Raw genomic sequence first — 288358 nt, forward strand, 5'->3', positions numbered from 1 at the left:
GGCAGAATAATTTCCTTGAATACACTAAGCGCCAGTGATGGTAGCTCGAGCTAAAGCCGGGGTAATAATAGCAGCACTTTGTATTCCTCAGGCAAAAAGCGCTTTATAAATCCAGCTGCTATTATTATTATTATGTAGTTTCCATGACACTTGCTGCGGCGACAATTGCTCCGAAGGAAAAGCCAAACATAAACCTAACCTCCAAGACTAAGTAAACCCTAATCCAAATCTTTACATTATTGTGAACCAAAAACTCTATTACAATCCTAACTCTAACCCTACAGATATATTAAGACAGGAGCAAATTTCGCAGGAGCATATGTCGTGTCACCGGTACAATATCATGTAATTAACAGGTATTTTTGTGATTGGACATGTGTGAAAGAAACAAACAAGAGTTTGTGAGCAATGACCCCACTCCCCCCCCCCCCCAATACAGCACTAACACCCAAAAAAGTAGTTATTTAGAAAAGAATGATTCATAGCCTTGTGTGACTCCTGGGCATGCTTGGTCAGGCTACATCGGAGGAGCATTATCTGTTGCAGTTTTCTACTTTACTGCAACTACTATCTAGATTATCTTGGTGGAGGCCGTACATATTGCTGCTACGCTATTAAAATAGGCCTATAAAGCAATGTGTCTGATGCGGCAAGACTATGATAAAGTGGACGTCGTCTGTACTCTCCCGTATTGCTTTATAGTCGTAGTTTTTGTGTTATCAACATGTTTGATCGCAGATTTTTTGTACCAAATGATTATTTGATTTAAAAAAACAACAAAGCAAGAACTTCACCTCACACTCGACTGTTTTGTTGTCTCGCCAATCAGACATTTTTTAATACTTATAGTGTCAAAGCAAAGATATAGCCTAGATGATATAGTTACAAATAGGATAGCAAAATACAAGCCAGAAACACACATATGTTTCAAGATCCTTGACAGTACTGTATGACCCCTTGGCTTTCTCGATGCTGTAGTCCTCTATACAAGCACAAAATCAGTGCAAATTTAGCCTCAGCAATTTAAATGCACCAATATTACACTGTCTACTTTCAAAAGTGCTTTGTCCTCCGAATTTCACAATAAAATCAGCAAAATACACATATCGTTACAAAAATATGTCTCTTCCTGCACTTCCATTGAACAATGGACTATGTACAGATCTACATAAAGTGCATACACTACACATGTAGGCCTAGAGGCTACATTAATTTCTCAATGCTTTCATTTACACTGTATGATCATTGAAACAATCAGAAATGCCACTTGAACCGAATCCAAAGAAAATGATGAAAATCATTCAAAATTGATTTTTTTAAAATTATGTAGGCAATATACCAATGAATGCCGCCAGAGCTGTTTTGATTTGATATCGTGCCAAGTTGCATGTCATATAGGCCTACAAGCAAATATTCCAAGCATACAGGCCTTGTAAATGTACAAAATTGTATGCCTATTTTTTTACTGCCTATAAAGTGTGCATGTGTACACTAACACTGGTGAACTTTAATAATTAGTTTTCAATTACTGTACATGTGCATGTATGTCATGCACGCATGCACAGCCATTGTTTATTCATTTTATTTTTTTTACATCTACATGTACAGTATGTAGCCTGTTTTTTTTCTTCTATTACATTTTGATTCTTTGAAGTTGAACACATATAACAGACGTACAGTGTATAAATAGGCATATAGACTGGTTGCCTGGACAGCGTTGAAAATGTCAAATAATAAAGTGACTCAGATATTGGCCTCGATGCATTTCCAATATTGAATATTTCAATATGAGTTTCATGTTATGGGAGAAGCCCTGCTTGGCGAACATGTTAAACATATTCTACAGTGGGGCAATTCCATAAAATATGTACACCCGACCCCCTACATTCATGTATATGTGGGACCTTCATGAATTGTTCTGTCTCTGATTTCTTGTTTTTTTTTACAGTCTGTATTATCTCAGACTTTGTAAGTTTATGAAGTGAAGTAAGACTTTGGGTTGGATGTACAAAAAGGTTGTTTTTATAGGATTGCCCAGTGTATGATGGACAAGTATATACTGTACTACATGTACATGTATGTAGTCCTAATAGGCCTACATATGTAGGCCTACATGTGAGGCAGGGCTAATCTTCAGGATTTTTTTTTTTTTTATACATGCACCTGTAATTAGTTACTTCATCAGTTCTTTTCGACAAATTTGTACACATACATGTACTACTATACATCAACATGCAACTTTGATATTTCAATACAGCAATCAGGTTTTATAGCAAACAGAAGAGCTCACTATTTTGCTCTGAGATTTCTACTGTACTGTGTAATTGCACAAAGTGAAAATAAAGGGGGTGGGGGTATGAATAATAACAAAATACAAAGGCCTACATTGCAAAGAAAGAATAGGTTTTTAATGATAATCTGTATTCATTTGCCTAGATTGTAATTAAGGCTCTTCCTCTACATGTTGTACTTGTAAGGAAAACATTTTTTTTCAAATTGTGACAAAATCAATGAAAGATCGGGTTTGCATACAGCATGTGTGCAACATTAGTCATCAAATGCATGTCACAGTATGATATCCATACATACAGTAGGACTACATGTACATGTACATGTAAACATGTATGGGTTGGTTTCTACATTCTGAAAATGCATGTGAGCAACTTAACTCTAGTCTTGTTACCACAATATTGGACTCTGATTGCATTAAAGTTCACTGTAGTGTGAATTTCTGAATGACACCAACCAACACATTCAATTCACCTTCAAACATAACAAGCTCCTTTTGTTGTCTGGAATCATTATCGGTGGATTTACATAAAAAGGATGAGGTCACAAAGGTCATGGTGTTAACTCATGTCATCTACACATTTCTTGACTCTTAAGACTGATCAGAAAATTGCAGACTTATTGGAGGCTATACATCTGTACATGTAGGCCTGCATGTACATGTACAAATGTACCTGTACATATTGAAATGAAATGAGCAATGCAACTGAACCTGTTTAATAATAAATTGTCAACTTATCAGTGGTCATGAAACTTTAAAGTATACAGATTCGAACCCTCAATCAAAGTATTTATGTAGACCTACATGTACATGTACTTCTCAGACCATATGATCCTATACAAAAAAATCTAACAATTGATAAAAGAAATGAACTGAGTATCACTGAGATTTGTGCGAGTTCAATGTACATGTACACTGGACACCCTTTATGTTTCCATACAAGTACATGTACCTCTCCAACAACATGGATAGAAATCACAAACATATTTTTCCATTCAGACAAAAAATCCTAGTTTTAAATAATAAAGTCCTATATTGTGTAACCTCTCTCTAGTAACTTTTAGTAACCAATTTACTTTCTTCATCTTCATAGTTACGTTATTAAAAAGGCATGTACACTGCTAGATAAATTCTATGCCAAAACATGACATAGCAAATAATTGCCAATTTCGCACAACACCTGCCTTGCACACCAAGTTTAATTTGTGTTTGTTTTGTTTTCATAAAAAGCACATTTAGATACATGTAGTACTGTACAGGAAAGTATGCTTACTAATGGACACCTGATTATTTTTACTTTTAGAGACACTAACACACAATCAATATGACAGCGCTCTCTATCTGGTATCCTTCTGTCTAATGAACAAGAAATTACTTCATGCAACATTCATAGACCAGCCTATCAACGTCACTTATGCCGTAATAGCTTTTATAATCAGCATCATCACTGGTGCATACATTGTATTACTTGTCGGGCACCCATCGTACAGTACTAGGCCTATGTACATGTACAGACTGTTTTAATGTCAAAGTGTCCAACTTTTCAAAATAATTTTAACTGATAAATTTGAAAGATGTTGGATTTAAAGTAGTCACAAAAGTAAATACTTGCCAGAGGATTTCCAACATTGCAACAGGTTTATACAGAAGTTGAAATCTGTGTCCGGGATACAATGTTTGTACATATCAGTGGCATACAGATGAGGGGCGCTTTCTCTCCCCCTCCCCCCCCCCCCCAAAAAAAAAAAAAAAAAAAAAAAAATCAAGACCAAGAAAAAAAACGAGATTAAAAAAAAGGGAAGAGAAGTGTGAAATATATTATTTTCTGAATTATTATGTCAAAAACTATCACAAAATTTGATTTTTTAAAAGTATTTAAAGCGTCTACAGTGTATGGCAGTCTTGCCTGCATTACGAGATTCAATATATAACAGCAGTGCTGACTTTGAAAATGAGTATAAAATACATGTAATACAAAAACACCATTCATATAATGAAAATACTATGTTAAATGACCCTAAATGATCTTTTACCTTGATCATGTGACATATTAAAGACTTATTTACCCCTACATGTATGTCCACATTTCATGAACTACATGTATCCATAAACTTTCAAAGTGATGTGACCTGAAACTTGCACAGTGATATTCAGTGATACTTGGTTACTCCAAAAGTCAATGTTTTATGAACTAGATCCATAAACTTTTAAAGTTATGATGGCAATTCAACAATTACCCCCAACATGACCAAAGTTCACTGACCTTAAATGACTTTAGACCTTACATGTAGTCATGTGACCAGAAACTTGCACAGGATATTCAGTGATACTTGATTGCTCTTTATGTCCAGGTTTTGTAAAGTAGATCCATCATAAACTTTCAAAAGTTATGATGGCAATTCAACAAGTACCCCCAACATGGCCAAAGTTCATTGACCTTAAATGACCTTTGAGTTTGACCATGGTCATGAGACCTGATAATCGGCAGGATGTTCAGTAATACATGATTAACCTTATGACTAAGTTTCATGAACTAGGTCCAAATACTCTAGCTATGATGTCATTTCAAAAACTTAACCTTCTTAAGGTTAAGAATTTAGATGTTAATTCCCCAAACATGGTCTATTAGTTCATTGACCCTAAATGACCTTTGCCCTTGGTCATGTGACCTGAAACATAGATATGATGTTCTTTACTTGATTACTCGTCCAAGGTTCATGAACTACGTGTAGGTCCATATACTTTCTAATGATGTCATTTAAAAAACTTAACCTTAAGGTAAGATTTCAATGTTTACGCAGTCGTGGAGCCACCGTCCGAAAAGCGTTGCCTATAGTCTCGCTCTGCTATGCAGGCGAGATAAAAATGTTGAAATTTTTATAGATTTTGCCTGATACGCCTTCTTGCTCCCTCAAATTTTTTGGCTCATTATGCCACTGATTAATGTGTGTTGCAAATGAACATAATGTAGGGAAGAAAAGCAGATTTGTTCATGATGATTAACTACATGTACGTCCAGCATCCAGACTAGAATTTGATGCTTTTCTTTCAAATGTATCTTCACACTACATGTAGTTCAATCTTATCAACTCAACCCAGCTCTGTCACCATGTTCACAACAAAGTATTCACACCTTTTCTATTTGATCATTCCTTCAGCCCAACACTTATTCAATCCAAAATAACTTTAATGAGTAGTGCAGAAGGCACCCTCACTCAATTCATTAACAACTTCTGAAAGGGTAATAGGTTGTGCAGCTGCTTCTAAAGAAAAATAATTTGAGAGCATGGTCATTACATGGAGAGAAAAAGCATTCCTATCAGAATTCATACACCTGTATACAAAGTTAAAGGACAAGTCCACCCCAACAAAAAGCTGATTTGAAATAGAAAGAGAAAAATCAAACAAGCATAACACTGATTATTTCATCAAAATCGGATGTAAAATAAGAAAGCTATGACATTTTAAAGTTTCACTTAATTTCACAAAACAGTTATATGCACACCCTGTTCGGTATGCAAATGAGGGAACCGATGACATCACCCACTCACTATTTGGTCATTACATGGATAGAAAAAACATTCCTATGGGAACGCTAATAAAGCGATTTTCCAAACTGGTTTCCTGAACCAGTTTTCAGTATTTAGTTTTTATAATTGTAATGAGAACGGTGTCAGATTCTCAATGATTTTGTTTCCCAAATCAGATTCTAAATCAATTAAAGTTAGCAGCCTACATGTACGATTTCAAGTTCAGTGTTGACCTTTTGGTGTTGGTGACTGGTGTTAGGTCAATTTTTACACAATTATAACACCAAACATAAAATGAAGATGGCCCCGAAAAGTCGCTCACTAGATCTAGTTGTTGAGATGTCAATAATGTGATCTGGATCAGTTTTACAAACTCTGAATAAGATTTGGAGCTAGGGGAAGCAATCCAAATTTCAACACCAACACCAAGGCAAAGCCAACATCGGACTTGAATCACCCACTGTAGTTATACCTAACAATTCTTATTTTGATAGTTTGCTAAGCACAGTCCCATATGCAATAATGCATGTCTTGGCTCCATGATGAAATGACAATATCAAAATCATAAAAAACATCATCACGGATCGTCTTCTAGATCTAGCTAGGCTAGGCTAGTCCTAGCCTGGTTGCAGCATCGGACTCGTCACACGTATACCCAGTTATTGTGTGTCCGGATAGCCAGGAGGCTCCTGGAGAGTAAAAATCATTCTCTACTAACGTACAATACATGTAGGCTTACTCTCCACGGAGCCAGGGATTGTGTCCTATTCATGTGCGTGTACCGCGAAAAAAAACTGAAACTTTTGCCCCCGAGATTTCTACTTTCCTTCTAAAAGATCTAGCCCTTAATCATGTAAATGGGATACAACTTCAAGTCCAACATTTCTAAGATATTGATTTCATTTTGAAACAAGAATTCATTAAAAAACTAGAAAAATTTTATGAAATGATGGGGAAAACTTGCCGTGTTTATGTCGCCGTCTTGATTATTTCATTGTCTTTTGCTTGGCTACAGTACAGCATGCATATCGCGCAATATGCGTGCTGTAGCCAAGCGAATGACAATGATTTTTACTCTCCAGGAGATTCCTGGATATGACCCTATGCCTATGGCCCGTATTCTGAAGTCAGGTTTAACTTAGATGATGGTCAGTTAGTATACTAACCTCGCAATACGTGTGAGTGACCATGGTCTAACTCTGTGCTAAAATTATGGGAAGCCAAAAGTGTCCATTTTTTTTTTATTAAGTTGTATGGTTCTTATGTTTACTGTGCTCTTCCCTGATTTATCGATGTTGAAGATAATCCTCTATTTATACTTCCTCGAAAATTATGAATGATTTGAGAGCCAAATGAGCTGAATTATGATATCTCTACTGTTAGTGATTTATGTAACAATTTGGCTATCCATACTTAAACCACAACTTTAAACCTGAGTTTAAGTGAAAACCCGACTTCAGAATACGGGCCTATATGTCCGGACGATCAATTTTAGAAAATATTAGAAAGTTTGGACAAATTTACAAATTCTACATAGTATGGCAGTGTATCCTATTGCCGGACACCTTTATTTCAGTGCTTTAAAAATGACAACTAGAGGAAATACAATCAAGAAAAATTCACACCTGCTATTCCAAATATTATGAAAATTATGAATATGATAAAATTATTTTATATTTACCAACCATTTTCTTTGCATCGCACTTGCCGCATACCCCTCCACGAAAAACAATTATTTTCGTGCGCGACAAATTACATCATGATTCCGGACGCGCGCCGGACGGGTAAAGATATCCTTGATTATAATGATGTAAGAGCAAATTTGTGTGATTTTTTTCTTCTTACTGTATATCATATCATGAGTAAATTCTAAGTATTATTTGTTTTTTTTTTATATCGAATCTGAGCAGATGTTGGTAATAAATTCGTGTTTGATAACTTATTTTATTTTGTCTTGTTAGCTGCATGTTCCATGGCACTTTCCAATAATAATATGCTCGCGTTCGTATCGTGACGCTTATCAAGTTCTATCGATGCGCTGCCGATCGACGGCTCTACTCACGGTAAACCTCGCGCACGGGTACCTTGAGAACTAGCCATCGATGATCACCCACAATTCACCACACCTCATTCGATCAAAGGTGGACGAGATTGAAATTCGGCAAAATCAGGCCCATATTTCCGTTAGAAAATATATCAATTGTTAATACAAAACTATGTTATTTTAAGCATTTTCTGTCATTTTTAGAGATAATTAGGTAAAAGTTGGATTTTTTGCCTTGTTTTTGCAATCTTGTTCTATGTATTGCTCTGTGAAATCGAATTGTGGAAGTCTTACGGTACGAATTTGTTTTAGAACGCAGTAATATGCGCGTCCGGAATCATAATAGTGTCCGGTAATACATACGTGACTATAGTATACAAGCGAAGTTTCATCAATGTTTAATTTTAGTACGGTACAAAATATTAGGAAATATTATAGAGAACAAAACAAAAGATGATTACAACTATTGAATTCATATTTTTAGTGTAATCCAAAGACAAAAAGAAGGTTTCAAAAATATAAAGTGTCCGGACACCAGACCCCCCATCCTACTCGTCGGGGCCGCCGACGCGAGCGGCAGGATGGCACGTCAAGATCCAGGCAGACGTACAGAGCGATTCGGCTCCGTACGTGCACCTGCGCTGCGATATAAGCACACTCATTCACACACATTTTGATGATTCAATCTTGATCGCAATCGTTCCGAATATGTCTAACAATTTCTGTACGAAATTTATTACCTATAAACACCACAATTTACAGATATTCAACAAACCTAAAAACATCCAATCATATCTTACCTATGACTTTACTCGAAAACTCATGGACAAAGCAGAAATGTCATTTTTTGTCCTTCCAAAGTTAGAGCCCCAAAATTTGCTCCTGAGAAATCTAGACAGACAGACACAGCAAGCTAGGATCGGTAGCAAATTGACGTTTAAATCACGTGATAGGCAACCAGTCGATCTCGACGTCTTGTCTCTGCCTTTGTTCTCAGATTTTTCAAGAGAAATGTTTTTCGTGACTTTTGTAAACAAACAACGGATAGGACACTTGTACAATAAAACTTCCAGAAACAAAGTATTTCAACTCCCAGCAGATTTAATCATCTATGGTTCACCAGATGAGTTTGACCAAGGGTTAACTCTAACTATTGTCATTGACCATGGATCTCCATATTGACACAGGGAGGTGGGGGCGGATCCAGGAATTTTCGAAAGGGGGGGGGGCACATTTTCCCGAGGAACAATTTGACAAGCCAAAATAAAGGTCTTAATTCTCTATCGAAGGGGGGGGGGGGGGCACACTTCGGTTTTAACGGCATTTTTACATTACAAATGTTAATTGTGCCTCTCGATTAAGGGGGGGGGGGGCCACGGGCCGGCTGCGCCCCCCCTCCCATAAGAGAGAGAGAGAAAGAGATAACCCATCTTGTGCAGCATCTCCCATAAAATCATGCTAGTGCAGAATAAATAACATCAAAAATATAATTTAAAAAAACAGATAACTGAACAAAGTACTGCACATCGGGGTGCGGGGGCCGGTCCCCCTTGTTTTCAAATATCATATAAGTCTGCAGTGAGCGCCTCATCATGCTACTTGGTTCAAATCCGCCCAGGCAATCCATCACCTCAATTGTTGTTATCTTGGGTTTTAAGGCGCGTAACATTCCAGTGCCCCCTATATTGATTTTTTTTATCAATTAAAAAAAAAGAAGATACAGGTGTAATGTATGTATTTTTCAACACATTAACTGGTATGGATTCCATTTTTTCAAGTTTTGATGAAATTGGTAAAACGAATGGTAAGCGATGCATCAGTCAATGAAGGCAAGCAACACTTTTCACTTTCATTCATTAATTTAGGCTAAAAGATGGCTATTCAAAGTGGCTAAGAGAAGTGTCATTGAGAGTAAATTATACTTGCAATAACTTTCTAAAAAATGCCGAAAATTATACCTGGGGAGTGTTTCATCAACATTTTCATCCGACAAGTTGTCAGATCTGACATCTTTCTCTGATGTTGATTGGCTAAGAGGTACTACTATCAACTGTCGGATAAAATGGGACTTGTCGGATAAAACGTCCGACAAGTCCTTTCATGAAACGCTCCCCGGTTGTATGTAACAACAACAATTTAACATCAGTAATCAGTATGGTATCAAATTATTCAATTTTGATAAGTTTACGCCACTTAGGGTATCAAATTAGGGGCTTATCCCTTTTATCGCCACTTATAGGGTGGCTTTCTCATGGATTACGCCATTTAGGGTTGCAAATTTAGTTAATGTGGTTACGCCGTTTAGGGTGCATTTCTGAGGTTGTCGGACACGGGTGGGTAGCAGTCCATGTGGTGAGTGACCCCCCCAGTGGCGTAGCTACGGGGGGGCCTGGGGGGGCACGTGCCCCCCCTGAGATTTGGTGTGCCCCCCCAAGTGCCCCCCCTGAAAAAAAATTGGCAGAGCAAAAAAAAAAGGAGAAAGAAGAAAAAAAAGGAAAATAAGAAGAAAGACAGAAGAAAAAAAGAAGAGGAAAATAAGAGGAGGAAGACGAGTGAATGAAATAATGTGAAGGGAAGACTTGCAAAAAAAAAACAAATCTTTCATGTTACTATATAAAACTTTTGCTTGCGCTTCGCGCCAGAATTGCCTGTTCGATGAAATTTTTATCTTGCTCAATAGGCTGATATGGAGCAAGTTTTGAAGTCAAAATACAAAATATATTTTAGCTCGGACATCGAGCTCTCATCATTTTTTTTTCATTAACAAATTTAAGTGTTCTAGCTGTAAAATGTCCCTTTTATAGTCTACATATCAGCATTTTTAAGCTCACGCTGCGTGGTCAAATTGTTTGATTTGCCAAGTTCCTATTGTCTACGTGTATTTCATAATGTATTCAGACTGCCCAGATTCTAGGTCTAAATCTAAAACATGCGCGATAGCCTGCATGTTCTTTATATTAAATGTACTTAACTTAAGTTATCCAGTTTCACATCAGAATATCAATAATTGTCTGCTCACGCTTCACGATCGCATTATTAATGATACCCAATTAACTATATCATATTTATGATTTACAAAATATGAATAGAGTGTCCCGCTTTTAGGTCTAAAATCTCAATTTTCTTCCTCTCGCGCTTCGCGCTCGCATCAATTGTTTAGTTACATACCTATCCCATTTATTAATACAAAAAGTGCTTAGAATGACAATTTTTTAGGTCGGAATGTAAAAAAAATTTGCTCGCGCTTCGCGCTCGCATTATTGAAATATATACCATCTTCGTGGGTAACTGTAAGCAGTCCTTAACAGGTCCCTTTTCGATAATGCTACAGTTAATAAAAATTTCTGCTCGCGATCGGCCTTCGCAGTAACCATCTAGTTACATACGAATCTTGTTCAGGATCACACATAACATTGCACAAAATATTACATTTTCAGGACAAAATACATGAAAGTAAAAAATTAAAAAAAATCGCTCGCGCTTCGCGCTCGCACTTTTTATAAGGCTTATGAGATTATTTCATGTTTATGTTGTTCTATAAGAATAAAACTAAGAAGTGACTGATCGGGGGAAATATAGGTGAAGATAATTTCGGGCCCCATCCCCTATTGGCGAAAGTCGGATCCGCCCTTGTGACACATACACACACAACGGAAAAAATGGTGCCCCCCTGAAAAAGCAAGGACCCCCCAGTGCCCCCCCAGGAAAAAAATCCTAGCTACGCCACTGGACCCCCCCCGGACTCACCCCCGGGAAACATTCAGATGTGAACATTTTCACCTATATTGAATCGTTCTTATTTTGTGATTATAAAACATGATGCATAAATATTGGTCAGCGGTGCTATAATTAAAAGAAATTCGTAGAATATCGTGAAAGCGCACAAATCGTTGATTATAATGAAGTAACCAGGCTCAGTAATTATTTTGAACGAGCTTCTCAGCTTGCTCGTGATTGCTATAAAGCAAACACTGCATGTTTAGGCCCTGCCCACCCCCATCATTTTTTAAAAATTTATTCTTTTGCTTCTTCCAGTAACACAAATAAACTGGCTTCATGAATTTTATAATTTCATAAATGATACATCATAATAACTTCATAAATTATAGGCCTACATCAAGGTACCAGTAAATAAATAATTCATAAACATGCATATGATATCATACATAAATTAATCCTTTAATTTTCCAATTCATTGAAAGAAAATTAAGAAATATAACCCAGAAAATAAAAAGAGAATAATAGACATACCTGCACATCCCACATACAAAAACAACAACAATGATTTGTCCTTCAAGTCCCCGGCTAGAGCTCCTTCTCCCGGCACCCGCCCCCGTTAATTCCCCTGGCCCCGTCATATTAAGTCTCCTCCCCTCCTGTACCCACATGACCTATATAGGCAAGTCCCCGCAAAGTACATAATGGCCGTACGCAGCAGGGGGCAGGCCCCCCCCCCCGAAATTTTGAAAACTTACATACTTTTACTGAAAATTCACCGAAAGTATGCACGAATCAAATTCTTAAATTTCACTTCACAAAAATGTAAAGGTGCGGGAGGTGCTTAGAGAAAAGATGAAAGGAAGAAAATATAAAGAGGAAAGGAAATTGGGTGGCTATGACATTATTCTCTGGATATTATGCAAAATCTGTCACCAAATGTGATTTTTGTTGTATAAAAATAATCAGGGCCCGTATTCCATAAACAAGATAAGCTTTTTGCTTAAGTCTTAGCAATTTGTCTTAGCATTTTGCTTGTCTAAGAAATCTTCCCTAAGGATATTCTATAAACTTTAAGACATTTGTCTCAAGTCAGACGATATGGCTAAGCCAAAGTCTCAAAGTCAAATTCTACGACCTTCTAAACTGCTGCAGGGGTGACTGCAACAAAATAGCAAAAATGTCATTGAAGTTGTTTTTTCTTAACAAGTTTGATTTTATTGAAACTAATTACAACTATTGTAGTAGAAGAAGAGCATTCATCACCCATATATGGTAAGAATTTTTTATTCAGATTATCTATATATTTTTAATTACCAAAACATTTCAATCCCAAACCGAGTGACTTGCACAGTTTTTTATGTATCAGTCCCATTCATTACTTTTCATGTATTGTTTGTCAAAATCTAAATGGAATAGATTCCTCTCGACATCTTTATTCTACTTCAGTCTTCAGTTGAAGTAGACCTAGGGTCTAAGGGAAAACATTTGTAACTTTTGAGACTAGTCTTGGGTCTAACATTAGGCCTAGATCTAGCCTAGGCCCAAGATCTACAACTAATATCCGTCTGTTTGGAGGAGAATTGAACATTGTTTTTACTTTTTACTTTCCTGAAGGCTGAAGCAAAACGTAACTTTGTTAGTCTAGTGCCGTAGTGGAGCAACTGAGACTGAAGCTACATAGGCCTAGATCTAACGATAGACCTATATTAGTATTGGTCTAGGCCTAGAACATGCAGGACTTAGCCTGGCTTAGCCTTAAGACAGGGATAGATCTATCTAGATCTACATGTAGGTCTAGAATAGATCTGACTTAGACCAAAAGCTTCAGTCTCCGACTGTATTTTGGTTGTTCCGCTATTACGAGTACGACACTAAACAATCTAACGTTACGTTGGCCTAGTCTCACCAATGTGATATGACAGTAAATGTCAGAAACTTTTAAATAAATCCCCAGAAACGACGGTTATTCCTGTCAACAGTGCTAGATCTATCGCTACGCATTGCTTGCCAACTATGCCTAAAGTTAGATCTAGTCCTAGTAGTAGTCTAGACATCTGATCTATCTTGCCCCGGGGACCTCGACACGACGTCTTTAGACACAGTACGTGTTCGGGCTGCCGCAGTAAGACATCTATCTAGATCTACTCCTGCTTTTTTTAGGTCCATCTGTTTGTTTGGAGTTTTTATTTTATACATTTTGAGGACTTGTTTAGATCTAGGTTTCCAGGACTAGAAAACAGGCCTAAACCTAGACCAACACTGGCAACAGCTCAGTCTAGACTAGGCCTAGGGCCTTGATTTATATAAGAATTTAGATCTAGGGCCTAGGCGGCCTAGCCTGTGCTTTCTTCTATTCATTCTAGATTCTATTTCTAGCCTATCCGGTAGCCCTAACGTTAGGACTGGCTGATCTAGTCTACTGTTTGATCTAGAAATCTGTAACCTAGGCCTAGATCTAGACTAAATCATAAATGACTTACTCACTTAGACTAAAAGTTAGACCCTATCTAGATCTAGAACTATACCAATCTAGGTGTACATAGGGTCATAGTAATAGGTCTAGATCTAGAGACTTGTAGACTCTATCTCAATGTAGATTCTAGATCTAAAAATAGTAAATGTAGGCTAGATCTAGTCTAGTTCTACTCATCTAACGTTAGGCCTGAGAAAGGAAGTAGGCTAGGGATCTAGCATTGGATTATTTCTAGGACTAAAGGATCTTGATCTAGGCTTAGATCTAAACTAGGGGCTGTAGTTCGAAATCTTGAGGTCTAGCCCCCCCCCCCCAAAAAAAAAAAAAAAAAAAAAAAAAAACTAGAACTAAGCCCTCAGCTACATGTAGTTCTCTATGTAGCCAAACAAAAGTTAGCATTGACCATTGTCTTAATCTTTTTTTGGCGTATACATGTAGTTATCATACAAACACATATTTTGATGAATGAGAAAATGTGTCTTGCAGATTATTTTAGCTCAAAACCTACATTTCATGGACATATAGGCCAATGTCATAAAATGAAGAAGTAGTTCAATACACATCATGCTGTTTACACATTTATTGATCTGATATGCTGTTATTATGGCAACACATTTTCCAATATATGTCTTGCAGATCTACACCTCAAAATCAATTTGTGAGCCAACTTTTATAAGAATTGGTAAAACTGATAAAGGGATTTAAACCACAAGATGTTCACCTAATTTCTTTATATAATATGTTGTTACCTTGGCAACACGATTTCTGATACAGACAAAAATAGTCTTGCACATCTTCAACTCAAGACTATTGTGTGTGCCAAATTTCATGAGCATTGGTTGAAAAAAGATGAAGGAGTTCGAACTACAAGATTTTCACCTTATTTTCGTTATATAATATGTTACCATAGCAACCCGAATCTGATACAGGCAAAAGTATATCTTAGACATCTTCAACTCAAGACTATATTGTGTGCGCCAACATTTTAGGAGAATTGACCAGTTGAAAACTGATAAAGTAATTCAAATCACAAGATTTTCATCTAATTTTTGTTATTTTATTTGTTGCCATGGCAACGCAATTTTTTATAAAGGCATAAAATATACTTTGCACATCTTCAAATCAAGACTAACGTTTGTGCCACATTTCATGAGAATTGATTAAAAACTGAAGAAGTCGTTGGAACTGCAAGATTTTTACATAATTTTTGCCCTAATATACCGTTACCATGGCAACACAATTTCCGACACATGCGAAAATGTGTCTTGCACATCTTTACCTCAAGACTTATGTTTGTGGCAAACATCATGAGAAGTGGTTGAAATATTATAAACTTGTTAAAACCACAAATTTTTCACCTAATTTTCGTTATTTAATATGTTGTTACCATGGCAACGCATTTTTTTTATATAGGCATAAAATATGTTTTGCACATCTTCACATCAAGACTAATGTTTGTGCCACATTTCATGAGAATTTGTTAAAAACTGAGGAAGTAGTTGGAATAGCAAGATTTATACATAATTTTTGCCATAATATACTGTTACCATGGCAACACAATTTCCAACACATGCAAAATTGTGTCTTGCACATCTTTTCCTCAAATCCAATGTGTGAGCCAACTTTCATGAGAATTGGTAGAAAACTGATGAAGTAATTTAAATTTTAAATTTTGGCCATAATATACTGTTACCATGGCAACACAATTTCTGAAAAAGCAAAAAAAAAAATTTCTCACACCTCCTTACTTTAAGACCAATGTGTGTTCCAAATTTCATGAAAATCGGTTAAAAACTGAGGAAGTAGCTCGAAATGCAATATAGGTATAAATTCTAAAAAAAAATTGGCCAAGATTTGTTGGATTTAAACCAGGTTGTCTTAAAGCAATTAAGACAACTCACACCTGTCTTAAAGTTAGGGCTAAATTCTTAGCCATGTTGTATTTATGAAATACAGACTCTGCAGTTTTAAGAAAAGTTACTTAGCCATTCATCCTATATCTGTCTTAGTCGCGCAAAACCTCTTAGCCAAATTCTAAGACAAAATTCTTAGCCAATTCTTTATGGAATACGCGTTTTGGCTAAGAATTTTGTCTTAGACAGAAAATAAGACAAAATGCTTAGATTTTTGACTTAAGCATGCTTATCTCGTTTATGGAATACGGGCCCAGGATTTTGCTTGATCGCTTAACTGTGATAATAACCACTGACCTGCAATTCTGAATACTGGATATAAGTGCATAATAACCACGGAAATACTTTTATTTTCCGTGGCAATAACGCCGTCTTTATTGTATAGCGCCATCAACGAGAAGAGACATAAAGGATATTAACTGATTTCTTCTATCCAATTAACAGCCTTATATTTCTCAACATCCCCCCAAAATAAGGCCTTACCTACTGAAAATAAAACATTATTTTGATATAAGATAATTCTGATTGGCGCATGTATTTTTTTTCTTTTAATGAGAGCGCCGTTAAACACTAATCAACAACAACAATGATACTCTATACACCAGTACTACTACAACAACTACTACTACTACTACTTACTACTACTACTACTACTACTACTACTACTACTACTACTACTACTACTACTACTACTACTACTACTACTACTACTACTACTACTACTACTACTACTACTACTACTACTATACTACTACTACTACTACTACTACTACTACTACTACTACTACTACTATACTACTACTACTACTACTACTTCTACTACTACTACTATACTATACTACTACTACTACTACTACTACTACTACTACTACTACTACTACTACTACTACTACTACTACTACTACTACTACTACTACTACTACTAGTATACTACTACTACACTACTACTACTACTACTACTACTACTACTACTACTACTACTATACTACTACTACTACTACTACTACTACTACTACTACTACTACTACTACTACTACTACTACTACTTCTATTATATACTACTACTACTAATACTACTACTACTCAGGGGCGCCGATCCATTTTTCAAATTGGCGGGGCAAAATCATGAATCCAAAGGCGCTCGATCACACAAAACAAACAAACTCACCCACCCACCCACACCCTCACCCTCACACACACACACACACACACACACATATGCCTATATATATATATATATATATAGATATATATAAGTGTGATCAATCTTGGCGATGTACGTGTACGGGTCTCCTTCATAATTATATTTGAGATCAAGAGTATTGAGAGGGCCGTAGCAAGGTCAATACCAGTCTTCATCAAGCTTTCGGGCACATGCCCTTCATCAGGATCTAAACGAATATATAAAATATATAAAAATATAGGCCTACTATAGAATATATATAGTTACCGTAAGGTCTGTAAGTAACTTACTTACGGACCTTACGGTAACTATATATTCTATACTTCGTTACACATTGACTCACCATTACCTTATATGAATAACTGGTTATTATTTATGAACTATAATTACTTATCTACGTTATATATTGCATTGTATTGTATTTACCATTGTTATTAATAGGCCTATATTTTGTATTTTATATATTGGTTTAGATCCTGATGAAGGGCATGTGCCAGAAAGCTTGATGAAGACTCGCATTGACCTTGCTACGACCCTCTCCATACTCTTGATCTCAAATATATATATATATATATATATAGGCATATGAGAAAGAGACACATATCTCACCAAACAAATTAATGCGAGCACGAAGCGCGAGCTGAAAATTTTTGAGGATGCTGACCTGAAAACGGGAAAAGGGTACCTGTTTAGGACTATTTGTAGTAACTCATGAGGAGGATACATATCTCACTACACAGATAATGCGAGTGCCGAGAGGGAGCTGAAATTTCTTTATATTCTGACCTGAAAGCTTGATATTCTAAGCATTTTTGGTACCAATGATTAAGATAGGTATAAAGAACAATAGAAGTGAGCGCGAAGCGCGAGCTGAAAATGTTGATATTTCGATCTGAAAAAAATGACAGTTTAATGGACGTTTTTAATAAAAGAACAAGATATATATCAAACAAAAGATTATTGCAAATCGAAGCGGGAGTTCTTTTTGAGGTTTAGAACTGAAAACGGTACATTCTATTTACCTATTTAATCATTAAAAGTATAGGTTTTTGCTACAGAAATCATGCGAGTGCGAAGCGTGAGCTGAAATTTTTACATTCCAATTGGAAAAGCAGACATTTTGAGCACGATTTTGAATAAAGAACGAGTTGTGTATTTCAATTTCGCTTGCTGATTTCTGTGTAACATTACAATCTTGTTTTATTTTTGCACATGCGGAATTATTGGGGGAGGGGGCAAAATAATATGTTTGCCCCCTAATATTTTCATTAGTGTGGCGATCGCCCCCTGCCCCCCAGGATCGACGCCTCTGCTGCTACTACTACTATTACTACTACTACTACTACTACTACTACAACAACTACTACTACTATACTGCATTTCAAACTCACTGTATATGATTTAAAATAAAATTAAAATTCATTTCTTCCCCCATACCATTGTTCTTAATGCATTCAAAGCAATACATTTGATATTTTCCATCATAAAATAGAAAAGAAATCGTGATCGCAAAATGTGTTCCTTTATTAACATCCCAATGTATACCACTGGGGAGTGTGAAGGACTTGTCTGTTGTTTGTCCAACATGTCCCGTTTTATCCGACAGTTACCATACTTATGTCACATCGGGTTTATTGTCGGACGGAAAGTAATGCCCCCTGGATTTTTTCCCCTTCAAATATTATAACTTTCTTATTTTATGCCCGATTCTTTAATCAAATTTTCAGTGCTCTGCTTGTTTTACGTTTCTTTCAACTGGTAGCTATATAGCCGGGGTGGACCTAGCCTGGCTAACTCTCCAAAATAATAATCAATTTGGTATAATTTGAGTTGTCATTGTTTCTTTGTTGTTTAAATACTTATTATATCTAGGCTGTTACACGAATAGAATTTGATCTGACGTATATTATGAAATGACTTCAATTTGATCTGAACCATTAAGTTGTGTATAGGATTATACTTTATTGATGGAGTAATATATGAGTGCGTATATTGACATTCAAATAAATCTATTTCCAAGAATTGGACAATGAAGTTCGACATTTGAGACAACATGACATTTAAAGCGCAAAATATGAATTATTCAAAAGCCTTTTACCCCTAATTAATTCTCCTGAGAGACGAGTATAAGTGTCCAATATGTTCCCTATTCATGCGGACCGTCATTACGTAATCTTCTTTTGTACGCCCTTTTTCATCTTTTAGACGCACGTTTGCATTCATGCGTGCGAGTTAAAAGTGAATTCCTTTTCCCCGCATGATGACAACAAAACAAAGAAGGAATCGATCGAGTAAAAATGTAGAAATCAATAACGAGAACGCCTCTAAAAGACGTTCTTTTTATTTGGTGATCAGGAGCTACCCATTCACTCCCCAGTGTCTAACCATTGTAATGAATTTTGACTTCAATTGATCTGAAGAGGAGATCCTCCCCCACATCGAAGCAAAGATTGCGAATGGACGCACTATATAAACGAAGAATTTTTAGGCCTCTATTAGCAAGCCATAGTTTGAATAATTCTCTCTGGAATAACTCATAAAGGTAAGACAATCGGTTTATTTCATGAATTGTTATCTCTCTGAAAATGTAGGATTGTGACAAGAATAAATTTTCGAACTTTCGTAGCTAAATTAGGCTAACATTAAAAGGAGCGGGTATAATTTTATGTTAATGATGGAGGGGAAAATACATTATTCCCGAATATTTAAGTTGCCTGCAAGTTAACACAATTTTTGATATTGGATGGAATATGTGCTCAATGTTGAAATAATGTTTAATACTATATAGACACACGTGTCTATATATGTTTACCCAATATTCAATACTAGGCAACTCGCTTGATTATAGTGACATGTCGACTGACAGGTGTAAAATTCAAAATGAGGAAATGATACTTTTAAACCCATAAAACATTGATAACATTTTCAGTTTAGTTAAAAGTGAAGGGAACATGGTTGTAGCTGTAAGCATGTATAAGGGGAAGTTGAATATTTACATTTAGGTTCTCGTCTTGCAAAAAAAACCCCAAATAAACAGTGTCTCTATTGGGACATTTGAAGAGTACATGTATTTTGAAAAGATATTAAGCTATAAGACTATACACAAAGAAGCCATAACGACAAACCTTTTGTGATGGGATATTGTAATGGGATGGAGACCTGTAGGCTTACTATTGTGTATAAAGATGTCAGTAGACCCAGTGGTGTGATGAGCCCAAAATTTTGAGGGGGCTAGATACGGCATAACGGGTAAAAATTATCAAAGAGCTGCAAGCGAGCGAGCAAAATATATCTAGACAGATTATTACAAATATCAAATTTTGTGATAGAGTTTAACATAATATTCAGAAATGAATATCATGTTTCACCCTTCTCTCTTTCCCTCTTTCATTTTCAATTTTAATGATATTCTTGGTCGTTATCTTTTTTTTTTTTTTGGGGGGGGGGGGGGCAAGCACCCAAAGCCCCAAATTTGTATGCCACTGAGTAGACATGAAAACATGATAGGCCTATGCTTTCGAGAATGATGATAATAATAATAATAATAATATAGGGTATTTATATTGCGCACATATATCCACCTTGTTAGGTGCTCAAGGCGCTAAGCTAGGCGTTCATAGCGCACACAGCTTTTTAAGGAATTACTTCCTACCGGTACCCATTTACCTCACCTGGGTTGAGTGCAGCACACTGTGGATCAGTTTCTTGCTGAAGGAAATTACGCCATGGCTGGGATTCGAACCCACGACCCTCTGTTTCAAAGTCCGAAGACTAATCCACTGGGCCACAACGCTCCACATGATAAACTTGATTGAAATCCAATACGTGAACAAAATAAGCGATCCAGCGAAAAAAGTCGTTATCACTTGAACAAAATTGATGAGAAATAAATAAAATAAGTCCACCAGAGATTATTTTTCAAAACCAATTTCTCATTGCAGATCATTTTTTTTTGGTTCAATTTCAGAATGAAAAAGAGTCTTCTGATACGTTCGGTCACTTCGCTTACCTGTTTACATGGGCGGCACTACAAGTACAATACGGACAAGGGGGCAACCATCCACAATCATTTTCAAGAAGTGAGAAGGTATAGAGAAAAAGAATAAATTGGGAAGAAAAAGGTGGACAAGAGTAAGAGGTCTGGTTCAAGTAAATTTACATCACCCCTGTTATTCAATTCAGACAAAAAATACGCAATCTTTTAATCGTCTGGGCCCGGCATCTATCAAAATATCATTTCACATAAAAATTATTATGCTCATTATGCCCCTTGATGAAAAGCTTTAAGCGTAACAATTGCTGCATATACTGATAATATCATAATACCTCTTCCAGTGAGGGGGATATATAGTTATTATTTCTTGCAACTGTGTGAATAATTATATCATATTGGGAAGCCGGCCCTGGAAAGCCGGGGCATTTTAATGTTGTTTTTACAGACAAATGGCGCTATATAAATATCGTTCACCACCACCACCACCATCATTACAACAATATTGTCTGTACATCGAGTCACTTTGAGAGTTAGGTTTATTAATTTTTTTATGTGTCTATTAAATTGTCAGCTTTTGTTTAGTATGTCTGTTAAGATGGAAAATGAACAACATTTCAAACACATTTTACTGTTTACGTTTCATCATTTTCATTTGCAAAATGCATTGCACAGCATTATGCGTTCTAATGCTAATTCCATGTTGTAAGAACATTTAATTATGAAATCCATCACATCGAAATCATAGCACGAAATACCCGTCATATTTGAACAGATGAAGTACTAGAGTGTTTACCTTTGCCGAGAAATCTCTGTTTAATTTGCGTCAACGTTTGTTTTCTTATTTATTATTGCAGGAGTGTACCTTACCCGAAGAGTAAATAATAACGTTGGAGACAGTACACACAATTATCCCCTCAACAAGCCGATTTCGAGGAGATAAGGACGAGTCTAAGAAATGATTTAGTCAGGCAAAGTCTTGATTTGATTGTATGCAGATTCTAATTACTGGAGACAACTCATTTATATTTGTTTTATGTTTCAAATGAATTACGAGAAAATAACATCAAGGTGACGAAAACATTAATGTGGCGTTTCTAGAAGGCCTACAGGATTGGTTGCCGTTTCCACGTCTTGTGAGTTACCTGGCCTCCTGTGTAAAGGACAGAGGTATGGGTTTCAACATCAAATTCGTTGTTGGTCCCGTATCTAGGGATCTCATCTGCCCCTTGTGTCGAGGAGTTCTGGTGGATCCGATGATGATGCATCCTTGTCAACACACTGTTTGTTCCTCATGTCTCAAGACCTTCAGACCCGTCCCCCAACTCCTGCAGTCGTGTCCACTCTGCAGGAGCCCGCTCTTTGATGAGCCATCTTTGGCCCCAGGGAATCTCATTGGACGTCTTCTCAAGCTGGTAGTCAAGTGCCACCGTGAATGTGGGCATCGATGCGAGCTCAGTGCTCTCCCTGGCCATGTCCTCAATGAATGCAAGTTCGGAACGGTCGAATGCCTGAACAAAGTCAGAGGTTGCCATAAAGTGATGACACGCAAGAAGCTGAACGCGCACGTCACAGAATGCGAATTCCGGTTGGTGACGTGTGAGGGATGCAATGCGGAGATGGTATATTCGCGGCTTCCTTTACATCAGAAGCGACGACGCTGCGTTGAAGGGAAGTTGATGACGCAGCGCGCTCGGAGCGCGGCGACTGCATTGAAGCAAGTTCGAGAACATCAAGAACAAGTGAGAAAGGAAGCTATTATCCTTGAAGGGCAATTGACCAGACTCCGCTCCAGCAAACTCGAGGCGAGAGGGAGACTAAGGTCGGCACCACCTAGAATATCCCTTCTCGTCTCCGAGACCCCATCATCCAAGTCAAGACCGAAATCGTCCCGAAGTTCGATCAGTACAATATCCATGTCATCATCGTCAACATCAAACAAAAGTGTGATGCCCAATTGTCCTAAAGTTACCGTTTTCATGACCGATACGACGTCCTATGATGTGGTTCCCCTTGATCTTAAAAATGCAGCATCTACAACTTCTTCATCATCATCCCTTTCATCTCCTCGGCAACCCTCGTCAGAGCACGAACAAGAGATGAATGAACCAATGGATGTTGCTTCGGAGAACATCGGAGATTGTCGAGAGTCCTTGTCATCATTAAGTGTTGTTCGTAACCGTTCGGAGAAGTCGGAGCTATGTAAGAGATGTGGGAAACATTTTAATCCATCCAAGAACAACGATAGATCATGCAGGTGGCACAGAGGAGTGAGTATCGTCTTCATCTTCTTCTCTCAAATATTTTCTTTAAAAAATGAAACAATTTCGTAATGTCATGAACAGAAGATGTAAAATTCAGATCCAAGTTGCATCGATTCAAAGTTCATGTTTGCTTATTTATTTATTTATATATTTTTTTTTTTGGGGGGGGGGTATTGATACAAACTATTTTCCCTATATTTTAAGAAAAATTTTGCGATGCAATGAACTCGAAAATATTTATACAGATTCTCCTTGCTTATAATGAAAAATGAAATAAAGATAACGGTTGAATCTTGAGTAGGCGCTTTTGTATTCTTGTACATAATTTATTTCGTTTGAAGTATTGATATAAATAAATATCAGTTTATGTTTGCCTCTTGCTTGTCCTTCTTTCACTTGATAAATGTGAATGATTATTATAAAAGGAATTTGACAAATTAAGACGAAATGAAACGTTTCATTTGTTCTTTTCTACTTCAATCATGTTTTCTCCCCCCCTGCTTCTTTTTTTTCCATCTTCGTCGTCATCCCCATCATAATCTTAATATCATTGCAATGCCGATGCACGTGGATGGTTGTGATTCATATTTTGATACTGACATTGGTGTGTTTCTCTCGATCTGTAACCTGTCAGATGTTAAGTCCCATTCAATGTTTCTTTTTTTTTAATTTCCTACATCAATTGGTATTGCTCGTCACTGAAAATAGCCGGTAAGTGAAAATATAAATAAATAATACTTTCATTTTCTTTTTATTCTTACATTAGGTCGTTTATACTGACATTGAAAACATATATGGTTGCGTTTGATTACGGATAAGAAAATATACATGTAGATAAATAGAGAGAGGGTGAGGGGAAAGAAAAGGGGCAGGTTAATGCCAAGATAATAGGGAAGGGGGTATGAAGCATGTGAGGCGTTCATCTATACGATATGAAAAAATTTTTATCACCAAACCTTTAAGTAAAAAATGTGATTCATGCAACTGCACACTCGTAAGAATGCCATATTTCCATAATCCGTTGCAGTCAACTTTTGATCAAATTGATAACATTTTGATATGCTTTGCCCAGGGACGTGTCATGTCCCTGCTTTGCCATGTATTAATCTGTTCTCACACTCTTCTTTACACCCCGATACTTTCTACGGCCATTCTTACACCAACCTTCCCCCGTCGACGCTTGCCTGTTTATCTTCATCTCTTTGAATAGATCGTAAGTATTGATTAAATCAGTTGTTTGTCTTTCCATTAGACATAAGATGATGGTCTAGATTTTATTTTCTAACCTTCGGAGTCGTATCGATCTGAATTCCTCAAATTGTCATCTTTGATTTGCCTTCATTTGGTCAAATAAGTTAATTGTATGTCATTATTATTATCATGAATGACTGAAGAGTAAAACTTTAGAGCCCAAATGCAAATGATTCAGTTTTACCCAAATCTTTGTGGATTTACTTAATAGCGAACTTTCTGATGTACTTCAAAGTTTGAAATCTAAATTATAGGTTAAACTCGTGATACCGCATTTCGAGACTGCATTATTTATAGAAAACTTTAATATTCCTTTCTCTTCTCATTAGATGAATTACGATTTGACATTAACTATGCATTCTTTTTCTCTTTTTTCCTTACTCAAATGTCGAATCAGGTGGACTTATTTGTGAGTATGCATGGTTTGTTTAATTGCACTATAACATTTTCAATGCTTAAATTTCCTGCCACATAAGGGTGTCGTTACATATTCCAAGAAACGAGAACGCATTTTCCCTTGTATTTTCATAGTATTTTAAATGCTGGTCTACAGATATTCGGATATTATCCACCGGCAAAATAATAAGGAGGAAGACATCAAAGAGTATATTATGAGGCAAAATATTAAAATGAGAAAAACAGATATGAATGGTGAAAAGGGTAATATAATTTGAAACAAAATAAGCAAAACAGTCAATTTCTGAAAATGAATATAAAAATCTTGACAAATTTTCCTTTAGCTTTGAGAACATTAAAAATTTAGAAATCTTCTGTTGGATTTCACACAACCTTCATTGTCATATTTCTCTCATTACTGCTTTGATAAAGACCTAACAGTGAACCCCAAGAAAACCTGGTACATGTATTTATGATGTGTTTCATTATTATCATTATCGTTTTGATTGATTTTTGTTTTTCTCCTTTCTTTTTTAAAAATCTCTTCTCTGGGTGAATACAGGGGGTAAGTATTATATGTATACACAGATATTTTGGCAATAGACCCTCATGATTTCGATCACAGACCATTTTGGGGGCACCAACAGTCTATGTGCATGCATTTCTATTCCCGGAAATCAATGTGTGTTTTTTAAAGAGAAATATACTCCTCTTGAGAAATAAATCTACTAGATTATTTCTTTGCTGCTATTCAATTACGTTATTAGTTCTTATTACATTATAACAACAACAATACGATTATTGTGGATATGAATTTATAAGGAACATTTTTTTTCGTTGTATTCTATGATGGATTTATCAATGAACATATATTTTCAATATATATGCAAGGGGGCATCTTCTGACATATATGCATTAGATTGTGCTTAATAAAAAGAACTCACAAAAAATCAATATTTCTTTTATCCTGAGCCTAATAAAGTTATTTCATCTCTCCTTTCATGTTCTCTGGATTTAAATCAAACTTCTTGGATATCAATGGCATCTCGTAAAGGGGGTGAGTAAAAATGCATTCTTTTCATGAAACATAACTATCAAATACACATTTATATAGGCTTGAGTTATATTCATATCAGTTTTTTTTTAATTGTGACAAGTTTTGTTATTTTTCAAACAAAAACGTTTTAGCACCATCATTATCATATTTTCTCTAATACGGGTGAAAAATTACTTTTTCTAACGTCATGGACTGGAAAAACGCAGAGATAATACATTAGTACCATCTAATGAGTCCAACATGAGTGGTTACAAATAAAAAAAATTCAATTGATAATACTTAATTAATAATTTTACTTAGTTGTCACTATTCAAATGATTGTTTAAATTGTGTGATTTTTCATCAAGGAATGGATGAAAAGACGGCATTTGCTGATCATTTGTGAGAATGTGAGCGAATAAAATATTTCAATAAATAACCATATCAATATATATAAGTAAATGAATAAAAAATGTCTAAAGTATTTATGAATACAATTATAATCATGGCACGTGTCTTTTTTTTCTTATTTGGTTTGACAGACGTGTATGATATGTGGACAGCTCAACTTCAAGAGGGGCTGCGTAACAGGATATCATCTCGCTGCGTCTTCGTAGAGTATATGGATTATCTTCAATCTGGATGCACATACACATTACCTATTTACAGTTATCCTTTTGAAAAATCTGCCACAATTACATTTCAAATCAAATAATAAATGAGGAACTCTCCATTATATCACCTGTACATAACCTTTTAAAATGATATAATTAATGATATAATTTGACAGGAAGGCTCATCCAGTCATTTGTGCAAAAACAAAAATCTATGAAATCCTGCTTGAGTGCATCAAAGTTAAAAATGTCACTTTATACAGAAATTTGAAATGTAATTGCAACAAATTTATTTTCTTAATGAATTTTGGGGGCATTGATTATTGTATAAAGTCCCATGCTTCATTGAGATATGTACATCCTGACGTACATACATTCATTTTACTCAATTTCCTCATACTCTTTTGTCAGAATCAATCAACATAAAAATGCTGCATTTTTATATTATCTAAATATCCCATGTATCTCATCAATGTATATACTAAATAGTTTATTTCTTGTTGTGATATATTATGGAATTAGTTTGGTATACCAGTATTTGTATGTAAATATTAAAGATCTATGATTACTTTAAACATCATCTCAAGCTTGTAGAATTATTTTAATGCTTTCCAGTATTGTATTGATTATACACATACTTCTTGCACTCTAGAATCAAATGACTCTACATAATGAATTAATGTAAAATGGTACGAGCCATTCTTATGCCACTAATAGAAAAACATGAATTTACATTGCAATAAATTACAATAATTTTCAAAGGGTGATATAGAATAATTTTGAAAAATTTGAATACCAACAATATCTAGTTACCTAATCAAAGGGAAGTGAAACCCCCTCCCCCCAAAAAAAATATTTTATGATTCTATTAGGAAGGATAAAAATAATGATCAGTTGGGAGCAATCTGAAAAAAGCTGTTTTCATTTGAGTTCTAGAGAAGGATAGCTGTAGCTGGTCACAAGAGTGGAGGAATCGGGGGAGACGATTCCACAAGTGATGATTATGTAAGATTTTTTGTCCGGGGGGGGGGGGGGGGTGAGATGAACAAAATTTGAGAATTGCCCCTTCTCGGACCCCCTCCCGATCGCTGCCAATGTCACAACCAATCATCTTAAAAAATACACTTTTGAAATGGCTGAATCTTTGTTGGATTGTTAATTTCATTTTCAAGCCTTGGCATTTATGATACCTGTACCTAAGAATCATCTTTCTCACTTTAATTAGCACTTGTGCCATACAAATTGAATTAAAAACGAGAGTTGAAATCTAAACACATACTGAATGGAAGTAAATAACCGAAAGATGAGTGTTAAAAAGCATATTTCAAGGGAAAAGACAACTGAAGTTTACATGAACTAACTGAAGTGAATATCATATAATGTTATGAAAATAGACATAACTCAATGATTACTCTTCTTCATAACCATTTTGATTGAAAAATATTATTATTTTATTGCTTATGCATCAATATAATTTCAATGTGAAATACAACATCATTTATGAAAAGTTACTTTGACTGAAATGACGAGATGCTACAATGTCTTCAAAGCTATTATTGGAAAAATATTACCCCCAAGGCACCTATATAAATAAATATGATGATCAATATCTATTTGATAAAAAAGAACATAAAAAATATTGCAAGATTAAAGGATTTATGAAGACATTGGAAACCACTGGCACGATCAAAGTAAACTTCTAAATATTGTGATTTTGGTGTTATTTTTATTTTTAAATTCTGATGTCAAAATGAGCAGTGAGTCGAGCACAATCATCAATATTGCCAGCAAACTTAATCTCCTAAAATATACAAATCTTGAAATAGAAAGTTGTTACTTTTTTCTACATAGCGCTTGATTAAACAGCCTCCTGTAAAATAAATTTTTATCATTATCATTATGAAAGAATTTGCAAATAATTAAGATTAGAATTTATAATTGTCACTGGATTCATAGTTGTCACTAGAAGTGACAATTGAACCTCTTACAATTGAGTGCGGAAGTGTGACGTCAGTTGCCATGGTGTCATGGCGGGCTGGTTCTAAACAGTCGCAGCTGACGATCGTCTGTACACATTTGTATGACTTTGGCTCGTCTGAAAAATAGGTTGCAAGCAATCAAATTCCTATAGCAGTCATTTTCTCCTATCAGAAACACACGCTTTCATTTGGCGGGTTCATTTGTTTAGAACCAGGCCGCCATGACACCACTTTTGGTACATATCACTGCATCCATTAGGTATTAATGATTCAACTAAGACTGTAAATGACTAACATGCGAATGATTTATGGAATAAACAAACATACTGGTCCCAATAAAGAAATTTCAAATGCCTTGTTTCTTCCAAATATAATGCAATTACAAAATCAAGAAATGTGATATTTTAGTCGAGTCAACAGCCAGTTGCATTAATCTAACTTTAACCTCCATTGGTCACTGCAATAGAAACCTTAATTTTGATTGGCTGCTGAACCATGTTACCATGGCAATCATAATTGAATTTTTCAGGTAATGCAATGGGGCACAAGCCCCTGTTGCATTGAAATTTTCTTCTGGCATTTTTGGTATTTGTCTTGTCTTTCGGTTAATGCCCACAATCAAAATATTTATAAAATATTGACTGGCCTTGAGGGGAACATCAAATATGTTGCCCACAAAAGAATCATATTGGCAAGAATCTTTAGATAAAATAAGGGCAATATGGTTCTTTTAAGGGCAATGTATTTGATGTTTCCCGAAAGAAGAGCCAGTCAATATTATTACCTACAGCTGTATAATGTGTAATTCAAGCTATTATTTAGAACAATTTATATGCCTGTGTGCTTATCACTACTTCTGATATCAGGTTATTCACAAACCTGGTAAAGTAATCCTTGCTACGCAATTGTGACATAATTGTTATCGCACAGTCGCACCTCATGCATGGTGCACACATTCACTAAACGCATAAAAATCTTGGGCTTGGGTTTTATTAGCTGGGAATGTGTATGCACTGGCTGCGCATTATCTACAATGTGTTGGTTCACAAACTGGTTCCAACCAGATTTCACAAATACTGAAATTAGCGTTCAAAGTTGGCTCTTACTGCGCAAGCTCACTAGCAGAAATATGGCCAATATTTCCCCCTGTTTTGTACAGGATTCCTGGGCAAAGCCCCGGAGAGGGCAACATGCCAAATGTTTACCCCGTTGGTCTCTGATTGAAAGTAGCGAGCGAAATATGACATTTATTTATCTTGCTAAAATGTCTTGTATAGGTAATGATGATTATTATGGCAATTGAATGCAACTATAAAGGAATGCTTGATTTTGATGAACAGTTGAAAACTGCTTCATTGCTATCTACTGCAGACAGTATTTCCATCTGGAGACAGGACTGATGTAACTCCAAAGGAAATAAAATAACATTATGGATTGCAGCTAGTCATACTCATCATTAATTTAGAGTTTGGAAGACTTACAATATTTACACATTTAACAAGTAATTCACATTAGCAGATCTTTTTATACAAAGCCTTGCAACTGGGTTCTAGACACCAAAGTGCTGATTAATGACAAAACTTTAACAATGGTCAATAAAGATCACTCTTGCATTAGTATTTGGTCAAAAGACTGTCTGTTAATCGTTTAGCATTGCTACTTCATATTTCAATTTAGAGCAAGCCTTGAAGTTAAGGGCCTATGAGGACACCATGACCAGGGGCAGATCCAGGATGTTCCCCATGAAAATTTGACAAGCGATAAAAAAAAAAAAAGGGGGGCACGGGCAGGAATGCCCCCCCCCCTGAATCCGCCACTGACGATGACTACTATTCACATTGATTAAATTGATGGACATTTTAACAAGGAAACAAAAGGGCTGTTGTGGAATAGCGACATCTGGGGTGAGATACAGTGTAGGGCACAACATGGATGCAGATTAAATGGCTGAACCAAAAAGTTTGTAGCCTGTGATATTAGTAGTTGTGATACTGTAATGAAGTTCTTGAAGAAACAACAAGATGGTTTCAAAATGGAGCTGTTTATGGATTCTGTGAAACAATATTTTGGAGAGTTTTCAAGATCAACGGAGGACATCGGGAAACGGAAGAGTGCACTTCTGAAACGGCATCAATCACAGATGAGATTGAATTGTAAGTTCACAGGTCAGCTTCCAAGACACAGCAATCTGAAGACAAAATCGTTTCTCTTGTGCAAATGAGGTGGTTCCCCCAATGGACCAAAATCATGGTGGTTATAAAAAATATATTTACAACATGTACATAATCTAATCTTTATGTAATGGGACAAGACACTTCACAAGAAATCTCAAAGATCAATTTGGTTTTGGTTGCAACCTCCCAACATCAAACAAAATATAGTTGCCAGCATACATACAATTGAGTACAAAATGAATCAGGTAGAAAGCAAGTACAGGTATTTCTCAGAGGACGGTTCTTCTTCCATGTAAACATCAATACACAAGCCCATGAAGAGTACTATCATTCCCATTTGATGCTGTACTCCCCCTGGCATAATGAGATACAAGATCTCTTTCAAGATTCATACAAACAATGGCCCGAATTCACAAAGGTGGTTTTTAAAACCCACGGTTGAATCCATGTTTATGCAGAGTTCCTGTATAAATTACGCTTAATTTAGCATGTATTGGGCGCGTGTTTAAAAAATGTCAAATGCTGATGTGCGCTTTTGTCACAGTGCGCCAAATTGACGCCTGTTACCATGATAAGATATGCAATTTTATTCATGAGTCCACTGTTTGAAGAGTGGACTCATGAACAATTTTTCTCTATATTATTACCCATTTAGGGTTCCCAGCTTTTCAAGAAAACAAAATTCCCTGATTTTTCCCTGATGAAGTTTAAAAATTCCCTGATAATTATTTAAACCCTTTCCCAGTTTGCATGTTTTTGTAAGTTGTTGCAGTGAATTACATGTATTTTCAGTATAAAAACAATAATGTAAAACTAATTAGCACCACCATAACCAGTCATTCAATGGATTTTGTTTTGATGTGCACCAAAATATAACAGAGTCTGACTGACTACCATGCTTTTGACTTTGAGGCTGATCAAAATTCCCTGATTTTTCCCTCATTTCAAGCATTTTCCCCTGATTTGAGGTATTTTAAAAATCAAATTCCCTGATTTTTCCCTGACTGGAAAAAAGTAAAATAATATTTCCTGATGGGCTGGGAACCCTGTCATTGCAACAACTTGTCCCAAATTCGCAAAGGTTGGTTGGAATGAAATCTGCATAAACCATGACTTCAGACCTCATATTTCTATCTTCATAAATACAGGCCTGTGAGTTTGCTAGCTCTAAATGAATCCAGATTCCTTTCTGAGTAAATATTCTCCATGCAATTGCTCACCGTTGAGGAATGTATTTCAGTTCTTGCCCATCTTTGATGAGAGAGTTACTGTCATGAGCTGCATGGTATGGAAATAGGAGAAAAATAAAAATATGAGTGTTGCCAAAGCAATAGACAATTTATTACATCACAATTATTGATGGTTAAAAGATGAGGAAACAAAGAGATCCTCATATTGCAAGGCAAATATCATATACAAGCTTGACAGTTTTCTTTTCATTCTCACACAAATAAACATTCATATAATGATATAATACTATATTCATTGACCCTAAATGACATTTGACCTTGATCATGTTACTGAAGACTTGTAAGTGATACTTGATTACCTTCATGTCCATATTTCATAAACTACATCCATAAACTTTCAAAGTTATGATGGCAATTCAACAATTGCCCCCAACATGGCCAAAGTTCATTGACCCTAAATGACCTTCGAGTTTGGTCATGTGACCTGAAACCCGCACAGGATGTTCAGTGATACTTGATTACTTTACTTTTAAGTTTTATGAACTAGATCCATAAACTTTCAGTTATGATGGTAATTCAACAAATACCCCCAACATGGTCAAAGTTCATTGACCTTAAATGACCTTTGACCTTGGTCATGGGACCTGAAACTCACACAAAATGTTCAGTGATAAATGATTACTCTAATGTCCAAGTTTAATGAGCTAGATCCATAAACTTTTAAATTATATTGGTAATTCAACAAATACCCCCAACTTGGCCAAAGTTCATTGACCCTAAATGACCTTCGTCATGTGACCTCAAACTCAGGCAAGATATTCAGTAATACTTCATTACCCTTATATCCAAGTTTCATGAACTAGGTCCATATACTTTTAAAGTTATGATGACATTTCAAAACTGAACCTTCCGCTAAGATTTGATGTTGACGCCGCCGCTGGTCTCAGGTCAATTAAATGGGGATAGAGGCCAGTAAATATGGCATTGATCTCTGGCCATGAGTCTTAGACTAAGGCAGAGTTACCTTATTTCCTAATTGGTAAGCTTTTTTCAATGATATTCCCAACCCTTACAATCAACCCTACCTTTGAATTTCTGCTTTCTGGTCCAACTCGTCTATTGTGTAATCCAGGATTTTGTCCATGCCCTCAAAGAGGAAGTAACCTTTGAACTTTGACCCCTTCAGCATCAACGGGAACCATAAGATATCATCAGGCCACATGGTGTGGAATGGAATGGAGTCTACGTCAAACCACTGTGGCTTCATCTCTGTATATGACAGTCACAGAAAACAAGGCAGAGTAGTACAGACCAGAGTATTTTATTGAAATTAATCCATAACAATTGATGCAGTCTGGATTCATACTTTCTTTAATGTTAATCATTCACGAACAAGTCAAATAAGCACACAAATATTCAGTGCTCATAAGTGACAAAACTGATGTTTTTTTTATTTATATGATATACACATGCCACTTATTATCTACCAGTATGCTAATCAATCGTGATGATTATGATAACATTCTACATTTACATAGTGGCTCAGTGCATTGGGATGACACCTCTGTAAGAAGCATATTACAATGTACAAAAATTACCTAGCTTATCGGATTTTTTATTGAACACTACATTGGCTTTTGCATTCTATCAGATTAGGGAAGGGGAAGGGAAGGTTGGACTAATGATGAATCTACTTTAGACTGGAAAATAAAGGCCTAATTAACCTACCCTCGGTTTCAGTTGGTTCTCCTTGAAACTCTGAAGCCTTGAACACATGTACCTCCATGATCTGTGGTTCACCAACAAACTCAAAATCTATCCTTGCGATGTGCTTGAGGTCTGGGGCTGAGACACAACTTTCTTCAAGCAATTCTCTGGAGAGGCATGATAAGAATTGAAATTTCAAGTGACAAACGATTGAAACAAAAGATTCAACCCTCAATCATCACATATTTTTCGAAGGCAGATACTATAGTCCGGGTTATAATTGAGCAAGGTGCCACAAGAAAAAGGAGAAATTTTCATATAGTGCTTCTAGACCAGTTTTTTACGCTGAATATGAATATATGAGGTAACCAGGCTGTATCCTGAAAATTAACCCGTGAGGGCGCTTTTTTCAAAATGGCCGCCAAATTTTCAGAACATTTGAATTTTCGTACATAGATTTTGACATAAATATTCCATTGCCACAAAATTAGTGTCATATGAAAGACAAATAAATTTTCTACAATTTGGTACTATTTATAGGGGATAAGTAGGTCATTTGGCTGAGATTTTAAGTAGAAAACTGCATTTTTTGTCATTTTTTCCCAAAAATTGAAAATTTTGCAAATACATGATTTTACATAATTCTGAGAAAAATGAATGAATTACCTTGAAATGTTCCAGAAAACTTTATTGATATACTATTATCATGTGGATGAAATTCCAACTCTGTATCATTCTTCTTAGCAAATTTATAAGGTATCAAACTTGAATACTTCAATTTCAGAAATGTCGCTTTTTGTATGCATTTCCATAGACTAATACGTATAACATGTACTGTACATACATGTATAATATGTATAATGTATAGTTTAATAAAATTTAAATGCAATTATCTCCGCTATTTAACCACTTGGAGAGTTAAGAGTAGGCTTTTCTCTATCAGCTATACATAAAACAAAATGTTGGCACATCAAGGCCTGACCCTCTCATGGGGTGGGGGTGTCGAAGTCACCCCCCCCCTTGCCCTTGGCTATATCATGTTGTTGTATATTGCCTATTTGTTGGAAAAATCTCTGTTTTTTGGAGCACCCATTGAAGCAAAAACAGGCATTTCTGCTATACAGTACAGTCACTTTGATTGCTTTGAAACCACTTGGAGAGGAAAGAGTATATAGGCTTTGTTCTACCAGCTACATACAAAGTGGCACATCGAAGCCTACCACTCTCGGGGGGGGGGGGGGGGGGGGGGTGGTTTGCTTAATATTGCCAATTTATTTGAAAATTCACAATTTTGGACCCAACATTGAGGCCAAAAATCGTTTGTGCTTTGTTGTACACCCCATTTTATTGATTTGAAACCACTTAGAGAGGAAAGAGTAGAGTTTGTTCTACCAGCTACATATAAATAAGCACTGGCACATTGAACCCTAGCCCTCTCATGGGCTGTCTAAGTCACCCCCCCCCCCCTCTATATCATGTATATTGCCGATTTATTGGATATTTCTCTATTTTGGATCACCCATTCAGGCAAAAGCGCGTTCCTACTATATAGTACAGCCAATTTTATTTTCTTGCAATGAATTGGAGAGGAAAGATTAGGCTTTGCTCTATCAGCTACATATCAAGAAGTGTTGGCAAATCAAAGCCTATCCCCTTCAGAATGTTCAGGGGGCTGTAGAATTTACCCCACCAATTTTCGGTAATTGACTATCTATTGGACAGTCACAATTTGCATCACCCATTGAGGCAAAGGGCGTTTCTACTACATAGTACAGCAAATTTCTTTTCTAGCAATGACTTGGAGAGGAAAGAGTAGGCTTTGCTCTATAAGCTACATATAAAGAAGTGTTGGCAAATCAAAGCGTATCTCCTTCAAGCGGCTGTAGAAGTTACCCCACTAATTTTCGTTTTTTGGCTATTTGTTGAAAAGTCACCTTTTTTGAGCCCCCATTGAGGTAAAAAGACATCTCTGATATAAAGTTCTGCCACTTTTACTGCCTTGAAACCAATTAAGGAGGAAAGAATATGCTTTGCTCTACAAAGAAGTGCTGGTACATTGAAGCTTACCTATCTTGGCGGCTGTCAAATCACCCCACCCCTCTTGCATTATTGCCTAATTATTTGAAAATTCACAATTTTTGAGCCCCCATTGAGGCGATATGCACTTCTGCTGTATAAAACACCCAATTTCATTTTCTTGAAACCACTTGGAGAGGAAAGAGTAGGTTCCCATCTTTCAGCTATATATAACGAATTGCTGCCATATCGAAACCTGACCCACTTCAGGGGACTATATAGATGTTACCCCACCTTTTTTACGATTTTTTCCAATTCATTGGAAAACTCGCCATTTTGGAGCCCCATTGAGGCAAAAAAGTGTTTCTGGTATATAGTAGAGCCACTTCTTTATATGTAGCTGTTAGAGGAAAGCCTACTCTTTCCTCTCCAAGTAGTTTCAAGGCGGTAATAGTGGTAGAACTATATATCAGAACCGCCTTTTTGCCTTAATGGGGGCTCCAAAATGGTGAATTTTCCAATAAATAAGCAATAATGAAAAAGGGGTGGGGTGATTTCAACAGCCCTCTGATGGGGATAGGCTTTTATTTGCGAGCATGTCTTTATATGTAGCTGTTAAAGCAAAGCCTAGTTTTTCTCTCCAAGAGTTTTCAAGGGTGAAAAAAGGCAGAAACATAATCAGAAATGACTATCTGCCCCAATGGGGGCTCCAAAGTGGTTATTTTTTCAATAAATAGGCAATAATGCAAAAGGGATGGGTGATTTCGACAGCCTCCTGCTGTTTGCCTGCACTTCTTTATATGTGGCTGATAAAGCAAAACCTATTCTTTCCTCCCTAAGTGGTTTCAAGGATTTAAAAGTGGCAGAACTATATATCAGAAACGCCTTTTTTCCTCAATGGAGGCTCCAAAATGGTGAATTTCAAGGGGGGGGGGGGTAATTTTGACAGTCCCCTAAAGGGAGTAGGCTTTTATTTGCCAGCACATCTTTTTATGTAGCTGATAAAGCAAAACCTATTCTTTACTCCCTAAGTGGTTTCAAGGCAGTAATAGTGGCAGAACTATATCAGAAATGCCTTTTTGCCTAAATGGGGGCTCCAAAATAGTGAATTTTCCAATAAATAGGCAATAATGCAAAATGGGTGGGGTGATTTCAACAGCCTCCCGGAGGGGGTAGGCTTTTATTTGCCAGCACTTCTTTATATGTGGCTGATAAAGCAAATCCTATTCTTTCCTCCCTAAGTGGTTTCAAGGCAGTAAAAGTGGCAGAACTATATCAGAAACGCCTTTTTGCCTAAATGGGGGCTCCAAAATGGTGAATTTTTCAATAATTATGCTATAATTCAAAAGGGATGGGGTGATTTCAACAGCATCCCGGAAGGGGTAGGCTTTTCTTTGCCAGCACTTGTTTATATGCAGCTGATAGAGCAAAGCCTACTCTTTCCTCTCCAAGTCATTGCAAGAAAATGAAATTGGCTATATAGTAGAAACGCACTTTTGCCTCAATGGGTGATTCAAAATGGTGTAATTTCCAATAAATAGGCAATATACATGATATAGAGGGGGAGGGGTTGACTTAGACAGCCCCTGAGAGGGATATTTTTCGATGTGCCAGCGCTTCTTAATAATTTGTAGCTGATAGAGCAAAGCCTACGCTTTTCTCTCAAAGTAATTGCAAGAAAATAAAATTGGCTGTATGATATAGAAACGCCCTTATGCCTCAATGGGTGATCCAAAATGGTGAAATTTCCAATAAATAGGCAACATACATGATATAGAGGAGGGGGTGACTTAGACAGCCCCTGAGAGGGCTAGGGTTCGATGTGCTAGCGCTTATTTATGTAGCTGGTAGAACAAACTCTACTCTCTCAAATTAATAAAATACTATTTAAGCACAAACGCTTTTTTGCCTCAATGTTGGGTCCAAAATGGTGAATTTCCAAATTCATTGGCAATAAGCAAAAGGGGGAGGGGTGACTTCCCCAGCGCCCTCCCCCCCCCCCCCCCGAGAGGGGTTGGCTTCGATGTACGTGCCACTTCTTTTGATATAGCTGGTAGAACAAACATGACAAAGCTTACTCTTTTCCTCTCCAAGTGGTTTCAAAGTAATTAAAGTGGCTGTACTGTATAGCAGAAATGCCTTTTGCCTCAATGGGTGCTTCAAAAAATAGTGATTTTCCAATAAATAGGCAATATACAACAACATGATATAGCCAAAGGGGGTGGGGGGGGGGGGGGCTTCGACACCCCCACCCCATGAGAGTGTTAGGCCTCGATGTGCCAACATTTTGTTTTATGTAGCTGATAGAGAAAAGCCTACTCTTAACTCTCCAAGTGGTTAAAAAGCGGAGATAATTGCATTTAAATTTTATTAAACTATACATTATACATATTATACATGTATGTACAATACATGTTATACGTATTAGTCTATGGAAATGCATACAAAAAGCGACATTTCTGAAATTGAAGTATTCAAGTTTGATACCTTATAAATTTGCTAAGAAGAATGATACAGAGTTGGAATTTCATCCACATGATAATAGTATATCAATAAAGTTTTCTGGAACATTTCAAGGTAATTCATTCATTTTTCTCAGAATTATGTAAAATCATGTATTTGCAAAATTTTCAATTTTTGGGAAAAAATGACAAAAAATGCAGTTTTCTACTTAAAATCTCAGCCAAATGACCTACTTATCCCCTATAAATAGTACCAAATTGTAGAAAATTTATTTGTCTTTCATATGACACTAATTTTGTGGCAATGGAATATTTATGTCAAAATCTATGTACGAAAATTCAAATGTTCTGAAAATTTGGCGGCCATTTTGAAAAAGCGCCCTCACGGGTTAATTTTCAGGATACAGCCTGGTTACCTCATATATTCATACTCAGCGTAAAAAACTGGTCTAGAAGCACTATATGAAAATTTCTCCTTTTTCTTGTGGCACCTTGCTCAATTATAACCCGGACTACTAGGAACTTGAAAAGTTACCTCTTTGCTGCATCAAGAATGCTCTCTCCTTGTTGAACCTTTCCACCAAAGCCATTCCATCTTCCGACACCAAACCCTCGTTTCTTCATCCCAAGCAGGAGACGGGTGTTCTGATGAATCATTACAAGGGTCAAGAGTTTGTTTGGAACACTCATGATGGTCTCTCCTCACATCAATCAGCTGATCGAGACTTGATCTACATGTACTAAAATGGAAAAGACAGTATTGAAAAGGATCATTTACGTCCGTTGTAATTACCCCCCCCCCCCATCCTGGGAAAGGCTGTTTCAGAATTCCAGTTTGTACTATCTGAGTCAAAGAATGTAGGCAAATTAGATGCACTTCAATGAGACACTTACTTACTGTATGCAGTCTCTATATATTTGTGCTACTAAATATGAACCAGTGTTCCAAGATTGCAGCAGCAAAAAAAAGGAGAACAAAAAGGCCTTTGAAAATATGCCCTCCAAAATTGTTCTACTGTCTGAGTCTTGAAGAGGAATAGATGAAATCAGATTAATTATTATTATAATAACCATTTATATTAAACTGAAATTTGTGTCTTATTTTACAACTAGATTTTAAGCTTGTTTAATAGTATTTCGGGTGATTTGACAAAATAAAAACCCACATCATTTAATAGAGCTAATTGTCAGGAAGGGAATTTAAAATGGCTTTAATACTGGGCATCAAAGTCAAACAATGTTGAAAATAGACGAGCAAAGGTAGTCAAGCTGTCGAATGAAAAGCCGTCCATCGCAGAAAATATTGTTCAATATCATATTGCATGGGGAAGCAAGGGACCTGATTCAAATTTGCTGTGACCTGTGACTGTGTGGAAAGTTTTGCATCAGGTCATATATCATATCATGCATAAATTTTAATTTTTTTTTTGCTTTTTTTCATATCGCATCTAAGCAGATGTTGGTAATAAATTGCTCGGCCTACATGTATCTAATTCAAGTTTATCATGATATGTTGCCTTTTTTACCATGTGCAACAGTTTGTCACTGATTTTGAGAGATAATTTTTGTTCCCCGATGGTTCAGATAGGTGGAGCGAAGGGTAGACAGCTGGCAGCCATCTGCTTCAAGGAGTTTTTAACAATTTTTTAATTTTAATTTCTCCTCTTACACAGACGGCTTGCGATCGTGCAGCCGCCATTAGGGTGTTAGCAATGCAAAATCCCCCTACAGGGCTCATCGATTTTTGTCTTTATTTTATAGAAATATATAAAAAGAACTGGACCAAAATATAGATTATTATTCCGTTTTGGCCAGAAATGCACCAAAACAGGAAAAAATTAACTTAAAAGGAAAAAAAAAACCAGTGACTTAGATCTACATCGGCTGTCGAGCAACTCACACTTCCTTGGTTTATCCGAACTTAATAGTATACATGATAAACATACAGTATGGCCATTGAGTCCCTGTACAGATTGAGTTAGAACTTCGGTCTCTGTATTTGGTGAGTGGAACCAACTGAGTTCAGCGGAACAACCAATGTTATAACAGAGACCAAAGCTTTTGGTCTAGGGCCTACAGGTCATGATAAAAAATGTAAATTCCGAGGTCAGTTTGTAACTGAGAAACGTAAGAATTCTTTTTACATAATGGGAAACCTTAAATGCATCCAGTGTCCACAGCTTTGAGAATGGACTGGATAAGTATTGGAGATGTGAACCAGTGAAGTAACAAGTTTGGCGCTGACCCACTCACACTTACACTTGATCCGGCCCACTCACCATCTGCATGCGAGGTTAGCTACGGTATACCGGCCAAGTAAAAACTTAGAATAAGACTAAGGCTTAACCAGTAGAGGCGCACGGCCAATATGGGAGACTGTCTCCCATGAGAGAGATTATCTCCAATATCAGAGAATTTTGTAAAGAATATCCAATTGGGTATCCAATTTCAGAGACAGTCTCCAGTTTGACTTTGGGAGACCAATTTCCTTTGTTTACATTTGCTGCAAAATGATTACCTTGGCGGCAAATAAAAATGTGATAAACTGATAAGCAGATTCCTCATGAAAAATTACCCCTTTTCACCGTCTACTTTAAAAATTCACTATCTACTTTTGTTTTGATAAGGATTTTTGCTGTCATCCACACACAAAACAAATGGGCTTCTGTCAAGTTTTGACCTCAGCGAGACAAAATTTTTGCCTTTTTGGGTGGAAAAAAATACGCTTATGTTGGTGTTGTTTCTTTTGTTCTTTTGTAAAGCAAGTTTCCAATATGGGAAATTGTCTCCCTTATTGGAGAGTCTCCCATATTGGACAAAATTGGTAGCATACTACTAACCTTGCAATAATATGTGTGACCGAGCACTTGTTCACTGCAACCACCCTGCCTGTGGGGAATCTACAGGTTGGACTATGGCATGCCAATGGCAATGCTGTACAGAGCACACACTATAAAAAATGATTAAAATATCACTTTTGTGACCAAAATTACTTATTTCCATACAGTTGCAATTTATTTTTCATTAGTAACTGGTGTAATGGAAACTCTCAGTGTAAAAAAATTAAGCATTTGTCCCAAAGAAAGAGAGAAAATAAAATTGCCATCCTTATTTTGCACTGTCATGGAGATAGGAGATATAACTGAGAACAAGGTTATATCATAACCTTGTTCATTGAATGAGTGTGACTTGGCCATCGGCATCGTGCGCCTCTACCTGCTGTAGACAGTCTACTGTCTGTAACAACTAACATGCTTAAGATTAAGAAGTTAAAAGAGGAGACAGAATAATCTTAGACTGCGTTCAGAAGCACCCATAAGTATGATATTTAAGCAGATCTGTTCAGAGATAAATAAGGTAAACTCTAGGCCTAATGAATGGAAGAAGAAGTCGAAAGAGGAAAGCCCCATAACCCCACGGGCCCGGCACGGAGCTCCGCCCCGGGCGAAGCGGCGGGGATGGAGTGCCGTTGTGATCAACCAAGCCCGCGCCCCCAGCCTGGCCTAGCACCCGGGCCTAGCAGTCTCTCTCGATCTCTCAAGCTCAAGCAAAACAAATTCTCTGACATGACATAAAAATACAATCAAAATCGAATAATGACTTCTAAGAGAAACTTATAAGATAGGCCTACCTGAAAGACAAGCAAGTTCAAAATCAGGAGTTAAAATAAATTCCGCTGTTGTTGACTGTTCGCGCAGACACGAGTTTAGTTAAAATATTAGATTTTTCTCAGACATTTGTCTGACAGAGTCAAGAAAGGTAAATTGTTATTACCAGTATTATTTCTAGTAATCACCATAATCACCCAAATCACAATAAATATAATGATTCAGATCCAGATTAAAATCTTAGAAATGTTTTAGAGCATGATATTGATAGATTTCTCCTTAGAGTTGGTTAACACCCCTTTTAAAAAGTAAAATAGCACTCAACTGAAGACTATTAATATTTTGAAGAGAGCTTCTCGCGACTTTCGTTTGCTTATTTTGTTACTGTTAGTATTAATTCGTATTTTTCATTTGTTTGAATTTAGATATCAACGATGGTCAGGTAGTAACTTGGAGGTGTTGAAGTCATGTGTAATCGATTATGTATTTAGTAAATCAATGTAATTTTGGCGTGAATGTGATGATGTTTTGACTTATTTTTTTTTATAAAAATTAATCTTGTCCCATCCATTCGTATCCGCGTCATGTTAATCAGATCCGATAGGTATTGAATTTTTGATACTGACTGTGCAATTGCAAAGATATATTTAAGTTACGAATGACTAGTGACCCTCTATTGTTCTGGATGATATATCCGTATGCAGTTAATACCTATTCAAACTTACTGAGTAATTGTTCAGAAAGTTGTACTTTTCACTCATTTTACAAACCTAGTACTTAGACTGTCCTCCTAGGACCTAGTCTCGTGCTCTCACAGGCTACGAGTACGTAGCCAGGCGGCTTCTTGAGAGTAAAAATCATTTACTAACGTAGGCTTACTCTAAACGAAGCCAGGGAGTCCTTCCTATTCATCTGTGTGTACCGCAAAAAACCCTGAAACTTTCGCCCCCGAGATTTCTACTAAGTTCTAAAAGATCTAGCTCTAAGTCTAAATCATGTACATGGGATAAAACTTCATTTCCGACATTTCTACGCTCTCGTTATTTATAAACAAGAATTCATCAAAAAAATGAAAACATATTGTGAAAAGACGGAAGAGACTTGCCCGATGTTTACGCCGCCATCTTGTTTCTTATTGTACTTCCCCAACGTTACGCGACGCTCGCAGATGAATAGGAAGGACTCCCTGGCTTCGTTTATGTGCATACCCATTAGATCTAGACTGTTAGAACTTAGATGGCCTTTGGCAAATATCGGCAGTCTTTAAGTGAGTGGTTTAACCTACAATTTTACCCCCCAAAAAGTAAAGACAATTTTCTTACCATGCTTACCCAAATCTTTGTGTAATCTCACATGAAACTAGTAGTTTCGTTTCTGAAGAAGTTTTTTTACTTATAATATACAGCATATATATTTTGTAACTCTGTATTCTATTATTTTCCAGAATATTTAAGTGATGTTACAACTATAATCATCTCATGTTGAGAACGCTGATTGGACGGGGGACAAGAGTAGCCAGACTCTATCCACATCTACCTAAGACAGCAAACAAGACTCAGATTACAGATAAAAAAACAAGGCCTGTGTAAGGTTGGGTAATTTCAATGATTGTGATGTCAGAGATGATGTCTTAAATCGAGGTTTAAAGTCTGGTTATCCTATTTAGTTTTTTTTTGCTAAGAAGGTTGTTAATCATATATCTATGTGAACACAGGTTGTACTGCAAAAATGTTGATCTAAAAGTGTCATCTTGTAATATCCGTTATAATTATTTCTTTTTAATATGGAAAATGTGAGCAATGATTTTTTTTCCTTTTCTGTTCGTTCTTTTAATGGCTGCTTCAGTTTCTTGGTTATATTTTTGAAAAATCTACTGGTGTTACATAAAACTACTCTACATGTACATTAGCCCTAGGGACATGTATACATATGAAAATTGAAATATGAATTATTGTTAATTAAGGCCTTTAATGTCCAAATACTGGCTGGCTTTTGAACATTTGATCATTATAATGATTCAATGGTGAAAATCTATGCCACTATCTAAGAACAATATCCCATGATTGTACTTATAGTATCTTTGATTTTTACCTTTGTGAGAATATATACAGGCCTACTCAAAAACTTTTGAATACATTGTATTTAACCATAGCATTCCATTCAAGAATGTTGGCTAGGATCACACTTTTTATTATGCATTCATAGCATATACTGTATGAGACATTGGCCCATGAGGGATTGATGAAATTTTCCATATGCTTCAAGGTGTTTTCTCTTTCCTGTTCTCCCTAAATGTTGGCCTTTTTATTCCTAGTCCTTGCAGTATTTAGCAAGTGAGTTTGATGAGGGGAGATGTTCAATATTTACTTTTTATCTATTATCAAACCAGAATCATAGAAGAAAACAAATTAAACAGAATTTCCCTTTTTATTTTGCTTGTCAGACTTTTGCAAGTTAGGATGGCATCTGGTGGTAGTGGTGCTGAAGGCAGTGGTAGCAGTGCTGTTAAAGGCAACAACCGACTTGCAGATGAGAGATCACCGTACTTGCTTCAACATGCAAGCAACCCGGTAGACTGGTCAGTAAATCATTTTGTGTAGGCTGCTTTTAACATCACCTTTGTATTGTATTAAATTTCAGGTTTAATTGAAAAGTATAATAGACTGCCCTGTTTTCAGGATACTGGCAAGATATTCCACATCTCAGAATTATAAAAGTTGTTTGAAAATGTAAAGAGGCATATTTATGAGGAGAATCCATACGATTTTCTTTTTTAATGAGATCAACTAATGTATGATTGATACGATCTTTTTCTTATAAATTTCAGGTACCCATGGGGTCAAGAAGCCTTTGATAAAGCTCAAGTGGAAAACAAACTAATCTTTCTTTCAGGTAGGAAAGAGTGTTTCTTTTCTGTAGGATTAAAATTTTCTTTTATAATTCAACATTAGGAGGAAATAGAAACTTTATTTACATTTAATTAAGTGCTATATTTAACTGTTTGAGATTACATTCAGATAAGGAAAATAATTGCAACTGAATTTGATTTAAAGAATTTAGCATATTGGGAATACATTGAACTGCCAGATGCATTTTGTATGGTAAATACATTCTACATTTTCTCTCTAATAATTCAATATGCATGTTCATAGTGTCATGTGATAGCAGTGGAATAATTTTTTTTTTTTATAGATGCCAACATTTAAAAAGTTGTAATAATGATGGGCATACCAGTATAGAATGTAATAGAGTGGTAATTTGTATTGATTTATAGCAAATTACTCATTTGTAGCCTGATTTTTAATTTTTAACAGATAATCTTTCCTTTTTTGTTGGTTATTCATTATTATATTCAATATTTTGCAAATTAGTCAAATATATTTTTAGCTTACTATGCTGATTATTCAACAATCAAAATGTTATAATGAAAGTATATTTTCTTTATTTATCTGATTTCTAGTTGGTTACTCAACATGTCACTGGTGTCATGTGATGGAGCGGGAATCCTTTGAGAATTCTGACATTGGAAAGTTAATGAATGAACATTACGTCAGTATCAAGGTGGATAGAGAGGAAAGGCCTGATGTTGATAGGGTCTATATGACATTCATTCAGGTAAGGCAAAAAAAAAAAAAAAATCTTTGTTTGGCCTACGTGTAACTCAATTGATCCTGGTAAAACCCTCAAGTTTTTTGTTTTCAATTGAGAAAAAAAATGTGAGAGTTGACACTTATTTTCATAATTTTGTATATTTCTGTTTTTTAACTAAAAAATGATAATGTGTTCTGGATGACCCTTGATCTTCAATTTATGTGTATCATTTATGGTATATGCTGGGAATCACAATGAAAAAAGAATACAAACTGACCAATCCTAATTCTTTCCTCTGTTACTGCAACATGGAACCAAGAATCATGCATTTTCAGAACCATGTGTGATATCCTTTATGATAAACCACAGATATTTGTTGGTTGTAGGTAGGCAAAGTTCAGCTTGAAGAAATAGCACATGCTTTGCACAAAGGGGACTGAAATATTGCCTTGACTAAGTGTAGGCAACTTTTCGACTTAAAAAAAAGACCATTGCAGATATGACAGAATTTGTGTTATTTTGAACTAGTTACCGTCCCTTTACACTCTTCTTAATATCTCTAGGCTACTGCTGGAGGTGGTGGCTGGCCTATGAGTGTCTGGTTAACCCCTGACTTGAAGCCGCTGATGGGTGGTACGTATTTCCCTCCTCATGATAGATTTGGCAGACCAGGCTTTGGAACGATACTTCAGACAATAGCCAGACAGGTGAGTAGCTAATACGTACAGTTTGTTGAGGATCAATTATCAATCGAGACAAAATAAAAGCAACTACATTGATTTGATATATGCTGCCTTTTTTTTTGGGGGGGGGGATGTGACAACCAAAAGTGGATGCATTTTTTTCCTCATTTGAATCATACGAGTATTACAGTTTTATGACACAGACCTCTCTGTGTCATAAAACTGTATAGGAATAGGGAAAGAAATATAGTAATCATCATATTCCTTTCCATTCCCCTTTATTTTTATTTATTTATTCTTTTTTTTTTTTTTGGGGGGGGGGGGGGCACGGTGGTCACTTCTTGAAAAGTCATAGGGGATGACTGCCCCCCCCCCCCTATGCACTTTCTATTAGAATAGAGAATTGTGCTTAATAAGAATTTGCCTACTGGAACTAAATAGTCCCTGTGCAACCCAAACAGGGAATCACAGAATCCAGTAGTCAACAAGTAAAAAAAAAGATCTATGTATCTATATATTCTCTGTGTAGTGGAGGGAAAACAGAGGAGCCCTTGAACAACAAAGCACTAAGATCATTGAAGCTCTTCAGGCAGCAGTGCAAGTCAAATCCACAGATGATCCCTCGCCCTTAAAGTCAGAGGTGTCAGAGAAATGCTTCAAACAGCTCACTGATAGCTTTGATGACCAGTTTGGAGGGTTTGGAGGAGCTCCTAAATTTCCTCAGCCAGGTATGTGTTAGTGTAAATTGAAAACTCTACAAATTAAAGTTTAACCAAAGTCAAATTATAGCTACTGTAGTTTTTATATACAACTTCAGTCGTACTCTCTAAAGTTATCAGGTAGTCATGAGCATTATTTTTTAGGAAAATTGTTTGATATCTCTATCATCAACTAGATTTAGTAAGTTTTTACACTATTGTGAAATAATGAAATTGAGTATGAAAAATGAATGCACTGAAAATCTCCAAGACAGATAAGCACATGTTTTCAAATGTATTATTGTAGATTGGAAAAAAGACCTATGTAGGCCTATATACCAAGAGAATGACACATTTATTTTGCAAATTTCTGAGCAATTATTCTTTTTTTTCTCTCTCAGTGAACTTTAACTTCCTGTTCAGACTGTATGGAAGTAATAGAGACAGTGATATGGGTGAGAGGTCACTAGAAATGTGTGTTCATACTCTAAAGATGATGGCCAGGGGTGGGATACATGATCATGTCAGTCAGGTTAGTCTTGCTGGTTTGGAATTCTTAACCCATTCTACTGGTAGTGATGATGATGTTATTCATTATGATGATGGTAATATTGGAAAATATGATGGTTTTGACATTGATTGCGTTGATGACAATGGTAATGGTATTAATGACGATGTTGTGATGATGATGATGGTAATGTTGGTTTTGAAGGAGATGCTAATTATCATGATGATAGTGATGATCAAAATAATCATGGTGATGATAGTTATGATGATGATGATGATGATGGTGATGATGATGATGATGGGAGTGATGATCATGATTACTGTGCTGCTACTGATAATGATACTGAATAATCAGAAAACACTTTCAAATGTGGCCTTTCCACAGACACATTGCAAACATTCTTATATGTACCCTTCTTACAGGGATTCCATCGCTACTCCACGGATCGTTTCTGGCATGTTCCTCACTTTGAGAAAATGCTGTATGATCAGGGACAACTAGCTGTAGCATATCTAGATGCATATCAGGTAAGGACACTTCAGCACTGCATATGTGGCATACATGTAGGGAACATCAATTTGCATAGGTTTTGGCTGCATTTAAGGTGGCAAGAGGTACCAACATATACATGTACATGCTGGATGTGGCCAAAAATAAGATACTTGTGGAGCGTTGTGGCCCAGTGGATTAGTCATGGGTTCGAATCCCAGCCATGGCGTAATTTCCTTCAGGAAGAAATTTATCCACATTGTGCTGCACTCAACCCAGGTGAGGTGAATGGGTACCCAGCAGGATTAATTCCTTGAATGCATGAGCGCTGAAAGGCAGCTTGAGCTAAAGCCGGGGTAATAATAATAATAATATCGCGCCTCAGAATATAATATTTCTAGATATATGGCGCTATATAAATGCCTATTATTATTATTATTATTATTATACTTGCATCGTATTCTATAAAGCTAATGCCAAACTTGACTGATTACAGTGAGCAATTATTATCATAGAGAATACTCAATTTAGGTGAATTGTTATCGTAGCCATTCGTTTATTTTAATTTCCTTTTATCAACCTGAATATTTGGCAATGTTGACTTGTATGAGAATTCTTGATTTATCATCCTGAATTGTGATACTATTGATCATTATGTTTTTGTTGGAAGATATTTTTATTATAATGACCTGTCATCTGTCTTTAAAAAAAATATAAGAACTGTTATATGTATGATGGAGATCATGATTATGTGGAATAGTATTGATCGTTCAGACATTGTTTTTAGCAAGCCAACATTGTTCAAAGATAAAAACTAAATGAAAATTGGGTAACACTAAAAATCAACATGGATAAATTCATAGCACAAACATTGATTGGACCTTGATAAAAGACCATTTAAATGAAAGGATGACTTGTTTATTTTCTCAATTTTCTACCAAAATCATTTGGCAGATTATAGCTATTTGTACACTTACTTTACCCTTGATGGCCATTTGTTGATTTATGCTAAACTTCATCTGTGGTCATGAGTACCATTTCATGAGGTTTTTTTTATTTATAATGATTTTCAAGTGATGCTGTTTTTACTTAAACTCAGATCACTAAAGAGTCTGTGTTTGCTGAAATGGCCCGTGATATCCTTGAATATGTTGGTCGAGATCTGAGTGACAAGGTAAGTAAGATGTTAAAGGGCATATGAACCAACAACCTTAATAGCTCCACCTCAAGTCAACAACTACTCATATCTGGCCAGGTTCACTACCCATAAAGCAACATTCTGAGCAGTGTAGTCTTATATAGGTCCATTTCAATGATGACATTTCTTCACCAATCAATATTCATTCATATTGCCATGATTATGTTGCCAAGTTTCAAAAGAGGTACTTAACCTCTCACAAACACATTGGTTTCTCCACGCAAATAAAATCATAGGCTATTTTATTTTCTCTATTTCTAATAATTATCTCAAAAGATACATTTGGGAACTACCAATTTAAAACACACAATGAGAGACCGAACAAGTGTTGATTAGTTTGCTCCTCCTGTAATATATGGAGAGATGCAGTAAATTGTAATGTCTGACTTGCATGTGTGATTTTTGTCTCACCTGCATAGCAGAGCGAGACTATTGGCGCCGCTTTTCTGACGGCGACGGCAGCGGCGGTGTCAAAATCAAATCTTAACCTAAGGTTAAGTTTTTGAAATGATATCATAACTTAAAAAGTATATGGACCTAGTTCATGAAACTTAGACATTAGGGTAATCAAGTATTACTGAACATCCTGCCTTGGTTTCAGGTCACTTGACCAAGCTCAAAGGTCATTTAGGGTCAATGAACTTAGACCATGTTGGGGGAATCAGTTTCAAAATCTTAACCTAAGGTTAAGTTTTTGAAATGTCATCATAACTTAGAAAGTATATGGACCTAGTTCATAAAACCTATACATAAGAGTAATCAAGTATTACTGAACATCCTGTGCGAGTTTCAGGTCACATGATCAAGATCAAAGGTTATTTAGGGTCAATGAACGTTGGCCATGTTGGGGGTATTTGTTAACTACCATCGTAACTTCAAAAGTTTATGGATCTTGTTCCTGAAATATAGACATATGGGTATTTAAGTTTAAATGATTATTTTGCACACATTTTAGATCACATGATCATGGTCAAAGGTCATTTTGGGTCAATGGACATAGTATTTTTATTATCACATGAATGTTTTCTTTTGTGAATAATTATTCAATAGCTGTTTTCAAGTCAGCACTGCTGCTATATTGAATCGTGTAATGTAGGCAAGACTGCCAGATGCATTCCACTTGTCCACTTTTTCATTTCTTTCCTATTCAAGGCAGGTGGGTTTTACAGTGCAGAAGATGCTGACTCTTTGCCAACAGCTGACGAAAATCACAAGAAAGAGGGCGCTTTCTGCGTGTGGACAGATACAGAAGTCAGGACACATCTGAGTGACAAAGTGGAAGGATCAGATACTGCAACATTAGCTGATGTGTTCTGCATGCACTATGGCATTAAACCAGCTGGCAATGTGGACTTTGAACAGGTATAATTCATACTACGAATCTTTTTCATAATTACTCTACACATGTGACTTTCATAGTAGAGGTAGATTTCATACTGCAGGTTTAATGGACACCATTTACAACATGTAAATACCATGGCCATCTTTAAATTCAATGCTTAGATATTATGTTTCAAGTGTGTTATATATTATAAAGGATTTATATTAATTCTTTCTTGTTTATTGAAAGGCACATTTTGATTAATTTCACAGCATAAAGATGAGATTCATTTCCTTTTTGGGGATTGAATTGTGGAACTGTTTCAGAGTTATAAAAAATTGTTGATTGTTATTTCTATTGACTACTGAATCCTGCAATTCCCAGAGGCCGTCAACGGGAGCATATTGTTCCAGTCGGTAATGTGTTACCCAGGGTAATAATACTCTCGCCCTTTTTATACTAGGACCCACATGGGGAGTTGAAAGAGCAGAACGTCCTCATCGCTCGAGGTGGCTTGGAGTCTACAGCATCTATGCTTGGCCTGGACGAGGGGACAGTCCAGGGCGCATTAGATAAATCTAGGAAAATATTGCATGAGATCAGGTTAGGGCGCCCTCGCCCTCATCTTGATGATAAAATGCTGACTGCATGGAACGGTAAGGGCCACCCATCGATATCAATAGCTGGATGGAGCTGCAACATGCTCTTTTGAGGCCAAATGATAGTACTCCAAATCAAGAGCGCACAAAGTTCCACATGTTGTGCCTGTTGTTTCTTAGGCGTTAGTATGCCCCCATATACTGTTAAGGCCTGGTCCCACTGTATGTATTCCTAACGGATACAGCGGACAAGCAAAATTTTGGGGTGACTCCATCCGTTTACATCTGCCTCAGATGGTGGACAATATAGGCGAACAATGAAATCACAGTGGACAGATGCTAAATAGTTATAGAGCGTATAAAACATGTATGCGAAGAGTACACAATGGATACATAATGTTTTTCAACGGATGGCAAGATTCTTTTCCGTTTTACATCCTCGCTGCATCCGTAAGTGCAGTGGGACCAAGCCTTTAATTGTGCCATGGTGTACTGTTCATGAGCTTCAAGGTTGTGTGTGCAGCAGCATACAAGCTTTATCCAGCTATTGATATCTTAGAGGCCACCCCTTCACACTTGCGTATGAACACACAGGCCCGTATTCTGAAGTCAGGTTTAACGTAGACCATGGTCTAACTCTACTAAAATTATGGGAAGCCAAAAGTGTCAAAATTTTTATCAAGTTGTATGTTTCTTAGGTTTACTGTGCTCTTTCCTGATTCATCGATAGTGAAGACAATCATTTTATACTTCCTAGACAGTTATGAATGATTTAAGAGCCAAATACGCTGAAATATGATATCTCTACTGTTAGTGATTTATGTAACAATTGGCTATCCATACTTAAACCACAACTTTAAACCTGAGTTTAAGTTAATCCTGACTTCAGAATACGGGCCACACAGTTTAATGCATCCACCATCTCAGAGAGAACTATTGATGAATATGAATTTTTCATAAAATGGGTTTGGGGATTCAATTACTCATATTCAAACTTGGCTTTGTGATACAAAGTTTTTATGTGAGAGATTCATATGGAGTTGGCTGAATTAAAGTGGATCTGGGGGGCGTTTCATGAAAGGACTTGTCGGACGTTTTATCCGACAAGTTACCATAGTAACAGTACCTCTCAGCCAATCAACATCAGAGAAAGATGTCAGATCTGACAACTTGTCGGATGAAAATGTTGATGAAACACTCCCCAGGTGATGGTGTGGCAGTGATACATGTATGTAAAGATGCAATAATGAATGAGATATTTTTTTGAATTTGATTTGAATTTTTGTTCAGTAAGTTAATTATCCATGTAAACGGGACAAATTTGATGATCTTCAATTTCAAGTTAGTCCTCGTTAAGCTTACCAGGTTTAGTGGAATGTTGTGGCCCGGTGGATTAGTGTCTGGATTTTGTAACAGAGGGTTGTGGGTTCAAATCTCACCCATGGCACAATTTCCTTCAGCAAGAAATCTATGCACACTGCACTCAACCCAGTTCCTCAAAAAGATGTGAGCATCAGAATTGGTTGCGGAGTATTGCCAGGGTAATATAGGAGCACTTTGAGCATCTAATCAAGGTGGTTATGTGCACTATACAAATACCCTATAATTTTATGAGTAGTAGTAGCAGAATTCGCATAATTTGACCTTCCATAAATCAAGTAATCTCATAGTGGTATGTATTTTGAACTTGTACCAGAATTTAGTAATTGCCCAAGCTACTTACCTTTTTACATACTTTTCTTTTCTCTGGAATATGTTAGGATTGATGGTGTCTGGGTTTTCAAGGGCAGGGCAGGTCCTCCAGTCACCAGAGTTCACTCAGAGAGCAGAAGAAGCAGCAATGTTCATCAAGCAACATCTATATGATCCATCAACAGGATGCCTACTCAGGAGTGCATATAGGAACAAAGATGGAGACATCGCTCAAATGTAAGTCAACAAGAGAAGAGTTATCAGTCCATTCGCTTTGCAAGCCAATGAGTCGCAAAACAGATATTTTGATGTTATCCATTTCTTGTAGCTTATTCGTGAGCTGATATGTTCACAATTGTGTTGGCTTTTTCATGTGCATCAATGTATTTGACTCAATGTGAGTACTTTAATATTTGTTTTATCCTTTCAGCCCAAATCCGATCCATCACTTCATTGCTGACTAATGTTTTTTAATCAGACGGTTATTAATGATGATGATCCACAGCATTTATATTGCGCCATATATCTGTTAAAAACATTCATAGGCGCAGGCTCATCCAATAAGTTAATCACTACACATCTGCCGAAATAAGTGAGTTGAGAGACGGTTTAAAGAGTTCTATGCTGTCAATTTCACGAAGTGAAGAAGGGAGGGAGTTCCAAAGGTTATTGGATCTGTATGAATCTAATTATGATGAGCAGTGGATGGATTGGGCAAGGGAAGACATTTATTTGAAAACTGATTTTTAGCAACTTATTGTTTTGTCTTTTCAGCCCCACAAGGAGTGGTGTAAATGGGCAAGGACAGAGTTGTATCTGAAATTAATTTTCTATCAACTTCATTGTTTTGTCCTTTCAGCCCCAATCCAATCCAGGGATTCGTGGATGACTACTGTTTCTTGATCAGAGGCCTGTTGGATCTGTATGAAGCTAATTACGATGAGCAATGGGTAGAATGGGCGAGTCAGCTCCAGGAGAAGCTTGATGAGTTGCTATGGGATACCGAGAATGGAGGATACTTCTCTACCACCGATAAGGACTCCTCCATCCTGTTAAGATTAAAGGAAGGTGAGATGTTATTCATTACTTATCAAAATATTCCTTTAGGCTTTTCTTGACTAGAAAGTAGAAACTCATTTTTTTGTGATTGTCCATTATACCTCATTGGTCACTTTACTTTATGATATACCAGTAACAAAAGAAAGGAAAAATCATATTTTCGATGCTTTCGATGCAAAACATAAGGATGAATAGATTTACTTTTTATTTGAAGGAAGTAGCTGAAGAACATGACCGCTATATAAAATATTTATGGTCCGTAACATTTTGAGAGAAAAAAGTGAGAACACCAAAGTTTTAAGCTGTTAACCAGAATTCAATTGCAGACCATAATGATGCAGAACCTTATTACCAGCTTGAATCTCCTAACGCTGTCTCTATACATATACTGATCTGTATACTCTGTGTTAAAGTGATGGTAAAGAAGACAATCTATCTTTTAAAGCCTGTCTCACACTCTGTGATCTGACGCGACACGATTTTTCAAGAAATCGCATTTTGCATTAAATATGAAAGTTCCAAGAAGTAAAATTATTTTATTGAAAGTTTGGCATGATGTTAGAAATACTAAAATCATATTTTTACTTTGTGGCAAGCCCTGTAGTCAGAGTAAAGTCCAAATCGGCTTCAAGTCGCAGCTGATGATGATGTCATTACGATTTGGAATTGAAATTTGTTTTTATTCATTTAGGGAGGCTCGAACTGGACCAAATTTCGATTTCAGTAGTCCTACCACTATTCTGAACTCTGATCCGTAATATTTTATTAGTTGGAATGTCCGTATCAAATGTTATTATAATTTCTTTGAAATTCGGATCGCAATGAATCGCATAGTGTGAGCCGGGCTTAAGTTTCCATCTATTTGAAATGATCAAAAATCAATTTCTTTATATAGTACCTCAAAGTTCATAGTAAGAATGTGATATTTTAAATTTCAGACCAAGATGGTGCAGAACCAAGTGCTAACTCTGTTGCCTGTTTGAATCTGCTGAGGCTGTCTAACTATTTGAACAGACCAGACTATCAAGATAAGGCTGCCAAGCTCTTCTCTGTCTTTGGGGAAAGGTTGAAGAAGATACCCATAGCATTGCCAGAGATGGCATCAGCATTGCTGAGTCAGGGGACCACAGCTAAACAGGTAAAACAAAATTTGTTCATGACAAAATTTGCCCACTATTAACGCGCTACATTTGTACATTTTAAGCGCTCTTTGCCGAAAGCACGCATTTAATTGGATTGAACTTTGTGTACACGATGAAATAAGCGTAATTATGTTAAAAATCTGCATAGCCCATGGTTTTGTACCATGGTACAATTGAAACCTCTTTGAGAATACGAGCCATAGAGTTCAAGAGTGCCAGTTAGCATGTCACTGGACTGGAAATTAAGAAAACGTCTCAGCATATCAAATTATGTAGATCTAGGCATAAGTCAGATCTAGGCCATTTTCATTTCCAGCATTTCCAAAGTTAATCGCTGCAACCCTGGTAGGGTCAGGCTGCCATGCCCGCAGAGCGCTGTCGCAAGCTGAACTCTGGAAGCTGGGTGTGCAAACGTGGCGCAAAAGCCGAAAAAACACTGTTGTTTGGAAATAGAACATCAATTACCTACCGGATATGTAGTGTCTAAAACAGGCCAAACAAAATGTAACGGAAAAGCTTGTAACAAGCAGTAACTTTCCGTTTACCAGCCCTGCTGAATCACTGAAACTCAAATATTGATGCGGCTTCATTCATTTTTGCTAAGCTTGGATGACGTCATGTACCGGACGAACTGGTGCTCTTTCGAGCACTATGACACCAAACGTCAAAACCCTCAAATACGAGTCACAGATTTGGGCAGTGAACGAGAAGGCTCGTCACAGATTACTTCGCGCATGCGCAGAGCTCCCAAAATTCCTTAATCTTGTACGTCCACATGGCTCGTCGCAGAAAATGAAAGGTCTCTAATAAGGAGCAAGGATCACCGTATTGAAAACACTACACCGATGCCATGATCATCGAATTGACATTTTAGTGTGTGAGATTTTTAGGCTGTGTTCAGGTAGGAAGACATCGCATTGCCGCATGCATTTTGGGTTGAATCAACGGACAAACTGTGGGACTGCCTCACAGGCTTGAACTTTGACTTTGAAACAGTGATTGATAACGAACGCGAAGAAAATAGACAAAGAAACCATGGCGATGCCGTGTGTCGAGCTTGGATCTTGCCTCCCAACCCAGAACGAGGCGAAGAGCGTGCGGGGAAAAAGCCTTTGAGGGAAAGCTCAGTCCATAGACAATAGGCAAGACCCCCATGATTAATATATTATATTGATATTATTATATAATAATATATATGATATTAATATATGATCAGCAGTAACAGTAGCAGGAATTGTAGAAGTAGTAGTAGCTTTAGGAGGAGTGGTGGTGGTGTTTGTAATAGTAGGCATATTGGTAGAGGAGGAATATCATTATTATACCCACCAAACCAAGTTTGAAAGAAGGGGGTATAAAGAAATCGGTGCGGTCGGTCGGTTGCAAATATTGCGCATCGAACTACTTTCTTTTTAACCAATTCTCATGAAACTTGGCACACATATTGGTGTTGGGGTAAAAATGTGCAAGATACATTTTATGTATGTGTCAGAAATTGTGTTGCCATGGTAATGGTATATTTTTGCAAAAAAAAGGTAAAAATATTGCAGTTTGAACTACTTTCTCAGTTTTTTACAAATTCTCATGAAATTTGGCACACACATTGGTCTTGAGGTAAAGATGTGCAAGACATATATATTGTGTGTGTCAGAAATCATGTTGCCATGGTAATGATATATGTTGAAAATTGGATTCAAATCTTGCGGTTTGAATTACGTCATCAATTGGCAACCAATTCTCATGAAATTTGGCTCACGCATTGGTTTTGAGGTATAGATTTCCAAGACATGTATTTTGTGTGTGTATGAAATCATTTTGCCATGGTAACAACATTATACGCCCCAAATTAGGTAAAAAGCTTGTGGTTCGTACTACTTCATCAGTTTTCAACCAATTCCATGAAATATGGCTCATGCATTGGTCTTGAGGTAAAGATGTGCAGGGCCTATTTTTTTCTGTGTTGGAAATTGTGTTGCTATGGTAACAACATATTATATGTCAAAAAATAAGCCAGTTCGTAGTTCTAATTATTTTTGTTGCGATCATAATTATTCTCTCTTCATAGATAATCATATGTGGAGACCGTCAAGGCCAAGACACCAGGAAACTCCTCCAGTGTGTCCATTCTCACTACCTTCCCAACAAAGTCATCATCCTCACTGATGAAGGCCACAAATCCACCTTCCTATCATCCCACCTTGACATCCTCAAGACGTTGAAGAGAATTGATGGGAAGGCTACAGCTTATGTCTGCGAGAATTACCAGTGCCAACTGCCTGTCAACTGTGTGGATGAACTTGAGGACCTCCTGAAGAAATGAAATACGTCAGCCTTGCTGCTGTAAAAAGGCATTCAAAGGCTTCTCTAGATGCTGTTCAAAGACATTCAAAGACTTCTCTAGATGCTGTTCAAAGACATTCAAAGACTTCTCTAGATGCTGTTGAATGGCATTAGAAGACATCTCTAGATGCCGTTGAAAGGCATTCTAAGGAGTGGTTACTATACCAAGATGGAGAGGGTAAGTGCAGATTTATATCTTGCAAAATGTTAAATGCCTCAGTGGGAGCTGAATTGAGACAAGGAGAAGTAAGAATTGAATTGAATCATAAATCTCAAGACCATATGATTCCTTTTTCTTGAAAATGTCTTTGAATATCTTCATGTTCTTGATTTATTGTCGTCTCATCAACCATCTCCTCCTTCATATCAGTTTCCTTCTCCTTCACCGCCCCCTCATCCTCTCCTATTGCCTTCCTCCACCACCTCTTCTCTTCCTTCTCATTCTCTTTCTCCATCTCTTAATTATTTTTCCTTCTTTTTGATGCGATTACTCTTATTCCTCGCAGTGTTTAATATAAAATCTAATGATAATTATCATGCATTGTACAAGTAGCAATGAAATATAAATTAATTCAACAGAGATGATCATGTGTTATGAAATCTTAATGCTAATGTGGAATCTCTATCAACTTAAGAGATAATTTCACTAAATGATATGAATCTTTACGGAAAGTTATTGGCCGATATTCTGAAGTCCGGTTTAACTTAAGCCATGGGGTGATTTCAAGTTCAGTGTTGACTTTTTGGTGTTGGTGTAAGGTCAATTTTTACAAGATTATAACACCAAAGAATGTAGATGGTCCCTTAAAGTCACTCACAAGTTGTTGAGATGTCAATAATGTGATCTGGATCAGTTTTACAAACTCAGAATAGGTTTTGGAGCCAGGGGAAGCAATCCAAATTTCAACACCAACACTAACACCAAGGCCAACACTGGACTGGAAATCACCCATGGTCTTACTGTGTTGTTAGACTCGGTTGTTTTCAAAGTCAGCGGTGCACGTGAGATGAGACAGCCAGATGCGTTCCACTTGTTCCTAATTGACACCACCTAAAAACATAGATCTGCAAAAGCAATGCTCTACCATATTATTGATTATATTTGGGACATGTATCATAAAACTATACTAATCACACATCCATTGCAAGAGGATCATACTATACAGAAGAAACGGCCATCATATCACAGATTTTATTATGTTGTTAATGATATTCTTCAAAGTATAGATAATTGTCATTCAGTCCAACCCAGTTCCGACCTCTCTTATCTGGACACGTTGGGACCAGCACCAATCCTGATAAGGGATTTATCCGGATCTGGGAGACCCATTATTAAATACGCGCAGCTGCCTCCACAATGATAGCTACACATAATCTGATGTAGTGGGCATACACAGACAATACTTCACAACTGTCAGTGCATATTATAGGCATTTTTTTTTTACAGAAATGAAATCAAATGGCTGCCAAAACTCTTGGATAATTTACCTGCTGAAATGGTTGAGGAATACATTGAGCATACCTCGAAAGAAAGAGAATGACTTGAAACAAAGTTTGAAAATTGGATCATCGCAGCTTCGCAAAGTCAGCCATTGTCATACTGACTGTAGGCTCAAACATGATAGATGGCGCTGTCAGTAATGTAAGACGCCTGCGGGAGACGGGTTTTTCCCCTCAAAAAAGAAATGCACAATAGATCTGTGAATGGTTGCACTGTACTGGAAAATTATCCTGTCCGAGTTCTTTCGGTGATTTGGGTGAGATATTTTCCGAAAAAAATAATGTGGTTGTACATGTTGGTAGGCTGTATTGGAAAATGTATGTAATCAAAGTGAGTTTGGCATATGAATTTTGATTTTAGATTAAAATCTCATTTCCCCTACATACTAGACTGAAAAAAAAAAAAAATCTCTGCAAGTGTGCGTCCGGATACTAGAAAGATCTGGATAAGTGGAGGCTGGATAAGAGTGGTCGGACTGAATATTATCATGTGCTTGAAAACATTAACACTTCTTCTTTTGATTTGCAAAGTTCTTGAATTATCGTTAAATCTGGTTCTTCCAATATGTTTTGACCTAATTTTCATAATCCTTATTTGACATTTTATGTGTGTTTTTTTCAATAAAACATGTTTTTGTTTGTTTCATTTTTCACACCATTGGCATTAGACCTCAAGTTGTCACCATTTATCCATTACACATGTAAATAGTGCAAGTATCTGTGAAAAGTTACACAAAAAATGCTCAAAATGATCATACGATTTTATGCTGAATTTCTTATTCATGATATTCATGATGCATGCTCTTCTAAGAAAGGCATGCAGTGTACAGGGTCAGCGTTTGAATACATCATTAAATTTCTTTTTTTTTTATATGTGTGAGCCTATGAGGCAATATTATCAAGTGATATATGCTAAAAATATTTAGGATCATTTCTTATGTGAAAATACATGTGATGTATTTGTATATTTTATGTAATGAGGTGGAAATGTTCAAAGTTTATTTCAAATTTATATTTGAAACTTTTCCAAATGCATCTCTTCCAACTTTTTTTTTCTTCAAATGAAATGTATTCAAAACTGTTATGACTATGTTTCAAGCTCAATTTGATTACCATCGGTTTTGTGAAAAAGACATTTGTGATGAATGCCCTCTTTAGATATATGTTTAAAATGTGCAAATGTACCTGGCAGGAATATCCATTGCATGCTACACCTGTGGCCCTTGAAGGTGGCCAGCTACATACCAGGGTAATAGACAATAGTGACACTAATTTAGCGCCTTGAATACCATGCACAGTGCACCTAGGAGCATGTTGTAAATTGCTTTTTTAATCATTATTATTATTTTGTTTGGTCACAGACTTTCAATAAGTGGGTTCAGGTTGTTACTCCCCTTTCCCATTTGTGCAGTTTGTCTTTGACTTTGTTACATTCATTCATATGTGTAATACTGATGAGCATTTATTGTGTAATAGAATGGTCTGTAAACTATCATTCTCTGATAGTGTCTCTATCTCTGTCAAAAGACATCTTGGCCTGTGACACAATGCTTAAAGCCTCTTTCAAGATTTGGCATGAAAAAAAAAGATCTCTCACTGTTCAAGTTCTGTAGTAGAGTATATCATCAATGTGTATGTCCAAAAACTGATATGATATGGATGATATAGAGTGAAATCTTTTTTTTTAGTGAATGTATTTTATGAACATTTATTTTGATCAGGTGCCACATCAAAATAAAAATAAAGAATCAACATCTGAAGATTGCAGTGTTACATGCAGATTATAATGTAGTATATTAATCCATATTATCATCAAAGCTTTAGACAGGCTTTGTTTATTTAGCAAAGCTCTGATTTTTGTCTCGCCTGCATAGCAGAGCGAGACTATAGGCGGCGCTTTTCTGATGGCGGTGTCGGTGGCGTCGTCAACATTGAAATCTTAACCAAGGTTAGTTTTTGAAATGTCATCATAACTTAAAATGTAAATGGACCTAGCTCATGAAACTTGGACATAATGGTGATTACGTATTACGAAACATCCTGCCTGAGTTTCAGGTCACATGACTAAGGTCAAAGTTCATTTAGGGTTATTGAACTAGACCATGTTGGGGAAATCAATATCAAGACCTTAACCAAGCTGAAGTTTTTGAAATATTGTCATAACTTAATAAGAGTATGTGGACCTAGTTTATGAAACTTAGACATAAGGGTATGGGTGTATCACTGAATATCCAAGTTGAGTTTCAGGTCACATGACAAAGGTTACTCAAGGTCAAGTTTGGCCAGGTTGGGGGTATTTGTGGAATTTTTATAACTTAGAAAGTTTATGGATCAAGTATGAATGATTGTTTTGAACACTTAGGTCACATGATCATGGTCAAAGGTCATTTTGGGTCAATGGACATAGTGTTTTATTATCATATGAATACTTTCTCTTGTTTTCTTTTGTGAATAGCTGTTTTCAAAGTCAACACTGCTGCTATATCGAATCTCATGATGCAGGCGAGATTGCCAGAGGCGTTCCACTTGTTCTGTAGATCATGTGCAATGATTTTGTGATATCAATCATGACAGTTTTATGATTATCCTTAGGTTTGAAGTAGAGTGCTATCTGCAGCGCTTCCAGGGAACCTGGTTGGATATGACTGGATTGTGTTATGGTTTCATGATAGGAGATACAAAGTGTCTGTAGTACAGAAGTTGTCTAAAAATCAGAGGGCCCTGGGTTCAATACCAATGTGGGAAAGATAGTAATTAATGTTACCAAGTAACATCCCCAAAACAGAGCCCTTTACATTGGAAGGCAAAATAGACTAAAAGCAGTTAGAAAGCTCATTTTTCATGGCAGTTCTTAGTGTCTTTTTACTTTGAAAAATCTCCATCTGAAAAACCCTTGTCTAGTGAATAAAAAGGGGTCAAATGAGCTCATTTATGAACAAAATACCAAATACATAACTATACAGATCAAGTTTGACGTCGAATACATCCAGAGTGGTATCAGGAATACCTCGTAATGACCTTGACAAAACCTTGCCAGCAAATTATCTGCGCCCTTAAAATTTTACGTATTCATCTCTTTCCGAGTTTCCTGATTTAGGAATTCAATTCAAGTTCAATTCCATTTCAATTTATTAGTCTTTGATACAATTATTAAGAAATATTTCCTCTGTGCATTTGCTTTGACAGATAATCAACAGAAAATTGTAATGTATTGGGGTATTGGGGGTAATACCATGTTAAGAGAATAGACACAATCATAGTTGATCAGTGCTCCCAGGTAAGATACCTAACTTCATATTTGGATTAACTTATGATTAACAGAGGCCTACTAAGGAGGTTAAGGATTGAGTATGATAATTATGATTCTACCAATTTTTTCTGACAAAGAGGCAACATCATGCAAGCAGGGTCATCATGTAATCATGTTAGTTGTCCATCACACTGATGTGATATATGACCATTACTTTCTGGAGCCAAGAAGGACTACACATTTCTGATTGTGCTGTCATTAACACGACGTTTGATAATTTATCAAGCCCTTTTCCAGAGCATACAACGAGACCAGTTCTCAATATATAGTGATAGGGATGGATGCTGATTTTTTGTCGATTGTTATTCATGGTTTCTTCTTACTTGCTGAACTGCCTGGGTGTTGCCAGAAGGAATAATCACAGGTCGCTGAAGTAAAAGTAACTGAGACGGTGGAGCATTTTTTAATTCACACTCAAGGATATATTCAACTGAAGAATAATACTCTCCGATTATATCCTTCACTTCTGGGGTGTTGTGGAGCTACTACACTCTCCCTATTAGCTCCATGATAATGGTCCTCTCTCACCCTTGGCTTTGGACATTGGTCCAATATTGTCATATTTTGCGAGCTCCGGAATCATGGACATCACAAAGACTGGTGTAGAAGATTCTGAACTGAGCTCGTCGAAGACTTTGAAAATGTCTACCATTTTGAATGCGCACATTAACTGCATCCAACAAGTAATTGATCCTCCTAGATGGCCAAGCTTACATGTTGCTCAGGCTACTCATTTGACATATCTAATACCAACAAAATGTCGATTAACAAGCTCTGACTCCAATTTAGTGACGGTCATTCCGCCTCTGACTCTGCATAGCCTACTATTATTGGGTTGCAACAAAAACGTTATCAGCATGATAAAAAGATTGCAGCTAGAGATGGTCACATAAAATATATATAGGCAATTTCATATCATGGTCACCAGCACATTTAAGGTCAATGAAAGATTGGTTTTACCCCCAAATATACCTTGTAAAACTTTTTATGACCTGTTACATTAATATGCATTTACACCTAAAGTAAAAACAATATGTATTGCCCTTAATTATCTATTTGAAAATCAAGATTGGACACATACACGCACACACCCATGCACAATATTAATGTATTCTGTTCCCAAATGAGCTCACTTTGCCCCCAATGACCATATCTTGACCCTTTATATGTTCTGGATAAGGACTTTTGAAGATGAACTTATCAAAATCGAAAATGAAAAACTACACACGTATAATAAAGAGAAAAAAGCTAACAGAAAATGAGCTTTCTTAGCACCGTTAGGGGGTGTTGCAAGAAAATATTTGCAATCAATCGCAAATATTCTGTTGCAATTTTACAATTGATTGATCACTTTTAACTATAGCAAATCAGATTACGCTCCTTGTTTTTGATGGAGCAGATTAGCAATCTATTGCAAATTTGCAATTAATTGCACGTCATATGCATGATTTTAGGAATGAAAATAGACTTGCAATTGATGGCAAGTTTCTGGCAACGCCCCATTAGTGTAATTTGCCATTTAATGAAAGTTCGTTGACCTAGCTATTGACCTTTCCGGTCATAACTTTTTAACAGGATGTCAATATGGTGCTGTACACTTTTTGTTCAGTATAACAAGACAAATAATTTGATGTATCACTCGACACATCAAGACATTTTCAAAATTTGACCCCTCACATGGTCAAGATGACCAGTAGAAATTTGACACCAAGTTGAAAATTGTTCCTTGTGATGTCACCTAACTTATGAAAGTGAAAAAATCAAACTTGGCCAATTTGTCAAAGTAGATGACATATGCTGCCAGACTAATATCTTTGTCATGTTATTTTTGAAGTACTTGATAATATGTATTACGGAGTTACCTTAAACACAGCTATTATATATTATTGCTCAATTTTTCATGCTTATATATTATATTGGCTTTAATTACTTTACTATGCCTTCATTAAAGTTTTATATACAGCATTGGTAACACAGAGTGTTAAATGCATGTACATGTTGCAGGAATGCAAGGGAAATTTCATGTCCTTGAGCTTGAATTTGCTATGGATATCAGTTTGAATCATTCATATTTGAAATCTTTCAATTGTGTCATTTTAAATATTGTGATGAAATCATGATATTGTACAAGTATACTGGAATTAATAATTAAATGACCTTTCACATGTACGTGATACTGAAATAATTATTTCTAGTTATATCTTGTGTTCAAGGAAGAATCGGGATGGTGATAGAAATGGTAAACAGTTGAGAAGTCTATGAAAGGAAGAATAATTTGTGTTTGTAAATCTCCTAATAACTGAAGACGAGAGTGACGTTCCACTATCACACTGAGGAATGAGGATTAGTCTGAAATCTGGGACGATCCCCATATTTTTGGCCTCTCAAATTGCTTCAAACTAAAGGTTGACTTAATTTGTTATCATGATCAATTTCATAATTGTGTTTGTGAGTGTTCGGGTGGGAGAGGGTTGTCTTTGATTCTGTTATTATTATGATCAATGTTATAATTTAGGAAGGGTACGGGTGTGTGTATGTGGGGGGAGACGGGTGTCTTTTGTCATCATGATCAGTGTTATAATTTAGGAAGGGTACGGGTGTGTGTGTGTGGGAGGAGGAAGGAGACGGGTGTCTTTTGTCATCATGATCAGTGTTATAATTTAGGAAGGGTACGGGTGTGTGTGGGGGGGGGGGAGGGAGACGGGTGTCTTTTGTCATCATGATCAGTGTTATAATTTAGGAAGGGTACGGGTGTGTGTGGGGGGGGGGAGGGAGACGGGTGTCTTTTGTCATCATGATCAGTGTTATAATTTAGGAAGGGTACGGGTGTGTGTGTGGGAGGAGGAGGGAGACGGGTGTCTTTTGTCATCATGATCAGTGTTATAATTTAGGAAGGGTACGGGTGTGTGTGTGTGGGGGGAGGAGGGAGACGGGTGTCTTTTGTCATCATGATCAGTGTTATAATTTAGGAAGGGTACGGGTGTGTGTGTGTGGGAGAAGGAGGGAGACGGGTGTCTTTTGTCATCATGATCAGTGTTATAATTTAGGAAGGGTACGGGTGTGTGTGTGTGGGGGGGGGAGGAGGGAGACGGGTGTCTTTTGTCATGATCAGTGTTATAATTTAGGAAGGGTACGGGTGTGTGTGTGTGGGAGGAGGAGGGAGACGGGTGTCTTTTGTCATCATGATCAGTGTTATAATTTAGGAAGGGTACGGGTGTGTGTGTGTGGGAGGAGGGAGACGGGTGTCTTTTGTCATCATGATCAGTGTTATAATTTAGGAAGGGTACGGGTGTGTGTGTGTGGGAGGAGGAGGGAGACGGGTGTCTTTTGTCATCATGATCAGTGTTATAATTTAGGAAGGGTACGGGTGTGTGTGTGTGGGAGGAGGAGGGAGACGGGTGTCTTTTGTCATCATGATCAGTGTTATAATTTAGGAAGGGTACGGGTGTGTGTGTGTGTGTGTGGGGGGAGGAGGGAGACGGGTGTCTTTTGTCATCATGATCAGTGTTATAATTTAGGAAGGGTGTGTGTGCGTAGGTATGGGGGAGGGGGGTGTTTGTCTGGCTCCGGTCTGTCAGTCTCTCTGTCTTTGTCTCCTCTGCTAAACGGAGGGTGAAGTCTGAGTAGATACCAGTGGCGTTACAGGCGGGGGGCAAGCTGCCCCCCTGTCGGATTCCACCGGGAAAATAAAAGAAAAACGGGAAAAAGAGGGAGAAAGAAGGGAAAAGTGAAAAGAAAACGAAGATTTTTTTTTAATGAAAAAAAAAAGGAAAGCGGGAAAATGTTCGAAAGAAGAACATTTGAGAAAGAACAAATCATTCCGAAATAGGCCTATGTAATACAATAGCATGGTGGGAAATAAATTAAAAGATGACAAATTGACAAACAATAGCGGGAAACGAAGGTAGAATGTAATAAGTCAAAAGCTAATTTGGAAAACAAAGAAAAGGGACAAGAAAAAAAAATAACTCGACCGTGCTGCCGATGATTGAAATTAAAGAGCGGGAAGAAAGATGGACTGCATACAACATTGTGCCATAAGCCTGCTAAATTTTATGCAAATAAGCTACCGGGGCTTTGCCCCAGACCCCACGCAGTAGGGGCTCTTCATTTATAACCTTCAAATGGCTCTATAACCCCCCCCCCCCGTTCAATCACTGGCATACAAGCGCGGGGGGGGGGGTCTTGGATCCACACCCAAGAGGAAATAAAAGAAATTATAGGAGACAACGTATAATGAAATGAATGGAAACAATGAAATGTGCATGTTATTTGCTGAAAATAATGGAAAAGTCTATCATAAAATTAGGATTTAATTTCAATTTTTTCCAGCTCGCTTTGCACGCTGGCGACTTTTTACAAAATTTTCCAACATGGCTCTGTTTTGCCCCCTCAAAATATTTGGTTCATTACGCAACTGGGTTGAATAAATGTGTTGTGTAAAAGCTATATTCTGTATATGCCCGCGATTTGACTAAAATAGCGGCAATCTGCGAGGTTTAAATGGCTTTTACATCAAGAAGTTCCGGGGGCTCCGCCCGGACCCCAACCGCACAGCACTTCGTATGGAAGGGTTGGGCCATGGCCCCAAAAAGTTCTACAAACAAGAACAACAAAAAAGGAGGAAAGAAAAACAAAGGAAAAGTGTAGGATATGATTTTATTTATAATAATAACAATAGCTCAAAGTTAGATTCTCATGAAAAGGTGATTTTTTTTCGCTCGGGACTTATATAAAGCAGCTTTTTAGCACATTGACTATACTGCGCCCCTCGTTTTTTTTATACTCTTTACGCTACTGCCGCAAATAATCCTGTTCACAGTGGCGTACAGACCACAAAAAAGGAATCTAATGAGAGAAGAGTGAAATATATCATTATCTGGATATCATATCATTTCATTTTCCTTTTTTCAGATCAGCTGAATTTCGGCTAGCAAGTAGGCCTACAACCATTTATTTCTATATTATTATTAATTACACAAGATTTAATTGTCTAATATTTGAAGGAAAAATGCATTGATTTAGATTTTAAAAAATGAAATGCAAGTATCATCTATGTTAAAAAATTACATCGGATGTTCTGTAGGTTTTGCTCTTGATCCTTATAAATCTTTGAAAGCTTTCACATTAACTACTAAACCATATAATTCTTACGAAAAAAATTGATTGAAGTATTGAACATTCCACGGAATTCATCAAATATACTATTCTTACACTTTTTTAAATGTTCCGTCCGTCATGTATTGTCACGTCTTAAAGCATACCTTTCCATGGAGTCATTCCATGAGAAGAATTTTAAACACATAGAACTTGTCTCCGTATATATAAGTATATAATGAAAGCTTAAACCTTGGGTATTCCAATCACCTCGAGTATCTTACTATTGGAAATTTTCTAATTTCAAAACTAGTGATGACTCGCACCTTGACGCGGCCTCATTCTAACATTCATCTGTTCATCCGGGGCCGATTCCCTTTGAGGAAGCACCTCATCGACGAACCCCACCACCTCCTCAATTTCCTCAAGGTACTCATCATCCGTGATACTCGGTGTATCCTCACGTTCGTCAAAGTAGTCACCTTGCGCTGTTTTGGACTCCTGAAAGACGATAGGAAGTGCTCCCGTGGATGATGCGGGGGATGATGTCCCGTCAGAATAGTCAGCTGAAACTTCCTCGATGTGGTCCCGGATCGCTCGGATGGCTAACATGTAGTGGGACCATCCTTCGATCGGGCAATCTTGTTCCGGCTCTGAATGCGGTCTTGGAAATAAGCCTATATCTCTGTGTCCCTGTAAGGCGTACATAGCTTCCATCTGAAATAAAGTACGGAGGCTTTGGTAATCCTCTCCTCGAGCTGAACGAGGAATTCCTCTTGGATCGTCTGGTGTTAACCAATTTACCGCAATGCCAAAAGTCTCTGTAAAGTTTCTAGTTTCTCTCAAAGGGTCCCTCTGCACAGTATCCTGAGATCCATCATCTCCTCTGCCACTATCATGTTCAAATACGTAGAAAACGTTACCATTGTCTATTTCACCCATCCTACGATCATTGTCGGCATTGCCATTACGTCTGTCTGTAGACTGTGGTTCAGCTAGTCTTCCTCTTTCACCATCACGTTCAACTCCATCAATATTTCCTTCAATGATTCCTTCACCTATCCCTTCACCTTCCTCATCTTGTTGTTCAGCCTCCGGATTCTCTCCATCGTCATCTGGCAAGTTAGGAATACTACTTCCATTTTCTGTCACTATATCTATTGCATTTTCCTTCACGGATATGGCCTCTCTGATTTGACTCAAAACTTTCTTCCTTACCTGAAGCAATTTGCTCCTTTCTTGGGCACGTTGGAATCTACCTTGGCGTTTCGTTTTGAGTATTTCCCTATTGTTCTTTGCATTTTTCTGCTTATGCTCCAGGCTAGTTTGAATCATGTGCCTCCTCTCGAGAAGTTCTTGGTATCTATGCCGAACTGCTTCCAGACGAGCCTCAAAATAATTTCTCCTTTTTTTCCTAGCGAGTTCAAGATTCTGCAAAGAAAAAATTAAAAAAATAATCTCACACGAGTACACCATCGTCATCGTGATCAAATCTATAATTTTATAGGTCTCTACTCTAGGTTTATAGCCTTCCTATTATCTAACATGAAAAGAAAGTCATCTGCATCATTTTTTCTTTGAAAAAATAACATTGAAATAATCTGAAACTTCATCACAGAGGCCGATCTACTGAAAGTGATTGATTTACAATAGTCTCAACAATGGAAAACAAGTGATGTATAATTTGGAAGGCCTCATATCTGTTCAATCAAGTGTTAAACAATACAATAAGGATAAAACATATACTTTAGTCAACATGACGCATTACCGTTTATTCTTTTTAAAAAGGGAATGAGGAATACAGCCAAATCTAAAAGATGTCTAGCATCAATGACTTTCTCTAGTTCTGATAGGTCAATCATAACTATTCGTAAAACAGGTTCCAGGTGTATCAGAAATCTAAAAGGGATGTACGTCTTGGCGATTACCTCAAGATTTTTCTTGGTCATGTTATTCTTTTGGATCAGCTTCGTTGCGATTCTATGTTCCCTTTCCCGAGTTCGTTCCCGCCGGGATTGCATGTGACGTGGAAGAGACCATTTGCTTCTGTGTTGGTCGCAAGAAAGTGGCATGAAGTATGTTAACCCACCCGATCTCACATCAACGTCTATCTGTAGATGAGTAGTCGTTCTCTTTGAATCGACTTGTACTGCACAACCTGGTGTTAACAAGTCTCTGGAATTACTCAACAGAGTGTTCCTTCGCGTGGCTGCATGGTGATCAGACGTGGTATCTGCGGTATTTGGCATATTTGGGGCCATTGCCAAAGAGGTTGTCAACATGGAACTCTTAGTGCCTTGTTGCTCTTCTTTTGGTGGCACAAACCTTGACGGAATGTTAGGTAGCGGAGAAATAGGGTGGTTCCATATATTCATCTGTCGTGGTACAGAATTGAATATGTGCAATAATTATCGGTGGATAAGAATATTTTGATCACTTTTCTAAAGTGTCATAAATGTATAGTGGAAGCTATGTTCTTAAACAAATAAATACATTTTCATAGTTAAATATACCCATAAATTCTATAGGCGATCCAGAAGGTTAACAATTTGCAATTTCTTATCTGAAACTGCCCTAAGTTAATTGAAAAATTATACTGGGATTTTCTTCTGTTATTATGATCACTGACCAAAACTGACTCAAATCAACAGGTTGGGGATATAAAATTTATAATTTCGAAGCAAATCCTGACGAGTTAATAATCTTGAGATTGATTTTCTTGTGAGTCATCATTAATTTAAAAATGTACCTTGATCCGATCTTCCTCCTGCTTAAGATGCTTTGGCGGGAATAGCATTGGTGGCATTGCATTAGGATCTTTCCTAGGATATATAGGCGGTGGTGATGGTGAGTCGATACGAGAGAGAGGTCGATCGTTGGTAGAATTGGTCACGATTGGGTTCAAGACCCAGCCTGCTTCTTTATGATCGGGTGATCGTGAGGGAACAGGGGAACGCTGAGGAGCAGACTTCATACGGGAAAAACGTTGCTGCAACAGGGGAACAAAAGGCAAATTAATAATTGAAAGTAATGACTAATTCGAACAAGTCGGCGCTACATAGGGGGCGGGGCATGCAGGGAGCGACCACCCCTTGTGTGATTTGTCAGGTAGTTTTAACACAAGAGGAAAAAGGAAGGAAGGAGGGATCGAGGCCTTAACCTGTGTGTGCCTTATACTGCCCGAGCCATTCAATTAGAATAATAATAATAATAATAATCACAACAATAATAATAATAAAAACCTTAGGGTTATCATGCCTCTAAGTCAAAATACCCTGTTACCGGCCTTATAGTAATTTTAACCATAATCAGAAGTAAAACACAAGAATTTGCAGTAAAGTAGAAACACAATGGCTATTGGCAAATATTACATTATTTTGACCATTTTGAAAATAATTACAAAACTAAGCAATTTAACAAAAACAATGACTAGGCAAGGAAAAAAAGAAGTAATAACACTTAGGAGGCTTTCCTAAAACGAAATGCTTGTTAAAGAGGCAAGCCCCAGTGACTAACTTCCAGGTCGATTGTCATGGTAACATTATTCCTTTCCATATTTAAGAATTATATTGATTCTCAGTCGAGACCTACTTGTTCAAACGTCATGGAATCCTTGACAGCGCTCTTTGGTGTTGTCTTCCGAGTTTTCCCGCGTTGATGATATTCTTCCAAGGAAAGTGAAGCGGGAAACTCATCGGTCTTTTCAACATCGATCGTCTGGAGGTCGTGACCACTGGCGGGGTCTCTCGTTGACGGCTGCATGGGTTCCTCATCATCACCTTCACGGCGACTGTAGTAGACTGTAGTAGCTTCCTCGTCGATATCAAGAGGAGGCACGGGACACGGGGGTCGAGAGGAAGTATGAGGAATTTTGCCAGAACCGTGGTTCTCATCGTCGATTGTCACGGCCGCTTTATTACACTCAAAGCTATCATCGTGGCGTTCGATCAACATCTTGGATTGATTCTGGGAATATTAAAAAATGTGAAGGAAACCGTATATTCTGAAAAGGTATAGGGGACGGGAGCTTTGGCGATCAAGAACCACATGCGATTATAATGCTACATTATTTCTTTTCCTTATTTTTCCCTCCCTCTGTCTGTGTGTATGTTTGTTTGTTTGCATTTCTCTCTCTCTTTCTTTCTGTGTCTGTCAGTCTGTCTGTCTCTGTATATATTTCGCTATGCATGTGCGACATTTTCTCTGTTTGTCTTCGTTGAGCGATTTAGGGTGGAACCTGTTTAGATTCATCAATACATCATCCCCCCCCCCCAAAAAAAAAACATTTTCGCAAAGAAAGTATTTTTTCAATATTTCTCCACAGAGCATCATTATTATCAAAATCCGTGATCCATTACACAATTACACACGACCACAGAATCTGTGTGCCTCTTTCCACCAGGAAAATATTTTGTTGCATGAGCATAGTTCGTTCTACCGTGTATGTGAGTAAAAAAAAGGAAAGGGGGAAAATGGCAAGTAAGTACAAGTGTAAAAAAAAAAAATAGTGAAAGTTGCTACTTGACCTTTTGACCTAAAAATCAAAAGGCTTCCTGGGATCGGATCATGGACCTACAACAACTGGGATCCATGCGAGTATCAAACACACCAAATTATTTGAGCCCAGCTTAAGTTAAACTGAAGTTATCGCGTTTACAGGGACTTCAGAAGGGTAAAATGAAAGCCTGTGACCTTGACCTTTGACATTTTGACCTCAAAATCAAAAGATCTCTTGATAGTGTCATACTCACCAATTTATATGAGCCTAGGTTAAGTTAAATTTAAGTTATCGCGTTTACAAGGACTGCAGAAGGGTAAGCTTAAAAATTGGAATTAAAGCATGGTTATATATTTAGAAATATTTTTTGTTGTTCAAATTACATTACAGAGTTAGATTGGTCATTTACCACTGCCGATCTCCATTCAAATGTTTAAATACATAAAAGCCTATGTGGGGTGTAGCCTTATAGTCATGTACCATCGCCGTGAAATAAATAGCTTTGAAAAATAGTTCATTGTTATGTAGATCGTATGATTTTACCTCAAATAATTCGTTGTTTCTCTTCTTCGATTCATAGAATCGACGAGAATTTGACTTGCTTGACATAGTTGATGTATCACCCTTTCCTTTCTCATGGATTCTTTCATCTGAACTTCTATCAAAAAAAAAAAAAAAAAAAGTAATGTTTGGAAGGAAAGAGAAATTCTGAACAAAATATTATCAGGGGGAAGGCCTGTAACCGGGGCTTGTATAGCGTTCTCAGTGGCGTAACAGGCGGGGGGGGGGGGCAGGGGGGCAAGCTGCCCCCCTGGCGGATTTCACCGGGAAAAATTAAAAAAAACGGGAAAAAGAAAAAAGGGAGGGAGAAAGAAAGGGAAAGGGGAAAAGGAAAGGAGGAGAAGGAAAGGGAAATGGAAAAGAAAACGAATATAAATATATATTTTTTTAACAGAATAGGAAGGAAGGACAGCGGGAAAAGGAACGAAAGAAGAACATTTGAGAAAAGATAAATCATTCCGAAATAGGCCTATGTAATGCAATAGTGTGATGGGAAATAAATTAAAAGATGACAAATTACAAACAATAGCGGTAAATGAAGTTAGAAGGGAATTAGTCAAAAGCTGAAGGTGGAAAACGAAGAAAAGGGACAAGAAAAACAAAACACTTAATAACACGACCGGGCTGCCGATGATTGAAAATGAAGAGCGGGAAGAAAGATGGACTACACACAACATTGCGCTGTAAGCTTGTTAAATTTTATTCAAATAAGATACCGGGGCTTTGCCCCGACCCCACGCAGTAGGGGCTCTTCATCTATAACCTTCAAATGGCTCTATATAACTTCCCCCTGTAGGGACCCTTCTTACATTAAGCTTTACGTTCAATGAATGGCGTACAGGCCCGGAGGGTCTTGGTTCCAAACCCAAAGGAAATAAAATAAATTAAAGGAGACAACGTATAATGAAACAAATGGAAACAATGAAATTTGTTATCAACTGAATGAAAAAAATCTATATATCACATAATTAGAATTTAAAATCAGTAGGCAATCTTTTTTTCCAGCTTGCTTTCCTCGCTGGCGACTTTTATTAAAATAATATTCCCACATTGACCCCCCCCCCTCAAAATATTTGGTTCATTACGCAACTGGGCTGAATAAATGTGTTGTGTAAAAGCTATATTCTGTATATACCCGCGATATTTGATTAAAAATAGCGGCAATCTGCGAGGTTTAAATGGCTTTGATATCAAGAAGTTCCGGGGGCTCCGCCCCCGACCCCAATCGCATAGCACTTCGTATATGAGTATGGTAGGGTTGGGCCATGGCCCCAAAAAGTTCTACAACCAAGAACAAAAAACAAGGAGGAAAGGAAGGCAAAGGAAAAGTGTAGGATATAATTTTTTTACTGAATATTATGTCAAAATATATCTCAAAGTTAAATTCTCATTAAAAGGTGATTTTTTTTCTCGCTCGCTTCGCTCGCTCGGGACTTATTAAGCAGCTTTTTTTAACACATGCGCCATACTGCGCCCCTCGTTTGTTTGTTTTTTATACTCATCACGTTACTGCCGCAAAGAATCCTGTTCATAGTGGCGTACAGACCACGAAAACAAGGAATGGATAGAGAGAAAGGTGAAATATATGATTCTCTGCATATAAAAAAAATGAATTTTTGGATTTAAAATGTCAAAATTTGTGCTCGCTCGCTTCGCTCGCTCGCAATTTTTTTTTAAAAGATAAATTATGCCGATACGCAATAGGCCTATCTGGCCCTCTAAAAATTGTTGCCTCATTTCTCCATTATGCCTGTTCATACCATGATTATGACCGGGAAATTTTTGGCTCTTGCCCCCCCTGGCCACCGACCCCTGTTACGCCGCTGAGCGTTCTCTGTTGTTTTCGAAATAGCTTTAGGCCCATATATGCTCTGGTCCCAAATCACACTCGTTTCGGCGTGGGTGAGGCATGGGACCAGTCCTTTGGAGTGAGATTTGCACCTTTTAAAGGTTGAGTAGTTTGGGAGTGAAAGTGTCGAAAAAGATGCATAATTCACTCGAGATGGAGCTATGATTGCACTCAAGGATGTTCAGTAAGAGAGGAGTATGATTACATGCGAGATTATATCCCTTTTAATTATTTTGTCCGGATTTTAGTCAAAAAATCGAGCAGAAATGATGATGCAAAGTGATACAAAAACATTTGAAAGCATAAAACAGTACAAGTGAAGCGACTCTGCCAGTCCCACCTGCATTACGCGATTCAATAAAGCAGCAATGCTGGCTTTGAAAACTACTATAAAAAATCATTAAAAAAAAACACCACAAATGATACAATACTACAACTGATCCTAAATGACATTTGACCTTGATAATGTGACCTAAGACTTTTCAGTGATACTTGATTACCCCTATGTCCACATTTCATAAACTATGTCCATAAACTTTGAAAGTTATGACAGCAATTCAATAATTACTTCTAAAATGGCCAAATAAGTTCGTACAACAGAGAAACTCGCTCAAGATCTTCAGTGATACTTGATTATTCTTATGTCCAAGTTTTATGAATCAGATCTACAAACTTTCAAAGTTATGATGGTAATTCAACAAATACCCCCAAAGGCCAAAGTTCACTGACCTTAAATGACCTTTGCCCTTGGTCTTATGACCTGAGGTGTTCAGTGGTACTTGATTACTGTTATGTCCAAGTTTTATGAATCAGATCCATAAACTTTTTTAAGATGTGATGGTAATTTAACAAATACCACCAACTTGGCCAAAGTTCATTGACCCTAAATGACCTTTAACCTTGGTCATGTGCCCTGAAACTCAAGCAGGATGTTCAGTAATACTTATTAAACTTTTGTCCAAGTTTCATGAACTAGGTCCACTGCTTTTTTCAGTTATGCTGTCATTTCAAAAACTTAACCTTCGGTTAAAATTTGATGTTGACGCCGACGAAGCCGTCGAAAAAGCGACGCCTATCATGCTTATAGTCTCACTCTGCTATGCTAGTGAGACAAAAACTGACCGCGGAAAGAAGGAATGAAAATAGGTATACAGGTCTGTCTCAAGCCCTCCCTATATAAAAAGTGACGAGCGACTTTACTACGACTGGTGATCCTTTCTTAATACGAGTTAAATTATCACCAACAATATATTTGGCAACACATAATTGTCTACCCCAAGAAAAGGTAACCGGTCCCTCGCAACTTATAGCTTTATCATCCACCATATTCACCTGGTAATAATAACGTTCTTAAATTTCATATGACCTTGGTTTCAGACCGCCTCGAAGTTCGTCAGTTCCAGGTATTCTCTGATCGGGAAATTTACCCCGATCAGAAAATACCAGGTATTTTGGTAATGTGAAAGCAAACTACGCGTAATTTCCCCGAAAGAAAATACCCGCTAAATAGTAGGTACTTGGCGAAATTACGAGAACTTTCGCGGGGATTTTTCCAAGGTCGCAGGTATTTTGGCGATGTGAAAGCAAATTACGGGAACTTTTAGCCCAGCGTGTCGTTGGGTGCGGCGCCGTGGGTGGCTGCTGGGCTATTGGTTTTGAATCTCGCGCCTTGCCTGCTTATTAGACCATTCTGCGCATGCTCCTAACTTCGGGAATTTATCCCGAAGTGTACGTTTCGGGGCGGTGTGAATGCAGGAATAATTAATGGGTATTTTTAAGCCTCAAAATGTTCTCGTAATTTAACGGGGATTCTTGTGATCGAGGCGGTTTGAAACCACCTTGCCTATGCTAGGAGCAGGCCTTGCTCCCGATCCCTTTCCGCATTCAGTTTTTGCATGTCATAAAAAAGTTTAATGGGAAAATATTTTCGATGACCATGTAGTGACACCCCCCTATTTTGTGCTTATAGGTATATGTTTTTTATGTGGTCTCCCTCTTGCAAATCATCAGGATTCGCCCCCTCCCCGTTCGATTAAAACATCCTTATCCTCTTTTTGTTTGGTGACGTACGTCGATTATGTTAAAAGTGATGAATATACAAACAGTGTTGATACGAACCTTCTAGCTGTTGGAGTTTTAGGCTTTTTGATTTTGACATCGTGAGAGATTTCATCCGATAATATTCCCATGTACCTCCCTGAGCTGTCTGATATTTCTTCTATTGGGGATACAAACTTCGGTTTCGTTCCTAGGTTGGATTCCTCCATGTTTCCTTAATTCTGGATCGAAAATGTGCTTAAATTGAGACTAATAACAAAAAATATATTAAAAAAATCGATTGAGATTCGGGAAGGATGGTAAAAAAATAGATAACAAAGAACACTATCTAAAGAATGAAAGATGAATAGATAGAAAGAAAGAAAAGGAGAACATGGCCCTGGGAAGCGGGGGTGTTGGAGCATCCCCAAGGTTTTTCTAGGGGGTGCTGCCTATGGAAAATAATACACGCAGCACCCCCTAGAAAAACCTTGGGGATGCTCCAACACCCCCGCTTCCCATGGCCATGTTCTCCTTTTCTTTCTATATCTATTCATGTTAGGTGTGGGAGTTTGGAGAAATGTGATTAAAATGGCAAACATTTTGTGTTGAGCCCTCATTTTTGGGGCTATGCAAATTTCTCTGCATGGACCAAACCGAGCTTCATTTTGTAGCGAAACCTTTTGTGCTTGTCAAATTCCTTTTTTTTGGAGGGGGGGGGGGTAAAAAATCGTTTCAAGGGCCCTGAAGGAGAAAAGAAGAAAGATGGCGAGAAGCCGAGAAAGATTTGTTTACTTCCGAGTGGATGACCAACCTATCATTGCTCAACCGCTAGAAAGGATGATCGAACTTGTGAAATGATTTTGCTAATAACATATGTTTTGGGGTTGGAAGTAATGTTTCTTTTTACAATGTTTTAACTGAATATCTAGCTGAAACAGTGTAAAATGAGATGTCTAGTTTTCTTGTAACTTTTATGAAGCGATCACATAATCAGAGCCAGAAAGTTACTTGCGTGTGTTTTATGTTGCCGTAACTTTCAAACTGAGGGCAACGTGTGCCTCATAAGGTTCTTATGGGATTCCATTTTGGGCAAATTATTTTTCCTAAAAAGGGCATGATCTGTGTTATAAATATTGGAAAGTGTAATTCGTGTGAGCCTTGCATCATTAGAAAATTGTTTTTAAAATAATCATAAATAAGAATTGTTGTCAGCCCTTGTTTTTTTTTCAATATAAACTCCTCAAAAAAAGTTTGGAAATCTGATTTTGATCGATAATCCCTCCTCGGTTTTAGTAAATATCAATGTGTTATTAATATCAACGAATAGAACATTTAATTCTCTTTAAAATGATACCCTACATGATATGATTATGGGCCACATAGAGGTGCAGTGCCTTGAAATGTGGGGCAAGGTCAAATTTCAAAAGCTGCAAAATGACACAATATTGAAAGTCACTGTTCTTTTTTCAGTGGTGATGAGTGAGTTTCTCAGCGGTTTCTTTTAATTATTTTCATGCACCTTAACTTCAACATTAACATGGAATCAAACACACCTCTGCACAAGCAAACACATAACAAACAAACAAACAAAATTAACATGCATGGGTATTTCAAACCACGACTCAAACCATGTTATCTCACAGAACCATCACTACAGAAGCAGGGGCTTGATTTGAATGGATTTTCATCTCTATTGACACAGACAAAGGAATCATGTTCTGTATTGACCTTTCATGACTATTTCTGCTTGTTTTGCAGCTTTTCAATTCAGACCTCATCCAACATTTTTGAATCCTGCTCTTTTCGTGATGGCATGATCATGACAAGCATGGTATCATTTTAAAGAGAATCAAATGATCTTTTGAATGATATCAAATATGCATTGTGTAAAATTGGAAATTGGGAGAAATTAATGGCCAAACTAGAACTCGAGGTTAAAGGGGTTGTCCAGGCCGAAAAAATATCAAGATTTTCAGAGATAAAGAAAAATAAGACAAACGAAAGTGTATAAGGGTCGCTGAGAGCATGAATATATAGGTCCAGCATGCTGAGAGGCTGTGGAGCAAATATTTAGGGTATGTCGCGGCGGAAAACAATAATTAATAGAATAATCTCCAGAGAACAATAGAGAGTGGAATTCTATAGGTGAGGAGGAGTGAGGGAGCGTTAGGAGGGTATATCGACGATTGATAACGATAATCATTATCTGTTTGGACTTGTTCTTTTGTTTGTGATGAGATCACCGTATCAAGGAAGAAATAATCAATAATAGGAAGAGTCATGGTCATCCCCCAAATTATACAATAATAATGTTTAATATATTAACCAGTGGTTTGGAAATTGGAATAGTCGTTAGTGTGTGTGTTTTAAGGAATCAATGCGTAGCTTTCCAAGCATAAAGTGTTGTTCAATTTTAGTTCATGTTGCTTGGAGAAATCGAACAAGCAAAGAGTTGATGTCTTGGATTGATAAAACTGTTGGTACACAACTGGTGGATGGTTTTTTTTTTGTTTACTTCATTCAAAAGAACAGTATGACCTTGTGCTACTATGTTTTAAGCATTTATTTACGACGATGGTAAGGTAACACCATAATGGTTCCTACAATATTGTTTTCACATTGTTTTCCGCGACATACCCTCAATATTTGCTCCTCAACCGGACTCTCAGCGACCCTTATACACGACCAACGAAACACTGGAAATATTTTCAAAATCTGACAAGGAATAACAAAACTATGGAGTTTTAAAGATTTGCATTATTCTGATGGAATAGCTAGTTCGAGGCATGTCTTTATGAATATTCAATGAGCAAACGGATGACGTCATATCCCCACTTGTTCTTTTATTTTTCATTATGAAATTGTGTATTCAAATTGTGTCCTAAAAAAATTGGATTAGCAACCGACTCAATGACTTAGATATTCCTTGCTGCAGTTTATTTCATTATAAGAGAAACACACATGTATGAAATAATCATGATTACATGTAATAAATAACATAAGAATGGGGAAGGGGGCATGACATCATCATTCCATCTGAATGAACGTGAAAAGACTGATGAAGTTTCGAACATTTACATGTAGCTCTGTGAATTTTACTCTATTTCAGCCTCGAGTATCCCCTAAATTGAACACTATAGTCTTACATTATACTTGGCTATTCCATTTCCGGTGTTATACATTTTCATTAACAATTTATATAAAATCATATAAAATGCCATTGGATCTAATTAAAATAATATCAAGTGTTTACTTACAAGATAGAGTGGATGACTAATGAATTATCATCGCTCAACCGCAAGAAAGGACATTCGAACTTGTGAAATAATCCTGCTAATAAAATGTGTTTTGGGGGTTGGAAATAATGATTCTTTTTAATCGAATATCTAGCTGAAAGAGTCTGGTTTTATTGTAACGCAATCACATAGCCAACACGCCGGAATAATGTTTTGTGTGATTTATGTTGCCATAACTTTTAAAATGATGGCAAAGTGCGCCCCTGGATTATGACGCAACAATAAACTAAGAGTGTGTGTGAGGGTGAGTGTACGTGTGATGCAACCGGATGCAACAACGTAGAAAAGAGAGTGCGCGCGCATATGAATGGCCCCTGGATATATTATTCTAGCATTCTGACGTAAAATCGATAATTAAAGGAGAATGAAACTCTTGGAGCAAGTTAGCTTTTGTGAAAGAAGAAAAATCAAAGAATAAGATCAACAAAAGTTTGAGTAAAATAGGACTCGCAATAGAAGAGTTATGAGCATTTGAATGTTGAGATCACTAATGCTATGGAGATCCTCCCATTGGCAATGCGACCAAGATCTATGATGTCACAGATGAACAACTCTCCCCTTTTGGACACTGAAAACATCCTCCAAAACATATCTTTTTGCTCATTCTAATCATATGACAAACGATTCATCAATGATATAATGTTGTGGAACCTCTGTAATTGTCCTCTCATAAAGAGAACACCTCACCTTGTGATAGACTCTATAAAAGTGAGAATATAAGTGAAATAAGTACTTAAGTAATGAGGGACTTGTACGTGTGTGACATCACAGATCTTGGTCGCATTGCCAATGGGAGGATCTACATGGCATTAGTGATCTCAATTAATATTCAAATGCTCATAACTTTCTTATTATTCATTCAATCTTCCTCAAACTTTCAACAATATGTTTCTTTGATTTTTCTCTTTGATATGGATTCAGCTGGTTTCAAGGGTTTCATTCTCCTTTAACCTCTAATTACAAACCGCTGCATGAAAATGCAGTTTTATGTCTGAATGACAATGAGGTTCATTATGGAATTCCATTTTGGCAAATTAACTTTCTAAAAAAGACATGATCTTTGTTATAATTATTGGAAAATTATTGAGTGTGAGCCTTGCATCATTAGAAAGTTGTTTGAGAAAATATTAACATATAAAAAAAATTGTTGTCAGCACTCGCAAAATAAAGGCCTACACAATAGCATCTAATTTACTTATTTCGTTGAAATGGGTGTGGAGTAAAAGTTTTTATTCTTGGATGTTACTGCTTCTACAGCTCCTTAACTTACATCTCATTTAAAGTATATCTTTTTATATAATGAATTTTATTGCATCAATGTACATTTTCATAACCAAGTTCGTCAGTAGGGACATAAGATCAATTTAACTATGCCAAGATCTGTTTAGACACTTTACTTTGTCATTCAGATTATTATTTACAGAGCGTTCTTCGGTTTTAAGCCTATTGACATGTGAACTTTGATTTTAATATCATTAATCACTATTAAAACGAGTATTCACTAGACTTTGATCTCATGATTGTAATAACACTGGCCTATTTACTGATATCCCATAATGTATGAAACTGAGAAATCTTAAAACGTGAGGTTAAGGAGTGATACGTCACGGTTCTACATATCTTTTGGAATCTTTGAAACTTAATTTAAAATTGGTGATGACATTCCCATACAATTTTTTTCGGTAAGCAGGTCTTCCATGCAAAATCTGTTCTACAATAAACAGTCAGGATTAGGAAAGCGCAAATTGAAAAATATATTCCTTATCTAGCTCTGAAAAAACTCCATTTGAAACTAGAAAAGAATTGGTTGCCTCCGTTCAACTGGTTTATTTAATTTGTGATTTGTTTTACTTTTTCCCCGCTAGTTCATTCGTTTAATTTAAAGGAGAATGAAACCTTTAGAACAAGATAGCTAATGTGAAAACAGAAAATCAAAGAAACAGATCAACGAAAGTTCGAGAAAAATCGGACAAATAATGATAAAGTTATGAGCATTTGAATATTGCAATCACTTATGCTATGGAGATCCTCACATTGGCAATGGGACAAAGATGTGTGATGTCACTTGTGAACAACTCTCCCCATTACTTTAGTATATATTTCACTTAAATTGCCTCTTTTATCACATCTATCAATAGATCATGCTGTTCTTTCTATAGGAGGGCATGTACTACAGATTTTTTAAAAGAATACATCATGGATAAAGAATTTTGTATCACCATAAGACAAAGCAATAAGAGACACTTTGAGGGTATTTTGTAGTCCATCAAAGGGAAAGCTGTTTTAAGAAAAAGCAAAAAGAGACATTTTGGGGATATTTTATAGTCCATCAAAGGGAAAGTTGTTCACATGTGACATCACATATCCTTGTCGCATTGCCAATGGGATGATCTCCATAGCATTAGTGATTGCAATATTCAAATATTCATAACTTTCTCATTGTTTGTCCGATTTTTCTCAAACTTTCGTTGATCTGTTTCTTTGATTTTTCTGTTTTGACACAAGCCTACTTATTCCAAAAGTTTCATTTCCCTTTAAGTAGTAAGGCTTTCGGAAGGAAATCACAACCGTTTGAAAGTAATAACCCACTTTTTTTTTTTTTTTTTTTTTTGGGGGGGGGGGGGGGGTGATGTAATAAGGTCATTTCTTACCAATGAGATCTCATCTCTTCTTCTTTTTGGGGGGAGGGGGGTTATGAAAAAGCCAAACAAAAATGGATCAATTCGCTGTGCACCCCTTTACATGAAATCGTGTTGTGCACTCTATCATTTTATGTCATAGTCTTAATCTGGTACTAATAGCAATATGAATTTGTACGTACATGGGATTTAGCTCATACCTAATTATTATTGACAACTCAAATTTTGTTTATTCTCTTACATTTGGTCAGTTTATCTCGCTCACAAACATGACAAAACGGCTCCAAATTGACTTAAGATGTTCATGCCCATATTCATATTCGGTGATGACGTAGCGGTGATATTGTGATGTTTGTAGACATAACAAGGACAAAGTGCACATCGATCAACACTTCTGGAAGGATGGGATCGCCACGCCATGGCCCATGACGTGGCGGTATCATTTTCAATCTACAACGCGTTCAAGTTCAGTCAATGGCTTGTACATGCCTTGTGTAGATGTCATAGTATATTGAGTTTGTTGGGTCATTTGTACATTCTAACACAGACATAAAGACTGGCTCAGTCAGCATGTTCAGCAGCAAGCAGTGGACCATTTTGATACAAATTGCAGTTGGAACGTCCTTCGCCTTCTCTGCACGATATCTCTTTAAAGAGAATTTCCTTTCCTTCTTTAGCTTTCTGCCAGATCTATCTGACGGTGAACGTTTCAAGTTTGTCTTCCAATGTCTCGCCCTTTCAGCTGTCCCTCTCTTTGCCGCCGTTGGGAAAGTTGGCAAGGCGCGATTCTTGAACATGGATACCCTCGGTGCGGATCCTACAGCTCCCGTAGCGCCCTCTCAGAAGACCTTCAGGATCGCCGAAAGGATTCTTCAGAACACTCTTGAGCAGACGGTTCTTCACGTCCTGACGATATTGGCTCTCGCTTCAAGCGTCGACGTGGACCAACTCTATCTCATCCCGTGCATGGTTCTGATATTTTGCTTCGGTCGTCTAGCTTTCTTTGTCGGATACGATTACGATCCTCTCTACCGAGGTGTGGGGTTTGCTACAACATGGATACCTACTGTATTCGGGTTTTCATACGCTCTCTTCACCATATTATCTCGAGCATTCGATCATTATATGAAGTAATTTCCATCCCTGTCTCATCATTATTCTGCTGACAATCTGGAGATTCAATGCATACCATAACAATACGATGTTGACACATAAAATATTCAGTAGATATGTTTAGATACGTTGTTGCTATCATATGCTGATACATTTCTATGTTCGAGGCCCTATCGAAAAGCCTAACAGGTATAACTTGTTATACTACTGGATATCCTTTGAATTCAACCTTTGCTAATTTTGTGAACTAAAAACTGAAATATGATGGATTAGACTTTGTTCTTATGACAAGAAATGACAGCATCGTTATATCCTTTCCGTTTTTTCATGTGAAATAATTTCGTTTTGAACTTTAATATTGTGAGTAAATGCCACTATCAAGAATGAAATTACCTTACACTGAATAGTAAGTAGTTCATCTTTCTATTCTATACCAAACTTTGAAAACTGGATGGACTTTGAAAACGAGCGATCACTAGCATTATAGATGTATTTTGGCAATTTATCCCCTCCTGATTGGGACAAAAACAGAGAAGGCTCGATCACCATAACTGGTATTTGATTTTTAAAAATCTCGATTGCCTGCTTGTTTTTATGCAAGTTACTTTCCACCGATTGCCGTTTCCTTTTTTCATAATTGAGATCAAGTTTGATACATCTTCCTGAAGATTTGTTCATGTACTACAGTCTACAAAATCGTTGACAACACTTAAAAAACAACAATTAACAGTATTCAGCATTGTATGTTTGTCGTTTCGATTGACTTTCACTTCCTTTCTGGATTAACCCCCTTCTTTCATTTCTTCTCTCCCCCCCCCTCATGTCTGCTCTTTTTCCTCTTCATTTCCCCACTTTTCCTTTCTCCCGCCTTATTACTCTCTGTGTGTCTCTTTCTATTCTCTCAACTCCACTCCTCTCTTTCAATGTGTCTGTCTTAATTGCTTCTTTGTTTCATATCCCTTCTCTTTCTTCCCCTCTCTAAATATCCCCCTTGCATCCTTCTTATTCTATACATCACTATGTTCCTTTAACTTTAAACTTAAAAATTTAAATTTGTACATCTTAAAGGGATGTTCCTGACTGAAAATATTTACATCTAAATGAATAGAGTAATATTCCCAAAGCAAAATGCTGAAAATTTCATTAAAATTGGATAACAAATAACGAAGTTATCGAAATTTAAAGTTGATCAATATTTTGTGAAAACAGTTATATGCACATCGTCATGAATATTAATTAGGTGGGCTGATGATGTCATATCCCCACTTTCCTTTTTCTTATGTTATTACATGAAATCATAATTGTTTCATTTTTTTATACTTGTGTAAATGATGTGTCTCCATTATAATGAAATAAGTTGCAACAACAAAACTAATGCACTTAATCAGTTGTTTTAGTTTTTTTTAATAAACCTAATTTTACATAATAAAATACAAAAGAACAAGTGGGATATGACATCATCAGCCCTCCTAATGAATATTCATGAGACATGCCTATGTTTTAGCAGAATAATGCAAATCTTTAAAATTCAATAACTTCATTATTTGTCATCCGATTTTGATGAAATTTTCAGCATTTTGCTCTGTGAATTTTACTCTATTCATTAAGATATAAATATCCCCAGCCTGGACCATCCCTTCAATCTGTATCGTGTATCTATTTGGCATCAATCCCTGAATTAAATGCATCTGTACAATAATATAATACAATGTACATTTATATTTTTCACGTACATGTATTATTCTGCCCAACTTTGGCAAAAGGAAGCAAGTGACACATCAGTCAAATTTGAGTTATTGTTGTTTCTGAAACACCCTTTGTATGTTGGACGTTCAGGAAAAATTTTGGGGAAGAAATAATCGTTCTATGGAAAGATATTGAAGAAAATATGCTGTTAAATTGCATTGACACCTATGTAAATGACAAACACATATTGCTCATGTATGACAAATGATACGTTTTGTATTAAACTTGCTTCCTTTTGCCAAAGTACAGCAGCATTGCTTTAAAATGTGCACTACGACTTCTTTTTTAAAACTGGATATGAATTTATAATTATTCAATTATTGTTCAATATGATATTGCAGATTCAAGAAGTATCTTACGATACCAATAAAATTTTCCATTCTTTTCTTACAGTCTCATTCACACTCTCGCAATTTGTTATCATCGGATAAATGGGGTCCTTGTAAATATACGAGAGATGTCCTGTCCCTTTCATCCTTTGATAAAAGCATCATCAACACTGTAAAATCAAGGAGACGTCACTCTCTCCTTGATATAATCGTTATCATGTACATGTAGGTGGCATTTCCCTACTATCATAACCTCTTTAATATCACCAAAAATGGCAAATTGACGTTGGAGACTACTTAAGCTATTGATCAAAGTACTTTTATGAGTCAACTGACATCCTGAATAGTATGCAATCTGCAAACATTGCCATTAAATTAATTTGTTCAATCAATGTGTGAAATCATGTGTTATTATTTTTCTTCATAAAAGTAAACCTTTTTTTATTCCCTTAGAAGGAATGGGCCTCCAAATCAACAAATTAATTTACCTGAACTTTCAAACACAACAAAATCCATGAACTGGCAAATTAATCAATTCTAAAGACAATATTTACATAATTATCTTACATTCTCGTACACAGAATGGATGGACAATGTAGCTCTATATGTGAGAAATTATAGCTCTTGCCAATTTTGAAGGATAAAAGCTGATCAAATAAAGGTTCCAACAGCTTACTTTAACTTTTATAATCACCACTCAAAGAATTACTGAGAAATCAGGAAGATCATTGTCAATTAATCATAGAGGATTAGAGGCAATAAAAATATGAAACAAGATTTTGCGAAGAAATCTGGAGGGTTTTTAGCTACCCACTGGGCCTTCACTTACTTGGTCTATTTGGTATCATCCCACATGTTCTAATCACAGTTTGTATACAACCAGTATGTCTACTTAGTACTTACCATGTGGTCTAATCGTCACCTAGGTTATCAATAATTTTTTTTTCTAATTTCCAGTTAGGCTATACCAATTTTATCTAATATCAATCAGTCTATATGAATTAATAAACTGTTCATGAACCAACATTTATTTTAAAAATACATATGAATAAAAAGTAAGAATTTAAATAGACAAAGTGGAAATTTAATGCCCATCTAGGCATGAGACCAAATGGATGCAAACAATTTTTTTTATTATAGTCTTTTAAAAAGATTGGAAAGACCTCGCTACTCTGCAGTATCCATTACACAAAGACCCCATTTCAATTAAACTTACTGTTGGTGGAATCTTGCCACTAATAATAACTTCCATACCATGGTAATTGCAGCTTATACCCAAAATACCATTGATAGTAGGATGGGGGCCCGGTGTCCAGACACTTTAAAATTTCGACGCCTTCTATGTTTTCTTTGAAGTACACAAGATATATGAATACAATAGTTGTAATCTTCTTCCATTTTGTGATCCATAATATTGCCTAACACTACGTACTAAAAACTGATGAAACTTTGCTTGATAGTTTTTCCAACAAATGGCTGTTTAAAATTGATTGTCCGTACACACAACAACTGGGTATGTATTTTATGTAAAAGGGCCAACTTTTGACAAAAATCACAAAGTAGACAAAATTGATGATGAATGAATCAAAATAGAATTATCATAATAACTTCTGAGACATATACAAACAATGAAACAAGGATAACATAATCTACATTGTCAAACAATGACCGAGTCCAAATTTTCTATATTAAACATTGAAGGGTGATTCTGAATGCTGAGTCATTGAAATAACCTAATCTCACTAAACTTACATAGTCCACAAGACACGCTGTAACTTCATAAAAATAGACAATTATGTTGTGTCTCATTCCAATCTTGTGAATCTTTGGGGCAACTTGTAACAATTTAATTCGATTCACAACTACTTGTAAATCTAATTTACAAGTGAGACCGCAGTATTTTCGGTAGCTCTAAAATACCTTGTCTTACACATTTTGCTCAACCAACACTAAGTACCAACATACTCTGTAATAATAATAATAACAATTTTATAGACCGCAAAATCGCAAAAATTGCCTCTAAGCGGTTAAGAGAAAGGAAAATGTATAAAGGAAATAGAAATAGAAATACTTTGCACAACAAAATGTATCAAAACTAATATTACAATTTACAACTTTCTCACCAGATCATGAATAAAGGTTAACTTATGTACAACACACATACACGTAGAAGAAATGAACAGAAGATGAGCCATAACAGAGCCTTTGTCAGAGCATCAGGATCCCTAATAATCATCTCTTGCTCAATTTTGACCAACAGTGTGATGCAATAACAATTTGCGGGAATTCCCCTTCATTAGTTTCAAACAGAGGTAGTTATTCAAGATCTCTTGATCTAGGAGGGAGCTACATAAAAAATGTAGGCTGTGCTTTAATGTTATATCAGTGCTGTGAATTATCTTCATCATCATCATGAGCATGGGGCAAAACAAACAAAGCTTGCATGATCAACAGTTCTTTTATTCAATTGGGCATTACGAACTTGCTTTAACAAGGGCAACAACATTTAGATGGTGTTGTAATTACAATAATCACTATAATTGCTCAATAATTTGATCATTATCGTGTTTCTAATCAACGCTGCAAATACAGCATAAAATTTCTGAGTGGTAAAGTGTCCTTGTTAGAAGCAAAGGTAATAAGCTCTCTTTTTAAAAGTATATTTTCTTTTAGTACCTCCTAATCAGTAAAAAAACATGTATAAAGAGGCATACATGGTGGAAAACGTCTCTGAACCTCAAAAGTGACATTAGAGTTTTAGTCTTGAGTCTCAAACAAACATACCCAAGAATAAAAAGACTGCCATGTCCAAAATTTTATCAACTCAAGGGTCAAATTGCACAAAAATTAATAGAAAGTATATTCAGATCTTCTGGATAATTGATGAACATAGTAGAATAGTATTTCTAAACTTCAGCTTCAACATTAAAATAAGCAAGCCCTGAAATTTTGTTATCAAGTTCAGAAATAAAATATTCAATTCATACATACAGAATGATGATTCTTTTCATCAGACATGGGTACAAATCTTTTTTCGTCCATTCTCAGCACATCCCTCACAATTCTCATGAATATTCATCATGGGATTTCATGTAAACCGGCTTAGCCTGCTTGCGTAGTCTCACTTGGGCTTTCTTGCCTTTGCTCGTAGAGGGAGGGAGTCCACCATAAGGAATGTTCACAGGCCTGGGGTATGGTGTCCTGTAATGCATAGCTGGAAAGAAAATGAAAATATGCATATTACTTATCAAATGAATTGTTAAATTGATGAAAGGTCAAGTTGATATCAACAAGATAAAATAAAGGAAAAGGTATGAATTAGGTGAGCCTACATTTATACGGGATATACATTACTTTTGGTAGTACGAAAATCACTGTGGTCACGGAAAATTTGTCATGTAATATTATCATCAAGTGCCATTTTTTACAGAAAATTGAAAATGATTTTATGTAAGTATTCAATATATATAATTATTCATTTTTCACAAATGCATATGAACATGAAAATGGAATATTCATTCATCATAATCCATTGAATAATGGATTTGAAAAAAAAGGGGAGTCAATATTAATGTATGATATCAATTGAAAAAGGCATAAATGTGTTATTCTTTGACAGACTTTTTCAAATATGTTTTTCTTTTCTGTTTAAATTATCAGTTTTAAAACCAATTTAAGGTCACACTCAATGTCTTAATGATAACAATGACTTCAAATAAAAATAATCCATTCCAACTGCTGGTTAAAGCTTACCACTCTCATTTTTTCATGATCAGTCTTATGCCAAATTACTATGACATCATCAATCTGGTACTCTTTATAAAAAAAATACAATTAGAGGAGCCCCCAGGGCAGTATTTACCCATTGCTAGTCTGGACTCTCCTTCTTGAATGCAAAGCCTAATCTCCTCAACATCTGTAAGCTGTAAATAAAAGCAAACAAACAAAACACTATGAAATAATTAAATGCTCTTGGTAAAATTCTAACATCCTTCTTCCCAGCTTTCAGCTTTACAATATTTGTAGGAACAACAAGGAAGATACAAGACTTCAAAGTATTGCTAAAGACAGTTCACAAAACACTTCAATCACTTGATTGCTGGGAATTATTGTTAGAGTTAAAATCTCAGAGAGTCTACTCTTTAAACTTATTATAGTTCACTGAAATTGTAGTGTGATGAAGGCTCCATATAAAGTTTGAATTACAAGCATTCACAAATATTACAAAAAAATAAGAAATTTACAAGCACTACAAAAGTTGTAGTGTATAGAATGCTCTTACACAGAAAGTCATTGCAGAGATCAAATACATTCAATTATCAGCCCTACTCCTTTTAACACACCCTCTATCAAATGCCAAGTTAATGAATTCCATACTTGTCTATTTTTCCTGAAGAGTTCTTTAGTTTCTGCTTTGATGTATTCCCTTTCAGACTTGGTCTCACTCAGTACTCCAGAACTGGCCTCCCATCTCTGAGCTGTTCTCAGTAACGTTTTGTACAGTGATAGTGTTTGTGATCTCAAACTGATGGTCGCCATCTTGAATTTGTCATGATGGATGCTTCCTCGACTTTTGCTACAATTTGTAAAAAAAAGGAGAAATATTATCAAAAACATTTCTAAAGAAATTTTCATGGCACAATCTAAGATAATACTAATAATAGGCCTACCAATTACAAAGCAGAAGAGTCAGTTTGTGTGAAATGTCAAGGGAAAAAAAATGATCACAAATTTGAACAGCAAACCTATTGTTCAGAAGAATTATCTATGGACTATGGTCACCCTCCCTCCTTTCCCATTGATTAATACCCCTGCCATAATAAATATATTCTTCCACCATTATTCATTGCTATTTAGAAAAAAAAAAAAAAGTACTATTTTTGCTCAAATCGTTTTTAATTTTTTTTTTTTTGGCACGTCTTTAATTAGACACCTACGTTAGACCTTCAATTGATATGGTGGTGTGACCATATTTCGTGCATTACCTTATTTTATGCACTGTCGCATATCTCAAAAAGAATGAATATGATCTTGAATATCTGTTAGTGTTGAGACCAAACAGAAAAAGGCAACCTAAAATTAATTACTTTAGTAAGTTGTCACGAAACATCACCTGAGCTGAGCAATTTAGCTCTAGCCTAGGCTCTACTCTAGTCTAACTTTTAGATTAGACATAGAATATCTTATTTTGATAAGAAAATTTGGAGTAGATATTGTCTGAAGTCTTACTTAGATCCTTTTAGTTGATTTTGAAGTAGACCCTACCGTACTCAGTAGTCTACTCTAACGTTACTTCGATCGCCCACCGCAAATTTCCACAGTATTAAAAGTACTAAAACCTCAGTCAAACTCAAACTTCAAAGACTGTCAAAGTCAAAGTTTTTGTATACATCATGATTGATCTCCCCAATTTTCTCCCAACTCTGAATCCCCAGGCCCCACAGAGATTTTTACACTCAGCTTGTCTACGACTACGTCATGATTCAAAAACTTACCTCACTCAGGTTCAGCTTAGATGCAGTCTTCACTCAGTTAGCAGGAGATAAAACAAACTATGGTCAGCCTGCATGACGTGACTCAAGCGCAGTGTAGCGGGCGCAGTACGGGCGCGGCCGGGGGTACCGGGGTACGGGTGCGTGCAGCGAGGGGGTGCCTCGCCGTCGCACTGTATGGTACGTACGGTACTAGCTCTATTGCATAACCGAAAACATGGCGACCCCAGGGATGACTATGGAAGACGAGACTGAGTTGGCCCAAAAGGGTCACATCAAGGAGGAATTTACTGAATTTGAAACAGTAAAAAATTTATACAGAAGTCTACCTAACATATACAAGGACCAGATAAGTGTGGAGTTAGCTCTGGAACAGTTTACTGGTAAGTTTTTAAACGGAAATCTTATCAAATTTTTTTTACTGACATGGAAGTTTATGTGTTGGAGTGTACTGTAGTGTAAAGCATGAACTGATGAAGGGAATCAAACGAATGGAGGGTTCATTTCATCTCGCGTGCGAAGTAATATCATATTCATATGCACGCGACACATGGAAATATCATGGGCTTTTGCCCAAATAAAATATAATGAAACACTCTAATTAGGATTTCACATTCATGACATTGTGCTTTTGAGTATGACACTTGTTAACTGAACCATTATTTCCTTTGCCTTTGGTGACTTCTCTTTGAAGTTTGCTTAAAGAGAAATTCCAGTAGTTGCAGTAAACACTGATTTCATGAGTAACTCTGTAAAACCAGGCTTAATTGTCAGTATATCATCGAGGATCTAGATCTGGTACAGTTACATAAACTGAACTTTGTGAAATCTTGAAATCTACGCTGAAAAATGTTCAGGCTGAACTTCCCCAACACAGATAAGCGCACGTGGGTCAGTGTATAATTATTGCTTTGAGCGTCGGGCCCGACGCTCTACCCGAATCCTGTGCTTATTTGCTGATTTCTCGGCAATTGCACAATTTCTTCCAGAATCCTTTGGCACATGCGTTTTATTTATACAAACAGACACTTTGGTGGTTATTTCATTGGATTCTGTACGAACTCATTTTGATATCGTTACCAAAACTAGCATTTACCTTTAAAATAAAAAAAAAAAGTATTTTTTCTTGATCCTCACTGAAGATCAAGAAAAAATACATTTTTTTAAAGTGAAGATCTTCGGTCAGCGACGAAATCAATTTTTGACCTAAAGAGGGCGCGATTTATATTCGGCCATGCGTTTTATGTTGGGCCCGCAAATAGGTGGTAGAGCATGATCGGTTAAGCCAGGGTTAGCATTAAGGTGAAATTTTTTTATATAGATATTTCTATCAGAATTGCTTTTAAGACAATCTTTGATATCTCAGGTTTCAAAGAAGTCAGTTTCATGAAGATAGATAAATCCGAAAGTACTGGAATAGTCCATTTTATTCGTGGGGGTGCTATTACCTCTCATCACGGACGGACATTTTTACTCAAATCAAATTCTCTCTAGTTTTATTGTTTTTAAAGTTATTCTAATTTGGTTTGGATGTTCTTGCACTCTGAACATTAATTTATTATCAAACATAAATTAGTAGAAAAAAAATATTGGGAAGTAATTTTTTTTGGTAGGTGTGAACATTTCCATTTTGAAATTTCCGTCCGTGATGAAAAAAAATATAAAAAGTTTTTTTATTTTTCATCAGAATAGAAATAAAAAATAAAAAGGTGTAGAGGTATCTCACTAAACACTGTACATCATTTTATTTGAACATAGCTGAAATCCATACATTTTATCCATATCATAAACTCAATCAAAAATGATCACGGACGGACATTAATTTCATCACGGACGGACAGTGTAAATTTACTCAAACTCAATTCACTCTAGTTTTATTGTTTTCAAAGTTACTCCAATTTGGTTTGGATTTTCTTGTACTCTGAACATTAATCTATCATCAATAGTAGAAAAAATATGGGAAGTAAGTTTTTCTGGTAGAAATTTTGAAATTTCGGTCCGTGATGAAATTAATGTCCGTCCGTGATCATTTTTATTGAGTTTATGATATGGATAATATGTATGGATTCAGCTTTTTATTCTTTATCAGAATAGAAACAAAAATAAAAGTGTGTAGAAGCATCTCACTAGACACTGTACATCATTTCATTTGAATATAGCTAAAATCCATACATTTTATCCATATCATAAATCAATCAAAATAATCGCAGACGGACATTAATTTCATCACGGACAGACAATGAGCAAATACTGAGCAGATTATGAATTTAATTTTAGTTCTAATTTGCAGTGAAAAATGGTACTGAGAATTATTCAGAACTCAAATGGATGGAAAACTACAACTCTTCACAATTTTTTGTGAAATCTTTCTTTGGCTGTTATTGGGCTTAATTGTTGTCAGGAAATGTTTTTTTAAACATAATTGGAATGCAGATAGAGTTGGAAGCTACATGTATGCTAAAAAGCTGGAAATGAAATAGAGCAAGAATAAGTCAAAAGCTGTATATTTCATCAATTGAAGCTTGCAGAAAGTGATGGAAAAGAAGAAAGTAGAATGCATTTTCTGATAAGCAGAAAAAAAAAATCATCATATTTTTTCATGTACAAACCTATGGATTCACAATGCTTCTAACAGAACATGACATCACGTCCTTGAGGCTTGTGAAAAGTACAAGAATTCCTTTTTTTTAAAGTCCATTTTGGAGCTAATTTTGAGCAAATTGCTGATCTGGTAATCTGAAAATGCATACAATTCATATAAAGCTTGCACTGCAGTGTTTAGAAGTTTAATTGGTATCTGATTTCAATTTTGGATTCGGTCAGGGCCTAAATACATGAGGGCTGTTGATGTGAAGGGGTTTCTCCACTTTAATATAGACAAAAGATGAATTTGAATAGAGCCTGCATGGACAAGTGTTGTGGTCATACTTGATCCACCAAACAAGCATAATGATCAGCAACCTGTGAATCTTTTGGATTTACTTAATGGACATGACAAAAAAATCTGTGCTCTTCGAAAATTAATGCCTAAAAATGTATGAACATGTATCATCATGATATATCAAAAAAAGTATCAACATGATCATTGATCCACTGGATGTTGATTTGGTACCAACTATAGTATTCTCTAAATTGAAAAGAAGACAATGTGCATTAGGATATTTGATTTTGAAAAGAACTGTGTTTAAAAGCAATCATTTTGCTAGATTATTTTGTGTGTCTAGCATAGAAATCATGTTGCTACAACTTAAATCAAGTTGTAGCAACTTGATTGAAGTTGTAGCAACTTGATTGTGCAACTAATATTGTTTAATCATATAAACAAATGTACAAATCATCAATACAATAGCATTTGTTCCCCCAAACAAGTAATAAGAACTTCTTACAAGGTACTTCAAATGTATTTTAATTGTGTCCGTCCGTGATGTCCGTCCGAGATGTCCGTCCGTGATGGAAAATATTTGCAATTCTCTCAGAAGTTTGATATTGGTTAAGAATTCAATATGCTGAACATAGAAGCTAACATACCTGAGTGTAAGTTGCATTAACAATTATTGGTCAAAGTTAAGCTGTTTAGATAGAAATAATAAAAATGTTCAAAAATTCTGAAAACCACATTTCTATCATGTCTGTCCGTGATATGGCACATTTAGTGGCTACCTATGTTTGTAGGTAACCATGGCAACAATCTTTTTTCATCATTCAGCATACTTTGTCCTACCCTTCACTATAAAACAAAAAGGAACCATGTTCATCTTATTCCTAATTTGTGACAAGCCTTCAAAGTTTTCAAAATCTATCAAATGTCCGTCCGTGATGAACCGATCATTCATGGTATCGTTACATTTGCACGACAAGCACAGAAATGATTAATGGTATAAAACTTGAAATAGATGTGCTACATGGGTATATTTTGGTATTACATCAAAGGGAATCTTTATACCAATTACTCGAAAGAAAAAGAAATACCTGAAATTACTTCATTAACCAGTAATTAGCAATTATGTAACATCAACTGGCCATTTTTGCATGGTGGTAGACGAGGGGAGCATGACGAGGGGAGCATAAATTTTTATTTCATTAAGAAACTAAATATGTAACATCACAGTACCTAATATGTAATAGTTTTTTAGCTCACTGGCTTATTCTTTAATCATAAGTGGGTCAAATCTGAACTTTTAAGTTTAAAGGATACCTAATTAAGCTAATTAGTATAATTAATTGATGTAAATCATGAAATTAACACGATTGAAATTGTGGCTGTTTGATGTATAGAAAATGAGGAGGGATAAAATATAGTTGTAGGTTACACCTTCAATAAAATTTAGAAGCTGCAAAAATTCCAAAAGGAAAAGCACAAAATAATTAAAGACTTCAGAGATAAATCAATCTATTGTTAATTATGACCTCATGGTTTCAATTTTTACAGTGTAGACTGACAGTGATGACTTTGATGTGTCCAAATCTTCAGATTATTCTGGTATCATAACAGATAGCCAGTTCACCTTTTATGCAATTTTGATTGCTGAAAAATTGTTTATAAATAGCAAAAAAGCCCTCATCTGATGCTACATGTATTTACCCTTTTTTCTTAAAGGAGAATGAAAACCTTGAAACCAGCTGAATCCATATCAAAGAGAAAAATCAAAGAAACATATTGTTGAAAGTTTGAGGAAGATTGAATGAATAAAAAGAAAGTTATGAGCATTTGAATATTGAGATCACTAATGCCATGTAGATCCTCTCATTGGCAATGCGACCAAGATCTGTGATGTCACACACGTACAACTCCCTCATTACTTTAGTACTTATTTCACTTATATTCTCACTTTTATAGAGTCTATCACAAGGTGAGGTGTTCTCTTTATGAGAAGACAAGTACAGAGGTTTCACAACATTATATCATTAATGAATCGTTTGTCATATGATTAGAATGAGCAAAAAGAGATGTTTTGGGGTATATTTTCAGTGTCCAAAAGGGGAGAGTTGTTCATCTGTGACATCATAGATCTTGGTCGCATTGCCAATGGGAGGATCTCCATAGTATTAGTGATCTCGACATTCAAATGCTCATAACTCTTCTATTGCTAGTCCTATTTTACTCAAACTTTTGTTGATCTTATTCTTTGATTTTTCTGCTTTCACAAAAGCTAACTTGCTCCAAGAGTTTCATTCTCCTTTAATGTTACATCACACTGTGTCTATGAATCAATAGATGACACATATTTGGCTGGCACAAAAGTGTTCACAGAATATTTATCCAAATTATCAAAAAACTACTTGAGAATGAAACTGGTACAAAGATTACACTAAACAGAGGCAATTGTACCCATAGAATGTGTTTTGTGCATTGACATTCAAACCAGTACCGTACCAAGAGACCATTTCCTGCAGAATGTCGAACAAGAGGATGTATTTAAATATAACACTATAAAATAACATAATCAAAGTATATTTGCCAGGTGAATGGATTTATTTATAACATGTTAGTTGTTTTTGTTCACACTATTAAAGTTTAAATAAGCAAAAGGTAAAAGCAATTATGAAAAGTTTTCATTGTGCATTCATATTTTTCCTATATTTATGTTAAACCTGACTCTCAGTTGTCAACCTTTGGTCCACCGGTCTTTGAACCAAGAGATGACAAATCCCACGATTTGAGTCAAATGAAATCATTTTTTATTCATAATAACCACAGCAAATATATTATAATATACTGGTTAGTGTTTGCAAGTGTATTTATGCAACTAAAGGCAAGACTACATAATATTTTTGGGGTAAATAAAACATTGTTACATATTTACCCGAAAAAATGTGATGTGAAATTTTGTCTTAAAAGATGATCGCGCCAAATTATTTTGGTAAGAGTTATCCCTAACAAGTTATATATCTTTGGAAAGGTCTCACTCTAAAGAGTTGAAATATGCATGTAATTTTCCTATAGGGTGTCAAGTTTATCTGATTCTAAGATTTATTGGGAAGTATATTTTTTTAACTATTTTACACGCAAATCGATGCGAAGTCCGTGAAGTGTCCAATCTTTTCATTGTATAGACTTTGGTACCTCGACTCCCCTCGAGCGATGTTCATGCAGGCTCCACTCCACTTCACTACCGCTACACTACGCTCCACCTACCCGAACATCGAGCCCGTGAACCAATTCGGATATACCGAGTCACAAAGGTGGGATGGCAATCATGATAATCGTAAAAAAAAAAAAAAAAATATATAACGAAAAAGATGAATGACTTAATATCTTACTCTACACCCGTATTTCACTCCGTTTCCATCCTCCGGTTATCCTCAAAATTTGTGATTTTGGGCCAGTATCAAATTCCTCACACGTATTATTCACGGCCGATTTCAAAACGCGTATCGAGTGGACCTTCCTAATATAATAGCAACACTGATGTGTGTTGCTGCCCTCTACGTTTGTTGCATACAATGTTTTGAAATCGGCCGTGAATAATACGTGTGAGGAATTTGATACTACTTCGAAATCCAGGGTCAAACGCAATCCGGTGTACGAGGTTAGTATAGCATACTATTACTAACCTCGTACTAGTGTGAGTGAGGCCACACTTAGCCTCGCTCAGCTGAGTTGGCTCGGGTGCATGTAGCCTGGTACCTCGAGCGAAGTTCGTGCAGGCTCCACTCCCCTACACTACGCTCCACCTACCCGAACTTCGAGACCGTGAACTTGATCTGATATTCCGAGTGACAAAGGTGGGATTTTATGGGGGGAAAATATAAAATTCATGCAACATCACGATCTTTAAAAACAATTAAAACGAATATTCTTACTTTACACAAAGTTTCACTTTTCCAGGCTTCTATCAGTCTCAAAATTGGTGATTTAGAGCCAACATGAAGTTCCTCAAACACGTGTATAAATAATTCGCCGCCGATTTCAAAACATCGCATGCACGCGAGGGTCCGAGCTCAGACCTGAAACTGAACTATTTGTAAATTAGAAAAAAGACACAGTTTTAGTAGATCCATGCAACATTGATCAGAACTGTCAAATGTCACTTTTCATCTATACTTGTAAACCAGAAACAAAAATTGTATCACATATATACACTACTAACAGGTATAAAATCCAAGAATTTACTTTTAGTGGTAATGCTCAAAAGAATCCTAGAAACTAAAAAAGGGGCCCTGGAAACCCCCATTCATTATAATGTTAAGCTTATCAAATGTTGCAGATTTAGGCAATAGGTTATGAAAAGTACCCCCCCCCCCCGAAAACCGAAAAGAAAAACCTTTTTGTCTGATACAAACAATTAGGTACTTGGTATTGTAAATACATGTAGGCCTACATACGGTAAGCAATTTCACAGTCATTTTTTTTTGCACGATGGAAATGCAACTTTCTTCATAATTTTATATAGTATTCCTTGTGAACTATACCTTCTAAAAGTCAATAGCAAGCTCCTTCTTGTGTGATTTAACTACTTAAGTGAAAGAATAAATAACAAGTATACAATATTTCTTCACCATAAAATTGACCACATTTGCATTTCACTATTGGTAACCAACGTTTTATCATGGTAACTGACATTACATCTCGGCAACTGACATCACATTTTCCACTTGGTAACTGACGTTACACATATTTAATGGTACCCTATGGCTTGATTGTTAATTGATTATCTTTAATTTTGGTGTAGAAGGGAGGGGTGTTTAATACCTAAGCATACCTGCCAACCATTCCGATTTTGGCGGAATTATACCGATTTTTATACCTCCATTCCGAATTCCGAATTTTAAAACCAAAATTCTGATTTTTGGGTTAATCAATATAGTGTTGAAATGATTGAAACGGCTGTATGATGCGACTAACGCATGCACGGCTCATATCAAGATGCGACTAACGCATAAACGACTGGAGCGCACGGCTACGCAAATTCGCTAGTTTTGCACAGAGAGCGACTTTAAACGGCGCGCAAACACTGCTAAGTGCGCAGTTCCATTGCAAATGCATGTGAAAATAACGAGCGTACACGCTACGGCTGCACTTAGCGTTGACTTCCGGAAAAAAATGGCGGCTGACATCGGCTCGCGAAAGTGCCAGTTTTTAGTGAGGACTTGTTTTCATAATCCACGAACATCGGAAAAACCGTGAAAAATGCACTTTTTTAGACCCCTTGTTTCCTAACTACGATGTTAAGAATTACCGGTGGTGATATTTTTGACGCGAAATATGGTGATTTAGGTAAGAAAATTTCACCTTTTATTTGAGGTTTCGCCCATGTCGCCGGAAGATTTTGTAGTGTGGGAGTGAGTTAGTGAATGTCTAGTGTGTTTGGTGATTTCAGTGGTATATTGCTGAGCTTCTGCGCTGCCTGCATGCTGCAGTTGCCCAAGCCCAACGGCTGCACACCATACCCCCGCGCCGCCCGGCCAGCCGCGCACCGACGCTACTCTAAGTTAAAACTATCCCAACGCAATTTTAACATTGATCTGTACTTTATATTTTGAATAGTTGTCAAATTTTTGAGGAAGAAAGGAGATTATCAAATTTCGATCTCAAGTTGAGCCCTCGGAGCCGAACGCCAAATCTACTTGCTTCGCTTGCCTAAGCTCCAGTCGCCCGCCGAGTTGCTGCGCCTCAGCCTCCCCGTCTTAGCCCACCGGCGCACCGCAAGTGCGCAGTGCGGGTCGGGCGCATGCAGCCGTTTAGTTTCGGCTCCGTTTTTGCCATGGCTGAAAATCTGCTCTCTTATACCAACAAGCACTTATCCAATTTAGGTGTTGTCCTCAGTCAGTAACCCCTGTGCGGTGAAATAACATGAATATGATTGTCAATGTTTGGCTTATTTTCTCTTGATATAGGCTGGATAAATGTTTGATATTTTGGCACGTCAGTTTTTCATACAGTAAGTTAGGCCCAACTTAGATCTAAATTCATCATAAAAATAGGCCTATGCCTTGGCCCATAACTCGATTGAATTATTGAAATTAATTTTTTCTAATTAAATGAGAATCTGTGGAGATGAAGATCTGCATCAATCTCACTTTCCACCAATAGAGGGCTCTCAAAAATATATTCAAAATTAAAGTTTTTGAGAGCTCTGGTGAACAAGAAAAATTCATAGATTTAAATGAAAACAAATCACACCTGCATGAAACTGGGTGTTTTTTTGTCACAAAAGTGATATTTAAAGACCTTCTTTTAATTGACAAATGATATTAAATTACATAAAGGTAGATTGTGAGGGTATATTTGCTTTAAAAAGTGTAGGGAAATGCGCTACTCTTACATGCTGAAAATGCAAAGAGCCCCTACCGTTAAAACGGGCCGGACACCCACTCGGTGCCCTCGTAGTATTGATACTGATTTTTTATTATCAAAGGTTGGCAGGTATGCCTAAGGAGGAAATCTACCAAGTTTCATATAATATATCCTCTTTTCTGGGAAATGAGAAAAAAAGTTAATGTTTTTGGTAACTGACGTTACATACCATATCACATACATTTTTTATCAGATAAATGAATTACTGGTTTTTCTTTCTATGGGATTTTATAAAGTGTTATAATAGCAAGCTAAATCACAGGGGAAAACATCATGATCAAACCTGTTCTTTGAAAATCTGTAAAAACAAAATATGTATCAAAATACCATTTTCAACACTAATTTGTATCCATACTTTGGCGACCATTTTGAAATAAAAATCGGAAAAAAAATTGTCCCAGAAACTTCAGGTCTTGTATTATAAAAAAACATAAAGCATTTGACATAAATATCAATTTGATTTTTTTTGCCTCTGTGTCCATCTGTGGTGAAAATGCCCCTGAAATAGATGGATAAATAACATTCGTTTTATTTATTAAGATATATCGCAAACATCCGTAAAACCCAAAGTGGAGAAATAAAAGCAATATAGCTATATAAAACTGCTTGCTATTGTTCAACTTGTATCGTCTAATATCCAAGAACCACATGACAATAAAACCTAGTTTTGGGCAAAAAAGGGCTCTAAAAATGGTAAATTCAGGTAAAATCACCTTACAAATCACTCTACAAATAATGGTTTAATGGTAGGCCTACTGATTTTAGGAAAAACAAATTGCCTGCCCCCAAAACATGAATAGACACCAAAAGCAGAGAAAAAGACAGCCAAATAAAGAAACCTAGTTTTGACAATGAAACCTAGTTTTAGGCAAAAAAAAAGGCTCTAAAAATTGTAAATTCAGGTAAAATCACCTTACAAATCACTCTACAAATAATGGTTTAATGGTAGGCCTACTAATTGTAGGAAAAACAAATTGCCTGCCCCCAAAACATGAATAGACACCAAAAGCAGAGATAAAGACAACCAAATAAAGAAACCTAGAACTATGGGCAAAAAAAAGGCTAAAAAAATGGTAAATTCAGGTAAAATCACCTTACAAATCACTCTACAAATAATGGTTTAATGGTAGGCCTACTAATTTTAGGAAAAACAAATTGTCTGCCCCCAAAGCATGAATAGACAACAAAAGCAGAGAAAAAGACAACCAAATAAAGAATGTGTGGCCAAAAGTGTGATTTTGGAGGGCTTTGGCATACCTGCCAACCATTCCGATTTTGGCGGAATTATACTGATTTTTCGACCTCCATTCCAAATTTTAAAACCAAAATTCTGATTTTTGGGTTAATCAATATAGTGTTGAAATTATTGAAACGGCTGTATAATGCGACTAACGCATGCACGGCTGTAAGATGCGACTAACGCATAAACGACTGGAGCGCACGGCTAGGCAAATGCGCTAGCTACACGATATACACAGAGAGCGACTTTAAACGGCGCGCGAACACTGCTAAGTGCGCAGTTCCATTGCAAATACATGTGAAAATTAACAAGCATACACGCAATGGCAGCACTTAGGGCGCTACATTTTGAGGTGTTGTCGTTAGCGTTGACTTCCGGAAAAAAATGGCGGCTGACATTGGCTAGCGAAAGAGCCAATTTTTAGTGAGGACATGTTTTCATAATCCACGAACATCGGAAAAACCGTGAAAGAGTAACCTTTTTAGACCCCTTGTTTCCTAACTACGATGTTAAGAATCACCGATGGTGATATTTTTGACGCGAAACAAGGTGATTTAGGTAAGAAAATTTCACTTTTTATTTGAGGTTTTTGCCCATGTCGCCGGATGATTTTGTAGTGTGGGAGTGAGTTAGTGATGTATCGTACATATCTAGAGTGTGTTGGTGATTACAGTGGTATATCGCTGAGTCTGCTGATGATATGAACGGCAGGTCGTTGAACACCGGCCCCCGCCCGGCCGCGTACCGACGCAATTAAGTTAGATCTATCCCTACGCAATTTTAACATTGATCTGTACTTTATTTTTCGAATAATTGTCAATTTTTTGAGGAAGAAAGATGATAAACTTTCGATCTCGGGTTGAGCCTTCAGAGCCGAACGCCAAATCTACTTTACTTGCTTCGCTTGCCTAAACCATGCCTGAACTCCCGGCGCCCGCCCAGTGGCTGCGCCTCAGCCTCCCCGTCTTATACCAGCGCTCCGTTTTTTTCATGGTTGAAAATCTGCTTTCTTCTACCAACAAGCACTTATCAAATGTAGGTTATCATTAGTTATGATATAACCTTGTCCTCAGTCAGTAACCCCTGTGTGGTGAAATAACATGAATAAGACAATGTCAATGTTTGGCTTATTTTCTCTTGATGCATGATTGATAGGCTGGATAATAAATGTTTGATTTTTTGGCTTGTCAGTTTTTAATACAGTAGGGATAACTTATCTAAATTCATCATAAAATCTTGTAATTATTTTTTTTGTCTAATTGAAAATAGAATGTGTGGAGATGAAGATCTGCATCAATCTCACTTTCCACCAATAGAGGGCCTCACAAAAATATGCTCAAAATCAAAGTTTTTAGAGAGCTCTGATGAACAAGAAAAATTATCCCTAAGTCTATATAGATATATCACACCTGAATGAAACTGGGTGGTTTATGTCACAAAAGTGATATTTTAAAGACCTTTTTTAAATTTTTAATTGATAAATAAAGGTAGACTCTACATGTAGGTCATCCTCTGATGTGGTAATGAGGGTAAATTTGCTTTAAAAAGTGTAGGGAAATGCTACTTTTACATGCTGAAAATGCAAAGAGTCCCTATACCGTTGGAGCGGACCGGACACCCGCTCGGTGCCCTCGGAACTTTGATACTGATTTTTTATTATCAAAGGTTGGCAGGTATGCTTTGGCGGCCATTTCGGAAATTGGCCAAGCACACTTTTTTCTTGGACCCGAGACAAAAAATATCATTTCATGTTCAGATAAATTTCAAGGAATAAAAAAAAACTCCATACTAAAATGACCAAAAAGTATTTTTGACACATGTATAGCCCACTCCTATTATCATAGGAATGGTGTATTATGTGAGTAATTATTCAACAGTTGTTTTTGTCTCACCTGCATAGCAGAGTGAGACTATAGGCGCCGCTTTTCCGACGGCGGCGGCGGCGTCAACACCAAATCTTAACCTGAGGTTAAGTTTTTGAAATGACAGCATAACTTAGAAAGTATATGGACCTAGTTCATGAAACTTGGCCATAAGGTTAATCAAGTATTACTGAACATCCTGCCTGAGTTTCATGTCACATGACCAAGGTCAAAGGTCATTTAGGGTCAATGAACTTAGACCATGTTGGGGGAATCAACATCAAAATCTTAACCTAAGGTTAAGTTTTTGAAATGTCATCATAACTTAGAAAATATATGGACCTAGTTCATGAAACTTATACATAAGGTTAATCAAGTATCACTGAACGTCCTGCATGAGTTTCACATCACATGACCAAGGTCAAAGGTCATTTAGGGTCAATGAACTTTGGCCGAATTGGGGGTATCTGTTGAATTACCATCATAACTTTGAAAGTTTATGGATCTGATTCATGAAACTTGGACATAATAGTAATCAAGTATTACTGAACATCCTGTGCAAGTTTCAGGTCACATGATCAAGGTCAAAGGTCATTTAGGGTCAATGAACTTTGGCCAAATTGGGGTATTTGTTGAATTACAGCCATAAATTTGAAAGTGTGTTGGTCTAGTTCATAAAACTTGGACATAATAGTAATCAAGTATCACTGAACATCCTGTGCGAGTTTCAGGTCACATGATCAAGGTCAAAGGTCATGTAAGGTCAAAGAACTTTGGCCACGTTGGGGGTATTTGTTGAATTGCCATCATATCTCTATAAGTGTATTGGTCTAGTTCATAAAACGTGGAAATAAGAGTAACCAAGTATCACTGAACATCTTGTGCGAGTTATAGTAGTTTTCAAAATCAGCACTGCTGCTATATTGAATCGCGTGATGCAGGTGAGACGGCCAGAGGCATTCCACTTGTTGAAAGTCAGCACTGCTGAGCTCGCATAATGCAGGCGAGACTACCAGAGGTGTTTCACTTGTTAAGGTCAGTGACATGGAAAAGTCTTCTGATGTGTACACCAGCAGAATTTGATGGAACTGCCCTATAAAATTGCCTAAGTGTGATTGCCATTTACATTGTATGGTGTCATATCTTTTAGTTTTGGTGTCATATCTTATCTTGAGTAGATTTTAACAGAGTTTGTTCATGAATATCTGGCACATTTCCCTGAATAGTAATAATATGCAGCATTTATATAGCGCTTTATACATTGTTTCTAAGTGCTGCATGCTATTACCCTAGCTTAAAGGGATGGTCCGGGCTGAAAGTATTTATAGCTTAATAAATAGAGTAGAATTCACTGACCAAAATGCCGAAAATTTCATCAAAATCGGATTACAAATTACAAAGTTATTGAATTTTAAAGTTTAGCAATATTTTGTGAAAACAGTCGTCATGAATATTCATTAGGTGGGCTGATGATGTCACATCCCCTCTTGTTCTTTTGTATATTATTATATGAAATTAGGTTTATTCAATTTTTTTTCCTCCAAGAACTAGAATTTTGGATTGACAACTGATTTAGTGCATTATATATTGATTGCTGCAACTTATTTCATTATAAGGGAGACATATTTTTCACACAACTATGAAATAATGAAAATATTATGATTTTATGTAATAACATAAGAAATCGGAAAGTGGAGATGTGACATCATCAGCCCACCTAATGAATATTCATGACGACTTTTCACAAAATATTGCTAAACTTTAAACTTCAATAACTTTGTAATTTGTTATCCGATTTTGCTCAGTGAATTCTACTCTATGTATTAAGATATAATTATTTTCAGCCCGGACCATCCCTTTAAGCATGGCTACTCTAATCAGGCGTTCTAAGAAATTTAAAGAAATTTCTTCCTTCTGGATACCCATTTACTACATCTGGGTGGAGAATGGCAATTGTAGATAAACGCCTTGCCAAAGTACGCTAGTGCTGCGGTGGGATTCAAACCCTGGACCTTGTGGTTCAGAGTCCGGAGATGTATCCGCTCACTGAGCCAGAACACCACTTTCATTCCTACTTTCAGTGAATAGCCACTTTCACTGAGCTACTCTTGTCTGTCGCTCAAGCATGCACGGAATTCCTTCCTACCACGTACCCATTTACTACACCTGGTTCCCGTTGCATATAAGTTACTATTGTAATAACTTTGCCATCCAGTGGTGACTACCATAATATTAACGCTAATCAACGGCCAGTCAAAATCAAGGATTTCAGGAAAGTTGGCATTGTATAGCAGAGTTACCATAATAGTATTTTTTATGCAACAGGACCCTGGATGGAGAGTGGGAAATGTATATAAACACCTTGCCAAAGTGTGCAAGTATTGTGGCAGGATTGGAACCCTGGATCTTGTGGTTCAGAGTCCAGAGACTAATCCACTGAGCCAGAACAACACTTTCTTTCCTACTTTCAGTGATAGTGGATGAATACCAGGAGCAGCCTCATTTACTGGACCCGTACCTAGAGGAGATGGTCCTGGACTTCCTCTCCATTGGTAGAGATATGAATGTCGACAGGAAGCTCTCTCATCTTGCCTTCAAATTCCTCTATCTACTCACAAAGGTAACGATCCATCCAGATATTAGATGAGCAGAATAGGATCATGATTCATAAAACTCTTTGTAAAATTACAATGAATATCTAGATTATAATCTATAATGTGACCCCCAGAATTCTCTTGACTATTTAACATAGTGTGATTTTATATATTAAGAAAAATAATATACTTTCTTTTGCTATCAAATGTATTCATATTAACAAGGGTTGACAGTAGTAAAGAATGTTTACAATACAATTGAAAATATATCACATTAAGCTTACCATAATTCAAATTTTTATAAAGTGATTCATAACAATGCAAACAACATGAACAAACAGCTGGTCTGAGCTAATATTTAAGTTATGAGCATTCATAGAAAAATAATTATTCTTGCACCACCATATATTTCTCATTTATCCCTGCCCATTATTATATGATATGCCCTTATGTGATTCGTAGGTATGCCTTTATATTTGTAGTGGAAATTTGAATGTGAAAGTTATTACTGCTATTTTTCTTCATATTCTTGATCAGAAGTTGAATATTTTGGTTATTCCCAATGTATAATCTTCGTAAAGAAACCTTCCTTTTATGGCTTACATAAATGTATTTTTATTGAATTTACAGTCCGTGTGGTAAAAATAATATTCATGCAGGGTTCCATTGTATACTGTAGTTACTGTTCATAGTAATAATGCCTTCCAGTGGTAAGTACCATGATAGTAGTAAACAACAGCCAATCAAACAAGAGGATTCCTTGGAAGTTACTATTGGATGGCAAAGTTTTCACAATGGAAAAAAACCGTGTCAGTTTTGGAAATTGGAATGATTTGGCATTTACAATTAGTCAGTCTCCATCACTACCTGTTTTCAGAAAGGCACTAAAATATTTTAAAAACCCATCTCTTTTATAGAAGCCTGTAGTTTAAAGATGATATACATGTAGTTCCATGCATTGTATGCATTGGATTCATTGTATAAAGCGCTCTTAGCCTAACAGAAAAAGCACATTATAATGATGACAACAATAACGGGGCCCAGAATATACACTGTATTCTTTTCCTGGTCAATTGCCCATGTGTATTGCATGAATAAATCACCTTTCTTTGCAGGCCCGTGGACCAAAGGTCATCGTGAGGCTGTTACCCCATGAGGTCGTGGATCTGGAACCCACCCTAGCTCTTCTTAGTGCTCAAGATCCTAATGATTATGAGGTATTATTAGTGAAAGTATTTTTACGATAATTGTCAGAATTATATGGTGACGGTTATTGATGCTTCAGCTTGGGGCTTTCTTCATGAATATACATGCATATTTTTGTACCAAGTCTATATAGCTAAATTACAGTATCAACTTAATCCATTGGAAAACGTACCTGTCAAGTCAAGTAAAGCGACAAGCGACAAGAAATCATTAATATCTGATTGTTAATTTCATAATCAATTATAGAAAAGGTACTTAAACCAAGTTATCAGTTATGAGAGATGCTTTGAAATCAAGCTTAATACTATTTGAGTTGTAGTAGAATGTTGATCCATTAAGTATCACCATGTTTGCATACAAATCCAGAATTTATGTATTCTGTCATAGTGACATATTTGTCTCTCGGCATATAGGTTTCTTTTTTGGAGAAACATCTCCCTAAAACTGGATTGGGCTTTAGGTGACCTTCATGTACCATCCAAAACATTAACATTATTGTTTAAGATTGAATACCTCTTTCTCTGATTTCTTTTATTATTTGAATGGAATTTGAAAATATTCATCTTTTCTATGAAAATTACTAAGCAAAATCCAGATTTAAAAGTGTTATATTTGCGTATTATGTAGGTAACTGACCATCGTGTAATGATTAGCACATCCACTTTTTTAATTCCAGACCTGGGAGTCTCGTTACATGCTGTTACTGTGGATGTCTATGATATGCATGATACCATTTGATATGTCCAGACTGGACAGTGGTGTGGCCGGAGCAGGTGACCAACAGATCAAGAATCTACCTACTATGGACAGGATACTCAATGTGGCAAAGGTCAGTATTAAAAGAGAATGAAATCTGGTATGAGCAGAGAGCAAAGAGAGAATACTTTTAATTATTTCCGTCAGAATTATTCTTGGAATGAGAAAGTAATTATAGTCACATAAGTATCAATTTACTTTCTTTAGTGATTTTAGATTGGCAATGTTGCTTCAAAATGATGGGTATGGCTTTAGAAATCTCAATATGTTTTGTACACAAAATTATGCAATATCTTTCAAAATGCAGCTTGTCTCCTTAGCTCAGGATATATTAATCTTGATGCATGCTTCCTTTGATTTCAGATGATGTACATTTGACATTTGTGAAAACAAATCCATGTTATGCATGCTTTTGCACAAGACTCGGACAAGGGAGATGCATGCTGAATTGTATAGAAGATAATTATGTTGACTTGCAAATCGAACAGTTCTCTTTGTTAGTGGGTGGCAACGTTTCAAGTTAAATCAATGTTTTTGAATTATGATAAACCGTATACCATTAATCAATCCCCTGTGTTTGAAGATGATACAATATGTTCATTTCATTTAATATTTGCTGTTGTTTTTTTCTAAAGGTATATCTTGGGATGAGCGATAAATGTCGAGACGCTGCTGCTTTTTTGGTTTCAAGGTAAGATGTCATAGAGTGGTAGAAAGTGGTTATTTAGAATAAGAATGAAATAAACATGCTGCCCTTTGATTTTAACATTAATTTTGTAAATCAGCTGTGAACAAAAACCTAATGTCATGAATGACAATCAACAAGTGATTTCACATATTTCATATCAAGATTTTTAAAAAGTAAATGAAGGGATTGATTGCAAAATAGGGTGCTATTCGGAGAAATATCCAAGTGAAGATGCACTTCTTTATGATACCATAGAATCAGATGCTACTTGTACTTGAATGTGGAGCCCAAAGTGCTTTTAAGTGTACTACATATAGAGAACAAGATCACATTCGAAGTTAAGTAAGAATTCCCTTGCCAGGGCTGATGGAGAGGCGAGAGGGTGTCTCTTAAATCTCTAGAGTAAGACTTGGTCCCACTGCACTTGCAGTTGCAGAGAGGATGTAAAAGGGAAAAGAATCTTGCCATCCATTGGAAAACATTATGTATCCGTTGTGTACTCTTTGCATACATGTTTCATACGCTCTTTATCCATCGAGCATCCGTCCACTGTGATTTCATTGTTCGCCTATTTTGTCTATTGTCTAGAGCGGATGAAAACGGATGGAGCCACCCCGAAATTTTGCTTGTCCGCTGTATCCGTTATGAATACGTTTTGTGTCCGTCGGTCAGTGGGACCAAGCCTTAAGTCCATAATATTAGATAGAATGAGCTAGAATATGTACTATTGACTCCCAATAATATAATTTGAATCTGATAGGTTTCTTACAAGGCATGACGTCAAACAGATGAGATTACCTGAGTTCCTTGACTGGTGTCTGCAGACTCTCACATCTGAAGGAAAAAGTAAGTGATGTATTATTATAACTCTTCATTCCCATTTAGCCATATGGACCTGTTTGATGAACCAAAGCAAATGATTTGTTTCCTTCTTCCTCTTCTTCTTCTCCTGCTATAATCTTCAAAGGGCTCTGCAGCCTCTCTCTATCTCTCCAGCATATTATATTACCATTGTTGCCTTAATTTTCAAACCTGTTCAATGATGATTTCTCCACGATGGACTTTCAATATAAGAAACTCATGACATTGGCGGGTTGCATTACACTTTTACCTTATGCAAGCAATCTGGTTCAAACTGTTAAGAAAGCTTCTTACAAATGTGTGCAGTACCTCATGTATTCCACACCAAGGTAACTCTCCTCCAAATTCCATCCCAAACCCCTCAATCAAGAATGGACCAGTGATAATGTTCCCTGCTACTATTCAGATTACAAAGATAGGAGGGTAATTCTCAGAGACACGGAGATATCCAACCGATACCATTGTAAAAATTATCATTGACAACAAAGTGTGCAATCATATTGATAATACAGTATTTGTGAGATGATGCACTTGTCTTTACTTTGCATTATAAGGATTCTAACAGCATGCAATCTGATTTTCTTTTCAGAGGGAACCATTCCATCTATCCTTAAAATGGCCGGAGTGTTGTCTGTCTTGGTAAGAAACACAAAAAAAAGTTGAATTTTCAACATGATTTGATATAAGTATAATACACTGTTTCCATGTACCCTAATCTGTATTCGGCTTGTGTCTCAATAGGGTAATGAAGCAATGCAAATTTATTTTATGCAAAAAGAAATTTGATATACACAAAACATTTTACACACTTGATATCCCACCTAATTAGGTACTTTGCAAATAAACCATATTTTCCCTTTGAATTGGGCGCATGTTCTTCAAACTGAAATAATGTTAAATGGGCTCCGGTGCAGATCAAGGGTTTATTCAAATGGAAAGACTCGACTCAATTATGTGCCTTTTTGAGAATTTGATTTCGCAGTATTCAGTAGTAGCTATATTTTCTGTAAAACATGAAGCCTAATCTCGATTTGACTTTATATTTTTTAAAGAAAAAAAATATTTACATCTCAATAGATTTACCTGGTAGAAAATTTTCTCATAATCTTGCTTATCAACCCTCTAATAACAAAGTTGTATCCAGCACCCATCCACTATACATTTCATAACACATACATGTATGATTTTTGCCTAAGCTCATATGATTGCAAAAGTATTAAGAGTACTATATTCATGGAGCTCATCTTACCTTCTTTCTCATGTAACTACAACAATATTTTTAAAATTCAGTATGTTTTGATGGATGAATTTGTTGTCCAATTTCTAGGCTCAATTGTTCAAGCTGGGCAAGAGAAGTGATATTCTTCAGTATGGTAAGTTTACAATTTTCAAATTTTTATACATCAGCCCTTCTCAAAACCAAACATCACTTTTTCAGGGCCCATTGATAATGATTCAGGTTATTTTGTCATAAAAGGTAATTCTTGGATACCTTAACCTTTATTTTGATGCTGTTGAGCCATATTACCATGGTAGTTAAAATAATGAAAATTACAATATCGCGAGCCCTTTATGGAATGGGGTCCCAGGATTTGCTAGGTATGTATCTGTGCATGCACAGGCTAAAAATAAATATATATACCTGAATGAGACATTTTGGAGACAAGATATAAACACATATTTTGTCTGTCTGATTGATTAACTCAACACAAAATATGTCACAATGGCCCAGCCATGGCTCAGCCACATAACTAGGGACCATAATATTCATACAACCTTTCTCTAGGATTTTATCATTTTCCTTTGGGCTTATGTAGTAAATTATCAGTCCATAATATCTGTATTCCTATTTCATCAAACCCAAGCACAAGTCTTGTGTACATGTTAACTGTATGCCATGCCATGCATGGTGCGTGCCTGTGTTGTATACACTTTACGTCACAATTACTTTAATAGCGAGGATTGCTTCATCAGGTTCACAGATAACGTAAATCTAGAAGTATCTACAAGCGAAGAGGTATAAATTGTTGAAGATAATAGCTTGAATGAAATTTCACACCATACAGCTGTAGGCCTACAGGTATATTGATTGGCTTTCATTTTCAGGAGATACCACATATTTTTCTCAGAAGACCTATATTGCCCTCTCAAGACTCAGGGAAATGTGGCAATATGAGACTACTTTGGGAAATATAAATGGTATCTCCCTCAAAGCCAGTCAATACTATATAATGATACAATCATGCATTTGTTTTCTATTTGTCTTCATCCAGCTCCAGTTGTATTGCGAGTGTCCGTGGAGTGCGATCTAAGTAATCATAACAACACTCCGATTAGGAAGCTGTCTATGAAACTGGTGCAGAGACTAGGCCTTACTTTCCTTCCATCCAGAGTCATGAAATGGAGGTTAGAAGAATTCCTTGATTTTACTCTTTATTTTTTAATGATCCTAATATTGCAGAGTTCTGAAGAAATCATAGCATCAAAGAAAATGCGTAGGAATACTTTTGAATAGTGAGGTTATTATCGTTATGAGACCATTAGGAAACTGTTTACTGATTGCTCATGTCTCCGATTCATAATATTTAAATTCATATTCATTTATCATTTATAATCTCAATGAGAAATCAGTTATTAGCAGAATTTATGAAACATGAAAAAGGAAGAAAAGTCAGCAAGGTCCACACAATAGCATGAACATAACAATAGAGAATGGGGGGGGGGGGGACTACTAGCAAAGGCCAAGAGCCTTGCTCCTACCCATGACAAAGGTCATACTCTTGATGCAGTCATCGTAAGGAACTCTGATAATCTGCTTTGCTCTGGTCTGAAAGTTATTCCTGGTATTTCAGACCACTCTGCCATCACCTGCCAGCTTCGTCATAAAAGGCCTCTTCGGACTGACTCCACGTTTACCTGTCGCAACATCAAGGCAATAAACAGAGAAACGTTTGCCAATGATGTTGCCAGCTGCACCATTACAGCCTCTGATACGGACAGTGTATGCAATGCTGTGCGATTGTACAATCTACAGCTCGGCACACTCCTGGATTCTCATGCACCGGCCAAGACGAGAACCATCAAGAAACGTAACGACTGTCCTTGGTTCAATCCTGATATTTCCGCAGCTAAGAGGAAACGCAGGAGACTTGAACGTAAATGGCGTTCCAACGGTAAGCTACACATCGACAGAGAACTATGGTGTGCTCAGAAGAACTTGGTAAACTCCATGCTGATGAAGGCGAAACGCTCACATTATGTTGGTCTCGTTGACGACTGTGGTAGCGACTCACGCAAGCTCTTCTCTCTTGCTAACCGTCTTTTGAATCGCAAGCAGTCTACCCCTCTACCGCGTCACACTGATAGTAATGTTATGGCTGAGACGTTCATCCAGTTCTTCCAAGCGAAAGTTCGGACTATCTGCGACACTCTTCATCCAGATGAGTCCTGTCCTCAACCTTCCACTGCGACCTTGCTTGAGACTCTACATCCTACCAATCCAGATGAGATTCAATTAATTCTTAGCAAAATACCCCCTAAATCATGCCAGTTAGACCCGATTCCTACCATTTTGTTAAAAGATTGTTCCTCTACATTTGCTCCCATTATTTCACAGATAGTTAATTTAAGTATTGATCAGGCTGAAGTTCCCACTTGTTTGAAGGTTGCCTATATCACTCCACTTCTGAAGAAAAGTTCTCTTGATCCAGAGGTACTGCAAAATTACCGTCCTGTATCTAATCTGCCATTCTTATTCAAAATTCTTGAAAGGGTTGTTTTTTCTAGACTTACTGATTATTTTTCGGACAACAATTTATTTGATCCCTTTCAATCTGCATATCGTCCCAACCATAGTGTGGAAACTCTCCTGGTCAATGTGTCCAACTCTATTCTTCAGGGTATGGACAAAGGAAATATCTCAGCCATGTTCTTACTCGACTTGTCTTCCGCTTTCGATACCGTCAATCACACTGTTCTACTTAATACACTTAGTTCATTTGGTGTTAGGGGTCAGGCATATGAATGGTTTCAGTCTTATCTTTCCTGTCACTCGCAGATTGTCTATATTAATGACTGCAAATCTAGTAGTATGCCTCTCTCTCACGGTGTACCGCAGGGTTCTGTGGGCGGGCCCACTTTGTTTTCGATTTACTTGATTAGTTTGGGACATATCTTACAACGCCACAACATCAATTATCATATATATGCCGATGACATCCAACTCTATCTCTCCTTCAAACCAAATCAGGCTGATGCAACAAATGCAATCGCCCTTCTTGAGAATTGTTTAGCTGACATTCACTCCTGGCTGGATAGTCATTCATTGAAATTGAATCCCTCCAAAACTGAGTTCCTTCTATTTGGTTCAAGGGCTCAACTTTGTAAGGTCAAGTTGTCATCCGTCTCTTTTTCGGGATGTACCATTAATGTGTCCCAGACGTGTCGTAACCTAGGGGTTATGTTAGATTGTGGAATGTCTATGTCAAATCAAATAACCAACATTTGTAGGTCTGTAAGGTATCAGCTCCGTAATATTGGGTTCATCAGAAAATATTTGTCAAAATCTGCTACTGAAAAATTGGTTCATGCTCTGATTTCTTCACGACTTGATTTCGGGAATGCCTTACTGTACAATTTACCCAACACCCAGTTGTCTAAACTCCAAAAGCTCCAGAACGCTGCAGCACGTTTGGTCACCCTATCTAAAAAACATGTTCACATCACACCCATTCTGAAATCTCTTCATTGGTTAAAGGTCAACGATCGCATCATCTTCAAAATCCTTCTCCTTGTATTCCACGCAATTAATGGCTCTGCTCCACAGTACAACATTAATCTAATCAGCAAATACACTCCAGTCAGGTCCCTACGTTCATCCAACTCTGGTTCCCTAGTTATTCCTAAATCCGTTAAGACATGGGGGGTTCGGGCTTTTGCTCATGCTGGCCCTATTCTCTGGAATGATCTTCCCCTGACAATCCGTGAATGCACGTCCATTGGCAAATTCAAACGTTACCTTAAGACTCGCCTATTCAATGCCTCTTACTCTTAATTGCTCCTGAATCTATTACTATTATATTTGTACTTTTTCTCTTTCGTTCTTTCTCTCTTCTTTCACTGCGCCTTGGGCACTCTGCCGAGTGGATTTGGCGCATTACAAATCACATATATTATTATTATTATTATTATTGAAAATATCTCATATTTACTAGGTTAGCCATTTCAGCTTTAAGTTGGTCTTCCTGCAGGCCATGCATGACATTACCCCTCTCCATTCTATAACTTCATACGCCTTGCTAGATGGCATGAAGACCTATATTTAAAGGCCTTTGGCATGGGCGGCTCAGCAAAGGATCAAGCCAGCTGAGCCACAATGCCACCACATCACAGGCTATTCCCTGACGTGATCAAGCAGTTCAAGTCCATTTTTACTCACAGATACCAAAGGGGGAGTCGATCACTGGCTGATAACCTGCAGCCTGCCTCAGCTCCTGCTGGCATAGCATCAAAGACAACAATAAGCAATGAGGATGATTATGATGACGAGAACTATGACATTCCTGAAGAGATTGAAGATGTAATAGGTGAGAAGTAACCTGTCCCCTCAATGAATTAGTCAGTTTGATATACTACATTAGACTCTTGAAGTAAAACTGAAATGCTTTTGATTCATTTAAATTCTTGAATTACCTTTAAAACTGAAATGGATTTATTCATCCCTGCCATTTTTTTATTAGAAGTATATATCCCTTTTTATTAGGGGGGGGGAGTAGGTAGGTACAAACTTGATTTTACATTGAAGAAAGGATATAAAAGGGGTCTCATTCTGTAAAGCTTTGAAGATTTGAAGCTATGCCTCAGTTGCTTCCTGATCATTTGTCTTTTTTCCCCAAATGTTTTACACTTAATTGCTTAAATGATATACTTGAATATACATACAAGGAACAATGCAGAGATACATGTATATATAAACAATACCCAAGAGAGAGAAACATACTGGTTTCTACTAGCAGATTGTCATTTATACATACATGTATTTGCTTAAGCTGGTTTAGCTGAATGATACTTCAGCATAAGTGATACAGTGTGAATTTGTCTTTCTGTCTATGTGATCAGAACAACTTTTAACTGGATTGAAGGATAAAGACACAATAGTCAGGTGGTCTGCTGCTAAAGGGTAAGTATTGGTTTGGCTCTATTTTTTTTATTTTATTGATCAAATTGATATTACACAAGTAGATTTGTAAGAAATAGGATTATAGGCTTGTAAAGAATGAAGAATTTCTAATGCATATAAGTGTTTTTATTATGCTCATCTCATAATATAAGTTCAGGTTTATGAAGATTTAGACATCAGTTTCAGTGCATTTATTCTGTCTACAAACCTATATGTACATTCTAATCAATTCCAAGTATCATATTTTGCAAGTATCTGAATAGAAGTTTTGTAGAAGTGAATGTAGAATTCCTATCGCATATAGGAAATTTTTAAGATACAAAAAAAAAAGCTCAATTTTGACAAGGTAATCTCACTGCTTTATTCCAGTTTGTCTCATTCTTTAGTGTCATTATCTTGCTCTCAGTCATGGTCTCTTCCGAGGCTGTTTCCTGAACCCAACATTGATAAGTTGTGTTTTCTATTTGAATTATATCAATAATTCTCGTATTCATCATTCTTTTATTCAATGTCTTTCAGGATTGGTCGTCTTACAGGAAGGCTACCCCAGGAGCTAGCTGATCAAGTAGTAGGATCAGCATTAGAACTATTCAGGTATGATACCCCCAATGTTATGAGAATAAGACATAAATATATTGATTTGCCAACTTGTTGAAAATGTTTTTCCATCCAGCCGTGGATCTAGCCGGATTAGACACAACATTTTTGCGAGGCCGAGTATTGTATAAAAAAACACAATATGGCCCCTAAAATGGTACTATGTCTAATCCCGCTGGATCCTAGCCTGTTTCCATCCCCAAATCATGAGAATTCTTGGATAGTGACTTCATGTATGGGAGTTACCTTTAAAGTAGGCCATTTTGATAAAACATGTACTGTGCATGTCCACCAGTCTACCTTCCTGAAATAAGTTATGTTGCTCTCATGTCATCATTGCCTGATCAAATTATGAAGTGTAGTAAGAACAGAGAAAAATAGGGATCGAATGTATAAAACGGTTGCTTATTTCACAGAATTGCCCAGTTCGTAACCATAAGAATACTATGGACACAAACATGAAGCTTTATGACAATTTCTTTATTTCATCAATGCGTGCAGTTATCTGTCATCTCATGATGATATGATTTAATGTTGAAATAGATGTATGATACTCTATATATACATTGATTCTTGTATTTGGTCTGTTCAAAGAACTTGCTGACAGTAGATTATATATATGCATACATTTTTTTTGATAGTATGAGGGAAACAGATGGAGCATGGCATGGTAGCTGTTTAGCATTGGCTGAACTCGGTAGGAGAGGGCTCCTTCTCCCGGCAAGGTTACCTGAAGGTAAGGAGAATTAAATTATATGCACTGAATATATGGTATCATGGGGGTATTTCAATAGGTGTTCATTGAAAATAAATTAAAATAATCACAATGGGCAATAATTTTGAGGGAAAGGCTTTATAATCCTATTAAGATATTATTGTACTGTTGTGCATACCTGTAGATATAGTTTTGTACACCAAAACATGAGTATTCTAAAAATGACCTACTCAGATAAGGACACATGCTAAAATGCGAGGTCAAAGCTTGTCTGGGGTTTAAAAAGTTTTAATTTTTTATCCCAATAATATATCAATTTTTTCCCCCAATAATATATCATCTGAAATTTTAGAAATAATGCAATTTGCAAGGTTATGGTCTAAATATATTTTTTCCTCTGTTTTCTTCAGTTATTCCTGTTGTCAGGAAAGCACTTGCCTATGATGTCAAGAAAGGAACTTTTAGTGTAGGTAAGTGTTGCAGGTATATATTTTCTTTTTATTACCAGAAAATTTCCTATTCTATAATGCAGTTCAATTTTGTTTTCTATATATTTGCACCTTTGTTCTGTAAAGTGCTTAGAGATCATTTTATATTGATTAATGAACAGGAAGAAATCAGTTCAGGTCCTGCCCTGTCATATTTGTGACTTCAAAAAATATTGATAACAATGATGATAATGTGACATATACATGTTTAAAGCTCAAAAGCAGACCTTCTGATGCAATAGATTGTAGTAGGCACATATCAGTGATGAATAACATTCTTAGAAATTACATATAGCATGTAATAATAAAAACAAATGTATTTATGAATGCAAGAGACCATCATTACGAGCACTTAGCTTGTCAATGATGACATCATGCATATTGCTGCAGTTCTAATTTAATTGCTTGTTTATTCTTTCTCCCTGTCTCCTAAGGTGCCCATGTAAGAGATTCAGCCTGCTATGTGTGTTGGTCCTTTGCCAGGGCATATGACCCTGATGTCATTACACCGTACGTCAATGAGATCGCTGCTGCTCTTCTCATCACAACTGTGTTTGATAGAGAAGTCAACTGTCGAAGAGCAGCCTCAGTAAGTTGGAGAAGCAAAGACAGATTTTAAAAATTCCCCTCATATCTTAAATATTCTTCCCTTTCTCTTTTGACATTAACCATTCTATTTCATTTTGAAGAAAAAAATGGCCTCTGTGCCTCAAGAAGTCTAACTATTTGTAATTGAAAATCTTTATTTCAATTTAAAGCTATTCAGTCTTTTATTTGGTGTTTAATTTTTAAACTGAGACTCATTCTTTTCCTTCTGTTATTGGAGTATATACATGATTTATACATATTCCTGTGCACCCCGAACATGCTTTCCCTTCTATCATTCATATGAACTTGAAAAAAACTTGTCCTTGTCCGATAACATACAGGTATGTGAATGGCTCCTGGTCAGTGTTTTAATAAAATCCATATTTCCAATGAAGTTAATTGGTGATTGCCATTTGGCGATTGATTGGAAACCCTGTTTTCATAGAGCCCAAATGCTAAAGTTTTTCATCCATTTGCTCACAGCCAATCAAATGCAATGATTTCAGCAGCTTGTAACTTGCTTATATCGAAAACATGTTTTATGTAACCAGTCCCTCTATCTTTCATTAGGCTGCGTTTCAAGAGAATGTTGGACGTCAAGGAACATTCCCTCATGGTATTGACATCGTCACAACAGCGGATTACTTTGCAGTAGGAAACCGCACAAATACATACCTCAATATCAGGTAATTATGAAGCTAATATCGCATTGCAAGAAACTTTTGTTCAATTGTAAGTCCCTTTACTCTGTACATGCCACACTATGATTTCTAACGAAAATAGTGGTTTTTTTTTTGCAGTTTAGGAAAATATTGAAAAGCCTTGTCTGGTGTAATTGACAGGAAATTAATCGACACACAAAACAAAAAGCATTGTTGTTTTGTAAAGCTCGTACCATCATCAAGAGAAACTGAATTATTACAATTGCATAGATAATACATACAGTTTCACAAAAATGTGTCTGCTTGTTAAGGGTTAATCAAGGGTATGTCCTTTGATTTGCATTCAATTTCAATTCAATTTCAGTCATACCCTTTTGAAACACTAAAAAAATAATTAATTTCTTATCTATTTTAATACCGATTAGCTCAAACATGCATGGAGATATGCATTAGAAGAGCTTGTGATTTCTCTGTCAAAATGAATTTAAGCAAAATAAGTACAGATTTGTTAGAATATGATGATCCTTCATGGAAATATAGATGGCTCAGTAGCATTATTTGAAATGCTGTCATGTATGTTTAACTAATTTTATGAATAAGAGAGAGAAAAAAATCATCTTCAACCTGGTTGTACATATGTTGCATATGTCTACCATATAAATCTCATAGAAAATGCAAGTGGTTGCATTTGGCAATGAGATTATAATTCCCATTCTATATTTTTTCTTTCAGTTCCTACCTAGCAGATTTTGAAGAATACACCTTGCCTCTCATTGATCACCTTTATCAAGTCAAGGTTGGGCACTGGGATGGGTGAGTTTACACTCTATGATCATGGTGTTAAGTGCATGGATCAGTCTACTACACCTAGTTCTAACACTGAATGTGTCATTTGATTATTGTATGAGTGGAAGCGCCGTGGTGTAGCGGTTCTGACTCTCGCCTTGTAATCAGAGGGTCGTGTGTTCGAATCCCACCATGGCCTAGCGCCCTTTGGCAAGGCGTCAATCCACACATTGCCACTCTCACCCAGGTGCTAATTGGGTACCGGTAGGAAACAACCGTCATTGTGGTTGGTTTAGCAAGTTTGCGCCTAACAGGCTGCTTGAAATGCTATGAATCCAGTGACCGGGTAATAATAATTGTGAAGCGCTTTGAACAGTCGTAGATTGATAAAGTGCTATATAAATGCCAATTATTATTTATTATTATTAATTCAAGTGTAATGTTTTTAGTGTTGGTATAGAGTGGCCTCTCATTGATTACCTTTATCAAGTCAAGGTTGGGCACTGGGATGGGTGAGTTTACACTCTATGAGATCATGGTGTTAAGTGGATGGATAACACCTAGTTCCAACACTGAACGTGTCATTTGATTATTTGTGATTTCAAGTGTAATGTTGGTGTTAGTGTTGGTATAGAGTGTCAGTGTATGAATCAGGCTGCTAAACCTTGTTTCAGCTCTGAATGTGTTATTTCAACATTGTGTGATTTCAAGTGAAATGTTGATGGATGTTAGTGTTGGTATAGAGTGTCAGTGTACGATTCAGGCTGCTAAACCTTGTTTCGGCTCTGAATGTGTTATTTCAATAGTGTGTGATTTTTAAGTGTAAAGTTGGTATTAGTGAGGGTGTGAAATACATGGCTGCTGAACCTAGTTCTAATGCTGGATTTTTAATTTGAGTATTACATGGTTTCAAATGTGGTGTTGGTGTTAGTGCTGAAATCAAATTGCTGATATTTACTCTTACATCAACTTTGGATTTTCAAACATTCATACCTACTACACTTTTGATAACTCTACATAGAGTGATGTTAATCTTAGCACCAGACTCCTTCAAAGTTTTTGTGTTATGACTGGTGCGAATCATGGCCCCAACACCAGCACTACCTTTCAAGTTGAATTGCCCACCATGTGAAAGAATACAATCAAAAGAAGGATTTAAAAATGGGACCATATTCAGCTCAGGATCACTGAACATCTTTCATATTAACTGTTTTCTCCATAATACCAATATTACCAATTTCTCCCTTTCTTTTTCCTGACACATTTCTAATTTTACCATTCAGTGCAATACGTGAACTGACATCACATGCTTTACATGTACTTACCAAGAAAGCTCCTGAATACATGGCAAAAACAGGTTAGTATCAATACCTGATCAGTAAAAATCAGTGATAAGTTATACTCGTTATTTGTTATCTGTTAGGAATTGATTTTCGTCACAAATAATTTCCCTGACTTGTATCTAAGACCTCTGTTTCTGAGCTTTCACCATGAGTGTCACAACAGTGTTATTAATGTCAGGCTGGGTGAGCACTTATACTGGGAATTACCCATGAAATTATCACCCTTATCACAGTGATGCACTACATAATATTACACAGATTATGGTGCAAACATTTTTTGACAAGTATTCCTGATATACAACCCATTTGTGAAAGTAATATATTGATTATTTTGTGATGTATCTATAAAAAAAGACTCAATAGGAGGTATATTTGCTGTGAATTTTGTGGCTATTGATTGCCACTTTTATAATTCATTTGTTCAATGGTCAGCTTTAGTCGCAAACTTTGAGGCTTATTGATTATTATCTTTGTGCAATTATAGGTCAATATTTTACTTCATAATGGTTTTGAGGTTCATTTTATGAAAAGTTCAAGAACAAGAGCATCAAGTTAATTAATAAGTCTTAAAATTACTGATCAGTGGTCATAAACTTCATGGTGAATTGACTTACGTAATTTCATATACTTCAGGGGTAACCTATTATTTAAATAGCAATGTCTGGTTGTCAGAGATGCAGTTCAGGCCAAGCGTTATGGATGACAAGCCCACTGTAGAAAAAGACTCCTCCTGTAGACTTCATATACTTGACTCAGCCAATGTCCAAGCTCAAGACCCCAAAATCTGACCTTGTCGGCATCCTTGGTGATTCTAGCATATATTAACCCTCAATCTCCCGGGGTATTTTGATTCTTGTCATTCCGGGGGGGGGGGGGGGGGCATTATGGCCCCCCCTTAAGATCTCAGCCGTGGATTGCGCGATCACAACGAAAATTTGCATGATGGTAGAGAATGACGTAATCTACGCAGTTGCATTGGTAAATTTCACTGAATTCATATATTTTCATTTTATATGAATTAATTATGCTAATTTATTCATGAAATCATACTTTTTGCTCTGATTCACTAAATAAAGCTCCTAGAATGCTTTTTTTTGGTGAAAATATTCTTTATAGCATTCCTAACAATTGTGAATGAAAAAATTCTGGTACCAAGACCGAGCTCTTATGTATTTTATTGTTTTTTTAATTTCTTATGTATTTCTTTGGTTTTTTACTTTTTGTTTTTTATTGTTTTTTCGATGGAAATCGTTTCAGACTTAATTCTAATCATAAACAAGACAAAATTAATTAATTTTAATCATTAAAAGTAGAAATAATGATACATTTATGAATTTTGGCCAAATACACAATTTGCATTGGATTTGTACATGAAATCACGTTTATGAGCAATTTTTGGTCTGACATGCACTTACATAATGTTGTGTAATGTCGTAACCGCGTACCTGGGCATCACAAATTTGGTCTCAAAATTTGCGCGAGACTTGAAAGTAAAAAGTCAGTGAGCGGCGAGGTCAAAAAATTTTGCGCAGCAGATATATTGCGAAAATTGTCGAGGGGGGGGCCATAATGGCCCCCCCCCCCGGGAGAATTAGGGTTAAGGATGTTAATCCCCTCTCATACCTTTGAAATGCTTTCATGATATACCATCTTTTCTTTATGACAGTATTACCTGACCTGATACCCAAGACTACTGGTATTGATCTCAATACTAGACATGGTTCGCTTCTAGCTGTAGCTGAATTGACACACGCCCTCTATGAATACTCTGAAAGAGAATCAAAGTAGGTTGTCTTTAGTTGAGTGTAATCACTTTTGAATTGAATGATGATTGGGATGATATTTGGTTCATTTAAAGCCGTGGCTGAATCGGCACAAAACCTCTTTGGACATGTTGAAAGAGAGAAGGTAGAAGTTGCCTTATCTCTGCCTAAGGTGAATAAAATCATAATTGATTTCAATGATCAGGATGATACAGTGGTGTTCTTAAGTTAGTGAACCCCACCAGAATATGAAAATATTTAAAGTGCTCAAGTTCTGCCATTGTTTAGATATTTTGATTGTTTAGTTAGGTGATAAAATATTACATTCAAGAAAGTTTATTTCTCTGGGCTCTTTGAACACTGTAGTATTGTTGTCTTGATTCAATACTCAGCATATAGGAGTGCATTTTGTTGTGAGGTTCACAAACCTTTAATCACGACTACATAGTTCACTTTAAGCTGTGGCTGAGCTGTATACTTAATGTAGGTATAATTATGTAAAACAGTCTGAATAAGAATGTTCGTCATGAATGTTCGTCTTGACTGATTAAAACCGATGTTTATTGCGGGATTGATCTCAGCTGTGTAGTCAATAGCCAATTCCTTAGAACAATAAAAAACTAATTTTTACCCAAATTTTTCTTTTCCCCTTCCCCTTCAGATCATTAGTTGATGTCATAGGTTCTTCAAGTGTGGAAGGATTAAAAGCCATCACAAGAAAGGTAATCTATATTCCCCTTATTTATTTTTTATTCTTGATGTGCCAATGTATGAATTCAGCCAGTGCCTTTTTTTTCAATTGTTTATATTTAGCTTGTGTGGTCTTTTTAAGGCAAACATGTCAAATCAGAGAGAATTAGAATGGTGGATGCTGTTAAAGATTGGAATTACTCATGCATACTGTAACACAATCCACAGAATATAGTAGGCATAACAACAATTGTATACAAATTGCACATATACATCAACTTAACACTCCAGCCCCTTTGCCAAAATTGTCCACAACATTATTATGACTCTGAAAATCATAAAATAAATTGATTCAGATAAGTAATAGCAATAACTTATGCTGAAAGAAATATTGATATTATTACAAATTTATCTAGAAAGCACATTGGATGATTTCAAGTCAGGTTGTTTGGATGATTTTAAGTCAGGTTGGTTTTGTTATGATGAGTATCAAAGGCATTAATTAGACTGTCTAACCAGCTCCAGCAACAAATTTGGGTTTCCCCAAAATGTACCAATCGTGTGATTAATGGCTCAACACCTGGTGACATCAGTTCCAGCAAGAGCCTCATTTAAAGTTTGGTGCTGTGGCTGGTGTAACACCTGCTGTCAACACCAGACTTGAAATTACCATTTGCAGTAATAGCCAAACACCTATTCAAGTCAGTAGTTCAGTGTTATGGCTGGTGTAAACATATACCAAACAAGAACATCAGGTGTCAACATGGAACGTGAAATCACCCATTGTGATCCTAAATTCTCTCTACCTCTTTACCTTACTGTAGATGGAGGAAGGAAGGATGTTCAGAGGGATGACAGGTGAGATCCTCCGTCCAGCTGTCTGTACCCTCATCGGTAAACTCTCCCTCTCAAAGCTACCATTCCATGGAGATGACATCATTGGTAAGTTACACGGTCAGGGAATTCCCCTTTCCCTCTTCACGTGTGAATGTTTTGAATCATCTGTCAAGTGTGGGGTACGATTCTTTAACACTATTTCTTGTTTTCAGTAGTCTGCCTGTGTGCAGGGAACTTCCAAGAGCGACAGGTAGCATCGGTTGGGCACTGGTAGACCCACTCGACTCAGGCCTACACCTATCCCTTAATCATACACTCTGAACCAAAAATTATATCACATATCTACATGTAAACCCCAACCCTCTAGGTGTTATATGCACAGTTATATTGTTTATTTTATAATTGTTTATTGATTTCATAGATAAGACACACATTCCAAATAACATGAAAAGGCTGAAACAAGTTCAATTTTTTTTTTTGGTTCTCTTTTTTTTTCTTTTTCGTTTCATGTCCATATTAAAAGTATCTTTAAAATGAAGTTGAATCACATTTCACATTTTCTTTGGTATTTCATAGTATTTTATTTGCTCATTATTTTGTTAAAATCCAGACCAGTGGCAGACATTACTAGATGATAACATCATAAGGTTGCAGAGGACAGAGAGAGATATTCACAGTAAATCAGTAGGAGCAGAAAGGATGCTATGTCAGGAGTTCTATCAAGATACCAATGGCCATGCCTTGCCTGGTATACAAGGTAACTGCATATTCTTTACACAATTGCACACTAATAACTTTCATTTGTTATTATTTTATTAGTGGTAGCTACCATGCTTATGAACCAAGATCAAGGTCCTGGTGCATAAGGTTTACTATTGTGGTAATTTTGCCATCAAATGGAAACTTTCATGGAATTCTTTTGATTAGCTTTTTGATTGGCTGTTCGGTATCATTAGCATTGTACTTACCATTGAGTTGCAGAGTTATAATAACTTGTATCCAGCAGGGTCCAGGTATTCTATGGTCGTTACAATCAATGGCAAAGTTATCATCAATTGCAATTTTGTGCTTCCTGAGAGAATACAATGCACAGATGTACATGTACAATTGTCAAACTTGATATGTTATCTCCTTTACTAAATCTTCTTTCTCCCCTTTTTTTTTTTCATTTTTCAACTCTCTTTACAAACAATCTGTAGTTGGTCAGATTTTACTTTCATTATCAGATGAGTGGGAGGAATCATAAATAGTTTGGTGTATAATATTTCCCCCCCTCTTCCAATTACTAATATATTATGATGTTTGACTTCAGATTTTTAAGTGGTCTTTGATCAATTTTCATCTGAATTAGGGATAACAATATACAGTATCAGAACGTGTTCTCTTGTTTTTCTTCCAGATAAAGTAATAGACCTGTACATCAAGGGATTGGAGGATCCCAATGAGATGGGTAGAATGGGAGCTGCCTTGGTCCTTGGTGAACTCCCTAGATTCATGGTCAAAGGAAAGCTTCATCAGGTACATAGATATGACTACAAATACTTTGTATGGTGTGGGCTAGGAGTGTCAACTCCAAATTGTGGCTCATGGCATGGAAAATACTAATTTTCCTTCTCAATAACACCTAAATAATCCCCGCGGACAAAGTTAAGTAGGAGAAAGAATTATGGGAAGGAATTTTATTTATATTGGAAAGTGCTCTAGTCAGACTAGTTTGCAAGAATGTGTTATTATAGTCCTTTTTAAAGGAAAGGAGAATCTGATAAGGGTGTTTTGCCAATTTGGAGATAGTACCTCCCATTTCATTTAGTGTTCAAATAAAATCCTAAAGCCTTTAATCTTATTCTTTTGGTGGCAATCACAAATCACATGTTGATAATGAATTTTTTTTTTTAATTTGACACACAAACAATTTCATCAAATTGCTTGCTGAAATCATATTTAAAAGACATTCATCTACCAATGCTTTGTTGCTGGGAAATATGCTTCTTTACAACATTTCTACATGTATATTCATCAGATTTTACTTCGTATTGTCATTTACTTTGGATTAAGATATTTAGAGAGGCTGTGATAGAGTGTTGGATCCTTAATTACATGTATACTATGTATTGTGTTTTAGATCTTCTTAGAGTATTGTCCATGACCTTGTATTGTCCTTCACTTGTCCTTAGATCCTTGAAGGTCTCATCAAATCAAGTATCTCAACCAAAGATGAGGATGCTATCCATGCTGAGTCTAGGAGAGATGCTATTCGTTCAATCGCCAAGTAAGCTCCTCCAGTATACTTTGCTTCTTATCCCTGCAAATTTTCAATCTTGCTCTTTGTTGTTGACATTCATTATTCATGAATTTACAAATTTTATTCAGAGTATGAGCTTTTAAATGGAATTTCACAGTAATTGTATGATTTTTATTTGTTAGGTTATAACTGGTTATACATGTATCTCACAGTCCAAGTTTCTTGCATAACACATACACATGAACAATTGTATAAAAACGAGAGCTTCTACATATGATTCTGTACCAAAACTACTCTCTTGCTGCAATGTTTTATTTGACAGGGTGGGTCTATGTCATAATTTTCCATTGTTTTTATCACACACTTGAAATGCACTTTGTATTTTTAGATTGAGTTGAAAATTATTTCTGTGCACCATTGAAAAGTATGGAAAGCATTTGTTTATGAATATTGTATTTTCCACAATATGTTAACTTGTTGGTGGCAGCATTTCATAAGACTTCAATGTTCTTCCAAGCTGTCTCCACATTCTGTTTTATTGTATATATATTTTTACCTTGTAACTGTTTTTAATTTTGAATGAAATAAATTGAATTAAATTGAATTGCTGCGTGCTCATAAGTGAATTGATTATTTCTCAGATTATGTGCAACAGTCGATATAGATCCATCTGGAAACCCCCATGAAGTAGTGTGTGAGTCCAACCTGTCATCAGTATATAATTGTTTACTGCGGTCTTTGAAGGACTATACCACTGACAGCAGGGGTGATGTGGGTGCATGGTAAGTAATGTTCTTCATTATCTACAAATGTTTTGGACCTTCTCTACAACTGCTGTATATATACAAACAGTTTTGGTGAACAAGCTGATACATGCATGTATTAAATTTTAAATTTGATTATGGCTTTGATGCTATTTGGGATGTAGAAGTATGACTTATAGATGCTTTAGTCACCACACATATGTTTTTTTGCCACAATGATTTAGAATTTTAAATTTACTGTAATGTGTCTCTAGGTATTTATGTTTCGATTGCTTGTCCTTAACAAAATCCAAAACTGTTTGGATTTTTAAATGATAAAAAAGGAATGTAGTCTTTCTTGCTGTTTGTGGTGAAATTGTGAATATGTACATTTAAAAAATTGTATTACTACATTTATATTGTACTTCTTAATATCTGCGAAGCTGTAAAAATTATATTATCCCCTTTCAGAGTATGATAAATGCAGTGATATGAATAGTCACACTCTTTTTATGTTGATATGACCAGGGTTCGGGAGGCAGGGATGAAAAGTCTTTATGATGTCACCAGCCTTCTGGCAAAGACTCAACCATCCATGCTCACTCCTGACATGTAAGTCATCATGATAAAAAAACAATTTGAGTTTGAGACCTCTCCTAGATGTATTAAGAATAGTAAATTTCCCTTTAATCAGTTACATAGTTTAAATTTTATTTTTTGTAGAATTTCATCATTAAAGGAGAATGAAACTCTTGGAGCAAGTTAGCTTAAATTGTGAAAGCAGAAAAATCAAAGAATAAGATCAACAAAAGTTTGAGTAAAATAGTACTAGCAATAGAAGAGTTATGAGCATTTGAATGTCGAGATCACTAATGCTATGGAGATCCTCCCATTGGCAATGCGACCAAGATCTATGATGTCACAGATGAACAACTCTCCCCTTTTGGACACTGAAAATATACCCCAAAACATCTCTTTTTGCTCATTCTAATCATATGACAAACGATTCATCAATGATATAATGTTGTGAAACCTCTGTACTTGTCCTCTCATAAAGAGAACACCTCAACTTGTGATAGACTCTATAAAAGTGAGAATATAAGTGAAATAAGTACTAAAGTAATGAGGGAGTTGTACGTGTGTGACATCACAGATTTTGGTCGCATTGCCAATGGGAGGATCTACATGGCATTAGTGATCTCAATATTCAAATGCTCATAACTTTTTTATTATTCATTCAATCTTCCTCAAACTTTCAACAATATGTTTCTTTGATTTTTGTCTCGCCTGCATAGCAGAGCGAGACTATAGGGGCCGCTTTTCCGACGGCGGTGGCGGCGGCGTCAACATCAAATCTTAACCTAAGGTTAAGTTTTTGAAATGACATCATAACTTACAAAGTATATGGACCTAGTTCATGAAACTTGGACATAAGGTTAATCAAGTATTACTGAACATCCTGCCTGAGTTTCAGGTCACATGACTAAGGTCAAAGGTCATTTAGGGTCAATGAACTTAGACCATGTTGGGAGAATTATTTTCAAAATCTTAACCGAAGGTTAAGTTTTTGAAATGACATCATAACTTAGAAAGTATATGGACCTAGTTCATGAAACTTGTGCATAAGGTTAATCAAGTATTAGTGAACATCCTGCTCGAGTTTCAGGTCACATGACCAAGGTCAAAGGTCATTTAGGGTCAATGAACTTTGGTCAAGTTGGGGGTATTTGTTGAATTACTATCATAACTTTGAAAATTTATGGATCTAGTTCATGAAACTTGGACATAAGGTTAATCAAGTATTAGTGAACATCCTTCCTGAGTTTCAGGTCACATGACCAAGGTCAAAGGTCATTTAGGGTCAATGAACTTTGGCCAAGTTGGGGGTATTTGTTGAATTACCTTCATAACTTTGAAAATTTATGGATCTAGTTCATGAAACTTGGACATTAGGTTAATCAAGTACCACTGAATATCCTGTGCGAGTTTCAGGTCACATGACCATGGTCAATGGTCATTTAAGGTCAATGAACTTTGGCCGTGTTGGGGGTCTTTGTTAAATTACCATCCTAACTCAGAAGGTTTATGGATCTAGTTCATAAAACTTGGACATAAGAGTGATCGAGTATCACTGAACATCCTGTACGAGTTTCAGGTCACATGACCATGGTCAAAGGTCATTTAAGGTCAATGAACTTTGGCCGTGTTGGGGTAAATGTTGAATTGCCATCATAACTTTGAAAGTTTATGGATAGAGTGAATGAAATGTGGACATGGGTGTAGTTGACAAGTCTTAAGTCACCTTTCAAATGTCATCTATGGTCAATGAATGTGGTATTATGTCATTATATGAATGGTGTTTTTGTGAATTATTATTTTATAGTAGTTTTCAAAGTTAGCACTGCTGCTATATTAAATCGCGTAATGCAGGCGAGACTGCCAGAGGCGTTCCACTTGTTCTCTTTGATATGGATTTAGCTGGTTTCAAGGGTTTCATTCTCCTTTAAAGATATATATCTTAACATGTTGAACTCTGCATTATCAAATTCACCTAGGCTAAATATCATTGATTTCTTTGTTCATGTATGCATAATTTTTTCCCCTGAAGGTATTGGCTAGTGTGAATTAACCTATAATCAAGAGCTTTTGTATATAGTTAATAGGAATATTCCATATTGCATTAAGGATTTCCTGCATTGGTGGAGGTTGATTTTGTGTTGATAAGAACTATTTCTAATTGTAAAATGTAAAATTTGAAATTAGTACTAGGAAAATTGCAAATGAAAAGTGAAGGAGAATATTTTTTACAAATTGAGAATTTGAAACTTATAGATAGATTTGTTAGAATATTTTATATTTAATTTCTGACTTCATCTTTAAGGGAAGTATCAAGAATTAAGATCATTTATTTTCACAAGAAATTGATTTTTTGATTTTTGATTTTTTTTCTCTTTTCTCTCTCTTTAATGTTGTCTATCTCTGACTCTCATATTTTCCATCTTTTATTACTTTCTTGCATGTTTATTCTCTATCATATGACTCCCTTTTTATCGTCTGTATTTGTTACTTCTGCCCTTTCTCCTTTCTATTCTCTTCCACTTATTTTCTCTCTATATTTGTATCTGTCTGACTGACTCTTTGTTTTCTTGCCATTTGCTCAATCTAACCCTTTTTTCTCCTGTCTATTTTCCTCATTTTACTCTTTTTTGTACTTTTTCTCTCTCTCTCTCATTCTCTTGTTCCACCTCCTATTCTCTCGTGTGCAAATGTCACTCCTATTCTATTTCTCTGCATGCCCCTCCCCCCTCTCTCTCTCTCTCTGTTACCCTACTTGCCTCTGTGTCAATTCCTATCTTCCTGTCCCCCACCCCTGTCTCTCTACCCATATCTCTTGTACCAGAATCTGTAAGATAGTCCAGTGCCTGACCCAGCAAGCTTCAGAGAAGATTGACAGGACCAGGCTCTGTGCAGGAGAAGCTTTCCTAGGTCTCCTTCATCAATCTGATCCTATCATTCCACACATACCATATAGAGATGAACTCACCAAGATTTTTCCAAAGCAAGTGCACTGACATTTTTTTTCTTACAATATATTGAATTGAATTTTTTAAAATTTATTTTAAATCTCATATGTTGAGCAGTCAATTCTAAAATTATACAAGAATAATATGATAATGGTAATTTTACATGTTATAATAATGTTCTTTCCTTTTTTTAGAAAGAAATCACATCATATCATGTCATATGAATTACAGTACATGAGATATTGAGAAAACTTTGTGATATTCCTAATATCAGTACATTAAACATTTCACAAACAAAATTTTGTCATTGTATTGTTAGTATTAAAGTTGACTGCAGGTTTGCAATTATAACATATATGAGAGAAGCGCATAATGATATTCCTGATATCATATTAAAACATATAACATCCAAGAATATTTACAAAATATGAATAGGCCCACTGCCTCTCTTTAACACATAATATATAGATGTGATATTTACAAAATGTGTTCATCAAAACATGCTCGGAACATATATACTGCAAGGTTTTTACATTTTAACTTTTCTTTGTAAAAAAAAAACCAACTAACAATGTGTGTGTGAAATACAATATTATGATACAAAAATGTGCACAAAAATGAAATTTGAATAAGTTGGATATGCCTCTTTCTATTAATTCATTGAAACAAATAACCCTGTTTGAAAATATATTATTTCTTCTTCCTCTATCCATGATATGTTGATTTATTTTGAATGATCAAAATGACAATAATATTTGGCTTAGAAGAAGGAAAAGAAAAACCTCAGGCAAGAGGGATGACAAAGACCTGCTTTGATCAGATATATAATTTAAAGTTTGGAAGAATTGTTGTTTCCAATATAGACTCTTCAAATTTTCTACTGTGTCAGCTTGCTTTAAAATAAATATTTGCCTATGTTTTTTTTGTCTGCATCTCACGCCTTAAAGTCAGTATAATTTAGAGGTCTTATCTAACAAGAGCATGTCCTGAAATTACACATACTTTGAATGAGATAAATTATGCATTATTTGCAAGGCAATCCAACAGCGTATTGTCATTGAGATCGTTGCTTTAGAGTCAAATGTGACTTGGCCAACTCCCTGCCTCATATTACACAGCTGGGTTCCACTATTCAAGATAGAGACATTGTCTGATTCTGAAGTAAGAAAACTGGTTTCATTTGTAAGAAAAGAGAACAATGGATATGAAAGGATTTTCAGCATTTTCCATCAATTAAATTTTTAATGCTGTTTGATTATAAAATTTACCCTTTAACATTTTTTTTACCTCATTAAAAAGTGAGTAGCACTCCTTATGAAATAATTTATAACTTTGAAGTGGGGGATTTGTCTTCTTTGTAATGTTGTTATTTTTTCATCTTCAAATATCATTTTCACCTTAAATTGTCTTCAAGACATTGCAAAGAATTCACAGCTGTTATGTATAATCTGCTGAATCTTAGAATTTTGGTAACAAAAATAAATCATTTAATGCTGAAATAAGTAATAATAGTATACCAATCTGCATTTGTCACGCACTTACTTGATCAGATATCTTAAACAATAACATTGTCATTTGACTTTGTATGAATTTAAAGAGAAGATGTGTACCGGAACTTCATATTTCATCATATTATGAATTATTTTCACCATCTGAATGTATCCAATGTATTCAATTCTTGAGAGATTTCAGCAGATTGAGGGATTGATGGCAATGATTTGGATTCAGTCTCTCCATAACAAATTCTTCAGCATTATCACCATCAAACTCTTTTGGTGTATCATACAATGTATCTATGATTTATGGCTCAGCCACAGTTCATAATTCACATGAACTATTATTATTATTATTATGGACAGAATTATTATGAAACTAGATAAAATTATGTACACTATATTATTTCCTGTACCTTTCATTGCAATAGTGGATGTCAATAATTGGTAGGTTGTAGACGTTGTAATCTCTACCACATCTGTACTTCTATAGACAGAATCTGTTGATATAGTTTGTGTTGTGGTGGTATGACATGGGTCTTTGTTACTGGATTCTTCTTCAAACAAGACAGTATCGTCACATTCACAGCTTGATTTATATACTTTCAAAGCAGATGAACAACAAAATACTGGCTGTGATTTTCGTATTAGAAAGGTCTGTATTACTAAAGAGCCAATTTCCACAGGGTCAGTCAAGGGAGGCATCCATAGACCATCTTGATAGCATTCAATCTTCCCTGGTAGACTTCCAGCATTCGCTGTACAGTCTACCTCTACCCAATCTCTACCCTTTTCATAACCTACAACACATGAGGCATTACCAGGAGGAAAGTCTACCTGAAGCCATACTTTATGTGTATCATCACGCAGTATGTTACCATCCTTGTATACAAACAATATGTATCTCCCTTGATCACCTCTCAAGAGATCCCTTATTGTAAGATCCAGAGAGCAGCCTCCATTGTTAATTATATTCTTAACCTTAAATCTTTGAACCTGACTATCTGGCAAAGACAGTGATGAGCCATGTGTTGAAATATAAAATGGCCATCTGTTAGATTGCTGTAATGTGACTTCTGAACTATCACATGGATACGGGAAAATCAAGTTGATTTCTTGACCTTGCATTAAAGATATTCCTTCAGATTCATATACATGGGCAATTAGTAAAGTGATCAAAATAATGATTTTTTCCATTGTGTTTGTTAGTATAATAATTCAGACTTAAAGATAAAGATTGTAATCTTTAATTAAAAATCACAAAATATTCATGTACATGTAGAATATAGATTACTGAAATGTGAGATTGAAATAACATGTAACAAATTGAAATACAGTGGTTTACACACAAAATAATTTAAATCGTAGTAAAACGTATGTAACAGTATATGAAGATCAAAACGTCAGTTGGTCTGACCTGCTTGAAATATTTTTGTCTGGTTGGGATGCAGTTTTTTTTTTAGTAGCTTATGAGATGAAAGTGTTTCTTTCCTAAGATATGTGTCTTGATGTCCGCAGATGTTGAGGGTTGACTTGGTTTACTACTCATACTGTGCCATCAACTGGAGTTACATCCTGGTTCTTTGAATGCTTCAATTCAGCTTAAGAGATTCCTTTGCCAGACCAGAATGTTGCAGATAATCCCTGGAAAGGAAGTGTTTTATGAAAAAAATACTGTGAATTATTAAAGAGCAATTCAGATTTTTTTTTGTACCTCACTGACTTTTACTTTCAATCTTCGCGCAACTTTTGAGACAAAATTTGTGACAACCAGGAATGCAGTCACAAAATTATGCAACATTGCATGTCAGACCCAAAATTGTTCAAAATTGTTTTTCATATACAAATAAATACAAATGTGATTTAAGTTAAAATTCATAAGTGACTGATTATTCTTGCTTTTATTGACAACAGCCATTTAATTTGATGCCATTTATGACCAAATTATGCCACTGACGAATTGGTTGAAAAAACAATAAAAATAAAAGAACTAAATAAAGAAATGCGTAAGAAAAAAATAAAAAATAAAAATTTATGAAATCTATTTTGATACCAGAATTGTTAGGAATGCTGTAAAGAATATTCATACCAAAAATTAGCAAATGACAGTATTCATTCATTCACAGTGATATAGGGTATATCTGACACATGCTGTTTATTAAGTTATACATGTAAGTCATGAAAGTTTTGCTCAGGTGAAACATCAAAAAAAAAAATCAACATTGATAACCTTGTTCAAGAGATGAGGTTCATGTAAGAATAAATGAAGAATTAAGCTGCACTTACTCTGTCATCTCTATGATATATCAACTGATGGCAGTGAAAGTATTGTGCAATGCTAGCTGTAGTGAATGCCCTTCCAAGCCAAAGTTATCGTCAATTATGGTTGTGGGTTCTTTGGATAGTCTCTTGCTCAGTTTAAGAAATAAGAATAATGGTGAGTTTCAACTTCACATCATCCTCACTTAATTACAGGTCAAGAAAATGTGATCTTGAAACATAGATGCATACATTTATAGCTGTCCATTGGTTTCAATGATGACTGAGACAATCCATGTGTGTGGTTTCAAGTCAAGTTTGATTATGTTTCCTAGCATGACTCCACTGGCCAATTTTACTGGAGATGCTCAAGGCACCGGTAGACATAATCATTAATCATTTACTTATTGGTAAATGGGAACCTGGAGTTATTGCATGTTTTTTTTGAACAAAAGTACATGTTACAAATACTTGAAGATATGATAGGTTGACTTTACAATGGTAGACACTTTTCACAGAAACATGTTATGACACGTATAGATAATAATTTATTTATTTATTTAATTAATCACACATATTTAAACAGGTTCACAAGATCAGAGATAAAATTACTGTTTTGCATCTTGGTCCTGGTGTATAAAAAACATAATAAAATGGTAATTACAATAATAGGCATATAATAATAGGAATATATCGAAAAACAGGGTAAGACATAAAAATATCAACGTAATGCAAAAACATGGAAACACTATTGATCATCTTATTGTTAATGGTAAAAAAAATAGAAAGGCCTACATGAATAAGAATGATAGGTATACGTATAACCTTATCAACTACAGTATATAAACAATTGCAAAAAAATGTAGGGGCTGAAAGTTGTGAATAATGATCGACAGATAATAATTGTGATGTAAATTACTGAAATAATATGAGTTCAGGGATGGGATGATTATGATATATTACATTTTAGATTTTTTGTATAGAGACTTAAATACATCTAAGGATTGAGGATTTTGGAAATTTGTGGGTAATTTGTTCCATACTTTGGCACTGGCATATTTAAAAAATTGGCAAAAGAGTTGAATATTAAGTTTCGGTAGTACAACATAAGGGAGTAAGCATTACGAGTATTTAATCCATGCCTGTCGAAGTACATTTCTATATCATTACATAATCGGGTTGGGGCAAGACCGTGAACACATTGGTACATAAGGGTTGATAGAAAGTAATCACAGCGATCATCAATGGTTTGCCAGGAAAGTTTATTCATTACGTGGAGACCTGAATTGGTATTTTAGTCATAGTTAGCGGTTACATGACAGGCCGCTCTTTTTTTTAGTTTCAATAAAGGTAATTTCAGTTTGTCAGGGCAGTTTCCCCATACTGAGACACCATAATCAAGACATGGTTGTATAGACGATATAAAGTATTAAGTAAAGTTTTGTTTACAAATTTTGCTAATTTGCCAAGGTAGTAAATCTTGTAAGCAGTTGATTTGCATAAATGTCATATATAATCATTCCGCTTTAAATTTTCATGTATAATAATCCCCAAATGCGTGATAGAATGAACTTGCTCTATGAGTTCATTATCAATATAGATATTAAGACATTCTCTTGACTTTGTAGAATTTAACATTGTCTTCGTTTTACTAACATTTATCTTAAGACGATTTCTCTAATACCAGTTATCTAGTGTGTTTACCATATTTTGTACATTTAGAGTAACATTCTGTAGATTATCGCCAGTAACATAGATAATACATCATCAGCATTAATAGAACATACAGCATTATTAAGGCCTTCTGATATATCGTTGATAACAAATAGAATAATAATAATAATATAATAATAATATAATAATGATATAATAATTGGTAAACCTGAACCTTGAGTGATTGCATATTTTGTTAGAACAAAGTATATATTTAAAAAAAATAGATGCAGTATGATCAGCTGACTCTATATATTGGTAGAAGCTTGTTTCAGTTAAAGTATTCTTAAGAGGCCTTCTGATTGAACTAATGATTTTTAGTCAAATAGGCCATTTCTTTTTCAAAGCTAATTTAACTTGTTAAAAATGATCATCTACGACCAATATCACATTTGTTTCATCGTTGAATTTTAGTGAGATATTCACAGTAGTAGGAGAAAATATGGTTTGAAATCTGGAGTTGGAGCAGAATGTGCAAGGTCTGTTGACAATAGTAAAGTACTATTTCAGATTTTTTTTACAATTATTTTTTTAAAAGCCCACTTTGCTAATTGATTGTTACAATTACATAACAGAAACCTGAATATTATATACAGTTTATCATTATTCATCTTGAAAAGTGCAAGTTTCCAATTGAATATTTTGTTATAAAGGGAAGACATCAAAGAGTTGAACTGGGCAGCACCTTCAGACTGTTTTGCCAAGGTTACTCAGCTTCTCAAACTACCAACATTCCAATATCATGTTCTACTTGGTTTGACTGTTAGCGTAGGAGGCCTTACAGAATCATTGGTAAGACATGTTTGAATGTTAAGATCAGTTTTTGTTCTTGGTGATAGTGGTTTTAAATTTCTAATTGGGTTATTTCTTTTTAGTATCTTTTGATATCTAAGTAGATGGAGTACATTGCTACTGGAAAGTCCCAATGAGTTTTTTTTCACACAGGATGAAATAATTGAAAAATAGATTCAAAATGTGAATTTAGTTGTAACCCCAAAACTTTCAAATCAGAGCAACTTGCAAAACATTTGAATATTAACAGTCAATATTGGACATTCTTTTAAAAACCATTTAGAAAATAAATGAAATATGGGGGAAAAAAAAGTTGAAAAAAATTCAATTCCATTTTGTGTGATTATAGTCCATGAATAGATTAACTAGAAATTTAGCTGATATTGATTGTGATAATATTCTAGAGCTATGCATTTTTCAGGAAGGATTATTTCAGATGACTATGGTGAATCCTTGAGCTAAACAAACTCTGTCCCTGATATCTGTCATCTGTTTTATTTCCAAGTAAATTTGGCAAATTGCCATGATTGCAGGACATCGCATCATTAGTTTGTTATCAATAAAAGCATGTTGACATGCATAATTTCAAAGTTCATAATCAAATATTAACAGAGTTTAATATAGATATTAGTAGGAGGTGAAGGGAGGGGGGGCATAGTCCCCTGTCTTCTTTTGGCCGCTGATGGCCTCTAAATTGTCAACCAGTTTTCATTTTTTGCTTCCTATTTTGTGAACTTGGGAAATTATAATAGATTTTGAAAATAACTTTAAAGTCATATACACTTTCAAAGCATGTACTAATGTGCAATAATTAAGCCCTGCATAATGTACTGACCACCCATACCCTGTATTAAAGCAATTAGTAATTATATCCATATGTACATGTAATATCTTTGTTTTATTTATTTCATTTAGGTCAAGCACTCTGCCCAGTCTCTACTCTCTTTCATCAAGACATGCAACTCAGCCGAAGACCTGACAAGATTCACTGACAACCTTTTAAAGATCTTCACTGACTATCAGAAAGTTGACAGGTTAGTGGACTTAAAAACAGTATTGTCTAAAGTCAGGCTCAAATCCTTGGCATTATGCCTTTCAAATCATTGGAAGTTATTTATTTTAAATCATTCAATCCCCCTGTTATCTACATATGAACACCCCAATTTATACAGTAAAGATTGTTTTTGTAAATTCTGAATTTCCCTGAAATAATAAGTATATATTCGATAATTGCAGGGTTTTGTATATAAACACTGAAAATATGAATAACTTTTAAAAATTCTGATCGGTCTAGATTTTTGTCACCTTGTGACCAAAAAATGATTCTACAGCATCTTTTGTGGACACTGTATATCCCCACTCATTTTGAATAAAAAAAATTGGCAGAGTTTGATTGATGAGCTGTGTTGTGCCATGTCAGAACAAACCTTTAATTTAAGTGGTTTTCCAGAAGATTTTTTCTTATTGATTTTGTTTGTATTATATCTTTTTAGAGTTTCTGTCCCATTAATGAAGATGATCAACCTGCTTCTATCCAGTGGGTGCTTTGAAACCTTTGTAGAGGACACAGAGTAAGAAAATCTTTTTTAATTTTCTCTTTCAAGATAATATTACATGTATAATCACTGTACCTTTAATATTACTCTATCACTAATTCCCAGTGTTTACACATTTTAATGTACATACAACTTTTATCTCATATATTGTTACTGACAATGAATTATCAAAGTCCATTGTTTACTCTGTGCGAATACCACTTATTCTATCTTGATCTAAAAATGTAGCATGATATTGATTGCTGTGTATGCTATATGTACATTTGTGGAGATGTTAAAAGTGGGCCAAAAAGACCATTTCTTATTAAAGGGCGCCATCTGTCATCTACTGGCAGTATATGTTTTTCCAGTGCTCCCATCCACTTTATTAAACATTCACCAAACCAAGTTTCAAACAGGTTTCCTACCAAGCGTAAAGACAGAACAACAAAAGAATATGAGGATCAACAATGCTACATCTTTCTTCCTGGATTTATGCAGCATTCTAACTTTTGTTGTGAATGTTCTTTTTTATGCACCCGTCCTAGACGGGACGTATTATGGTATTGCGCTTGGCGTCTGTCTGTCTGTCTGTCCGTTAACTTTTCCTTGTTCACGCGATAACTTTATTTTGACTTAACCTAGGCTCATATAATTTGATGTGTATGATATTAGCATGGATCCCTGGATGCCTATTGATTTTGAGGTCAAAAGGTCAAAGGTCAAGGTCACAGTGACATATTTTCATCTTACCCTTCTGTAGTCCTGGTAAACGCGATTTAACTTAATCTAGGCTAACATACATGTAATTTGGTGTGTATGATACTAGTATGAATCCCAGGAAGCCTATTGATTTTGAGGTCAAAAGATCAAGGTCACAGTCACATGTTTTCATCTTACCCTTCTGAAGTCCTTGTTAATTTGATAACTTCAATTTGCACTTTATCTAGGCTCATATAATTTGGTGTGTATGATACTAGCATAGATCCCAGCAATTATATTGATTTTGAGGACAGAAGGTCAAAGGTGAAGTCGCCACCTTCCACTTTTCTTGCTTGACCAATAACTCCATTTTCCGCGTTACAGGCGGGCGTATTATGTGCTCGCCTTAGTGACACTCTTGTTTTCATATAGCCATTCAAATGATAGATGTATGGTCACAATTGCGATCATTGTGATGAGTTTAATTCATATATTATTTTCTATTATTAGTATGTACACATCTTCATATTTACCATTATTATAATTATTATTATTATTTCATGTATGACCATTATAATCACACTCTTTATTGTCCTCTCAATTTTGTTTTCTAGTCATCCATTCCCACTGAACCTACTCCAAATGGTTAAGAAGGAGGTAGCCAAGACAGGTGATGCCCAAAAACTTCTCACAAGCATTGAAGTGTAAGTTACTTCACCAATTATTAACCCTAAAATGGCCGGGGGGGTGAATCAACCCCCCCTCAACATTTTCTGCGATCATTCCGCCGCGCGAAATTTTTTGACCGCGCCACTCGTAGAGTTTATACTTTTAAGTCTCTCGCATCTTTTGAGACCAAATTTACCATTATTTTTACTTTAAACAGCTGAAAGCAATTGATTTTAGCATAATTATGCTTCAAAAAGGTTGTGCAATAAATCTGGTGAAAAAAACAAAGAAAAACAAAAGGTTGAAAAACAAAGAAATACATAAGAAATTCATAAAACAATAAAATACATAAGAAATTGATTTCCAAACCGAAGTTTTTTTAAATTGCAATTGTTAAGAATGCTACAAAGAATATTTTTACCAAAAATTAGCATTCTAGGAGCTTTATTTAGTGAATTAGAGCAAAAAGTATGATTTATGCATAAATTAGCATAATTAATTCATATAAAATAAAATCTCATTATTTTGGAAAATTTTACCATACAGCCTTGTAGATTACATCACACACTACCAGCTTGCAAATTTTTGCGGCGCTCGCGCGATCGGCGGCCGAGATCTCAGGGGGGGGGTTGAATCACCCCCCCCCCCCCCCCCCCCCCCCCCCGGCCACAGAACAGCCCAAAAAGCCCGGCCTAGTTAGGGTTAAATATCTCCACTATATATAAGGATTGAAAGATGTCCAAAACAAACTATCACTAAAATCATTTGTCATTTTTAGCTTTATAATTGAAAATAATGTGATTCATATAGACCAAAGAAACTTGACAGTTTTTTCAGTCAGTTTGATTGAATTGCTTCTGAGAAAACTCAGCATCAGTAGCATGGGGAGGGGGTGAGATTTTGGCAGCTGTCTTTCCAATATGCGGTTTCTTTAAATCATATGTGTACATTAGGTATCTTTAATAGCAATAATCCCATTAATGAGGGTTTCACTGGGGTTTATCCGCTTCCGCATTGTTTATCTATGATTAGAGGATTGGATGTGAATTTACACTGAGCAAGGGAAGCATTTCATGAAAGGACTTGTCGGACAGTTTATCCGACAAGTCCCATTTTATCCGACAGTTACCATAGTAACAGTGCTCCTCAGCCAATCAAAATCAAGGTAAGTTGTCAGATCTGACAACTTGGCAGATGAAAGTGTTGATGAAATGCTTCCCAGGAATCTTGGTGAAAGGCATCACTAAACATGACGCAAGACTTTTAAAGTACCTAAGTAATAAGCAGTACACTGTACATGTCATTGAGTAAAAATGGGCAATCTTGAGCCCAGGACAGAGCCTTGTGGAATGCTTTCATCTCTACTTTGCTATCTTTGCAACTAAATGCCTAGTACATTTATCATGGACTTCTGATACCCTATTAATGCAAAGTGTGATTTTATTTCAGATTCTGTGGCATGATTCAGTTTGTTGGTGAGCCTCGAAAGAAGAGTCTAGTTCAACTCATGGTTTTCCTCTGTCATAAATACCCAAAGGTAAGAACATATTCATCATTAACCTGTTGGAGACAGACTGAATATATACATGTACTAGCCTTCATCAGATGATGTGGGCTGATTGCCGCTTTTACAGCATGTGCAGTGACGATCAGTGTACATTGCCTGACGAAGGCAAGTAGTTCGCAGCTGAAACATCACAACTCTCATTTTCCTAATTTGTGTGACAATTGATTAAGTTCTACTCATCTTCATCTCTTCGCAACAATGATCAACATCTTCTGTATTATGAATACCTGTATACCTTTATTTGAGAATAGTAAACTCATGAAGAAGAAAATAAAATTTGTTAATTTCACACTTCATGATTAAAACAAATTTTTACTTTTTGAAAAACAAGAGTAAGATATTTTTTCCCATAATGACCTGATTAAATTATTACACACATCTGTTAAAATCCCCAGATAAGAGGAACGACTGCTAATAGACTGTATGAGACATTGATGGTATATGATGACATTGTGGATGAAGAGAAACAAGAGGAGGTCATGACAATACTCATGGAAACAAACTGGTAAGTTATAACTCTGGTGGACATTGTGGGATTGATACAGTGATAATCTAATGCATGTGGTTTTAATCCATTGAAGACTGAATGATTTTGCTATAAGTTACAATGTATAACCCATGTTTTTCTAGACTTCAGCCTGCATATATGCGGGCACAGACTCAAATGGGTTAAATTAAAGATGCCATTGAATTTACGTTGATATTTTTATTTTCTTGGAGAAATCCTGATTGGCAGTTTATATAGTAACTTTGTCCAAAATTCAAATCATCAAACTCACTGATTTAGTTGTTGATTCATTTTGTCAGACAGAAATAGCCAGAGCTTTATTATACACCGAGTGGTCTATTATTCATCAAGGTGTCTATGACGTTAGGTGTTGTGGCTCAGTGGATAAGTCTCTGGACATTGAACCACAAGGTCCAGGGTTTGAATCCCACTGCAGCACTAAACGTCTATCTACAATTGCCACTCTCCACTGAGGTGTAGTAAATGGGTACTTGGTAGGAAGAAACTCCTTGAATGCTTGATAAGAATAGCTGTACTTAAGCCAGGCTAATGGCATGCAGCGCTTAGAAAGCATTGCTTTATTAAGGGCTGTATAAATGATGCATATTATTGATTTGTCAGTTTTGCTTGTTACGTCTTCCATGTTCCAGTACGTAATTTAGCTTTTCTATATTGTCTATCCCTCACATCACAGGCAAGAATCACAGGCCAATTGTAGACCAATCAGAAACCATGTATGTGACCTGCTGGGAGTACCACAGCCTGTTCTAAAGGTATGTTCTTTACTCTCTACATGGAAACCCACATTTTATTTTTTGAATATTTTGAATATTGTTAAAGTGGAATCCAACCCAAATAAAAACTTGTGTTTATAAGAAAAAGAAAAATCAGACAAGTTGATAGGTGAAATATTGAACAATATTGGACAAACAACAAGAAAGCTATGAATTTTTAAAAGTTGTAAATATTGGTAATCACTATACCCATGGAGACTTCAAATTGGCTTTGTATGGGATGTCATAGTGATGTAAGGCAAGGACTACTCTTCCATGTACTCCAATGCATATTATGGCTAAAATCGTTTTCCCAAAAGTTTTATTTCAAATTATATTTTTCTGTCAGGAGGACATAAAACAATATACTACCAGGATTATATTTAGATTACTGCCCCAGGGGAATGGGTACTTAGGAGAAAACCACAAATCCCTGATAATAAAGTACATGGCCTATGGGAAAGTTGTCCTTGTCCCTTGTCATAATTTACTTACCCAGTTGCCAATTTGAAATCTACATATTATTAGTTATCTCAATTTTAAAGCAGCTATAACTTTCTTATTGCTTATCTGATTTCTTTCAATCGTTCACCATTCTGTTTAATTTATTTTTCTCCTTCCCAACACAACATTTTATGGCCAAGGCTGGATTCCCCTTTAAGGATATGATGGGGTGGATTTATATGCACTACTTTTTGTGTTGGTGATAAACTGATTTTAGTTGTTGGGGCATGCATGATAATAGATATTTCAAAGCTTTGAATGATACAGATGAAGTTGTCATATACAAGGTCAGTCTATGTGATTTCTACGCATGTGCATTCACATTATTCACAATCACAGTCACACCACAGTTGCACTCACAGTAGCCTACTGAGTAGATCCTCAACATTCTAAAGAGTATATGAATTCTGAAAATTCTGTCATGATAAAGATAATACAAGCTTTAATTGTATTTATCTAATCATGAAAACAGGATTGAAATACCAATAATGAGGGGGGGGGAATATTTTAATTGTATCATTAGAGATCAACCAAGTCTGTGTGTGTGTTTTTTTTAAATATGAGTGCACCCCTGTACAGATATAAAAAAATATTACACAAATTGTTTGTGAAGGGACATGGACATGAATAGTTTTATTCACATTCCAGCCTCAATTGATATGTCGAAAATAAACAGATAAGAGGTGGCTGCAATAGAAATTTTCATTATTCATAACTGGAATAATCATTTCTTTTATCCTCATGTCAAAGAACCCTGGAAAAGTTAAGAAGCAAGAGGATGCTAATGACCAAATGGAAAGTTATAAAGGTAACTGTTACAAACTTTCTCTTTCTCTAACATTATCTCTTCTAAAAGAAATGTACACACAGTTGTTCACAATGTCATCTCTTTCTGAGACTCATAATTGTTCTTAAAGTTTATCACCTGTTATTTGCTTGTCATTTCCTTCCAGTTGCTTTTCTAATTTCTGACTCTACTTTCTTTTCAATTTTCTTTGCCATTTTTTTCCTTTTAAGCATTTGCTTTGCCCATATTGAATTATTGTATTTTTACATTGTCCTTTTTTTCATGATTTATTCCAACAATTATTTTTGTCTTTTTTTTTGTTTCATGAATGAAAGTAAAATTTTTATTTTTATTTCTCTTTTTTTTCCTCATCTTACAGATCTTGTGTCAAGATTGGGCTACTGAGGAATGAATCTTAGTTATTTATTTCCATGAAGTGCTGCTGCCTCATACTTTAGTACCATTTTTACCTGAATAAGACATGAAAGAAATGTCATTGCATTATATAGAATTAAATTATTACCAATAAAGTGATATGAGCCAACATTCCTTACAAGAGAGAAAAAAAAGGTTTTGCAAACAATAATTGTGATGTATATATATTTTTTTGTTTTATGAAGCTATTTGTAAAGTTACTTATTAATTCGTCAATGTCTGGAACTTGTCTTGGGGGTTAAAAGCCATATTTCCAATTAATTTGATTCCCATTTGTTGAAGTTGAAATCTGATCTTTGTTGGTAAAACAGGATATTGCAAACAAATAACAAGCAGCTGAATGCAGTGTTGATAATTTTTGAAAATTTGACGACGGTCATTTGAAATTTATTCCCACTTAGATGAAACACCATGAAAGGCCAAGAACATGTCACTAGTGATGTGTAAAGTGACAAACACAGCACACAGCTTTACGATAAAACCCCCAGTATTTCTATTGCCAGAATATTTGATAGAACATACGAATAATGTCTAGCATTTCATTTAAGATTTCTTGTTTGAAACCAATTAAAACCCCAATTGTTTTGAAACATCTTGAGAGTTGATTTAATGTACAGCTTGGGAAATCATTTTAGACCATGTCCTATGGGAACTTACTTGGAAATTGGTCTGATATTATTTCCCAAACTGTGTCGTGGACCCAAATTATCATCTATTTATTGAAGATTCAATTTTACAATATTATTATACTATCTTCATATCAAGCAGCCCTATTGTCATAAGGAGAAGAAGCGATCACTTCATCACAGGTGAATGCCTTTAAGTCTTGTTGAAATGTTCCCATGAGTGCTTCTGCAATTTCACCTGTGCATTTTTGAGGAATTCTCTGTGGATCATATACAGAAAATAACATTAAGAAAAGAAATCCTACATTAAACCTACCTATGCAGATTTATATTCAGACATTTAAATGCACACATAGTGTTGGAAGTGTTGTTAAACCTCAATCAATCTATAAATCTGTTGAGATTAGATTACACTTGAATAGAATATTAGAGAGTGATTACATTGCAGGCAACGTAATTCTTCTGTATTTATTTTTAATTGGGGGGGGGGTGAGGCGACCAGATTGAAAACAAGTGTTTCCGAAAATTGCCTGTATTAAGTTTGAAAAATGTGCATTGAATTTGCCTTTATCTTTTCTTATGTTATCTATTTGTAATACTTCAGATAATCATTATTGTGCTGTGTGTGATGTACAGATATAATTTTCTTAAGACTAAAGTTGTCTAAAAATAAATATGCTTTTGATGTGTATTCTTTTCCAAGGCAGTCCTCCTCATGTACATATCTTTTTAAATGATCAAAGTTGTATTTAATTGATGTGTAGAGTTTCTATCATGTTAAGTGTACATTATATTAGTGTGATATTCCATGTATTATTATTATGTTGTAGATTGTATTCTGTAACTTGTCTGGTCAAAGACATAGATAGTCAGAATCTATTTCTTTGTTTGTTTGAAGGAATAATAAGATGATTGCGAATGTTATTATTGAATATTGGAAAAGTTGGCTTCGGCCAAGTTTGATACAAGCCCAGCTTGCTGCCTTACATAATTTGTTTTATATTTCAGGCAATAAAATATATATTCAAAATATGAACTTAAAGATGTTCTTCATGTATCTCAAAGGATAGATTCAAACTCATCTAAACAAAGTAGTAACTTTTCAGTAAACTAATGCTCAAATTCACTGTAAACATTGATGTCACTGGTCTTTAACTTTCTTGTGTTGGTTGAAATTTCCTATCTCTGATCTCATTGAGTAGACACTGCCCTCTCCATTTATTTAATCTCTTGCATTTGATTTGATTTTAATTTCAATTTTTCATCTAATTTAATTCATTTTTATCCATATGTCACTCTTTTGACAAATTAGATCTTGGCTCCAAAAATATACAGAAAAATGCTCTGTCCCTGAAAAAGAGAATTTTTATAAATCATATTTTGTTACATGCACTTATGGAATATTGATAATAAAAAGTGCCATGGTTGCTCTCAAAATTAAGGCTTAGACTTATTTTCATAGACTGAAATTTAGTCAATAACTCAGTTTTCGATAGAAAGCGATGTAATACCTTATGGAACCAAGCTCTTCAACTAAAGTTTAACCCTTTCCACGCGTACTTCGCACCAATGCACACTCGGTGCCGTGCGAACTTCGCATTTCACACTCAACAAACAATGCATCGTTTCCCTCCCTGAAAATAATTCAGTACAGATGGGTTCATGGTCCAGTGCACAAAGAGTTAATCAATCAAGCATCATCAAATAAATGAACCTAAAATAAAGAGATTTACATATACATTATGTGGTGTATAGCATCATTGATTTATCATTATTAATGAGCACAATTTAATGACTCTGTATGCTTAGTATTGGGTCTTGTGACAGTGAATAATCTGAATTGGACAAATATGCATTGCATTGGAGCAGGACTAGTACGCCTACTCTATAGATGAAATGTCGTGCAGAATGTACTAAATCATCCAGATTAAATGGGGTTACCAGGAGAGTTTTTCAGGAAGTGATCTATCAGTGATTTTTCACTGAAGATTGTTATAAACTACTGAAATACTTACTCCTGATTGGCTGATAGCAAGTTTAATGGTGGTTGATATTACTGCAAAGCTGTATCATGAAAATCTCCCCAGTATATCATTGTATGTTTGTGAATATACATGTAAAATTAATGCAATTAATATCAGCTGTGTGATATTGAAATGAGGAACTGACTCTGTTTTATGAAAGATGATTATGTATGTATTCCTGCCAATGAATGAGATTACAAGTCATATGTTGATTTTGTTGTTGTATTTCTTCTGCAACTGATACTTGAGACGATAAATTCTAGAATGGCTGGGGTTTTTAGTGGATGGTTAGTTATTTTAATGACACTGCTCTATTAGCTAAACTTTATATTCAAATGTATTAGCTGTTGTACCATATTTTGTTTGAAAAAAACAAACATCCTCACCTTTCTGAGGTTTCCTGCATGTATAATTTGCAACATTAAATAGAGAGATAGAGGGAGAAAGAGATGAGAGAAAGAAAAAATAAAGAGGGGGGGGGGGGGAGTGATCTAGTGGAGGGACAACAATAGGAGAGTGGAGTGGAGAGGGAGAGAATGGGTGTTAGATAAAAGTAATGCTTATGTTTTGTGTGGGTAAATTCAGAGAGGAAGAGACAGTAATGTTAGATTAGAGTTATCAAAGAATAACTAAAACATATTTTTAAAAATAGAGAAGAAGAGATTAAAATGAGCAATAAAGAAAGATGGAATAAAGAGAAGAAGAAAGAGGCCTAAGATTTGAAGAGACTGGAATGAATATTAATGGGTTCTATAAATCTTCCATTTAATAATCTGTGAGATGTAAATGAATATCATTCATTGCTAATCTTTATTAAAAAATAGCATTTGGCTCTTGGAACTGACAAAATAGCTGATGCAAAATGAGAATGAAAGTATTAGAACATTGGTAATTAGTATCAGTTATATTTGATAGCATTAGGGCTATATCATTCGTCTTTAACAAACGTCATTTCAAGGAGGAAATGTGGTCATCATTTACAAATTGACAAACATAAATTTATGTAGACCCACCAATGTTTATTTACAGTATAGTCAACCACGTAGCCAGGATTTAATTTTGGAGGGGGCAGTAAGTGCACGCGAAGCGTGTTCTTACAGAGCTCGCTCCCTAGGAGGGAGGGTTCAGGGGGGGGGAGTAGTTTTCGATATCTCATCAAATTCAAGTCAAAAGGAGGCGTCTATAGTACCCTTATCAACTCGAATATTGATTTTCTATGATTAAAACAAAATTGTTTTCGAAAGAAATTATGAGCGCCCCAAAAATGGGAAAAGATTGAAGAATTTGAAATAATTCCTCTTACCGCGCCAAGCGCGGAAGCTTAAAGGGTTTTATATAAAAATAGAGAACAGAAATGATTATGCCTACCTTGGTCACATCAGATTTGATTGTAAAAGTGTATCCACATTAAATTTTGTTAACTCAAGTCGCAAAACAGAGTAGAAGACGGCCCGGGTATATACAGGAAGGAAATAGGCGCTATTCCTTCCCGCGAATGGCGTTGAAGCTCTAAATATTCAAAAAAATTCTCTGAAAATTTAACCTGTTCTAAGTTTGATATTTCTTAGATTATATACAGTGCGTCCCAGAAAAAACGAAACCGAGATTTATCGATGATTTATCATAACTTAATCACAAATACAATAGACAAGTGACCTACCATTGTAAAGCTTAGAATCTCCTCTTTCATCTGAAACTACTTACATTATTTCTCATTCACGTATGAGTGAGCAAAAACCATTTGAAGAGGGGATACCAAAAAGTCACTTGGCGGGCTGTATCTGGGTTTCAAAAAGAAAACCACATTTTTAGAAAGTTCAATATCTGCTCTTTAATTTGATACCTCAATTACAGAAAATGGTCGAGAAATAATAAAGTTCTGGTTATTTGAAATAAGGCTTGAATTTCAATAATTTCATAAAATGATTAGGTTTTACAGGCTAGCGTTCTGGGTCACTCGACACTCCGTTTTGTTGACGATTAGCCATGCATTAAGTCTTTTGTTAACCGTGCGATAGCTTCTGTGGGAAACCGGTGAAAACACGTTTATTTAATGAAATTATGGAAATACAAGCATTGTTTCGAGGGGACAGAACTTTTTTACCTCTTGACCATTTTCTGTGATTACATAATGGTAAGTTTCGGTCATGTTCGCTCATTTGGTGTACGTAGCAGACGATGCTACCCTGCTCGTATATAGTATACTTACGCAGACCCTTTTGCAAATCAAAATCAATTCCGGACTCGATATTTGCTCCTCAAACTGTAGCTTTATTATAAATATCAGTAGGCAAAGCTTTATAGTACAAGAAAATTGTTACTTTCAACATATAAATGCGTTAATTAAGTTTATTTGGACTGTATTAATTGTTTCAAATGAAAATGAAAAGGGTCTAGGAATAGAAACTATCATACGTTAGTCACGTGACGTTGTACACAGAAATATGCCATGTTCTGCCTGCTTATATCTCAAAGTTTGGGAGAAAAATGAGATGTAACCATTATCAAACTGTAGGTAATCTATTTAGCATTGAGATGACAATCAATCTCGACCTTTCTGACCCTCAAGGATATTCCAGGGGGAAAACAAAGGTGCCAGCGTCTTGAAAAGATGGGTGGTTTTAGACCGTTAGCCATATAGCAAAAGTTGTGAACATGAACACTTTCAAATGAACAGCGAGACGTTAATGGTGAATTAATTGTGATAATATTTACATCAAATTAATGGAATTGGACACAATTTTCACACTATTATCAATCTGGTGTGAGATTATTAATAGTTATAAAGATATACCCGGATTTCTGCAATATTACGTTCATGAAAACCACTGTTCCCTGTCAGTGTTGAAGCTGTGTGTGAGGACTTTCGGACACTCAAATGCACGCGACTAACCATTATGAGGTATCAAATAAAAGAGCAGATATTGAACTTTTTAGGCATGTGATTTTCTTTTTGAAATTCAGATACCCCCGCCAAATGAGTTTTTGGTATCCTTTCTTCAAATTGTTTTTTTTTGCTCACTCATGCGTGAATGAAAAATTATTTCAGTAATTTTAGATGAAAGAGGAGATTCTAAGCTTTACAATGGTAGGTCACTTGCCTATTGTATTTGTGATTAAGTTATGATAAATCATCGATAAATATCGGTTTCGTTTTTTCTGGGACGCACTGTATAAGAAGAAAAACGAGCTCAAAATGTGAAAGGGATGATGCAAGCTAGGAGAGGGACTTCTCCTTCCCAATTAAGCATGCTCGTGAAGCACGGAAACCTTTGATTTATTTTGGAAACAAATTGTGTAATTTCGCTCATATTAAGCGCTTCGTTTTGATTAAGAAACTTTAGTGATATTCTAAATTTCAAATCAATGGCGCAAAACAAGACATGGATGTGCAGCGATATAGAATAAAGTTTAATATCGTACATCCTCTTGCATAGGCCTATAGCACGGTACGTACGAATTTAATGCTTCCCCTTTGAGTTTGAGCAGATCGATACTTTGCCAAAAATTATTTGCTGAAAAGCGGAAGAATTTGGGGACTCCGGGAGTGACAGTAATGTTTACCCGCTCCGTACAACGTCTGAGCCAAACTTTTGTGTCAATGCAATATTTGAAAAAAAAAGTAGAAAAAAGTTGTGGGAAACCGTGAAAGGGAATTAATGGCAATTTTGATATTTTTTCCCGCACGGAGCGCGGAAGCAAAATTCGATCTGTATGAGAGAGAAGAACATCTCGTTTAGGTTTTTATTCTTTTAACCAATAAAGAAGGGAAAAACAACAAAGCTATTTATATACCTTTCTTCCCTTTTCTCCTTTCGCTTTTTCTTTTTCTCATATTTTTTCTTTTTTTGGGAGCGTTTTTTTTTTTTTTTTTTTTTTTTTTTTTTTGGGGGGGGGGGGCTGACCGCCCCCCTGGCTAGGCGCCTGAGTATAGTCTGGAAAATAATTGTCAAGAAATGTAAGAATAGAGAGAGCGAGAGAAAAATATAGGCTACACATGCATTATGAGTTTTTTAGGGGTATTAAAGTTATTACACAAAGTTATCAATTATTTATTTTTTATGTAGTTTTCTATATTGTTATGATATATTGTATTCTTCATCTCTGTGTATACTTATTGTTTAGGCCACTGGAAACCAACTTTCTTTGTATGCATACATTACCCAATCAGAACAAAATCTTGAATCTCACGGTAAATAAATCAAATGAGATATAAGCTAAAGTTTTGTAGGGACTTTTCTGTTTAAATATAGTGTCTAGATTTATGGTCGTCACACAATTAGACTATTTATAGAGGTGCTTATCTATTCACTCAAGCAAATCAGATTGAATATCATTTTTAAAAAGTCATATTTTTAAGAAAAAAATAAGATTTTCACTGTCGCAGATGCTCATCCCATCATAGCAGCGTATACCAGCGCAGTAGCGCAAAGGCACATTGCGAGACGCGCAGGTTCCATGACAATTGCTCCGCCGACATTTGCTCCGCCGACAATTGCTACGCAAAATACGACAACTGCTCCGCCGACAATTGCTCCGGACAGTTGCTCCGCCGACAGTTGCTCCGTCGACACTTGCTCCGCCGATATTTGCTCCGTCGACACTTGCTCCGCCGATATTTGCTCCGCCGATATTTGCTCCGCCGATATTTGCTCCGTCGACATCTGCTCCGCCGAAAATTGCTCCGCCGACAATTGCTCCGCCGATAATTGCTCCGCCGACATCTGCTCCGATTATACGACAATTGCTCCGCCGATATTTGCTCCGCCGAAAATTGCTCCGATTTTACGACAATTGCTCCGCGACAATTGCTCCGCCGATATTTTCTCCGCCGAAAATTTCTCCGATTATACGACAATTGTTCCGCGACAATTGCTCCGCCGATATTTTCTCCGCCGAAAATTGCTCCGATTACATGACAATGCATGACCATCTTATTTGCTTATTGTTGTTTTGTTCTTGTTATTCGTTAATGTTTTATTCATTTCATTCTCCCCCTATCATCACAGCTCCCTGCTGCTGCCACTTGACAAATTGTAATGGAGAAGGGGAATGACACACTCCTCATTGAAATTGTGAATCTGGATTTTTGTTCATATATCATTATCATTGGTTTCACTCCGGTCTTGAGCGGGGAGAGAATTTTTTTTTTTTGGGGGGGGGGGGGTGCTGGACACAATATCTCTTCTATTTTCAAGCAACTTATACACCATACATTCGCGCGGGCTCTCTCTCTCTTTTTCTCGTTTTGTTCTTTCACGTTGTTTATTTTCATTAGTGACTGCTTGATTTATTGTATATTTATCAGCATTATAATTATTAATATTTTTATCAATAATTTTTATTTACGTCTTGGGCCAATTACCCTTGCACCATTTTTCTTTCAATTTGTTTCAAACGAAAGTATGATCATCACTGGCGTACAGATGGGGGAGGGGCGTGCTAGGGGCCACGGATCCCCCCCCCCCATTCTCCCTACCAATGAAAAAAAAAAGAATAAAGGAAAGGAAAATAAATGTCATCCTTGTCTGGCCCCCTCCATTTCTTTTTGTTGGCTCATTACGAAACTGGTGAGTTACTATAGCGTTGTGGAGCGTTGTGGCCCAGTGGATTAGTCTTCTGACTTTGAAACAGAGGGTCGTGGGTTCGAATCCCAGCCGTGGCGTAATTTCCTTCAGCAAGAAATTCATCCACATTGTGCTGCACTCAACCCAGGTGAGGTGAATGGGTACCTGGCAGGAATTGATTCCTTGAAATGCGTGTGCGCTGTAATCTTAGTAATTACGGTTGCCAAGCTACAGCTGGGGTAATAATATCCAAGTCCTTTGGAAGCGCATAGAGACATTATTCATAATGTGATATGCGCTATACAAGAACTGTTTATTATCATTATTATTATTATTACTATAAAACTAGACTTCGGTTGTATTTTTGTTCTATTCTGTGCAATAGCGACAATATAAATATATTTTAATAACTGAATATGTATCTCCCTCATTACGTCTAAACAAATAATGTTATTTCTAAAAGACAATAATATATATACCAGTAATAATATAGTTACAAATTCATGAAACCCAATACGCATCTAACTGAATTTATAATGCGAGCACGAAGCGCGAGCTGTTATTGACCTGGAAAGGGGACATTTATACGTTTTTTTTTTCAATTGTAAACATGAAACATATATCTCGGGGGGGGGGATATCTCATAAAAGAAATGAGAGCGCGATGCGCTAATTTAATATTTTTGAGTTTATTTACCAGAAAAGGGACATTTTGAGATCGTGAACTTGAGACATATTCAAGGAGTGGACCAAGCTTTCGCCATTAGGGTTGGGGGGGGGGGGGGGTGGAAAAAACATTTTCATCCTTATTTTCGCCGATCAGCCGCTAAAAGCGGATTTTTTTTTTTTTTTTAAGGGTTAGTCCTAACTAAAGACTAAAGTTTAAAGTGGAACCGTCATGGTGTGGTGAAGCAGTTCTTACTCTTGGCTTGTACTTAAACGGTCGTGTTTTCGAATCCATGCACCTTGGTGTAGCATCCTTTGGCAAGTCGTTAATCAACACTTTGCCATTCTCAACCCTGGTGCTAAATTGTAAGATGTGAAAGTTACTGTAGCTTGTCCTGCATGTCCTGCATTGTGTGCGCCTCATCGCCGGCGACATGCTGGGATACTCCCCACTCCCCCAGGGAGTGGAGGATGTGCATACGTTGTGGGCGGGAATAGCTGATTAAAATGATGACCGGGGTGATAAATATGTAAGCGCTTAGATACATACAATGTCTTATGCGCATTATAGATAACCAGATGATTGTTATTGTCATTATTATTTTTATTATTATTACTATTTTCATCATAATTACTATTATCATTATTGTTATAAGTAGTAGTAGTATTATTTGTATTATATTTCATTCTCCTTCATTTCATCTTTTAAAAATATTTCAAAATATTTTGATATCCGTTCCAGAAATTAATCAAAAGGATACGTATCTCGCCAATTAAATTATGGGGGAGCTAAGCTGAAACTTTTTTTCATAGGTTATGAAAACGGAATATTAAAAAAAAAACATGATGATGTTCCGTATCTGCGAGCTGGGATCATTTATAGGCCTACTGGTATGACGATCACAGTGGCATAATGCGCCAAAAATGGCTGATGGAACAATAGTTCTAAAAAGGATGCGAGCGAGCAAAGCGAGCGAGCAAAATTTTTGACATTTTTAATACAGAAATCTATTTTTTTTTTAAAGAAATTGACATACTATTCAGAAAATAATATACCATTTCTCCCTTTCCATTTCATTTTCTTTCTTGTTCTCTTTTTTTCTTGGTCGTGAAAAATTTGGGGGCACATGGCCCCCCAAGCCGCCCCCATCTCGCCAGTGGACGCCCATGATATTCCCTGGAACTTGGGGCGCCCCACTGCGATTTTTTCTCTAGGAGCGTCGAGGAACGTATGATGGGATGTAGGCATGCGTGTTAGACCGCGTTGCCGGGGAGGGGGGTCATTTTCATTACACAGCGTGTACGTCTTACGTGAAGACAAGGCGTTGGTACAGTGCATACACCATGGAAATAATCGAAAACATCGGGGGGGGGGGGGTCAAACTCGGACATGAAGGGTTTCTTTATGTAAAAAAAAAGAAGCCGACAAACAGGACAAATTCGCTAGCAGTGCGAATTTCAGCGGAGTTCCCATTGTAGTGGGGCAATAACAACAGATGGACCACCAGCTTATGGCAACCCTCAGGGGCTGAAAAGGGCGGCGCAAGATATAAACTCTGGCCCTACCACGCAGCTGATCGGAAACCATTTACTCGGTGCAACGGATGATGTAAGGGCAAACATTTGGTCCTTGGCAATGGCAACCCGAGATGTGCAACGGCAGAGGTAATGTATGATGTTTAAAGAAAACAACAAAAACACTACCACATCCACAGTCATGAAGAATGAAGATGATAATGATGTTGATAATGATGACGATAATAATATCAGTGGGCCACTGATATTATTATCGTCATCATTATCAACATCATTATCATCTTCATTCTTCATGACTGTGGATGTGGTACCAGGGCCGTAGCTATATAGAGGGGGGGGGGGGGGTATGGGGGGGTGTGACACCCCCCCAACATTCGTGGCAGTCGGCAAAATCATGTACCAGTTGGCAAAATGGAGGATAGGGGAGAAAAAGAAAGAAAGAAAGAGAGAGAGAGGGGGAAAGAGAGAAAGAAAGAAAGAAAGAAAGAAAGAAAGAAAGAAAGAAAGAAAGAAAGAAAGAAAGAAAGAAAGAAAGAAAGAAAGAAAGAAAGAAAGAAAGAAAGAAAGAAAGAAAAATAGGGGTACTAACTTCGAAGAAGGTTACGACTTTTAGAGTAAAGACAACCAATTGGCAAATCCAAGTCCATGTAGCCAGGCTTAGAGCCCTACTAGTCAGCAAAATACTAAGTACAAAACAGATGGAGCTATAATAACACACAAAGTAAGCCCCCGGTCCTCCCCCAATATGAACAAGCTTGTTAGTTTGCAAATTATACTCCACAATTATTGACGATTTAACAAACACATTAGTTTTGTAAAATTAGAGGCAAGACTAGCTACATAAATATTGGGTGGGATGAATTTCCAAGGTTTAAGTTGATTAATCAAAGCCAAAGTATAGTTGGCAAATTATAAAGTGGGCCTATTAAAGTGGCAGAACACTATACGCTCTACCAGTCAGCAAAGTGATGTACAAGTACTGCCCCGTTTCAGATCTGAAAAGAACAGAACACATGACTTAAAAAAAAATGGTAACTTTGCAGTTGGCAAATTCATGAAGACAAGTCTACAACTTGTAGACTTGTTTACAAGTTTGCAGTTGGCAAAAAACACAAAAATGTTCTAAGTTATTTTTACTAAACTTTTTTTTTAATTTATGGTGTCAGAAGGTGCTTAGGGTGGGGATGGGGGCAGGTTGGGGTTGCATCATTCCTGGTGCTCGCATTGTCTGACTAATGAGATATATAGTCCTGTTGTATTTTAAGCCCATAAAGATTATGCACCAAACTATCTCCTTGCACTTCAAGTTATCATTGTTTCATGTAGTGACATATGCTTTTTTCATGACTATATACTTAAAGTGATTGCCCCCTTTTAAGGCCTTAATAAAACATTTCTAGTCTGTGCTTACGTTCGCATTGGCGTGGACCGATATAGATACCGGGCTGGTGTTAAATCAACACCGGCGTTTTTGCAGTGCACGAATTCCTAAAGACAGTCCTTAAAATGTCCCTTTTTCTGATCTAATTATAACAAATTTTCAGCTCGCGCTTCGCGCTCGCATCACTTAATTAGTGAAATAGTAAATTCCTACAAACAAGCCATAGAATGCCCCTCTTCAGATCTGAATTTTAAAAATTGTCAGCTCGCGCTTCTCGCCCGCAATATTTCATTAGTGAAATACGTATCATGTTCATGATTACAATGACCACAAAAAGTGCTTCATGTGCCAGTGTAATTCTAACAAAATCAGCAAACGCTTGGCGCTCGCATTAGATGACTATGATGAGATACGTACGCACTTCATAAATTCCAAAAGATAGTCCTGAAAATGTCCCTTTTTAGGGTTAAGTGATACAAAAAATTTCAGCTCGCGCTTCGCGCTCGCATTGCTTGTTTTGTAAGACAGGTACGTATCATGATTACAAAACTTTGCTTATTATGTCCCTTTTTAGGACTGAATATCAAACATTTTCAGCTCGCGCTTCGCGCTCGCATTATTTGATCACTAAGATACATATCCTTTTAATGGCACAGTCCTTAAAATGTCCCTATCAGGTCAGTATACCTGGCAATTGAGCGCGCTTCGCGCGCCCACTTAATGACTCTTAATTTTTGCTGGTGCCCCCCCCATGCCGTGACCCACGGTACGCCACTGTTAGAAGTAGCACTCTTGAAATTTTAGTTGAGACATCTTGCACAGAAGGTCAATTAAAAATTAACAAATCTTTTATTTTGATATTATTAATGCATATATTAGGGTATAGTCACGTATTGTATTACCGGACACTATTATGATTCCGGACGCGCATATTACTGCGTTCTAAATCAAATTCGTACCGTAAGACTTCCGCAATTCAATTTCACAGAGCAATACATAGAACAAGATTGCAAAAACAAGGCGAAAAATCCAACTTTTACCTAATTATCTCTAAAAATGACAGAAAATGCTTAAAATATCATATAACATAGTTTTGTATTAACAATTGATGTATTTTCTAACGGAAATATGGGCCTGATTTGCCGAATTTCAATCTCGTCCACTCCTTCGATCGAATGATGAGGTGTGGTGTATTGTGGGTGATCGTCGATGGCTACTTCTCAAGGTAACCGTGCGCGAGGTTTACCGTGAGTAGAGCCGTCGATCGGCAGCGCATCGATAGAACTTGATGAGCGTCACGATACGAACGCGAGCATATTATTATTATTGGAAAGTGCCATGGAACATGCAGCTAACAAGACAAAATAAAATAAGTTATCAAACACGAATTTATTACCAACATCTGCTCAGATTCGATATAAAAAAGCAAATAATACTTAGAATTTACTCATGATATGATATAAGAAGAAAAAATCACACAAATTTGCTCTTTCATCATTATAATCAAGGATATCTTTACCCGTCTGGCGCGCGTCCGGAATCATGATGTAATTTGTCGCGCACGAAAATAATTGTTTTTCGTGGAGGGGTATGCGGCAACTGCGATGCAAAGAAAATGGTTGGTAAATATAAAATAATTTTATCATATTCATAATTTTCATAATATTTGGAATAGCAAGTGTGATTTTTTTCTTGATTGTATTTCCTCTAGTTGTCATTTTTAAAGCACTGAAATAAAGGTGTCCGGCAATAGGATACACTGCCATATATCATTATACATGTACAGCAATTTAGCAACTACGGCACACTAGCCTTTCTATTTTGATCCAAAATGTTTATTTTTAAAGTGCAAATATCTTTGTATATCTTTGTATAATTTACCTTAAAGTATCCACCAAATGCCACTAATTCAATTCTAAAAATTCAAAATCTTTTAGCATGTGATTATTGTAGGGGGGGGGCACATCCCTCATCAGACTCCCCCTGTGCTCACGTTGGCGCTGTCACGCCAAATTTAGTTGGCAAAATTAGCTGGAACACCCCCCCCAACAAAATGCTTCTGGCTACGGCCCTGTCAGTGGCGTAACAGGCGGGGGGCAGGCTGCCCCCTGGCGGATTTCACCGGGAAAATAGAAAAGGGAGGGAGAAAGAAAGGGAAAGGGAAAGGAAAGGGGAAAAGGAGAGGAGGAAAAGGAAAGGGAAAGGGAAAAGAAGACGAAGATTTTTTTTTAATGGAAAAGGAAGGAAAGCGGAAAAAGGAACAAAAGAAGAACATTTGAGAAAGATCAAATCATTCCGAAATAGGCCTAAGTAATGCAATAGCATGATGGGAAATAAATTAAAAGATGACAAAATGGCAAACAATAGCGAGAAATTAAGGTAAAATGGAATTAGTCAAAAGCTGAATTGGAAAACAAAGAAAAGGGACCAGAAAAAAACAACTTAACACGACCGGGCTGCCGAGGATTGAAAATAAAGAGCGGGAAGAAAGATGGACTGCATACAACATTGTGCTATAGGGCCTAAACTTGCTAAATTTTATGCAAATAAGCTACCGGGGCTTTGCCCCAGACCCCACGCAGTAGGGGCTCTTCATCTATAACCTTCAAATGGTTCTATAACGCCCCCCCCTGTAGGGACCCTTCCTACATTAAGCTTTACGTTCAATCACTGGCGTACAGGCGCGCGGGGGGTCTTGGTTCCACACCAAAGAGGAAATAAAATAAATTATAGGAGAAAACGTATAATGAACTAAATGGAAACAAATTATATGAAATGTGTTGTTTGTTGAATATAATGTAAAAACCTATCACATAATCAGGATTTAATTTCAATAGGCAATTTTTTTCCAGCTCGTTTTGCTCGCTGGCGACTTTTTACAAATTTTCCCACATTGCTATGTTTTGCCCCCTAAAATGTTTGGTTCATTACACAAATGGGTTGAATAAATGTGTATTATGTGTTGTGTAAAAGCTATATTCTGTATATACCCGTGATTTGATTAAAAATAGCGGCAATGTGCGAGGTTTAAATGGCTTGGTATCAAGTTCCGGGGGCTCCGCTCCGGACCCCAACGAAATAGCACTGCCGTATATGAGTATGGAAGGGTTAGGCCATGGCCCCCAAAAGTTCTACAACCAAGACAAAAAAAAATGGAGGAAAGAAAAGCAAAGAAAAAGTGTAGGATATGACTTTATTTACTGAATATAATGTCAAAAAATATCCCAAAGTTAGATTCTCATGAAAAGGTGATTTTTTTTCTCGCTCGCTTCGCTCCCTCGGGACTTATATTAAGCAACTTTTTAGCACATGCGCCATACCATGCCCCTCGTTTTTTTTTTTTACTCTTCACGCTACTGCCGCTGAGAATCCTGTTCACAGTGGCGTACAGACCAGAAAAAAAGAATGGAAATAGAGAAGAGTGAAATATGATTCTCTGGATATCATGTCAATCCATCAAAAAATTGTTTTTTTGTATTAAAAATGTCAAAATATTTGCTCGCTCGCAACTTTTTTTTTAAAGATAAATTCTACCCGATACGCAATATCTGGTCCTCTCAAAATCGTCGCCTCATGACACCATTACGCCTGTTCATACCATGATATGACCGGGAAATTTTTGGCTCTTGCCCCCCCCTGGCCACCGACCCCTTTTACGCCGCTGCCCCCCCCCCCCCTCACCATGAATAAGAATTAAGAATATCTATCCCTCCTTTGTGCTTACCCCTTTTTTTCTATTTCTCTATATGTTATGCATGTATCACCTTTTTCCAAAACCGTGTACAAAAACGTAAAAATTACCATATGATTGTGATTTTTAGCATGGTCAGTTCCCCACTTTGAAATCGTTCCACTGCCCCTGTGTATGTCATGTAATATATCATGCAAGCATAGTTTAATTTTACTTTGCAATATATTATAATATACAAATTTGTAAATTGACGCCTTCAGCCTGTGCTACGTTATGCGCATGAAAGTACAAAATAATTGTCGCATTATCGGAGCAATTTAGGGCGGAGCCATTGTCGGCGGAGCAGTTGTCGGCGGAGCAAATATTGACGGAGCAGATGTCGGCGGAGCAGATATCGGCGGAGCAATTTTTGGCGGAGCAGATGTCGGCGGAGCAATTATCGGCGGAGCAATTGTCGTATAATCGGTGCAGATGTCGGTGGAGCAAATATCGGCGGAGCAATTGTCGCGGAGCAATTGTCGTATAATCGGAGCAGATGTCGGCGGAGCAATTATCGGCGGAGCAATTGTCGTTGGAGCAATTTTCGGCGGAGCAAGTGTCGACGGAGCAAATATCGGCGGAGCAAATATCGGTGGAGCAAATATCGGCGGAGCAAGTGTCGACGGAGCAAATATCGGCGGAGCAAGTGTCGACGGAGCAACTGTCGGCGGAGCAACTGTCCGGAGCAATTGTCGGCGGAGCAGTTGTCGTATTTTGCGTAGCAATTGTCGGCGGATCAGATGTCGGCGGAGCAATTGTCGGGTCACCGACGCGCATGCTCCCTAAGCTGCCGGTACCGGTCTGTCGAACGAAAGGCCGAAAGCGCAGCAGCAGACGGGTCGTCTCTTCCAGCTTAAAAACTTCAGGGTGAAATTACATTTTCCTGTTAATTCTGCTCTCGAAAGTGCATGGAGTTTCCCAAATCAGCAGCGAACACATGCAGTAAGACATATACTGGTATCATAACAGTGTATTTAGTCCCAAAACAAGGGAATTGCTAGATTTACAGTTGACCCGATAACGTCGCAATCGAACAGTGAGGTAATCGGCATGGTCCCCGAAAGTGTCGGGCTCGCGGGAGCTGAAGTTGTGCTGGACTTCTTCTGTCAGAGCATTTGTTTCGTTGGCTCTGTCTTTGTTATATTATACTGCACATTTTGTTGGTTTCTATCTGTGGATGCGATCGTCATACTATCAATCGTATGTGTGATAAGTGGAGTGGGGTCCCTGCTGTATTTCAAGAAGACACGACTTGCTGATTCGCATCTGGAACGGTTTTTGTCCAGTAATAATTCTGTGATCGCGCACAGAGGAGGAGCAGCTGATGCACCAGAAAACACCATCCTTGCTATTCAAGAGGTGATTTAACAATAGAATTACAGAAATTTAGTTTCTTTGACTGTGAAGAATTTTATCTCTGAAATAGTTAAAGGACATGGACAAGTCCAACCCCCCAAAAAGTTGATTCGATTAAAAACAGAAAATCCAACAAGCATAACAACACTGAAAATTTCATCAAAATTGGATGTAAAATGTCTAAAAATAAGAAAGTTATGAAATTTTAAAGTTTCGCTTGATTTCACAAAACAGTTATATTCACATCCTTGTCGGTATGCAAATGAGACATTCACTATTTCTTATGTATTTTATATGGAATATTCCAATTTTCTCCGTTGTCGTGTGAAACAACGATTAATTCCTCCCTGAACATGTGCAACAGTGCAAGCATTGTTTAATAATATGGTTCAATCAAGTTGGTCCTTATTTTCAAATCTGTAAAAATATTGTAATATTCAACAATGATATTCAACAATGAAATATTGTATAATTCAAACAATAAAAAAACAAAAGAAAAAGTGAGTGATGAACATCGACTGTCTCATTTGCATGTCACTGAGTTGTGCATATCACTGTTTTGTGAAAAATAAGCGAAACTTTAAAATGTTATATATTTTACATCCGATTTTGATGAAATTTTCAGCATAATGATTGTTCGATTTTTCTCTATTTATTCAAATCAACATTTTTCTAGGGTGGACTTGACCTTTAAGCCTGGTTAATTGAAAAGGGGTAGCCTATCCTGACCTGAGACCTGACCTAACATAAGACTGATAAATCCGCAGTTTCGGAGCAGTTTTTCAATATTTTCTGATTTTTTTTTGTCCTAGTACAGGCTACACAGTCACAGCACAGACGGATGATGGCCATTGAATTGCGCTCGTAATGGTGGAGCTCCACTGAGACGCCTTAAGTACACTGTCTATGGAGAAAAGGTGTGCTGGCACACCCTCCTCGATTACTCCTAAATGTGCTTTTTGAAGGGGGGGAGGAAGAAATTGATAGTGCCTTAGGCTGAAGATAAATTTGTACTATTATCAGCTTACCGCCCTTCAGAAAAATATGCTGGAAAGTAGCGAATTTGATGACAAACGGATCAGGATCAGCCAGGTTCTTCTGTGATTGCTGTTAGCTAACAGCTGAGTGTACGGACGTGTCAGCGGATTGGCTGGCATGTTCGTACGCTCAGCTGTAGCTGTGCTGACATTTTTCGAAATTACATATATGTTAATCATATCATTCATTGATTTTTTAATAAAAAAAACAGCTATTTTTGCATAAGTTCAGCCATGTTTTTTTTTTTTTTTTTTTTAAATCTTAAATCAGGCAAAAAAGAATGGTGCTAGTGGAGTTGAAGTGGATGTTGAGATCACCAAAGATAGAGTAGCCATCTTGATGCATGATGCTACAATTGATAGAACGACCGATGGCTCTGGCTTCGTTGGTGAGATGATGTGGAGTGAAGTAAGGCAGCTCAATGCAGCAGCAAAATTCTCTTCCAGGTAAGTGTGCCTTTAGTTTAAAGGAGATCTAAGTCCCTCTCATGTCATATGAAAGAACATTTATAAAATGGCCCACTGCAAAGGCTTCCTCTTCAGATGATCTCACATTCAACACATTTCAGTGTGCAGTGCAACTCATGTTGTGAAATACATCAAAAGTAAAAAGAAATTCCCGATCAATTTGGTAATTCCAAAATCATTCGTCATGCACCAATTCTTGGTGCAATTATTAGGAGTATTTCCTAATTAATCTTTCACAATTTTTTTTATCAGATTACACATTTTACTAAATATCTTGATGCTCAAATTATTTTGATGAATAAACTTCATTTCCAGCAATCTATCTGATTGCATGTTTTGAATTTTCTGTCATTTATAATTTTCTTGTTGAGATATTTTTATGTAATTTTGGATTCTCCTTCCAGTTTTGACTCTGTGTGTTGAATTAATTCAAAAGGGATGATAATGACAAATGTTCTTTTTTAAATTATCCTAGCGTATGATCAAATTATATTAGCAGCTTTGATGCTTGTAATTATTTAAACATAATATATGCACAGTTGTTTGGAAATGAAAGTAAGAAACCATCACATTTATTTTCTCTATATGACTCTTCATGGCTCAATGTACAAAAATGAAAATTGAGGGGAGTAAAGAAATTTAAAAGTTCAAAATTAAGTCCATTGGGAAGCCATAAAATCATTTTACTTTTCTACTTTGATCCATGGAGTTGAATCTTAACCCATTTGGAATAAAATATACCCAATTCTATCATGCAATTGAGTAGCCATGTCCTTTCTCAATCACCATTCAACAAAGCACCATTTTGTAATAGGTGACAACTGATGAGGAAAACAGATGACAGTTGAAAAACCATACGGAAAACAATTTATGAAGTTGTTGAATATCTGCTGGTATGATAGTATGGTTCAGTATCCTGTTGCAATATGCCTTTTAAACCCTTACTTCAATATTACTTTTGCAGCTAAATGTGTTGATTTGCTGTGCATGCCAAGGTCATACACTTAAAAAGACTAGCACTTCTGATTGATAAACTAAGAATTTTGAACGATGTCAAATAATATTAGAAGGTAGAAATTCAAAAGATATTGTTAGTTCTATTGATAGCTTATAGACTCATTCAAACATGGGTTGGCAAAGCTCTGCAAATTTTTTTGGTAGTACATATTCAGATACTGTACAAAATAAGCACATTTTTGTTCATTTTATACACTTTTCTTTAGTACTAATCCAAGTTTAGGAAAGTTTGATTTGTCATATTTAATCCATAGATCCTTCCCATTTTCCTTCAAAAGGTGCAGGTTGTGTTACATACATACTTTAAAAAGTATCAGTTAAGTCCCTTGGATAAGATGTTAAATCAAAGAATTGATAAAGGGAGTAATAATATTAATAATAATGAAAGAGCATGTGAGTGACCATATTGATATGCTCTACTATAATTGGATAATATGGACATACATGTACCCTCATTACTGAGAAGATGAGTGTGTGGTGTATTGCTTTAAAGAGGGGCGAGTGTTCCATAATTTTAGAGCTGCACATAAGAATATTCTCCAGGGCTCTCATGTAACATCCTGTCCAAGGGACTAAGATTAGCCAATGGCTTAGATTAGCTAAAAATTGAATCTTCACAATGATATTTAATGATTTGTGTTTGATAGCATTAGAATGCAGCAGGCACCATGCCTTCCCCTAAGGATTTATAATATGATGATATATTCAGTATTTATTACATCATGTATTTTACAATAACTTATATATCAGTTTCCAGATTTTTGTAAAGGTGGCAGCGCTAATAAAGGCTTTCCATTTCCAGTTGCCTCATTCATTTATGAATTATGTACACTCTTTTTTTTAATTCAACTGTTTCCCAGATTTTATCATTGCATTATTTACAATTTTCCCATGTAATGTACTGTATGTTAACTTTGTATGTACCTTGTTTTGTTTTTTATGATGAATGGAATAACTGCTATCAAATATTATTATATTTTCTGCCATCACAGTTCTCGATCCAAGGTATCTTATGAAGCCGTTCCTACTCTTGATGACGCAGTTCAGGAATGTCTGAATCTCAAACTTCGAATCTTCTTTGATGTCAAGGCCTATTCAAAGCAGGTAGGCACCTCAATTGATCATAACGTGCATTGTATATATATGTTTGCAAGATTATCAGGATTGAAATTGATAGATAGCTACCATTTTTGTTTCAATTGAAATGGCTTAAATTAATGTTAATATTATAATGGTAATTTTTCAGATTTATTGAAAGTAACAAGATAGAAGAAACGGTGGGCTGTGTAGTGGGATAAGATGCTAGCATTTTCCGTTATTTTACTTTTTTGTGAAATTATTTTTACAGTACTTATCTCTGAAAAAGTTTAAGAGCAAATCATGTCATATTTTGCATTTAAAGAACATTACAATCAATCATTTTTAATTGTTATTGGGCAATTCAAGACTCATTATATCAATAGACTTAAACTTAATTCGCTGTATTTCAATGTGCTGTATTTATTTTGCATAATAATTCATGGAACAGAGTTCCACCGTGCTTCACAAGTAATTTCTTTTTATTAGGTATACTCATTTTTGTAGTGTGCATTTTTGTTCTTCATAAAGCTATTGTTTTGTTTTGTTTATTAGATGGTTGATGAGCTCATAAAACTCTATCAGAAGTACCCTGATCTATATAATACCAGTATGATCTGCTCATTCTTCCCGACTACTGTATACAGGGTAAGTTATTGAACCATTTTATTTCATGGATCCTGATTTCCAATCACAAAATAGATTTAGACAATGTGTTGCTTTCATCAACGTTTGTTTCCAACAAGTTGTCAAGATCAACTTTCCTTGAATTTGATTGACTGAGAAGCACTGTTACTATGGTAACAGTTAACACAACATCACACTTTAACCTTAATTTAACTGGGCTATTTCAGATACAGGGGGGGTCAATTTCACCCCCCCTTCAGATCTTGGCCGCTGATTGCACAATTGCTGCGAAAATTTGCACACGTGTAGAGCAGGATGTACATTGTAAACTGCAAGACTATAGTAAAATTTTCAAAAAATTAATTGTTGTTTATATTTTTGTATTATGCAAATAAGCATATGAAATTGCCCTATAGTTGTTTTTTGTGTATGTTTTTACCTTTAACTCTCTTTAAATAGCTAGTAGAATGCTTATTTTTGTTGACTAACGAATACCGGTATCTAAAAAATTGCCAAAATTTAATTAGTTCTTATGTATTTCATTTTTTTTTATTCCCAGTTTTTTCGAACATTTGTTTTTCCTGATGAGCCTGTTTGCAATCATAAATAGCATATAGTAAATCCATTTAAACCAACAAAAGTAGAAAAAATCATACATTCATGATTTTTGGTTGAAAAACACTATTGGCATTGACTTTGTACACAGAATCATTTTTTGAGTAATTTTGGGTCTGACATGCACTTGCAAAATGTTGAGTAATTTCGGAACCGCGTACCCGGGCATCGCAAATTTGGTCTCGAAAGTAAAAAGTCAGCAAGCAGCGCAGTAAAAAAAAATTGTGCGACAGCATAGTGACAAAATTTGTTGAAATTGACCCCCAGTTGAATAAGGGTTAAAGTAAGACAGGAATCATCTGAGCTGTGAAGATTTAAGGGGCTGTTCTTATATTGAAATATCCATGATAAAAGGCTCATGTCTTTAATACCACTGATAATTCTTCTGTATTAAAGGACAAGTCCATCCCAACAAAAAGTTGATTTGAATAAAAAAAAGAAAAATCCAACAAGTCAAACAGTGAAAATTTGATGTAAAATAAGAAAGTTATGACATTTTAAAGTTTTGTTTAATTTCACAAAACAGTTATCTTCACATCCTGGCCGGTATGCAAATGATGGGACTGATGACATCACTCACTATTTCTTTTGTATTTTAGTATATGAAATATGAAAAATTTTCTCCCCTTGTCATGTGAAATTGAGTTTTATTCCTCCCTGAACAAGTGGCATTAATAACACTGTTTAACAGTCAAGTTTTACATTACTGTCAATTCTGTAAAAATTGAAATATTGTATAATTCAAACAATAAAAAAACAAATGAAATAGTGAGTGATAGACATCATCGACTCGCTCATTTGCATATCACCGAGTTGTGCCTATAACTGTTTTGAGAAAAATAAACAAAACTTTAAAATGTCATAACTTTCTTATTTTACATCCAATCTTAACGAAATTATCAGCGTTTTGCTTGTTAGATTTTCTTTATTGATTAAAATCAACATATTTTGGGGGTGGACTTGACCTTTAAAGGCATAGGCCCGTATTCTGAAGTCGGTAAATGCTAGTTTTGGTAACGATATCAAAATGAGTTCGTACAGAATCCAATGAAATGACCACCAAAGTATCTGTTTGTATAAATAAAACGCATGTGCCAAAGGATTCTGGAAGAAATTGTGTAATTGCTGAGAAATCAGCAAATAAGCACAGGATTCGGGTAGAGCGTCGGGCCCGACGCTCAAAGCAATAATTATACACTGTCCCACGTGCGCTTATCTGTGTTGGGGAAGTTCAGTCTGAACATTTTTCAGCGTAGATTTCAAGATTTCACAAAGTTCAGTTTATGTAACTGTACCAGATCTAGATCCTCGATGATATACTGACAATTAAGCCTGGTTTTACAGACTTTCTCATGAAATCAGTGTTTACTGCAACTACTGGAATTTCTCTTTAACTTAAACTCAGGTTTAAAGTTGTGGTTTAAGTATGGGAAGCCAAAAGTATCAAAATTTTTATTAAGTTGTATGTTTCCTACATTTACTGTGCTCTTTCCTGATTCATCGATGGTGAAGACAATCATCTATTTATACTTCCTACACAATTATGAATGATTTGAGAGCAGAATGAGCTGAAGTATGATATCTCTACTTATAGTGATTATGTAACAATTGGCTGTCCATACTTAAACCACAACTTTAAACCTGAGTTTAAGTTAAACTCGACTTCAGAATACGGGCCATAGCCTCCATGCATCACAGGCCAGCTGTGATGACCTGTGCACTGGCTGGTACAGGGGTAAGTCTCATGAGTCGTAGTCTACCGGTAGTCATAGCTGATATAACCTCAGCGCTGGTGCTGGGGTATATGTCAGTCTGATGAGTATAATGTGTTATGTGAGCGATAGCTCAGTCGGTAGAGCGGGGGTTTCGGATTCCGGTGACCCGGGTTCGATTCCCAAGTGATGCGCTAGTGCCCTTTGGTAAGGCATTTATCCTCATTACCAGGTCCCTCGGAGAGGACCTTAAGCCGTTGGTCCCCTGGTTGCTTGTTCACAGGCATTCGTGCTTATTTAGCAGTCAGGTAAAAAACCTCGATATAAGATATATAAGAATGATATGACTTGCCAAAGCTTGTGCCGGGGTCAGGTTGGTATTACATGTGATATTAATGTTTATCTTGTCAAAGGTGATGCAGGGGTACCTGTAGGTCTGCAGAATAATGCTTTTGATAGACATACATGTATCTTGCTATTTAGTTATGCAGGGTTTGGATCTGATCACACATATATTGGTATGCTTGCAAAACATTGTGGGGATCCAGAAACTATTGCCATACTCTGAATCACCAGAAGATGGTATCAAAGCCTGATGTTCATTAAGAAATCAAATATGGAAATGTATGGCATGCACCAGGATTGACTTATTCCAATGTGGCAGTACTATAAAGAAGAGATGGATGCTTTCATGTTATTGATATCCATTTTCCAAAATTTGAAGTCTAATGCATCGGCTTTACCGAGTCCAGATACAATGATCCTGCAAGAATTGTCTTCCAAAATATTTGTTATGTCTGTTAAAGTGAACATGCAAATCCCAAAGGCTTTCATTTGCTTTCAGCAGCAAAGGCTTTGTCCTTCGCCTATGTAGTGTCTGCATAAAAAAAATCATACTCCCCTTGCAATCCACTGGATTGACATTTTTAAAATGATTTTCATTTGAAGGTGAGACAGCTAGACAGTGATATACTGACATCATTGACCAGCGAGCCTTACTTCATATCAAGCCAAGCGATGAAGAGATTGCCTGGTCCACCTACCTGGTGGAAGTTATTGCCCTTTGCAATCCTTGATAGGGTTTTGGTGTGGAGTTTGTATAACTGGTTGTGGATACTGTGTGGAAACTCTGCCATGCTACTAAACAAGGACATGATTTCACAGTAAGTGTACTTGATTACCATAATCATATGATATTCTTTATAATCATCAGCAGCAACATCATCATTCATCATTATCATCATCATTCATCATCTTCATCATTAACACCACCATCATCGTCCTCATCATCATCATCATTCATCATCCTCATCATTATCATCATCATCATCATCATCATCATTAACACGACCATCATCGTCCTCATCATCCTCATCATTATCATCATCATCAGTATCATCATCATTAACATCATCATTCATCATCATCATTAATGCTGCCAGCATCATCATCATTATCTTCCTCCTCCCCCTTCTCATAATCAGCATCATCAATATTGTTATCATCATCATTATCATCATTTTATTACATATTTCAGCATGATCATCCTCATCCCATTATTCTCAGTGGGGGTTGGGTTTTCTTGCATTTCTTCTTCATGTGCTTTAATCTTTTACCAATTCCAAATCTTCCTTTCCATCACTTTTCAGGCAATCCATCCAACTTTTCCTTGGTCTTCCCTTTTTCCCCTCTCCATCTTTCTCTTGTGTTCAAGTTCCATCTGATCAAATCAATGTCATGACTCCTCTTCACATACATGTACCCCTACCAAACTTTTTTTTCCTCTAAATACATTTATTCATTCTGTACTTGAGTATGATTTCATCTATCGTAGAATCCCCTTTAATTGCTCTAAAACTTTAATCCTGGCAACTTTTGGTATCTTAATCTGTTTACCTGAGCTTTTTTCTGCTAGGGCTACCAAGTATACATTTTCTCCCTGATGCCAAATCTGTTTTAGGAGTCTGCCTTCTGAAAGATTATTGAACAGATGTACATGTATGACACATTCAAATACTGTGAATCACTCTTTCTATCCTCTTACTATGTTCTCTTCCCTATACAGGAATACCATCCGCTACTGGTCAGCGCGAGGTCTCACAGTGATTCCATGGACTGTCAATAAGAAGACAGACAAAGAATACCTTGCTTCACTCGGTTGCCAGTACATAACAGACTGTGTCAAGTAGGCAGTCATTTACATTCTTTTCAGAATATCTACAGTTTATTAAGACACGTGCCTTATTAACATTGCTTGTTAACACTAATTGTTGAAAGACAAATCTGTGGCTTTTGGTTCTAACAGTCCCTATGCAATGAGATATTATGCATGCGAATGAATACCAAATTTTATTTTTCAATATTTTTGGAAAAGGTATTTAAATGAGTTTGATATAGAGAATACTGTACATGTATGCTAGTTATTGCACAAAAATGTTATTCTGAGTGTAATTACTGAGTATAACAGGACATACATGTATATGCCCCAAAGAATTCTGACTCGTACATGTATATTGTAGTGCAAAAAAAAAATAATAATAGCACTTTGTCCTGTGAGGCATTTCATAAACATTTGTCATTTGTAAAATTTACTTTGTTTTAAATGGAAGGGAACCAGAGGTGTCTATTACCCCAGTGACTGTGGGATAATGACAAACATGGACTCCCCCCACTAACAATAAGGGCTAATTAACCTAAATGGTATCCGATGCCTCGGATTTTCATGGGATATTCATAGGAACAGAATATAGCGTAATTTCCAACGCATCAATTAGCTCAACTGGTGTGGCACGATCAGTAAAATGATGTGGGGGCAGTTGACCACCTCCTCCCAAGAAATTTTACCTTTTTTACTGAAAATTTCACACAATGCACCAAAATTGTGTACAAATCTTTCATTTACAGAAAATGCAAGTGCCCCATGACAAAAAATCTTAGTTTCTTGCCCCCCCCCCCTTTAGAAAAAAAATTGCTGAACACAGCCATGATGACAATTAACTTGTTAGTCCTGAAAATTTTCATGAAATATTGTGGTCTATATTATGGTCTATATTATGGTTGTTCCACTTTATATGTTTGTCATTTTGCCTCCGACGAAGATTCTGCTAGGATCGAAAGCTTAGGCCCCTTTTTGACTTTCTAATTTACTCCATTGGCTCTCTTTTATTAGATAAGCAGTTTTCAGCAACTTCTTTTTGCCATTGAAATATTCACCTATTAGACTGTGTTTTATTTGTATGTGTCTGAAATATCAATCGCCAGGCTTGTTAGTATTGTTTATAAATTACCTATACAAGGTGTTTTAGCAGCTATATATGCACGTTTCTTTTTCAATCTGAGACCAAAGCAATAAACATTTGCCATGTTGCTCTCTTCTGGGTTTCGTCCATTGGAATACTGTACAAAAAGAGAGGGCAAGATTTGCTATATTTCTGCCAGTGCACTTGCACAGCAGGAGCAGATTTTGATCACTTATGTCAGTATTCGCAAAATCTGGTTGAAACCAGTTTGTAAGGCACCAAAATGTAGATAATATGCGGTGTGGCTGATGCATGTCCAGCTGATCAAACCCAAGTGCAAAATTTTAATGCGCTAAGATTATGTGTGCGCCATGCATGGTGCGCCACTGCGCGGTAATTACTCAGGAAGAATTCATCAATTTCATGAATAACCTGAAATCAGTAGCAGTGATAAGCAAACAGGCATATAAATTGTTACAAATAATAGCCTTAATTACACATTATACAGCTTTAGGTAATACTAAAATTTATGATATTGACTAGCTCCTCTTCCGGGGAACATGAAATATATTGCCCTTATTAAGAACCATATTGCCCTGTATCGACCGCACAGAAACGCTGTTAGCGTAACATTTCACTAACACTGCGCTAACAAAGGGCCTCTGTTACAACCGGTAATCTCGCCGCGATGGCTATAATGCATTATTTACATCTGAGATCAACGCTTGACATTATTATTACATTTTAAACATGAAATGGCAGCAGGTAGTAAATATATATTTACTAATTTGATTTTTAAAATATCGAATAAGCTTAAAAAAGAAAAAAAAATTGCCTATCATGATATTACGATGGAGATTCTGTAAAAAAAAATGCAATTCCACTTTTCATCAGTTTCTTTTGTTTGAAAATGCTCTTCACAGACTTCACTCATCATGCTCATGATAGAGTATTTGCCAACGATGGTTATCATGCGATAAATTTCATCAGCTATTTTTCTTCTTTCTAATGTAAGGTCTATTCATAAAAATGTCTTTAAACACCTAAATAAATAATATATCTTGGAAGAAAAAATCTTTGAAAAGGATCATATATATTTGCACTAATCAACATCCCCCGCTATATACCTATTCCTAAAGGGGTACTCCAGGCTGAAGAAAATAATACGGTTCGAACAGTAAAGTGAGACAAACAAAACACTGACAAATTGATACTGTAAAAATGGAAATGAGTTGAAAAAAATATGGTTTCTTAAAATTTTGCATTAGGCCCTATTTCGGTGAAATTTATATTCACGTCTTCAGGAATATGCAATGAGGGTCTGTTGTATCATACAAAATTAGGTTTATTTAAATTTCGTCCACACAGAATATTGCTTCAAAGATCATCATTTTGTTAATCTGGCGACATACATACATTTGAGACAAACACGAGTTCATTTCAAATTTTCAATGAAATCAGAAAAAGGGGTAAGAGCTAGAGGATATGGTATTATCGTTCCATTTATTGCATATTCATGGCCACATGCTGCTCAGTAATATCAGTATCAAAATAGTGTTTAATTTTTTAATATTAAAAAATTTTGTTATTTTTTATCAGATTTTGATGAATTTTCAGCAATTTGCTCATCTAATTTTACTCAATTTATTCATATATTGTTGGGCCCAGAATACCCCTTTAATTCGGTCGAGGTATATTATAAATTACTTGGTATAACTAAGAAAGGGAGACAAGTTTTAAAGAGAGAAATTATTCACTAACATCATCACTATTGGTGCCCTTGGCACTGTTAGTGATTTGTATTAACATTAGCGTCACTGTTAGCTTCTGCTAAGCCTTTTATTGTTAGGTTATTAGGAATTCGACTAATCTTCTGTGAGTTTATCGATACCGGTAGGCCTACTTTTAGTGCTCTGTTAGTGAAAACAATGCGTCTAGGGGTGGTCGCCCGTGAAAGGTGTGACTGGCCCTAATATTAGCGTTCTGGTACGCTAACAACGCTTCTGTGCGGTCGCCACTGGTTTGTGGGCAATATGTTTGATGTTCCCCTCAAGGCCAGTCAATAATATATTAGTTCATTTTTTCACTGTGGGAGGCATATTAGAACATATGGAAATATTTTTGGGTGGTGACTCCTGGATCTATCATAAGGCTGAAAGTTTTCTGTTTAAATTGCTTGAGTTTTATAAAAGCAACACTTGTGGTTTCTTCCATATCATGTGAAAAAAGGAATGTTTTTAATTGATGTGACAAAAGTCAGTGTTAATAACTCTGGCATTATTAAACCTCCTTGAGGTGTGTTCCATAAAAGATCTGAAATAGCATGTGCTGCATTCTACACCATTCCACGAAGAAAGAAAATTATATAAATATATATATTTATTGTCTCGTCTGCATAGCAGAGCGAGAGTACTGTATATGCGCCGCTTTTCCGACGGCGGCAGCGTCGCCAACTTTGAAATCTTAACCAAGGATAAATTTTTTAAATGTCATCATAACCTAGGAAGTATATAGACCCAAATAAGGATTCTTGGACATAAGGGTAATCACATATTACTGAACATTCTGCTGGAGTTTCAGGTCACATGACCAAGGTCAAAGGTCATCTTGGGTCAACGAACTTTAGCCATGTTGGGGTATTTGTTGAATTGCCATCATAACTGTAAGTTTATTGATCTAGTTAATGAAACTTGGATATAAGTGCAATAGAGTATCAGCAAACATCCTGTGCAAGGTTCAAGTCACATGACCAAGGTCAAAGGTCATTTAGGGTCAACAAACTTTGGCCCTTTTGGATGTATTTGCTGAATTGCCATCATAACTGAAAGTTTATAGATCTACAAGTAGTTCATGATACTTAGACATAAGAGTAATCAAGTATCATTGAATATCTTGCATGAGATTCAGGTCACATGACGAAGGTCAAAGGTCATTTAGTGATAATGAACGTATTTTATTAAGGTATCATACAAATTGTTTTTTTTTTTAGATAACTATTCAATAGTGGTATTTCAAAGTCAGCACTGCTATATTGAATGGCGTAATGCAGGTGAGACTGCCAGAGGCACTCCACTTGTAAATATTCCTCCTTGGCAGTGAGAAAACGAAGCATTTGAAACAAATTTTATGTTTCAATATTGTGCTGTAAATATCTTTTAAATACTTTTTGTTTGGCTATGACTGTATGTTGAAATATTTTTATGTAATACTTGCCAAGCAATTACAGAGGGTGGAAATATTCTTTGTTGTGTTCCTCCTTGACATTGAGGGAAAGCTGAAGTGTATGTCAAAAGAGTAATTTGTTTCTATATTGCGCTGTACATACCTAGTAAAACTTTTTTGTGATAAATGACTAGTTACCTACCTGAAGAATGATATTCATGACCAGGGGACATATTCACTAGTACATTCCTCCTTTACATCGAGAGAAAATTGAAACAGGTGAAATTAAAATATTTATTTATTTCAATATCACACTGTATATACATGTACCTATCTAAACTTCAATAATAGGTAATCAGAGCTGCCAATTAAGATTTCTTAAAGGTAAAAATTACACTCAATAGGATTTTTAAAACTTGTTCTAAGTTAAAGAATGATGATTTTCGGTATGATTTTCAAACTTTCATAAAAGAAAAATAGGTTTTTAGGCTCGAAAATAGGATAACAAAATATAAAGAATGCCAATTTTTCATATTTGAGGTTTCAAAATGAAACCTCAAACCTCCAAAATGATGTTTAGTTCATGTTGGTTTTATTTAGTCATTGTTTTGTTTATATTGCTTTTAGAATAATCATTTGATGTGTTTATGAACATTCTCCTTCAAATCTGTTGCAGTGATAAATTAAAACGCATAAGATCCATTATAAGTGTTTACTTCAATAAGATAATTGTTTAATACCATATCTTTATGTATGGATCTACTTGAGTTTATGTTCAAGTGTTTGAATTGGCTTTTACCTTTTAGTCATGAGTAAAGATTAATCAATGAAAAGGTTTTCAATGATTACAAACAAACCTTGTCTTGTTAGGGTTGTGAATACATTGAGAAAATTGCAACATTTGATAATCAATCCTTAAATAAAAAAGCAAAGCCAACAGTATTGTAAAAATATTGTCGTCTTTATAGGAAATGGTCTTGAAATTCATGCGTTTCATAATGCTTGCGAGTCATGCCCTTCTTGTGATTTCACTCATACACAATAATCCTTGGCAGGGTTGGCTGATTTAAATCACGTTGATTTAAATTGTGATTGAAATCACCATGATTTTTTTTTAATCATTGATTTAAATCACTTTCATTGATACATATATACAAATGATTTACAATTTTTTGGTGGCAGTTTCATTTTTTTACTCAAAAGAACACATTTTATCAACTTTATAACATCAAAACATGAATAAAACCTTCATATCTACTCAGTCCAATTGAAATCAAGTCAATAAAATCAGGCTAATACCTTGCAAACCAGATGTACATGTACATGTAGCTTACAAGCGGCTAAAACTTAGACCCCTATTCTACTTTTATAAGTGGACTTTAAAATATTCTCTGTAAAATTTTTCTTTGTTGATAGTAAACAATGTTCTTGTTTCTTTATATCAAAACCCAAAAGTGTTAAATATATATACATATATATTATATAAATTGAAATGTGGATTTTGAAAAAAAGAAACTTTGAACTTATAAGGCTGAATTCCATCAGAGATTTTTGCAAGGGTGGGTTTGAACCAGGGCCTGTTCAGACTTTCTGTATACATTTTTGCTTCATTCAGCCAGTACACTGAGAAAGGTTTAGTTATCCATGTATAAAAAAAATGTATTCATGCTCTTGGTAAAGGACACTAAATCATGGCAACAACCATACATTTAGTGCCCTATGCCAAAACAGCATTTATGTTTTTACATTTCTCAGTCAATCTGTTGAATTGTGTGCAATAATACATAAAATCTGCATTGTCCCTGGTAACCCATTTTTTTACATGTATTTAAACTGTAGTAATGTAGCTGTACAAACCGTTTCTCATTTTTAGCAAGACTGCTAAGAACTGCTAAATACTACTAAATATTCAGGTTTATTGTAAAAGAAATCATTCAAATCGACTTACAACTTTTTTCCCCAATCGGTCAGAGCTTTGCAAGTGAATGCATTGAAACAGTCAAAGAGTTCCAACAATGGCTCAAAGAACATATGAGGTTTAAACAAACAAAAAATAAATGCATTTTTCTTTAACATATGATCTTCTTCAGTCATTGGCTTGAAAATAAAAGAAAATGTTCTTTGGTGAATGTAAGTCTCAGAGTGGAATTCTTCCAAAGAAACTGATCCTCATTTCGTGTTAAGAGCTTTGAATAGGAACACCAACTATGCAACATACTATGCAGCATTAGCTGTACCAAGACAGTCTTATCAACTTGGATTGAACCAGTTAGTAGGAGCTCTCTGCGTCAGAGGACGCAGACACAGCAGAAATTGTCAGCATCTTCTATGAAGGACTTTATTTTTGGTGTTTGCGCTTTGTCATAAACATTTTTGTTCGAAAAAAATAAATCTGATTTTTAAATTAAAAAAAATCTGATTTAAATCAAATAAATCTGTTTTTTAGTTATTAAAAAAGAAAAAAAAAACGCCAACCCTGATCCTTAGCAATTGGTGAACTACAGTGTACTTAACACCATGGATCACTGTTTCTCTTTCAAAGTGATTAAAAAACCTCATTTTAACATTACAGTTTTTCATGAGATCTCAATGAGCACTTCTTGTACTGATTGATCCTAATTATTCCCTGCACAGAGTTCATGTTATCTTGTTAATAGACACTATTGTGCAACATGTCATATTTAACAACTTTAATAATCTCTTTATTTATTATTTTATTCTATAGCTTTAAAAATTAAAGAAACTACAAAAAATAACCAATCATACAATAACAGTTTACAAGGTACTATAGAAATCGTATCTGTGTATTTAATTTACATGCATTCAAATACAGTGCTTTGAGCTATATTTCTTTCCAAGCTTAACATTTGAATGAAAAAGCAGGATATGATTGTATCAGTGCAAAAGTGGTTTAATTTTTTAATCCAATTCATAGCGTTATCCTGTGTAAAAATTATAAATTTTTCAATAAAAATAGGTGCATTTCCAAACTAAATAAATATTTAGAAAGTAGCTTCATTTGTGTTTTTGAAACCATCATTAGAATTATTATCCAATAACTATTTATATGAATTCCATCTTAACATCTATTTTCACTATTTATGACAAAATACAGTTACTTAGATATTATTTATTTTACATGTATTGGACAAAAATGAAAATATTATACTTATATAGCATTTTTTACTCACTTTATCATAAGTCTCTAAGTGCTCTAAATAATGCAGCATAATTACCCTAACTTTAACAGAGAACTGTTACATGATCCTGCAGTTTAAGGAACAATCCCTGCCAAGGACCCCTCACCAACAATTCCACCAAAAATCTCACTCTTGTCTTCAGTGTGTCTGTCTTTCCTGGTATATTGGATCACGACAGTCCTCTGCTGACCTTTGTCATGCAACCATCAAGAAGATGCCAGAAAGGCTCAGTCTAAAGGAAAGCAAACTGGGAAGGGTTCAGAGTGGCATGTTAAGAGTGGCTGATGAGATATCATCCAAGTATGAGGAAGCCTCCACTGCTGAATTATGGAACATATTTCATGCAGGAATCAAGGATGGTGTTATCGAGGCACACATTTCTCACACAAACTTGAAGCCCAGAACCAACCTACCCGGATGACTGCAAGAATCAGAAAGCTCATGAAGAAAAGGAATTGGGTTGTTAAGAAATGCAAAAATTATCCACATGTCTCGAGTCCATCTTTGATGGATCTGATGATGAGAACAATCAGTTCATGGCCATGAAGGTATTTTGGAGCTTCAAGTTCACCCAAAGTGACATTGAAAGAATTTATCATCTCAAGTCGGCTTGTAAGAAGCTTACTGCCCCAACTGAAAAGGCCGATCTACTCAACCACCAATACCAGTATTAACTGAAGACACTCCAGTAACTCCTGACTTGCTTCCCTCTACTTTGCCATATGAAACTAAGTCAGATGATATCACAACAACAGGGATCGAGCTGCTTAACAATCTGAAGCCAAGGAAAGCACCTGGTCTGGGGCCCGTTTCATAAAGCTGTTCGTAAGATACGAATGACTTTACGCACGACTGGTGATCCTTTCTTGTGCTATGTGATATCCCTATGTAATTGAGTTATGACCTAAGAACATGTTCCAGTCGTGCGTAAAGCTGTTCATAACTTTACGAACAGCTTTATGAAACACTCACCTGATGGTATTACTCGAGTACTCAAGGAGCTATCAAGGTTGTTGCACTGTCCCTGTGTGATATATTCCGGAAATCCTGTAGCACCGGGGATATACCAGAGAATTTGAAAAATGCCAATGTAGTGCCTGTTTACAAGAAGGAAGACAGAGCTTAACTGAGCAACTACAGTTGTTCCATCTCGCTATCTTGCATTGCATGTAAGTTGAATGGGCATATCCTTTCAAGTAACATCATAAATCATGGAAACCACTAGGATATTCTTTATCCTCTTCAACATGCCTTTAGACAGCACAGGTCATGCGAGCTGTGATTATTAGGACTGGTGAGCAGTCTGACAAACAACCTTCAAGATGGGAAGCAGACATCTTGGTGTTTGACTTTAGCAAGGCATTTGACAAGGTGGGTCACCAGCACGTTTTTCAGAAATTGGATTTAGAAGACATACATGTAACAATCACTGGATTGTCAACTTTCTTAAAAACAGGAAGCAGCAAGTGCTCTTGGATTGGCACAATTAATCTCAGGTGATGTAACTTGTGGCATGCCACAAGGCTCTGTCCTCGGACCCTGCCTCTTTCTCTACTTTATCGATGACCTGCCTGATCACCTCTAGTCGAGAGTTAGACTGTTTGCTGAAGGTGCTATCATCTACCTCACTGTTTAGTCAGATGCTGATGTTTAACAGCTACAAGAAGACCTCAACAAGCTAGGTGAGTGGACCAGTAAATGGATGATGGAATTTAACACTGATAAGTGTGAAGTTATCATACTCACCAGGAATTGTAACAGAATTGCACACCAGTACAAACTAAACAATGCTATCCTTACTCCTATAGAAGCAGCAAAATGCCTTGGTGTCACTATCAAGTCAGACCTGAATTGGAACAGTCACATCAACAACATCCATCACAAGGCTAACAACAGCCTTGCCTTTCTACGAAGAAACTTGCTAGTAAACTCACCCAAGTTGAAAAGAGCAGCATACAGATTACTAGTCAGACCTTTGGTGGAATATGCATCTAGTGTCTGGGGCCCATCAATATCAAAGAACATCTACAAGCTTGAAATGATCCAACGCAGGGCCCCGTCCTGCAAAGAGTTACTATTAATCTGTTCAACCTCCACTGTATGGAAATCCATCCATGTCATATATGTATTGTGCAGAAAAATTGCACAAAGTCCTTTGCAAACAAATAGAAGCACATTGAATTTTCAAGAATACTATGAATGTGTGAATCAAAAATATCTAGAAAATGTTTTGAACAAACATGCATTTTACAAGTTGACATTGCTGACTTTCCATAGTTGTGGTTGATTGGATCAATCACAATTTTTTGTAAGATGGGGCCTAGATATACACTGAATCAATATAATACATCGAGTATTTATTTATACTGCAGGAGCTAGGACGGTCATCCCTTCAACGAGAAATATCCATACTCAAGGTTACCTCATGCCACAATCACAGACACATCAATACTCCTTTGTCAGAACGATGCCATGAAGATGTGGAAAACTCAGATACCAGCAAATGTTGTGACAACACAATCAGTCAAAGCTTTTCGCGTGCAACTGACAAAAGGCATCAGTAGCTAGATCCATACCAGTTTTTATTTGCACCATGTATATACATACACACACACACACACACATATATATATATATATATATATATATATATATATATGTGGACACATTTATTTCCTGAAGGAATTGTAGTAAATAAGTAATCATAAAACAACTAAAAACAAAAATTGGCATTATAACTTCCATTATGATTGAATTATTATTGAAATCATTGCACTATTTTTAGCTTTACTGCTATTATTATGATTTTATTATTTAATAAATACTATTTTTATTTCTTGTATTATTCATATCATTATATTTTCATTGTTGCTTAATCCAAATGAGCTTTTGTTTGAAAAAAAAATCCATGTTAAGTAGCAAGCACACCATGTAGCAGAGCTGGGAGAATTACTTAGAAACTAGATTTATGATAGTGTAGAGATAAGGATTGAGGGATGAGTTGATGGGTAGGACAAAGACGACCAGCCAGGCGTAGATGTCCGGTGTAACTTGGACCCCTACTGTCTGGACTAGAATACCAATGATGATGATCGGCATCCAACAACAGAAGTCGGTGCCGACTATCAGGAGCATCTTCAGTGCCATCTTGACCTCATTGGATGATTGGTTGGTGCGACCAACTTCAGCTCGGACGAAACGGACCTTGATGAAGATGCCAATGTACAAGAGAAGAATGATGATGAAGCTGCATAGATTGATCCCCAGGAATAAAATGATAGAGTATGTCCAGGTTGATTCAGTAGAGCCGGCAATCGTGGTGAAGTAGGGTATGCCAAACTGGTTGGTGGTCCGGGTGTCCGCTTCTGCTTGGAGGTTTGTTGACTTCCGGATGAACGGGAGACCAACGCAGACATCACTGAGGCCGTATGCATCTGGACTGATGTTATGCAGCAATACACCTATCACGCTGAGGAATATAGATGTAACCCAGATGATCGCAATTGCTATGCGAGTAGATGCAATGCCCAGATGCCTTTTGCTGAATGGGAACACAACGCAGATGAAGCGGTCGATCGTGAGAAGGATGAGCAAGAATACAGATGTCTCGCTGCTTAGAACAGAGATGAATCCAGCGATTTGACAAGTGATGCTTGCCCTCCACTCCTCAGCTCGCCCCGCCCAGAAGTAAGACTCCCCAATGTAGATATCCATCACGGCAAGGAGCACCATATAAACACCCATCAGAAGATCTGACAAGGCCAGGTTGGTGATGATCATTGACTGTATCCTGGCTACCCTGGTGGTAGGTGTGCTTCTTAACCTCAACACCAAGACAAAGAAATTCCCCACTAAAGCACTTATTCCTAGGATCCATATGAAGACCTTGATGGCGTGGTTCTGAAGGAATGTCTTGCGGCAAGTGAATAGGGGGTGAGGAGGGAGCTCTTCAATGCAGTTCACAGTGTCTGGGGTTAAACAGCAGAAGCGGGAGTCGTAGACATACCTAGTGAAAGGAATTTACAAACTTTACATTAAATGCTATTTGCTCTTAGGACCACTGGCCTTGTACAAAGCCTTTGTGAATTACAAAATTTACGAGATGATGGGTTGAAGAAGGAATTCCAAAGGTACTTGGGATGGCGTACTTTATAATGTTCGAGGTAAAGTTTAGAAGAATGGCAAACCAGAAAAATAAACCTTTACATAAGCTATGTTTATCTTTGAACTCTTCAAATTTGAGCTCTGTGATTTTGTTCAATAATGTTCACATGTTCAAATATGGTGTAATAATGCCTCGATCGAGACACCTCTGTGTATTAGATGCATATAGGCCTACATGTAAACAAGCAAATCATATGCGTATCCCCTCGGTTTGCACTGAATTATGTTTTATGTTAAAAATACTTCCATTTCTCTGGTAGTTGTGACATTTTGACTTGGGTGAGGGTATTTCATGCAAGGGGGTGGGGCAAAAAGAGACAAGAAATTTGACTTACAAAGCTGATAAACTGTCCAGTCCATCAAATATGCCAGTATATAGAGGGATAGATTTGGGGCTTAGTGATGTGATGACCCTGCGTTAGAAATCAAGTAAAATTGAAAAAAAAAATCATTTAAAATCTTGCCTTACAAATTCATTTCACGCACTTTATATCAGGAAGAAATATTAAAGATTTCATCGTGAAAATTTGTTATAATTCATGCTTGAGGTGACTTTTTAAAAAATGAGAAAAAGTCAAAACCGGACGTTATATCTAAACATAAATATATCTTAACCCTAAACTGGGGGGTTAACCCCCCCCCCCGGACAATTTTTTTTGACCGCGCTGCTCGCAGACTTTTTACTTTCAAGTCTTGCGCATCTTTTGAGACCAAATTTGCGACACGCGCCCGGGTACGCGGTTCCGAAATTACGCAACATTTTGTAGGTGCATGTCAGACCCGAAATTGCTCAAAATCGTGATTCCGTGTACAAAGTCAATGCAAATTGTTTTTTTCAACCAAAAATAATTTTTACTTTTGTTGGTTTGAATGGATTTATTTTATGCTATTTATGATCGCAAAAAGGTCACCGACAAAGTTCATTTGAAAAAACAACAAAAAACAAAGTTTGTAAAAACAAAGAAATACATGAGAATTAAAAAAATAATAAAATACATAAGAAATCAATTATATTTTTGCATTTTTTGTTAATATATTTGTTAGAAATGTGATAATTGATACTCCCACCAAAAATTAGCATTCTACTAGCTATATAAATTGAGTTAAAGGCAAAAACATACACAAAAAACAAATTTAGGGCAAATTTCATTCGCTTATTTGCATAATTAATTAATTAAAAATATGAACAATTAATTATTTGAAAATTTTACTATATATACAGTCTTGTAGTTTACACCCAGGCTCTAGGTGTGTGCAAAGTTTCGCGACGATCGCGCGATCAGCGGCCGAGATCTGAGGTCAATTTGACCCCCCCCCCCCCCAGTATATATTGGTCTGAAATAGCCCAGTTAAGAAAGGGTTAAAACCCATTTTAGATTGCATCATTCACCCAATAATTTACGATATAATGTGTTTTCATTTTAATTACGAAATGTTATAGTAAATAGTATTCAGATTAGAAGGCTGTATGAACTGAAAATAAGATGTTTAAAGAGATAACTTACAAGTCTGTAAGTTTGGAGAGATTCTGAAAGGTTCCCGGTGCAATGTATTCTATAAGGTTATTACCAAGATTCCTGATTGTAAAAAGAATCATAATCGTATTGAAAAAATTAATAGAATGTCTATTTTGTCGTAGCTTTAAATGTTTACACAAAACAACATCTAATTGTGACGTCTTTTCTCTCACAGTAATATTAAAACTATTTGTACAAACATGTAGAGGGGCCTAACAACGGAATATGATATTCGTCATTATTAACATGATTTGGTCGGTCTGTGTGATGTATTATCAATTGCATACCCAAAATCAATACTGTCATTAACGCGTCAGTCTTTATTACCCTGTCAAGACCTAGCCTTGTGCGGGTGTGCTTCTATATACATGTCTGTGAGAGAGAGGTAGCGAATAGCGATAAAGAATTAGATAAATAATGGAGGTAAAGTGGTAAATAATGATGGAGGTAAAGAGGTACATAATAATGGAGATAAAGAGGTAAATAATAGTGGAGGTGATAATAATAATAATCCGCATTTATATAGCGCTTATCACATCGGAACGACGTCTCTAAGCGCTTTGCAGATATATTATTACCCCGGTCATCGGGGGAGCGTTTCATGAAAGGAGTTGTCGGACGTTTTATCCGACAGTTACCATAGTAACACTGCTTCTTAGCCAATCAAGATCAAGGAAAGTTGTCGGATCTGACATCTTGTCGGACAAAAATATTGATGAAACGCTCCCCAGATCCTTGCATGCCCGCATACAATGTATGCACCTTCTCCACTCCCCAGGGAGCATTCCAACAAGAGTTCCAAGACTCAATTGCTAGGCATACTACATGGGTTTTCGCATCCTACCGGGAACCCATTTAACACCTGGATGGAGAGTGGCAAATTGTGGATTGACGCCTTGCCAAAGGACGCTAGGTCATGGTGGGATTCAAACACACGACCCTCTGATTACAAGGCGAGAGTCAGAACCGCTACACCTCGGCGCTTCCACACACCAGGGGGCCGTTTCATAAAACTGTTCGTAAGTTAAGAGCGACTTTAAGAACGACTGGTGCACCTTTCTTACGCGCTAAACCATCGCCGATGGTGTATACCATTTACCAAAAGAAAGGATCACCAGTCGTCCGTAAAGTCGCTCTTATCTTACGAACAGCTTTATGAAACACCCACCAGGTGAAGAGGTATTTTTAATGATGGAGAGAGAGATAGGGAGGGAGCTCTATGATGTTTTAATAAACTTCAATATTACTTACACTCGAAGCAATTCGTGTTCTATCCCATAGAACAATGTCTCGTCTAGCGATGTTAATAGGTTCCATTTCAATATTCTATAGATGATAACAATAAGGTTTTTAAAGGTTACGACGTTGGTTATGTAACAGTGGTGGCATGTTTAAAGGGAAAAAAATGACTATGACCTATTTTAATGACGAATAAAATAATGATACTTTATGTCCATTTATACAACGCAGTTACTATGTGTATATACTCGACTGCGCTTCGATACATATTATTACCCCTGCTGTAGCTGATCCGCCATATTAATGGCGCTAAACGTTCAAGGAATCAAATCCTACCGGGTACCCATTCACCTCACCTGGGTCGAGTGCAGCACAATGAGGATAAATTTCTTGCCGAAGGAAATTACGCCGTGGCTGGGATACGAACCGACCCTCTGTTTCAAAGTCCGGAGACTAATCCACTGGGCCACAACCCTCCACTAAAGCAATTTAGATTCTCGTTTTTTTTTCAGATTGATCAATTTAGTTTTTAACTCTGGCTATAAAGAATTTATTAACTTACAATCTCTGAAAAGAAACTCCAAGATCTTTGAACGTCCCAGGGCTGAAATTGGTAAGCGAGTTGTTCGTCAGATCACTAGAGGAAAGAAAAAAAATTACAACCATTTCAAACTTTTGTCATATGTGTTGAGGGGGGTGGGGTTAATCCCTAGATGAACATGATGAAAGTGATTTATATAAGCAAACAAATGGAAATATTTTATATCATACTGTAAAAATTCGGGTGTTAAAACTAACACCATGCAGTTTGTGTCCCTATATGGTGAACTACCCTCTCTGTTAAAATTTACATCCTAGATATTGAACATATCACCAGATTGAATAGTATCAAACAAAATGTGTTATAATAACATCCATAAGTATTTAACTAGCAACAACCTCTTAACCCCAGACAGTGAAATGACTAGTGTGAATCTTCTTGCACACCAATCATACCAAAGTTTCTGCCCCCTTTTTCGTCTAACCGCCAATTTTGCATATTTATTCTTTCTTCTGTTTAGTCATCTGAAAAGGGTTATTGTAGTTGTCCATTCCTGCCACAAGAAGGCCATCCCTATGTGCATATTACTGTGGGACCTACACAGGATCACGAAATACAGAGTATTTGTAATGGGCATGTGTATAAAAATCATGTGTTTAACAGCTTGATCTACTCTTTATGCTCTTATCCCATTTATTATTATTCGCTGTATACAATACGTAATCAAATAAAAAGTTCACCCGTACATGGCGAAGAGTCTGGGTAAACCTTGAAAGCATCCATCCTCAAATTTCGCCTGGTTAGCTTCCAAATGTCTGAGAAAAAAAAAACATCTCAAACAACTGTATATACATTTCAATTAGATCATAATAATCAATGGCGGATCCAGGATTGGGACACATCAGGGGCCGTTTCATAAAGCTGTTCGTAAGTTAAGAGCGACTTTAAGAAGGACTGGTGAACCATTCTTACGCACTAATAAGCCATCACCAATGATCATTTTAGTGTACACCATTTACCACACGAAAGGATCACCAGTCGTTCTTAAAGTTGCTCTTACTTACGAACAGCTTTATGAAACACCCACCAGGTCCGTGCTCCCCCTCCTTAGGACCATATACAAATATTTTTAATGAAAAATGCTATGCAAATGCAAATGAAGACCCTTTTATTTGTCAGACTCTAGTCAACATGACGGATTGAAGGAGCTAGACATAAAGGTTAAATCTCTTGCCCTCCATTTCATTTTTTCTGTTCAAACGTACGTTCCAATGCTCAAGATGAATTCACCTCTCATAATAGCAATATCATATACACAGTGAGTGTAAAAAAAGTGATAATATCATTAACAATGTTTAGAATTGATAACACTGGTATCAACAAAAACAGTTTATCTTATAAGAATTTGATTAAAGTTAACTAAATAATTTAAGAATACTTACATCACTCCCAGATAGAACAGATTTCTGAATAAACCTTCTTCTATGATAGTCAGACGATTATCCACAAGATCCCTAAAAAATAATTAAAAAATACATGAGGATACATGACACAAAATCGCAAGTCTTAAATTGAGAGAATTAAATACCTATTTGCCCATTCCAGACAAGAATTTTAAGGGATTTATATATATTTGAAATATTGCACTCGACATGTCAATTTGATGCCGTAACTACTAGTTTACATTTGCAATCGTCACATTAAGAATAACCTTCGTATGATGATACAAACGTTTAATTGAACTGAAAAATAATGGATTCGGTGGTTAAAGCCTGGGTTTCAAGGATTTCAAGGTTCTCTAGCGGTCATGATCAATCACATCATGTACAATGGTATCTTGAAATGGGTGGGGGTAGAAAAGGCAGAACTGCATTAAACATATGTGAGGCAGCTCTAAATTACTCATTATACTATACTCAATCAATATGACTGAATTACAGTTATTTCGGTTATTTTATTTTGTGATTTGTCTCAGCTCTAAACATACTAAGAACATATGTAGTTCACATTATTTCAATTACTTTAAAATGCGTATAATACCTTGTGAAATCTGAAAGGCTTGCAACGTTTGCTCAGGTCACGGCACGCTATCACGTTTTGCGTACTTTATATTAAATAAATAAATAAATATAAATGAAAATAAAAAATCACCTTAATCTACGAAGTGTTGGTTTATGTGACCCAACAATTCGGGAAATGCTACAAGCAAAATACGAATCATCACGTAACGTACGTTAACAAAATATGCGGTGGCGTTTCTATAGGACAAAGAGCGCCCGGGGCAAGGAGCTAACATCGCGCCCCTTTCAATGTGTGTATTATGTACACACACCCACCCACACATATATATATATATATGTATATATATATATATATATATATATATATTTTGTGAAAGAAATGGATGAAGAGAACAATGGTAGGCGTAGCTTAAATCAAGGTTCCCCAGAGCTATCTGCCCTTTGGAAAAATTGGTGATGCCGGGAATCGAACCCTGGCCCCCAACTTTGAACGCCGGTGCCTTAACCACTAGACCACATAGACGGGTTAGTGGCTAGGGCGACCCGATCCGATTGACCGTCAGACAGATTTTCGACACTATACCAATTAGATAGCTCTGGGGAAGATAGCTCTGGGGAACCTTGATTTAAGGTACGCCTACCATTGTTCTCTTCATCCATTTCTTTCACAAAATATTTAAATAAAAAAGATTTGCCAAAGCTGTTGGACATGTATAATATCACACATTTATATATATATATATATATATATATATATATATATATATATATATATATATATATATATGCACTCACACTCGGACGGTAAATGGTACTGTTGTAATTTAAATCTAATATGAAAACCACTAGGGTAGGCCTATCATGGAACACCGCCGGAATTTCTCTCGTTCTACCAAAATGCAAAAATTTACCGACACACAATTGGCATTCTACGATCGGAGAGTAAACTGCTTCATATGTTACCACTTTGCAAATTTGAAGGGAATACAGAAAAGTTAAAGGGTGGAGACTTTCGGACTTCTTTTTTGTTCACATTTTTAAGAATCTTGAAAACCGTTGGGTAAAGTGAGTAAAGACTCGTGTCATATAATAATGTGCACAGGGGCGTCGATCCATTTTTCAGATTGGGGGGCAAAATCATGAATCAACATTCCAAAGGCGCTCGATCACACAAAACGAACAAACTCACCCACACACACCCCTACACCCCCACAAACATAGGCCTATATTATATATGCATATATATTCAGCGCGAGCTGAAATTTTTTAGTATACTGACATGAAAACAGGAAAAAGGTTCCTGTTTAGGACTGTTTGTAGTAACTCATGAGGGGGATAGATACATGTATCTCACTGCACAGATAATGTGAGTGCCGAGAGCGAGCTGAAATTTCTTTATATTCTGACCTGAAAACTTGTTATTCTAAGCATTTTGGGTACCATGATTAAGATGAGTATCTAGAAGAACAATAGATGCGAGCGCGAAGCGCCAGCTGAAAATGTTGATACTTCGATCTGAAAAAATGACAGTTTAATGGACGATTTTTAATAAAAAACAAGATATATATCCAACAAAAGATTATTGCAAAGCGAAGCGGGAGTACTTTTGAGGTTGAGAACTGAAAACAGGACATTCTATTCACCTATTTAATCATGAAAAGTATGGGTTTTCTTCCTACAGAAACGGAAGCGAGCACGAAGCGCCAGCTGAAAATTTTGATATTTCGATTTGAAAAAATGGGTTTAATGGACGCTTTTAATAAAGAACAAGATATATATCCAACAAAAGATTATTGCAAATCGAAGCGGGAGTTCTTTTGAGATTTAGAACTGAAAACGGGACATTCTATTCACCTATTTAATCATTAAAGTATGGGTTTATGCTACAGATATGATGCGAGCGCGAAGCGCGAGCTGAAATTTTTATTTTGAGCACGATTTTAAATAAAGAACTAGTTGGTATCTCGATCTCGCTTGCTGATTTCCGTGTAAAAATTACGATCTTATTTTATTTTTAGTTGCACATGCGGAATTATTGGGGGGGGGGGGTGTCAAAATGATATGTTTGCCCCCCCCCCCATATTTTCATTGGTGGGGCGATCGCTCCCCCTGCCCCCCCGGGATCGACGCCTCTGAATGTGCAAAACTGTGACTTTTCGTGATTTACCGGCGTGCAGAAATAACAAAGATGTACACTTCGTAGATTAGAGGATGAGTTTTTACGAAAGTACTCAAAATGTGATAGCGCTCTGTGACGTGATTAAACATTGCAAGCCAATCTGAAAAGCTATTTTCAAGACGTGCGATTGATTGCATATCTGTACATTTAAGATAAAAGTCAATACTTTCAAATATCTAAGAATGTATTACAATTATGATAGCCATTTCTCCGAGTTGCAACATTAGTAGACTTACAGTATGTACAAGCGATCCAAACCATCGAATACTCCAGGTGTCAGGTAAGATAATTCACACGATGCAAGATTCCTAAAATAAATGTTTGTAAAATTGACAGGAAAGTTGAATTCGATTACTGAAAATTAAGACATGGTGATCAGAATTTATCGACTTTTAATTGTATTCATTTATTTATCTAAATCAACTTGAATTATAATAAATTTAAGACGGCAATTTTGTAGTTAATGAACATTGGTTTAAATAACATGCTATCAAATGAAGTCGATGTATAGTTTACACATACATGTACTGACAATACTGACAGACTTAAGAAACAAGAAGCGTTTTTAGAATTCATACAATTATCATTTAATATGAAATCTCCCAGCGTAGTAAAAAGAATATTGGCAGAGGTAGTTTCGTTCATATCTAGCATAAATGAATGAAATTGTTAATGGTCTGAAGCTTACTTGCACCACGTTTTATCAAGTATAGATTATTGCACAATATTCATCATTTACATTAAAAATATCTATTTGATCCATGCAACTAGATAAATTGATTGAATAAAGAAGATGAAATCATACTTACAAATGGTTTATATTATGCAATCCTTTAAATGATCCCTCTTCTAAAGTAAGGGGTATGCCTTTCATATAACTGCACAAAGAGATTAAAGATATGCAGATATGTCGATTTTATCAAATTTATTTCCATTTACGTCTTTGATATGGAAACAGGAATATCTAAAATTGTGTTAACAAGCTAAATTTTGTTCCATTCAAAGAAATACCCCAAAATATAAAGACATAATAAACTTTTTTTGTAGGCTATATCTACACATATACTAGAATTTGATTAAGAGGGATTGTCAAAGATTATGGACACTATAATCGGGTTGAAAATAGAAGAAATGAAATGTAAAATTTAGAGGGAATTATGATTGAGGTCATATAAATTTTGACCAAAAAGGTTTAATTTGAACTTTGGCATACCACACACAAGTTGTTTTTAAAAGTCATTAGGTTCATTCGCGTACACATCACAGCAATATTTTGATTTCAAAGTTTTACCAGCGGTTCTAATCCATTTATAATGTTAGTGAGTATCGCTGAGAAAATTTTCTCTGATAGCCATGCAATATTACATCAGAGAGAGGGCGGAGTGAGGGCGAACAAAGAGGAGAGGGGTAAAAGAGAGAGATTCATGGGCGTCACTCCGAGCTTCAGCTTTGGGAAGGGGGGGGGGAACCCAGGTGCCAGGTAAAAATGGCAGAGGTAAAAATGGCAGAGATAATAATGGCAGAGGTAAAAATGGCAAAGGAAAAATGGCAGAGGTAAAACTGGCAGAGGTAAAAATGGCAGATGTAATAATGGCAGAGGTAAAGATGATAAAGATAGGCTACGTCATACTAATTGTCATCATTGATCGGACTCTTGTCGACGAAATGGGCAATAAGAACTGATTAAATATTATGTTGTGTTTCGTCATTTTAGGTCTATACTTTGTCATTTATATGACTAAACTCAATCATTTTCTTACCAAAATGATTTCAATTAGTGACTGATGAAAGGATCTTAAGTTCGTAAGCAGAACAGCGCTTCACATGCAAACCCAACGATTTTTTATGTAAACACCAATGTGTGCAGCCATTAACCCTCAAGTTCGGGTCTACTTCGGACTACTTTCATAATTTAACCCGGATAACAAAAAATAACCGAACATTCTGTAATAAAAGTAATTTTCTTTATTTCCACATCATGATGGATCATGATGGATAGATATTGATGTCACTGGCGGATCCAGGGGGAACAGCCGGTCCGTGCCCCCCCCCCCCCTGAGACGTACAATTAAAATCTTAGCCAATATGCGGTTCCAACTCAACGGTGCCCCCTTTTTAAAGCGAGGATTTTTTTTGCTTGCTAATTATTTTTTGTGGACGAATTACCTTAAGTTGTAGGTGGAAAACCTTTTTTGCGTGTCATTTTTTAGGAAAATGTGCCCCCCCTTCTGTCATTTTTACCTCTGCCATTTTTACCTCTGCCATTATTAACTCTGCCATGTTTACACCGAGCCGGAACCCAACACCTCGCCGGCTTTCAAGCGAAAAATATTTTCATCCAAATTATCACTGATCGGCTGCTAAAAACTGTTTTTATTGGATTTTGAGGGGGTTATTCTAATGATATAAAATGAATATGTCATTGTCTATTTCTAGTTATTAATCATAGGTAGTCATAGGATCTCACTAATTAGATAATGTGAGCGCGAGCCGAAATTTGTATATTCAGATCTGTAAAAGGAACATTTTAAGCAGTAATAGACACTTCCAAAAAATAATGCGGATAGTTTTGTTAGCAAATAAATTAGCTGAAATGAAAGATTTCGATTTTTTTTTTTTTTTGGGGGGGGGGGGCAAGGCCTATATGTCTCCCATCCTCATTTTTTTTTTTTTTTTGGGGGGGGGACTTGTCCCCTGTCCCCCTAGTCTGACGCCCATGGAAGAAGATATATACAGAGAGAAGATAATAATTATCGGCTCGTATACTAGCCTATTGTTGAGGCCCTGGCGGCTGCTTCCCGAGCGAAGCGAGGGATTTCCTAATTCGCGAAGCGAATTAGGCCTGGCGCGAGCTGAATTACATATTCATGAGGAACGTCTTCCTAATGAATATACATGAGTCATGATATTACCGGTCACCTAGTAAACCAATGAAATGTCAAAGCTGTTTCGTCCGGGGTTCGGAATGCTATAGTAGTCCACTATTCTGCAGGGGATTCATTTAATTACGGGACACCAAAGGGGATATAAACAGCAAAATGCTACAAGTAATGGTACTACTACTGCTACTACTAGTAGGCCTACTGGCCGTAACATGCAGACCCATCACCGCCCCGAAACTTCCCGGGAGATACTGGTCAGCCGCTGGTCAGACTCGAGTCAAGGGGAAACAACTCTACTCCAGCATTCCCTCACTGCACAGCGGAGATCGATAATCGACGCATATAGTACAGTGAAATCGCATGAAATATTACATTTTTTCCATATCCTGTGGGTAGATTTACAAAAAAACATCTCGTCCTTTCAGTGCAGATTTAATTTCATCGACTTGCAAATCCTTAAATCGGTTAATATTCAGCATTTTAGAGGCATATTCAATGCTCTTTGATATTTCGTCGACACTCTTCGCCAAGAATCCACGGGTCGCCATTCAAGATGAGCTCATGAATATTCAATATGACGCCATAGCGGCCCGCGCTCTCATTGGATGATTTTCACCGACCAGTTTTTGGTCGGAATATTGGTAAAAACAATAAAAAACAAAAGAAAGTCGGTGAAATTCGGCCCAGATGTCAAGAGGCCCTGTCTCGCGGCGCTCTGCTTCGCTCTGCTTCGCTCTCTACCTTGCTATGTTCGCTCGGAAAGCAGCCGACATGGCCTCGACAAGAGGCTACTCGTATATACCTGCTTAGGTATGCAGAAGCGGAGAGGGGGTCCAGAAGGAATTACATCAATTTGATTACATCAGTTAATAAAAATCTATTGAAAACATTTATATAAATAGAAGAAAATACTAACAAATGTACTTACAGTATAACAGCCTTCTTAGCCGTGTTCTTGATATCTTCCTTCTTCCATGGTCTTGTTGCATTTACCCAAAATGGCTGCCAAACACATCCCTCACAAAAGTTGACTGGACCGTACATATCATTGAACGGAGCCTCACCACAAACATATCCATCGGGACATTTCGCAATTTCTTCATGAAGAAAGAAAGCAACAAAAAAAATAATTACAATTTATCAGGTGTTTACACCTTGGGAAAGAAGGGGCTGAAGGCCGCAAGCGCCCCCCCCCCCCCTGGTCCGGCGACCCCTGCTGAGACAAAGTTTTAGTTTTGGTGAATGTGCATTCAAGCCGTTCTGGAGAGACTTAGCCAACTAACCAATTATACCAATATTATAGGGGTTGGGGCAGTGTTGAGCAATTTATGGACATCCTAAAACTTATTGTTTTCTGTCGTCGTGACAAGCTATGAGCATTGAATTTTATGTTAAGGAGTAGATACAAAGGGAATTCTGTTAAAATCATGCGGTGTTTTTGGTTTGGTCAATCTTGTAAGCCTACCACTCGGAAAACAGTGCAGTTCAAATTCGTATTTATTCACTTTCAACAGAAATATGCTTAAAATTCATTTATAGTTTACATTTGGACCGAGAACAGATAAAATAGCAATGATCCTATATTGAGACGAGTGAGCGAGGCTGTTCTAGCTCCCTTGCGAACTGTGCATCTGTCTTCCTTGACTATGGAATGAAACCGGAGGAGGGTAGACTTACCGCAGTTCTCCTCATCGTCGCGGTTAGGGCAGTCGAACCACCCGTCACATTGGTAGGTATCGAGAAGGCATATATCGCTATCATGGCACCGGAATGGACAGTCTTCATCTAAAATATGATAAGATGATTTTAAAAATACTTTTGGAAGGATTAGCTATTGTTGAATGTGAGTATGACCATGCTAACGACCACCATGATGATGATGATAATGGTAATAATGACCATGGTAATATCTGTATGGCACTTGGGATGGTGATGATATTCCTGTCTTGAAACAAAGTAGAGAGGTTCCAAACAAGCTTAGGCAATATTGAATGCCCTCATCAGCATTTCTCATTTTAATAGCCTATATACATACACCAACACACACACACTTTTTCAATACACAACCTTACCAAAACCCACACCACACATCCAAACTTTTATATCTCTCTCTCTCTCTCTCGATCATATCCCCTTTTTCAATTTAAAACAACCCCCCCAAAAAAAGAAAAAAGTTTTTATTAAGGATTTCATTCCAAATCGATTTCATAAACTCATGGTAGGCCTTAAAGTAGAAATATATTGAAAATCATAAAAATGAAGAATTATATATCAAATTAAAGGGGAAAATAAGAAGAACACGATGGTGTACATCATTTATCATGGAGACCGATGCAACTCACTTAATTGATAGTTTAAAGTTCTCTCTCTGAATGCTTCAAACACGCACATTTACGTCCACGAAATTGGGATTTTTTGATGACGTGTATTAGTGTACGAGAGACGTGATTGGCTCTCCCACGTCAAGCTCCACTTTCATGCAAAACCTATTGCGAGGGTACGTTTTCTCCGCGTACAGTGTCACTGAATACTTCGATCACGAAATGAAAGAAAACCCAGAAGTTTATTTAGATTTTGGATTTTCAAATTGATGATTTGGAAGATGAAGAGAATGATGATGAAGTTTCTAGCTCTAATGACGTGGATGGAGATATATGAGGGGAATTACGCCTATGATGATGAGTCGGTCAATTCAACTTGCATGCCGATTCGCTACCAACTCATGCAGTTGCTAGTGCTAGCTGCACGTACCGCGGGCCAAAATAAATCCATGAAAATGAATTCCAGCGTGACCATCCAGACAGAGTCTCTTCCCTACATGTATGTCAATAAAATTTACTCTAAAGAAGGAAAATAATGATATAACTGTACTGACAAACAAGTGAATATATCCGAACCTGAAGGCAAATCAACTCAACGAATAGCAGCAGACGATATGCACCGACGATAAACTTCACGTGGCTGGGATAAATTGTCACTCGTTCTGTTAGATATCATTTCTATCTCATTATTTTGACAAAATTACGAAACTAGGGGAATTATTTATCTATATAAAAATATAGTAACACCTCGTACTATTTTTGAATTACGATAAAACCTTTTTTGAAGCAAAAAGTTGAGGTAAATTAATATTAGATGTAAAAGATCATCCCCAACATGTGTAGCTCGTATGTGATTGTAAACAAACCATCCAAAATGCCGATTGAGACACATGAACACGTACTTGCATCTACTCTCACAGCCAAGGCGAGCAAGCAATGTGTTTGTGATGGTTGCACCTGTCTGTCTCTCTTGATTGATTGATTTTATTTGGCGAGTCACCATAATATATATACAGTAGCATTAAAAACAACAGGCTTGCACAGGATGACACACGAAAGCTCAAAATCTTATTTCCAGTGGGGTCCTCGACATATAGAATTAAGATAATAAAATGGTAAAATTATACTATTTACATATTAAAAAAAATGAAGAAAAAAAAAATCAGAATTTACTATTACCAATAAATAAGATATACAGATAATATATACAAGAATATAACGGAGAAGAAGAAGAAAAGAAGGAGAAGTAGGAGGAGGAATAGAAAAAGAAAGGGGCCGGAGGAGGAGGAGAAGGAGAAGGAGAATTACGGAAGAAAAAGAATAAGGAGAAGAACAACAGGAAAAACAGCGACAACAATAACAACACGAAGAGGAGAATAGAAGGAAGAGAGAAAAGAAATAGAAAGAATAGAAGGGCATATCGAAACTTCAATCAAACTATGTAAAATAAATAATAATACCTGGTATAGAAGAGAAAAGAACGTGGTCAGTATTCAGGCTAAATCAACCGTATAATATATAATTTGCATCTTGTCTTTGACTCTCAAGTGAAAGATATTCTTTCAATTTCCTCTTAAAATGCAAAAAGTTTCCTTTTTCCTTTATATCATTAGGAAGAGAATTCAAATTTTTTATAGCAATGTAATAAAAGGAGTTACCAATACTATCTACCCTTTCTGGTAAGCAAAAGTTGAAATGGCTGTTTCTTGTATTATAGTTATGTAATTCGGTAACTAGATTAAAGTTTGATCAAATATAACGATTCGATATATTGTGATAGATTTTATGCACGTGGTGCAAAATAAGCTGTTTTGATCTTTTGTTGACTTCAAGAAAACCTGCTCCAGAGAGTTCGGTGTAGCCAACATGGGTTCTGGGATCAGAACACTTAATGAATCTAACCATTTTATTCGGTATAATTTTCAACTTCTTTTTATCGAGTTCGCTTATGCCACTAAACCAAGCAGGGTAAGCAAAGTCAAATAAACTCTGAATAAGAGCAAAACAGAGAAATTTTGGGTTGGAATTTGAACAAAGTAGTACGCTATCATCTGCATACAATAATACTTTACAGTCAGCTTTTATACAAATAGACATGTCATTGATATAAGTTGAAAATAGAATTGGGCCTAGAATACTTCCCTGTGGAACTCCACACGTTATAGGCAAAATTTTGGAACGAATATCGCGAATAGCCACTACTTGATATCGATTCGACAAGTAGGAATTGAACCATGCTACAGTAGCCTGGTTAAAACCCATTGTTTGTAGTTTTTTCAATAAGATGCCATGATTACCTATATCAAATGCTTTTTGAAGATCTAGGAGTACCATCCCAACTAATTGCCCCTTAGAAATATAAGTTCTCAGATAATCAGTCAAGTGAATAAGGCATGTCTCAGTCGAATAGTAATGTCGAAAACCAGACTGATAATCGTAAATCATATCATTTTCTTTAAAATATTTTTCGATCTGAACACATACAGCCTTTTCTAGAATTGTGGATACTCTGCTTAAAACACTGATAGGTCTGTAGTTTTCAACAGCAGTCTTCTTATGAATAGGAGTCACTTTTGAAATTTTCATATCCTCCGGGAAAGTGCTAGTAAAGATATCAAGAATCTTAATGGTTTGTACAAACTCTTTGCTCCTTCTTTTAGTAGGTATCAAATCTAACCCAGTGCTTTTTGATACATTTAATTTACGCAACTCATTAAAAATTAATTGATCACTGATTCAAATTTATCTGCACTGAAAAAGTCTTTGAAAGAGGAAGTTTATCTACCAACGTAGCTGCGACATTTGTAAAATAGGAATTGAATTGATTGGAATCATGACATAATTCTCCGTCAATTGAAATGACAAATTCTTGCTCTTTTCCATTTTTCTTTTTTAATCCCTAACTTTTTAGATTCTGCCAAAGTCTTTTAGAATCATTTTTATTTTCCTCTATTTTATTTTTAGGTATTCTAATTTGGCCCTTTTCACCTCTCTTTGAACCATATTTCTTAATTTCTTGTATCTTTTAGAAAGCGTGTCATAATCCTCATCGCTTAGATTTTTCTTCATTTATTTTATACGCCACATTTCTTTCTCTAATAAGAGAAATAATATCTTTAGTCATCCAATTTTCTGATCTCTGTTTAATTCTAATCCGTTTTTGAGGCGCTATCATATCCGACGTTGAAATAAAAGTATTTTGAAAAACTGACCAAGCCTTATTTACGTCAGTGCATTGGGTTAAATCTGACTAATCAACGGCAGACAGTTTAAGATTGAAAGATTCTTCGCTGTATTTTTTTTCTAATATCAGTGGTTCTGTGAATACCTACAGTCTAATTTTCTTTCGTGTACAGAAAGTAAACGAATGGTCACTTATACCAAGTTTTATATAGTGCATAAACATACGAAGCTTGACCCTATTGGTATTTTTCAATTGAATATTGTTAATTTCTATTTGTATTTGATAAATTTTAATCAGTTATTTATTTCAGGGGACTCACATAAACAAGCGATGCTTTCCAGTGAGTTCCCTTTTTTCATTTATGTTATTCATAATCTGATTTGTTCTTACTTACTTTGTAAATTCGTTTGAAATGAAGAAGAATAAATTCAATCAATCAATCAAGATCAATAACACCACTTTGACTTTTTGTTCGTTATTACAAATAACATGGTCAAATAAAGAAGAACATGTGTGTGTGACACGGGTTGCATCTTTGATGAGTTGGCTAAGTCCATGAAGACTCAATAAGTCAGTATATTTTGTAGCCAGTGGAGATTTCTGAAAAAGACAAATATTCATATCACCTAAAAGTACAATTTCATCATCTTTCTTTAATGTATCGAGAATACTTGACATCTTCTCAATAAATTGATTGCTTTTCGGAGGCCTATCGAGGCCATAAATAATTGGTTTAATCTTGGTAGAAGGAAATTAATCCACAGTGATTCAGAATCACCTGTCATCTAACATAAAAACATACACCACCCCAGAGCCTGATAATCTACCATTCCGTATTACTTTGTATCCATCTATATTGATTTCTTCATCATTCACCGAGTCATTTAGCCATGTTTCTGTGAAAGCAATGACTGCAAGATTCTTTCTCTTAAATAGAATTCGAAGTTCTTAAATTTTTGGTAGAATAGATCTAATATTTAGATGTACAAAGTGAAGACTTTTTGTAGCAAATATGTTTTCAAAATCTTGATAAAGTAAAATTGAATCCGTCGAGTTTTTTGTTGTAAATTTAGCTCTGGAATGTTTTTGGGTACCCAAATTTCTTTCTCACAGTTTGTAAAAGTATTACCATAGTCGTCAAATAAAGATTCACAGAAAGTAAAAAACAGGTTGAACAAAACCATTCTACATCGGGGCTCAAATATAAATTTGAATAGATTTCCAGGCTTATTTCTTGACAGTGAATATGATACCATCTTTTACAAGTGGAACAAAGAAGGCCGCATTGATTTGATTTTACTGGTTTTTCGCAGTTTTCTCTCTCTCTACTACCCCACACACGCTATTATATCATATAACACCACACGCACACACATAAACCGTGACACACACACACACATATCTGCTTCAACCATCCACCTCAATTGTACAGCCCTTTATCATCTGAACGTGAATACCTGGAGTAAGACAACCAATTTCGTCTGAAAAATCATGGCAATCAACGACCTGATCACATCTCGCAATCCCATCAATGAATTGCATTCCAGAATGGCACATGAAGTCAGGCGTCTTGGCAAGACTCTCAAAAACGTAGGAGGCATTGCTGAAATCTGTACCTTTATCATTAAATGATAATGATTAAGATCAATTAGATCCATTTTAGAAATGAGAACGAAAAAAATGTGAACGAACATAATAGTAATATCAACAACAATAATAATAATGATAAGAGTAGATGTACATAATGTAGCAATAATGATGAAGCTTTATTGTCTCAAAAACTCTACAATTATTACAATTATGACCCGACTCATTGTACCATAATCAGATTCGACGTAATAAATGATTTATTCAGCTTGTAAACACGCACCTACCATTTTCTGAGTATCCAACTGAAAATAGCAGTGAAAAATATCATCCCAATCGTTTACTCTTTGATACGTTTAATTCTATATAATTGATCACACTTACTTTTCATAATTACATAATGATAAAATGTTTGCCTACCATTTACATGAAGTGTCGTGACTTCAATGGCGAAACCATCATGCCTTAAGAATTCATCACTGCAAAACCGAATTTCAACTTCGCCCTCGGGTAGTAAAAGTGACGTCACATTACCACTGACCAATGGAAAGGTAATGACAATAGTACCGTTTGCTGATTGGCTGCTGTGTGTTAGGGTAAGAGGATCCCAAAACCGTTCTACATGGAGGATATTGACTTTAATGTGACCCTGTATTAGAAAAGAATGTTTTGGATATGGAAATATTGATCGGAAGAGAATATTGGTAAAAAAGGAGAGTGCATTTTACAAGGGTTGCCTATTTTATTTATTTTACATCCAGGCAAAATAACAACAAACATGATCTAACAATGAAAACATTACAAGAGAAGCATAAAATTGACCATCAGCCAGTGCCGAGGGATCACCTAAAATACAAGCCTAAAAAATGAAATGGTTATGGTATTCAGCATTGCGTGGTAAGCATACATATCAAATGAACAGATCACGACATTTTGATAGTGAGTTTTTGCGCTCTGCATTATAATATACAGTGCGTCCCACAAAAAACGAAACCGAGATTTATCGATGATTTATCATAACTTAATCGCAAATACAATAGACAAATGACCTACCATTTTAAAGCTTAGAATCTCCTCTTTCATCTGAAATTACTTAGATTATTTCTCATTCACGCTTGAGTGAGCAAACATAATTTGAAAAGGGGATACCAAAAAGTCACTTGGCGGGCCGTATCTGGGTTTTAAAAAGAAAACCACATTTTTAAAAAGTTCAATATCTGCTCTTTGATTTGATACCTCAATTACAGAAAATGGTCAAGAAATAACTAAGTTCTGGTTATTTGAAATAAGGCTTGAATTTCAATAATTTCATAAAATGAAGAGGTTTTACAGGCTAGCGTTCAAACTCACTCGACACTCCGTTTTGTTGACGATCAGCCATGCATTAAGTCTTTTGTTACCGTGCGATAGCTTCAGTGGGAAACCGGTGAAAACACGTTTATTTAATGAAATTATGGAAATACAAGCATTGTTTCGAGGGATCACAACTTTTTTACTACTTGACTATTTTCTGTGATTTAGGTATCAAAGAAAAGAGAAGATATTGAACTTTTTATTCATATGATTTTCTTTTTGAAATTCAGATACCCCCCGCCAAATGAGTTTTTGGCATCCTTTCTTCGAATTGTTTTTGCTCAATCATGCGTGAATGAGGAATAATCTAAGTAATACCAGATGAAAGAGGAGATTCTAAGCTTTACATGGGTAGGTCATTTGTCTATTTTATTTATGATTAAGTTATGATAAATCATCGCTAAATCTCGGTTTCGTTTTTTTCTTGGACGCACTGTACATTAATAAGCACCAACTAAAACATTGACAATGACAAAAACAAGAATGTTACCACGAGTAGAAAATATGCATAAATAATTGTTAAAAGCACAATATCTCGAGGGCAGAATATCTCATATCCTTTCTTGGAATGAAACGTGCCTTGGAATAAAAGTATTAATCGGTCGATTGAATTTATACTCGAGAACAATATCTATACTTTTTGCGTATTTTAATATGGAAATGCATGTGTACCAGTAGTACCACTCCTTCTCCGAGTGACAGAAGTATGTCTATATGTTGTGTATTCCACAGAAATAAGTAGTTTTGCCCAGCAATATTTGTGATGTACCTACCATGGATCTGGATGGTATGATGAAGCTCAATTCTTTCCTCGTCTTTGGCGGGTAAGGATCGGGGTAGTCTGGGGACACCAGGGTGGTCAGATACTCCTCTTTGATCTCATATTCATAAGATGCTTGTACCATCAAAGTTCCTGGAACGTCAAGGATTTATTGGTTTAAATGTTTATTTTATTTGTATATTCAGGTCCCATGGAAATTCTTATTATCAGGTCGTCTATAGCTTCGTTCAGACCTGGGATCCTAATCGGAGTAAAATTTTATCATGCATGGTTTAAAATTTCAGAGATAGTTATTATCATGACCCAATTGCAGATGTAGGCTGTTTTGGTATCCGACTCGGAGGAAGCACAGTCGGAGGAAAGTTCGGAGTATGGCCTGTCTGGACGGAGTTATCCCGACCTTCCTCCGACCAAGATACTCCTGGAAACCAAGAGGAGGTAGAAGGTAGAAATACGTTGATTGCCTCACTCTCCTTGAGTGTCGTGGCCAAATGGATAACTCCAATATCCAGAAAGCCGTATCAACTTTGCGAGATTGTGCTCAACGTAACCAGATGAAATTCAATCCTCGGAAATTCATATCTATGGACGTGTTTTTCGTGAGGATTGAGGAATGTCCCTGTCCCTATGACTGTTGTCCTAGGAGTTAAAGAAATAGCAAGGCAGCAAAGTCTGAAACTCCTTGGTGTATTCATTCAGCAGAATGTCAATTGGGACAAATGGGTCGATGAGATTTTGAGGAAGGCATCTACTTAAACACGACAATGTCGCCACCAGTGATCTTCTGACAGTCTGTAACTGTTACATCAGACCAAAAATTGAATATCGTGCCAGTTTGTGACAATGCGGGGCACGAAATGCGTCACTGGTTCGTGCCCAGAGGCGTCGATCCTGGGGGGGGGGGGGGCAAACATATCGTTTTGCCCACCCCCCCAATAATTCCGCATGTGCAAAAATAGAATAAGATTGTAATGTTACACAGAAATTAGCTAGCGAGATTGAGATACACAACTCATTCTTTATTTAAAATCGCTTTCAAAATGTCCGCTTTTTCAGATTGGAATATAAAAAATTTCAGCTCGCGCTTCGCGCTCGCATCAATTCTGTAGTAAAAAACCCATACTTTTCATGATTAAATTGTGAATAGAAGTCCCGTTTTCAATTCTAAGCCTCAAAAGAACTCCCGCTTCGATTTGCAATATATCTTGTTCTTTATAAAAACGTCCATTAAACTGTAATTTTTTTCAGATCGAAATATCAAAATTTCAGCTCGCGCTTCACGCTCGCATCTATTGTTTTAGATACCCATCTTAATCCTTGGTACCAAAAATGCTTAGAATATCAAGCTTTCGGGTCAGAATATAAAGAAACTTCAGCTCGCTCTCGGCACTTGCATTATCTGTGTAGTGAGATGTATCCTCCTCATGAGTTACTACAAACAGTCCTAAACAGGTACCTTTTTCCAGTTTTCAGGTCAGTATACAAAAAAAATTTCAGCTCGCGCTTCGCGCTCGCATTAATTTTTTGGTGAGATATGTGGCTCTTTCTCATGAGTTATATATATATATATATATATATGCCTATGTGTGTGTGTGTGTGGGTGTGTTTCGTGTGATCGAGCGCCTTTGGAACGGGACTGTTGATTCATAATTTTGCCCCCCCAATCTGAAAAATGGATCGACGCCCCTGTTCGTGCCATAGTCCCGACTAGTTCAAGACATGTTTACGACAAGTTTACGCATATGCACGACATGTTCACGCAGTATTAGCGAATAGTTTGCGCATTGTCCCGTCATTCATTTCATCATCATTCATTCGGAGCATAAAATCGAACTCGATGAATTGTCGTTCTTTTAGCCAAACTATTGTGAACTAGTCGTAAATTAGTCGTGAACTACTTGTGAACTAGTCGTGGAACGCATAAAAAGTAAAGTTTCTTTTGAAATACAATTTCTTTGTGAAGAAATGTGGAAATCCTTTAGCAAACCTAGTAATATATTAATGTGAATTTCGAAGTATAGCCTAGAGTGCAGTATTTCTACATCACTAAACCGTTGAATAACAAATATTATATATTTTCATATTCAAAGTTAATTTGCTTGTATCCAAAGTCTTATATTTTGAAGCTGTTATACTTAGTTTTGGTTAGATCCATGATTTTTAATGGAGTTATTCCTTTGCTAGTGTTAAGTTCTTTCATTGGCAATAAATTGTATCAGAATCTTGCTTTCATAATTACTTCCTTTACCTTTTTAACTAAGCATTTTCTGTTTAAATCTAATTATCATTTTTTTTCTGAATAAAACATGGATACTTTCGAAAGGTACATTTTTATGCAAAGCATTCAATTAAGAACAAGTCATATAAAAGTATCGAACGCGAAAAGGGCAACCTTTTAGATAAAATACTAAAAGAAAGAGAAAGAGAAGGCTAATATTCATGCAAGAAATGGATGCGGTTCCATTTTGGACGAGACTAATATAATCAAATGAATGTTTTACAAAACGAAATGAACGAAATGAAGGTGCCTTCATAATGACTTACCTTTTATTGCTAACCATTTTAATAAATAAATAAATAATACTTAAATCTTTGTGAAACACCCCCTGTTATAGTTATTAGGAGAATGAATTATATTTGATGTCATTTGCACGGTTAAGATGTTTTTATTTCCTGAAAATGTACCATCTCAAGAAATTACGTTCACTCTAAGCATGCTAAGAGCAGGGTGTAAAAATTTGCTGAGCAGAATCGCTGCTAAAAAAGTTAAGTAATTTCTTGGTCAAAGTTGCGTTAAAACATGAAAATTTCGCAAATATGCACTACACTTCCCATTGTGTCAAATGTAAAAAGAGAATCACCCGCTATTCGAGTAAAAAATACGATGATCGGTGAAATTTGACCTATAGGGGCCTACTGTTGGGTAAAGTCGATATTGTTTCTCAACATACATGTGGTGATTTATTTTGTTGCACCTTGTTTATGAATTTTTTGCTAATAATGTTGAGTAAACTGTCAGCACATGAATCGCGAGCCCACGACGAATTTAATGATGGACTCAACCAGATAGAGGCGTACAAATCGTTTTTTTTTTCGGAAGGAGGACGTTTCTGCCCTGATGTTGTTGCTGCATTCGAAGGTATGATTATTCATTTATTCAAATATCGTTTTGTTTAGGCATGTTAGATTGAGTTGTGGCTGTATCATGGTTGGCAATGTGTAGAATGTAGAGTGAGTATATCGCATTTGTTACCATTCCCTTGGCCTCTGCTCCAGGCGAGAGCGCTGTTGAAGATCCGGTAGTGAGCCACGCCTTGGGATTTTAAGAGAAAATTTTCAAACTTTCAAATATATGTCGAGAGCAGAGGCGTCGATCATGGGGGGGCAGGGGGGGGGGGGGCAACCGCCCCACCAATGAAAATATTGGGGGACAAACATATCGTTTTGCCCCCCCCAGTAATTCCGCATGTGCAAAAATAAAATAAGATTGTAATGTTACACAGAAATCAGCAAGCGAGATTGAGATACACAACTCGTTCTTCATCTAAAATCGTGCTCAAAACGTCCGGTATTCAGATTAGAGTATTAAAAAATTTCAGCTCGCGCTTCGCGCTCGCATCATTTCCGTAGCAAAAACCCATACTTTTCGTGATTGAATAGGTGAATAGAATGTCCCGTTTTCAGTTCTATACCTCAAAAGAACTCCCACTTCGATTTGCAATAATCTTTTGTTGGATATATCAAAATTTTCAGCTCGCGCTTCGCGCTCGCATCTATTATTTTTTATTTTTTTTATATTTAATTTGTTGGTGAGATGTGTGTGTGTGTGTGTGTGTGTGTGTATATATATATATATATAATCTATATATATATATACATATAGGCATATGTGTGTGTGTTTGAGTCTGTTTTGTGTGATCGAGCGCCTTTGGAAAGTTGATTCATGATTTTGCCCCCCCCCCAATCTGAAAAATGGATCGACGCCCCTGGTCTAGAGTCAGTTTGATATCTTGATCTAGATCCTAGGCCTAGGGTAGACCAAATATAATCTAACTCTAATTCGTTTGCATCGTATTACAGTACGATCATTTTAACCCCTTCGAGGTATAAATGCGCGGCATTTCTCGCTCCAACCTCTCTCTCTCCTTCCTTTGTATTCCCTCATTCCATGTAACACTCTTTTAATTATTTTCTTTCGTTTTTCACATGTCACTATCTCCCACTCTTGTACCTGCATTTGCGATCCTTCACATAGATGCCGAGTCTACGGAACCCTGTTCATTTGGCGTAATACGTGTCTATATGTATGTGTATTCATTGTGTATGTGTGTGTATGTTTGTATGTGTATACCTGTACACATATTTCTTTATAGTTATTCAGTCTCTGCATTCGATCTTTATATAGTTGACTTAATGCTGTATCAAATTCAATGCATGTCTTACTAGTCTGTTTTGTCTTTTTCTTTGGCCTCTATACTCTATACAGTTTCATTTATTATCTATTACACATATTTTACTATCACAGTCAACCTTATAATAAACATTTTTCTATTATTGTCACTTTCATTCATACTTTTCGGCACGCTTTAAATAAGGGTACCGATATTTTATAACCTGCATTTCTGCGAGCTCTTTTTGACGTCAAATCTTTGTGTACTTTATTATGCTATATGATCTAGAGGCCAAAGACAAAGAGAATGATAAGAAAATGAAATTGTAATGATAGTTACTTACTTAAAGCTACCACACAACTTGTTTATGTTTCATTTATAATTAGTCTCATTGAGTGTATTGCAATCACTATTTTTAGGGCATCTCGCCAGGAACTTGTAAAGATGCTCCCCCTTTTCTTGTGTTCATTTGATCATTCGTTCGCTCAGCCTACGAAGACTTTAGTTTGATGTTATTGTTACTTGTGCGTTCATGTGATTTTTCGATTTGTCTTGTGTCACTGTCATTTTTATTTTGCATGTCAATTTTTTGTTCCTCCCGTTCATTTATTCATGTATCTGTTTCTCTGTAAACCCACTCCATATGTTTTAAGCAGGACTCGACACTTTCTTATTTTTCCGAGGCACCGTGAAGCCGAAATTCAATTATGAGATTCTGATCAATCTTTCACGTCTGATTTAGCAGATGAACCATTCTTTTCTTTGAATGATGATGACCTTTTTGATTTACTCCAATCTTCGCCAACTAGTCATACAAATTCTAACACTGATGCTGCATATAACCGTTTTGTTGCAAGCACCTTAAATTTAGAAACCGAAACTTTTGATTTGCACCCTGATGAAGACGAAATTCTAAGTCCTTCATCTGAATATATAACCCAGTCTCAATTTAAAGAAATTACCAAACAATTGTCCATAGATACGTTTTCTCTTTTGCACTTTAACATTAGTAGCATAAGTAAGCATTTTGAGGAATTCCAATTGTTATTAGATAATCCTTCCAAACTTCCCTTTTCTATAATTGTACTTTCGGAAACTTGGTTATCCAGCGAGTCTAACCTTCCATTTGCACTGGATGGCTATGACTTTATCGTTAATAACAGGCAAAATAGGTCTGGTGGAGGAGTTGCCCTCTACGTTTCTCAAAATTACGATTACATAACTCGTAAAGAATTTATCAAATCAAACGAAATTGTAGAGTCTCTTTTTATAGAAATAAATATCCCCACTACTAAAAATATAATCATAGGCATTATGTATAGACCTCCAAATTCTAATTCAAATGATTTTCTCCTCTACCTTTCAGATTTATTAAAAGATCCACTCTTTGTAAACAAAGACGTCTTTATAATGGGAGACTTTAATATTGATATTTTGAAACATGAAAATAATAACATATCCCATGAATTCCTCGATATATTCTTGAATGCCTCATTCCTGCCTTTGATATCGAAACCCACTCGTATGGCGACTCATTCCGCCACACTTATAGACAATATTTTTTGTAACACCCTGCCTTCGCCGGATTCTTCTGTAGTCATATCCGACATAACCGATCATTTTCCAATTATGTCACATTTTACCCTTAGGCGCCCACTGAACAATCTACACCGGCGATCAAGGCGAAGACCAACTCATGAAAACATAGCCCGACTTGACGCTTCTTTAGAATCTTCAGACTGGTCATGCGTCTACAATACAGATGATGTTAATGCATCATTTGAAAACTTCCTTGATATATTTTGTAATAAATTAGATACTTACATTCCAAAAGTAAAAGACAAAGAAACGGCGTACAAAAAACACCAAGACTTCCATGGATCTCTAAATCAATTTTACGTTCTATTAACAGAAGAAAATAATTTGTACTACAAATTTAAGACAAAAGGTACCGAGCAAGCTAAAATTAAGTATTCCAGATACAAAAATATTTTGACTAAAACAATACGACTAGCAAAAAAAAAAATTCACGAAACAATCACATTTATATAAGAACGACATGCAAGATACATGGAAGATTTTAAAACAAGCCATGAATTTATCAAATAACAAAACAAGCATAACTAAAATAAGGGATAATGATGAAATTGTTGAAGACTCTGAAATTATCGCCAATATTTTTAACAACTATTTTTCCTCTATAGGGGTAAACTTAGCTCATGAAGTCCCTCCTTCAAACAAGCATTTTTCTGATTATCTGGGCATACCTAATCAAAATGTTATATTCTTTACCTCTGTTGTTGAACAAGAAATTATCGATATTGTGTCTAGTTTGAATAACAAAAAAAGTCCTGGCTATGATGATATCAACAATTTTATTTTGAAGGGTGTGATTTCCTCTATTGTTAATCCTTTGGTGTATATTTTAAACCTTTCATTACAAAATGGTCAAGTTCCCGACAACATGAAAATTGGCAAAGTAATACCTCTTTTAAAAAAAGGTGATAAGTTTAATGTCAATAATTACAGACCTATTTCTTATTGCCCTCCATATCAAAAAATTTTGAAAAGGTTGTTTACAGTAGAACTATTAACTTTTTGAAAGCACACAATATTTTCTCCGATTACCAGTTTGGCTTTAGAAAAAAACATAATACTGAACATGCCTTATTAAATTTCATTGACAAAGTAGCGCATGCTCTCGACAACTCTTCACACATGGTTGGTTTCTTCCTGGACTTCTCCAAGGCCTTCGACACAATCAATCACAATATATTATTACGTAAACTCGCTCACTATGGGGTGCGTGGGAAGGCCTTGGAGTGGTTCAGGAGCTACACTTATCCAATAGACGTCAGTACGTAACATTAAACGACTTTACATCCAACATGCGAAATATTAATTGCGGAGTCCCACAGGGTAGTCTGTTAGGTCCTTTATTATTTATCATTTACATTAATGATTTTTGTAAATCATCCGATATTCTTTCGTTCATATTTTTTGCTGACGATTCTAATATTTTCTATTCTCATAAAAATCCAAACACACTACTAAATATAGTAAATTCTGAGCTAGAAAAGGTTACTCAGTGGATAAGAGCTAACAAACTATCCCTTAATCTAAAAAAAACCAAATACATGTTATTCACTTATTTAGTAACTCCATAGACATTGTGTTTGATGATACCCCTTTAGAAGTTGTTTCGTTTATAAAGTTCCTAGGCATAACTGTCGATAACAAACTTTCGTGGAAATATCACATTGAAAATATTTGTAAAGCGATTTCACGCAACATCGGCATAATAAATAAACTGAAATTTCATTTTCCTCCACGAACCTTATTAATGCTTTATTCTTCTTTAATCTTACCATATTTAAACTACGGCATTCTTGTTTGGGGCAATACCCACCAGGTTATATTAAACAGACTTCTTTTATTACAAAAGAAATGTCTCCGTATAATTAACCATTCTTCATTTCTTTCACACACAGACCCATTGTTTGCTGAAAACAAGCTGCTAAAAATAAATGATCTATATCTGTTTCACTTAGGCCAATTTATGTATAAATATAATAACAATTCACTTCCTCACGTATTTGATTCAATGTTCCCTCAAAATCGTTCATTTCATCATTACCCTACGAGACAGTCTAATGAGTTCCATTTACCTCTTTTAAAGGGGAATCCAGCCTTGGCCATTAAATGTTGTGTTGGGAAGGAGAAAAATAAATTAAACAGAATGGTGAAAGTTTGAAAGAAATCAGACAAGCAATAAGAAAGTTATAGCTGCTTTAAAATTGAGATCACTTAATACTATGTAGATTTCAAATTGGCAACTGGATAAGTAAATTATGACAAGGGGCAAGGACAACTTTCCCATAGGCCATGTACTTTATTATCAGGGATTAGTGGTTTTCTCCTCTAAGTACCCATTCCCCTGGGGCAGTAATCTAAATATAACCCAGGTAGTATATTGTTTTATGTCCTCATGAAAGAAAAATATTAATTTGAAATAAAACTTTTGGGAAAAAAAATCACATTTTCGCCATAATATGAATTGGAGTACATGGAAGAGTAGTCCTTGCCTTACATCACTATGACATCCCATATGCAGCCAATTTGAAGTCTCCATGGGTACAGTGATTACCAATATTTACAACTTTTAAAAATTCATAACTTTCTTGTTGTTTGTCCAATATTGTTCAAACTTTCACCTATCAACTTGTCTGATTTTTCTTTTCCTTATAAAAACAATTTTTTATTTGGGTTGGATTCCCCTTTAAGAACACTGTTAGCTAAAAAAACATTTATATACGATGGCCCGAGATTCTGGAACTCCCTTAGTGAAGACATCATTAAAAGCCCATCCCTCTGTTCTTTTAAAATGAAACTTAATAATAATTTTCTGAAATCATACAGGTCATCATTTCCTCAATTTTAAATAATTATATCATTAAATTCACCATTTCATGCCTCCTTAACTTATTTTTATTTGATTTTTTTGTTATTATCCGCGCGTTGAAGTCCTGCTTTATTATCTTTCTTTATCTCTTTTCCCCTTTTTATTTTCATTTCCCGTGTGTGTGCTTCCATGTTTTCTTGTTTCTTGTTCTTTGTTTTTTTGTTTTGCTGTTCCCTGTTTTGTCATCTTCGTGTCTGTCTTCGTAGGCAATTCTAAAATAATTATTTAGAGGGGTCCACATAATACAAGCACTGCTTTTTAGTGGATCCCTCCATTTTCTCAGAATTTTATTTTAAAATGGTCATGATATTTTGCTTATATATAATACTCTGTTTTGTTTTGCTTTTACTTATAGATAAATATCATATACTGTACATGCCTGAATTTATTTTGTCTGTATAAGTTCACTGTAACTATTTTGACCACATTACTTTGTTCTGTTGAAAATGAAATAAATAAATAAATTGAAAAATTGAATTGAAGATAATGATAAATGACAATGAATTTAATGTCAGGAATTTCATAAATGAGAATAATCTTTAAAATCCTATAAGATGGCAACACGTTGGGAAGTTTAAGATCACTATTTTTCATCCAAATTGGCCATTAAAAAAAAATTGTCCAAGTAACCATGTGCGATGGTTTCAAAGACATCTTAGAAGCATAGTTGTAATTCTTTAGCACTTAACATATACCCTATAACGTATAACTCCCTGTGTGAATGTGCCTCGGTGCGCGTTAATGCACCTATTATAATTCTATTATAAAAGCTATTATGCCTATTTTAGGTGCACTCAACCTTGCAATGAGAATGTATTTTACATGACATAGCAACACCATGCAATGCCTATTCACGGGCTGAGGGTCATTCACACTGTTAAGCCATGACCATTACAGGCTGTAACAACACTAGGTTGGATTGCAATATGTGCATTGAGGTAAATTCACACGTAAGGGAGTTTTCGGCTATAAGTTAAATGCTCAAGCATTACACATCCTTATAATACAAATACTGATGTTGCCAACTTGAGGAACAAAATTTAGCCCTTAAATAATTTATTTCCTGAATGGGTTTAACTAGTCGGCCTGTTTGTACAGCTACAACTAAAACATGTAATTCAATCTAACATGCCTAAACATAACGGCATTTAAATAAATAATAAATTACATTTCTATCTTGTCAAATATTCTGCAAACTTGTTAAGTAAAATATTTTACACAACCTGTGTTGTGTCACGTTTTACCCAACAACAACAACCATGTTCCATTTTTTCCCCAACATAAATACTGAATATTTTACATTCCCCATTGTCTCAAATATTCTGCACGCTTGTTGAATAAAATACTGCACATTTATTTGGAAATAGTTTACAAAACTTGTCCTGAGCAAAGCTTACTCCAATGACAACCATGATCCCTTTTTACGTAGGTAAAGGGTAAAATTTTACTCAATATTGAGTAATTAGAGTGTAATCATTGGGTAGCCTTAACCAACTTCAATTATAAAGAAAATCCTTCTATTTCAATAAAATTATGTAAATGAGACCCTCTTGGAATCTTAACGATACCATGCCAATCTTGGGGTATACCGTCTGAAAAATCCTTTGGGGTGGGGATGAGACAGCTTTGCTCGCCAACACCCCCCCCCCCTCTCGACTTCATCCATTTTCTTTTTGGAGGGGGGGGGGTGTTTAACATTTGACAGACTAATAGAGAATTAATTCTGCTTTACTCCACGTACAATGGAAAGGTCATAGGTATATAGAAATAAACCCCGTGTCTCAAGACCACGAAATACGACCCTGGTGTGAGAAACCTTAACATCTCTTTATTTCAACCACCTAGCTTGCCTCATAATTAAACATGTAATTATTTGGCGATCTTGATCTCCCAATGCAAGAAATATACAAATGAAGTCACCTGTGGGAAAAAGAATCACACATTAAAAATTTTGGAAACCTGTCACCTTGAATAACCAGACTAAATCCTCAACTTCATGGAAAGTAGATTGAGGAAGTACGTCAGCGTCATAGCCAGCAGCTTAAAGAGCCCGTCTTAGGCTTAGCAGCGATGTATTAAGGCCTTAACATGGTTCTTTCCTGTTTACTCTCATGTTTGGAGCATCAAATAAAGAGGATGAACCTGGGAGAGGTCGATAGAATCGAGGTTAAGGACCAACTTTTTCTGGTTTACTTATCTTTTGCCAGTTTCGGGATTCCAAGGAGAACGAAAACTATCGACGCAATAATCCTAGGATTGTAGGTTCTGGCGGATTTCACCGGGAAAATAAAAAAAAAACGGGGAAAAAAAAGAAAAGGGAGGGAGAAAGAAAGAAAGAAAGGGAAAGGGGAAGAAAAGGGGAAAAGCAAAAGAGGAAAAGGAAAGGAGGAAAAGGAAAGGGAAAAGTGAAAAGTAAACGAATAATTTTTTTTTAATGGAAAAGGAAGGAAAGCGGGAAAAGGAACGAATGAACATTTGAGAAAAAACATATCATTCCGAAATAGGCCTATGTAATGCAATAGCATGATGGGAAATAAATGAAAAGATGACAAAATGGCAAACAAAAGCGGGAAATGAAGGTAAAATGGAATTAGTCAAAAGCAAAATAGGAAAACAAAGAAAAGGGACGAGAAAAAACAACTTAATAACATGATCGGGCTGCCGAGGATAGAAAATAAAGAGCGGGAAGAAAGATGGCCTGCATATACATTGTGCTGTAACCTTGCTAAATTTTATGCAAATAAGCTACTAGTACCGGGGCTTTGCCCCAGACCCCACACAGTAGGGGCTCTTCATCTATAAACTTCAAATGGCTCTATAACGCCCCCTGTAGGGACCCTTCCTGCATTAAGCTTTACGTTCAATCACTGGCGTACAGGCCCGTGGGGGGGGGGGGGGGTCTTGGTTCCACACCCAAGAGGAAATAAAAGGAATTATAGGAGACAACGTATAATGAAATGAATGGAAACAATGAAATGTGTTAGCTGCTGAATATAATGGAAAAATCTATCACATAATTAGAATCTAATTTCAATAGGCATTTTTTCCAGCTCGCTTTGCTCGCTGGCGACTTTTTACAAATTTTCCCACATTGCTATGTTTTGCCTCCTCAAAATATTGGGTTCAACTGGGTTGAATAAATGTGTTGTGTAAAAGCTATATTTTGTATATACCCGCAATTTGATTAAAAATAGCGGCAATCTGGAAGGTTTAAATGGCTTTGATATAAAAAAGTTCCGGGGGCTCCAGCCGGACCCCAACCGCATAGCACTGCCGTATATGAGTATAGAAGGGTTGGGCGATATGGTCCCCAAAAGTTCTACAACCAAGAAAAAAAAAGAGGAAAGAAAAGCAAAGGAAAAGTGTAGGATAGGATTTTATTTACTGAATATAATGTCCAAAAATATCTCAAAGTTACATTCTCATGAAAAGGTGTTTTTTTTTTAGCTCGCTCGCTTCGCTCCCTCGGGACTTATATTAAACAGCTTTTTAGCACATGCGCCATACTGCGCCTCTAGTTTTTACTCTTCACGCTACTGCCGCAAAGAATCATTTTCACAGTGGCATACAGACCAAAAAAAAAAGGAATGGAAAGAGAGAAGAGTGAAATATATTATTCTTTGGATATCATGTGAAAATCTATCACAAAATTGGATTTTTGTATTTAAAATGTCAAAAATTTTGCTCGCTCGCTCGCAACTTTAAAAAAAAAGATAAATTCTGCCTGATACGCAATGTCTGACCCTCTCAAAATGGTCGCCTGTTCATACCATGATATGACCGGGAAATTTTTGCTCTTGCCCCCCCCCCCCCTGGCCACCGACCCCTGTTACACCGCTGGTGGTATAGTCTTCTTCAAAATAAGCCCCCTCCCTCCACCGAATTAAAACCAGTGGGTTAGATTTTAAATTGCACTTTTCCAACTTTGACACCGGTACCTTCCTTGGTGTTTGGTGGTTGATAGGACGTAACTTTCGAGATTTCTTTTCTTTCCATGTTGTTTGCTTATTTTTCCTCTCCGATATTACCCCGTCACTTTTGCTTTATCGTCCACTACAAGTGGCAAACGTGCTCTGTCTTTCAGAGCTTACAGAATCTTAAGAAAATTCACCCCAAGACCAAGTATTGGCAAGGGACACTGAAGACACTGCCAGGGATTGCATTCTATAGGCGATGACGTCAGGTAGAGGATAAGATAACATTGAACGACATGTTTGTTAGACGAGGATAGGGTATATCAAATGTTCCAAGGCGTCTCATGCAACTATACCCGAAGATCGATCTTAACCGACACTTCTAATGTCATGGCATCATAACATAGTTAAAAAAAATAATACTTACTTTCAAAAGGTATTTTTATGAAATCTATTCAATTAAGAACAGTATCGACAGCGAAAGGGCAATTTCGGTTAATGGCCGCTTCCAAGTCACCGCTTCAACTTTTATTTTTTCAATAATAATTCATTATTTCTTGCTTTCTTGATTTAGTAGTCATACTGAACTAAAGTACAGAAAGCGTAAAGCTTTCTCGAAATGTGCGTGTGAGTGATTTTTTAAATTCATATGTCGCTGACAATTGACCTACTATTTCTCCAAATTGTTTTGAAATTTTTACTCATGGTTGAATTATTCAACACTTGATATATATATCAAATGAAACATGAGAATATATATGTTTTACAATTGAAGGTGTTGCTCTATTTGATTATTCAATTAGGAAATACATCGTCGACTCTTGGTCTCTTTTTTTCGGGATGCACTGTATATGTAACTTTCTTTATTTTTCGTTCCTAAATACCTAGCTTTCACTGATGAATCTATCTTCAAGGATTTTTTTTTCACTTTTAAATTATAATTTTAATAGAACACCAAGAGTTAAAAGTGAAAGAGAATATGTTCGTGCAGACTCTGTTATAATTTAATTTAAAAAAAACACGAACTGAAAAAGAAATGAGTAGAAATGTTACTTGGTGTTATTGTAGAAGGTGATTTTAATTTGAAAAAAAAATTCCCTTGCCTAACTTGATTTTATTTAGAGCATGCTCAATTTACCTTGTTAGTTATTTAATGCTTCACACCGCCCTTTGACTACCATTGCGATTTATTTATTTATTCTATTTTTTTTTGGGGGGGGGGTACCTTTGCTCTTATGCTGATGTACGTCCCCTGTCCCAGGTATCGCTGCCCATGCTCAATAATCAAATTGATAATATATACAAAAGAAAGTTCATAAAAGTATATTGCTAACAATTACATTTCTTAAACTACTCTTAACAGGAAAAAGGTTTTCGACATAATGTAAATAGGGTTGCAAAGGGCTGGAAACTTTCCGGAAATTGTAGAAAATTTCATTGTCAATTTTCGGAAATTTTGGGAATTTTCCTTTTTTTTCATAAAAACTGCTGATTTTTTTTTAAATACAAAATAACCATTGATATTGTCATGAAACTTTCCATGTTTAAACAGCTTTTTCATGCTTTGAATGCTAATAGTAAAGAGTCAATCATTAACAAGAAAAAAGAAAACCATCGCATCCATGATCTTTTTTTTTTTAGTTTCTGTGATTTTCATTCCTAACCATGTGTATTAATCATGAAATTCTGACTTTTTGAAATTTCTCGAGAAAATTCAAGTTAAATCAATTCAATTTATTGACCTTAAAACATCCAAATATTTACAGAAATGACATGATACCAACAAAATAATGCAAAATATAACAGTTTACAAGTTACTTAATTGCCAGGACCCCTAAAAAGCAAAACTGCTTAGAGCCGGGGCCCTACAAATACCTAAATATCATAACCGGTAAAAAAGCTATAAATAAACACACACACATACACACCCACATATCATCACACAATGCAAAAACACAGAAGATAGAATAGAATAGGAAATAAGACAAAATAGAAAAAAGATGATAAAATACCATTGCATTTACAGGGGGATAAGAGTTGTTTAAATAATTGAACAAAAATGACTTTGATAGTGACTTAAATTAAATATCAATATTCATGTGATTGGATTCGAAACCATCGATCACCAGATACTGCTTACGACTGGATAAATAACTGGAAAACACTGCAGTAGAATACTACGAGCCCCATAATTATAAAACATTTTATCAAAAGAATGTGGTGATCGACGGTGTAAAAAGCCTTGGATAAATCCATAAATACCCCACAACAAGAATTACCTCTATTTAATTCTTCTAAGATAAAATCGGTAAAATTCAATATACTGAGAGATGTGTTAAAATCTTTACGGAACAAAATTGGTCATTAATAAGAATTTTCAATCTTTTTAGAAAATCATACAATCTTTTGTGCATTTGCTTTTCTGGAATTTGATTGAATACTGATAATAAAGCCACAGGCCTATAATTTTCAATATTATCTACATTTATATATATATATCGGTATAATCTTTGCAAGTTTTAAACTATCTGGCACGGTTCCCCTAATAAATGCTTTATTAAACACATCACACAAAGGATGAAAATGATGAATACACTGTTTTACAATTGTTGGAGATATACCATCCGGTCCACATGCTTTATTAATTTCTAGAAATGATGTAATTTCTATAATTTCATTTACAGAGATTGGTTTGACAAAGAAGGAGTTGAATTGTTTATTTGGTAAAAAATCACTAAATGATTGGGTTGATTTGATTGAATTTGATATATTTTTTTACCTACATTGACGAAAAATGAATTAAAATATTCAGCAATATCAATCTGTGAATCCAATTTCATGTTTCCATGATACATTGTTTTAGGCATGGTTTTTGTTTTTTGTTACCTAATTTTGAATTTATTTGTTTCCAAGTTTTTTTTCAAATCCCTCCTTGACAATGTCAAACAAATCTCTGTAGTGATTTTATAAAAATTTTCAAAAAAGATATTATAACAGTCATTTGCATCTTCGCAACTTTATCCATCCAACCAATTCACTGAAACAAGTTTTTATTTGAACATATTTATACTTGCATCATTAAACAATCTATTCTTTTTGTAGTTATTAACATGATGAGTATATACAGATTTATGATGCGAAATGCAAAATATAGGGCAATGATCAGAGCAGTCACTATACAGAATACCAATTTCTTGCTTTCTTTCCTCATTCACAGTATTACTATAGATATTGTCGATTAAGGAAATTGTGTTGTGTGACCCTTGTTGGTTTTGTTAGTAATCGATACATATTATATGAAAAAATAGTATCTAAGAAATAGCTTTTTTTGTTGTGAATACCATAATTGATCAGATTTATATCATAATCACCCAATACATATAATATCCTTCTTTTCACATTCTAATGTATTAAACATTGTTTTTATTTTCTCAGAAAAGGGTGTGATATTAGTGACAGGACGACGATAAATACATCCAGTAACAACTTATTTATTATTTTGAACAGTTTCAATAAACAAGATATCAGCATACTCAGTGGATGAAGAAAGATCAGCAAGAACTGTGTATTCTATATCACATTTAACATATGAAGCTACACCTCCACTGGTGGGTGTTTCATAAAGCTGTTCATAAGTTAAGAGCAACTTTAAGAACGACTGGTGATCCTTTTTTGTGGTAAATGGTATTGAATAGGCGATGGTTTTAGCGTTTAAGGATGGTTCACCAGTCGTTCTTAAATAATATAGGGTATTTATATTGCGCACATGTCCACCTTGTTAGGTGCTCAAGGCGCTCCTATATTATCTGGCTAAGCTAGGCGTTCACAGCGCACACAGCTTCTTGAGGAATTACTTCCTACCGGTACCCATTTACCTCACCTGGGTTGAGTACAGCACATTGTGGATCAGTTTCTTGCTGAAGGAAATTACGCCATGGCTTGGAGTCACTCTTAACATAAGAACAGCTTTATGAAACGGCCCCCTGTTTGTGTAGGTCTGCACACTTGCACTAATGAATAACCATCTATATTGAACATATCAAAATGAGTAGAATGTTTGAACCATGTCTCAGATATTGCTTTAAAACTAAACTCATGGCCAATAGCATGTCATTGAAATTGCCCAAATTTCCCATCAAATTTCCGATTATTCCCATGAAAAGTATCCACCATGAACATTCCCGGGAATTTTGCAACCCTAAATGTAACACTCACCCCCCCCCAACCACCCAATTCGAGTTTAATACGGGGTGCATTTTAACACTTCAACTATCTGACCTTCTGTCATGTTTTCAAAAGAGCATGTAGTCATGATTCCCGATATATTCTTTCTTCATATCGATTTCTTAAGAAATATTATTTATCTGATGATAGAGACTCCAACTTCTGCGAAGAATGAGTGAAAGTGTTAATGTATCTACAATATTTTTTCTACAGTTAACTCTTTTCTGCTTTTTAATATTTTTGATTTCATTATGAAGATTTTACTTCTTAAAGGAATGTTAAACATTTCGCAGATTTCCTTTACTTTTAGCGATTCTTTTACCGATGAATATTAGTGCTTTGGTTTTCGGATTTTAATTGTGATCTGATTTGGAAGCAGTCTATTAGCATCCCCATTGACTTTCTTCACTATTCAAGACCATCATTTGCTTTACAAGTGTTTCAAGAAACGAATAAATGAAAACAATTTCTTTTTCTTTTATCCAACGAGACTCTAACTGCCTAGTAATTTGTCGAAACCCTTTCTTTCTCAGTAGAGCGTACTTTTATATTACTTTAACAACTTGTTTTCAAATAGATTGTATGCATCTTTGGCGTTCTTGTTGACTCAACTTTTAACCATGAGAAGTGATATACATCATGTATACGTAATCATCCTTATCCAACTTTTCCAATATCGCGCGAAATACTATTTCGATGACAGCTCTGTTACAATAAACCACAATAACGGACCGAAATGTGAAATTATTGAAATATTTTGACCAAAAAAATGGATGATGTATTTCCACAGGTGAGTGGGTAAAGTTAAACAAAAGAATAATTTATATGCAAATAGATTTTAGTCATTTGCTATATAGAACTGACAGTCATAATATTTCTGTATTAACGTGTATGCCATATATATATTTTTTACATTTAGCAACACTAGTACGGAGGGGGGTGCGTTATATATTTGTGATGAACCTGCCATGTGTTTAGAATAGAACCATGGCTGAAGCTGCTATATGTCAACAAGATCTTTATCTTGAATTAAATAAGAAATGATTACAACAACTCTTAACTCAGTGAATTAGACAGTTAATATTTTATCAAGTTTTAAAATGAATTCAAACAGAAAAGAGAATGAGGCCCCTGAGAATGATAATAAAAATAATGATGATGATAATAATTATAATAATCCGTGGCTAAATGAATGCAGGCAATGTAATAATAACTACATGTGCTAAAATAATTCATCAATAGTTGTCTTACCAAGATGTAGAAGTGCTGGAAACGAAAAGATGACCCACATCATGAGGAGTCGCATGGTCACTAATAGCATTCGCTCAGGCCCATGTTGAATAGTAAATGACGCTGTAGTTTACCGAATCGATATTTATATGCATTTTAATGTTCTCTGATTGGCTGACTATACTTTACTAAAAATTCTTTTAGACGACATCTCGGATGTTGTCTCTAAGACCCTGGATGTTAATACAAGTTGGCAATTGAATGAATAAAGAACCTCTGACACGAGGGAAAAAATACTTTACCCCCCCCCCCTTCCCCGAGAGAGAGAGAAAAAAAACTTCGCAAGTTTCATTGTTTTGGCCAGAGGCGAATTCGCTATTCAGTGTCAAAGGAGTATCTAGGTTTATCGTGTATGTGTGTTTAAGGGTGGGAGGGTGTTTTTGTACATTTACACGTATAAGAAGATTAAGAAAAATAAATAAATTTTCTCAATCCAATGAAGTAACTACAACATTTTTTCATCTTTATTCATTTTTTACAGTCTGCATTCGAACTGATCATTTCAAACTTTTTTTTGGCGAGAACTATACTGAATGTATGTCAGTTCATTAAGCTGTATCTAAATGTCTTAGTTTTTAAGGGAACTGTAACGTTTATTAAAAAAGAAAAAAATAAATAATAGAGAAAAAAAACTCCGTGTCTAGTAGCGCATAATCGATTTGTAATGGTATAATGCAGAGCAATCAGTGGGCTATTAATTAGGTGCACACGACCGTATGTAACATACCCGCAACCCTTTGGCTTTCATAAAAGATTGGTTATATTCCAACCATTATTTTCTTGCTTTGTCTGTAAAGCTTGACATTTCTTCACACGTTACCACTGCATGATTTACAGCTGAGCAGTTCATTCAAGACAGTGCATTTTCCCTTCAAACATACCTGTACATTTTAAAGGTTTTTTTTTATTACACAGCTATCAAAAAGTTCTCTGTTTCTTTGGTTTGAATGTGGTGAAATGAAGTCATTCTATGGCATGGGATTTGATGAATTAAGTTGGCATCTGTAAAAATGTTACAAGTAAGTAGGTTTAGAGAAAAATTTCGAAAAGTTCCAGGTACAATGAATCAGGCGCGACTGGGGGGGGGGGGGGTCTTTGGGGGCTGAAGCCCCCCCCCCCCAAAAAAAAAAGAATAAATAATAATCCACCACAAAGAAGAGAATATATATATATATGCAGGCAATATACATACGTGCATATGTATTGGATAATGCAGTATTCCATTCATGTCGTCAAGTGCTCTAAAGTCAATCCTTATATTTAAATTTGAAAATTGTCTCGCTCCGTTGCTCCACACTCCCTCACAAAATATCATCTAAATGCAGAATACATTGCTTTATTTAAGTGAAAGTAACTCCAAACTTGTCTAGTTTTGTCAAAAGCACTCTGAATTCTTGTAATTCTTTAGGCTAGGAAAGAGAATTGCTCGGTCGCTTCATCCTTCCTGACCGTGGCTGAGGTTATGTAAGAATGTAGTTTAGAGTCAGGGGTGTCGATCCATGTTTGGGATTTGGGGAGGGGGTAATCTGAACACGCTGTGTATCTCGCAAACAGATACACAGCATGTTCAGATTTTTTTCCCTCACCGGGACATCCCCCGAGGGATCCATATGTGGCTGTGTGATTATTCCAGTAATTTTATATTTTGATATTAAATTCCAGAAGCTTATATGTGATTTAGCCAATCAATTACACATTCCTGTGGGGGACATGTGTAATGAATTGGGAAGTTTCTTTAATCCAATCTCATTTTCATTGGTCCTTTTTCCATTTTGTGACTTTGGATTCAGAAACCAATTGAAATGTGAGGGGCTATAGACTCTCCGTGATTGAACAATCTTCATTGACATGTGCTTACTAAAGATTATTGAAGCTAGCCTGTGTAAAAAATATTGTTCGACGGATGGAATTTGTGCAGAGCCTTGGTTAAATTGTTCAGTTTCTTTTGGAACCCAGTTTATAAACCTTTGAGTTTTAGCTTTTCATTCAGGGCCTGTACAGTTTCTATTCCATTTGTTAAAGGGTCAAGTCCACCCCAGACATAATATAGAAAAATTAAACAAGCATAACGCTGGAAATTGATTGATTGATTGCATTTATTCTGTTTCATTCCAAAATTTTACAAAAGTTACAATGTATAGCAAAACACAAAAAATATAATATACAGAAATGAAAAAAAGGGAACCCACTGGAAAGCAAAGCTTGTTAGTATGGGTTCCCTGCAATAAATAGTTAATTAAAATATATCTTTGATCAATGAAATTCAATTCATAAATTAAAAAGGTTTGTACAGTGAAAAAGAATACTAGTGGGGTCAAGCTTTTTGTGCCTACTCACTATGTTACAATTAACAAAAAAATATTATATCATACCCCTGCTGTATAAAAAAACCTGAGTTCAGGAGTGTGTGAGCAGACAATCACTTGGACAAGACAGGACGAATACTAAAAACAAAACAAAGACAAAAACAAAAAAGGCACAAACACACAAACAAAAACAAAACAGGACAGAACAGGACAAGACAGCAAAAAAAAAAGAAAAGGAAAAGAAACAAAACAAAACACACTACAAAACATAGACAAACAGGAAGATTAGAAAAGCAATAGAACTAGACATTAATATGATAGGAAGAGAGAGAATGAGAGAAAAGAAATGTGAGAGGAGATGGGGAAAGAGAAGAAGGAAGAAAATAAGAAGGGAAGAAGAACAAAAGAGGTGGTAGCTGCTTACACAGAAATGTTTGAGTTCTGGGGTTTATACCCAAGGATAAGAATTTTCTTTAACCCTCGACTGAAACTTAAATATGTTGGTTTTTTACGTAATGATTCTATAAGGGAGTTCCAAAGTTTGATACCTGTAAAAAAAAATGTTTTATTCAAAAGGATGGTTCTAGCTCTTGGTGGATGAAAGAGCCCGGCGGACCTAGTAGGATAATGATGAATATCGACATTTTTAGTAAACATGGAATAAAAAATATTTGGAAGTTCATTTTTATCTAAACTATACATGAGTTTTCCGAGATTGTATCGATACAAGTCACCAATCTTCAAAATATTATATTTATAGAAAAGTTCGTCAGTGTGTGAACGAAATTCTGCATGACAAATAATAGGAATAGCCTTTTTCTGCAAAAGTAAAATTCTGTTCAGGAGGCAGTCAGCACAGTTCCCCCATGCTGTTATACCGTAGTTTAAATGAGGCAGGATCAAAGTTGAATACAAATTAAATAGTATATGAGTGGGAAAGAAAAGTTTTACTTTGTTTATGATACCAATATTTCTCGAAATAATTTTACAAATGTGATCTACGTGTTCTTTCCAGGAAATAGTTACCCCAAGAAATTTAGTACTGCCAACTCTTTGTAAATTACTATTTTCGAAAATTATATTACCTGGAAGTTCATCTATGATATTACTAAGGAGCATATAATTTGTTTTTTGGAGATTAAGGGATAGTTTATTAGCTTTGATCCATTCAGATACATGTACTAGTTCGTGAATAATGGTGGCAAGCAAATGGCGTGGATCCTTATGGGAGAAAATTTTTTTAGAATCGTCAGCAAACAGAATAAAGGATAAATTATTGGAGGAATTACAAAAATCATTTATGTATATAAGAAAAAGTAGGGGACCCAAAATAGAGCCTTGCGGAACCCCACAAGTAACACGTTTTGTTTCGGAGTTAAAGTTTTCGACAGAGACAAATTGTTTTCTATTGTCTAGGTAGTTCCTGAACCACTCCAAGGCTATTCCCCTGACTCCATAGTAGTAACTAAGTTTGTGTAATAAAATTTCATGATTAATGGTATCAAAAGCCATGGAGAAGTCCAGGAACACCCAAACAGTATGTTGAATCTTGTCGATTCCGCTGGCAATCTTATCAACTATTGTTAATAATGCATGTGTAGTATTATGATTTTCACGGAAACCAAATTGAAAGGGATAAAATAAATCATGCAAATTAAAGAATTTCGTCGTACGAACAAATATCAATTTTTCAAGCACTTTAGACAAACGGGTCAGCAGTGATATGGGTCGATAATTACCTAACGCAGTACTGTCACCTTTTTTAAATACAGGTATAACTCGAGCTAGTTTCAGAGAACAATCCCAGTAGACATACATAGATTATAGATATATGCCAAGGGTTTAACAATGGTATTACAATTCTTTTTTAACAAAATGTTATTGATGCCATCATGCCCCGAGCTTTGATTATTTTTTAAGCCATGAATTATGTCCGCATTTTCTGCCTCATCTGTAGGAGAAAAATATATTGAATTTGGGTTGGGGTCATGAAGAAAATCAGTAAAGTGTTTTGTAGAGTCTGGAATGAGTCCGGCAAGATTTGGGCCTATACTGGAAAAATAATAATTGAAAGTGTTGGCCAAAGTAAGTGGATTTTCTATAATTTCGCCATCAACATTTATTTTTGAAACAATAGATTTTTTTAATTTACCATGCAAAACATTCTTAATTATTTTCCAGGTATTTTGTATATCATTTTTGAATAATTAAAACTGATTACAAAAATACTTTTTTTTACTTTTCCTAAGTATACCAGTAAGAATGTTTTTGCAATCTTTGTACTTTTTCTTGTTCTTATCACATGGTTTGACAATTGATTTCAAATATTTGGAGACCCATGGGGCCTTGGAATCTTTTTGTAGTTAGATTTTTTTTCGGATTAAAGGAAAACAAGGATCCATCTTTGAAGATGTTATGCTCATGAATGATTCAAAGGCATCATTTGCTTTTCTATAGTGTAGATTCCAGACCAGTCTGTGTTTTCTAGCTCTTGCATAAAGTGTTCTATATTGTTTTCAGAAAAATCACGTTGTATGTGAAAAGAAACCGAGTTCGCCGAGAAATCATTATTGAGTTGGAAATGGAGGAATATTGGAAAATGGTCAGATAGATCGGAGAGAATTATGCCAGATGACAGCGCAAGTCGTACATTCGTAAAGACATTATCAATAAGACTGGCCGAGTTGGTAGAAATTCTGGTAGGTTTAGTAATTGCTGGTAAAAAAATCCACAGTAAGAAATGATTGCATGAATTTTTGTATGAATGCATCTGAATCATATTTTAAGAGGTCTGCATTAAAATCCACTAGTAAAAAGTAGTTTTTATGAAGCATGATGGGGTGATTTAATAATTCATTGAAATTGTTCAAAAAGTCATCACGAAGATAGTTTGGAGGTATGTAAATAACCCCAATTACAATGTTTTTATCATTTGGAATAACTACTTCAATAAATAAACTTTCTATAGAGTTATTCATGCGGTTCAATTCTGGCCTCAGCCTATACTCGTACCATGCAGAAATATACAAACATATACCGCCACCTGTTTTTTCTGTCCTATTATTCGTAATCAAATTATAACCAGAAAATGAAGGAAAAAAATCAGTTTCAGAAGTAAACCAGGTTTCTGACAAGCCTACATGTATAACCGAACAATTGAGTTTCGAATTAAGTAAAAGGGAATGCAAAGCATCAAAATTTTTATTGGCACTGCGAATATTGCAATGCAAAATATAATCGAAAGCGGATGCAAAATAAGAAAGTTATGGCATTTTAAAGTTTCGCTTATTTTTCACAAAACAATTATAAGCAGCGACATGTAAATGAGAGAGTCGATGTCCCTCACTCACTATTTCTTTTATTATTCGTATTATTGTTTGAATTGATTTAACTGAACCATGACATGTTGAAATAGTTGTAATTATACTTGCTCTGGGAGGAATAAAACTTGTTTAGCAGGGCAATGAAGAGAAAATTAGTGTATTTCATATAGTTAAATACAAAATAAATAGTGAGTGACGTCATCATTCTCCTCATTTGCATACCGACCAAGATGGGTATATTACTGTTTTGCGAAATTAAGCAAAACTTAAAGATGTACTAGCTTTGTTATTTTACATCCGATTTCGGTGAAATTTTCAATGCTATATACTTGTCGGATTTTCCTCTTTTTATTCAAACCATCTTTTTTGTGGGGTGGACTTGTCCTCGATACATGTACATGAAATTGTCCATGTGAGTGAGTTCACAACTATATGTTATGGAAAATGGGGTGGACTTCTGGTAGAAACAAAATCATTTTCGGTGATTACTTTTCACAACCAATATTAAAGCTTATCCAATGCTGTATATTTAGGAAATTGGTTGTGAAAAGTAATCACCGAAAATGATTTTTTTTTTACCAGAGGTCCACCCCGCTGTCTACGCTGTCATTTCCCACTTTTCGGAGAGGGGAGATGGCATATCACCCCCAATTTTAAAAACAGAAACGATCTTTTTTAATCATCAGAGATTAGCACTACTGTTAATCCTTAAATGAAGTCAAAGTGCCTTTAATTGGCCCAGTTGTGCATTCTTTGAAATACATAATTCCTTGTGCCGTCGCTCAGCTCCGGCGCTCAATCAATTCTTACAAGATTTTGGCCATGTCAAATCCATATGTTTATAGGTTTAGCTTATTGCAAAGGGTATATAACCTCTAGTGCATAATGAGATAAGTTATAACAAGTCTATTTCATGAATTTGGATACACTGGCGTGAATATGTTAATGTGGGGGTGGGTGGGGGGGGGGGTCATATCCTAGCATCTTTGTGGAATCGGGGGATAATTTGTACAAAAATATAGGCATACCCTATTCTTCAAGTGTACGATGATGTCATTGACCAAATCAATGCCATTAATGCAACACAAAGGCAAGTTACACTGTAAAAAATGAAGTGCTAATTTAGCACTTCCAGTGCTTGTATAGTGCCTGCACTACCTGTGCTGATTTTCTAGTTCAAATTTGAACTAGAAAATCAGCACTCGAAGTGCATTCACTATTCAAGCACTGTAAGTGTTAAATTAGCACTTCATTTTTACAGTGTAGGACAGCAATATTTCCCACACACCGGTACAATTCCATCCGTTTATGGGAGGCTTTAAAATTTGAAGTTTAAATTTGAACTAGAAAATCAGCACTCGTAGTGCAGTCACTATACAGGCACTGTAAGTGCTACATTAGCACTTCATTTTTTTTACAGTGTAACACTATGCATATCACTTTAATTGCCTGAAGCTATTTTTGTCAAGGCTCGCACACTACGCTCACTCGCTGCATTTCTCCTCTAATTATACCCCCTTGAAAGACTATTTTTTCATTATTCTGTCTTCGAACTATTGAAAATCCGCTCGCAATATTTATATTAACTTTAATTCATTACTTTATATCCTAACAAATCCATTACAATATAGCCATCGAAAATCGTGATAGGCCTTTCACTGAAAGATAGTAAAGGTAATATTGGTATTTACAATATATACCTACGTATGCATTACCCGTGATGTGATAATTACACATTATATGGAAGAGGTTTTTGGACGCCATTCTGTCTTCCAACTACTGAAAATTTACTCGCTCGTTTCGCTTGCATATTGATTTTAACTGTAATTCAGTACTCTATATCACAACTAATTCATTATAATATACCCGTCAAAAATCATTATATGCCATTAACTGAAAGATAGTAGTATATGTAAACGGTCATTTGACCCCGTATACAAAACCTTTGGTGTAAATTTTTCCCCAAAATTTTAAATTTTCAGGTCAATCTATTGCTGTCATCCCCCCCCGCTGCTTGACCCGGGTTTAAAGGCATAAGTTAACGTTATAGACAAGTAATTAATAAAACAAATAACAGAGGAGAGATGTAATATATACACGGATGCCTTTCTATGAACTTAAAAACTCTGAAACCAACAAAAATGAAATAAAAGAAATGCTTTTGATACGTTATAATCGAAGATTTGTCTCATTTTTATCGTGCCGATAATAATAGAACAAACAAGTGTATGTGATGGCATTGAGAAGGTGTTTCCGGACACATTATATTTCACTTTTTTAACCACTAAATGATGACTTTCGGACACGATTTTGTCAGGGCTTCATTTTTGTAACATATCACAAACACAGGTGACAAGTGGGACCTCGCAGCTCGGATTTTTTTCAAGTCAAAGCAATGTTTGCCAATGCCTTTAAGTCAGTGGTCCATTGAATTTATAAAAAAAGAGTACAGATCTTCAAATAAACTTTTTAAAAGGTTTCTTTAAAGATCTGTACTTTTTCTTGAACACTACATTTCCTGATATCTCACTGCTCCTTCCACCGATTGAGCCTGATTCTTCCCTGTACCTGGGATTCATTGCTCAGTTAAATACTTAATTTAAGTTTCAATTCTTACTCACGGCCCATGTTATGTTATTTTGTATGTTATAGGGGAAAATGGTTGACCCTCAAGCCTCTCGTGATTGATAGGGACACTATGTCACACATAATTTATGAATCTTAACGAATTGGTAATTTCTTCAATTGCTCTTTAATTCCATTGCTTTACGAATAAATAAACTACAAAAATAACCAATCATAGAATAACAGTTTACAATGCACTATATAAATTATGTCTGTAAATTAAAAGCCATTCAACAGCAGTGGTTAAAATTTCAAAGACAAAGCAGGATGTGATTGTATAGGTGCGAAATCAGTTAAATTTTAATCCGTGCAATAGCATCTCCTATGACTAAAATTGTAAATTTTGCAATAAAAATAAGTGCAATTGGTTTACGGTACACCATGTGTAAAGTCTTTAAGAACTGCGATAAAAGTGGATAGGGGTAGAAGTGAAATGGAGAGGTGAGAAAGTGGAGGTTAGGAAGTATAGTATTCTTTTCTGAATGAGTGTAGTCCTTAAAACGGCTGTAAACAAGGAGTGGAAAGCTTGAGTAGTAGGCAGGGAAAGAGCCTTGAGTAGAAGGCCCCCTTCTCCTGCTTTACAGTTCCATTCGCCGACTCAAGCCAACTTTTTATCACCTATCTAAACTTCTCTCATTCTCTCCAACTCAACCAGCCTTCTCCTCAAGCATCTTTGCCTGCCTACTACTCAAGCTTTCCACTTCTTCTGGTTTACAGTCCCTGTGCATAAAATATACTATTCGGGCACATTAGATCATTACATAGCAGATAATTTTACCCGTTTTTTTTAAACGTCCATATAGGTACGATACTAGAAATAGTAATTTTAATTTTGTATTACCAAACCGCGAAGGTCATATAAGGAAATATTTTTGTATCAATGGCATCCAATTTTGGAATCCTCTTCCCAATCAAGTTAAAGCTAGTAAAAATCTTCCTCACTTTAAGAGTGCATTAAAGAAGTACCTAAAACTAGAATCTACTCGAGAACAGTATTACCAGTAAAAATCACACATTTTGAACAGTTGGTTTCTAGTAGGATTTGTTACAATATAATCTTGTTTCATATAAGATAGATAGATGTAGATGTCTTTTTTACCATGTTCTAGCACTTGTAGTAGTTTATACATTAATGTTTTTTTTACTATCAATAGGACCCCATTGGAAATAAGCCATTCGGCTTTCATTGGTTATCCTATCAAGGAATTCTTCCCATTTATTGTATCTCAAATTACCTGTGATATTCTTGACAATAAAATCAATCAATCAATCAGTCAGTCACTTTTAAGGACTAACCTCCACTTTCTCGCCTTTCCATTTCACTTCTATTTCTATCCACTTTTATAATAGTCCTCCCAGCTAGACTTTACACTTGATGTACAGTAAACCACCTCCGCGACTGTTCATACCACCGAGCAAACTTTCAAACATCACCAAAATTAAATGCATTTCCAAATTAAATGAAAATTTTAAAAGCAATTTCTTTAAAATATTTTTTAAACCTTCGTTGATTATTCAATATCTATTTTATCAATATCATCTTCAAAATATTTTGTGTAAAGTTTTATGACGAAAAAGGTTACTTTGATATCATTTAATTTACATGTATTGTACAATAATGACTCACACTGCCTTAAGTCTCTGATATAATGCTGCATAATTACCACGGCTTTAACAGAGCAAGTTACATGCTCCTGTGTTTCAAGGAACAATCCCAACCAAGCACCCATTTACCTTGTATGGATTGAGTGCATCATTCTTGCTGAAGAACTTTAATAGTTTGACTTAATAATATGATGAATTTGTATAGCGCAGCCACTATATAAATATACTCCACTGCGCTTTGGTTACTCCTACTGCTTATACTAACTAAAAATGATGATCTACTTAAAAGCTTCCTTAAACAGATAATGCTTTGAAAGAAAAAACAGACTGGGTCATTCTATAGCTAAGGGGAAGTTGGTTCCATAATTTTGGAGCTGCGTAGCTAAATGCAGTCTTCAAGAGTACCTTGGTTTTAGAGTAGGGTAGTTCCAAAAGGAATATATCCTTCGCACTTCGCAGGTTGTATGAGGTTGATGGCATTTACACGGAAAGCAATTCTGAAAGATAACTAGGGGCTTGGCCATTCAATGCTTTAAACACCAGTGAAAATATATTGAATGTTATTCTATAATTAACAGGTAACCAATGCAATTATTTCAGGTATGGATATATTAACACGGATATCTCCGTGCTTGAGGTAAGTGTCAGTAATGTACATGCTTAATTCATTTCACAAATTAGAGGACATCTTTGATAATTTGAGGACAAAAATAATACCAAAGGGATATTTATTTATTTGGTGTTCTTTAAACAGGTTAGCCCCGTCAGTAATCAAATACTGGTATACTTGTCCCTTCAGCGAGAAATTTATCAACATAATGTTGATAAATTTTTCGCTGCACTCAACCCGGATGTTAATAGACTGATTAAATACTTTGTATCGCAGCAGCCTAACCAGGATTTAGCTCATTGGTCAAACATAGGACCCCCTTCTCTAATTTCTGTCATATGTTTCTCCCACAATCTGTGTGCAAATCTTCCTTTGATTTAGAAAGATACTAATCAATTTGATCATCAAATTAAGAAATGAATAAACTAAGTCAATGGCTTGTAGTAAATAGACTTTGATATTTTTGCAATATTCATATCATCTATATATCCTTCTTTATATTTTTGCGATATTAATTATATTAATGATAATACAAAAGATAATGATTGAAATGAAAATGGTTGCTAGCATTGTTAGCTTTATTGCTATCATAATTATTATTTTCATTATTGTTATTTTCATAACATTAGTTAAAATCCTATTAACGATTCTTATCATCACCATCATCGTTATTATTATCATTTTTGTTTTATTGTTATTTTTCATCTTTGTTTTTTGAAGAATATACGAATATTGAGGATTGAACACAAAAATTTAAACACACTAAACGATGTTTAAAACAAGGGCGCAATGCAGCAGAGCTGGGAGAATTATTTAGAAACTAGATTTATGATAGTGTAGAGATAAGGATTGAGGGATGAGTTGATGGGTAGGACAAAGACGACCAGCCAGGCGTAGATGTCCGGAGTAACTTGGACCCCTACTGTCTGGACTAGAATACCAATGATGATGATCGGCATCCAACAACAGAAGTCGGTGCCGACTATCAGGAGCATCTTCAGTGCCATCTTGACCTCATTGGATGATTGGTTGGTGCGACCAACTTCAGCTCGGACGAAACGAACCTTGATGAAGATGCCAATGTACAAGAAAAGAATGATGATGAAGCTACATAGATTGATCCCTAGGAATATAATGATAGAGTATGTCCAGGTTGATTCAGTAGAGCCGGCAATTGTGGTGAAGTAGGGTATGCCATACTGGTCGGTGGTCCGGGTGTCCGCTTCTGCTTGGAGGTCTGTCGACTTCCGGATGAACGGGAGACCAACGCAGACATCACTGAGGCCGTATGCATCTGGACTGATGTTATGCAGCAAAACACCTATCACGCTGAGGAATATAGATGCAACCCAGATGATCGCAATTGCTATGCGAGTAGATGCAATGCCCAGATGCCTTTTGCTGAATGGGAACAAAACGCAGATGAAGCGGTCGATCGTGAGAAGGAAGAGCAAGAATACAGATGTCTCGCTGCTTAGAACTGAGATGAATCCAGCGATTTGACAAGTGATGCTTGCCCTCCACTCCTCAGCTCGCCCCGCCCAGAAGTAAGACTCCCCGATGTAGATATCCATCACGGCAAGGAGCACCATATAAACACCCATCAGAAGATCTGACAAGGCCAGGTTGGTGATGATCATTGACTGTATCCTGGCTACCCTGGTGGTAGGTGTGCTTCTTAACCTCAACACCAAGACAAAGAAATTCCCCACTAAAGCACTTATTCCTAGGATCCATATGAAGACCTTGATGGTGTGGTTCTGAAGGAATGTCTTGCGGCAAGTGAATAGGGGGTGAGGAGGGAGCTCTTCAATGCAGTTCACAGTGTCTGGGGTTAAACAGCAGAAGCGGGAATCGTAGACATACCTAGTGAAAGGAATTTACAAACTTTACATTAAATGCTATTTGCTCTTAGGACCACTGGTCTTGTACAAAGGCAACAAAGCCTTTGTGAATTACAAAATTTACGAGATGATGGGTTGAAGAAGGAATTCCAAAGGTACTTGGGATGGCGTACTTTATAATGTTCGAGGTACAGTTTAGAAGAATGGCAAACCAGAAAAATACACCTTTACACTGCTATGTTTAACTTTGAACTCTTCAAATTTGAGCTCTGTGATTTTGTTCTTAATCAATAATATTCACATGTTGAAACCTGGTGTAACAATGCCTCGAGACACCTCTGTGTATTATATGCATATACATGTAAACAAGCAAATCATATGCGTATCCCCTCGGTTTGCACTAAATTATGTTTTATATTAAAAATACTTCCATTTCTCTGGTAGTTGTGACATTTTGACTTGGGTGAGGGTATTTCATGCAAGTGGGTGGGGCAAAAAGAGACAGGAAATTTGACTTACAAAGCTGATAAACTGTCCAGTCCATCAAATATGCCAGTATATAGAGGGATAGATTTGGGGCTTAGTGATGTGATGACCCTGCGTTAGAAATCAAGTAAAATTGGAAAAAAAAAAATCATTTAAAATCTTGCCTTACAAATTCATTTCACGTACTTTATATCAGAAAGAAATATTAAAGATTTTATCATGAAAATTTGTTATAATTCATGCTTAAGGTGACTTAAAAAAAAGAGAAAAAGTCAAAACCGGACGTTATATCTAAACATAAATATATCTTAACCCTAAACTGGGGGTTGACCCCCCCGGACAATTTTTTGACCGCGCTGCTCGCAGACTTTTTAATTTCAAGTCTTGCGCATCTTTTGAGACCAAATTTGCGACGCCCAGGTACGCGGTTCCGAAATTACGCAACATTTTGTAAGTGCATGTCAGACCCGAAATTGCTTAAAATCGTGATTCCGTGTACAAAGTCAATGCAAATTGTGTTTTTCAACCAAAACTAATTGTTACTTTTGTTGGTTTGAATGGATTTATTTTTATGCTATTTATGATCGCAAAAAGGTCCCCGACAAAGTTCATTTGAAAAAACAACAACAAACAAAGTTTGTAAAATCAAAGAAATACACGAGAATTTAAAAAACAATAAAAAACCTAAGAAATTAATTATATTTTTGCATTTTTTTTGTATATATTTGATAATCCCATCAAAAATTAGCATTCTACTAGCTATATAAATTGGGTTAAAGGCAAAAACATACACAAAATATAAATTTAGGGCAAATTTCATACGCTTATTTGCATAATTAATTAATTAAAAATATGAAAAATTATTTAAAAATTTTACGATACAGTCTTGTAGTTTACACACGGCTCTACGCGCGTGCAAATTTTCGCGACGATCGCGCGATCAGCGTTCGAGATCTGAGGGGGGGGGGTCAAATTGACCCTCCCCCCCACCCAGTATATATTGATCTGAAATAGCCCAGCTAAGATAGGGTTAAAACCCATTTTAGATCGCATCATTCACCCAATAATTTATGATATAATATGTTTTCATTTAAATTACGAAATGTTATAATAAATAGTATTGAGATTAGAAGGCTGTATGAACTGAAAATAAGATGTTTAAAGAGATAACTTACAAGTCTGTAAGTTTGGAGAGATTCTGAAAGGTTCCCGGTGCAATGTATTCTATAAGGTTATTACCAAGATTCCTGATTGTAAAAAGAATCATAATTGTATTGAAAAAAATAACAGAATGTCTATTTTGTCGTAGCTTAACTGTTTACACAAAACAACATCTAATTGTGACGTCTTTTCTCTCACAGTAATATTAAAACTATTTGTACAAACATGTAGAGGGGCCTAACAACGGAATATGATATTCATCATTATTAACATGATTTGGTCGGTCTGTGTGATGTATTATCAATTGCATACCGAAAATCAGTATTGTCATTAACGCGTCAGTCTTTATTACCCTGTCAAGACCTAGCCTTGTGCGGGTGTGCTTCTATATACAGATATACATGTCTGTGAGAGAGAGGTAGCGAATAACGATAAAGAATTTGATAAATAATGGAGGTAAAGTGGTAAATAATGATGGAGAGAGAGAAAGGGAGTGAGCTCTCTTTAATAAACTTCAATATTACTTACAATCGACGCAATTCGTGTTCTATCCCATAGAACAATGTCTCGTCTAGCGATGTTAATAGGTTCCATTTCAATATTCTATAGATGATAACAATAAGGCTTTAAAAGGTTACGACGTTGCTTATGTAATAGTGGTGGCATGTTTAAAGGGAAAAATGACTATGACCTATTTTAATGACGAATAAAATAATGATAATATGTCCATTTATATAGCGCAGTTACAATGTGTATATACTCGACTGCGCTTCGATACATATTATTACCCCGGCTGTAGCTGATCCGCCATACTAATAGCGCTAAAGCGTTCAAGGAATCAAATCCTACCGGGTACCCATTCACCTCACCTGGGTCGAGTGCAGCACAATGTGGATAAATTTCTTGCCGATGGAAATTACGCCGTGGCTGGGATTCGAACCGACCCTCTGTCTCAAAGTCCGGAGACTAATCCACTGGGCCACAACCCTCCATTAAAGCAATTTAGATTCTCGTTTTTTTTCAGATTGATCAATTTAGTTTTTAACTCTGGCTATAAAGAATTTATTAACTTACAATCTCTGAAAAGAAACTCCAAGATCTTTGAACGTCCCAGGGCTGAAATTGGTAAGCGAGTTGTTCGTCAGATCACTAGAGGAAAGAAAAAAATTACAACCATTTCAAACTTTTGTCATATGTGTTGAGGAGGGTGGGGTTAATTCCTAGATGAACATGATGAAAGTGATTTATATAAGCAAACAGATGGAAATATTTTATATCATACTGTAAAATTCGGGTGTTAAAACTAACACCATGCAGTTTGTGTCCCCATATGGTGAACTACCCTCTCTGTTAAAATTTACATCCTAGATATTGAACATATCACCAGATTGAAAAGTATCAAACAAAATGTGTTATAATAACATCCATAAGTGTTTAACTAGCAACAATCTCTTAACCCCAGACAGTGAAATGGCTAGTGTGAATCTTCTTGCACACCAATCATACCAAAGTTTCTGCCCCCTTTTTCGTCTAACCGCCAATTTTGCATATTTATTCTTGATTCTGTTTAGTCATCTGAAAAGGGTTATTGTAGTTGCCCATTCCTGCCACAAGAAGGCCATCCCTATGCGCATATTACTGTGGGACCTACACAGGATAACGAAATACAGAGTATTTATAATGGGCATGTGTATAAAAAATCATGTGTATAACAGCTTGATCTACTCTTTATGCTCTTATCCCATTTATTATTATTAACCGTATCAGACATCTGAGCAGGGCAACTTTGAAACATTGTTGCCTGCTTAAGACTGGGATCAAATGGCCGGTCAATAAAATTCCAATTGTTTATCCACGGGCCCAATTTATTGCCCGCTCAGGAAAGTCAATGAGAAAATGCGTGGAAATTTGGGGGGCAATAAAAGGCAGCGCTAACATCCGGGTATTCTACGCGTTTTTGTACGCGTCGTTGAACCGCGCAGTGCTATACGTCATAATGGTAATCAAGTTGAGACAACGCTGGATACTGCGTCCCTAGGCCAGGGACGCGTCATTTCAATTACGTCACAATGGTAAAGTTCAGAGGCCCAGTCTGTTCAAAATAACAAACTAGATTCTCATTCTAAAAAATTAAAATATCTAAATTTTAACGATTTTTGCTCGAGATGTCTGATTTGGTTAATAATAGCAATATTGACTGGCCTGGGGGCGAAAGGACATATATCGCCCTCACTAAATTGATATCACCCTCGTCTACGACTCGGGCGATATAAATCTAGTTCGGGCGATATATGTCGTATCGCCCCGAGGCCAGTCAATATTGCTTTATTATTCGCTGTATACAATACGTAATCAAATAAAAAGTTCACCCGTACATGGCGACGAGTCTGGGTAAACCTTGAAAGCATCCATCCTCAAATTGAATCGCCTGGTTAGCTTCCAAAGTTCTGAAAAAAAAAAACATATCTCAAACAACTGTATATACATTTCAATTAGATCATAATAATCAATGGCGGATCCAGGATTGAGACACATCAGGGGCCGTTTCATAAAGCTGTTCGTAAGTTAAGAGCGACTTTAAGAATGACTGGTGAACCTTTCTTACGCACTAATAAGCCATCACCAATGATTATTTAGTGTACACCATTTACAACACGAAAGGATCACCAGTCGTTCTTAAAGTTGCTCTTACTTATATTACGAACAGCTTTATGAAACACCCACCAGGTTCGTGCCCCCCCCCCCCTGAGGGCCATATACAAATATTTTTAATGAAAAATGCTATGCAAATGCAAATGAAGACCCTTTTATTTGTCAGTCTCTAGTCAACATGACGGATTGAAGGAGCTAGACATAAAGGTTAAATCTATTGCCCTCCATTCCATTTTTTTCTGTTCATACGTTCCAATGCTCAAGATGGATTCACCTCTCATAATAGCAATATTATATACACAGTGAGTGTAAAAAAGTGATAATATCATTGATAACACTGATATGAACAAAAATAGTTTATCTTATAAGAATTTTATCAAAGTTAACTGAATAATTTAAGAATACTAACATCAATACCAGATAGAACAGATTCCTGAATAAACCTTCTTCTATGATAGTCAGACGATTATCCCCAAGTTCCCTAAAAAAATAATAAAAACAAAAATACATGAAGATACATGACACAAAATCGCAAGTCTTCAATGGAGATAATTTAATACCTCTTTGCCCATTCCAGACAAGAATTTTAAGGGATTTATATATATTTGAAATATTGCACTCGACATGTAAATTTGATGCCGTAACTACTAGTTTGCATTTGCAATCGTCACATTAAGAATAACCTTTGTATGATGATACAAATTAACGTTTAATTGAACTGAAAAATAATGGATTCAGTGGTTAAAGCCTGGGTTTCAAGGATTTCAAGGTTCTCTAGCGGTCATGATCAATCACATCATGTACAATGATATCTTGAAATGGGTGGGGGTAGAAAAGGCAGAACTGCATTAAATATATGTGAGGCAGCTCTAAATTACTCATTATACTATACTCAATCAATATGACTGAATTTCAGTTATTTTGGTTATTACATTTTGTGATTTGTCTCAGCTCTAAACATACTAAAAACACATGTAGTTCACATTATTTCAATTATTTTAAAATGCGTAATACCTTGTAAAATCTGAAAGGCTTGCAACGTTTGCTCCGGTCACGGCACGCTATCACGTTTTGCGTACTTTAGATTAAATCTAATCTACGAAGTGTTGGGTTATGTGACCCAACAATTCAGGGAAATGCTACAAGCAAAATACGAACCATCACGTAACGTACGTTAAAAAAATATGCAGGGGCGTTTCTAGGACAAACAGCGTCCGGGGCAAGGAGCTAACATCGCGCCCCTTTCAATGTGTATTATGTACACACACACACCCACCCTCACACACACACACACATATATATATATTATTGTGGAGCTTTGTGGCCCAGTGGATTAGTCTCCGGACTTTGAAACAGAGGGTCGTGGGTTCGAATCCCAGCCATGGCGTAATTTCCTTCAGCAAGAAACTGATCCACAATGTGCTGCACTCAACCCAGGTGAGGTAAATGGGTACCGGTAGGAAGTAATTCCTCAAGAAGCTGTGTGCGCTGTGAACGCCTAGCTTAGCCGGGTAATATAGCACCTAACAAGGTGGATATGTGCGCAATATAAATACCCTATATTATTATTATTATTATATATATATATATATATACACTCATACTCGCACGATAAATGGTACTGTTGTAATTTAAATCTAATCTGAAAACCACGAGGGTAGGCCTACCATGGAACACCGCCGGAATTTCTCTCGTTCTACCAATATGCAAAAATTTACCGACACACAATTGGCTTTCTACGATCGGAGAGAAAACTGCTTCATAATGTTACCACTTTGCAAAATTGAAGGAAATACAGAAAAGTTGAAGGCTGGAGACTTTCGGACTTGTTTTTTGTTGCCCACATTTTTAAGAATCTTGAAAACCGTTGGGTAAAGTGAGTTAAGACTCATGTCATATAATGTGCAAAACTGTGACTTTTCGTGATTTACCGGCGTGCAAAAATAACAATGTGTACACTTCGTAGATTAGAGGATGATTTTTTTACGAAAGTACTCAAAATGTGATAGCGCTCTGTGACGTGATTAAACATTGCAAGCCAATCTGAAAAGTTATTTTCAAGACGTGCGATTGATTGCATATCTGTACATTTAAGGTAAAAGTCAACACTTTCAAATATCTAAGAATGTATTAAAATTATGATAGCCATTTCTCCGAGGTGCAACATTAGTAGACTTACAGTATGTACAAGCGATCCAAACCATCGAATACTCCAGGTGTCAGGTAAGATAATTCACACGATGCAAGATTCCTAAAATAAATGTTTGAAAAATTGACAGGAAAGTTGAATTCGATTACTGAAAATTAAGACATGGTGATCAGAATTTATCGACTTTTAATTGTATTCATTTATTTATCTAAATCAACTTGAATTATAATAAATTTAAGACGGCAATTTGTTTAATGAACATTGGTTTAAATAAGATGCCATTAAATGAAGTCGATGTAGTTTACACATACATGTACTGACAATACTGACAGACTTAAGAAACAAGAAGCGTTTTTAGAATTCATACAATTATCATTTAATATGAAATCTCCCAGCGTAGTAAAAATAATATTGCAGAGGTAGTTTCGTCCATATCTAGCATAAATGAATGAAATTGTTAATGGTCTGAAACTTACTTGCACCACGTTTTTTCAAGTATAGATTATTGCACAATATTCATCATTTACATTGAAAAATATCTCTTTGATCCATGCAACTAAATAAATTGATTGAATAAAGAAGATTAAATCATACTTACAAATGGTTTATATTATGCAATCCTTTAAATGATCCCTCTTCTAAAGTAAGGGATATGCCTTTCATATAACTGCACAATGAGATTCAAGACATGTAGATATGTCGATTTTATTAAATTTATTTACATTTACGTCTTTGATATGGAAACAGGAATATCTAAAATTGTGTTAACAAGCTAAATTTTGTTCCATTCAAAGAAAAACCCCAAAATATAAAGACATAACTAAACTTTTTTGTAGGCTATATCTACACATATACTATCATTTGATTAAGAGGGATTGTCAAAGATTATGGACACTATAATCGGGTTGAAAATTGAAGAAATGAAATGCAAAATTTAGAGGGGAATTATGTTTGAGGTCATAAAAATTTTGACCAAAAAGGTTTAATTTGAAATTTGGCATACCACACACAAGTTGTTTTTAAAAGTCATTAGGTTCATTCGCGTACACATCACATCAATATTTTGATTTCAAAGTTTTACCAGCGGTTCTAATCCATTTATAATGTTAGTGAGTATCGCTGAGAAAATTTTCTCTGATAGCCATGCAATATTACATCAGAGAGAGGGCGGAGGGAGGGCGAACAAAGAGGAGAGGGGTAAAAGAGAGATGTTCATGGGCGTCACTTATTGTTACCTCTGCCATTATTATCTCTGCCATTTTTACTCTGCCATTTTTACCTCTGCCATTATTACCTCTGCATTTTTTACCTCTGCCATTTTACCTCTGCCATTATTATCTCTGCCATTTTTACCTCTGCCATTATTACCTCTGCCATTTTTACCTCTGCCATTCTACCTCTGCCATTATTACCTCTGCCATTTTTACACCGAGCCGAAACCCAACACCTCGCCGGCTTTCAAGTGAAAAATATTTTCATCCAAATTTTCCCTGATCGGCTGCTAAAAACTGTTTTTATTGGATTTTGAGGGGGTTATTCTAATGATATGAAATGAATATGTCATTGACTATTTCTAGTTATTAATCATAGGTAGTCATAGGATCTCACTAATTAAATAATGTGAGCGCGAGCCGAAATCTTTATATTCAAATCTGTAAAAGGAAAATTTTCCAAAAAATAATGCGGATAGTTTTGTTAGTAAATAAATCAGCTGAAATGAAAGATTTCGACTTTTTTTTTTTTTTGGGGGGGGGGCAAGGCCTATATGTCTCCCATCCTCATTTTTTTTTTTTTTTTTTTTGGGGGGGGGACTTGTCCCCTGTCCCCTTAGTCTGACTCCCATGGAAGGAGATATATACAGAGAGAAGGTAATAATTATCGGCTAGTATACCTGATTAGGTAATCTGAAGCGGAGAGGGGGTCCCAGAAGGATTGACATCAATTTGATTACATCAGTTAATAAAAATCTATTGAAACCATTTATATAAATATAAGAAAATATTAACAAATGTACTTACAGTATGACAGCTTTCTTAGCCGTGTTCTTTATATCGTCCTTCTTCCATAGTCTTGTTGCATTTACCCAAAATGGCTGCCAAACACATCCCTCACAAAAGTTGACTGGACCGTGCATATCATTGAATGGAGCCTCACCACAAACATATCCATCGGGACATTTCGCAATTTCTTCTTGAAGAAAGAAAGCAAAAATAAATAATTACAATTTATCAGGTGTTTACTCCTTGGGAAAGAAGGGGCTGAAGGCCGCAAGCGCCCCCCCCCCCTGGTCCGGCGACCCCTGCTGAGACAAAGTTTTAGGACCTGTAGTTTTGGTGAATGTGCATTCAAGCCCTTCTGGAGAGACTTTGCCAACTAACCAATTATACCAATATTATAGGGGTTGGGGCAGTGTCGAGCAATTTACGGACATCCTAAAACTTATTGTTTTTTTTGTCGTCGTAACAAGCTATGAGCATTTAATTTCATGTAAAGGGGTAGATACAAAGGTAATTCTGTTAAAATCATGCGATGTTTTTGGTTTGGTCAATCTTGTAAGCCTACCACTCGGAAAACAGTGCAGTTCAAATTCGTATTTATTCACTTTCAACAGAAATTTGCTTAAAATTAATTTATAGTTTACATTTGGACCGAAAACAGATAAAATAGCAATGATCCTATATTGAGACGAGTGAGCGAGGCTGTTCTAGCTCCCTTGCGAACTGTGCGTCTGTCTTCCTTGACTATGGAATGAAACCGGAGGAGGGTAGACTTACCGCAGTTCTCCTCATCGTCGCGGTTAGGGCAGTCGAACCACCCGTCACATTGGTAGGTATCGAGAAGGCATATATCGCTATCACGGCACCGGTATGGACAGTCTTCATCTAAAATATGATAAGATGATTAAACAAATACTTTTGGAAGGATTAGCTATTGTTGAATGTGAGTATGACCATGCTAACGACCACCATGATGATGATGATAATGGTAATAATGACAATGGTAATATTTGTATGGCACTTGGGATGGTGGTGACATTCCTGTCTTGAAACAAGAGGTTCCAAACAAGTTTAGGCAATATTGAATGCCCTCATCAGCATTTTTCATTTTAATAGCCTATACATACAGCAACACACACACTTTTTCAATACACAACCTTACCAAAAACACACACCACACATCCACACTTTTATCTCTCTCTTTCGCTCATATCTCCTTTTTCAATTTAAAACAACAACAAAACATGTTTTTTATTAAGGATTTCATTTCAAATCGATTTTATAAACTCATGGTAGGCCTTAATAATCAAAACAAAATTTACAAATCTTCATTTCGTGTTAACAACAGTATATAAGAATTATGCGCTCAGATCATGACCTCACAAAAACATCACATCCAAGACACCACGCTCCGTCTCTATTGCACACACCTGCCCGCCCCCTACATACCCTCCCCCTCTTTCTTGACACACAAACCCACACACATTCGCGCACCATGATACAATCGCGCGCGCACACCCATACACCCATATACCATTGCGCCTGTCTGTCTCTCTTGATTGATTGATTTTATTTGGCGAGTCACCATAACATATATACAGTAGCATTAAAAACAACAGGCTTGCACAGGATGACCCACGAAAGCTCAAAAGTTTATTTCCAGTGGGGTCCTCGACATATAGAATTAAGATAATAAAATGGTAAAATTATACTATTTACATATTTAAAAAAATGAAGAAAACAAAATCAGAATTTACTATTACCAATAAATAAGATATACAGATAATATATACAAGAATATAACGGAGAAGAAGAAGAAAAGAAGGAGGAGGAATAGAAAAAAGAAAGGGGCCGGAGGAGGAGGAAAAGGAGAATTACGGAAGAAAAAGGATGAGGAAAAAAAAGAATAAGGAGAGGAACAACAGGAAAAACAGCGACAACAATAACAACACGAAGAGGAGAATAGAAGGAAGAGAGAAAAGAAATAGAAAGAATAGAAGGGCATATCGAAACTTCAATCAAACTATGTAAAATAAATAATAATACCTGGTATAGAAGAGAAAAGAACGTGGTCAGTATTCAGGCTAAATCAATCGTACAACATTTCATTTGCATCTTCTCTTTGACTCTCAAGTGAAAGATATTCTTTCAATTTCCTCTTAAAATGCAAAAAGTTTCCTATTTCATTTATATCATTGGGAAGAGAATTCCAATGTTTTATAGCAATGTAATAAAAGGAGTTACCAATACTACCTACCCTTTCTGGTAAGCAAAAGTTGAAATGGCTGTTTCTTGTATTATAGTTATGTAATTCGGTAACTAGATTAAAGTTTGATCCAATATAATGATTCGATCTATTGTGATAGATTTTATGCACGTGGTGCAAAATAAGCTGTTTTTATCTTTTGTTGACTTCAAGAAAACCTGCTCCAGAGAGTTCGGTCTAGCCAACATGGGTTCTGGGACCAGAACACTTAATGAATCTAACCATTTTATTCTGTATAATTTTCAACTTCTTTTTATCGAGTTCGCTTATGCCACTAAACCAAGCAGGGTTAGCATAGTCAAATAAACTCTGAATAATAGCAAAACATAGAAATTTGGGTTGGAATTTGAACAAAGTAGTACGCTATCATCTGCATACAATAATAATTTACAGTCAGCTTTTATACAAATAGACATGTCATTGATATAAGTTGAAAATAGAATTGGGCCTAAAATACTTCCCTGTGGAACTCCACATGTTATAGGCATAATTTTGGAACGAATAACGCGAATAGCCACTACTTGATGTCGATTCGACAAGTAGGATTTGAACCATGCTAAAGTAGCCTGGTTAAAACCCATTATTTGTCATTTTTTCAATAAGATGCCATGATTAACTTTACAAATGCTTTTTGAAGATCTAGGAGTACCATCCCAACTAATTGCCTCTTAGAAATATAGTTCTCAGATAATCAGTCAAGTGAATAAGGCATGTCTCAGTCGAATAGTCATGTCGAAAACCAGACTGATATTCGTAAATCATATCATTTTCTTTAAAATATTTTTCGATCTGAACACATACAGCCTTTTCTAGAATTTTGGATACTATGCTTAAAACACTGATAGGTCTGTAGTTTTCAACAGCAGTTTTATCTTTCTTCTTATGAATAGGAGTTACTTTTGCAATTTTCATATTCTCTGGGAAAGTGCTAGTAAAGATAGATAGATTTATCAAGAAACTTAATGGTTTGTACAAACTCTTTGCTCCTTCTTTAAGCAGGTATCAAATCTAACCCAATGCTTTTTGATACATTTAATTTACGCAACTCATTAAAAATGAATTGATCACTAAAAGGTAATTATTCAAATTTATCTTGGCTTATACCTTTTTTCCATAAAATTCACGAATGTTCTCACTGTCTGCACTGAAAGTCTTTGAAAGAGGAAGTTTATCTACCAACGTAGCTGCGACATTTGTAAAATAGGAATTGAATTCATTGGAAACAGTTATCTTATCATGACATAATTCTCCGTCAATTGAAATGACAAATTCTTGCTCCTTTCCATTTTTCTTTTTTAATCCCTAACTTTTTAGATTCTGCCAAAGTCTTTTAGAATCATTTTTATTTTCTTCTATTTTATTTTGTAGGTATTCTAATTTGGCCCTTTTCACCTCTCTTTGAACCATATTTCTTAATTTATTGTATCTTTTAGAAAGCGTGTCACAATCCTCATCGCTTACATTTTTCTTCATTTTTTTTATACGCCACATTTCTTTCTCGAATAAGAGAAATAATATCTTTAGTCATCCAATTTTTTTTTATCTCTGTTTAATTCTAATCCGTTTTGAGGCGCTATCATATCCGACGTTGAAATAAAAGTATTTTGAAAAGCTGACCAAGCCTTATTTACGTCAGTGCATTGGGTTAAATCTGACAAATCAACGGCAGACAGTTTAAGATTGAAAGATTCTTCGCTGTTTTTTTTTCTAATATCAGTGGTTCTGTGAATACCTATAGCCAGTCTAATTTTCTTTCGTGTACAGAAAGTAAAAGAATGGTCACTTATACCAAGATCAATAACACCACTTTGACTTATGTTTTGTTCGTTATTACAAATAACATGGTCCAATAGAGAAGAACATGTGTGTGTGACACGGGTTGCATCTTTGATGAGTTGGCTAAGTCCATGAAGACTCAATAAGTCAGTACAATTTGTAGCCAGTGGAGATTTCAGAAAAAGACAAATATTCATATCACCTAAAAGTATAATTTCATCATCTTTCTTTAATGTATCGAGAATACTTGACATCTTCTCAATAAATTGATTGCTTTTCGGAGGCCTATCGAGGCCAGGAATAATTGGTTTTGATCTTGGTAGAAGCAAATTAATCCACAGTGATTCAGAATCACCTATCATATAACATAAAAACATACACCACTCCAGAGCCTGATAATCTACCATTTCGTATTACTTTGTATCCATCTATATTGATTTATTCATCATTCACCGATTCATTTAGCCATGATTATGTGAAAGCAATGACTGCAAGATTCTTTCTCTTAAATAGAATTCGAAGTTCTGAAATTTTTGGTAGAATAGATCTTATATTTAGATGTACAAAGTGAAGACTTTTTGTAGCAAATATCTTATCTTATTGATAACTCATTAGAAGCAACTTGGATAGAATTTTCTCCTGACAAGGATGTTAAATTAATTGTCGGTTGTCTATATAGGCCTCCTGATGCAGACGATGTATACTCAGAAAAAATATTAGATACAATAGAGAAAATAAGAAATGTGAATGAAGAACTGATTCTTCTTGGTGATACAAATATTGATTATAGAAATAATGATTTACAACCCAATAATCTTATCGCTAATATTGAAAACTTATTTCTCCTCACCCAACTGGTTGATAAACCAACAAGGGTTACTCTTACGTCATCAAAATGCATTGATCATATTCTGAGTTCGATTCCAAATAAACATAGTATGTGTGATGTAGCAAACATTTCACTTAGTGACCACTACCTGATATATACATGTGTCAATTTTAAGAAACAAACAAAGGATCATACGTTTTAGAGATTATAAAAAATTTAATGAATCCGATTTTATCGAAAGGTTGAAAAACACAAAGTGTTTCGATGTTATCGGTAATGATGTATTAAAGAACTTGTCTGTTCAGACAGCATGGATAAAATGGAAGGATGCTTTTTTAGAAATAAGTAATGAATTTGCTCCAATGAAAGAAGCAAGAATGAAAAAGCGATTTAATCCCTGGATAACCCCAGACATCGTTAATCTTATTCATAGGAGAGATTATTTAAAACATAAATTTGATACTTCTAAATGTCAAGAAACTCTAAATGAATATCGGAGAATAAGAAACAAAATTACTTGTATGATAAGAGAAAAGAAAAAAGAGTACTACAATAATATATCTCGTGAATACAATAATGATCCTAAGAAACTATGGAATGAGTTACATGCTGTCACAGGCAACAATAAATATGAGAATAACACATGTGAGGTTGACTGTGATGAAATGAACAATCATTTTGCAAATATTGGTAAAATAATAGCAAATACTTTTCCTGAAAAAAAATTTGAATGGAAACATCCTGAATGTGTTTATTCTTTTGAATTTAGAAATGTTGAGATAAACAAAATCTTAAAACATCTTACTCACCTTGACAAAAGCAGTAAGGTGGATGTTTTAGGCCTAGATACAAAATTATTAAATATCGCAGCACCATACATATGTGACTCTCTAACCCTAATCTACAATAAAAGTTTATCTTCTGGCGAAATACCCGACGACTGGAAAATAGCACGAACAACCCCGGTTTATAAAGGCAAGGGTTCAAAGAAAGATAAAAATAATTACAGGCCTATTTCTGTTGTTAGCCATGTTGCTAAGATCATCGAAAAAGAGGTTCAATCCCAACTTTTGAAATACTTAAATGAAAATGACATGATCAATGTCGACCAATCAGCCTTTTTACCTAATCACTCTACCTCTACTAGTCTCCATCGGATACTTGATGATTTTCATGAAGCCATAAATGAAAGTGAAAAAGTAGCTGCTTGCTTCTTAGATATTTCCAAATGCTTTGATTGCATCGATTATGATTTACTGATTTATAAATTAGAGAAGTATGGAATACGTAGCAATCAGCTTAAATGGTTTCAGAGTTATATTGCTAATAGAAAGCAAACTGTACAACATCAAGGTAAACGATCACAGATGAGGAACCTCACAATAGGTATTCCTCAGGGTAGTGCCCTTGGCCCCACCCTTTTCCTTATCTTTATAAATGATATTTCGGAATATGTTACAAATGGTTCATGCAATATATTCGCTGATGATGTGGTTGTTTATGTTAGTGGAAAAGATAATACCGATGCAAATACAAAATTACAGGCAAACATGGTTGAAATCAATAAATGGTATGTTAATAACAGGCTTCGAATTAATAAAGATAAAACTAAGGTGATGCTATTAAAATCAAAATCCTTAAATGAACTTAACATTTATATTGAAGGGCACAATATTGAGCAAGTCAATAACATAAAATATCTTGGACTCATGATTGATGATAAGTTGAAATGGAATGCTCACACTAATATTCTATGTAAATCTGTCGCATACAAAGTCCATATTCTTGCCAAACTTAGTAATTTTGTTAACTCTAACTTATTGAACATATTGTATAAATCCACAATTCAACCATGCTATGATTATGCATGCTCTGTATGGGGTAATTGCCCAGAAGTTTACAAAAAGAAATTATTGAGAACACAGAAAAGAGCAGCCCGAATAGTCACGAAAAACTTTGATTATGAGAAATACAATGGAACTAAGTTAATGATGGACTTGTCGTGGCCAAACATTGAACAAAGACGCAACTACTTTCTTGCAACACTTATGTACAAATGCATTAATGGCACTGCTCCTGGACGATTATGTAATGAAATTGAGATGTATTGTGACCGCCATGGATTTAACACAAGAAACGCCGATTCTTTAAATGTAATAATCCCTAAACCTAAGCTAGAATTATTCAAACAATCATTTAAATATGCTGGTGCTAAAATATGGAACGAGCTTCCACCCAGTCTCCAAAATGCAACATCACTCGATAATTTTAAATTTAAATACAAGAAATTAATTCGAAAACCCTGATGTGCAATTCATATGTACTACATTGCCTGAGAGTTTTATTGTTTAATGAAAGAAATTGTAACCCAAACCCCAATATGCAGTCTCATGTTCATTTTATAAACAATTTGTTCAAATACACCTCGATCCAAACATTGTTTTCTTTTTTATAGTACATATATCTTTGTAGTAATTCGTTGCAATTTATTATGTATCATTTTTTTATATTTATAATTCAGTTTGCTTCATAAATACATGAAACACAATTTTTTATGTATTCTCATACTCTTATGTAAATTATACCACTTTTTAAAATTTCTATCTCATATCAGTGTTCAACTTCTGAATATTTATTATTATCCTGATTTTTATCGATTTTTATATAGTTCTGTAACCATTAATTCTTATACTTTGTCTCTGAATATTGTACTTTAATTCGCTGTTAAATACTTAAATTTAATTACATTTACTTTATTTCTTTGTATAACATATTGTAAATTTTCTTGTATTGCATTGTATCACTTTAAGCACATTTTTTAGATATTACTTTGATTTTTATCTCATCTTAAATATATTATTCTTTACATGTATTTATGCTTTTAATGCCAGGACCATGATGTAAAACAGTTTTTAACTGATCTTGTCATCCTGAATAAATATATTTGAATAAATATGTTTTCAAAATATTGATAAAGTAAAATTGAATCCGTCGAGTTTTTTTGTTGTAAATTTGGCTCTGGAATGTTTTCGGGTACCCGAAATTCTTTCTCACAGTTTACAATAGTATTAGTCGGGTAGATATGATCAAAATTATTGCATGACCGTCAAGTTGGGTATATATGCAATTTTTTGCTGAAAGTTGTAGTGTAGGATGTCTTCTTCAAGAATCCGACGGATGCCACTTGGGCACCCTTGGGCATTTTTTTTTAATTGACGTCATAGGCCACGCCCACTTTTTTACATACCTCTCAAATATGACTTTCATATTTTACGAAAAAAACATGTCATGTTTGGTATCAAATTAAAGCTAATGAAAATCAATGCAAATATATGGATCACTGGGTATATAAATCACACGTATGTCAGAAAATGTTATTTTAGGCGCGATAGCTCAGTCGGTAGAGCGGTGGATTCGTATTCCGGTGACCCGGGTTCGATTCCCACTTGGTGCGCTAGTGCCCTTTGGTAAGGCATTAATCCTCATTACCAGGTCCCTCGGAGAGGACCTTAAGCCGTCGGTCCTCTGGTTGCTTGCTTACAAGCATTCATGCTTTCTTAGCAATCAGGTAAAAAATCCCCACCAATCACCAAAAGTCAAATTGCATTACAAATGTATGTAATACATATAAGGCGAAAAAATATCATGATTTAAATACATATAAGTTAGGAGTTATGTGCATTTTGTGCTGAAAGTTAAGTTGAGGGTGCACATATTGAGAATCCGATGGATGCGACCTTGGCATCTTGAGGAATTTTTTACTTTTCTGACGTCATAAACCACGCAAACTTTCTTACATTCCTCTGAATTACTACTTTTCTATTGAGCGAAATAAACATATCATGTGTGATATCAAATTAGTACAAATGCAAAATAAAATCCACATATCTGAATCACAAAGCATTTAGAACGCATTCGGGGCAATTAAAGGTCATTCAAGGTCATGAAAGGTAAAATTAGGTCACACATTTAAGCATTGCAGCATTTAATGCGGACTCATGAATGGAATACAAACAAGTTGGGTATCATATGTATTTTGGGCTTTATGTAATGTTGAGGATGTGTACTTTAAGACTATGACAGAGGCTTCTTTGTTACCCTTGGGGCAACGTCATTTCTGACGTCATAAACCACAGCTTCCTTTTCTATGATCTAGTGTATTGAATATACACATCATGTTTGGTATCAAATCAAAGTTTATGGAAAATGGAATGTACATTTATACAAAATAAAACACACTGTGTCATAAACAAGTACGGGTAGGCCTAATGTCCTGTTCCACATACAATCAGTTATCTTCTGAAGATATCATGGGGGTAGAAGCATATATACTTTTTCTCTGACGACACTGATATTTCTGTTCTACCAGACTGTTCGCCTTTTTTGGTTTACAAGTCTTCTGTATACTGATGAAAAAGAAATCGATATGTATGTTATTGAAACTACACTGTTAGAAAATTTATCATTAAAATAAAAGAAGTTCTTGCAGCAGAGTCTCGAGAACACCTGTAATCTTACCAGATTGCGTATAATCTTACAGCAAATTGGTACTTTGTGAATGGAATCTTACAAATTTCCTTAAATAAAAAAACCCTTTTCCCCTTTTTAAATAGACCTGTTCTGTAAAATTGCAGAAAAGTCATGTTTTATGAATTTACAGAATGATTCTGTTATTGCTTTCTGCAAAATCTTATTTTTTTCTGTAAAATCACTGGTTTTTTAACAGTGTAGGAGAAAAAAGCTGGCAGTGCACAGATAATTCATTTCATTAGGTTGTGTTGATTTGGCAAGGGAAATACCTTCACTCTGAACTTACTGCTTACTCTACAGAGCCTGATGTAGAAGAAGTGGGCAATTAAAGATGTAGTATTCAAATTATCTCTTTCTTGAGTAATAATAATAAATGTAAAGATTAAGAGCCTACCCCAACTAAAAAGTTAGCAAAAGAGCGTGTCAAATGTGCTCTTCTCCAGGATCTTTATCCGGAGAAAATCTTATCCGAAAGACTCCCCTGCAACTAACCTTTCATGTATAGATGGGAAGTATAATTTAGGAGGGCATTCCTGTACCTGTTCATAGCACAGTGGATACTCCCATCATGGAATTGTTAGAACTTGTTCCATGTGGATTACTATCGGGGCCACATGCATATTTTAGGGCTAGCGTTTGTCACCTTGGTGTATCGTATTGTGCCATTCTAAACCCAAATACAACTTAACATGCAATCGAGATTGAAGAGGGGCAAATCAGTCTGGAAGAGGATTAAGCAAGTTCAGAGTGAAAGTCTTTCCCTTGCCAGATTGTCTGTGCACAGCCAGCTTTTTTCTCCTAGTTTCAATACCATAAATTTAATATCGATCACTTTTTCATCAGTATGCAGACGACTTCTAGACCCTAAAAGGAGAACCGTCTGGTAGAACACAAATATCAGTGTTGTCAAGAAAAATTATATATGTTCTACTCCCATGACATCTTCAGAAGATAACTGATAGTACGTGGAACAGGACATTAGGCCTACCCGTACTTGTTCATGACACAGTGGTTGCTCCCCTTGCAGATGCAAGTCAGTGTCACCCTGTTCTATGACGCTTACTGCAGTTACTGCCCAGCCGTCGAATCATGTATTTCATAATTCATACTGCAAGTGTGAAACGAACATGACGAAGTATACAGCTAAGGCAGAGACATGCATTCGAGATTGTTGAGGAATTTACACTTTGTTAAGTACTGATAAACTCCCGCCTTTATTAGACTTTTCATGAGCTAGAATGATCTAAAGGTGACCTTGGCATGTAATTTATTTTTGTATAAGTGTACACTCCATTTTCCATAAGCTTTAATTTGATACCAAACGTGATATATTTATTCCGTACACTAGAAAAGAGATACATGTACTGTAAATCATAATTAAGAGGTTGACCTATTTCAAAAGGATGGTGTGGTCTATGACGTCAGAAAATGACGTTGTCCCAAAGGGTACCAAAGTAGCCCCTGTCAGATTCTAAATATACACATCCTCAACATAACTAACAGCCAAAAATACATTTAATACTCAATTTGTTTGCATTCCAAACATTAAAAAGTCCGCATTATATGTTGCATTGCTTACATTTCATGACCTCAATGGCCTTTTAATTGGTCTGAACGCAATATAAATGCCTTGTGATTCATATTTGTGGATTTGATTTTGCATTTGCTATAATTTGATATGAAACATAATATGTTTATTCCGCTCAATAGACAATTAACAATTAAGAGGAACGTAAGAAAATTTGTGTGGTTTATGACGTCACATAAATAAAATCCCTCAAGATGCCAAGGTCGCACTCATCGGATTCTTAATATGTGCACCCTCAACTTAACTTTCAGCAAAAAATGCATATAATACCTAACTTATTCATATTTAAAACATGATATTTTTCGCCTTATATGTATTACTTACATTTGTAATGCAATTTAACCTTTTATGACCTTAAATAACCTTTAACTGACAAACGTGTAATTTGATATATTTGCATTTGATTTTTCATTAGCTTTAATTTGATACCAAACATGACATGTTTATTTCGTAAAAAATGAAAGTCATGTTTAAGAGGTTTGTAAAAAAAAGTGGGCGTGGCCTATGACGTCAATTTAAAAAAAATGCCCAAGGGTGCCCAAGTGGCATCCGTCGGATTCTTGAAGTAGACACCCTATACTACAACTTTCATAAAAGAATCGCATATATACCCAACTTGACGGTCATGTTGTGGTTCTACTGGACTATATTACCATAGTCGTCAAATAAAGATTCACAGAAAGTAAAAAACAGGTTGAACAAAACCATTCTTCATCGGGGCTCAAATATAAATTTGAATATATTTCCAGGCTTATTTCTTGAGAGTGAATATGATACCATCTTTAAGTGGAACAAAGAAGGCCGCATTCATTTGATTTTACTTGTTTTTCGCAGTTTTCTCTCTCTCTACCACCCCCACACACGCTATTATATCATATAACACCACACGCACACACACACACACACACACACACACATATCTGCTTCAACCATCCACCTCAATTGTACAGCCCTTTATCATCTGAACGTGAATTTAAACTAAGAACACACCTGGAGTAAGACAACCAATTTCGTCTGAAAAATCATGGCAATCAACGATCTGATCGCATCTCGCAATCCCATCAATGAATTGCATTCCAGAATGGCACATGAAGTCAGGCGTCTTGGCTAGACTCTCGAAAACGTAGGAGGCATTGGTGAAATCTGTACCTTTATCATCAAATGATAATGATTAAGATCAATTAGATCCATTTTAGAAATTAGAATGAAAAAAATGTGAACGAACATAATAGTAATATTAACAACCATAATAATGATAATAAGAGTAGAAGTACATAATGTAGCAATAACCATGACAACGATGACATGCCTAATAATGATGAAACTATATTGTCTCAACAACTCTACAATTATTACAATTATGACCCGACTCATTGTACCATAATCAGATTCGACGTAATAAGTGATTTATTCAGCTTGTAAACACGCACCTACCATTTTCTCAGTATCCAACTGAAAATAGCAGTGAAAAATATCATCCCAATCGTTTACTCTTTGATACGTTTAATTCTATATCATTGATCACACTTACTTTTCATAATTACATAATGATAAAATGTTTGCCTACCATTTACATGAAGTGTCGTGACTTCAAAGGCAAAACCATCATGCCTTAAGAATTGATCACTGCAAAACCGAATCTCAACTTCGCCCTCGGGTAGTAAAAGTGACGTCACATTACCGCTGACCAATGGAAAGGTAATGACGTTAGTACCGTTTGCTGATTGGCTGTTGTGTGTTAGGGTAAGAGGATCCCAAAACCGTTCTACATGGAGGATACTGACTTTAATGTGACCCTGTATTAGAAAAGAATGTTTTGGATATGGAAATATTGATCGGAAGAGAATATTGGTAAAAAAGGAGAGTGCGTTTTACAAGGGTTTGCCTATTTTATTTATTTTACATCCAGGCAAAATAATAACAAACATGATCTAACAATCAAAACATTACAAGAGAAGCATAAAATTGACCACCAGCCAGTGCCGAGGGGTCACCTAAAATACAAGCCTAAAATATGAAATGGTTATGGTTTTCAGCATTGCGTGGTAAGCATACCTATCAAATGAACAGATCACGACCTTTTGATAGTGAGTTTTTGCGCTCTGCTCTATAATATACATTAATAAGCACCAACTAAAACATTGACAATGACAAAAACAAGAATGTTACCAGGAGTAGAAACAATGCATAAATAATTGTTAAAAGCACAATATCTCGAGGGCAGAATATTTCATATCTCTCTTTGGAATGAAACGTGCCTTGGAATAAAAGTATTAATCGGTCGATTGAATTTATACTCGAGAACAATATCTATACTTTTTGCGTATTTTAATATGGAAATGCACGTGTACCACTCCTTCTCCGAGTGACAGAAGTATGTCTATATGTTGTGTATTCCACAGAAATAAGTAGTTTTGCCCAGCAATATTTGTGATGTACCTACCATTGATCCGGATGGTATGATGAAGCTCAATTCTTTCCTCGTCTTTGGCGGGTAAGGATCGGGGTAGTCTGGGGACACCAGGGTTGTCAGATACTTCTCTTTGATCTCATATTCATAAGATGCTTGTACCATCAAAGTTCCTGGAACGTCAAGGATTTATTGGTTTAAATGTTTATTTTATTTGTATATTCAGGTCCCATGGAAATTCTTATCAGGTCGTCTATAGCTTCGTTCAGACCTGGGATCCTAATCGGAGTAAAATTCTATCACGAATGGTTTAAAATTTCAGAGATACTTATTATCATGACCCAATTGCAGATGTAGGCTGTTTTGGTCTCCGAATTGGAGGAAGCACAGTCGGAAAAAAGTTCGGAGTATGGCCCGTCTGGACGGAGTTATCCCGACCTTCCTCCGACCAAGATACTCCTGGAAACCAATAGGAGGTAGAAGGTAGAAATACGTTGATTGCCTCACTCTCCTTGAGTGTCGTGGCCAAATGGATAACTCATATAATCAGAAGCCGTATCATCTTTGAGAGATTGCACACTAAGAAATCCCGTTGCAAATGGGGTGTACGATATTAATACCATCGAGATGAAAGTTAGCTCTTATGCGAGAGTACGTGTCTGTTGTACACCCTTGTACTCTTTGCGCGCACCCCACCAGTCTCGCTCGAAATCAAAGATTACCCGAAATAACAATGCACTAACGCCACACTTTACCGAAGTGAAATAATTTGTTAAATATTTAATATGTATGTGATAATTGTTTCAAAAACACTTTTGATTACGTATACATTTGGAGAAACAGTAAATAGATCTACTTGAATCACAACTATCAGCACAAGTCAAAAAAGAATCTGATCATATCGCTAGGGACCTCATCCAATCTCAGCGCTTCTCGCTGGCATTGCGGGAAGAATCTTGACTACAGATAAAACGAGGTAAGTTCGAGTCCTAACTAAAAAGTCGATACAGAAATTGAATGGACCGGAAGTCTCGATAATCTTTTTGTTATTTTATGTGGGGTACATTATGCACCCTAAGGGGTAGACGTGTACACCCTCTAAGGTGCAGAATCTAAATTTGGACAAATGAGTCAATGAGATTTTGAGGAAAGCATAAGCAAAAACACATATACTTCGTCTACTTAAACACCACAATGTCGCTACCAGTGATCTTCTGACAGTCTGTACTGTTACATCAGACCAACAATTGAATACACCGTCCCGGTTTGGAATCCAAGACTTACCAAGGACCATGACCAAAAACTTGAGAACATCAACAAAAAAGGGAGGCAATTAAAAGAATGCTGCTATTATACTTGCACAATTTTTGGTTCCCACATTGCCGCAATTTCATCGTGCCAGTTCTTGACAATGCGGGGCACGAAATGCGTCAATGGTTCGTGCCATACGGTCCCGCCTAGTTCAAGACATGTTCACGACAATGTTACGCATATGCACGACATGTTCACGCAGTATTTGCGAATAGTTTGCACACTGTCACGTCATTCAATTCATCATCAATCATTCGGAGCATAAAATCGAACTCGATGAATTGCCGTTCTTTAAAGCCAAACTATTGTGAGCTAGTCGTAAATTAGTCGTGAACTAGTCGTGGAATGCGTAAAAAAGTAAAGTTTCTTTTGAAGTACAATTTCTTCGAAGGAAATGAGGAAATCCTTTAGCAAACCTAGTAATATATTAATGTAAATTTCGAAGTATAGCCTAGAGTGCAGTATTTCTACAACACTAAACCGTTGAATATATATTTTTCATATTCAAAGTTAATTTATTTGCTTGTATCCAGAGTCTTATATTGTGAAGCTGTTATACTTAGTTTTGGTTACATCCATGATTTTTAATGGAGTTATTTCCTTGCTAGTCTTAAGTTCTTTCATTGGCAAGAAACTGTATCAGATTCTTGCTTTCATAATTACTTCCTTTACCTTTTTAACTAAGCATTTTCTATTTAAATCTAATTATCATTTTTTTCTGAATAAAACATGGATACTTTCGAAAGGTACACTTTTATGCAAATCATTCAATTAAGAACATAGAAAAGTATCGAACATGAAAAGGGCAACTTTTTAGATAAAATACTAAAAGAAAGAGAAAGAGAAGGCTAATATTCATGCAAGAAATAGATGCGGTTCCATTTTGGACGAGACTAATATAATCAAATGCATGTTTTACAAAACGAAATGAACGAAATGAAGGTGCCTTCATAATGACTTACCTTTATTGCTAACCATTTTTCTCGTAGTTTTTCAAAGAAAAATAATTTCAAAATGTATTTTTATGAAATCTATTCATTTAAGAACAGTATCGACAGCGAAAGGGCAATTTCGGTTAATGGCCACTTCCAAGTCAACGCTTCAACTTTTATTTTTTTCAATAATAATTCATTATTTCTTGCTTTCTTGATTTAGTAGTCATACTGAACTAAAGGACAGAAAGCGTATAGCTTTCTCGAAATGTGCGTGTGAGTGATTTTTTAAATTCATATGTCGCTGACAATTGACCTACTATTTCTCCAAATTGTTTTAAAACTTTTACTCATGCTTGAATTATTCAACACTTGATATATATCAAATGAAACATGAGAATATATGTTTTACAATTGAAGGTGTTGCTCTATTTGATTATTCAATTAGGAAATACATCGTCGACTCTTGGTCTCTTTTTTTTTCGGGATGCACTGTATATGTAACTTTCTTTATTTTTCGTTCCTAAATACCTAGCTTTCACTGATGAATATATCTTCAAGGATTGCTTTTTTCACTTTTAAATTATAATTTTAATAGAACACCAAGAGTTAGAAGTGAAAGAGAATATGTTCTTGCAGACTCTGCTATAATTAAAAAAAAAACACGAACTGATAAAGAAATGAGTAGAAATGTTGCTTGGTGTTATTGTAGAAGGTGAGTTTAATTTGAAAAAAAAAATCACTTGCCTCACTTGGTTTTATTTAGAGCATGCTGTATTTACTTCGTTAGTATTTATTGCTCCACACCGCTCAGCAGACCTTCCCTTTGACTACCATTGCGATTTATTTATTTATATTTATTTATTCTATTTTTTTAGGGGGGGGGTATCTTTGCTCTTAGACTGCTGTACGGCCCCTGTCCCCGGGATCGCTGCTTATGTTCAATAATCAAATTGAGAATATACACAAAAGAAAGTCCATAAAGTGAATTACTAACAATTATTTTTCTTAAACTACTCTTAACAGAAAAAAAAAGTTTTCAACATAATGTAAATAGGGTTATAAAGGGCTGGAAACTTTCCGAAAATTGGGAACTTCATGGAATTTTCTTTTTTTCATAGGAACTGCTGATAAAAAAAAAAAATCACCATTGATATTGTCTTAAAACCTTCCATGTTTAAACAGCTTTTTTCATTCTTTGAATGCTTATGGTAAAGAGTCAATCTTCAACATGAAAAAGAAAACCATCGCATCCATGATTTTTTTTAGTTTCTGTGATTGTTATTCCTTACCATGTCTATTTATCATGAAATTATGACTTTTTGAAAATTTTCGAGAAATTCTATTTAATTTATTGACCTTAAAAACATCAAAATATTTACAGAAATAACATGATACCAACAAAATAATACAAAATATAACAGGTTACAAGTTACTTAATGGTCAGGACCCCTAAGAAGCAAAACTGCTCATAGCCGGGGGCCTACAAATACAAAAATATCATAACCGGTAAAAAAGCTATAAATAAACACACACACATACACACCCACATATCATCACACAATGCAAAAACACAGACGATAGAATAGAATAAAACATAAGACAAGATAAAAAAAAGATAATAAAATACAATTGCAATTACAGGGGGATTGGAGTTGCTTAAATAATTGAACAAAAATGACTTTGATAGTGACTTAAATCGTGAGAGTGTTGTGCTGTTTTTAATGTCGTATGTGACACAATTTCATTCTTTCGCCCCAATATATCTGACCGAGTAACGAATAAAATTAATGTTAGAAAAAGGAATATGTAAGTTATTTTGTTGTCTAATAGAGTAATCATGAATTTGAGAGTTTGTTTGAAACATCCGTGAGAAATTTTCTGGAAGGGTGCCTTTGTGAAATTTAAGTATAACAATTCAAGTATTTAAACGAACTAACTCAAAAAAAGGTAGCACATTGTGTTTAACAAAAAGTGGCGCACTTGGACTCATACATTTTCTTTCTTAGGAGAGGTATCCGATTTGCATAACAATGCTTGCGAGAGGAGTGTCTGAATTCCTAACTCTAGCTTGGAAGTCACTGACCGAGTTCGACACAGCACAGTACGGACGCCTTTATTATCAACGCTTCTCCCACGTGTTAAACTATATAGGACTTATCGTAAAAGGTCTACGTTTGGATTCGATGTTAAATATAAAATAATGGCGAATCAAGAAATTAACCTCGGGTTAGGCCACAAATTAAAGGCAGTTTCAGAAAATTCTACTTAATAATCTGGAGTCCCTTCGCCTTCTTGTAAGCAATGCTACAAAGGAAGCATTGGCTCGTTTAAAGATTGGGCTGGCTGTTTGATCATGTTGATTCTTCCATTGCCCGGGTCAGCGGAGCTTCTACAACTAAAAAAGGGCGTCTGAGATGTCTTTCGAAAGGTAATAAGGTACAATATGAACATAATTCTAGCCGCCAGGAGGGGTTGGAGAAGAAATTGGCCTTATTAGAGTAAGGTAAGCAGCGGGCGCAGCCCTTGCTTTGCTGAAGGAAGGTATTGCAGATATAACTAAAAGGAAGAAGCATATAAGAAAAGCAGATGAATCTGAAGCAGGTTAGTGAGATAAAGATGAATGAAAATTATGTTGAAATATAAAAATTAAAAAAAGGCCAGCCTTCCAAACTAGGCTATTGTTTTTCAAATTTATGAACGGTTTTACATAAAAGATATGGCTATATGTTCTTAATGGAAGCTGTTCGTTTTTCAGCGGAATTACTTTATGAATTAATTATGGGAGATTAATAAAATAAATAAATATATAGAGATCATATTTATATTTCAGTTTGGTCCGCAGTGGATGAATACTTGAGTGACTTAATAGCATGCGACTCCGAAGAGGGAGAAAAGAATGAGGCAAGCTCAGGCTTGTGTAAATAGAAATCGTAAGGCATTCGTTCAACAAACAAGGGTTATATTGGGCAAGAATGTTGAAAATTTTCAAGGTTCTTCTACTACTTCCGACAACTTTTTTCGTATATAGCCTTTGGTTCAAGAAATCGATATTCGCTTGGCAGTGTCGCCAACTTATATGTACAAAATAGTTGGCGCGGGTATGCAAGTGGCCCCAGACCACCGACGAATGTTTTGCCTGTGGTAGACACGGGCATTGGAGAAGTTGCCCATGTATCAGAAAGGAAGGTTCATCCTTCAGAGATAACAATGCTCAACAGAGTTAAGGGATCCATTGATCATGGTTAAACTGAGGAAGGTAAATGTCAGTTTTGTTCTGTATCGACGAAGTGTGGTTTTTAAAAACTAAAGAGTAGAATGATCAGAAGCGCGTAGCAAAGGAATCTATCTTGATTCATACTTAGTCCATAATCATATGTTAAGAAAAGATGTGTTCTTTTGGTTAAATTCCAGCCTTAACTAATGAACCTAGACATAGATATGACACAGATCAAACAATCTGGAATATATTGACTACTCCTGGTCCGTCAGCGGGCCCTTCTTAATAAGAAATACAGAAACAGAGCATTGTTAAATTTGTTTCGGTTGGGAAACATCGAGTAAGGTTAGTGTTGATTCGACAAGATGTGCAGGGTAGGAGGACGAATTTTATTTGAGAAATTATGAAAAATGTTAAATGAAATTCAGAACCTTTGGTTAAAGGTAGATTGAAGGCTTCCTTACAATTTGGAAATCAACTGATGCATCTCAATTTGTTGTGGATGTCACTGAACACGGTTACAAGTAACTTACAATAACGTAAGTCAGCATTGACATATCGATCCCGATTTCGTTTCTGAAGCCATTAACGACTTAAAAAGGGTTTGGTTGTTGAATCCACCACTGCGCCCCATAATGTTAACCCCCTTCAGATTCAATTCAGAGCTCAGATATAAAAAGAGACTGATTCTTGGTTTACGTTATGTCAACTAACACTTGTGGAAGAACACTATCATACTTGAAGACTGGAATGTAGTCATGTCTTATTTAAAAAAGGGAGATTTTATGATTTCCTTTGAACTTAAGCAAGGTTATCATCATTATGACATTTTTCAATTACATGAAAAATTGTAGGCTTTAGTTTGGGATTTTGATAGTGGTACAAGGTTTTTCTCTTTTTAGGTTTTGCCATTGGGTTGGCAACAGCTCCTTATTTTGTCATTACATGATTCAAGCCTATTGTTAATCATTGGCGTAGAAATGGTATTTTCATTGCTTTGTATATAGATTATTGGGTCGTGTGGCTTCCTTTGATTCATATGATACTATGGTCAAGACGCGACGGTGAAAAATGACTAACTTGAAGCAGGTTTGATACCAAATGTTGAGAAATATCTCAATGGACTCCTGTCCAGTGTTTGGATTTGTTAGGATTACCCTGGGAAAGTAGACTAGCTTGTATAAAGATTACTGAACGAAGGATGAAGGATCTCGAGTTATGTTTCGATTAATTTCAAGCAGAATTGCCTGAGGTTTCAGCACGAAAGATCGTAGTTATAGTTGGAAAGATGCATTGTATCCAGTGTTTGGCACAGTTACTCAATTTAAAACCAGACTTATGCATCACGAAATCATCCGGAGGGTACATTGGGATATAGGACATAATGTGATCAATAGTGATAATGATTTAATATTCGTGTTCTCCTTCTGGAGAAGAATTTGCATATTCTTAACGTAAACATTATTTCTGCATATTCAGTTCCACAGACTATCATCTATTCTGATGCAAGTCCATCAGGCTGCTGGGCCTGGGTTTCTGAGTGCGCAGGCATGAAAATGGTATGAGATTGGATTGAGTTTGAAATGGTTAAAAGCTCCACTTGGAGAGAACTCAAGTCGGTAAGTATGACACTGCAAACAGTTGTATCTCACTTGAGACATAAAACCGTCAAGGTCTGCTGTGATAATAAAGGAGTAGAATCGATTGTAAATAAAGGAAGTTTTATTGCAGAATTGCATAGGTTGAGTTTGCACAGCTTTGAGTTGTGTAAAGAAAATCATATTGGTCTTCATGTTTATCCGGTTCCCAGGGAGGGGAACCGTTGTGCAGATGCACTACTGTATTAAGTCGCTTCTTTGATTTTGATAATTGGGGTGTGTCAGATGAAATTTTCGGGGTTTTGGACAAACGTGGGGCTCACATTGTCGACAGAACTTCGGACGATTTCGATCTAAAAATTAAGAAGTTTAATTCTAAATATTGGTGTCCCCTAACAGCTCATGTTGATTCCTTCTCATGTGATTGGTCGGGTGAGACTTTAGTGGTTAGTTCCACCTATCGAAAGTACGGATCAACATGTCAATATTTCTTCTGCTCGGTGGCTTGGTTGTTCCCTTCTGGCCCTCAGCACCCTTCTAGCCATATTCATTTCTCTGAACACAGTGATTTTCGTTCCTTGGTTTCTGAATACTTCAAAATAGATAATCCATTTTTGGGACAAAGAAATTCAGAAGCCCAGTATTATGTCTACGCCTTCATGGCATAAGAGTTTCTTTTTTTGGACACACTATGTTGGTATGTAATAATTATCCAATTGATGGAGGTTAATTCAAAACACTACTGTTGGAATGCAACATATTGTCATTATTGCAAGGCCGCATGGCATATAGCTGCATAGCTAGGATCCACTTAGGCTGCAGAGCAAAGAAGTGGTGATGACAATTGGAGAACGTGAAGATTATGTTGAAGGATATTCATTAGGAATATTGACAAGGAATTGATATGAGATTCATTCTCAAGTTAGTTATATTTTACTAAAGGCGAAGCCCATATGAGGAAATTGGTGATAATGGGAGATATTCAAAGTCTTGAATATACAGAATTCTTGAAAATAAATTGTCTTTAAGGAAGTTTCATTTTTTGTTGTTTTCAAGGCAAAAATAAATATTGTCTAAAACGAAATGAATACCAAAGCTTACAGTCGTGTTTATGCCTTCAGGACGATTGAAGGAATTGCGATATGAAATTGTAATCCAATGAATACCCTACTAAAATGTGAGTTAATATATAATGTAAAACCACCTGGTTTGAGTATAGCTGCATAGCTATAGAGCATCATAGAAGTTATTAAATTTGGAGAAGTTGATAAAAGGATTGAAATTGAAAATTTATCCCAATTTGAATATGAATATTGTATTGTATAAAAATTATGCTTATCTTGTTCTTACTAAAAATCCGGACAGGACAGGTATGCTATAACTTGAACAAGGTTATGTCAGCTTCGAGAGCTGATAACACTGAGTAAATACAACAAAGCGTTGACAGCCTGGAATGATTGGTGTAGCTGAATAATGTATATTCTGACATAACTCAGCAAAACCAGAAGACAGTCATGACAGTAGTCACTATCTTACCGGGCTATCTTATTCAATTGCATAAAGAGAAGCTTCGTATCTAGGATAGAGTCGGCGTTTTAATCCAAGCAAATATTAGCCCATGTGATCGCAAGTTCAGACATACTGATTTACTATGTTTAAATAAATTACTAAACAAACCGATGGTTAAGAAGGAAGTTACAACTTAAGACATTTTCAAGCAGTTGTTGAGAAGTATGGGTCTTCAATGAATCTATTAGATATTCGATTATGGGCTATGAGTTTGATTTCCTACGCAGACTTTCTACGATTTGATGAAATGATACATATTCGAAGATGTGACTTAGACTTGTATTTGTCTCAAGTGAACGTTTTCATCATGAAATGTACAACCGATATTTACAGGCAAGGAGCTTGGGTTCTTATATAGGTGCTACAGATTACCCCACCTGCTCAGTATTAGCATTGAGGAAATATTATTTTGGTTGTAGACGTGCTTAACGATACCTCTAAAGAAGAAATTCTTTTCACGCCTCTAAATTACTGTAAATCAAGTAATACTTATACGTTAAGAGGTGGATAGTTGTCCTACGTGTATACTAGACTTTGGCTTTGAGAGATGCTTGGCGTAAGGAGGGTTGAATCCAAAGATGTTGGCATTCATAGTCCTCGAATTGATGGAGCCACAGCAGCAGCAAAATTGTGTGTTCCTGATAGGTTGTTCAAGAAACATGGTAGATGGAGCCCGGAAAATGCATATATTATAAGGACAAATTGAAGGATCGTCTAATTTAGTTTCTATGATATCTGGGCTTTAGAATTAAATTTTACCAGGTAATTTAGCCTCAGTATGATTATACATGTAACTTGTTACAGATGGACTGCAGGTGTTCACAATAAATTGTTGAACGAGACATGTTGTATTGTCATCAATATTCATCAAACGTTGAGTAAAGTTGAAATGATTGTGTTCTCTAATTCTTGTTCTTGTTTACCCGTTCTTTGATTGACTGACATAGGGAGCAGAGCTATGTTTAGCTTGTCTTGCCGTCGAAGCTTGGTGCTCCCCTTGAAACAGGTATGTTTTTTGTAAAGTATATAAATGTTTTCTTGTACAGGTGAACAGGTTGTGCTTAAGGATAGTGAGGCATGATTGAAATAATTTATTCACGATTGAGAGTCGAATTAGGGAATAAATACATTTTCTTTCTTAGCAGAGGTATCCGATTTGCATAACAATGCTTGCGAGAGGAGTGTCTGAATTCCTAACTCTAGCTTGGAATTCACTGACCGAGTTCGACACAGCACAGTACGGACGCCTTATAGACGGGTCAATATATGGTTTGGCCCGGAACAAATTGCAACAAATGATTTTTCAACTGTTTCTGGTAGTATTTGACATCAGGAATAACATACTAAAAATCTACCAAAATCCGCATCCGGGAAAGTGGTTATTTTCAAGATGGCGTCCAAGATGGCCGCCATTCACTAAAAATTGATATAACTCACTCATTATCCACCCTAGAATCATATTTTGGTTCATATTCCATGGTCCAATGGGTAAGCGAATTTATTTATACAAGTTAGAGTGAATATTAGCACTCCAGGGTACCAGGAAAATCCAAGATGGCGCCCAAAATGGCTGCCGTAGTCTAAAAAATCCACAATTCATCTATTACTTACTTAAGTGGCTTTAATTTGGTTTCCATCCATTGTTTTAATGATGAAGTAGTACATCGGGACAAGTTACAATGACAGCCAGTGGTCTGGTGTGTCCAAAAATACAAGATGGCTTCCAAAAATTGAGTTTAAAATGGCTGTTTATCCTTAAAATGGGCATAGCTCATATCGCATCTACCTGAGAGATATGATTTTGGTGTCTAGACCATGGTTTCAATGGTCAAATAATAAATTGTGACAAGTTACAAGGACAGTCAGTGGTCCGGTATGTTCAAAAATCCAAGATGGCTTCCAAAAATGGAGTAAAAAAATGTTGTTGCTAGTTAAATAAAACCCAACATAGTTTGTTCAATATCCGGGAATATGATTTTTGTGCCTATACCATGGTTATGGGTCAAATAATAAATTGGGATAAGTTACAAGGACGATGGGTGGTCAAGTATGTCCAAAAGTCCACGGTGGCTTAAAAAATAGTATCAATTAGCCGCGATGGTATTTAAAAATGGACATAGTTCATGTTATATTCGTCAAGGGCATATGATTTTGTTGCCTATATCATGGTTTCAAAAGGAAGAAAATTAGTTACAAGGACAGTCAGTGGACCAGTATGTCGAAAAATTAATAAAGCTTCAAAAAATCGGAGTCTAAAATGACTGCTGTTACTTTTAAAATGGACATAGTTCATTTAAAATCCACCAAGGAGATATGATTTCGGTGTCCACACTATGGTTTCATGGTTAAAACAATACGTTTGGACTGGTTACATTGATATGCAGTTGTCCAGTTTGCCTAAAACACAAGAGGGTTTTTAAAAAGGGAATCTAAAACGACTCATATTCAATAGTGGTCAGAGTTCTACAATATTCATCTGTAAGAAATAATGTTGGTGTCCAAATTGTGGTATGAAGGGTCAAATAATACAATCGGACAAGTAACAAGGATGGTTAGTACTCAATGTTGTCAAAGAATCCATGATGGATTATAAAATTTCATCAAAATGGGTGCTGTTACCAACTCATTAAACAATAATAAATTGTCCCCATGCATTTAAGTGTAGGAACCAAGATTATTTCTAACAGGTAGATATTTACGTAACAGTAGTCACTTTAGAACCCATTTTTTTAGCCAACTTGGATTTGAGGCAAAATGGATAGCTGCATATCATGGTAACCAGTCCCAAAGTATTGTTTGGTCCTTGGAACCCTAGTGTAGACACCAAAATAATATCCCCAGGGTGTATTTATAATGTTCTGCATCCACTTTTAAGTAACAGCAGTCATTTAAGACCCCCAGTTTTAAAGCCATCTTCGATTTTTTGACATACCTGACACCTGACTGTCCTTTCAACTTAACCCAATGTATTGCTTGACCCTGTAAACTCTAGTATAGACAGTAAAATCATACCTCCAAGGTGTATTCATAATAAACTATGCATACTTTTAAGTAGCAACAATTTACACCCCATTTTTAAAAAGTAATCTTGGATTTTTAACATACAGACAACTGACTGGTCTTGTAACTTACCCTAGTGTATTACTTGACCTTTTTATTATTATTATTATTATTACTTATTATTTGTACTGCGCTTTTCCCATTAGGCACATACCAGACCATCTTCGATTTTTAAACCATGGTTTAACACCAAACTCATATTCCCCAGACAGATATTAAACAAACTATGTCCTTTTATAAGTAACATCAGACATTTTTTTACTCCATTTTTGGAAGCCATCTTGTAATTTTGGACATACTAGACCACTGACTGCCATTGTCTTGTCCTAATATATAATTTGACCCTTGAAACCACAGTTTAGACACCGAAATCATATCTCACAGGCGGATTTAAAATGAGATATGCCACTTTTAAGTATCAACAGCCATTTTAAAATCAGGTTTTGGAAGCCAAATTGGATTTTTGGTTATACCAGACCACTGACTGGCCTTAAAATCTGTCCTAATGTATTATTTTGGCCCTTAAACCAGTGGTTTAGACACCAAAATCACATTTCCCAAGCCGATATGAAATGAGCTTTGTCCGCTTTAAGTATCAGCAGCAAATTTTTAAGATCAATTTTTGGACGCCATCTTCGATTTTTGGACATAGCAGACCATTGACTTTCCTTGTAACTTATCCTCATATATTATTTGACCCTTGAAACCAGTGGTTTAGACATCAAAATCACATATCCCAGGCCAAAATGAAATGAGCTTTGTCCGCTTTAAGTATTAGCAGCCATTTCAGAATCAATTTTTTTAATCCATCGGGGATTTTTGCACATACCAGACCACTGACTTTCCTTGAAACTTGTCCCAATGTATTATTTGACCCATTTAACCATGGTATAGACACAAAAATCATATTTCTGGACATTGAGCAAACTATGTCGGGTTTTTTTTAAGTAGCAACAGCAATTTTCGACTCCATTTTTAGAAGCCATCTTGGATTTTTTAACCTACTACACCACTGACTGTCCTTGTAACTTGTCCCAATGTCTTATTTGACCATTGAAATCATGGTCTAGACACCAAAATCATTATGTCCCAGGCGGATATGAAATGAACTATGTCCATTTTAATTATCAACAGCCATTTTAAACTCCATTTTTGGAAGCCATCTTGGATTCTTGGACACACCAGACCACTGGCTGTCCTTGTAACTTGTTTCAATGTACTATTTCACCCTTAAAACCACTGAATAAAAAACAAATTTAGATGAATTGCGGATTTTCAGCCTACGGCAGCCATTTTTGGGCGCAATCTTGGATTTGCCTGGTACACTGGAGGGCTTATAATTCATTCTAGCCTAAATCAATTGTTTACCCCCAGACCATGGAATATGAATTAAAAAAATTAAGATTCTAGGGTGGATAATGTGTCAGTTGTATCCATTTTCAGTGAATGGCGGCCATCTTGGACGCCATCTTGAAAATAACCACTTTCCCGTATGCGGATTTAGGTAGATTTTTAGTATGTTATTCCTCAGGTCAAATAGTACAAAATACCGTTGAAAAATCATGTGTTGCAATTTGTTCCGGGTAAGGCTATTTTTGGTCGTATATTGACCCGTCTATTATTCGGGATGGATATGCCGACGAAGTGATGACAGATGATAGAGCAACCCCAGAGCAAAGAGGATTCAGATGGAGGAAATAAATTGATGAGTTCTTCGGGGGTTCTTCGAGGCCGGTCTAAACCGAGAGGGAGTCTTGAGAATGAGTGAATACGAACATTCGTCAGTACCGTCCGTGCTGTCTTGCCGTCGAAGCTTGGTGCTCCCTGACATAGGGAGCAGAGCTATGTTTAGCTTGTCTTGCCGTCGAAGCTTGGTGCTCCCCTTGAAACAGGTATGTTTTTTGTAAAGTATATAAATGTTTTATGTTACAGGTGAACAGGTTGTGCTTAAGGATAGCGAGGCGTGATTGAAAATAATTTATTCACGATTGAGAGTCGAATTAGGGAATAATTATAATGAGAATTTGTTAGCAAACGAACTGCTCTCTTTTGTAAATAAGCAATTTAGATAAATTTGATTTAAATGAACCAGTCATTTAAGTTACATATTTCAGAATTAACTGTAGAAATCAATTTAGGTAAATTAGAGTGAGAACATAAAACAACAGTGTCGTCTGCAAACAAAGCGAACTTAAACATTTTTGATGAGAAAAGAATGCGGTGATTGTTGGTTTCAAAAGCCATGGATAAATCCATAAATACCCAACAACAAGAATTACCTCTATTTAATTCTTCTAAGATAAAATCGGTAAAATTCAATATACTGAGAGATGTGCTAAAATCTTTGCGGAAACCAAATTGGTCATTAATAAGAATTTTAAAACTATTTAGAAAATCATACAATCTTTTGTGCATTTGCTTTTCTGGAATTTGATTGAATACTGATAATAAAGCCACAGGCCTATTTTCAATATTATCCACATTTAAAAAAAATATATATCGGTATAATCTTTGCAAGTTTTAAACTATCTGGCACGGTTACCCTAATATAGTAAATGGTTTATTAAACACATCACACAAAGGATGAAAATGATGAATACACCGTTTCACAATTTTTGGAGATATACCATCCAGCCACATGCTTTATTAATTTCTAGAGATGATGTAAATACTATAATTTCATTTACATAGATTGTTTATTTGGTAAAAAAATCATTAAATGATTGGGTTGATTTGATTGAATTTGATATATTTTTTTACCTACATTGACGAAAAATGAATTGGAATATTCAGCAATATCAATCTGTGAATCAAATTTCATGTTTCCATGATACATTGTTTAGGCATAGTTTTTTGTTACCTAATTTTGAATTTATTTGTTTCCAAGTAGTTTTTTTCAAATCCCCCTTGACAATGTCAAACAAATTTCTGTAGTGATTTTTAATCACTAATCTGAGAATATTGGTTAGGTTGATTTTATACAATTAACATTTTTTCTTATGCTGATCACTTGGTCTCTTTAAGTATGTTTGAAATAACATATGTTTCCGTTTCACTGATTGCAATATTCCTTTTTAATCCCATGCTTTCTAGATCTCTGTTTCTTATCTACACGGTTTACCCTCATGGGAAAACATTTATCATAGACTTAATAAAACTTTTCAAAAATATATCATAACAGACATTTGCATCTTCACAATTGTAACCATCCAACCAATTCACTGAAACTAGTTTTTCTTTAAAAATATTTATATTTGCATCATTAAACAATCTGTTCTTTTTACAGTTATTGACATGATGAGTATATACTGATTTATGATGCGAAATGCAAAATATAGGGAAATGATCAGAGTAGTCACTACACAGAATACCAATTTGCTGCTTTCTTTCTTCATTCACAGAATTACTATAGATATTGTCGATTAAGGAAATTGTGCCATGTGTGACCCTTGCTGGTTTTGTTATTAATCGATACATATTATATGAAAAAATAGTATCTAAGAAATAGTTTTTTTGTTGTGAATACCATAATTTATCAGATTTATATAATAATCACCCAATACATACATGTCCTTATTTTTACATTATAATGTATCAAACATTGTTTTTATTTTCTCAGTAAAGGGTGTGATATTAGTGACAGGACGGCGATAAATACATCCAATAACAACTGATTTATTAATTTGATCAGTTTCAATAAACAAGGTATCAGCATACTCAGTGGATGAAGAAAGACCAGCAAGAAATGTATATTCTATATCACATTTAACATATAAAGCTACACCTCCACCTGGTGGGTGTTTCATAAAGCTGTTCGTAAGTTAAGAGCAACTTTAAGAACGACTGGGGATCCTTTCTTGTGGTAAATGATAGTTTTAGCGTTTAAAGAAGGGTTCACCAGTCGTTCTTAAAGTCGCTTTTAACATAAGAAAAGCTTTATGATACGGCATCCTGTTTGTGTAGGTCTGCACACTTACACTAAAGAATAACCATCTATATTGAACATATCAAAATGAGTAGAAGGTTTGAACCATGTCTCAGATATTGCTTTAAAACTAAACTCATGGCCAATAGCGTGTCAATGAAATTGCCCAAATTTCCGATTATTCCAATGAAAAGTATTCACCATGAACATTCCCGGCAACCCTAAATGTAACACTCACCCCCCCCCCCCCCCACCACCCAAACCGAGTTTAATATGGGGTGCATTTTAACACTTCAACTATCAGACCTGTCATGTTATCAAAAGTACATGTAGTCATGATTCCCGATATATTCTTTCTTCATATTGATTTCTTAAGAAATATTATTTATCTGATGATAGAGACGCCAACTTCTACGAAGAATGAGTGAAAGTGTTAATGTATCTACAATATTTTTTTTACAGTTAACTCTTTTCTGCTTTTAATATACTTGATTTCATTGTGAAGATTTCACTTCTTAAGGGAATGTTAAACATTTCGCGGATTTCCTTTACTTTTAGCGATTCTTTTACCGATGAATATTAGTGCTTTGGTTTTTCGGATTTTAATTGTGATCTGATTTGGAAGCAGTCTATTAGCATCCCCATTGACTTCACTATTCAAGACTATCATTTGCTTTACACGTCTTACTGTATATATGAACGCATTATATCTATGTAATATGATTAAGATGTTCACGCATTATATATCTGTGATGAACCTGTCACTTGTTTAGAATAGAACCATGGTTGGAGCTGGTATATGTCAACAAGATATTTATCTTGAATTAAATAAGAAATGATTACAACTCACAACTCAGTGAATTCAGTGGATATAGGCCTACTTTGTTCCAATATTATATGACATGCAGATAGGTGTTCGTACGTTTATACGTTAGACAGTCATTATTCTATCAAGTTTTAAAATGAATTCAAACAAAAGAGAATGAGACCCAGGAGAATGATTACAAAAAATTACGTTGATTATACTTATAATAATCCGTGGCTAAATGAACGCAGGCAATGTAATAATAACTACATAATCATGCTAAAATAATTCATCTAAAGTTGTCTTACCAAGATGTAAAAGTGCTGGAAACGAAACGATGCCCCACATCATGAGGAGTCGCATGGTCACTAATGGCATTCGATCAGGCCCGTGTTGAATTGTAAATGATACTGTAGTTTACCGAATCGGTATTTATATGCATTTTAATGTTCTTTGATTGGCTGATCGACTATACTTTACTAAAAAATTTTTTTAGACGACATCTCGGATTTTAATACATGTTGGCAATTGAATGAATAGAGAACCTCTGACACGAGGGGAAAAAATACTTACCCCCCCCCCCTCCCCGAGAGAGAGAGAAAAAAAAACTTGGCAAGTTCATTGTTTTGGCCAGAGGTGAATTCGCTATTCAGTGTCAAAGGAGTTTCTAGGTTTATCGTGTATGTGTGTTCAAGGGTGGGAGGGTGTTTTTGTACATTTACACGTATAAGAAGATTAAGAAAATGAATTAATTTTCTCAATCCAATTAAGTAACTACAACATTTTTTCATCTTTATTCATTTTTTACAGTCTGCATTCGAACTGATCATTTCAAACTTTTTTTTGGCGAGAAGTACTAAATGTATGTCAGTTCATTAAGCTGTATCTAAATGTCTTAGTTTTTAAGTGAACTTTAACGTTTATTAAACAAGAAAAAATAAATAAAGAAAAATACTCCGTGTCTAATAGCACAAAATCGATTTGTAATTGTATAATGCAAAAAATCAGTGGGCTATTAATTAAGGTCTAATAGCTGCAAACATATTATAGGTGCACACGACCGTATGTAACATACCCGCAACCCTTTGGCTTTCATAACAGATTGGTTATAATCCAACCATAATTTTGTTGCTTTGTCTGTAAACCTTGACATTTCACTCGTTACCACTGCATGATTTACAGCTGAGCAGTTCATTTAAGACAGTGCATTTTCCCTTCAAACATACTTGTACATTTTAAAGGTTTGTTTTTTATTACACAGCTATCAAAAAGTTCTCTGAGGTTTCTTTGGTTTGAATGTGATGAAATGAAGTCATTCTATGGCATGGGATTTGATGAATCAAGTTGGCATCTGTAAAAATGTTACAAGTAAGTAGGTTTAGAGAAAAATTTCGAAAAGTTCCAGGTGCAATGAATCAGGCGCGACTGGGGGGGGGGGGTCTTTGGGGGCTAAAGCCCCCCCCCCCCAAAAAAAAAATTATAATAATAATAATCCACCACAAAGAAGAGAATAGATATACACTACTCAAAAAAAGTTAAGGACCACTTTTTAAAACGTACATAAAGATTTTATACAAGGTGTTTTATTTCTGGAAATACCTCAGTACAACTGTCCTAAATGTCCTTAAACACGCTGTAATCAATTTCACGCATGGGTGGTTTCAGTTGTTGCACAATGTCTCTCGCATCACTGCACATCCTGAAAAGTGGGCCCCGAGGGGTATCAGCTACCGACATGAAGTGGTAAAAACGAATGTCTGAGTGTCTTTCAGGCAGTTCAGTAACGAGTGTGACCACCTCCTGCAGCAATAACGGCTTCACAGCGCTGTCTCATGGAGCTGATGAGGCGATTGATGTCTCTGACGTCCAGTGCATCCCATGCAGCCTCCAGAGCCACACCCAGCTGCTGCAGTCCAAGTGGATGGGCTTCGAGCTGCTCGAGACTCCTCCCCATCATGTCCCAGACGTGCTCTATCGGGTTTAAGTCCGGGGACCTCGCTGGCCACTCCATACGCTCAATCCCCTGGCCCTCAAGGAACTCGGTCACCACCCTAGCTCGGTGGGCACGGGCATTGTCATCCATGAAAATGATGTTTTGTCCCACATTTTCTGCAAATGGCACCACTATAGGTTCAAGGACCTCATCCCTGTACCTCACTCCTGTCATTGCTCCCCCTGGGACCACGTAGAGACGAGTACGGTTGGCGTAGGTGATGCCTCCCCACACCATGACGCTGCCTCCCCCATAACGGTCATGTTCTGCAATACAGGGGTCTGCAAATCCCTCTCCTGGTCGCCTCCAGACTCTCGAACGTCCATCATTGTGGTCAAGGGAAAATCTGCTCTCATCTGTGAACAGAACTCTACGCCATTGCTGTCTGGTCCATCTGACATGCTCCCGGGCCCAGTTGAGACGAATTCTTCTGTGAGCAGGGGTGAGTGGGACACACTGAGCTGGCCGTCTGGCATGCATATTGGCTCTGTGAAGTCGGTTACGGATTGTTTGAGTGGAAACAATCACTCCAGTTGCTGCAGCGAAGTCATTGTTGAGGCGGCGTGCACTGTGAAAGCGGTTGCGGAGGCTGAGATTCGTCAAGTAGCGATCATCTCTAGGGGTTGTCGAAACTGGTCGGCCACTGCGGGGTCTCTCGGAGTATAGCCCTGTCTCTCGGTGTCTTTGATTTGCTCTGCTAATGACACTGTGTGACACGCCCATCATTCTGGCTACTCTTCGCTGACTGAGGCCAGCTTCCAGCATCCCTAGGGCTCTGGCTACATCTGTTTCACTTAGGTGGTGTCTTGGCATTGCTGTTGTAGGCAAGTTGTTGATTGTACAGACTAAAGACGGAAAATGCTTTGGAAGACACTTGTCTTATGGCCCACTGCAATGATGCCAGAGACATCATGAAAGAACTGCATGTGTGAAATTGATGTCATTGTGTTTGATGGCATTCTGGACAGCTGTATCTTGGCATTGCTATTGTCAGCAAGTTGTTGATTGTAGAGACTAAAGACAGAAAATGCTTTGGAAGCCACTTTTGTACGGGCACATTGCAATGATGCAAGAGACATGAAAGAACTGCATGTGTGAAATTGATTTCATTGTGTTTGATGGCATCCTGGACAGCTGTATCTTGGCATTGCTGTTGTCAGCAATTTGTTGATTGTAGAGACTAAAGACAGAAAATGCATTTGAATCCACATTTGTACCACTTCACAATGGGCCCACTTTTCAGGATATGCAATAATGCGAGAGACATCATGCAACAACTGAAACCACCCATGTGTGAAATTGTTACAGGGTGTTTGAGAAGATTCAAGACAGCCATATTCGGGTATTTCTAGAAATACAACACCCGGTTTGAAAATTGTATACACACATTAAAAAGTGGTCCTTAACTTTTTTTGAGTAGTGTATATATATATATATATATATATATATATATATATATATATATATATATATATATATATATCATATATATTATATATATACAGCGCTCAAAATTCCCTTTCACATCAATATTAAAGCTTATCCAATGCTGTAGATTTAGGAAATTGGTTGTGAAAAGTAATCACCGAAAACGATTTTTTTTTACCAGAGGTCCACCCTATTTTCCATAACATATAGTTGTGAACTCACTCACATGGACAATTTCATGTAAATGTAACGAGGACAAGTCCACCCCACAAAAAAGACGGTTTGAATAAAAAGAGAAAAATCCGACAAGTATATAGCATTGAAAATTTCACCAAAATCGGATGTAAAATAACAAAGCTAGTACATGTTTAAGTTTCGCTTAATTTCGCAAGACAGTAATATACCCATCTTGGTCGGTATGCAAATGAGGAGAATGATGACGTCACTCACTATTTATTTTGTTCATTCTAATCATATGACAAACGATTCATCAATGATATAATGTTGTACGAACCTCTGTACTTGTCATCTCATAAAGAGAACACCTCACCTTGTGATAGACTATAAAAGTGATAATATAAGTGAAATAAGTACTAAAGTAATGAGGGAGTTGTACGTGTGTGATATCACAGATCTTGGTCGCATTGCCGTTGGGAGGATCTACATGGCACTAGTGATCTCAATATTCGAATGCTCATAACTTTCTTATTATTCAATCAATCTTCCTCAAACTTTCAACAATATGTTTCTTTGATTTTTCTCTTTGATATGGATTCAGCTGGTTTCAAGGGTTTCATTCTCCTTTAAAGGCATTGGCAAACGTTGCTTTGACTTGAAAAAATCCGAGCTGCGAGGTCCTACCTGTCTCCTGTGTTTGTGATATGTTACAAAAATAAGACCAGAAAAAATTGCGTCCGAAAATCATTATTTAGTGGTTAAAAAAAGTGAAATATAATGTGTCCGGAAACACCTTCTTAATTTCAATTTCAATTTCAATTTCATTTATGTCATCACATACATAATGTCATCACATACACTTGTTTGTTCTATTACTATCGGCACGATAGAAATGAGACAAATCTTCGATTATAACGTATCAAAAGCATTTATTTTATTTCATTTTTGTTGGTTTCAGAGTTTTTAAGTTCATAGAAAGGCATCCGTGTATATATTACATCTCTCCTCTGTTATTTGTTTTTTTAATTACTTGTCTATAACGTTAACTTATGCCTTTAAATCCGGGTCAAGCAGTGGGGGGGGGGGGCGTGACAGCAATAGATTGACCTGAACATTTAAAATTTGGGGGAAAACTTTACACCAAAGGTTTTGTATATATACGGGGCCAAATGACCGTTTACATATACTACTATCTTTCAGTTAATGGCATATAATGATTTTGACGGGTATATTATAATGAATTACACTGTAAAAAATGAAGTGCTAATTTAGCACTTACAGTGCTTGTCCATTGACTGCACTACAAGTGCTGATTTTCTAGTTCAAATTTAAACTAGAAAATCCGCACTCGTAGTGCAGTCACCATACAATCACTGTAAGTGCTAAATTAGCACCTCATTTTTTACAGTGTACAAATTATCACCCGCTTCCACAAAGATGCCAGGATATGACCCCCCCCCCACCCCCACACAAACATATTCACGCCAGTGTATCCAAATTCATGAAATAGACTTGTTATAACTATACTCTCATTATGCAGAGGTTATATAACCTTTTCAATAAGCTAAACCTATAAACATATGGATTTGACATGGCCAAAATCTTGTAAGAATTGATTGAGCGCCGGAGCGGAGCGACGGCACAAGGAATTATGTATTTCAAAGAATGCATAACTGGGCCAATTAAAGGCACTTTGACTTCATTTAAGGATTAACAGTAGTGCTAATCTCTGATGATTAAAAAAGATCGTTTCTGTTTTTAAAATTGGGGGTGATATGCCATCTCCCCTCTCCGAAAAGTGGGAGATATATATATATATTTTTTTTTTTTTGCGAGAGAGCTATGCTCCTTTTAAAATCTACGATTTTATTTCCACGGCATTTACTAAACCTTTTGTGATTACTTTATTCCATATGCCGAAGCAGACTATTTTTATATGTATATAGAAATAGTCTGCTTCGGCATATGGAATAAAGTAATCACAAAAGGTTTAGTAAATGCCGTGGAAATAAAATCGTAGATTTTAAAAGGAGCATAGCTCTCTCGCAAAAAAAAAAAATATATATATATATCTCCCACTTTTCGGAGAGGGGAGATGGCATATCACCCCCAATTTTAAAGACAGAAACGATATTTTTTTTAATCATCAGAGATTAGCACTACTGTTAATCCTTAAATGAAGTCAAAGTGCCTTTAATTGGCCCAGTTATGCATTCTTTGAAATACATAATTCCTTGTGCCGTCGCTCCGCTCCGGCGCTCAATCAATTCTTACAAGATTTTGGCCATGTCAAATCCATATGTTTATAGGTTTAGCTTATTGAAAAGGTTATATAACCTCTGCATAATGAGAGTATAGTTATAACAAGTCTATTTCATGAATTTGGATACACTGGCGTGAATATGTTTGTGTGGGGGTGGGGGGGGGGGTCATATCCTGGCATCTTTGTGGAAGCGGGTGATAATTTGTACACTGTAAAAAATGAGGTGCTAATTTAGCACTTACAGTGATTGTATGGTGACTGCACTACGAGTGCGGATTTTCTAGTTTAAATTTGAACTAGAAAATCAGCACTTGTAGTGCAGTCAATGGACAAGCACTGTAAGTGCTAAATTAGCACTTCATTTTTTACAGTGTAATTCATTATAATATACCCGTCAAAAATCATTATATGCCATTAACTGAAAGATAGTAGTATATGTAAACGGTCATTTGGCCCCGTATATATACAAAACCTTTGGTGTAAAGTTTTCCCCCAAATTTTAAATGTTCAGGTCAATCTATTGCTGTCACGCCCCCCCCCCCCCCCCCCCACTGCTTGACCCGGATTTAAAGGCATAAGTTAACGTTATAGACAAGTAATTAAAAAAACAAATAACAGAGGAGAGATGTAATATATACACGGATGCCTTTCTATGAACTTAAAAACTCTGAAACCAACAAAAATGAAATAAAATAAATGCTTTTGATACGTTATAATCGAAGATTTGTCTCATTTCTATCGTGCCGATAGTAATAGAACAAACAAGTGTATGTGATGACATTATGTATGTGATGACATAAATGAAATTGAAATTGAAATTGAAATTAAGAAGGTGTTTCCGGACACATTATATTTCACTTTTTTTAACCACTAAATAATGATTTTCGGACGCAATTTTTTCTGGTCTTATTTTTGTAACATATCACAAACACAGGAGACAGGTAGGACCTCGCAGCTCGGATTTTTTCAAGTCAAAGCAACGTTTGCCAATGCCTTTAAAGGAGAATGAAACCCTTGAAACCAGCTGAATCCATATCAAAGAGAAAAATCAAAGAAACATATTGTTGAAAGTTTGAGGAAGATTGATTGAATAATAAGAAAGTTATGAGCATTCGAATATTGAGATCACTAGTGCCATGTAGATCCTCCCAACGGCAATGCGACCAAGATCTGTGATATCACACACGTACAACTCCCTCATTACTTTAGTACTTATTTCACTTATATTATCACTTTTATAGTCTATCACAAGGTGAGGTGTTCTCTTTATGAGATGACAAGTACAGAGGTTCGTACAACATTATATCATTGATGAATCGTTTGTCATATGATTAGAATGAGCAAAAAGAGATGTTTTGGGGTATATTTTCAGTGTCCAAATGGGAGAGTTGTACGTGTGTGACATCACAGATCTTGGTCGCATTGCCAATGGGAGGATCTCCATAGCATTAGTGATCTCGACATTCAAATGCTCATAACTCTTTTATTGCTAGTCCTATTTTACTCAAAGTTTTGTTGATCTTATTCTTTGATTTTCTGCTTTCACAAAAGCTAACTTGCTCCAAGAGTTTCATTCTCCTTTAAGTCAGTGGTCCATTGAATTCATAAAAAAGGAGTACAGATCTTCAAATAAACTTTTTAAAAGGTTTCTTTAAAGATCTGTACTTTTTCTTGAACACTACATTTCCTGCTATCTCACTGCTCCTTCCACCGATTGAGCCTGATTCTTCCCTGTACCTGGGATTCATTGCTCAGTTAAATACTTAATTTAAGTTTCAATCCTTACTCACGGCCCATTTTATGTTATTTTGTATGTTATAGGGGAAATGGTTGACCCTCAAGCCTCTCATGATTGATAAGGACACTATGTCACACATAATTTATGAAGCTTAACGAATTGGTAATTTCTTCAATTGCTCTTTAATTCCATTGCTTTACGAATAAATAAACTACAAAAATAACCAATCATAGAATAACAGTTTACAATGCACTATATAAATTATGTCTGTAAATTAAAAGCCATTCAACAGCAGTGGTTAAAATTTCAAAGACAAAGCAGGATGTGATTGTATAGGTGCGAAATCAGTTGAATTTTAATCCGTGCAATATCATCTCCTATGGCTAAAATTATAAATTTTGCAATAAAAATAAGTGCAATTGGTTTACGGTACACCATGTGTAAAGTCTTTAAGAACTGAGATAAAAGTGGATAGGGGTAGAAGTGAAATGGAGAGGTGAGAAAGTGGAGGTTAGGAAGTATAGTATTCTTTTCTGAATGAGTGTAGTCCTTAAAACGGCTGTAAACAAGGAGTGGAAAGCTTGAGTAGTAGGCAGGGAAAGAGGCTTGAGTAGAAGGCCCCCTTCTCCTGCTTTACAGTTCCATTCGCCGACTCAAGCCAACTTTTTATCACCTATCTAAACTTCTCTCATTCTCTCCAACTCAACCAGCCTTCTCCTCAAGCATCTTTGCCTGCCTACTACTCAAGCTTTCCACTTCTTCTGGTTTACAGTCCCTGTGCATAAAATATACTATTTGGGCAGGGCACATTAGATCATTACATAGCAGATAATTTTACCCGTTTTTTTTAAACGTCCATATAGGTACGATACTAGAAATAGTAATTTTAATTTTGTATTACCAAACCGCGATGGTCATATAAGGAAATCTTTTTGTATCAATGGCATCCAAATTTTGGAATCCTCTTCCCAATCAAGTTAAAGCTAGTAAAAATCTTCCTCACTTTAAGAGTGCGCATTAAAGAAGTACCTAAAACTAGAATCTACTCGAGAACAGTATTACCAGTAAAAAGCACACATTTTGAACAGTTGGTTTCTAGTAGGATTTGTTACAATATAATCTTGTTTCATATAAGATAGATAGATGTAGATGTCTTTTTTACCATGTTCTAGCACTTGTAGTAGTTTATACATTAACGTTTTATACTATCAATAGGACCCCATTGGAAATAAGCCTTTCGGCTTTCATTGGTTATCCTATCAAGGTTATTCTTCCCATTTATTGTATCTCAAATTACCTGTGATATTCTTGACAATAAAATCAATCGACCAATCAATCAATCAATCAATCAATCAATCAATCAATCAATCAATCAATCAATCAATCAATCAGTCAGTCACTTTTAAGGACTACGCTCATTGAGAAAAAAGTAAACTTTACTTCAAACCTCCACCACTTTCTTGCCTTTCCATTTCACTTCTATTTCTATCCACTTTTATAATAGTCCTTCCAGCTCACTTGATGTACAGTAAACCACCTCCGCGACTGTTCATACCACCGAGCAAACTTTCAAACATCACCAAAAATAAATGCATTTCCAAACTAAATGAACATTTTAAAAGTAATTTCTTTAGTGTGTTTGAAACCATCGTTGATTATCCAATATCTATTTTATTAATATCTTAACATTATTTTGTGTAAAGTTTTATAACGAAAAAGGTTACTTTGATATAATTTAATTTACATGTATTGTACAATAATGACTCACACTGCCTTAAGTCTCCGATATAATGCTGCATAATTACCACGGCTTTAACAGAGCAAGTTACATGTTCCTGTGTTTCAAGGAACAATCCCAACCAAGCACCCATTTACCTTGTATGGATTGAGTGCAGCATTCTTGCTGAAGAACTTTAACAGTTTCACTTAATAATATGATGAATTTGTATAGCGCAGCCACTATATAAATATACTCCACTGCGCTTTGGTTACTCCTACTGCTTATACTAACTAAAAATGATGATCTACTTAAAAGCTTCCTTAAACAGATAATGCTTTGAAAGAAAAAACAGACTGGGTCATTCTATAGCTAAGGGGAAGTTGGTTCCATAATTTTGGAGCTGCGTAGCTAAATGCAGTCTCCAAGAGTACCTTGGTTTTAGAGTAGGGTAGTTCCAAAAGGAATATATCCTTCGCACTTCGCAGGTTGTATGAGGTTGATGGCATTTACACGGAAAGCAATTCTGAAAGATAACTAGGGGCTTGGCCATTCAATGCTTTAAACACCAGTAAAAATATATTGAATGTTATTTTATAATTAACAGGTAACCAATGCAATTATTTCAGGTATGGATATATTAACACGGATATCTCCGTGCTTGAGGTAAGTGTCAGTAATGAATATGCTTAATTCATTTCACAAATTAGACGACATCTTGGATAATATGAAGACAAAAATAATACCAAAGGGATATTTATTTATTTGGTGTTCTTTAAACAGGTTAGCCCCGTCAGTAATCAAATACTGCTATACTAGTCCCTTCAGCGAGATATTTAAATGTTGATAAATTTCTTGCTGCACTCAACCCGGACGTTAATAGACTGATTAAATACCTTGTATCGCAGCAGCCTAACCAGGATTTAGCTCATTGGTCAAACATAGGACCCCCTTCTCTAATTTCTGTCATATGTTTCTCCCACAATCTGTGTGCAAATCTTCCTTTGATTAAGAAAGATACTAATCAATTTAATCATCAAATTAAGAAATGAATAAACTAAGTCAATGGCTTGTAGTATAGACCTTGTTATTTTAGCGATATTCATATCATCTATATATTCTTCTTTATATTTTTGCGATATTAATTATATTAATGATTGAATTGAAAATGGTTGCTAGCATTGCTAGCTTTATTGCTATCATTATTATTATTTTCATTATTGTTATTTTCATAACATTAGTTAAAATCATATTAACGATTCTTATCATCACCATCATCGTTATTATCATCATTTTTGTTTTATTGTTATTTTTCATCTTTGTTTTAAAGAATATACGTATATTAGTGAGGATTGAAAACAAAAATTTAAACACACTGAACGATGTTTAAAACATAGCAAGGGCGCAATGCAGCAGAGCTGGGAGAATTATTTAGAAACTAGATTTATGATAGTGTAGAGATAAGGATTGAGGGATGAGTTGATGGGTAGGACAAAGACGACCAGCCAGGCGTAGATGTCCGGTGTAACTTGGACCCCTACTGTCTGGACTAGAATACCAATGATGATGATCGGCATCCAACAACAGAAGTCGGTGCCGACTATCAGGAGCATCTTCAGTGCCATCTTGACCTCATTGGATGATTGGTTGGTGCGACCAACTTCAGCTCGGACGAAACGGACCTTGATGAAGATGCCAATGTACAAGAGAAGAATGATGATGAAGCTACATAGATTGATCCCTAGGAATATAATGATAGAGTATGTCCAGGTTGATTCAGTAGAGCCGGCAATTGTGGTGAAGTAGGGTATGCCATACTGGTCGGTGGTCCGGGTGTCCGCTTCTGCTTGGAGGTCTGTCGACTTCCGGATGAACGGAAGGCCAACGCAGACATCACTGAGGCCATAGGCATCAGGGCTGATGTTTTGCAACAATAAGCCCGCCACGCTGAGGAGTATAGATGCAACCCAGATAACTGCAATTGCAACGCGAGTAGACGTAATGCCCAAACGCGTTTTGCTAAATGGGAACACAACGCAGATGAAGCGGTCGATCGTAAGAAGGATGAGCAAGAATACGGATGTCTCAGTGCTTAAAACAGAGATGAATCCAGCGATTTGACAAGTGATGCTTGCCCTCCACTCCTCAGCTCGCCCCGCCCAGAAGTAAGACTCCCCGATGTAGATATCCATCACGGCAAGGAGCACCATATAAACACCCATCAGAAGATCTGACAAGGCCAGGTTGGTGATAATCATTGACTGTATCCTGGCTACCCTGGTGGTAGGTGTGCTTCTTAACCTCAACACCAAGACAAAGAAATTCCCCACCAAAGCACTTATTCCTAGGATCCATATGAAGACCTTGATGGTGTGGTTCTGAAGGAATGTCTTGCGACAGGTGAATAGGGGATGGGGAGGGCGCTCTTCAATACATTTAACAGTGTCCGGGACTAAACAGCAGAAGCGGGAATCGTAGACATACCTAGTGAAAGGAATTTACATACAATACATCAAATACTATTTACTTTGAACCAATTACCTACTGTGACCATGCGGTCATTGTGAACGGCCTTTGTAAATTACAAAATTCATTAGATAATGGGTGGATAAATTGGCGTACTTTATGATGTTCGAGGTAACCTGACAAGTGCACAAGAATGGCAAACCAGAAAAAATAGCCTTTCGTGTTAAGGTCCAAGTAAACATAATCAGCATCTTTGATATCCTCAAATATTGACATCTGTATTTGTTTTTCTAAATCAATAATGTTCAGATGTTTAAATGCGGTAAAATAATGCTTAGGCAGCTTTGTATATTAAAAATATGTAGACGAGAAATCATATGCCTGCCCCCTCGGTGGTCAATATAATATGTTTAATGTTAAAAATGCTTCAATTTTTAGGTGGAAATTTGACTTCTTATATATTCTTTGAATTTGAGCATGATATTTCTCCAAGTTAAAAACTGGAAGTAGAAGAATCGGTCGGGGTGAGCGTGATTCATTCGGGGGGGATAAGAAGAGACAAGAATTTTAACTTACAAAGCTGATAAACTGTCCAGTCCATCAAATATGCCAGTATAAAGAGGGATAGATTTGGGGCTAAGTGATGTGATGACCCTGTGTAACGAATCAAGAAAGACATTTTAGAGAAATAAATCTTAATGAAATCCTTCAGAAACTTATAAATTTAGGTACATCAGAAAGATATATGCGGAGACTTAATTCTGAAAGCTAGTCTTAATCCATGCTTGAGAAGTGACTGTATAGTGTATACAGAAAGGACAAATGCTTTAAATTTTTATTGTAAATCATAAATAAGCTGACATATACGAGTAAATCAAATCTAAAATATACATTTCAATTCGCATCCTTTGCATAACATTGTATGACACGTGCCATCTTTTTAACTTGCCATGAATTGGAAAAATGATAAAGTAGACTCTTAGACTCAAAAGGGTGTAACTGAAAATCTTTAAAGAGATAACTTACAAGTCTGTGAGTTTGGAGAGATTCTGGAAGGTTCCCGGTGCAATGAATTCTATGAGGTTCTCACCAAGATTCCTGATTATAAATAGAATTACAATTTTATATATACATGTATGTACAAATATAACAGAGTGATCAATTTTGTTACTTAAATTATTACATTGAATAACATCTAAAATTAAAGTTTATTCAACTCTAATAATATTAAAACATTATAATTACTGAATATAATCCAGTCATCATAAGATCTACCTCCAATTAAATTCCTATTGCCATCTTGATCCAGTAAGTAAAGAGAGCTATTGGGGCTCTTCTTCCCATCTTGACTAAATTAGTCAATATGAGTCTGCGACAATTCCTTCAACAATGAAGCACTCCATAGTGATTCCTCGATTGAAAAAAGAATTGTCTTTCATCGAATGATCTGGCCAGTTATATCACACCTCAGTTTTATCTCAAAGATAACCGAGAGAGTCGCAGTGTCACAGATCAAGGGGTACCTGGAAGTAAATGAGATTTTACCTAGAGTTCAAACCGCTTATAGGTCATATCACTGCGTTGATTCGGCCTTTCTCGTATGTACAGAATGATGTGTTACTTGTTCTTGATCAATCAAAGAGACAATGCTTGTGTTACTAGATTTTAGCGTTTGTTACGGTGGACCATGGAATCTTGTTGGAGAAACTAGCTGGTCGCTACGGCTACGGCTTTACTGGCAAAGTTCTTGAATGATAAACATATAACGGAATACGTTACGGGTAGATCTCACGTGGTAGAGGTCAACGGTGACACCTCAGATGGTTACAATAACGTTTACAGAATACCACAGGGATTGGTAATGGGCCCACTCATCTACACCTTCAATAGTGTTCCCACGTATATGATGTCATTGAAGATCACAGTCTTCAAGCCATGATGTCCGCTGACGATACTCAGCTGTATAGTCTTGTTTGAATCACATCTTCGAGATGAATCAACTCCGAGACTCAACGCTTGCATCTCAGATGTTATACTCTATGCTATAAAAACATACTCAAAATAAATGATTTGAAGACGGAAATGATACACTTTTCTCCAGAGTTCCGAAGTGTCAACCCTACAGCAATAATAATTGGAGAGGCAATGACTGATTCTGTTGAGAAAGCCACAAATTTGGGAGTTGTATAGACAGGCGATGCATGACCAACTGAAGAATGTCTGAAGATACACCACAACAACTTTGCGGACCACTGGAAATTTCAGGAGATACCTGACTAAATCAGCAACACAATAGCTCGTACTGTCATTCGTTATCAGCAGACTGGACTTATGTAACAGCCTCTTATTCGGTCTCCTAAAGACTGAGATCCGCCAAATCCAAACTCTCCAAAATGCAGCAGATAGAATCGTCTCAAGAACACCAAGCAGGCAGGGTACGTCACATCTTCTTTAAGAGATATCGAGAAAGGAATAAACCTCAAATTGCTCCTCATCTCTTGCAAAGACCAGAACAAAATGGATCCCGCCTACATCTCTAACATGACTACACCCTATGTTCCTCTACACAGACTCGGATCTTAAGACCAGGATCTCACACGTGTTCCACGTCATTTAACTCAATCCTACGGCCAAAGATCATTTGAAGTAGCAGTCCCAAACACTCTGGAATTCACTCACTCTCTACATCCGCCAGGCTCACGACAGTCCTTACTTAAAACTTGCCAGTTTCTTTCCTAATATATATTATCATTTATATAACAATATTGAAATAATTCCATTCATAGCTAGTTTATGGCGATTTTAGAATAATTGATAAATATTTACATGTTATTGACAAATGTCTCATGCTTAACTTTGATTTAATCATGCTTGGTTTTATTTTTATGCTGAATCTATAATTTCCTCTCGTTTAGCTAGTTTGCATTCTTACCATTACTTTGTTTTATACTATGTTAATTTTCTTACGCGCATAGAGAGAGCTTTTATATTCGGCGCTTTAATAAATCAATCTTTATTATAATCATTATTATTATTCGCTTGTTTTACTCATGTAGAGAGACCTATAACTCAAGGGGTTAGCAATGCAATTATGTTTAATATTCAATTCGACCCCCGTAGAAGAACTGGACCCCGTTTCATAAAGACTTATCATAATAACGAATACACAGTTTTTGTTTAGAAAAAAATAATACCAGCCAAACAGAGAATCGTAGTACCTCTCAACTATTATTGAAAATTTATTATAAGTGCCTCAGCTGTACCATTATCGGCAACCGTCCCTTCTCATTTTACTGTGATTTCCAGATTCCCTTTCCTTATTAATTTTGTTTGGAGTTAAGCTACAGTGTCCCTTCTCATTTTACTGTGATTCCAAGATTCCCTTTTCTAATTTGTTTGGAGTTAAGCTACAATGTCCCACGATGTAAAACATTATTGGCATGATTTGGTCGGTATATGCGATGTACATGTATTTATCAATTGCATATACCCAGAATCGGATACCGTCATTAGCACGTTGGTCTACCAATATCCTGTAAAAACCTAGCCAGTGGTGTGCGTCTATATCTATGCCAGTATGTGTGAGAAAGGGAAATAGATAAGAAGAGTGATAAGGAGAGGGTGGGGGAGAGCGTGCTATACGATGTTTTAATAAACTTTAATATTACTTACAATCGAAGCAATTCGTGTTCTATCCCATAGAACAATGTCTCGTCTAATGATGTTAGTTGGTTCCATTTCAATATTCTATAGATGATAACAATAAGGTTTGTAAAGGTTACGACGTTGGTTATGTAACAGTGTTGCCATATTCACAGGCAAACTTATTGTTCAAATCTTCAAAGCTAAAAACAAGTGTATCATACAGATCTACTCTAATTACGAATTTTGATTCTTATTTTATTTTCTATATTTTCTATCAATGGTTATAAAGAACCTATTAACTTACAATATCTGAAAAGAACCTGCAATATCTTTGAACGTCCCAGGGCTGAACTCGGCAATAGAGTTGTTCTTCAGATTACTAGAGAGAAAAACAAAATCACATCCATTTCAAACTTGGGTGTTTAGTTGACATAGGGCGGCGTCATTGTGTTTTCATTGGGGGTAGTTTCTAGATTAACTTAATGAAAGTGATTATTAAGAAAAACAAAGAGAAGTATTTTACATAAATATCATATCACACTGTTAAAAAAAATGGGCGTTAAACTGACGCCAGTTGGTGATCATATAGACTCCCTGAGGTGTTGAATAAACTTACACACTAGAGATTGAATACATCACCAAAATATAAAAATAAACGTCAATGTGTTGTTATAACATCCATCGGTTTTGAGCTAGCAACAAATTTACTCCAAACAATGACTGGTGTGAATGTCTTTGTACACCAATCTACACCAGAGATTAGCCAAATTGCCATTTTTGCATTGTTTCTTCTTCATTTTTGTTAATATATATTTTTTCATCACCCGAAAAGGTCTTATTATAGCAGTCGCCCCTTTATATCCCCAAAGCCATCGTATATAGACACGTTCACGGAGTATTCATGGGCGCATGTAATACAATCACATATACAACAAGTTTGACTACTCTTTTGGCTTTATTTCAATTTATTATAATCATATAATGTATGCAAACAAATAACAACTGAACTGAACTGAATACAATATGTGATCAAATAGAAGTATACTCCATACATGGCGAATAGTCTGTGTAAATCTTGAAAGCAGCCATCTTCAAACTGAGTCACCTGGTTAGAATCCAAAGTTCTGAAATAAAAATGTTAAACATTATGGTGATACTCATAATGTTAATATACAGTGCGTATAAAAAAAAAGAAACGGGACAGTTTTGAAAAGTCTATAAAAAATTTGTTTCAAATTATTATATCTGTATTTGATGTTAATAGATGCTCTAAGATCTTATCTTTGAAATGCCATAAAAAATTGATATGCTTGAGCGAACACGGGAAGTTTTTTTGCCGGGGGTTCAAAAAGAGGCTTGCGCCAAAATGGCAGAAATTAGAAATTTGATGATTAGACTTTTGGCTAATCAGCAGACTTCCTCTTAATCTTTTCATTATCTTTGCCATAATTTTCGAATTATGCTGTCAAATCTCATTTACAAATTTATTTATTTACCTGAATTATATTGTGTTTCATTTAAACTTATTTTACCTTTGAATTTTCCTTGATAAGAAAAGAAGAGACTTTTTGTCAACCCAAGTAAGAAGATTTGCATAAGTAATTGGGAGAATTTGTAATTATTTAAATCCTTTTAGTATGTGAAACAAATTATGTTATGGTACCTTTAATAATTATTATGAGAAACAAATTATGTTATGGTACTATAAAAGACAAAAATCCTATTTTCAAGGGGTTATTGAATCCTTCACCAAGTTTAATTATGTGCTAAACAGGAAAGGATTAATGTCCTTCAATGGCAATGGTGTATTGAGTCAATTTTGAAGGAGCAAGATATGGCAGATCGGGTAAAATGTATTAAAAAGTTGTGAAGCGAGCAAGCAATAATTTCCACTTTTTTATTAAAATATCAAATTTTGTTATTTTGACATAATATTCAGAAAATGATATCATATTTCACTTTCTGTGTTTTCTGTTATTTTCAATTTTGGCGCAAGCCTCCTTTTTTACCCCAGACAAAAACATTCCGTGTTCGCTCACGAAACTAAATTATTTTAATGGCATTTGAAGGATAAGACTCCAGAGCACGTATTGACACCAAAATATAGAGATCATAATTTGAAACAAAAATTTTATAGACTTTTCAAATCTATCCCGTTTTTTTTTTATACGCACTGTATAGTGCGTCTTAGAAAAAAAAGGGAACCGGGATTCCCATGTCTTTTCTCCAAAGGCGGAGCAAAAAGAAATTTAAAAAAAGGAGGAAAGAAAAAAAAAAAAAAAAAGGGAAAGAAAGGAGGAAAAACAAAAGGAGGGAGACAAGTGAATAAGATAAGGTCAGGGGGAAACTTGGAAAATGATTAAAAAATATATTTCATGTCACTATAATAAATTTTCGCTCACGCTTCGCGATCGCATAGCCTGTTAGGTGAGATACGTATCTTGCTCAATAGGCTAATATGTAGCTTAAAATATAAAGTTTTGAAGTCAATATACAAAGCATATTTCAGCTCAGAACTCGAGCTTTCATTATTTTGTTTGATTTACAAATTGATTTTGTTTAAGTGCTCTGTAAAATGTCCGTTTTATTGTGTGAATATCATTTGCAGCTTGTTGCGCTGTGCGCTCACATTATTTGATTTGCCAAGTATGCCTACATATTGTCTTTGTTGAGATTTTTTATATTTTAATTCTATATGACTTAAAAGCCCCCTTTGATGACAGTTTATCAAAAATTTCGTCTCGCGATTTGCACTCGCATTATTGTTGAAAATATATGAAATCATAAATCCTATTCATGATTACAAAAGTGCTTGAAATATTCAGTTTTCAGGCATCAATGTCAACAAATTTCACTCACTCATTAGGCTTATTACATTCATAAATATGATGAAAAAATTTATGAATTCCTAATAACTAAATTGTCCCTTTTCAGAAAGGAATATCGACAAGTTTCATATCGCGCTATTAGGAAGAGGAATAGGAAGATGGTCATCATTTTCATATGATGACAGAATGTCCTTAGACCTAGAATGTCAAGGTCCTAGGTCAAAATGATAATAAAAATATCAGCTCGCGCTTCGCACTCGCATCATTTATTAAGTACTATCCACATCCACTTCACAAGTTCCCTACACAGTGCTTTAGATAGTGCTTAAATTCACCCTTTTCATACCGGAATATCAAGTATTTTCCGCTCGCGCTTCTAAAACACGCACATACATGTTTATTGCGTTACGC

The 288358-nt window shown here is 35.9% G+C and overlaps 12 protein-coding genes across 14 annotated transcripts in view; 5 read left to right on the forward strand and 7 right to left on the reverse strand.

The window, feature by feature from the left end:
• Positions 1–22180: 22180 nt before the first annotated feature.
• Positions 22181–27280, forward strand: LOC129269372 (E3 ubiquitin-protein ligase PDZRN3-like). The gene is made up of 3 exons (XM_064105667.1): positions 22181–24621; positions 25057–26112; positions 26634–27280. The coding sequence occupies exon 1, from the start codon at positions 22317–22319 to the stop codon at positions 23475–23477; it is 1161 nt and encodes a 386-aa protein (XP_063961737.1). The 5' UTR covers positions 22181–22316; the 3' UTR covers positions 23478–24621; positions 25057–26112; positions 26634–27280.
• Positions 27281–28132: 852 nt separating this feature from the next.
• LOC129269371 (oxidized purine nucleoside triphosphate hydrolase-like) lies at positions 28133–42212 on the reverse strand. The gene is made up of 5 exons (XM_064105668.1): positions 41865–42212; positions 38769–38973; positions 33777–33922; positions 33134–33317; positions 28133–32136 (listed from the first exon to the last, which is right to left on the reverse strand). The coding sequence occupies exons 2-5, from the start codon at positions 38921–38923 to the stop codon at positions 32130–32132; spliced, it is 492 nt and encodes a 163-aa protein (XP_063961738.1). The 5' UTR covers positions 38924–38973; positions 41865–42212; the 3' UTR covers positions 28133–32129.
• On the forward strand, positions 42168–60410 carry LOC129269377 (spermatogenesis-associated protein 20-like). 2 transcript variants are annotated; one of them, XM_064105665.1, is made up of 16 exons: positions 42168–42227; positions 43286–43426; positions 44285–44419; positions 44669–44733; positions 45302–45456; positions 45996–46139; positions 46645–46843; positions 47215–47345; positions 47744–47848; positions 48910–48984; positions 50161–50370; positions 50793–50985; positions 52689–52857; positions 53480–53688; positions 54618–54817; positions 56884–60410. In XM_064105665.1, exons 2-16 carry the CDS (start codon positions 43320–43322, stop codon positions 57136–57138), a joined length of 2352 nt encoding a protein of 783 aa, XP_063961735.1. In that variant the 5' UTR covers positions 42168–42227; positions 43286–43319; the 3' UTR covers positions 57139–60410. The 2 variants fall into 2 exon arrangements, with proteins under 2 accessions (XP_063961735.1, XP_063961736.1); XM_064105666.1 differs by having other exon boundaries at positions 43286–43431; positions 56884–59714.
• A 6200-nt stretch (positions 60411–66610) lies between these two features.
• Positions 66611–76280, reverse strand: LOC129270386 (uncharacterized). Its single transcript, XM_054907778.2, has 6 exons — positions 76092–76280; positions 72107–72221; positions 70657–71031; positions 69815–70054; positions 68994–69440; positions 66611–68496 (listed from the first exon to the last, which is right to left on the reverse strand). The coding sequence occupies exons 1-6, from the start codon at positions 76238–76240 to the stop codon at positions 67375–67377; spliced, it is 2448 nt and encodes an 815-aa protein (XP_054763753.2). The 5' UTR covers positions 76241–76280; the 3' UTR covers positions 66611–67374.
• Positions 76281–82419: 6139 nt separating this feature from the next.
• LOC129270029 (uncharacterized) lies at positions 82420–85527 on the forward strand. Its single transcript, XM_064105670.1, has 2 exons — positions 82420–84086; positions 85037–85527. Exon 1 carries the CDS (start codon positions 82519–82521, stop codon positions 83080–83082), a length of 564 nt encoding a protein of 187 aa, XP_063961740.1. The 5' UTR covers positions 82420–82518; the 3' UTR covers positions 83083–84086; positions 85037–85527.
• Positions 85434–91079, reverse strand: LOC129270389 (LYR motif-containing protein 1-like). The gene is made up of 4 exons (XM_064105671.1): positions 90632–91079; positions 89514–89712; positions 88999–89059; positions 85434–88350 (listed from the first exon to the last, which is right to left on the reverse strand). Exons 2-4 carry the CDS (start codon positions 89673–89675, stop codon positions 88202–88204), a joined length of 372 nt encoding a protein of 123 aa, XP_063961741.1. The 5' UTR covers positions 89676–89712; positions 90632–91079; the 3' UTR covers positions 85434–88201.
• A 14338-nt stretch (positions 91080–105417) lies between these two features.
• LOC129269374 (tubulin-specific chaperone D-like) lies at positions 105418–146880 on the forward strand. 2 transcript variants are annotated; one of them, XR_010294885.1, is made up of 36 exons: positions 105418–105648; positions 106738–106839; positions 107505–107657; positions 108220–108275; positions 109033–109118; positions 109723–109772; positions 110461–110506; positions 111407–111539; positions 114573–114718; positions 115251–115311; positions 115831–115905; positions 116550–116644; positions 117034–117093; positions 117546–117700; positions 118270–118385; positions 119094–119174; positions 120431–120504; positions 122157–122274; positions 122915–122975; positions 123768–123885; positions 124391–124537; positions 125180–125298; positions 125955–126049; positions 126664–126804; positions 127294–127377; positions 130166–130324; positions 136408–136546; positions 137462–137580; positions 138040–138117; positions 139398–139487; positions 140902–140989; positions 141415–141524; positions 142222–142300; positions 143555–143612; positions 143971–146190; positions 146333–146880. XR_010294885.1 is itself a non-coding variant. In XM_064105669.1 (35 exons), the coding sequence occupies exons 1-35, from the start codon at positions 105556–105558 to the stop codon at positions 143994–143996; spliced, it is 3411 nt and encodes a 1136-aa protein (XP_063961739.1). In that variant the 5' UTR covers positions 105418–105555; the 3' UTR covers positions 143997–146880. The 2 variants fall into 2 exon arrangements, 1 of the variants encoding a protein (XP_063961739.1); XM_064105669.1 differs by having other exon boundaries at positions 143971–146880.
• Positions 130407–132979, reverse strand: LOC135155706 (uncharacterized). The gene is made up of 2 exons (XM_064105732.1): positions 132257–132979; positions 130407–130412 (listed from the first exon to the last, which is right to left on the reverse strand). Exons 1-2 carry the CDS (start codon positions 132977–132979, stop codon positions 130407–130409), a joined length of 729 nt encoding a protein of 242 aa, XP_063961802.1.
• A 13478-nt stretch (positions 146881–160358) lies between the features above and the next one.
• LOC129269376 (glycerophosphodiester phosphodiesterase 1-like) lies at positions 160359–170779 on the forward strand. The gene is made up of 6 exons (XM_054906862.2): positions 160359–160914; positions 162220–162395; positions 164426–164537; positions 165066–165158; positions 168413–168627; positions 169530–170779. Exons 1-6 carry the CDS (start codon positions 160606–160608, stop codon positions 169651–169653), a joined length of 1029 nt encoding a protein of 342 aa, XP_054762837.2. The 5' UTR covers positions 160359–160605; the 3' UTR covers positions 169654–170779.
• A 9027-nt stretch (positions 170780–179806) lies between these two features.
• LOC135155813 (G-protein coupled receptor GRL101-like) lies at positions 179807–185823 on the reverse strand. The gene is made up of 7 exons (XM_064106074.1): positions 185792–185823; positions 185273–185341; positions 184548–184622; positions 183998–184072; positions 182735–182806; positions 181565–181642; positions 179807–181071 (listed from the first exon to the last, which is right to left on the reverse strand). Exons 1-7 carry the CDS (start codon positions 185821–185823, stop codon positions 180015–180017), a joined length of 1458 nt encoding a protein of 485 aa, XP_063962144.1. The 3' UTR covers positions 179807–180014.
• A 44223-nt stretch (positions 185824–230046) lies between these two features.
• LOC129270397 (G-protein coupled receptor GRL101-like) lies at positions 230047–240752 on the reverse strand. Its single transcript, XM_064106156.1, has 11 exons — positions 240651–240752; positions 239895–240063; positions 238475–238543; positions 237907–237978; positions 236137–236208; positions 235451–235522; positions 234150–234224; positions 233604–233678; positions 233090–233161; positions 231948–232025; positions 230047–231450 (listed from the first exon to the last, which is right to left on the reverse strand). The coding sequence occupies exons 2-11, from the start codon at positions 240008–240010 to the stop codon at positions 230394–230396; spliced, it is 1758 nt and encodes a 585-aa protein (XP_063962226.1). The 5' UTR covers positions 240011–240063; positions 240651–240752; the 3' UTR covers positions 230047–230393.
• Positions 240753–280359: 39607 nt separating this feature from the next.
• LOC129270395 (G-protein coupled receptor GRL101-like) overlaps positions 280360–288358 on the reverse strand; it is a 17010-nt gene continuing 9011 nt past the window's right edge. Inside the window, exons 4-6 of the mRNA XM_064106075.1 lie at positions 282501–282572; positions 282051–282128; positions 280360–281492 (exon numbers count right to left, since the gene is read on the reverse strand). Coding sequence (XP_063962145.1) covers positions 280436–281492; positions 282051–282128; positions 282501–282572 — 1207 coding nt within the window. The 3' untranslated portion in view covers positions 280360–280435. The remainder of the gene's footprint in view (positions 281493–282050; positions 282129–282500; positions 282573–288358) is intronic.

The sequence above is a fragment of the Lytechinus pictus genome, chromosome 10 (assembly GCF_037042905.1).
Source record: "Lytechinus pictus isolate F3 Inbred chromosome 10, Lp3.0, whole genome shotgun sequence".
Taxonomy (NCBI): Eukaryota; Metazoa; Echinodermata; class Echinoidea; order Temnopleuroida; family Toxopneustidae; genus Lytechinus; species Lytechinus pictus.

Coding starts and splice junctions, on each gene's coding strand:
- LOC129270397 (XM_064106156.1), bottom strand. CDS start 240,010: ATGCACGGTCCAGTCAACTTTTGTGAGGGATGTGTTTGGCAGCCATTT. Junction 237,979..238,474: donor TTGCATAATATAAACCATTT/GTAAGTATGATT, acceptor CATTTATTTTAG/GAATCTTGCATCGTGTGAAT. Junction 234,225..235,450: donor TTACCCAGACTCGTCGCCAT/GTACGGGTGAAC, acceptor TCTTTCCTCTAG/TGATCTGACGAACAACTCGC.
- LOC135155706 (XM_064105732.1), bottom strand. CDS start 132,979: ATGGAAAAAATCATTATTTTGATCACTTTACTAATTGCCCATGTATAT.
- LOC129269377 (XM_064105665.1), top strand. CDS start 43,320: ATGTTGAGAACGCTGATTGGACGGGGGACAAGAGTAGCCAGACTCTAT. Junction 48,985..50,160: donor GTCGAGATCTGAGTGACAAG/GTAAGTAAGATG, acceptor TTCCTATTCAAG/GCAGGTGGGTTTTACAGTGC. Junction 52,858..53,479: donor GATGGAGACATCGCTCAAAT/GTAAGTCAACAA, acceptor TTGTCCTTTCAG/CCCCAATCCAATCCAGGGAT.
- LOC129269371 (XM_064105668.1), bottom strand. CDS start 38,923: ATGAGTGTTCCAAACAAACTCTTGACCCTTGTAATGATTCATCAGAAC. Junction 33,923..38,768: donor ATTCTTGATGCAGCAAAGAG/GTAACTTTTCAA, acceptor ATGCCTCTCCAG/AGAATTGCTTGAAGAAAGTT. Junction 33,318..33,776: donor AGAACCAACTGAAACCGAGG/GTAGGTTAATTA, acceptor TGTCATATACAG/AGATGAAGCCACAGTGGTTT.
- LOC129270029 (XM_064105670.1), top strand. CDS start 82,519: ATGTTCAGCAGCAAGCAGTGGACCATTTTGATACAAATTGCAGTTGGA.
- LOC129269376 (XM_054906862.2), top strand. CDS start 160,606: ATGGTCCCCGAAAGTGTCGGGCTCGCGGGAGCTGAAGTTGTGCTGGAC. Junction 160,915..162,219: donor CCATCCTTGCTATTCAAGAG/GTGATTTAACAA, acceptor ATCTTAAATCAG/GCAAAAAAGAATGGTGCTAG. Junction 164,538..165,065: donor TCAAGGCCTATTCAAAGCAG/GTAGGCACCTCA, acceptor TTTGTTTATTAG/ATGGTTGATGAGCTCATAAA.
- LOC129269374 (XM_064105669.1), top strand. CDS start 105,556: ATGGTCCTGGACTTCCTCTCCATTGGTAGAGATATGAATGTCGACAGG. Junction 108,276..109,032: donor GCTGCTTTTTTGGTTTCAAG/GTAAGATGTCAT, acceptor TGAATCTGATAG/GTTTCTTACAAGGCATGACG. Junction 141,525..142,221: donor ATACTCATGGAAACAAACTG/GTAAGTTATAAC, acceptor CTCACATCACAG/GCAAGAATCACAGGCCAATT.
- LOC129269372 (XM_064105667.1), top strand. CDS start 22,317: ATGGGTTTCAACATCAAATTCGTTGTTGGTCCCGTATCTAGGGATCTC.
- LOC135155813 (XM_064106074.1), bottom strand. CDS start 185,823: ATGAGAGGTGAATTCATCTTGAGCATTGGAAC. Junction 184,623..185,272: donor TTACCCAGACTCTTCGCCAT/GTACGGGTGAAC, acceptor TCTTTCCTCTAG/TGATCTGACGAACAACTCGC. Junction 181,072..181,564: donor CTGGACAGTTTATCAGCTTT/GTAAGTCAAATT, acceptor TCCTTTCACTAG/GTATGTCTACGACTCCCGCT.
- LOC129270389 (XM_064105671.1), bottom strand. CDS start 89,675: ATGGCGACCATCAGTTTGAGATCACAAACACTATCACTGTACAAAACG. Junction 89,060..89,513: donor TCTTCAGGAAAAATAGACAA/GTATGGAATTCA, acceptor TTTTATTTACAG/CTTACAGATGTTGAGGAGAT. Junction 88,351..88,998: donor AGAGTCCAGACTAGCAATGG/GTAAATACTGCC, acceptor TTTTCTTTCCAG/CTATGCATTACAGGACACCA.
- LOC129270386 (XM_054907778.2), bottom strand. CDS start 76,240: ATGGAGGAATCCAACCTAGGAACGAAACCGAAGTTTGTATCCCCAATA. Junction 72,222..76,091: donor AAAACTCCAACAGCTAGAAG/GTTCGTATCAAC, acceptor TTTTTTTGATAG/AAGTTCAGATGAAAGAATCC. Junction 71,032..72,106: donor GAAACAACGAATTATTTGAG/GTAAAATCATAC, acceptor TAATATTCCCAG/AATCAATCCAAGATGTTGAT.